The sequence below is a fragment of the Anomaloglossus baeobatrachus genome, chromosome 3 (genome assembly GCF_048569485.1).
Source record: "Anomaloglossus baeobatrachus isolate aAnoBae1 chromosome 3, aAnoBae1.hap1, whole genome shotgun sequence".
Lineage (NCBI taxonomy): Eukaryota > Metazoa > Chordata > Amphibia > Anura > Aromobatidae > Anomaloglossus > Anomaloglossus baeobatrachus.
Genome location: NC_134355.1, coordinates 315726621 through 315968408, shown reverse-complemented (window position 1 = coordinate 315968408; position 241788 = coordinate 315726621). Strand labels below are relative to the sequence as shown.

The following is a 241788-nucleotide window of genomic DNA, read 5'->3' as shown; positions in this document are numbered from 1 at the left end:
GCCCGGGGGTCTGTATATGACGGCCACTTGGAGGTTGGAGGGAGAATAGATGCGGACAGAGTGCACTTCAAAGGAAGGCAGGACAAGGGAGGGTAGAGGTGGCATTGGGGTGAAGCTGCAGTTGTTAGAAAGGAGGAGGCCCACTCCTCCACCCTGTCTATTGCCAGGGCGAGGAGTGTGGGTGAAGTGGAGGCCACCGTAGCACAGCGCAGCAGGGGAGGCAGTGTTGGATGGTGTCAGCCATGTTTCGGTGAGGGCCAGAAAGGATAGACTGCTAGAGGTAAAGAGGTCGTGAATGTACACTTGGATAGGAGTTCTGGAATCTCTGGACTGAGAGCGGCACAGGTTATAGCCCCATTGGTGGGATCCGCATCTACTATACAAATCATGTGGATAGGTCATAAATGTACAGGATGAGACAAGACAATGCATGATGGAGCCGGTGCTGCATGTACTGACGACTAAAAAGGACAAAATACAGATGGTAAAGGGGATTGTAAGAAATTAGAAAAAATATTGTTTTTCTGGATACTAAAGTATCCTGCCGTTATATGTGCCACTGCCTCTCAGCTCCACTGACCTGAACAGATTGAGGTGCAGTACAACATACACAACATGAGGACAGGGGAAGATGAGGGAGTGCTGTGTATGGAAGAACTACGGCGTATAGACCATAATACCTTTATTAACTTTGGGGGTGTGGGCTCACACCAGTTGGCAATGCTGAAAATAATTTTGTTAGGGAATTTGTAAGACAAATCCATGCCGAATCATGTAATATTCTGCAGAACATCATAATACACACTTCAGCTACTACACATCCTCATCATTAGAGTTGAGCGCGGTTCGTGGTTCGAGGTTCTCCAGTTCGCGGCTCGAGTGATTTTGGGGGCTGTTCTAGATCGAACTAGAACTCGAGCTTTTTGCTAAAGCTCGATAGTTCTAGATACGTTCGAGAACGGTTCTAGCAGCAAAAAGACAAGCTAATTACTAGCTGGCTTTCCGCTGTAATAGTGTAAGTCACTCTGTGACTCACACTATTATGAAATTTCAGTGTATAGTGTGTGGGAACAGCGCATTCAGATCACTGCTGTTTGGATAATGGTGATCGCCTTTTTTTTTTTTTCCTTGTCTTCCTTCCCTAAGTGCGCGCGTGTAGTGGGGCGGGCCAGCATGTCAGCCAATCCCAGACACACACACAGCTAAGTGGACTTTTAGCCAGAGAAGCAACGGCATGTGTGATAGGATGTCCATGTCACATGTCCCTGCATTATAAAAACGGACATTTTCCTCCAGCACGCCATTATCTGCCTTCTGCGTCTTGGTGTCAGTCACTGCTGGCGTAGCTCCTGTCTCCGATACTGCTGTGTACGCTCTATACACAGCGCTATACAGAATAGGGATAGAAGTTTCTTTCAGCCCTTGTAAGGGCTAATACCGGCAGGGTCAGAGCCATAGGTGACAGTCAGGTCCGTGAAAACAGATTTTAACAGCTACACAAGATGACAGCGTCTTTGTAGCTAAGGTCAGGGATTTCCTCGCTGCATTTCCCCATTAGGAGGGATAGAAAGGGAGGCTTCCTTTCCTCTACCCAGACCCACAACCCTGCCACTGTACCCTCCTGCCCTTTGCACACTCAAACTCATTGTTACTAAGCCATTATACCAGCAAACATTGAGGAAACTTAGTGGCATCCTAAAAGTGGCTGTTGGACTTCATTATTGTCCCACTAGTGCAAAGATATTTGCAGCACGTCTGGCAGAATTGCACACTCAAACTCATTGTTACTAAGCCATTATACTAGCAAACACTGAGGAAACTTAGTGGCATCCTAAAAGTGGCTGTTGGACTTCATTATTGTCCCACTAGTGCACAGATATTTGCAGCACGTCTGCCTGCATTGCACACTCAAACTCATTATAACTAAGCCATTATACTAGCAAACACTGAGGAAACTTAGTGGCATCCTAAAAGTGCCTGCTGGACTTCATTATTGTCCCACTAGTGCAAAGATATTTGCAGCACGTCTGCCTGCATTGCACACTCAAAATCATTGTTACTAAGCCATTATACTAGCAAACTATGCTGCCAGTTTAAGGGCCGTAGTTGCATTGTCAGGGATAATTATTGTTGTTTATTCTGCTGTTAATAAAGCTAGACCACAGCTGAAATCTACACCACCTCTCAATTTTTACTACCAGATTTTAAGTGCACAATCTTGTTGCAATCAAAATGAGTGGCAAAATGACAGATGCTGGTGGAAAGGGGAAGAGGCGTGTTGGAAAAGGAAAAAAAGGGTTTGTCCGTGGGGAAGGTGGCAAAGCTCCATTAACATCTGCTGAAGATAGACCATCTTCCAGCAAAAGTAAGATGTCTACTACTTACCGTGGACAATCCGATGTGCTCCCTTTTTTACGGACACGAACAACTGGAACAAAGGTAGATGATGGCCAAAAAAGGAAAATGCTTGAATGGATCTCAAGTGGTCCAACAAGTGCCCTCTCCGCCACCTCAACTACCGCATCCAAAAAACACCAGTCCTCTGAGTTGTCAGCCCAATCACACTTGCATTCTCCCAGCTCTGAAGTCTCCATCCGCCCTGCACAGTATGGTAGAACTGAGATGGCTGAGTCTGCAGAGCTGTTCAGTCACACTATAGCCTGGGAATCAGAGGTCTGCTCCCAAGCTACAGTGAGTACAGACCAGGAAATGGTCTGCAGTGATGCCCAGAACCTTTGTGACTCTGATTCAGGCCATGAGGACCAAGTTTCTGAGCATAATGTTGACCCTTTTTCACAAACTGTAACACCTGTTGTTATAGACAATGAGGAACATACTGATTACGATGAGACGCAGATACCCGATTGGGATGACAACTTAAGTATTCGGTCAGGGCAAGAAGAGGCTCGGGCTGAGGGTGAGGGTAGTGCAAACACAACAATTGATGAGGAAGTTCTAGATCCCACCTACTGTCAACCCATAGTCAGGCACTCGAGGAGGTCAACAGAGGCGGTGGAGGAGGATGCAACCGACGACGAAGTTACCTTGCGCCTTCCTGGACAGAGTCAGAGCACTGGTAGCACGTCTACAACTTCATCCTCAGCCACCCCTCTGCCTCTGAGCACTAGTCGGGGGGGCTCAGCAGGTCGCATGCCCTCTAAGACTTGCCTAGCCTGGTCCTTTTTTGACATAGCAAAAGATCGCCCAAATTATGTGATCTGTAAAATTTGTCGTAATTCTGTTAGTAGAGGGCAAAACCTCAGCAGTTTGACAACTTCTTCCATGAATCGTCACATGAATAAATATCATATATCCCAGTGGGAAGCTCACCGTGCTGCAATGCGGCCTAGCGGAGCGAACCATCCACCGCCTGCCCCTTCCAGTGCATTCGCGCGCTCTTCATCTTCTAGGACTGTGGGGACAGCTGTCACACCTGGTTTTCCACGCACAACTTCCACCACTGTAACCGCAACAGGTAGTTTGCTTGGTAGGTCGTCAGTTGGTTTGGAAGGGGAAACGAGTGCGTGTGTACAGCTCTCTCAGACATCGATAGCACCAACGTTGGATGAAGGCAACATCATGTCTATGCCTGCACTTTCCTCACAAACCTGCATTTTTCCAGGGACACCCTACTCAACACCGTCTACACACAGCAGCCAGATCTCTGTCCCTTAGATGTGGACAAATAAAAGGCCATTTCCTGCGACCCATGACAAAGCTAAGAGGTTGACTTTATCCCTCTGTATGCTCTTGGCTACCGAAATGCTGCCTTTCCGCCTGGTGGACAACCTCAGGAGGGGTGGTGCCTCCTCCCCGGACCTATGGAGGCTGTGATTGGCTGACGAACGACGCTCAACCAATCACAGCCACTGTAATGTTCCAGCCATTGAAAGTGGCTGAAACATTGAAATCCAGCCCTGACCAGTGCAGCTGTAGCACTGGCCGTGGCTGGAGCTGGGTGACCTCACTGGATCACCCTCCCCCAGCTCCAGCAGCTCTGATTGGAGAGATCGGCCTTGTGACCGATCTCTCCAATCACAGTGGACCTGTTGCCGGTGACAGCCCCCCTCAGCTTCACTTGTCGGTCCTGCAGCACGCCAGCACAGTGAGTGTATACAGTGCAATGGCAGGGCGACAAGCTCCGGTCCCATGTGGTTATGTGACCGGAGCATGGGACCCGGAAGTTGCCGCGCTGCTATTGCACTGTATCAAACCAGTGAAAAGCCTCCCGATCCGCCGCCGCCCTCCTCCATCTGCCACCGCTCTCCCCGATCTGCTGCCCGGCCCTTCCCCCTCGTGATCAGCTGCCCGACCCCTCCCCTTCCTGATCGGCTGCTCGCCCTCTCACCTCCGTGATGTGCTGCCCGCCCCCTCACCCCCGTGATCTGCGCTCCCTCACCTGTCACCCCCGTGATGTGCGCTCCCTCACCTGCCACCCCCGTGATGTGCGCTCCCTCACCTGTCACCCCCGTGATGTGCGCTCCCTCACCTTTCACCCCCGTGATGTGCGCTCCCTCACCTGTCACCCCCGTGATGTGCGCTCCCTCACCTTTCACCCCCGTGATGTACGCTCCCTCACCTGTCACCCCCGTGATGTGCGCTCCCTCACCCGTCACCCCCGTGAGGTGCGCTCCCTCACCTGTTACCCCCGTGATGTGTGCTCTCTCACCTGTCACCCCCGTGATGTGCGCTCCCTCACCTGTCACCCCCGTGATGTGTGCTCCCTCACCTGTCACCCCCGTGATGTGCGCTCCCTCACCTGTCACCCCCGTGATGTGCGCTCCATCACTTGTCACCCCCGTGATGTACGCTCTCTCACCTGTCACCCCCGTGATGTGCGCTCCTTCACCTGTCACCCCCGTGATGTGCGCTCCCTCACCTGTCACCCCCGTGATGTGCGCTCCCTGACTTGTCACCCCCGTGATGTGCGCTCCCTCACCTGTCACCCCCGTGATGTGCGCTCCCTCACCTGTCACCCCCGTGATGTGTGCTCTCCCACCTGTCACCCCTGTGATGTGCGCTCCCTCACCTGTGACCCCCGTTATGTGCGCTCCCTCACCTGTCACCCCCGTGATCTGTGCTCCCTCACCTGTCACCCCCGTGATCTGCTGCCCGCTCTCCGCTCACCTGACTCCCCCGTGATCTGCGCTACCTCTCCCACCTCTCACCCTCCCCGATCTGCTGCCTCCTTCATCTCCAGTGATCCTGCTGCTTAGATCCATCCTGTAAGGTAACTATCCCCAATCTCACCTCCCACTCCCTTCCCTCCATCTTCCGCCGCTCCTGCATCCACTGCGCCCCCTCCCATCCGCCGCCACCCTATCCCAGCCGCCGCCGTCTCACATTAACAGATGCTCCCTTTATATGCTGCTGCCCCTCATCTGCCGCCCCCCATCTGCCGCCCCCCCATCTGCTCTTGTTCTGATGCATCCTGTAAGTATTGTTCGTGGTTCTTTTCAACTATCCCCAATCACATCTCCCACTCCCTCCCCCCCTCCTCCCCCACCCGCTTGCCGCCAAGTGCTGATCAGCTACGTGATTGGCTGATCAGGTACGTAATTGTTGCTCGAGTTTTGCTTTTTTTTGTGCACCCCAAATAAAAAAAAAAAAGGCAAAACTTGAACAATTAGGTACGTGATCAGCAATCGTCCTGCAGTCGTACTCGACTTTGGACAGGACTTCTTTTTTCCATCCCACCTAGTCCCCCCCCTTTTAGCAGAACATCCGTGCGTGTGTCCTGATTTATTTTTTTTTATGCCATGGGGGTCTAGTTTCCAAAATGGGGTCACATGTGGGGGAGCTCCACTGTTTCGGCACCTCAGGGGGTCTCCAAACACAACATGGAATACGTTAATTATTCCAGACAATTTTGCGTTTGAAAAGTCAAATGACGCTCCTTGCATTCCGAGCCATGCTGTGCGCCCAAACATTTGATTTCCACCACATATGAGGTATTTGTGTACTCAGGAGAAATTGCACCATACATTTTATGGTGCAATTTTTCCTGATACCCTTGTGAAAAAAGCTACCTGGTTGAAGTAACAATTTTGTGGTAAAAAATGTTTTTTTTATTTTCACGGCTCAACTTTATTAACTTTTGTGAAGCCCCCAGAGGTACAAAGTGCTCAATAAACATCTAGATAAATTCCATGAGGGGTCTAGTTTCCAAAATGGGGTCACATGTGGGGGAGCTCTACTGTTTCGTTACCTCAGGGGCTCTCCAAACGCAACATGGTGCGGCTAACGATTCCAGCTAATTTTTTGTTCAAAAAGTCAAATGACGCTCCTTCCTTTCTGAGTCCTGCCGTGCGCCCAAACAGTAGTTTTTCGCCACATATGAGGTATATGCGTGCTCAGAAGACATTGCCCAACAAATTATGGGGGTTCATTTAATCCTGCTACCCTTGTGAATATGCAATATTTGAGGCTAAATTAATATTTTTGTTGCAAAATGTAAAATGTTCATTTTTTCGTTCCTTATTGCTTTAGTTACTGTGAAGCACCTGAAGGGTTAATAACCTTCTTGAATGTGGTTTTGAGTAGCCTGAGGGGTGCCGTTTTTGGAATGGTGTCACTTTTGGGTGTTTTGTATCATGTAGACCTTTCAAAATCGCTTCAAATGTGATGTGGTCCTTAAAAAAAAAGTGGCTTTGTAAATTTTGTTGTAAAAATGAGAAATTGCTCATAAACTTTGAACCCCCATAACTTCCATTTTTTTTTTCCCAAAATTGTTCTGATGTAAAGTAGACATGTGGGAAATGTTATTTATTAATTATTTTGTGTCATATGTCTCGTTGGGTTTAGAGCATAAAAATTAAAAGTTTGAAAATTACAAAATTTTCAAAATTTTCGTGAAATTTCCATTTTTTTCACAAAGAAACGCAAAAAATATCGGCCTAAATTTACCACTAACATGAAGCCCAATATGTCACGAAAAAACAGTCTCAGAATCACCGGGATCCTCTGAAGCGTTCCAGAGTTAATACCTCATAAAGTGACACTGGTCAGAATTGCAAAAAATGGCCTGGTCTTTAGATAGATAGAGAAATAGATAGATAATGGATAGATAGATGGATAATCAATAGATTGATCTGTCCTCTATCAATCAATAGATAGAGTCCCTGTGAGGACACTGCAGTTCTCAAGGTCGGTAGTGTGTGCACATCACCGACCGTGAGAAATGACCTGTAATTACCTCTGCAGGCTCGTTACGAGGCTGCATTCAGTATGTGTCAGTCGTGGCTGGTTGCAAGCGTCGTGGGACCTCGGTGGATTACGCCGGAGCTGTGTGTTTGGGGGGAGTTAATAAAGGGGTGAAAGAGGGGGTTTTATTGTCTTTTATTTAAAATAAAGGATTTTTAGGTGTGTGTGTTTATTCACTTTACTTACGGGTTAATCATGGAAGCTGTCTCCTAGACGCTGCCATGATTAAGCCTGGACTTAAATGGCAGCCCGCGTTTTTTTTTTTATATGTACGTTTGATTTCTATGTGTATTATATGTCTGTGTGTGAGTGCGATATGTATTCTATATGTCTGTGTCTGATATGTGTGTGTTTACTCTCTGCACGGCTTCCTCTTCCTGTCATAATGACATCACTTCCCTGCAAGACGCAGGCAGTGATGAACATTATGTCTCGAAAACGCGAAATATCGCAGGGAATAAACTCAGGAAAACGCAATGAACCGCACAGAATTTGCTACCTGCGTTATTCCCTGCGGGATTTCACAATTACATTACAGTCAATGGAGTGAAATCCCGCAGCCACCTGCGGAAAAGAAGTGACATGCAATTGTTTTTGCTGCGAGAATCCTGCAGCAAAACATGCAGCTGTCAAAATCCGCATAGTGCGCACAGCATTTTTTTTCCCATAGGATTTGCTGGTGAATCACTGCAGAGATGTTATGAACATTTTCTGCAGCAAATCCACAGGAAATCCGCGGCACAAACCGGCAAGTGCGCACAGGGCCTTACTCTGATATTGCCGTGTTTCAGATAAAACATACATTTAGTATCTAGCCAGGAACGTTGTAGCCAGGAGGCCAGTCGCCAGCAGCTTTTCCCTGCTCTGCTGCCATAGACTAACTGGTGTTGCCCCTGTGTGTTTGACATTCTGCACAATGACTAGCCGAATCTCAAAAGTGTGTACTATACGCTGTTAGGATTTCACTTGCTGATACAAGTGATCATGTGATCACTCAGAAGTGATTTACAGATGGGTGGTCATCTGCCGACTGACATGTCCTCCTGCTTCTCTCATTGTTATTTTTTGGTGAGAGAAAAAGGAGCAGACTTCATTCGGCAGATGACCACATGTTGCAAAGTCGTCACATGATCACAGTGATCACATGATGACCGTTCGAATCGGCAAGTGAAATCCTAACAAAGCACATATTACACACGTTTAGGATAGGGCAGGTCAATATTCATAATTACAAACATGTAAATTACACCAATATAATACACACATACACATTAGACACTATACACGGGGTAAAATAAGTATAAATGCAGGTCATACGAGCATCACATCACAGGCTCCCTATGATGTGATTACACCTATCAGGGACCGAAGCTGCAGAGCAAGTGTTGGACAGGGAGCTAGTAGCTATCTGCTCCTCAATAGTGTTCAACCATGCATTCAAGGAAATAGCGAAAGCCTCATCACTCACAGGCCCAGTCGTTGTTCCCTTGCATAAATTACACCATATACATGACACAAATGTGACGCCCTGGCAAAACCAGGTAGTCACACAACTAGGCCCCCACATAACACCATCCCACACAGGGTTACACACAGCCGACCTGAAACCCTAGTCACCCCCCCAGTGTAGGAAAGGCACACCAGTGGGCGGGACCAGGCGGATGGAGAACGTCCACCTAGGGGTCTGGAGAACCCGGGGCGGAAAAAGAGTCAGTGGAGTTGAGGAGCGTTCGAAGTTGCAGTTCAGGAGGAGAGGAGTTGAGTAATGAGGAGGTAAAGCTCAAGTTCAGAAAGGAAAAGCGTCGGGGTTGGAGTCCCGGCGTACTGGCTAGGTGGCAGACGGTGGTCCGTGTGTGACAGGAGACAGGAAGATCCGAGGTGGACTGGGGCAGGGTTAGAGCCCACCGGTACCGACACCGGAGAACTGACCCGGAAACCGTGCACTGAGGGGGTATTTGGACCCTGAAGCCAGGACCGGAACCAACGGCCTAGCTAATTAACCAATTGAGGACAGGATTATAGGTCCTGTCCCAACCAAAGTCCCAAAAGCAGACAACAGCCCACCGCGGGGGATAGGGCATCTGCCAGGGCCTGGTAGATCCCACGGGCCAGCGTCAGCGGGCACAGCTCCCAACAAAAGGACCGGGAGCGGACTCCCGTGTTTCACATCGGGAAGTCCACCACACAAAACACAGAGTGCAGAGGAAAGTGACACAGACCATCAGCCCGGGTGTGGGACCAGATACACCCGACCTCGGTGACCGGCCACCAGCACCTTGGTTTACCATTGTACTTGTGTGATTCATTTAATCATGAGTAAACTAACATCTTCCAGTCTGACCAGGCGCGCCGGCCCCTGCAGTCACCATCCTCAGCATAGAGACACTGGGCCCTGGGGCTTCCATCCCTACCCACGGAGGGGTTAACATCTAGCTGCCATCCCATCGCCCCCGGGTGCCCCACAACAGCAGCGGTGTTGCCACACTTCACCACACACCGTGAGTGGCGTCACAGACAGTTTACAGCAAATCCCGTACAAATACGTCCCCTTTTATTTGAAGTGTCTGCGCGACCCCCAGGTACGGTAGAATCCCTCGAGCCACACTGTGGATCCGGATCAGAGCAGCCCAGCTGCTGGCACGGGGGGCGGCACACCTCAAAACCTGGCGTCACGAACAGAATAGTAACCCATCCACCTACCTGGTAGAAGTGCATCTTGTTCTGGACTGTCAGCGGTGCTCCGCTGCAAAATTTTGAAAAGCCGCCATCTTTGCCGCCACTTTTGGGCGCGAAAAAACAACAACAGTCCAGCGCCTTCTTTCCCAAGAAAGGGAGAAATGTTGAAGCCCCGCGCCCTGGGAACACGGCCGGAAGGAAGTAACACCCGGAGGCCAAAAATGAAACTAGAGAGCTGCGTCTGGGGACTGCTCCCGAAAAACCAAGGCGGAGAAGCGGGAAGATGTCCACGCCCAATGTTAATGGTGGAGCAGTGCCTCTCGTTGGCGCGGCGGCGCTTAGAAGTGGCAGAGGTGGAGTGGTGGTTCCCGCGGAGGAGCAAGAATCGGACCGCTTACCACTGGGGACCGCTGCCTGGCTGGAGCGAGAACTAGCGAGGTTCTGTGTCCGGGTGCAAGCTCAATTGCAGCAACAAGTGCTGGATTGGAAAGCGGAGGTCTGGAGAATGGTGGCAGTGGTATTTGCCCGCGAGAGTCGAACCACCCATACAGCGCCACGTCGGGAGAGAGGAACACAGACTCTCCCGGCCTCGCTGACCTGCCTGGAGCCGGAGCCCGTTCACTGGCCGATCCGGCTCCCAGAAAAGACACTATCACCTGCTATACCACCTCCGTTCCCGATGGAAGCCCGGAGTTCCGGAATGCACTGCGGCTCATACAGGGATGCTGTTCCCAGAGTGCTGAGTGAGCCGTACCCTATGCAGCAGTGGTAGCGGAACCCGTAACTCTACCCTTACAAGTTACAAGTTAAAAGTGTCTGTTACAACCCGCCACCCTTGTTGAACGTCCTCATGTTCCGGAGGAGGCCATCTGCACCGCAGATGGAGGGTGGCAGGGAAGTTGAAAAGGTTAACAGTTGGAGCTCCGTTCTTGTTGAACATCTTTCCCCTGCTTGTTGAAGTGAAGATGCCATCAGAGGTTGGAGCCCCTGGTGGAGGATGGAGCCATGGCCGGAGGAGCAGTTGTACCCGCACCATCGGCAGCAGGAAGGAGGGGGTCTTTGGGCAGTGCAGCACTGTGAGTGAAGGTATCACTGGGGATCCGTGCTGCTAGAGTGGTGGTCTTGTGGGAACGCTGCAGGAGGAGGCTGCCCCAGCAGTGGTATTCAAATGTTTTAAGACTACCCTTCTGTTGCTCGCCGCAGTCTCTGGAGAGGCAGATTGGAGGAAGGGCCTGCAGTAGAGTAGGCCGAGGCCCAGTCACCACTGCAACCGGTGACTAACCTCCAGGCCAGGGGTCCCCAGACTTGGGACCCGTGACAAGGACTGCCGGGTAAGGAACTTTTTACCCGGCCCGTGATGGCATCACCCGGACCCATTCCTGGACTTGGGCAAAGGGGTGTGCACTAGTGTTTAGAAGTGGCACAAGGGAACAGGTTGTTTTGGGTGGGTGCAATGAGAAGGTGGTCCATTCCATCCCGTTCTGTTTGCAACGTTCAAGAATGGTGCCTCCCGTAAAGGGAAGAAATTTTTATAATGTTATTATCCTTGTTACTCTTTTTCTATTTTTTTCAGTTGCAGTTTAATACATACAGTCATATGAAAAAGTTTGGGCACCCCTATTAATGTTAACCTTTTTTTTTTATAAAAATTTGGGTTTTTGCAACAGCTATTTCAGTTTCATATATCTAATAACTGATGGACTGAGTAATATTTCTGCATTGAAATGAGGTTTATTGTACTAACAGAAAATGTGCAATCCGCATTTAAACAAAATTTGACCGGTGCAAAAGTATGGGCACCCTTATCAATTTCTTGATTTGAACAGTCCTAACTACTTTTTACTGACTTACTAAACCACTAAATTGGTTTTGTAACCTCATTGAGCTTTGAACTTCATAGGCAGGTGTATCCAATCATGAGAAAAGGTATTTAAGGTGGCCAATTGCAAGTTGTTCTCCTATTTGAATCTCCTATCAAGAGTGGCATCATGGGCTCCTCAAAACAACTCTCAAATGATCTGAAAACAAAGATTATTCAACATAGTTGTTCAGGGGAAGGATACAAAAAGTTGCCTCAGAGATTTAAACTGTCAGTTTCCACTGTGAGGAACATAGTAAGGAAATGGAAGAACACAGGTACAGTTCTTGTTAAGCCCAGAAGTGGCAGGCCAAGAAAAATATCAGAAAGGCAGAGAAACAGAATGGTGAGAACAATCAAGGACAATCCACAGACGACCTCCAAAGACCTGCAGCATCATCTTGCTGCAGATGGTGTCAATGTGCATCGGTCAACAATACAGCGCACGTTGCACAAGGAGAAGCTGTATGGGAGAGTGATGCGAAAGAAGCCGTTTCTGCAAGCACGCCTCAAACAGAGTCGCCTTAGGTATGCAAAAGCACATTTGGGCAAGCCAGTTACATTTTGGAAGAAGGTCCTGTGGACTGATGAAACAAAGATTGAGTTGTTTGGTCATACAAAAAGGCGTTATGCATGGAGGCAAAAAAACACGGCATTCCAAGAAAAGCACTTGCTACCCACAGTAAAATTTGGTTGAGGTTCCAACATGCTTTAGGGCTGTGTGGCCAATGCCGGCACCGGGAATCTTCTTAAAGTTGAGTGTCGCATGGATTCAACTCAATATCAGCAGATTCTTGACAATAATGTGCAAGAATCAGTGACGAAGTTGAAGTTATGCAGGGGATGGCTATTTCAGCAAGACAATGATCCAAAACACCGCTCCAAATCTACTCAGGAATTCATGCAGAGGAACAATTACAATGTTCTGGAATGGCCATCCCAGTCCCCAGACCTGAATATCATTGAAAATCTGTGGGATGATTTGAAGCATGCTGTCTATGCTCGGCGACCATCAAACTTAACTGAACTGGAATTGTTTTGTAAACAGGAATGGTCAAATATACCTTTATCCAGGATCCAGTAACTCATTAAAAGCTACAGGGAGCGACTAGAGGCTGTTATTTTTGCAAAAGGAGGATCTACAAAATATTAATGTCACTTTTATGTTGAGATGCCCATACTTTTGCACCGCTCAAATTTTGTTTAAATGCGGATTGCACATTTTTTGCTAGTACAATAAACCTCATTTCAATCCAGAAATATTACTCAGTCCATCAGTTATTAGATATATGAAACTGAAATAGCTGTTGCAAAAACCCAAATTGTCATAAAGAAAAAAGGTTAACATTAATAGGGATGCCCAAACTTTTTCATATGACTGTATTGGTGGTCGGACAGCCCACGGATGGTCTGTATTTAACCAAGAGAGAATGTGACGCCCTGGCAAAACCAGGTAGTAACACAAATAGGCCCCCCGCATAACACCATCCCACATAGGGTTACACACAGCCGACCTGAAACCCTAGTCAACCCCCCCAGGGTAGGAAAGGCACACCAGTGGGCGGGACCAGGTGGATGGAGAACGCCCACCTAGGGGTCTGGAGAACCCGAGGCGGAAAAAAAGTCAGTGGAGTTAAGGAGAGTTCGGAGTTGAAGTTCAGGAGGAGAGGAGTGGAGTAGTGAGGAGGTGAATCTCAAGTTCAGAAAGGAAAAGCGTCGGGGTTGGAGCCACAGCGTACTGGCTAGGTGGCAGACGGTGGTCCGTGTCTGACAGGAGACGGGAAGACGGCTGCCGGGGATCCGAGGTGGACCGGGGCAGGGTTGGAGCCCGCCGGTACCGACACCGGCTTAGCTAATTAACCAATTGAGGGCAGGATTATAGGTCTTGTCCCAACCAAAGTCCCAAAAGCAGACAACAGCCCACCGCGGGGGATAGGGCATCCGCCAGGGCCGATAGATCCCACGGGCCAGCGTCAGCGGGCACGGCTTCCAACAAAAGGACCGGGAGCGGACTCCCGTGTTTCACACCGGGAAGTCCACCACACAAAACACAGAGTGCAGAGGAAAGTGACACAGACCATCAGCCCGGGTGTGGGACCAGATACACCCGACCATGGCGACCGGCCACCAGCACCTTGGCTTACCATTGTACTTGTGTGATTAATTTAATCGTGAGTAAACTAACATCCTCCGGTCTGACTGGGCGCGCCGGCCCATGCAGTCACCCTCCTCAGCATAGAGACACTGGGCCCCAGGGCTTCCATCCCTACCCACGGAGGGGTTAACATCCAGCTGCCATCCCATCGCCCCCGGGTGCCCCACAAAAGCAGCGGTGGTGCCACACTTCACCACCACCGTGGGTGACGTCACAGACAGTTTACGGCAACTCCCGTACAAATACGTCCCCCTTAATTTGAAATGTCCGCGCAACCCCCGGGTCCGGTAGAATCCCTCGAGCCACACTGCGGATCCGGATCCGAGCAGCCCGGCTGCTGGCATGGGGGTGGCACACAAACATTATACTAAATAAAAGGGATATATAGAGGATCCCACTGAGGTATCTGGGGTCCACAGGAGGTGTTAACGCTAAGGGCCACACTACAACTATATGCAAAAAAAGCAGGAGTCCCCACACAGCCTCCTATACACAACAGGAGCCCCCACACAGCCTCCTATATACAGCAGAAGCCCCAATAAAGCCTCCTACACACAACAGAAGCCCCACACAGCCTCCTATGCACAGCAGGAACCCCCACACAGCCTACCACGCATGGCAGGAGCCCACACACAGCCTGCCACACATGGCAGCAGCCCCCACACAGCAAGAACCCCCACACAACCTAATACACACAGCAAGAGCCCCCCACACAGCCTCCTACACACAGCAGGAGTCCCCACACAGTCTCCTATACACAGCAGGAGCCCCTTCACAGCCTCTTACGCACAGCAGAAGCCCTTACACAGCCTCCTTCACACAGCAGGAACCCCCATACAGCCTCCCATGCAAGGTAGGAGCCCCCTCACAGCAAGAGCCCCCACACAGCCTCCCACGCATGGCAGCAGCCCCCACACATCAAGAGCCACCACACAACCTCCTACACACAGCAAGAGCCCCCCACACAGCCTCCTACATACAGCAGGAGCCCCCACACAGTCTCCTACACACAGCAGGACTCCCTTCACATCCTCTTATGCACAGCAGAAGCTCTCACACAGCCTCCTTCACAGAGCTGGAACCCCCACACAGCCTGTCATGCAAGGTAGGAGCCCCCACACAGCAAGAGCCTCCCACGCATGGCAGGAGCCCCCACACAGCAAGAGCCCCCACTCAAGCTCCTACACACTGCAAGAACCCCACACACAGCCTCCTACACACAGCAGGAGCCCCTTCACAGCCTCTTATGCACAGCATAAGCCCCCACACAGCCTCCTTCACACAGCAGGAACCCCCACACAGCCTCCCACGCATGGCAGGAGCCCCCACACAGCAAAATCCCCCACACAGCCTCCTACACACAGCAGGAGCCCCTACACAGCCTCCTATGCCCATCAGGAACTACCACACAGCCTCCTACACATAGCAGGAGTCCCCATACAGCCTCCTACACACAGGAGGAGCCCCCACACAATCTCCTACACACAGCAGAAGCCCCCACACAGCCTCCCACACACAAAGCCTCCTACTCACAGCAAGAGCCTACATAGCCTCCTATACACAGCAGGAGCCTCCAACACAGCCTGCTATACACAGCAGGAGCCCCCACTCAGCCTCCCTTGCACAGCAGGAGACCCCACACAGCCTCCCACGTACATCAGGAGCCACCACACAGCCTTCCACGTATAGCAGGAGACCCAACACAGCCTCCCATGTACATCAGGAGCCACCACACAGCCTCCTACACACAGCAGTAGCCCCCATACAGCCCCCTACACACAGCAGAAGCCCCGACACAGCAGAAGCTGCCACACACAGCCTCGTACACACAGCAAGAGCCCCCACACAGTTTCCTATACACAGCAGGGGCCCCAAACAGCCTGGTATACACAGCAGAAGCACCCACACAGCAGAAGCTCCCACACACAGCCTTATACACACAGCAGGAGCCCACACACAGCTTCATACACAAAGAAGGAGCCCCCAAACAGCCAGCTATACACAGCAGGAGCCCCCACACAGCCTTCCATGGACAACAGGTGCATCTGCTGTGCTCTGACCATAGAAACTGCTTATAAAGATCTACTGAACTCCTGTAGGCTAGGAAGGAGAAAGGCTTCTGCTGCTATACACAGCAGGGGCCTCTATATAGCATCCTATATACAGCACTGGTCCCCAAATAGCCTCCTATATACAGCAGGAGGCCCCACAGATCCCATATAGACATTAAAAAAAAGATTATACTCATGGACGAAGACCGGACACAGAGCCCAGAGGAGGTGAGGGAGCCCACTGCTAAAGCCTGTGTAGAGCAGGAGCAGCAATTTACTCCGAATTTTGGTTTCCCTGTGTCACCCCCCCTGCATCCTGCCGGGCGGTGCACTGTGCTACCTCACCAGTCGCACATAGCTAAGGCCGACATTAACAATAACTATGCATTTACTGTGCTTTGTGAAAAATAATGTAATTGTGAGAATAACCCTTTAATAGCCACACATAAAATCAAGGAACAAAATAACATCCAGTATCATTTGAAATGAACTGAGTGGGTGTAGGATTGCTCCATCAGTACCAATATACGCATGTATGTCCACAATGCTGAAGGAGAACACTAGCCACCAAATGACAAATATTTAAAAAAAAAAAAAAAACAATAAACAGTATATGCATCCAACATCTACGTACACATGCAGTCCTCACTACAAGGGACTAAAAGTACCACAGTAACAGACTTGAGGCAATTGAAATACTAATCAGAATAGAGATGGAACCTATCAAACTAATTACCATACCTCTAATAATTTATAAATTTAAAGAATGGCAAATATATATGTTGGATAATGTATACATAAAAGTTGTGGATAGAAAAAAAAACCAAATATAAATAAGCAATATAACACCTAGATATTGAGCAATCAGAAAGCTGTGGAAGTTCTTCAAAAGCGTAATTTATTATAATATATAAAAATAATAATTATACAGGGATAAAGTGCAAAACACACCAAGATACAATTATTTGTAAATCAATATTTATTATATATACTATAATGCCCAAATGTCACTAATATAACAGAATTGACACACAAATTGCTGGTGCAAAAGACATGATTAGTTTGTAATAGTAATGATTGTAGGGCAAACTTTTTCAGTAATTGATGTATATTTATTATATGAGTATGCTTATATACAGTGCCTACAAGTAGTATTCAACCCCCTGCAGATTTAGCAGGTTTCATAAGATGCAAATAAGTTAGAGCCTGCAAACTTCAAACAAGAGCAGGATTTATTAACAGATGCATAAATCTTACACACCAACAAGTTATGTTGCTCAGTTAAATTTTAATACATTTTCAACATAAAAGTGTGGGTCAATTATTATTCAACCCCTAGGTTTAATATTTTGTGGAATAACCTTTGTTTGCAATTACAGCTAATAATCGTCTTTTATAAGACCTGATCAGGCTGGCACAGGTCTCTGGAGTTATCTTGGCCCACTCCTCCATGCAGATCTTCTCCAAGTTATCTAGGTTCTTTGGGTGTCTCATGTGGACTTTAATCTTGAGCTCCTTCCACAAGTTTTCAATTGGGTTAAGGTCAGGAGACTGACTAGGCCACTGCAACACTTTGATTTTTTCCCTCTTGAACCGGGCCTTGGTTTTCTTGGCTGTGTGCTTTGGGTTGTTATCTTGTTGGAAGATGAAATGACGACCCATCTTAAGATCCTTGATGGAGGAGCGCAGGTTCTTGGCCAAAATCTCAAGGTTGCCGTGCTATCCATCTTCCCATGGATGCGGACCAGATGGCCAGGCCCCTTGGCTGAGAAACAGCCCCACAGCATGATGCTGCCACCACCATGCTTGACTGTAGGGATGGTATTCTGTCTCCAAACGTCACGTGTGTGGTTGGCACCAAAGATCTCGATCTTGGTCTCATCAGACTAGAGAACCTTGAACCAGTCTGTCTCAGAGTCCTCCAAGTGATCATGAGCAAACTGTAGACGAGCCTTGACATGACGCTTTGAAAGTAAAGGTACCTTACGGGCTCGTCTGGAACGGAGACCATTGCGGTGGAGTACGTTACTTATGGTATTGACTGAAACCAATGTCCCCACTGCCATGAGATCTTCCCGGAGCTCCTTCCTTGTTGTCCTTGGGTTAGCCTTGACTCTTCGGACAAGCCTGGCCTCAGCACGGGTGGAAACTTTCAAAGGCTGTCCAGGCCGTGGAAGGCTAACAGTAGTTCCATAAGCCTTCCACTTCCGGATGATGCTCCCAACAGTGGAGACAGGTAGGCCCAACTCCTTGGAAAGGGTTTTGTACCCCTTGCCAGCCTTGTGACCCTCCACGATCTTGTCTCTGATGGCCTTGGAATGCTCCTTTGTCTTTCCCATGTTGACCAAGTATGAGTGCTGTTCACAAGTTTGGGGAGGGTCTTAATTAGTCAAAAAAGGCTGGAAAAAGAGATAATTAATCAAAAAATGTGAAGCTCATTGTTCTTTGTGCCTGAAATACTTCTTAATACTTTAGGGGAACCAAACAGAATTCTTGTGGTTTGAGGGGTTGAATAATAAATGACCCTCTGAATAAACTTTTCACAATTTAAAAAAAAAATGAAAAAAGAAATAACATTCTTTTTTGCTGCAGTGCATTTCACACTTCCAGGCTGATCTACAGTCCAAATGTCACAATGCCAAGTTAATTCCGAATGTGTAAACCAGCTAAATCTGCAGGGGGTTGAATACTACTTGTAGGCACTGTATATATGTAGCGGTGATTATATTACATGAATGGATGAGGGGGTCGACAATGACATCATCATCACTGACTTGGTGGATGTCTTATAGGTTAAGTGCTTTAATTATTTGATGACATTAAGGCTATGTGCCCACATTGCTTTTTTATATGCTTCTTTATGGAACATAAAAAACATGTTTTGGCAGGAAAAACATGTATTTTTTATTGCGTTTGTGTGTTTTTCATATGCAGTTTTACCTGCTTTTTATTGTGCTTTTTTTTACTCATGGCAATCGAGGGGTTTCAGGCACTGTACCCCCACGATTGCCGCTGGGTCTCTGGATGATGTTACAGCAAGGACCAGACTGTCACTGCCCGGAGTGATCGCAGTGTTCAGTAGGCAGGGAGAGGAATCACTTACCTCTCACTGGCGATCGGGATCACTGCCATGGCAACCCTGGGTTGTCTCCATGACAACCCCGGGTTACTGAGCTGCGGAGAGCTTCACACACTATACTGTATGCATGGTGTATGAGGCAAAGTGCTGCACTATAATACACTGCAGTGATAAAGAATTGCAGTGGATTATAGAAACACAAAAAAAGGCAGAAACAATTGACATGCTGCCTCTCTTTTCAGCAACAAAATCTGCAAGAATAAAAGAAGCAGTGTCAGGATTCTCAGACTTTGCTGAGATGCTTTTTCCGGTCTTTTAGTGATAAAAAAAAAAGCAAGGAAAAATGCAAAAAAAACCCAAAACGCCACATGGGCATGTCTTTACACTTTTTTTGCCCTAGATAATTGCTTCTTACCTACAGCAAAGTTGGGCAGCAGTTGTACATCACTCGGGCCAAAAAATAATACTCTACCAGGATACAGCTAAACCCCCACTGAGTGGAGGCATCACAGGTGCAGGAGGAGCAAATCACACACAGACACTTCCAATAAATGGAGGGGGCGATTGCTGGATGATAAAATTGCAAACTGATGGCTTGCATAGAGCGCTGTTCACACATGCAGATAACACAGTCACAAGCCCGCAGCCTATTAGGTGACACCCATACTATTAGATCAGGTGGGCTGCCAAGAAGTACTCCATCTTTCCACTTAGTGGGGGTTTAGCTGTATCCTGCTAGAGTATTAGCTTTTGGCCAGGGCGATGTACACACTGCAGCCCATCTTTGCTGTAAGTAATACTTAATTTTTGGAGGATATTTATGCCTGTTTTTGTTCCTATTTTTATATTTAGTGTAGGGATCTGCAAGCATAAGGTTCCTGTGACAAGGGTTGTAGGCTTCCGTTTTATGGCCATAACACCAACTAAAACCTATTATTTTTTGTACAGGATACAGCCAGACCCCTTTCTGTTAGGTCTTGCATATTAGAGTTCCTGTCCCTGTATGGTGCACAGATGGAGTACGGCTTGGGAGCCCACCTGATCTAATAGTATGGGTGTCACCTAATAAGCTGCAGGCTTGTGACTGTGCATGTGTGAACAGCGCTCTATGCAAGCCATCAGTGTGCAGTTTTATCATCCAGCAATCGCCCCCTCCATTTTTTGGAAGTGTGTGTGATTTGTTCCTCCTGCATCTGTGATGCCTCCAATTAGTGGGGGTTTAGCTGTATCCTGCTGGATTAGTAGTTTTTGGCCTGGGAGATGTACAACTGCAGCCCATTTTTGCTGTAAGTAATACTTAATTTTCAGAGGATATTTAGTCGTAGATAATTTCTTCTAAGAGTGCTGAATGACTACAGTCTCCACCAGAGGGAGCATGGAAATTATTATCTTATGACACTGTCCAAACTGAAGGCTGGACATGTACTTTCGGCACTATGAGGATAACAGAATTCTAGGAAGCAGTTTCTTCATTGAGCTCCCACGTAATCTTCATTGGCAGATCTCCAATCTTCTCTTTGTATACTTTATCAAACATCTCATTTTGTGCCACCGTCATTAGATTTTTCCAGTCACCAATAATTCCTGGTAATAAGAAGAGAAAAAGCTGAGCCACTATCTTTATGGACAATGAACTATGTAGATAAGAATATGCAAAAAAAATCAATTGATGGTATGTTTTCGTGCCAAAATCTTTCATATTTTTCTGTTGACAGAGTTGTCAGGCAACTTTGTATACACCTTTCCCCATAAATACGCTGTTCCAGAAGTGATGCCAGTGGTTATCTGATGCAGTCACAAGCCAAAACCATGTCATTGCGTGCAACCTAAAGTACTATTTTTTTTATTTGCGGCTTGTTGTTTTTTTTCTTTTAATTTTTGAACAACCTCTCTTTTACTTTACCTTTTCGTAGAAAAGCGCCTTTATTTTTGTCTAACATGTTGTTTGGAATAAATTCATAATTAGCAAGAGAATCATGCTTCATGTTCTTAAAAGTAGCTTTTTCCACCACGATGTCTATTGCTTTATCATCGAGGCTTATGTCCAGAAATTTGCAGATTTTCAGAACATTAGATCGAAGGTCCTAAAATAAGCACAAAAAATAACCAAGAACAAAACGTCAATATTGAAAACTTGTTCAGAATCAATAATTTGAACATTTCTCTAATTAATATCAGTTCTGCAGGGATAAGGGTAAGCATGATGGCTTTAAAGGAGTTGTCCACTACTTGGATAACCACTTCTCATTTTCCATGTTCGCCCCCATAACATTAACACAGCCTAAACTCACCTCTGGTGCCGCTGCGGTTCCAGGGGTGTTGGAAATCGCCTTTTCGGGGCCCATGTGACATTGTTATGACTTATGAGTGTGACGCCCTGGCCTATCAGGTGGTCGCAGGGTATTGTGCAATCTTCCCTTCAGCACAGTATCCAATCCTTCTTGGTTATGGATCCCTAGCCTATGGTGTTGCCAAGAACAAGCTAATCAAAATCCTAGAAACACTCTGCACCACACCCACCAGACACACCAGTGGACAGTCTGAAGTGAATAGGGCTGGCTACATAGGGGGTTGATGAGGGGAGGTCAGGGGTGTTAGGAGACAGTTGAGAGTTGAAGCGAGTGGTTGAGTTGTGACTCTCGTGAGGAGAGGTCAGGGAGCTCGGCTCCTCAGTTACTAGGTGGCAGACGCTGGTCTGGGCCTGGTAGGAGCTGGAACCCTGGTCGCAGGGGACTGTGTCAAGGGGCACGGAACTGCCGAGCAGAGCAGCTGGCAGCCTTGAGCTTTCTCCGGGCAGGGCCAGGGGACGACGGGGTACATGGACCCTAGGCCGGAAAGTAGCTTCACACGTCATGGTAATTTACCCGACGAGGACGAGGCCTTCAAGCCTCGCACTCCACCTGCTCCAAAATCGGAGTACTAGCGCAAAGAGAGGGTTAGGACCTTCCCACTATTCAGTCCAGAAAATCCCAAGCGTGAACCCTGAGAGCAAGCTCACTCCGTTAGCCATATGGGTGAGCGGGACCCATTCAGTTCCAAGCTGAAAGGAACCAACTGTAGAACAAGGTGCCAAAATCAAGGTCACAGGCTAATCGGCAATATCATGGTCACGGGATCCCGGAGTGCTCCCTCCTGGCTACAGAGGTGCTACGAATTCTGGTTTACAAGTTGTCGGTGTCAGCGTTATTGGATTGAGTGAGTACGCAGTGACCCCTTTCCTCCCCAATGGGACTCCCAGCTCTCCCTCGCCAAGCCCCGGGGCACCATCTCCCTACCCACGGAGGGGTTAAATATCCAGCTGCCATTCCACTGCCACCGGGCGCCTTTCACAGCAGCAGTGGTATCCCACCTTACCACATACCGTGGATGGCGTCACGAACTACAATCACAAACTCCCCTGTAAATACCTACTTTTATTTCGGGTGTCCGTGCGACCCCCTCCTCTCGGGTCCTTGCTGTAAAATCCTCCTCCAGCATCTTCTATAATGTGCGCCCTTTTCTTTACTTTAATTTCGCGCCACACCGCTATTCCTGTTGTCGGCGCATGCAATTGACGCAGTGATTCTGTCTTCATTAAAATGGTGCCGGAGTCCGCGCATGCACAACCGTGATCTCTGGCGCCATTTTATTGAAGACACTGCAGTGACGACTATGAGAGGCATCGACGAGTACGCAGATTTTTTTTTTACCTCTGCGCACACGCCCTTACTACTTATAGTCATTATGGCAGTGTCTTCAATAAAATGGCACTGTAGATCGCGGCTGCGCATGCCTGGACTCTGGCAAAATTTTAATATAGACAGAATCACTGTCAATGCGCATGCGCCGCCAACAACAGCAATGGCGGCGTGAGATTCAAATAAAGAATAGGGGGCACATCATAGGGAAAGCTGGAGGAGGACTTTACAGTAAGTACTCGACTCTGAAAGGCCCGTTCCGTTGCACCTGTGAATTAAAGTGCAGTGCATTTTTGTAACTTTGATTAAAGATATTTCTGCAACCAAGTATCAGATCTCTCTACAACAGGTATGCTTGGATTCAGGTACCTAGTGCTAGTATGGTACTGACTTAAGTTCATATTGCAAAATCCTGGGGGTTGGTCCTCTTAAAATGGAATCTGTCAACAGGTTATTGTTATGTAAGCTCAAGAAAGCATACCGCAAGGGATAAAACATAGAATTCAGGGATGCTTGTTTTGTCAAGGTCCAACCTGTTTCCAAGGAATGTTTGGTTTAAGCAGCATGACTTAGCATTACTCAAACTATATTGCCATGCTCATGGCAGTCCGGCATGCCCCCTCCTCTGACACCTCACTGTGAATGAACAATCTCTACAGAGATCCTGGTGTGGTCAGGAGAAGCTCTTACAGCTCTACTAGATGGCTAAATCTAAATAGTATGATTGTGCCAGAATGGCTGCATTCCGTAATTTAAGTGATACATTGTTGGATTCAGGATCTCTTTGCCTACATCATGCTGCATAACACACTATAAAGAAAAAGACATGGATCGCACATCCCAAAAATACAATGATCTAAAGCCGCTAGGCAAAAAATTAAATAGAACATGAGGTTCTTTTGTTACTATTCTGATCAGATTGTATTAAGCCCACTGCCACGTCACGGCAAACCTCTTGAGTGGGTCCCTAACCTGACCCTTTTTGTGCGGCACTGTGCACTAACCACCGCCGCAGCGACAAAGCGCCAGCAGGGCGAGCGACCCGGTGCCTCACAGCACCCATGCTGCAAGGTGAAGCCCCCAAGGCTCCAGGCCGCGCCGCCCCACTGACACGACACCACCACAACAGCAGCCATTATGTTGCCTACATCATGCTGCTCTTAAGGCCCAGTCACACACAACGACTTACCAGTGATCCCGAAAACGATGCGACCTGATAGAGATTGCTGGTAAGTCGCTGGGAGGTCGCAGGTGAGATGTCACACAGTCAGATCTTACCAGCGATGCAGGAACAATACAGGTCGCAGTAGCGACCTGTATAACGATTTCAGCAGTCACCGTGACCCTGTCACACAGTGTCACACACAGCGATGTGTCCTGCCCAGCAGGACATCACCTTTGAAGAAAATGGCCTGGGCCATTCTGCAACGACTAGAGATCTCACAGCAGGGGCCTGATCGCTTGTAGGTGCAGCACCCTGGGATATGCTACCCCAGTGATCTGCAGGATCCTAAGGCTTTCTGGAACACCCTATGCTGACAACCCACACCTCACACACAGGTAGGGGCACATTCCCTGAGACCTGGGCGCAGCATGTAGAGGGTTAACAGTGGTCATATGTGAGAACCAATCCCTTAGCTGTTAGCCTGGGAAAGGGGTGTGGCTTGTGGGAAGCAACAGGTGTTGCTAGGCAGAGTTGGGAGAGAGGAAAAACGACAGTTGAAGGAGTGACAGTTGAAAGGAGCCAGTGAGTGAGAGGGGTGTGAGGATTGTGAGGAGACCCCCAAAAGGCAACTAGGAGGTAGTAGCCTGAGGGTAGAAAGATCCCAGGCACTACGCACGAGGGGGTACTGGACCCCAGAGTAGACGACAGCTGCAGGCGGTCTGCTGATCCAGCCGTGTGTGGTGACTTCTAGGGTACCACACCACCCATAGGCTCAGGGACACAGCCTCATATATAGGACCCGGGAGAGGGCACAGAGAAGTAGCCTACCCCACAAGGGACCGCGAGGTCTGTCATACTGGGCCCGGAAAACAAAGGAGCGGAGCGCCGCAGGTCACCAACAGCTTCAGGCAAGGGGACCATCAGCTCTGCATGTGCATGGAAGGCTCAACTGGGACTCACGTCAGCAGCGGGACAAAGGAAAGTCGGTTGAGCAGCCGTGCCAAACTGCACTTGCAACATCAAGTGAGTAAATACCAGTTAATCTGCAAGAACTGTGTCGTGTCTATTACTGGCGAACCACAAGGTGCAGCACACCTACATGGGACTTAAGCCCCTACTGGCGGAGGGCGCGAACACACTTGCTGCTATACCATCTGTCCCTAAAACCACAGCAGCGGCGGGAAATCTTACTACCGCAACCCGCCAGTGGCGTCACAAGTGACATACAAAATAACCCTGTTACTGAGCGCCCCCAGGTAACGGAACCGGGCACGGCCACCTGTGACGGCGATCCTCATTATCCACCACCCAGAACCGAGTATCCCAAGGGCCTGGGGTGTGGCAGCGCTCTACATAGGTGTCACACATAACAAGATTGCTAACGGGATCGCTACTGTGTCACGAAAACCAAGACTCAGCTGCGATCTCGCTAGCGATCTCATTATGTGTGACGGTACCTTTAGATGAGGTAGCAAAAACCTGCTGACAGATTCCCTTTAAGGGAAAGGGTCATCTGAATTTGACATTTTGTTCAGGGAATTATATTAAATGTATTTTTTTCTATTTATAGTAGCTAGTGTGATAATTGCAAGATTTATGTATATATAGAAAACAAATCATAAATTTTGCAATTATTAGACATGTATACAGTAGATAAATATATTGTGCAGCAAAAATATGCGGCAGGAAAACAATATAACTCATTGTGGAAACTCAACCTCAATCTCCTTTCCAATTCATTTGGGGCTGCACATTTAGGACATTAGAGTTAGGAACCATCCGTCTGAGGAGCACTTTGTTGTTGTTAGATGGCTTTTATGCTTTGAGAAAAAAAATGTTAACTAGGTACCTTACGTTTTATGCATGTATAGCAACGAGTTCATGTATTCATTAATTGCAGTATGCGGATATACAGTGTATATATACAGAGCCTAGAAAAAGTATTCATACCCCGTGAACTTTTGTACATTTTTTGATGTTACTCCAACAAAACACAAAATATCAAGTATTTATGAAATATAAAGGAAATGATACTTGGTTTTCTAAATATTTTAAAAATCTAATCTAAAAATTGCGACATTTATATTCAGCCCTTCTGAATCAATACTTTGTAGGATCACCTTTTGCTGCAATTATGTCTGCAACTATTTTGGGGTATGTCTATACCACCTTTACACAGGGCTGGATTAAGGTAGGTGGGGGCCCCTGGGCAGAAAATCTGGTGGGGGCCCCATAACATTAACATTTTTAGCCATAACAGTAGAGCACGAACTGTAGCATTTAGACATAAATCCAATGAACATGTATCTTATCCTGTTCTGCCACATTCAGATTTACAGTACTACAATACAGACACAGTCCAGGATCACTCACAGCTGTCCCCTTACACACAGAAAGATCGAGGATCGCGCTGTTCCCCGCCGCCATCGGTAGCCACTTGACACGATCACGGGAAGTCGATGGTTGCTATGGTAGCGGCGGGCAATATAATGACCCCTGTTGCTATCATGACATATTTTCTGTCACAGTCAATAGAGCGCCGACTCACACAGGAATGCTGTATTTCTGCTAATCAGAGCTGTACAGCTCTGATCAACAGGGATGCACAAGTGATCAGACTGCTGATCCTTATAGCTCTCAAGGGGACTAGTAAAATAAATACAAAATGTAAAAAAATAAATAAAAAAAGTTCAAATCACGCCTCACTCGCCCCACTGAAAATAAAACAGTTAAAAAATATACACATATTTGATATCTCCGAGTTCAGAAATGCCCGATCATTAAAAATATAAAATCAATTAATCAGATCGGTAAATGGTGTAGCGAGAAAAAAATCCAAATGTCAAAATTATGTTTTTTGGTCGCCACAAAATTTTTAAAAAGATCCAATAATGGGCGATCAAAAAGTAGCAACTACATAAAAATTGTAAAATTGAAAACACCAGCTCAAGACGCCAAAAAATTAGCAGTCACTGAGCCTCATATCCCAAAAAATTAGAACACTACGGGTTTCAAAAAATGTCACCAAAAGCACAATTCTTTTGTTTAACAAACATCTGAATTTTTTTTAACCCTCTTAGATAAAAGTAAGAGTATACCTGTTTGGTGTCTATGAACTCGGCATCATACTGACATGGTAGTTTTACAATATAGTGAACATGGTGAATAAAATAACCCAAAAACAAAGCAATTTTATCACACTTGGATTTTTTCCCTGTTTCTTAGTACAATATATGGTAAAACTGATGATTTCACTCAAAAGTACAATTTGTCACACAAAAACTAAGCCCTTATATAGCAAGATTGACGGAAAAATAAAAAAGTTACGGCTCTCAGAAGAAGGGGAGAAAAAAAAACAAACAAAAAAAAACGGAAAATCGGGGTGAAGGAGTTAAATTTTGAGTACTATAATACTATGACAAACTTTTATGAAGTCAATATGAATAACAAAACTGATAGCTGTCAGTGAATGGCACTCAGCAATACGTCTGGCACATGTACACGGAAAGAACACGTTAAACTCTGGGGGGGCATCATTTTACTGCATGGGGTGTATGTAATTATACTCCAGGAGGTGGTTATATCACAATAAGGTAGTATATGAATATACTCAAAAAGGGGATAATGATTATAGTCAAAGGGATGGGGGACATTATTCTATGATTATACTCCACTCTAGGGAGGGGGCGTTATTTTATGATTATACTCCATTAGTGAGGTGTTTTACTCTATTATATTCCAGGGGAAGGGGGGGAGCATTATTTTATGATTGATCTACAGGTGAGGGGAGTGTTATCCTATGATTATACTCCAGTGGGGGAGGGGGCATTATTATATGATTATAATCTATGTGGGGGGCATTATTATAGGATTATAATCTCTGTGGGGGCGTTATGCTATGATTATATATTAGTGTGGGGAGGGTGTTATTGTATAATTATACTCCAGTGGGGGAGGGGGCATTATTATGTGATTACAATCTAGTGGGGGAGGGGGCATTATTATATGATTATACTCCAGTGGGGGAGGGGGCATTATTATATGATTATACTCCAGTGGGGGAGGGGGCATTATTATATGATTATAATCTAGGGAAGGGGCTTAAATTCTGATGAAAAGGGAATAGTGTAATTAAGGAGGTGTAGGTAGGTTTAAACATGGGTGTCAGGGACTATACTGCAATGTAGCTCCTATGTAGGTTGTTCATAAACACTTCACCTCTTGCAGTAAAATGACCCCCCCCCCCAAACTCCAGGAACAAAATATACACCACTTGCAATAAAATGACCAGATTCAAGTTAGTCTGCAGTTAGATGTTAGCTATTAGATAGATATTCATTCATCTATGGTGCACCAACTGTTTTAAAACCAACTGATCATACATAAGTTTTATTTTGATCAAGGTGCCTGGACCACAAGTGCTCAAAATGAACATCTCAATGTCCTGAATAATATTTGCTAAAAAAATGATCAAGTCTATGTGTAGTTTAGAAGTTATTCACGTAAATCTGTGTCGCATAACGCTATACACGCGCAGAATCAAACGTACTCAATCGTCCATAAGTTTAATTTTAAAAGAGGTACCCTGGACCACAAGTACTCAAAATGAACATCTTAATGTCCTGAATAATATTTGACCGAAAATTTATCAAGTCTATGTGTAGTTTAGAAGTTATTCACGTAAATCTGTGTTACATAACGCTATACGCGCATAATGAAACGTAAACAATCGTACATAAGTTTAATTTTAAAAGAGGTACCCTGGACCACAAGTACTCAAAATGAACATCTCAATGTCCTGAATAATATTTGACCGAAAATTTATCAAGTCTATGTGTAGTTTAGAAGTTATTCACGTAAATCTGTGTTACATAACACTATACGCGCATAATCAAACGTACTCAATCGTCCATACGATTAATTTGGAAAGAGGTACCCTGGACCACAAGTACTCAAAATGAACATCTTAATGTCCTGAATAATATTTGCTAAAAAAATGATCAAGTCTATGTGTAGTTAAGAAGTTATTCACGTAAATCTCTGTTACATAATTCAATACGCGCATAATCAAACGCACTTAATCGTACATAAGTTTAATTTCAAAAGAGGTACCCTGGACAACAAGTACTCAAAATGAACATCTCAATGTCCTGAATAATATTTCATAGAAAAATTATCAAGTCTATGTGTAGTTCAGAAGTTATTCACGTAAATCTGTGTTACATAACGCTGTACGCGCATAATGAAACGTAAACAATCGTCCATAAGTTTAATTTTAAAAGAGGTACCCTGGACCACAAGTGCTCAAAATGAACATCTCAATGTCCTGAATAATATTTGATAGAAATATTATAAAGTCTATGTGTAGTTTAGAAGTTATTCACGTAAATCTATGTTATATAACGCTATACACGTGTAATCAAACGTACTCAATCGTCCATAAGTTTAATTTGAAAAGAGGTACCCTGGACCACAAGTACTCAAAATGAACATCTTAATGTCCTGAATAATATTTGACCGAAAATTTATCAAGTCTATGTGTAGTTTAGAAGTTATTCACGTAAATCTGTGTTACATAACGCTATACGCGCATAATGAAACGTAAACAATCGTACATAAGTTTAATTTTAAAAGAGGTACCCTGGACAACAAGTACTCAAAATGAACATCTCAATGTCCTGAATAATATTTGATAGAAAAATTATAAAGTCTATGTGTAGTTTAGAAGTTATTCACGCAAATCTATGTTACATAACGCTATACACGCGCAGAATCAAACGTACTCAATCGTCCATACGATTAATTTGGAAAGAGGTACCCTGGACCACAAGTACTCAAATGAACATCTTAATGTCCTGAATAATATTTGCTAAAAAAATGATCAAGTCTATGTGTAGTTAAGAAGTTATTCACGTAAATCTGTGTCACATAATTCAATACGCGCATAATCAAACGCACTTAATCGTACATAAGTTTAATTTGAAAAGAGTTACCCTGGACAACAAGTACTCAAAATGAACATCTCAATGTCCTGAATAAAATTTGCCAAAAATATAATCAAGTCTATGTGTAGTTCAGAAGTTATTCACGTAAATCTGTGTCACATAACTCTATACACGCGTAATCAAACGTACTCAATCGTTCATACGATTAATTTAAAAAGAGGTACCCTGGACCACAAGTACTCAAAATGAACATCTCAATGTCCTGAATAAAATTTGCCAAAAATATAATCAAGTCTATGTGTAGTTTAGAAGTTATTCACGTGAATCTGTGTTATATAATGCTATACGCGCAGAATCAAACGTACTCAATCGTCCATATGTTTAATTTGAAAAGAGGTACCCTGGACCACAAGTGCTCAAAATGAACATCTCAATGTCCTGAATAATATTTGAGCGAAAATTTATCAAGTCTATGTGTAGTTTAGAAGTTATTCACGTAAATCTGTGTTACATAACGCTATACGCGCATAATGAAACGATGCTGAAGTTGGTTTCTTATTCGTCCAGTTTCTTATTCGGGGCTGAAGTTGGTTTCTTATTCGTCAGTTTCTTATTCGGCAATTTAGTTTTTTCAGTTTTTTATGCATTTATCAACAAAAATAACACATCACAATAATAAAATACAATGCACTGATGTGCCCTAATATACATACACTCAAACTCAGCTGTGAAAAATATAAAACTGGCAAAAAAATGGGCATCAAAGTGGGCACCAAAGTATGTTAGTGAAAGGGTTAAATTGCTTTGGGCCACTGATCTAACACCACAAGTGCATATCTAGTGATGCCCCTAATCAAACTCAAGTGACTCCAGCCTGGCCTAAAGGGGTTCTGGGCATCAAAACTGGCATCAAACTGGGCACACAACCAATTTTCACAGATTTGAATAAGTAACTGGTGTTTTTGAGGGGTTAAATGGCTTTGGGCCACTAATCTCACACCACACTTACATACCTAGTGATGCCACACATCAAATTCAGATCACTCCAGCCTGGCCCAAACAGGTTCTGGGCATCAGAACTGGCATCAAAGTGGGCACACCGCCAATTTTCACAGATTTGAATAAGTAACTGGTGTTTTTGAGGGGTTAAATGTCTTTGGGCCACTGATCTCACACCACACTTACATACCTAGTGATACCACACATCAAATTCAGATCACTCCAGCCTGGCCCAAACAGGTTCTGGGCATCAGAACTGGCATCAATGTGGGCAAATGGCCAGTTTTCACAGATTTGAATAAGTAACTGATGTTTTTGAGGGGTTAAATGGCTTTGGGCCACTGACCTCACAACAAGTTTACATACCTAGTGATGCCGCACATCAAATTCAGATCACTCCAGTCTGGCCCAAACAGGTTCTGGGCATCAGAACTGGCATCAAAGTGGGCAAATGGCCAGTTTTCACAGATTTGAATAAGTAACTGGTGTTTTTGAGGGGTTAAATGGCTTTGGGCCACTGATCTCCCAACACATTTACATACCTAGTGATGCCACACATCAAATTCAGATCACTCCAGTCTGTTTGGGCCAGGCTGGAGTGATCTGAATTTGATGTGTGGCATCACTAGGTATGTGAATGTGTTGTGAGATCAGTGGCCCAAAGCCATTTAACCCCTCAAAAACACCAGTTGCTTATTCAAATCTGTGAAAATTGGCTGTGTGCCCAATTTGATGCCAGTTCTGATGCCCAGAACCTGTTTGGGCCAGGCTGGACTGATCTGATATTGATGTGTGGCATCACTAGGTATGTGAATGTGTTGTGAGATCAGTGGCCCAAAGCCATTTAACCCCTCAAAAACATCAGTTACTTATTCAAATCTGTGAAAACTGGCCATTTGCCCACTTTGATGCCAGTTCTGATGCCCAGAACCTGTTTGGGCCAGGCTGGGATGATCTGAATTTGATGTGTGGTACCACTAGGTATGTGAATGTGTTGTGAGATCAGTTGCCCAAAGCCATTTAACCCCTCAAAAACACCAGTTACTTACTCAAATCTTTGAAAAGTGGGTTTTGCCCACTTTGATGCCAGTTCTGATGCCCAGAACCTGTTTGGGCCAGGCTGCAGTGATCTGAATTTGATGTGTGGCATCACTAGGTATGTAAATGTGTTGTGATATCAGTGGCCCAAAGCCATTTAACCCCTCAAAAACACCAGTTACTTATTCAAATCTGTGAAAATTGGCTGTGTGCCCACTTTGATGCCAGTTCTGATGCCCACAACCTGTTTGGGCCAGGCTGGACTGATCTGATATTGATGTGTGGCATCACTAGGTATGTGAATGTGTTGTGAGATCAGTGGCCTAAAGCCATTTAACCCCTCAAAAACATCAGTTACTTATTCAAATCTCTGAAAACTGGCCATTTGCCCACTTTAATGCCAGTTCTGATGTCAGGTGAGGTTGTGACACCACTGCTGCTCTGGACGGGGATCCCGGGAGCGATGACAGGGAGCAGCGCAGTTGTTGTTTTCCCCTCCGTGGGTAGGGGGGTTGGTTGTCCCGGGGCCCGGTGAGGGAGGTGTGTGTGGCAGGTGGGTTACGGGACCTGGTGAGGTGCAGGGTCGCGGGGGCAGCGCGGTGCCGCATGGTACAGTGGTACTCACTCAGCCAATGACAAATGCAAAGTCCTTGGTAAAACACACGGCTGGATGGACGGGTCCCACTGACGGCTGCGGTGTTTTCTGCTCCCGGTAGGTTGATGGTGACTGCCTTTCCCTGCACCTTTTGGTTTGTTTGTGGTACTGATGGCTTCCCACCGGTAACCCGCTCCCCAGCTTGGATGGATGCTGAGGGAGCCACTTTTGCCCGCAGGCTCTGGCCCTGCGAACTGTAGCCTTGGCGGTGACTGTGTTTCCCTTCACGGTGTGAGCTGTTGCCTTCAATCGGGTCTTGACTGCTGAGAAACCCAGGAGGTTCCCTTCGCTAACGGATTTGACCGGTTTTACGGCGACTCCAAGCCTGGTCGGGGTCCGTAAGCCCTGCCGAATGGTGCTGGCTTCTCTTCGCTCCCCGGTTCGGTACCGGTGGACCACCGCCCAACCCCGGTCCTACGGTTCCGCGTCGATAGGCCTCTCCTGCAGACGGTCACCACCGTCTGCCAACCTTGCTGTAAGTGCCCGGGCCACGTACCCGGACACGGTCAGTCAGTTACTCCTTTGCCACTTCACTCCTCTCACTTTCCCTTACTCCACTTAACTCCAAACTACAACTCCAACTGCCTTCCTTTTCCTGCCTCCAGGACTGTGTACTCCTCGGCGGGCAGGGCCAAATGCCTGGCCCACCCCCTGGTGTGGACATCAGCCCCTGGAGGGAGGCAACAAGGATTTTGTCTGACTTCGGTGTGCCTAGCCGGGGTGTGGGGTGTGTTGGTGTAGTCTTTGTGACGACCTGGCTTGTCCAGGGCGCCACATTTCCCCTTAGTAAAATGCAGACCGTCCATCACCGGTTTTATTTTTGTTAACTGAAAAAGAGTAAAATAACATGTAAAAACAAGCATTTTTCAATCTTCCAACAACGGGAGGCACATTCTTAAATGTTACTAAACGGTACATTTTTATTAAAGCGGTTACGGCTTCCGCTCTTCTCCCACCCAAACAACCTGGCCCCGATGCTGCCCCTAAGAAAATGGGCAACACCCCTTGACCCCAGTCCAGAACCAGGCTGCCCGAGCGGTTACGGTCTCTTTCAGGGGACCCGCGTCCATGGGGACCCCTGAACCCCCGGAGGATCGCCACCAGTTACGGTAGTGGCGGACCTGGCCCATCCCTTTCCTCCAGGCCCATCCTCCCAAATCAGCCTCTCCGGAGGCGGTTACAGTATCAAGCCAACAAATATTTACATGCCACAAGTTTGTGGTTGCCCTGCCAGTTCTCGGGCGTGTCCGTAGCAGTTTCTACGCAATGGTTTCAAGAGGTCCCTCCAGGGACCAGTTGCCGGCAACGGCCGGTTTAATCAAGGTTCCAAATTAGATAAACTTCTTCTGTTGATTTATTTATCATTCTTATCATTCAAACTTTCAAACTGGTGGTCCCAACGGACCGCTGCCATCACTGCTCGCTTTCATCATCCTCCGCCGGCCCTGGGTGGAAGAACACGGGCACCAGCCCCTCCAGCGCTTAGCAGGCGCGACGAGGAAGGGCCGCCCGGTATCCGTTATTTCCGCTCCGGGGAATGTAAGTGGCCTCCATGCCATCCAGGGCGATGACTCCTTCGTCCTCCTCTGAAACAGGCTCTGTGTCAGTTCTGGAGTCACTATCATCTGTCCCTGCGCCAGGCGGGTTGCCGCCAGCTGCCGCAGTCTCCGGGCTCGCCACTCTTTCGGCTACCGTTACAAGGGGGTGTACGCCAGACGGACCAGCATCAGCGGGGTGCACGGGCGGGGAAGACGGAGGCGGCATGGGGGCCAGGGGTAGACCGGGTCCCTCAGCCGCAACGGCCGGTCCCTCGGGGACACAGGGGCGTGGGTCACTCACTAGCTCCTCCATCATGGCCTCCATTCCGTACACCCGGGCGACCGCAGCTACCTCTTCCACCTCCGCGGTCCACTGCTCTATCAGCAGACATATCTGACTCCGGTAGCGTCGGCAGATCCCCGCCGTTCGGACCCTGAGCCATGCCGCTGTTCCGGGCACCGGCTCCGTAACCTCTGCGTATTTGGACGGAGCAGACATGTTGGTAGCGGTACTTTCCAGGAACCAGAAGATCGCCGCAGAGTCCTGGTGTCCCTGCTTCCACAGCCGCGGTTCACATGCAGCCAGACGCCATCTGTCCCCCTTAGTCTTTTTCCGGCTCCTGCTCTACAGGGGCGGAGTTTCGGCCTTTGCGCCTCCACTGCTCAAGAAGACGCTCGAGCGGGGACTCCTCGCACCCAAAATGGCGGCTTCTCAAAATTTTCGGCCGGACACCTCCGGCGGTCACAAGGCGCACCTCTACCAAACGGCAGAGCGGTAAGATCCTGTTCGTGATGCCAAGTTGTCGCGGGCGGGGAGGGCGCTGCGCTCACCCACTGCTCGGCTCCGGCACGGCTACTGCTTCGCTTGCTCGCTGCTCGGTGGCTCGAGCAGTGGGCCGGATACGGGGACTCGAGCGGCGCTCCTCGCCTGTGAGAGAAAAGGGGATTGGTTTTGGGGATTTGGTTGTCCGTGACGCCACCCACGGTTGTGGTGAGGTTGTGACACCACCGCTGCTCTGGACGGTTCCGCGTCGATAGGCCTCTCCTGCAGACGGTCACCACCGTCTGCCAACCTTGCGGTAAGTGCCCGGTCCACGTACCTGGACACGGTCAGTCAGTTACTCCTTTGCCACTTCACTCCTCTCACTTTCCCTTACTCCACTTAACTCCAAACTACAACTCCAACTGCCTTCCATTTCCTGCCTCCAGGACTGTGTACTCCTCGGCGGGCGGGGCCAACCGCCTGGCCCACCCCCTGGTGTGGACATCAGCCCCTGGAGGGAGGCAACAAGGATTTTGTCTGACTTTGGTGTGCCTAGCCGGGGTGTGGGGTGTGTTGGTGTAGTTTTTGTGACGACCTGGCTTGTCCAGGGCACCACAAAGTCTTATATAGACAGGTGTGTAGCTTTAGAAATCAAGTCCTATCAGTTTGATTAAAACACAGCTGGGCTTCAACGAAGGGGTAGAACCATCTCAAGGAGGATCACAAGGAAAAGGACAGCATGTGACCTAAATATGAATGTCTGAATACTTATGACTGATATTTCAGTTTTTCTTGTTTAATACATTTGCAAAAATTTGTACATTTCTGTTTTTTTTGACAAGACGGGGTGCAGAGTGTGCATTAATGAGAAAAAAATGAACCTCTTTGAATCTGCGAAATGGCTGCAATGAAACAGAGTGAAAAATAAGGATCTGAATACTTTCCGTACCCAGTGTGTGTGTGTGTATTTATATATATATACACACACTGCACATCTTCTGCATTACCTTTTTTAGTTCCTCGAATGTCACAATAAGGATGTTGAAATCTTCTTTGTGCGTGTACCATCCTCTGACATGATCAAACCATGAGCCACAGAACACTGTAAAATAAGATAACATTTACAAAGACTTGCGGATCACTCTTGCTTTAGATCACTGCATTACTTTTGGTGTTTTTTTTAATACACTGTAATTTGCAGGATAATCTACTGATTACAGACTGACACTTGGTCAGAAAGTGCAATTACTGATGACAAGGACAGCCTAGATCTGTTACCTGAGGAATTCAGAATAATTAATTGTAGGTAAAGAAAAAAGTGAAATCAAAGTGTTTCCCTGTGGAGTATTGTGTGTACTAACATTACAAAAAGGAATATGCAAAGCTGGAATTGTCATGGGACATCATGTGTATTACGTCGGACCTGCAGGGGTGTTTTTCAGTTTAATGAAGTGGTGAAAAAGGGTGCTATTTTGTCTTTTATTTCAAATAAAGGATTTTTTTGTGTTTGTGTTCATTTACTTTCACTTACAGATTAGTAATGAGGAGGCTTAGTGGCAGCTGTTGGCTAATGTCAATTATCCGCTGATTAACCTTGATTGCCACTGCACCAGGGTAATCGGTAAGACCCAGGTAAAGGGCTGGGATTGCCGCATCTAATGGATGCAACAATCTTAGGCGGCTACACGCTGCTATTTTTAGGCTGGGGATGCTCAATAACCATGGGTCTCCCCAGCCTGAGTACGAGAGGCTGCTAATAAGTCTTTGGCTTTGTGATCTTTTTCTGGTTCTATGGCAACGAATGTTACATCACATGAAAGCCTTATGTGTCTAATATACAGTATGTTTTCAAAATTTTGTGTTTGTTGTTTATGGCAACAGTGTTCTACTCATGCGAGAAAACAAAATGGCGGAGTCTAATGCAATATTCACAGCAACTGAGAGCAGAGGAGTGATAAAATTCTTGTTTCTGCAAGGAAAGTCCACAAAGGATTGTTGTGAATGTTAGTTATGCTTTGGCTGCTGGGAGGCTCCCTCTGGTGGCCAGGAAGGGTTTGGACAGAGACCAGGTGGGTTGTGCAGTGGGTGTTTCCTTTCCTAACTCTCTGCTTATTTAAGTCCTGGTCTGATTGCAGGCTGTTGCCGGATGTCAGTTGTTCTTTGTATCTCTAGCCTGCTTGATCCTGCTTTACACCACATCTTCCCCAGATAAGTGCTTGCTCTTTATTTATTGTCTGGTTCTTTGTTTATCTGGGTTTGTCATTTTGGTGTGGTTATTTTCCGTTTATTTGCTTGCAGGGATTTTCCCCCTTAGTGGATTGTTGAGGAACTCCCTGCAGTTCTGTGTGGAGTATAGCTCCTTTGGGTCCATGTGTTTGTGGCTTGTTGACTTTGTTATGATTCTTGTTTTCTGTTTATTGGTATGACAAGGGCACGTGGTATAGGACGGAGTTCAGATCGAGCGATCTAAGGGCCTTTTTGTACTATCAGGAAGTTGGTATTTTGCAGGGTTTTTCTCTGGCAACCATCAGTCCCTTTCCTGTCTTTTCCTATTTTAGTCAGCGGGGGCCTCACCTTTTGCTAATCCTGTCATCTACCTGTGTATTGTGTTTTTCCTATATCACCGCAGTCTTTGAATGTGGGGGGCTTGCTATTCTTGTCTATTTTCTGATGCAGAGAGTTATTCATCTTTCCTACCTTTAGGATAGTTAGTTCTCCGGCTGGGTTCGCGGTGCACAGGATGTTAGTTCACCCCTCGGCTACTTCTAGTTGTGTTGGTTAGTAAGGGGATGGCGGCCAGATTAGTTGCCAATGCTCTTGTCACCTTTTTGCCAATGATTTGTGGTGGTCTTCCATGGTTCCGGATCACAACAAAGGATATTCATGTTGATATGTAGCAGACATTTGGGGATATATACCCTTCATATTCCACAATTAAGAACTGGGTGGCCAAATTTAAAATGGGCCACTTCAGCACCAATGATGAGGAATATCCTGGATGACCAAGAGTGGTTGTTGTTCCGGAGATCGTTGATGCTGTGCACAACCTCATACTGGAGAATCAACAAATTTCAGCTAAAGCAATAGCAGACATCATGGGGATTGCCCGTGAACGTGTTTGTGTCATGAACATTTGGACATGAGGAAGTCATCTGCAAAGTGGGTCCCCAAATGTTTGACAACAGATCAGAGAACCATGCGAAGGAAAACTTCCCGCTCCATTTGTCAGCGTTTCCAGACTGATAATTCCTGGATTAACTGGTCACTATGGATGAGACCTGGATTTATTTCTATGACCCTGAAAACAAGGAGCAGTCAAAAGAATGGAGGCACAGTGCTTCTCCTTGTCCAAATAAGTTAAGAGTCCAAAAATCAACCACTAAGGTGATGCCGTCTGTGTTCTGGGATAAGGACAGCGTGCTGCTAGTGGACTACCTTCAAAAGGGTTCCACCATCAATGTAAGGTATTACATTGAACTTTTGGACCAATTGAAGGCAGCTCTGAAGGCCCAAAGGCGCGGCGAGCTGTCCAAAGGAATCTTGTTCCTGCAAGACAACGCCTCCACTCACACTGCACAAGCGACCACGGCAAAACAGGTAGAGCTGGGCTTCCAGCTGGTTAACCACCCATCTTATTCACCAGATCTAGCTCCCTACTATCATCTGTTTGCAAACCTGATGAAACACCTAAAGGGTAGAAAATTTCACACCATTTCTGATGCCATGGCTGCTATCGATGCCTGGTTTGAGGTACAACCAAAATCCTTCTTTTTGCTAGGCTTACAGAACTTGGAATACCGATATAAGAAGTGTGCTGACATCAGTGGAGTGTATGTGGAATAAATGTAAAGTTTCATCATCCTAACTCGTTTCTGGGTAAAGCAAAAGACTTATCAACAGCCCCTTGTATATCAGCCCCAGCTGTCAGGCTTTATTTTGGCTGGGTATCAAAATTGAGGGGCGACTGCACGCTGTTTTTAAAAATTATTGATTTACATAATTATTTTTAAAAAGCCGCATGCGGTTACTCTTATTTTTATACACAGCCAAGATACGTGCACAGCTGTGGGCTCCAGCCTGTAGCCATATTCTTTATCTGTGCTGGGTATAATAACATGGGGGGACAATACTCCAAATAATTTGTTTATTTTATTTTTATACCATGATAGACGCACATAGCAAGCAGTCAACTGACACATTGTCACTCAGGATGGGAGGCACATCTGATTGGAACTAATCACAGATGCCAGGATGGCTGGTGAGCGGGGAAAGCACTGCATATGCAATGAAGGTAAATGAGCGTCCCCGGAAGTCAATAAGTGGCCTGGAAGCAGTTACAGACATGCCAAAGGTGGCAAACCCACAATGGGACGACAGCACGTAAAAATCCAAACTATTCTCAGAAAATGCAAAGCATACCAAACAGACAGACACAAATAAAGTATTGATACTTAAGTCAAAATAGACTATACGAGACCTATGGTCCTCTATTAACACTCCTAATATATAGATCACATAGACAATTAAGAACCAATGTGATGCAGCTCTGTTGTATAATGTATATATGGAGTAATATACATATATACATTATATATATATATATATATATATATATATATATATATATATATTATAGATTGTAGTACCAACGGTAGGGCCTCTAGAGGACAGACTTTTAGTAATTGCAGAGCGTTAAGGTGCTGAGTACATAATCATTGCCTGGTGCATAAATAAGGTGCTGTACTGCTACTGACCCCAATCCCTTTTTGGCACTACAGCACCTTACGGCTATGTGCCCACGGGGAGAGTGTCCTGCGGTTATATCTGCAGGACATTCCGCAGGAGCTCGCAGAAAACCGCAGCACAACTTTGCCTGTTTACATGCTGCGGTTATGCTGCGGAATGTCCTGCGGATATGCTGCGGGCATTCTGCATTGAGATTACAGTACCATGGCTTGGGCACTGCATGCTCAATGCAGAACAAGTGCAGCAGTGATGGGGGAGTTCATACTTACACCCACCACGCAGCACTTCCCTCTCTGGCTGTGTCTGTCAGTGTCTGCACTGTGCAGGAGAAAGTGGGCGGGCCTGAACTAGCTCCGGCTGTCACATGACCGGAGATCGTGCAGGCCCCGCCCACCTCCTGCTTCCTGCTCCTGGCTCTACCACGCTCCTCTGCACTGGAGGAAGTGACTCCGGTGTCTGCTATCAAGGCAGGTAAGTATAGGACACTGTGGAGAAATCCGCAGGAATAATTCACAAGCTACAGATTTTTCCGCAGGGAAATCCACATTATTTCCGCTGCGGAAAAAAATGCAGCATGGGCACAGCACTCCCCAAATGCCATAGAAATGGCTGGGGACTCGCTGTACTGCGGATTTTTGAAAAATCCGCAGAATTTCCGCGAAAAAATCACGACACGTTCCGCGAATTTTCCGCAGCATGGGTATTTACAGTTGTGCTCAAACGTTTACATACCCGGGCAGATTTTTTTCTTTCTTGGCCTTTATTCAGAGAATATGAATGATAACACAAAATCTTTTTTCCCCACTCATGGTTAGTGGTTGGGTGAAGCCATTTATTGTCAAACTACTGTGCTTTCTCTTTTTAAATCATAATGACAATCAAAAACATCCAAATGACCCTTATCAAAACTTCACATACCCTGGAAATTTTGGCTTTATAACATGCACAAATGGGTTTGAATGGCTAATAAAGGTAACATCCTCACCTGTGACCTGTTTGCTTGTAATCAGTGTGTGTGCATAAAAGCTAAGTGAGTTTCTGAGATCCAGACAGACTCTTGCGTCTTTCATGCAGCCACTGACATTTCTGGATTGTGATTCATGGGGAAAGCAAAAAGAACTGTCAACGGATCTACGGGAAAAGATAGTTGAACTGTATAAAACAGGAAAGGGATACAAAAAGATTTCCAAAGAATTGATAATACCAGTCAGGAGTGTTCAAACTGTGATCAAGAAATGGAAAATCAGGGGCTCTATAAAAACCAAACCACGATCAGGTACACCAACAATAATTTCGACCACAACTGCCAGGAAAATTGTTCAAGATGCAAAGAAAAACCCACAAATAACATCAGCTGAAATACAGGACTCACTGAAAACTAGCAGTGTGGCTGCTTCAAGATGCACAATAAGGAGGCAATTGAAGAATAATGGGCTGTATGGTCGAGTCGCCAGAAGAAAGCCATTACTGTGCAAATGCCACAAAGTATCTCATCTACAATACACCAAACAGAACAGAGACAAGCCTCCAAACTTCTGAGACAAGGTAATTTGGAGTAATGAGACCAAAATCGAACTTTTTGGCTACAACCATAAACGTTATATTTGGAGAGGTGTCAACAAGGCCTATGATGAAAAGAACACCATTCCTACTGTAAAGCACGGAGGTGGATCGCTGATGATGTGGGGATGTGTGAGCTACAAAGGCACAGGAAACTTGGTTAAAGTTGAAGAAAAGCTGAATGCAGCCCATTATCAGCAAATACTGCAGGCAAATTTGCACTCATCAGTATGGAAGCTGCGCATGAACTGTACTTGGATGTTCTAACATGACAACGATCCAAAACACATGGCCAAGTCGACCGTCATTGGCTACAGCAGAACAAAGTGAAGGTTCTGCAATGGCCATTTCAGTGTCCTGACCTCAATATCATTGAGCCACTCAGGGGAGAACTCAAGCAAGCAGTTCATGCAAGAAAGCCCAGGAATTTATAGGAACTAGAGGCTTTTTGCCAAGAAGAATGGGCAGCTTTACCATCTGAGAAAATAAAGAGCCTCATCCATAAGTACTACAAAAGACTTCAAGCTGTCATTGATGTTAGAGGGGGCAATACACAGTTAAAGGGGTTATCCGGCTTATTTGGGCTTTTTTTTGTTATTTCCCTATTTGGCTACATTGGGGCAGGTAAGTAGATAGTGACTCTACTTACCTGCTAGTGATGTGTCGGTCGCGAACGATCCGACTCCCTGCTGTGAACGACAGGAGCCGGATCACTAGTGTGAGCCAATAAAATCTGAAAACGGCTCTTTTCGCAGTCAAAACCCCGCCCACCCGCATCTAAACTCCGCCTACTCAGCAATCTAATTGCTCGCTTGTAAGTGGGCAGGGTTTAGCCGTGGGTGGGCGGGGCTTTGGCGGAGTTACTATAATCTTAAATATGTGTTCACCTGGGGTGAACACATTTAATAAGGAGCTGAGAACGAGCTGAAAGATCCGGCTCTTTTTGGTGAGCGGAGCCATGGGAGCCGGATCACCAAAAAGAGGCGGACTGCCCATCACTATTACCTGCCCTGCTCTCAGCCCCTCTCCCCGACTCAGAGTGGTCATGTGACCGCTCCTGCTGTGATTTTGCTGCTTCTGATGATGTCATGGCGACAGGGGCTGGACATTGTTGACATGCAAAACAGTGAACAGCATGTTGCCTTTCCTGCAGCTTACTTAGTTGGCAGGCACTTCCCCCGCCCTCTCCCACACATTCCGTAGTCTCCCTCCCTCACCTCCTGTGCCCAGCTACATGATAATCCAGCAGATTCACAGTGTCCAGTTCAATAACAGACAAGGAACAAGAAGTTGCCCACTTGCTTTCAGGGACACTGTCAGCACTGTTTGCTCAACGGTGTCCCTAGCTCTTTATCATGTTTAGTGCCTACCGCCCTTGGAACTGTCTCCCCCCTCCCCCGTGGCTCTCCTCTGTGCAGCGTTCTGATACTAAGAAGTCAGGAGCAAAGACCAGCACTGATCTCCTACATCTCAGACCTGCGCTCATATCGGAGGGGGGAAGAGAGCACGGAGTGTGGGAGAAAGCGCACGGGAGGGGGACGACAGAGCACAGGGGGAAGACCGAGCATGGGATTGTGGGAGACAGAGCACCGTGGGGGGGGGAGACAGAGCATGGGATTGTGTGAGACAGAGCACATGGGGGAAGAGAGAGCACGGAAGTGTGGGAGACAGAGCACGGGGGAGAATGCACGGGGGGGGAGAGAGAGCACGGGAGTGGGGGAGAGTGCACAGGGGGAAGAGAGCACGGGAATGTGGAAGAGAGCATGGGGAGAGTGCATAGGGGGGAAGAGAGAGCACAGGAGTGTGGGAGAGAGAGCACTGGGGAGAATGCACAGGGGGAAAGAGAGCACGGAAGTGTATACAGGGGAAAGAGAAAGCATATGGGGAGAGAGCACAGATGTCACTGCTGCCAGCCGGGTCCTTCTGCTCAGTGTTTCCTGGAGCCTAGAGAGATCGGACATGTTTTTGGTCTCTCCAGGCTTGGATGTAGCAGAGCCAGGACTGTCGTGGCATGTTGTGTGAATAACGGTGTAACTTCATTCAAACATATTTTTGGGGTTAAGGGCTCATTCAGACGACTGTTCCGTCTGTCCTGGTCAGTTCCTGTTTTTTTGCGGACCTACTGACAGGACCATCTTTTCAATGTCTTTTGTGTTGGATCGGATAGCACACTGAAGCACTTCCGTTTGCATCCGATCCTACAAAAAAACACATCGGATGACGTATGTCCGTTCTGTTAATATGAAACATGTCTTATTCTGTTCTGTAATAACGGACCGTGACTCAATACAAGTCAATGGGTCCGCAAAATCCCGGAAGCCACACGGAAGCACTTCCATGTGATTTTCGGCAGGTGCTCCTGCAGTATGTGTCCCGCTGCTGTGTCAGCCTCTGCCCGCACAGCAGTCTGTCAGCCTCTGCCCGCAGAGCAGTCTGTCAGCCTCTGCCCGCGCAGAAGTCTGTCAGCCTCTGCCCGCACAGCAGTCTGTCAGCCTCTGCCCGCACAGCAGTCTGTCAGCCTCTGCCCGCACAGCAGTCTGTCAGCCTCTGCCCACACTGCAATGGACATGCAGATTTTGCTGCAGATTTCTGAAAATACTTGTCAATTCTACACAGCATGGGCACTGGGCCTTAAAGGGACCGCTATAGTAAAAGCTGCTTGAGACATCTCTGAATAATGATCTGAGCGCTCAGGGCCGCCATCAGGGCATTACAACCGTGACTTGTATATTTCACCTGGTGAAGAGGGGGCCTTGCCATGCCCAGGGAAATTACTTAGCATTATTAAGCCCTAGCTGGGCCACCGTCTTCACCGAGCCCTAGTCACAGCCGCAGCAGAGGGGCCCGGCAGTGTTGCTTGATGCACTACATATGACTACTGTGCATGCGAAGCCCTTCTGGGGCATTGCATGGCAGAGTGAGACAAACCAATAGACAACCCTGGCACAACAGCCTCACTAAAAAACTGCGGCAAGTGTCTAGGGCTGCAGAGCGGCGCTGGAAGAAAACGCACTCCCAGGAAGACTTCACCACATTCAAAAATGCAATTCACACATTTCGCTTGGCCCTTACCTCGGCTAAACAGGAATACTTCAGAAACCTCATATCCTCCTTAACACACAACCCCAAACAGCTCTTCAATACTTTCAACTCCCTCCTTCGCCCACCACTGCCCCCTCCAACCTCCCTCATTTCCGCAGAAGAATTTGCCACATATTTCAAAGAAAAGATCGACCAAACCAGACAAGTCTTTTCTGCTCAACCACCACAACCCCTTCATATAACAGACCACTGCTCCTCCCCCATAAACTTCCTCTCCACTATCACCGAAGAAGAGCTTGCACATCTTCTCTCAAAAGCGCACCTCACCACCTGCGCACGTGATCCCATCCCAACCCACCTCCTCCCCAACCTCACCACTATCCTAATTCGAGCCTTAACCCATCTCTTCAACCTATCTTTATCAACTGGTACCTTCCCTTCTGCCTTTAAACATGCAACAGTCACACCCATCCTAAAGAAACCTTCCCTCGACCCAACCTCTGCTGCCAGCTATCGCCCCATATCGCTACTCCCATTCGCCTCAAAACTCCTGGAACAGCACGTCCATGCTGAACTTTCCTCCCACCTCTCCTCTAACTCTCACTTTGACAACCTACAGTCCGGCTTCCGTCCACATCATTCCACTGAAACTGCCCTGACAAAAATCACAAATGACTTACTTACTGCCAAAGCTAACAACCACTTCTCTATACGCCTACTTCTAGACCTATCCTCAGCTTTTGACACTGTTGACCACTCCCTCCTACTACAGATCCTCTCTTCCCTTGGTGTCAGAGACCTCGCCCTCTCTTGGATCTCTTCATACCTCTCCAACCGCACTTTTACTGTCTCCCACTCCCACACAACCTCTTCATCCCGTCCTCTCTCTGTTGGTGTCCCTCAAGGCTCTGTCCTGGGACCATTACTTTTTTCTATCTATACATTTGGCCTGGGACAACTCATAAAGTCCCATGGCTTCCAGTACCACCTATATGCCGATGACACTCAGATCTACCTCTCTGGTCCAGATGTCACTTCTCTGCTGTCCAGAATCCCAGAGTGCCTATCTGCTATATCTTCCTTCTTCTCCTCTCGCTTCCTAAAGCTCAATGTGGCCAAAACTGAGCTGATCATCTTTCCTCCATCTCCCCTACACTCTCTACCTGATCTATCTATTACAATAAATAACATCACGCTCTCCCCAGCACCCAAAGTTCGGTGCCTCGGAGTGACCTTTGACTCTGCCTTGTCCTTCATACCACACATTCAATCCCTCACCACCTCCTGTCGTCTTCAACTCAAAAATATTTCCAGAGTCCGTCCCTTCATCAATTCTCAATCTACAAAAATGCTAGTGCATGCTCTCATAATCTCCCGCCTCGACTACTGCAACATCCTCCTATGTGGTCTCCCTGCTAACACGCTCGCCCCTCTCCAGTCCATCCTTAATGCTGCTGCCCGACTGATCCACCTCTCGCCTCACTACCACCCCGCTTCTCCTCTCTGCATGTCCCTTCACTGGCTCCCAATCTTCCATCGTATCCAATTCAAACTACTAATACTGACTTACAAAGCCATCCACAAATTGTCTCCTCCATATATCTCTGAACTAATCTCTCGCTACACTCCAAAACGTAATCTCCGGTCCTCCCAAGATCTCCTTCTATCCTCCTCTCTCATTCGCTCCTCATGCAACCGTCTCCAAGACTTCTCCCGAACATCCCCAGTCTTCTGGAACTCACTGCCTCAACACGTCAGATTATCTACTACACTTGCAAACTTCAAACGGAACCTAAAGACTCATCTGTTCAGAAATGCCTATAACCTTGAATGACCTCACTGCCCCACCACCGTGCGGAGCTGCCGCCCCACCACCGTGCGGAGCTGCCGCCCCACCACCGTGCGGAGCTGCCGCCCCACCACCGTGCGGAGCTGCCGCCCCACCACCGTGCGGAGCTGCCGCCCCACCACCGTGCGGAGCTGCTGCCCCACCTACACCCCACCTACTGTCTCCTCCCCATAATCCTATAGAATGTAAGCCCGCAAGGGCAGGGCCCTCTTCCCTCTGTACTAGTCTGTCTACTGTAACTTGTACATGTATTTTGTATGTAACCCCCTTCTCATGTACAGCACCATGGAATCAATGGTGCTCTATAAATAAATAATAATAATAATAATAATTGCATTCAAATTAGCTGTCTGCCCGGAAGCAAGGGAGTGGAGCAGAGTAGGGAGGCCGCATGTCATCCAGCATGAGGTCATCACTCTGCATCTCATCACAGTGCTGCGGGCAATGCAGAGGTGGCGAGGATGCGGCATCCGGCGGGGATAGGTAGGCACCCAGCTTCTTAGTATTTAGAAGCTAGGAGCTCAGAACGCTGCACTCAGCACATACTGATGAGACAGCGCACGAGAGGAGAGCGCACGGGGGAGGGGGGAGACAGTTACCAGGGCGAAGGGCACCATACATCATAAAGAGCTGGGGACACTGTCAAGCAAACAAGGCTGATAGTGTCCCCAACAGCGAGTTGGCCCTAGTTTGTACAGGACCATGGCACTTGCCCAAGTGCGCCCCCTGGGGTGACGCCAGCCCTGCCCAACACTATGTAAACACACATGTTTCTCCCCAATTATGTATAAAATTTGACAAATATTAATTTACTCACCTTTCCTCATTTCCCTGCTGCTCCATTTTCTGCAGCATGCGTTCTGCAGCTCAGTACAGGGGGTGCGATATAGTGACATCACGCACACAGTGCGGATTCTCAGCACTCACATACACAGGGTGAAAGATGGAACAGGGAGCTTATGGATTTATAATTCCTTCTTGTTTTCAACTATATGTGCATCCAGAATGTAGATGCCATTAAAAAAGGGATGCTGTGAGGGACGGGCGGCTAATACCAGTGCGGAAATGAAAGAGACCTTACGGACCTGCATAATGCTACTAGTGACATAGGCATGCTGCGATGTTTGACAGCATGACCAAAATGTCATGTAGCCCAAGGAAAAAATAGTGGTCAAGGTTTTTCACAAAAATCTGCAGTAACTATATTTTATTGCAGTTTATTATTATTATTTATTATTATTATTATAGCACTATTTATTGCATTGGGCTTCACAGTGTAGATACGTGAATCCTCACATCACATGCAGCAGACACTGAGTTGTCAACAGTCAGAATGAATAATCATGTGACCACTCGTATACACTATGCATATTCCACATTCTGAACCCAATGTGTCTATTCATATAGTGACACAGAGGGATAAGCCTGGACAAGCTTTGTGCAAATATATTATATATACTAGAAGGTGGCCCGATTCTAACGTATCGGGTATTCTAGAATTTACGTATTGTGTAGTTAATGTATGATTTTTGTTATATATATATATAGATGTTGTTGTGTGTAGTTGCCAGTGTTTGTGTAGGGCGCTGTAAATGTTCTGGGTGTTGTCTGAGTGTGGGGGGGTGTGAGAGCGGTGTTGTTTCTGTGTTGCGTTGTGCGTATTGCGTTGTTTGTGGAGCGCTGTGTGTCTGAAGTGTTGTCTGTGTGTGGTGCTGTGTGTGTTGCGTGGTTTGTGTGGGTGTGGCTGTGGGGTGCGTGTGTGTGTTTTGGGGGAGGTATGTTTTGTGCAATGTGTGTGTGTTGCGCGGTATGTGCGTATATTTGTGTATGCCGCGGTGTTTGTGTGTTGGGTGTTGTGTGTGTGCGGCGTTGTCTGTGTGTGTGGGTGTCTGTGTAGGGCGGTGTTTGTGGTTCCCAGTGTGTGTGTCGTGTGTTGTGCGGTGCGCGTGTGGCGGTGTGTGTTTTGGGGGGGGGGTGTGCACCCCCATCTGCTCTATCCCCCATGCTGCGTACCCCCATCGTGCTCCATCCCCCATGCTGCGCACCCCCCATCGTGCTCCATCCCCCATGCTGTGCACCCCCCATCGTGCTCCATCCCCCATGCTGCGCACCCCCCATCGTGCTCCATCCCCAATGCTGCGCACCCCCCCATCGTGCTCCATCCCCCATGCTGCGCACCCCCCATCATGTTCCATCCCCCATGCTGCGCACCCCACATCGTGCTCCATCCCCCATGCTGCGCACCCCCCCATCATGTTCCATCCCCCATGCTGCGCACCCCACATCGTGCTCCATCCCCCATGCTGCGCACCCCCCATCGTGCTCCATCCCCCATGCTGCACAACCTCCATCATGCTCCATCCCCCATGCTGCGCACCCCCCATCGTGCTCCATCCCCCATGCTGCGCACCCCCCATCGTGCTCCATCCTCCATGCTGCGCACCCCCCATCGTGCTCCATCCCCCATGGTATAATAGCCCTCCTATTATACTCAGAGAGGAGTGAAATAGGAGGACTATAATAGGAAGAGTAGTCCTGGGGAAAGAGAAGTATAATGGGAGGAGTGGTCCTGGGGAAAGAGGAGTAAAATGGGAGGAGTGGTCCTGGGGAAAGAGGAGTATAATGGGAGGAGTAGTTCTGAGGGGAGGTGTACAGGTGCTCAACGTGTGCCGGGGGCGGGGCCGAGCGGGCCAACGTGTGCCAGGGGCGGGGCCGAGTGGGCCACCGGGGGCGGTGCCGAGCAGGTTGCCGGGGGCGGGACCGAGCGGGTCAACTTGTGCCGGGGGCGGGGTCGAGCGGGCGAGGCGTCAGGGTATGCCGGCTCCCTGCACATATGTACCGGGAGCCGGTGTACGCTGGTAACCATGATACACATCGGGTAACTAAGGGAAGCGCTTCCTATAGTTACCCGATGTGTATCATGGTTACCAGCGTACACTGGCTCCGTCACAGTCCCAGTATTGCAAGGTTATGTCCGCCGGGGGCGGGCCGAGCGTGCCAACGTGTGCCGGGGGCGGGGACGAGCGGGCGAGGCGTCAGTGTATGCCGGCTCCCTGCACATGTGTACCGGGAGCCGGTGTACGCTGGTAACCATGATACACATCGGGTAACTAAGGGAAGCGCTTCCTATAGTTACCCGATGTGTATCATGGTTACCAGTGTACACCGGCTCCGTCACGATCCCAGCATCACAAGGTTATGTCTGGGCTGGGTTGCCGGTGTGGACTCCTGGGAGTGCACTGCAGCAGTCACTTGGGAGTCAGGGCTTCGTTTGAATTCGGGGGAAGGGGCGTGGCTGAGCGGGCAATGCGTGCGGAGGGCCAGGGCAAGAGGCCAATCCATGCGGGGGCGGGGCCAGGCCGAGGCAAGCGGCCAATCCGTGGGGGGGGCAGGCCGAGCCCAGCGGCCAATCCAACGGTTGTCACTGTAACGACACTGTCACTGTAACGACACAATTTTGGAGCAAGACAGACAGACAGAATAAGGCAATTATATATATATACTAGAAGGTGGCCCGATTCTAACGCATCGGGTATGCTAGAATTTACGTATTGTGTAGTTAATGTATGATTTTTGTTATATATATATATAGATGTTGTGTGTAGTTGCCAAGTGTTTGTGTAGGGCGCTATAAATGTTCTGGGTGTTGTCTGGGTGTGGGGGGGGTGAGAGCGGTGTTGTTTGTGTGTTGCGTTGTGTGTGTTGCGTTGTTTGTGGCGCGCTGTGTGTCTGCAGTGTTGTGTGTGTGTGTTGTGCTGTGTGTGTTGCACAGTTTGTGTGTGCGTGTGTGTGGGGTGCGTATGTGTGTTTTGGGGGGAGGTATGTTTTGTGCAATGTGTGTGTGTTGCGCAGTATGTGCGTACATTTGTGTATGCCGCAGCGTTTGTGTGTTGGGTGTTGTGTGTGTGCGGCGTTCTCTGTGTTAGTGTCTGTGTAGGGCGGTGTTTGTGGTTCCCCGTGTGTGTGGTGTGTTGTGCGGTGCGCGTGTGGCAGTGTGTGTGTTTTTGGGGGGAGGTGTGCACCCCTATCGTGCTCCATCCCCCATGCTGCGCACCCCCCATCGTGCTCTTTCCCCCATGCTGCGCATCCCCATCATGCTCCATCCCCCATGCTGCGCACCCCCATCATGCTCCATCCCCCATGCTGCACACCCCCCATCGTGCTCCATCCTCCATGCTGCACCCCCCCATCGTGCTCCATCCTCCATGCTGCGCACCCCCCATCGTGCTCCATCCCCCATGCTGCGCACCCCCCATTGTGCTCCATCCTCCATGCTGCACACCCCCCATCGTGCTCCATCCCCCATGCTGCGCACCCCCCATCGTGCTCCATCCCCCATGCTGCGCACCCCCCATCGTGCTCCATCCCCCATGCTGCGCAACCCCCATCGTGCTCCATCCCTCATGCTGCGCACCCCCCCATCGTGCTCCATCCTCCATGCTGCACTCCCCCCATCGTGCTCCATCCCTCATGCTGCGCACCCCCCATCCTGCTCCATCGTCCATGCTGCACACCCCCATCGTGCTCCATGCTGCACACTCCCCATCGTGCTCCATCCTCCATGCTGCGCACCCCTCATCGTGCTCCATCCATGATGCTGCACACCCCCCATCGTGCTCTATCCTCCATGCTGCACACCCCCATCATGCTCCACCCTCCATGCTGGGGCCGCCGGGGGCGGGGCCGAGCGTGCCAACGTGTGCCGGGGTCGGGGCCGAGCCGGCGAGGCGTCAGCGTATGCCGGCTCCCTGTGTACCGGGAGCCGGTGTACGCTGGAGCGGGCGATGCGTGAGGAGGGCCGTAGCGAGCGAGCAATTCATGCGGGGGGCGGGGCCAGGCGAGCGGGAGCGGGCGATGCGTGCGGAGGGCCGTGTCGAGCGGCCAATCCATGATCCCAGCATCGCAAAGTTATGTACGGCGGGGGCGGGGCCAAGCCGAGGCGAGCGGGAGCGGGCGATGCGTGCGGAGGGCCGTGGCGAGCAGCAAATCCATGCGGGGGGCGGGGTCGAGGCGAGCGGCCAATCCGTGGGGGGGCGGGGCCAGGCCGAGCCTAGCAGCCAATCCGACAGTTGTCACTGTAACGACACTGTCACTACGACACAATTTTGGAGCAAGACAGACAGACAGACAGACAGAATAAGGCAATTATATTTATAGACTACTCTGTGTTCCAAATTATTATGCAAAAAGAGTTTTGGAATGATAAGGTTAGAAATTTTTTGTTTGTCATGCAAACTCATTGCTGGTGATGTGTGTCAGGGCTCTTTATATCTCTGAAAGCAATTGCAGATACCTGTGCACATTAGTTTGGCAAGTGTGTCCAAATAAAGGCAAGACTACTTAAGAAGGATGTTCCACATTATTAAGCAGCCTTCATTTTTTGCCAAAATGGGAAAGAAAAAGGATGTGTCATCTGCTGAGAAGCAACAAATTGTGGAGTATTTAGGTCAAGGCATGACTACAATCAACATTGCCAAGACACTTCATCGTGATCATCGCACAATCAAGAAGTATGTAGCTGATTCACAGCAGACACGTGTGCGTGCTGATAAGAAAAAATTGAGGACTCTTTCCAACAGGCAATTGCTTCAGGTTAAAAGAGCAGCTACTAAAATGCCTTGTCATAGCAGCAGACAAGTTTTTGAAACTTCTGGTGCCTCCGTCACCCGAACAACAAGATGCAGGGTCCTTCAGAGGTTTGCAGCTGTGCGTAAGCCATCCTGTCGACCACCTCTATTCACGGCACACAAGCAGAAACGGCTCCAGTGGGCCAAACGATACATGAAGACTGATTTCCAAACTGTTTTTTTCACCGATGAGTGCCGTGCAACGCTCGATGGTCCAGATGGATGGAGTGGAGGATGGCTGGTTGATGGACACCCCATGAAAACACGGCTAAGGCGCCAACAAGGAGGAGGTGAAATAATGTTTTGGGCTGGAATCATGGGGAGAGAAATTGTCGGCCCCTTTAGAATCCCTGAAGGGGTAAAGATGAACTCCATAATCTATGTGGAGTTTCTAAAACAGAACTTCCTGCCATGATTCAGGAGGAAGAACCATGCATTCCGCAGCAAGATCATTTTCATGCATGATAATGCACCGTCTCATGCTGCAAATAACACATCTGCATCTCTGGCTGCTATGGGCATAAAAGAGGACAAACTTATGGTGTGGCCACCATCTTCCCCTGACCTCAACCCCATTGAGAACCTCTGGAGCATCATCAAAAGCAGTTCACATCAAAGCAACAGCTCTGGGAGGGTATTCTGTCCACATGCAAATCAATTGAAGCACAAACCATCCAAAAACTGACAAATTCAATGGACGAGAGAGTTCAGAAGCTTCTTTCGAACAAGGGGTCCTATGTGCAAATGTAACAGCACCTAGAATTAAGTTTTAACTTGAAAACTGTTTGATTTCATTTTTTAATAAGCTGATAATGCTTATAATTTCACAAGTGACCATTTTGTTTTTCAAAATAAAAATTAAAAAGGTTGAAAACTCTGCTGTGCATAATAATTTGGAACATGCATTTTGAGTGCATTTTGAGTGTTTCTTATTTTTAAAAATATACTGTTTTCATAGGCAGTTTGATCAAAAACATTTCAATTATACTCGAATAGTAGATGACTGGAAAATAACAATAACTGCAATTCATAAAGTTAATTTAGGAAAATATGAAAAAATATTTTTTGCATAATAATTTGGAACACAGTGTAGAAGGTGGCCCGATTCTAACGCATCGGGTATTCTAGAATTTACGTATTGTGTAGTTAATGTATGATTTTTGTTATATATAGATGTTGTTGTGTGTAGTTACCAGTGTTTGTGTAGGGCGCTGTACATGTTCTGGGTGTTGTCTGAGTGGGGGTGTGTGAGAGAGGTGTTGTTTGTGTGGTGCTGTGTGTTGCGTTGTATGTGGAGCGCTGTGTGTCTGTAGCGTTGTGTGTGTGTGGTGCTGTGTGTGTTGCGCAGTTTGTGTGGGTGTGGCTGTGGGGTGCGTGTGTGTGTTTTGGGGGAGGTATGTTTTGTGCAATGTGTGTGTTGCGCGGTATGTACGTATATTTGTGTGTGCCGCGGTGTTTGTGTGTTGTATGTGTGCAGCGTTGTCTGTGTGTGTGGGTGTCTGTGTAGGGCGGTGTTTGTGGTTCCCAGTGTGTGTGTGGTGTGTTGTGCGGTGTGTGGCGGTGTGTGTGTTTTGGGGGGAGGTGTGCACCCCCCATCGTGGTCTACCCCCCATGCTGCACCCCCCATCGTGCTCCTTCCCCCATGCGGCGCACCCCCAATCGTGTTTCGTCCCCCCATTCTAGGCACCCCCCATCGTGGTCCACCCCACATGCTGCACCCCCCATCGTGCTCCATCCCCCATGCTGCACCCCCATCGTGCTGCATCCCCCATGCTGCACTCCCTATCGTGCTCCATCCCCCATGCTGCGCACCCCCCATCGTGCTCCATCCCCCATGCTGCGCACCCCCCATCGTGCTCCATCCCCCATGCTGCACCCCCCATCGTGCTCCATCTCCCATGCTGCACCCCCCATCGTGCTCCATCCCCCATGCTGCACCCCCCATCATGCTCCATTCCCCATGCTGCATCCCCCATCGTGCTCCATTCCCCATGCTGTGCACCTCCCTATCGTGCTCCATCCCCCATGCTGCACACCCCCCATCGTGCTCCATCCCCCATGCTGCACACCCCCCATCGTGTTTCATCCCCCCATTCTGGGCACCCCCCATCGTGGTCCACCCCCCATGCTGCACCCCCCCATCGTGCTCCATCCCCCATCGTGCTCCATCCCCCATGCTGCACTGCCCATCATGCTCCATCCCCCATGCTGCGCACCTCCATCGTGCTCCATCCCCCATGCTGCACCCCCCCATCGTGCTCCATCCCCCATGCTGCGCACCCCCATCGTGCTCCATCCCCCATGCTGCGCACCCCCCATCGTGTTTCATCCCCCCATTCTGGGCATCCCCCATCGTGGTCCACCCCCCATGCTGCACCCCCCATCGTGCTCCATCCCCCATGCTGCACCCACCATCGTGCTCCATCCCCCATGCTGCACCCCCCATAGTGCTCCATCCCCCATGCTGCGCACCCCCCACCGTGTTTCATCCCCCTATTCTGGGCACCCCCCATCGTGATCCACCCCCCATGCTGCACCCCCTATCGTGCTCCATCCCCCATGCTGCACTCTCCATCGTGCTCCATCCCCCATGCTGCACTCCCCATCATGCTCCATCCCCCATGCTGCGAACCTTTCAGAGAGGAGTATAATAGGAGGAATATAATAGGAGGAGTATAATGGGAGGAGTAGTCCTGGGGAAAGAGGAGTATAATGGGAGGAGTAGTCCTGGGGGGGAGGTGTACAGGTGCCCAACGTGTGCGGGGGGCGTGGCCGAGCGGGCATAGTGTGAGGGGTCGTGGCCTAGTGGGCATAGTGTGAGGGGGCGTGGCCTAGAGGGCATAGTGTGAGGGGGCGTGGCGTAGCGGGCATAGTGTGAGGGGCGTGGCCTAGCGGGCATCGTGTGCGGTGGCGTGGCCTAGTGGGCATCATGTGCGGGGCGTGGCCTAGCGGGCATCACGTGCGGGGGACGTGGCCTAGCGGGCATCGCGTGCGGGGGACGTGGCCTAGCGGGCATCGCGTGCGGGGGACGTGGCCTAGCGGGCATCGCGTGCGGGGCGTGGCCTAGCGGGCATCGCGTGCGGGGGCGTGGCCTAGCGGACATTGCGTGCGGGGGGCGGGCCTGGCCAAATGGTTAATCCATGTGGGGGGCGGGGCCAGGCCGAGCCCAGCGGCCAATCTGACGGTTGTCACTGTAAGGACACAATTTTGGAGCAAGACAGACAGACAGAATAAGGCAATTTATATATATATATATATATATATATATATGTATATATATATATATATATATATATATATATATATATATATATAACACACACACACACACACACACACACACACACACACACACGTGGCATATATATCTACTATAGACTCACATTGGGTGCTATATATAGCCTTCCTTACACAGTATTCATTTATCTATAAGGGGTGAGGAACATGTAACATCTCTGTATGTGTCACCATTGTAGATGTGATGTGAGGTGTAAGGATGTGTCAGTTGCGAAGATCCGACACAAAGATTCTGCTCCCTGCAGTGACTGACAGGAGCTGGATCACCAGTGTGAGCCAATAAATTCTCTAAACGGCTCGTTTCGGTGCTGAAAGCCCGCCCTCATGGCTAAACCCCACTCAACAATTTAATTGGTCCCTTGTAAGTGGGCGGGGTTTAGCCATGGGTGGGCGGGATTTAATCGGCGTTACTTTAATCTTAAATATGTGTTCACCAGATCCCCCGTTATAGATACAATCTTGGGTCTCCACTACATGTTGTTTATTAACGTTTAAAATAAAGGCTACGATGTTTTTACCATAAGGAGTTTTTTTGTGCCGGATCCTTCCTTCAACTTCTTACCTCTGCATTACCGGCTGGGACCTGCCGGTGGATACCGTGCACTTGCTGGATTCCACAGCCCAGGCTACAGGTGAGCTGTAAATTTCTTTTTCTCTATATGAAAAAGATACCCGTTCTTTCTACCTCACACGTAACGAGATTTTTTTCTGTCGTGCCAGTCTTCCGGAAGCAGAAGGCCTACACTGGTTACTGTAGCATGTCTTCATTTTTAAAATTAAAATGTCGGGCCACAGCCTGTGTGTTGCATGGATCGCACATCCCTGATTTTTTAAAGCCCTATGGGGAGGAGGGAAATTGATGCTACTTTACTGCTGTCTGCCTGAAAGGTTTTTAAACATTTCTGTTGAGTTTTAAAATGTAAATGCCAGGCAACATCCTGTGTGGAAGTCATCGCAAATAGGAAGTGCTTCAATTAATACAGTATGTATCAGAGAATGCAGTGACACCGCTGTAGAGATGTGGAACACTATACAGCCAGAGTCTGATAAATGGAGTCAGTGAAGGCCATATGTCATTACGGTACAAACCTAGTGGCGGCACTACGCCTGGACGACATCACATATGCACTGTATAGATCAACCTGGTTGTGCACAAATTTCTAGGGCACGATTATGTCCTGGATGCGCTGATGCAGAAAGCACAGTTGCTGTGTACTCACTTTTTAAAATTGAAATGCCGGGCCACAGCTTGTCTTTTGCATGGACCTTACCACCCTCCTCCTGTTACTGTACTGTTGTCTGCCTGAAAGGATTTTGAATGTTGAGACTACAAGGTGGGTCTCAAAGATGTCTCTTGTCTGTACTGACAAGGGTATGGGAGTACTAGCCCTACATCTGTCTCTTATCCAACTCTATTTCTTATGACAATAGTCTAGGAAGCTAATGGATATGCCAAAACAGTGGTGCTGCACTTTAAAATGTATTTTTGCTGTTTTGGAAGCTTTTCGACCCCCTAAATGGGTTTTCTCTGCCTTATGTTTGCCCCCCCCATTTAATTCAATGGGGTTTGGAAAGATTCGACAAAGGTTCAAAGTTTGGTTCAATAAAGGTTCGATGAATGTACCCATTGTTCGATTGGGCTCGGCGAACCAAACCTTAAGAGGTTTGCTCGTCTCTACTGACAATATGATTCTACTGCCTGGTCAGTAGGATTAAATTCATATTAACCTCTTCACGACACATGACGTACTGGGTATGTTATGGATCGTGTGAGGTTAATCCCCGTGGGCTGCCGCACACATCTCAAATGATATCAACAGCTGACATGTGTGCCTGCCAGGAGCGAGTGGAATCGCGTTCCACCCACGCCTGTTAACCCCTTACATTTCGCTGCCAAAATCTGACAGCGAGATGTATCAGTGCACTGCCATTAGCATAACTTACCCACCCCCATCGGAAGTCACATGACGTAATCATGTGACTTCCGGTGGTTGCCATGGTAGCACAGGGTTATGTAATGACTCCTTTAGCTATCATGAGTCACTTTCTCTCACTGCCGGCAGAGGGCAGTGTGTTAGAGTAAACCCACTTTTCTCCAGATCTCAGCTGTGTAGCTGTGATCTGGAGAAATGGAAGGGTGATCAGACCGCTGATCATTATAGTCCCCTAGGGGACCTAGTAAAATAATAAAAAAATTAAAACGTTTGAAAATTAAAGGGTTAAAAAATATAGACATATTGGTATCGTTGCATTCAGAAACGCCCGCTCTATCAATATATAAAATCAAATAATCTGATCGTTAAATGGTGTAGCGGCAAAAAAAAATCCAAAATTACATGTTTTGATTATTGCAAATTTTGCGCAAAATGCAATAACAGATGATTAAAACATAGCATCTGCGCAAAAATGGTACTATTAAAAATATCAGCTCAAAAAGCAAAAATAAGCTGTCACTGAGCCATAGATCCTGAAAAATGAGAATGCTACGGGTTTCGAAAAATGGCGCTAAAAGTGCACCAGTTTTTTTGGACAAACCCGTAAATTTTTTTACCCCCTTTGATAAAAGTAAACCTACACATGTTTGGTGTCTACAAACTCGTACTAACCTGAGACATCACACCAATAAATCAGTTTCATCATAAAGTGAACATGGTGAATAAAATATCCCAAAAACTAATGTGCGTTCACACTTTTGTTTTGCAGTGTTTCTGCACTTGAAATTTTTAATGCTGTTTTCGAGTATACTATATGGTAAAACTCACAGTTTCATTTAAAAGTACAACTCTTCCTGCAAAAAACAATCCCTTATATGGCAAGATTGACGGAACAATACAAAAGTTATGGCTCTCGGAAGAAGGGGAACAAAAAAAAAAAACAAAACGGAAAATTGCCCGGGGTACTTGATTGAGCAGCTCAGACGCCTGGAAGCGCTCGATTTGAGTAACAGGTATAATAAAAAAATCAATGGGAAACTCAAGCATTTTTCGGGAAGACCATAACAGGAGGACTGGTAGGTGGGGGGAGGGGCAGGAAAATCACTGAAATGGATGAAAACAGCCCTTAAATCAAAAGAAGGTCTCCAGAGAAAGAGTTTGAGGATGCTACACACTAAGATACAAGAGTGGTCCGACACTGAAACACAATTCATTGCTAATTGCCAGAATTATTTAAAATCAATATATACAAATAATATTGTACAAATTTTTGTTGCCAAATATGATTATTATTCCATACCATAAATTAACCGGCAGCAATACTGTAAGTGTAACATAACTATTCTATATATAAACTGCAATCTTCTCCTGGGTACATATATTTACCATGAAATGTACAGGGTTAACCTCTATGTCCAGCAACACAAAATAAGTGCTAAGTGCAGTAATGCAGCAAATAAATATAAATTGTTAACAATATCAACCAAAAGTACTTGGTGCTCCTAGAAACTGATAAATGTATGGCCTAGACAAAATAAACCTAAAACTGTGCTTCGTGAAACCTAGCAGAAGATGGATCTATGGCCTATGTGCTAAAAAGAGTGCTTAGTGAAGCCTAGCAGCAAATGAATAAAGGCTATAAACAATATTAATCAAGGGGGGCTCAATACAGCCTAATAGCAGATAGATTAATTAATAACATGTAGCAGAATCATTTGCAGTAAATAAATGGATGACATAAACAATATCACCCAAAAAGTGCAAAGTGCATCTAGCAGCAGATGAATAGATAGCCTGAACGCTAATAGTATAACGTTTAGCAAAACTTAGCAGCAATTAAGCTCTATAAGCCACAAGGTGCTTAGTGCAACCTGACAGCAGATAAGTTAATACTATGAAAAATCTTAAGAAAAAGTGCTTGGTGCAAACTGGCAGTAAATGAAATATTAGTATGGGCAATATTAATAAAATTGCCTGAGGGCATAATTGACCAGATTAGAGATATTAGATTATGTGCTACACAAAATAGTTGAAAATTACAATGATGTAATGATAAATGCAATTATACAAGGTCTAAATCATATGTGCAAACAAAAACTATGTGCAAAGAGAGAAGGCTGCATTGATGTGCTGATACAAATGTAGATAACAATGTATGTGAAAGACAAATGGAAATGTATATTCCTACAATTAAGAAGCAGAGAGTTGTGAAAGAGTTCATTACATTACCAGTGTCAGTTCAGGCCACCCAGGACAATGCCCCCCTGACGTACGTTTCACAATTCTTTCTTCAGAGAGAGTCATGAATCCTGACACGTATGCCAGGGGACATTGTCCTGGGTAGTCTGAACTGACTCTGGTAATATAATTAACTCTTTCACAACTCTCTGCTTCTCCTTTGTATTAATATGCATTTCCATTTGTCATTCATATGCATTGTTATCTACATATACAGTATGTATCACCATATATAAATGGAAGAAAAAGTAGTGACAACGTCACAAATTAGTAAAACAAAAATTGCTATTAATACATATTAAAATATATAAAATCAGCTTGATGCATAGTATAGAATTAATTTTCATACAGGGACATGGACAGAAAAATTATAGCAATCAAGTACCTCAAATAAATCATATCTGAAAACTGTGTGTGATTTATGTATGGGATAACTTTATATTAGAAGAACATTACACCTGATACACATTAATAGAAACATGCTCCAAAAAATAATGCTTAAAATGTCAGTGGCTACCAGCTTTATAACACAATGATGGATATAAGAACTCAAATAGCTACAGTGGCAGTAACCAGCTATATAACACAATGGTGGATATAAGAAATCACATTGAAATCTACAGTGGCAGTAACAATAGCATAAAGCTACAATCCTAAATGGCAATCCTCAAGCTCCCACCACTGACATAATAATGCACAAATAGACAAAGAGCTTATCAAAAACAGATGACAAGGTGTAATTTCTTCTTTTTTACCTTATAACAGCAGCAGTGTGGTAAATCCACGTCCCCTCAACCTAACACGTTTCGCCCAAGCTTTCTCAAGGGGTGTGTCTAGAGTTGAGGACACCATGGTTTAAATGCAACTAGAGACCAATGACATTGAGGGGAGATGGAGGTGTGGTTGTACTGACCAATGAGCTGAGCTCAGAGGAGACATGGGAGTGGTCGCCACTGTGCGGCGCATGCGGATATGCAACATCCATTCAAGTAAAAGAGACTTACATATTGTGCAGTCTCGCACCATGTGACTCCTCCGCTCACATGATAGGAGTCAGAGGGTCACCTGAGGTTAACAGACACACGACAGAAGGCATAACTGGTGCTTAACATGCACATGTGCGTCGGCTATGCAGGCCCAATGGCAGCCATATTACAAGAGGGAAAGTTTGCCCACATTGCAAAATCAATTTACAATGGCAATAATTATTAGCATCCTTATATAAGTTTATGGAAATATGAAAAAATGAATTTCTAGGTGTATAATATATAGTAAACAAAATAATTCATTAGAACTATTAGTACTCTTATGGTATCAACTTACATTCAGTGTCACTAAACACAATATTAATCATAGGAGCATTGAGGTGACATATGCAAGATCACATACATTAAACCCAATATTAATCAAATAAAGTGACATATGCAAAATACATAAAATACACAGTGTCAGTAAAGTGACATAAGCAATCCATATAAAATATATTATGACTTTGAAATAGTAATACTACATACCTCTAATAGGTCATGGTGATAGATACAAATATTAATTCCAGCCTAAGGACTGAAAAACTGACTTGTGCTTAAACTGCTACTATATAATTAAATAGACATGATATATTAATTAAGTGTTAAATAAATAAAATTAAATAGAAACACTATCAATGGCAATGTGTAACAATATGTGAAAAAAATAAATACTCATTGGTCAGTACAACCATACCTCCATCTCCCTCCGAGTGATGCACTTTTCACTTTATATACATCTTTTTGCACTCACAACATTTGTTTACTTTAGTCACTTTTATTATTTTATTCATTGAATGTTAATTTCAATAACATGCTCTTTAATTTTTTTTTCACATATTTTTACAGATTGTTTACTGTTCAATACTGAGCCCACAAATTTGCTTGGAGAACCTAGGTTGGGACCACTTGGTCACCTAGCTACTTACCTTGGTGTGCTCGGTCAGCTTACTAAGCTTGCCACTATCTATTCTCTGTGGGTGCCCACCAAAGTGACTACTCACTAGTGAATTTGCTTGGAAATCCTCTAGAGGCACTAAGGCTGTGTGCGCACGTGTGCGTATTGCATGCAGAGAGGAACTTCCACTTTCAGCCGCTACTCAAAGGAAGCGCGCTGGCCAATCAGAGGCAAGAACTCCTGCCTTTGACGTCAGCGCTCTGGCAGAGGACGTCCCTCCCTTGTCGCGATGGTTACCCGATACATATCCTGTACCAGCAAACTGCAAGTTCCAGGAGGCCGGCGAGGGAACGGAAGGTAAAGTGAGCATAATATCTGTGTGTGCGTGTTTGTGCATGTTTGTGTGTGTTTCTTTGTTACAGGTTACAATTAGAATGTTACAGGTCTCGGAAAATGGTGACAAAAGCTATTCCTAGGAGATTGTGATTTCTGCTATAATGCAATGCTCTGTAAAGCACAGGCGATCAGACAATCACAGCTACAAGTCCCCTAAGGCTGGAGTCACACTTGCGAGAGACTCGCGCGAGTCTCACATCACATCACCCGGCGTGGCCACACACTCTCCTGACAGGAGTGGGTCAGCTGCATGTATTTCTTTGCAGCTGAGACGCTCCTGTCCGGAGAGCTGCAGGCCATGTCAGGTGATGTGATGCAAGACTTGCACGAGTCTCTCACAAGTGTGACTCTGGCGCCATGTCGGGTGATGTGATTCAAGACTTGCACGAGTCTCTCACAAGTGTGACTCTGGCCTTAGGGAAATAGTAAATGCAAAAAAAAGTGAAATAAAAAATGTATAAAATCCTACAAAAGTTCTAATGACCACCCTATTGCCTCACTGAAATTAAAACTAGAACAAAAAAAACCCTACACATGTGTGATATCGCTGTGTTTCAAAACGTATGATCTATCAAAATATAAAATAAATTAATCCGATCGGTAAACAGCGTAATGAAAAAAATAAATCTAAAGAATAATATCCAATAAGAGACTATCAAAACATTGAATCAACCCCAAAATGGTATGGTGCTGCTGCAGTCATATCTGGCCCGGGGGAAGTGCAGATCACTGGAGTATCCAGGCCAGAGCACGGCATACCATCACAGCACAGCCGCAGTCTCTGTGCTGAGGGCTCAAATTACTTTCACTTTGTTCCTGCCTCTGCTCTAGAAATGAAGTCTCTCGTAACAGCAGGACCTGCAATGATGTAATGAAGAGTGGGTGGGCCAGAGCAGCACAGTGCCCGCCTCTTCATTACATCACTGCAGGTCCTTGAGATATGGGAGACTTTGTTTGTAATGCCAGGACCAAACTGAAGCATGGTGAGCATCACAACAGTAAAAGTAAGGCAATAAATAATCTATAAAGGCATTACTGTACACCTGGATGGGGTTGGATCATACACACACACACACAGTATATAATTATATATACACACACAGTATATAACTCTATATATACACACACACAGTATATAATTATATATATATATATATATATATATATACACACACAAACACGCAGTATATAACTATATATATATATATATACACACACACACACAGTATATAACTATATATACACACACACACAGTATATAACTCTATACACACACACACACACACACACACAGTATATAACTATATATATATATATACACAAACACACAGTATATAACTCTATATCCAGTGCCTACAAGTAGTATTCAACCCCCTGCAGATTTAGCAGGTTTACACATTCGGAATTAACTTGGCATTGTGACATTTGGACTGTAGATCAGCCTGGAAGTGTGAAATGCACTGCAGCAAAAAAGAATGTTATTTCTTTTTTCATTTTTTTTTTAAATTGTGAAAAGTTTATTCAGAGGGTCATTTATTATTCAACCCCTCAATCCACCAGAATTCTGTTTTGTTCCCCTAAAGTATTAGGAAGTATTTCAGGCACAAAGAACAATGAGCTTCACATGTTTGGATTAATTATCTTTTTTTTCAGCCTTTTCTGACTAATTAAGACCCTCCTCAAACTTGTGAACAGCACTCATACTTGGTCAACATGGGAAAGACAAAGGAGCATTCCAAGGCCATCAGAGACAAGATCGTGGAGGGTCACAAGGCTGGCAAGGGGTACAAAACCCTTTCCAAGGAGTTGGGCCTACCTGTCTCCACTGTTGGGAGCATCATCCGGAAGTGGAAGGCTTATGGAACTACTGTTAGCCTTCCACGGCCTGGACAGCCTTTGAAAGTTTCCACCCTAGCCGAGGCCAGGCTTGTCTGAAGAGTCAAGGCTAACCCAAGGACAACAAGGAAGGAGCTCCAGGAAGATCTCATGGCAGTGGGGACATTGGTTTCAGTCAATACCATAAGTAACGTACTCCACCGCAATGGTCTCCGTTCCAGACGAGCCCGTAAGGTACCTTTACTTTCAAAGCGTCATGTCAAGGCTCGTCTACAGTTTGCTCATGATCACTTGGAGGACTCTGAGACAGACTGGTTCAAGGTTCTCTAGTCTGATGAGGCCAAGATCGAGATCTTTGGTGCCAACCACACACGTGACGTTTGGAGACTGGATGGCACTGCATACGACCCCAAGAATACCATCCCTACAGTCAAGCATGTTGGTGGCAGCATCATGCTGTGGGGCTGTTTCTCAGCCAAGGGGCCTGGCCATCTGGTCCGCATCCATGGGAAGATGGATAGCACGGCCTACCTGGAGATTTTGCCCAAGAACCTCTGCTCCTCCATCAAGGATCTTAAGATGGGTCGTCATTTCATCTTCCAACAAGACAACGACCCAAAGCACACAGCCAAGAAAACCAAGGCCTGGTTCAAGAGGGAAAAAATCAAGGTGTTGCAGTGGCCTAGTCAGTCTCCTGACCGTAACCCAATTGAAAACTTGTGGAAGGAGCTCAAGATTAAAGTCCACATGAGACACCCAAAGAACCTAGATAACTTGGAGAAGATCTGCATGGAGGAGTGGGCCAAGATAACTCCAGAGACCTGTGCCGGCCTGATCAGGTCTTATAAAAGACGATTATTAGCTGCAATTGCAAACAAGGGTTATTCCACAAAATATTAATCCTAGGGGTTGAATAATAATTGACCCACACTTTTATGTTGAAAATTTATTAAAATTTAACTGAGCAACATAACTTGTTGGTTTGTAAGATTTATGCATCTGTTATTAAATCCTGCTCTTGTTTGAAGTTTGCAGGCTCTAACTTATTTGCATCTTATCAAACCTGCTAAATCTGCAGGGGGTTGAATACTACTTGTAGGCACTGTACACACACAGTATATAATTCTATACACACATACACACACACACACAGTATATAACTCTATATACACACACACACACACCAGATTGAAAGATCACACATATAATGATGGGGAACATACATATTCCAGGATGGGGGCCATATATACCTGGAAGGTACCCAGAATGGGGGATATGAGGACAGAATTTGGGGATATTATTACCTCAATAACACTGTCAGCAGTAAAATAACAGTCTGTCATTACCACATTCTTTTTACTTTAATCTTATTTTTTTTTTCTATTTTTTCCTCCTCTAAAACAAGGGTGCGTCTTATAGTCCGGTGCGTCTTATAGTCCAAAAAATACGGTATATTGATGGGAAAATGAAAAAGGTATAGCTCTTGGAAGAAGAGGAAGAGAAAATGAAAAGAAAACAAAACGGAAAATGGCCATGGCATGAGGGAGTTAAACTTAAAGGTGCTTTTTACGTTTGCATTCAAATCCTCTATTTCAAATTCTAAAAATTATGACTGGAGGTAAAGTAATCCATGCAATCTTAAGGCTAAGTCCACACATGCATAAAAAAAAACAAAAACAAATCATCTGATTTTCACCCAGATATTATTCAGGCTCTCCATAGAGGCCAGCAGAGGAAACAAATGCAGCAAAAAAACCCCAAAAAAACAAAAAAAAACCGTACAGTTCAAAAGCATCTTTAGACACAAAGTGGTCATGAGTTTTCAAGCAATAAGGGTGTCTAAAGGCTGCGACATCGCTAGCGATCGCACCCACCCCCTATCGTGCGTGCGTCATGGGAAAATCGCTGCCCGTGGCGAACAATATCGCTAGTACGTGTCACACAAACATATCATCCTAACGACGTCGCTGTGGCCGACAACAAACTCTTTTTTAAGGGGAAGGTCCGTACGGCGTCACAGCGACGCCACACAGCGGGCCACCAATAGAAGCGGAGGGGCGGAGAGCAGCCGCATTAATGTCACTCCCACCTCGTTGCCGGAGAACACAGAAACGCTGTTGTTTGCCGTTCCCAGGGTGTCACACGTAGTGATGTGTGCTGCCTCAGGAACGACAAACAACCTACGTCCCAAATGAGCAACGATATTTGGGAAATGAATAACGTGTCAACAATCAACGATTTTTGCTGTTTTTCGGATCGTTAGCGGTCGCTCGTAGGTGTCACACGCAACAACGTCGCTAACGACGCCGGATGTGTGTCACAAATTCTGTGACCCCAGCGATATCTCATTAGCGATGTTGTTGCGTGTAACGGGTCCTTCAGTGGGAAAGATTGTTCTTGCCAAATCAGACATTCCATTTAAAGACGTGTATCATGGTATTTTCCTTTCATCAGTGCAAAGCAGGAGGTCTGGTTTGGTTGGGTGTGATATCTCTGACAGATGATTCAAGGGGGAAAATTTCTTCTTATGAAGATTTTGTCTATTTAATTTCCTAAGGCTATGTGCGCACGTCTCTGCGTTCTATTCCGCAGCGTTTAAGTCACTGCATGTGCGTTTCAAAACGTAGCTGAAAAGCTGCATTTTGAAAGCATTGTGCATGTGGAATTCATGCATCCTGGATGCTTGCTCTGCCATAGACAGAGTGGGAAAAGCATCCGGAACGCACAAACGAAGGGACATGTTGCTTTTTAGAACATAGCGTTTTGGCAAAATATTTCAGCAGCCGAAACGCTGTGTTCTAAAACGCAATGTGCGGATGGAATTTGCACAATCTTCATAGATTGTGCTGGGGACGCAGGACGCATGCTTTTACGCTGCGGTACAGAACGCAGCGTAAAAGCATGAAAAAAGCACACGTGCGCACACAGCCTAAAGGAGAATTGCATGGCCTATAAGTCTCCTTATGCTTTAAAAGGATATTTGCATAGTCATGAAATCACATCCACTTTGTACAGAAAGTTTGCTGCGCTTAACTATCAAAAACAAAAATGTTTTGGAAAAAAATGTATTTTTGCTAAGTGGGAAGATGGCTTAAATGGAAATAGAGCCTAAAGTTTTGTTTTTTTCTAAAGAAAACTTATGTGCTCAGTTTGCATTTATAACTGATTTTAAAACTATTCAGCTGAAAATATATGTTTGTATACTTTTTATTATATTACCTTTCCCTGTCATGAAGAAATCTAGGAATGTTTCCCAGTTTACTGTGCATTTTATGTTTGGATTCATTTTGATAAAGTGGTAATAGGACACTACAGCATCTTTGGGGTTTCGACACACATACACAACCTGAAAAAAAAAAAAGGCAAAATTAGCACTTTTGATTGCATCTGTTTGATTATTGGCTACTAAATATTCAATAACAAATAACAATTTAATCTATAATCTAATCAGCCACTTGGGGGGTATTTTACTGCTATGCCTCATATAAATTAAGAATGGGGTGTTTTTAAGAATAAACAAAAAACATCTGTAAAAGCTTTATTTATGAAACTATAAAATTATTTAACAAATACGGTAAACTTTGTAACAAAAAAAAAAAAATACATGAAGTGCCAAGATTGCAATTTTTGGGTCATTGCTCATCCCACAAAAAAATGCAATAATAAAATCACCAGAAATTAAAAATGTCATTTGTACACCAAACTTGAACGTTTGAAATCTAAGGCATCCTCATGCAATAAAAATGTTATATATCCTAGAAAATGGGGACAAATCAAATTTTACAGCCATGAAAATAGTAAACAAATAAATACTTTTAGTAGCATTGTAATTATACTCAACTGAATAATCATTTTCTCAGATCATTTTTAATGCACAAAGTATGCCTTAAAGGGGTAGTCCGGCTTGGGGTACTCTACACTACTGCAGACTTGTGAATCCTCACAGTGCAGTCAGGATTCTTCAACACTGGCATTGGGAGTGCATGGTCATGTGACCGCAAGTATGTGATTTGCATAAGTCTCCCACATTCTGACTAGACTATCTGCCCTCGCTCAATTCACTTGTAATCAGCGAGGTTGTGCACGTCTAGTCGGAATGTGGTCGGAAGTATGGAAATCACATACTTGCGGTCACATGAACACCAGCTCCCAGGGCCAGAAAATCCTGACCTTGCACAGCACGTTATGAGGACTCACAAGTCTGCAGTCACTAGATTCAATCCCAAGGCTGGATGACCCCTTTAAATACGAAACCCAAAATGCAGTATTGGAATTGCATACTTTCATCCCCATTTCACTATTTTTAATGTTTTTTAGTACATTATTTAGTGAAATGAATGGCGTCATTCAAAACTAAATGTCTTGTCAAATACAACAGCTATGTCTATGTAAATATAGCAAAAGACATGGCTCTTGGAAGAAGAAAAATTGAAAATGCAAAAACACAAATTGGTTGTGTCCTTAAAACAATGTTGTAAAATCATTCATGCATGAATCAATATAAGAAACATTATACAAAAATGTTAATATGATTTACTTTTCCCTTCTTGAACCTCAGATCTTTTGGCATTAGAAAATAAGGCAGATGAGATGTGAAGAGACGTGGAGATGGACGGCTTTTGAAGTCACCATTGTAAAAGTTGGTTTCAATCCATGGCGCTCTTTCCATATTATTAATCTGTTCCGTTCCGTTCCGATGACCTTCATTCACAATTAAGGATAGAATTTGCTGTGTCCAAACAGTGCCTGCATGAATTAATAACATATTATTTATTTTACAGCGTTCTGCTTCTCATTAATAGACAACTCGAATAGTGATGGGCGAACCTATACAATAAAGTTCAGGGTCTGTACCGGAAACTTAGTATTTGGGCATGGACCCCAAACACCGAGTTCTCAGGGAACTCCGTGTAACTGTTCGGACTAGGCCACCCAGATAATTTAAATTAAAAAAAAAAGTAAAAAGAAGTAAAATAAGGAATAAAGCACTATAAAACTGCAAATTGCCAGGAGATGCAGTATTGGTTCAAGAATTTGGTGTAAAAATGTCAGTACCATGCATCTGTTAGCAAACAAATCCGGTTTTCTGCCAGGAAACACAGGTCTCATTGAAACAAATGAATTCACCTGAGGTGAGGTCACTGGGTTCAATAAGGTTACCTGAAGTTAGTTTACCTGCAGTCATAGGTAGGGTAACATGGAAACCTCCATCTGTGACCACAGATAAACTGAATGAAGTCACCGCTCAAAGCTGTGGCTCAATCAGTTTCTGCCTGAAGCCACAGCGGGTGGTCACATTTTCTAATATGTCTGTGCGCTGCGACTTCAGTATGTAGCAGAGGCGGGATCGTCGTGGGACCTTGTGTGAATTACGTCGTAACTGGGTGTTTCGAATAAAAAAATTGAAAAAAGAGGGTGGTATTTTTTTGTGCATTTTATTTCTAATGAGCACCACGTACCCTGTAATATACACTTGAAATGCCATATAACTTAATTCATACTAAACAACTAAACAAAAAAAGTATAAGGCCTAAAATAATTTTATTGACATGGATTAAAAACACAAAAAAAATTACATCCAATGTATGAAATGGTGAAACAGGTACAGGAGTAGATACAAGGACTGCAAAAATAGCGCATATATATATATTATATTGTGAGGCAGTGACAGGGGTAATATTTGAAGACCGCTATGTGTCCCCCAGAATGTGTCTGGAAACCCTCTGAGTTTGCTATAGCTATTACAGGGAGTTTAGCACAAAAGGTAACAGGGAGACAAATCCCTCCTCCCAGTCCAGGTTTTGTAGCAATCCTCATGTCCAGCATTTTCGTTTAAATCTGGCAGAGCACATCAGGGTGTGTCTCAGTTGAGAGCCAGGCTTGGTGAAGCTACCACATGCTGTGTGAGCTGAGCTGGCACTGTGTGGAGTGAACACAGGCCAAGAGTGTGAGCCTAGGAGAACCTTAACAAGACCCCTGCGGTTAACGGGGTCCTAAGGTAACAAGACTTTTTATACCAAGGATTTGTTTATATGCACCGGCTGTGATCCGGAAGAGACTTTGATTGTGGGAAATTGGATCTATTTATGCTGCAACAATAAATAGACTGTTGGTGTGAACACGCTGCTGCCTCACGTTTTTGCCCAAGCAACGCCGCTACCTGCCTCACAATATATATATATATATATATATATATATATATATATATTTACAGTACAGACCAAAAGTTTGGACACACCTTCTCATTCAAAGAGTTTTCTTTATTTTCATGACTCTAAAAATTGTAGATTCACATTGAAAGCATCTAAACTATGGATTAAAACATGTGGAATGAAATACTTAAAAAAAGTGTGAAACAACTGAAAATATGTGTTATATTCTAGGTTCTTCAAAGTAGCCACCTTTTGCTTTCATTACTACTTTGCACACTCTTCGCATTCTCTTGATGAGCTTCAAGAGGTAGTCACCGGAAAGGTCTTCCAACAGTCTTGAAGGAGTTCCCAGAGATGCTTAGCACTTGTTGGCCCTTTTGCCTTCACTCTGTGGTCCAGCTCACCCCAAACCATCTCGATTGGGTTCAGGTCTGGTGACTGTGGAGACCAGGTCATCTGGCATAGCACCCCATCACTCTCCTTCTTAGTCACATAGCCCTTACACAGCCTGGAGGTGTGTTTGGGGTCAATGTCCTGTTGAAAAATAAATTATGGTCTAACTAAACGCAAACCGGATGGAATAGCACGCCGCTGCAAGATGCTGTGGTAGGCATGCTGGTTCTGTATGCCTTCAATTTTGAATAAATCCCCAACAGTGTCAGCAGCAAAGCACCCCACACCATCACACCTCCTCCTCTATGCTTCACGGTGGGAACCAGGCATGTAGAGTCCATCCGTTCACCTTTTCTACAAAGACACGGTGGTTGGATCCAAAGATCTCAAATTTGGACTTAGACCAAAGCACAGATTTCCACTGGTCTAATGTCCATTCCTTGTGTCCTTTAGCCCAAACAAGTCTCTTCTGCTTGTTGCCTGTCCTTAGCAGTGGTTCCCTAGTAGCTATTTTACCATGAAGGCCTGCTGCACAAAGTCTCCTCTTAATAGTTGTTCTAGAGATGAGAAAATGTGTCCAAACTTTTGGTCTGTACTGTAATATATGTATATATATATATATATATATATATATACACACACATATATACACATATATATATATATATATATATATATATATATATATATGTAGTACCTGGGCGTTGCTGTGTCCCAGTCTCCGTCTGTCTGTGTCTGTCTGTCTGTCTGTGTATCTCTGTCTGTGTGTCTCTGTCTCTGTGTCTCTCTTTCTGTCTGTCTGTCTCTGCCCATTTGTCTGTCTCTGTCTCTTTCCCTGTCTGTCTGTGTCTGTCTGGCTCTGTCTGTCTCTCTCTATCCGTCTCCCCACCAACATCTTATTACCTCACACATAAGCTTCTTATACTAACAATTTATTTTGTTCCTATAGCAACCACTCATAGGTGCTATTAATAGCCTGTAGCTCCCACCTCCATTCAGTTTAATGGAGGCAGGTTTTTTGGAGAGTAACTGTAAAGCGTGGGGTTACATTTTCCAAAACATAGTCTATGATGTTCCCTGAGTCAGATGTGTGCTGCCGCAGGAACGACAAGCATCTCCTTAACTGCGTCCACCGGCAATGCGGAAGGAAAGAGGTGGGCAGGATGTTACGTCCGACTCATCTCCGCCCCTCCGCTTCTATTGGATGGCCGCTTAGTGACGTCGCGGTGACGTCACTGTGACGCCGAACGCACCTCCCCCTTGAAGGAGGGATTGTTCGAAGGTCACAGCGACGTCGCTGCACAGGTATGTGCATGTGACGCTGCCGTAGCGATAATGTTCGCTACGGCAGCAATCACCAAATGTCGCACATACAACAGGGGTGGGTGCTATCACGCACGACATCGCTAGCAATCGCAGTTTGTAAAGTACCCTTAGGCGGGCTTTGCACACTACGACATCGCAGGTGCGATGTCGGTGGGGTCAAATTGAAAATGACGTACTTCTGGCATCGCATGCGACATCGTAGTGTGTAAAGGCTTGATGATACGATTAACGAGCACAAAAGCGTCGTAATCGTATCATCGGTGCAGCGTCGCTTTAATCCATGATTATGCTGACACGACGGTCCGATGTTGTTCCTCGTTCCTGCGGCAGCACACATCGCTGTGTGTGAAGCCGCAGGAGCGAGGAACATCTCCTACCGGCGTCACTGCGGCTTCCGTAGGATATGCGGAAGGAAGGAGGTGGGCGGGATGTTTACATCCCGCTTATCTCCGCCCCTCCGCTCCTATTGGCCGCCTGCCGTGTGACGTCGCAGTGACGCCATACGACCCGCCCCCTTAATAAGGAGGCGGGTCGCCGGCCAGAGCGATGGTCGCAGGACAGGTGAGTCCATGTGAAGCTGCCGTAGCGATGATGTTCGCTACGGCAGTTATCACAAGGATATCGCAGCTGCGACGGGGGCGGGGACTATCGCGCTCGGCATCGCAGCATCGGCCTGCGATGTCGTAGTGTGCAAAGTGCCCCTTAGGTCCTGACTGACTGGAAAGACTGTTGAGTCCGCTGTGGATAGTGAAGCTGAAGGGGAGGAAGAGGAGTTTAGGGACTCCAACGGGAGCCCAAGTACCAGAAAAATGGTCAGCTGGCAAAATGTATAAATTATCCATTGCTATTGGTAACCCCTTCAGGGAACAAGATTGTGCCCGCCTCAGGTGAGATAAGAAAATGTATTTGATGTTGACAAGTAAAGAAGTTTGGTTGAAAGAACCTGTGACCATGTCTGTGCTTGTGACGCATGAAGAAAAAGTCTGCTTATTACTGTATTGCACTAATGTGGTGGTTGGGGAGCAGAGGAAGAACACTTGCTGTGCGGCAGACTCTGCCACGACTATAACGGCCCCCGACCACCCCTTTAACATTTGGCGTAGTCAGCAGGATGGACTTCTCTGTCCTGGCCCTGCTTGCAGGGTGAAGATTAAATGGCGTGCCGCAACCAGAGTGCGGCTGAAGAGAACTAAAATGGCTGCTACAGTGTGGGAAAAGATGCAGGCCCATTGTGGCTGTCTCCGCAGCGCTGTGGCGCAAAAATGTGGTCAACCCTTGGCTGGAACAGACAAAGTTGTGCTGTCCCGGAGGGTGTGGCTTAGGAGGCATCCTCACCTGTTGCTGTACAGAGAGGTGCAGCGGGCGGAGGCTGGAAGAAAATGAGTGCAGTGTTCCCACCCTGGAATGCGCGGACCAGAAGAAGATGACTCCCTCAGGAGACTGGGCTGGCGCCTTTATTGGTGTGTCGTCGAGACAGAATGGATCAGCTCCTGGAGAAAACACGGTGGGAAAGATAGGGTAGCGGCTGCCATCCCATCGGTGAGTGTGGTCTGAAAGAAGTGACTGCAGCTGCAAGAAGCAGCACTGCAGCCAGGAGGCCTGATGGAGTTGGAGGTCCCTGTCGAGTTCGGAACCTGGGACCAGAGCTACTGACAGCCAAGATGTATGTGAGAGCGGCTACAGTGTAAAGCACAGTGTAAAACTGGAGTCAGCGACGCTAAGCCCTTGTTGTGACTGTTGCACCTGGAGAAGAAGAATTGTTCTTCGTTCCTGAGGGTTGTAGCAGATGATTGCTGTGAGTATGCCTAACAATGGCTGAAGTCTGAGTTGTTTCCCCTCCCCCACAATTTGAAGTGCTAAGGGACTGTTCCACTTCCCTGAGGGTGAGAGACCAGAAGGCCTTGTGTTCTCTTTAAATTTTCTTTGGGTCAGATAAGCAGCCGAAGATGTTTTATTTTTTTCCCCCTCCCAGTTCTGTTATGCATGTTGTGCCCCCCTTTGCTGGAATATCAGGACTGCCCCTTTTAAGTCTTATGGACTGTCATCTGCAACATATGGACTGTGTGCCTTTATCCTACGCTCTATGGAAGTGTGACTCTGCTCGCCGGGCAATACTGGGCAAGTGAGGGCACTGCTGAGTGTAAAGGAGGGAGGGGGGGAAAAACTGAAGGGCTACTTGGGCCCTGTGTCCAGGGACTGTTGATTCGTGGAACTGCCAGGTCCTGCTGAAGAAGAAGCTCTGAGAACTGTGAAAGCCCGCATACATTACTTTACCCATTTCGGTTTCGGTTGATTTTTCTATTTTTTTTGTGGTCACTGTACCTGTTCGCAACGTTTTAAGGACTGTGCCCGGGAGAAGTGCACTTGAAGGTTCTGTGAATGGTTTTATGTTATTGTTCTAATGCTCAGGTGAATGGATTCCCGGGTGCGAGCCCCTGAGGACTCGGGCTCTTACAGGGCCACAGGCCTGAAGGGTCGACTCTATGGGTCACGGCAGCAGCTGGACTTTTAGGAAAAGAAATGTTTAATGAGAAGTGTGATGTTAGAGAATGTTTTATTCAAGTATTTTGCAGAAAATGTAATTGTATTGCCATGTGGATTGTGGTTTTGCTTTTGGTATTTTGCAAGTCTGAAGCATGATTGTCCAGGAGGCCAACCTTAAAGGAGGGAGGAGTGTAACTGAGTGCAGAGCTCAGCCCACCCCAGACCTGCAAACCGTCAATATACTGTATGTTGTTCTGTGTGTATTATCATAGTGTGTATTATTGGTAAACGGCCACTAGGTGGCCACAGTTTGTAAGCTGCTTCCCTGGTACTTCCGGCTAGAGGGAGTTAGTGAAGGGGAGGGGCTTAGTTTAAAACATAACGGTTAAAAAGTCAGTTGATGAGGAGAGTCTCTGAGGGTGCGGAACAGACTGCCAATGTTAGAGGCGTGGTGGAGGAAAATCCCAATAACTTTAATTTGGTGTGACCTTCTGGGTCAAATCCAGGTGCCGGACAAGCAGTGCGGCCCGAATGGTGGCCATTCCCTGGCGGAGACCTAACAAATTCCCTCAGTCAGCGAAAGGTCAGTGGGCCCTTGAGAGAGGAGTAGGTCCTGACTGACTGGAAAGACGGTTGAGTCTGCTGTGGATAGTGAAGCTGAAGGGGAGGAAGAGGAGCTTAGGGACTCCAACGGAAGCCCAAGTACCAGGGAAGCAGTCAGCCAGAAAAATGTATAAATTATCCGTTGCTATTGGTAGCCCATTCAGGAAACAAGATTGTGCCCGTCTCAGATGAGATGAGATAATGTATTTGATGTTGACAAGTAAAGAAGTTTGGTTGAAAGAACCTGTGACCGTGTCTGTGCTTGTGGCGCATGAAGAAAAAGTAAGAAGGGCAAGTGAGCCCTATAAGGGATAATAAGCCCCATGATAATCTGGAGGGGGCTAGGGTCTGAAGGGGTTAATAATTTTAATGCAGAAGTGCATTCTATGGGGTTATGGGATTGGTGGAAAGGGGGGGCAGTGGTGATTGGGAGGGATAGTGTAGGAGGCTGGCTGATCAGGAGGTATATATATGTGGGTGGGGGAGTGGGTACTTCCTCTTGCTGCAGTGAAGATCAGCATGGCCCACCCACTTGCCCTAGTTAATTGTAATAAAAAAATAAAAAACAAAAATAAAATTAAATAAATAAAAAAAAAAAAGATAAAAAATGATAAGATTTGTTTGTCACAGCGGGGGTCCATTGTCAGAGGCTGGGAGTACCGATATTCGGTTGGTGGTACGAAGTCACTCAGGGGTAGTGGCTTCGTAAGAAATTGGGAACTTGTGGGCGTAGGTCCTGCAGGTTCAGGGGAGGGGTATTTAACGATGGAACGCTAATACCTCACACCTCGGGTCTGTTTTTGGTCACGGCCGAGGTGGTCCCTTGGGCCGGATTTAGGATGCGGCCAGGGGATAGGAAAAATTGGTTGCTTCTGGGACGGACCTATCGGTGTTTGGTTTGTGGTGTTTGGAATGTATATATATATATCAGTTAAGAAAGCCATGGAACCCCCTGGGGTAGAGGGGCGACATGACCAGGGGGGAAGGTGAACGAGTGATGGGGTTAATAGGGACAGTATGTGCAGGGATGCCAAATATGGCATTAGTGGGTGGTTTAGCTGGGGAGGAAGAGGAGGAGTAGGGAAAGGGTTAGTTTGGATGCATTAAAAGGTTACCTCCTCTTGACTTCCGGACGCCAAAGGAACGGGACGTGAACTCCAGATGGCGGACCTCCAGGAGATCGAGCGGCTTATATGGGCAGCGGTAGCAGCACACGGGCCCCTGGCAGTGCAGTCCCACATCAGGGCTGCCGGGGTTAACCCGTCGGCGCTTTCCCCTCGCTCTCCCAGTAGCAGTGGGCGGCAGTCACGGCCCCCCCGCAGGTATTCCCCGGGCACGGGGGGGCGAGGAGGAGATGTCAGAGCCCCTCCAGGGACCCTCCGCGGCAGACGGAGCGGCAGCAGAGTCTGGCAGCTGCTCCGACCGGCGGGAGGAATCTGCGTTCCAGCCGCGGCGGCCGGGAGGTGGGAGTGGCCAGCACGGGGCCTACTTCCGGTTCCGACCCCCGGGCTGGATTTCGAGTGACGGAAGCAACTCCTGGTTGGGAGCGCGTTTGGCAGCAGAGGGAGGCCAGCATATCCCCCGGCGGGGGGACCACGGGGCTGCAGACGGCAGGAGGTCCAGTGCCAGGAGGAGGTCGGGTGTGCCGCACCCTGGTGTGGCAGTGAGTGGGAGTGATGGCGGGAGCCCTACGGCGACCGCCCAGTCACTCAAATCTGTTGTGCAGCCCCCGGTAGCAGTTCCCTTGAGGGAGGGATGACCCGGTGGCAGGAGGCCTGCGGTGGCCCTGGAGGGCCGGAGGCGGCGACGGCTAGGATCCAGAGCCGGGCGTCTGTACAACTGCGTGCGGAGCCCCCTGGCAATCGGCAAGGGGGAGGGCGCAGTCGGAAGAGGTCGAGACCCGGGGTGCTGGCACGTGGGACAGGACGGTCTCCTAGGCTGTCACCGCGGGACAAGCGACGGAGCGGGGACGACTTTGCCCACGCGGTGGCCCGGACGGGTGGCCGTGGTGGGGGAGGTGCTGCGGAGGTGCCTCCCGGGTCTCGGATGGAAGAGGATAGAGGCGGCGAGGAGGAGGAAGAGGACATCGGGTTGTCAGATGATTCAGACGGACAGAGGACAGCGAAGTGGCAATTCCGGGGAACGCCGAGCCGCGGTTGGGTGAGACAGCTGCGGTATCGGCAGGGTTTGCACAGGCGGGGTGTTCTGGGGGAGGGGTGGCTGCGGATACGGCAGTGCCCGGGACATCGGCAGTGTGGAGCCAATTGTTGGGGCTGTTGCCGGCGGCTTCCGGGGCAGCGGGGGGCGCAGGCGCCGGCAACGCCGTGGGTGGGGACTGCGGGTCAGGGTACTGCGACAGCGGGGGGTAGGGGGCGTGCGAGGCGGGGGCCGGGGGCGCGAAGGAGAAGGACGAAGTTGTGCGGCTAGACGATAGGGCAAAAAGCGAGGTATATGTATGTTAAGAGGGCCCGTTGGAAGCACATTTAAAAAAAGGAGGTGAGGGACAAGATTTGGAAAGGGGAATATGTGGAGATATTTTCGCTGCTGCCCCTGGCCCCTTCCCGACCTTTGACGCACCATATGCGTCATGAAACGTTGTGCCTTCCCGACCTTTGACGCACCGTATGCGTCATGGCGGGTTTCCGTTCCTGCAGCGCTGGTGACCGGGTTTACTGAAATGTCACCAGCGCTGCAGGTACATAAGGACTTGTAGTTGAGCCCAGGGGTGTGGCTTTGCCCCCCCGTGGCTACGATCGCGTTGATTGGCTGTTGAAAGTGTCACTTTCACTTTCACATTCAATCAGAACGATTGTATTATTTCACCAATCAAACTTGGTGAAATATTACAATCCAGCCATGGCTGATGATGCAATATCATCAGCCATTGGCTAGAGCAGGGAGAGCTCCGTGTAATGCCCCCCCCCTATTTGATTGGAGGTAGCGTCCATGTGACGCTATCCCTCCAATCAGATGTGGAGGAGCGATATGACCGGTGGGTGCCCTCCCCCTTCAGCTTCATCCTGACCATGGACTGCGACGCTGAAGAAGAGGGTCACCTGCTGCCGCTGCCACCGCGATCTGCCGCCACCGATCACCATCAGGTAAGTTTTTCTCCCCTCTTTGCTGTCTTTCCCTTCGTTTCTGTGCTGTCTTCCCCCTCCCTTCTGTGCTGTTCCACGCTCCCCTCTGCTGTCTTCCGTTCCCCCCGCTGTCTTCCGTTCCCCCCCGCTGTCTTCCATTCCCCCCCCGCTGTCTTCCGTTCCCCCCCCGCTGTCCGATCCCACCCCCCACCCCGACCTCTGCCCCCCCCCCGCCGTCCGATTCTACCTCCCCCCAACCCACACTGACCTCCACTGCCTTCCCTGACCTCCGCTCCTTGTGATCACTCACCGTCGGTGTCCTGCTTCCGACACCCGGCTGGTGTGAGTGACTGCTGCTGCAGTGATCAATCCCCCGCCCTGGTGATCACTGGGCAACAGGGGGCCGATCACTGGGCAGCAGGGGGCCGATCACTGGGCAGCAGGGGGCCGATCACTGGGCAGCAGGGGGCCGATCACTGGGCAGCAGGTGGGTGATCACCTGGACCCCCCTGCACCCCTGCGACCTGCACCCCTGCGATCTGCGCCCCTGCGATCGCTCCACCTGCGCCCCTGCGATCTGCGCCCCTGCGATCGCCCCACCAGCGCCCCTGCGGTCTGCGCCCCTGCGATCGCCCCACCAGCGCCCCTGCGGTCTGCGCCCCTGCGATCGCCCCACCTGCGCCCCTGCAATCTGCGCCCCTGCGATCACCCCACCTGCGCCCCTGCGATCTGCGCCCCTGCGATCGCCCCACCTGCGCCCCCTGCGATCGCCCCACCTGTGCCCCTGCGATCGCCCCACCTGTGCCCCTGCGATCGCCACACCTGCGCCCCTGCGATCGCCCCACCTGCGCCCCTGCGATCGCCTCACCTGCGCCCCTGCAATCTGCACCCCTGCGATCGCCCCACCTGCGGCCCTGCGATCTGCGCCCCTGCGATCGCCCCTCCTGCGCCCCTGCGATTGCGTCCCATCTGCGCCCCTGCAATTGCGTCCCCCTGCGATTGCGTCCTCCTGTGCCCCGGTGATTACGCCCCTGTGATTATGCATCCCTGCGACTGCGCCCCTGTGATTATGCGTCCCCCTGCGCCCCGGTAATTACATCCCCGCGATTGTGTCCCTGTGATTGCATCCCCCTGTAATTGCGTCCCCCTGCACCCCGGTGATTGCGCCCCAGTGATTACGGCTCCTGCATCTCCTCAGCCCTCTCCTGCAGTAGAAAGTTTCACCAAACACTTGCACATACACATGCATACTAAAACAAAGTTTAGGGTTTGGGGTTTTTTTGCACACGCGCACACAAATGTCCTGCTCGTCCCTCCGTAGCTGATAGTGAGGGAGAGGGTCCCACTTTTCTCTATTTCTCCCACTCTTCCTCCTCCAGTGACACAGACTTGACGTTGCAGGACAAGAAATCGTCCGGAGGCCGGGAGGAGAAGAGCCGGAGGCCGGGAGGAGAAGAGGCCGGAAACTATGGAGGAAGACCCACAGTAAAGTGTGAGTAACCCCCAACCTAGCGCTAGTGCACTAAACCACACACACCAAACTGAAGTACATTACACCACACTAACCTGAAATACACTACGTCAGGTTGGTATGCGGTATGGTATAGTGTACGTCAGGTTGGTGTGTGTGTTGTAGTGTACATCAGGTAGAGTGTGTGTGTGTGTGTGTGTGTGTGTGTGGTGTATACTACACCACACATCAACCTGACACACACCAATCTGAGGTACACTACCCTATACCACACTGCACACCAACCTTACTTAGTGTATGTTAGGTTGGTGTGTGGTGCATGTCAGGATGGTGTGTGTGGTGTATGCTATACCACACATACCAACCTGACGTACACTAAACCACGCACACACATCAACCTGACCTACACTACACCACATACCAACTTGATATACACTACGTCAGGTTGGTATGTGGTGTAGTGTAGGTCAGGTTGATGTGTGTGTGTGTGGTGTAGTGTACGTCAGGTTGGTATGTGTGGTGTAGTATACACCACACACACCATCCTGACATACACCACACACCAACCTAACATACACTAAGTCAGGTTGGTGTGTGGTGTGGGGTGTAGTGTATGTTAATTTGGTGTGGGGTGTAGTGTACGTCAGGTTGATGTGTGTGTGTGGTAAACACCACACACACACCAACCTGATGTATACTACACTACACACACACACCAACCTGACGTATGCTACACTACACACACACACACCAACCTGACATACACTACATATTCTCCATACGCCATATGGTGTCCGTAAATAATTGGAGCCAATTTTCCATTCAAATTGTTAGCAGACACCATGTCGCGTATGGAGAGCCCCTGTGTGCCTACACATTGGTGCTCCCCCAAAAGTGACCCCCATTTTGTAAACTAGACCTCCCAAGGAACTTATCTAGATGCATAGTGAGTACTTTGAACCTCCAGGTGCTTCACAAATTGATCCGTAAAAATGAAAAAGTACTTTTTTTTTCACAAATTTTCTTTTAGCCTCAATTTTTTTCATTTTCACATAGGCAACAGGATAAAATGGATCCTAAAATTTGTTGGGCAATTTCTCCTGAGTACATAGATACCTCATATGTGGTCATAAACCACTGTTTGGGTGCCCGGCAGGGCTCGGAAGGGAGGGAGCGCCATTTGACTTTTTGAATGGAAAATTAGCTCCAAAAGTCAAATAGCGCTCCTTGCCTTCCGAGCCCTGCTGTGCGCCCAAACACTTCATTTCCACCACATATGAGGTATCTGTGTACTCAGGAGAAATTGCACAATACATTTTATGGTGTAATTTTTCCTGATACCCTTGTGGAAAAAAAAGCTACCTGGTTGAATTAACAATTTTGTGGTAAAAAAAAATATAAATATTTTCACGGCTCAACGTTATAAACTTCTGTGAAGCCCCCAGGGGTTCAAAGGGCTCACTAAACCTCTAAAAAAAAAATTCCATGATGGGTCTAGTTTCCAAAATGGGGTCACTTGTGCAGGAGTTCCATTGTTTAGGTACCTCAGGGGGTCTCCAAACGCAACAAGGCATCCCCTTACGATTCCAGACAATTTTGCGTTTGAAAAGTTAAATGGCGCTTCCTGCCTTCTGAGCCCTGCCGTGCACCCAAACATTTGATTTCCACCACATATGAGGTATCTGTGTACTCAGGAGAAATTGCACAATAAATTTTATGGTGTAATTTTTCCTGATACCCTTGTGAAATGCTACATTTTATGGCTAAAGTAACATTTTTGTGTAAAAAAAAGTAAATTTTCATTTTTTCATTCCACATTGCTTTGATTCTTGTGAAGCACCTAAAGGGGTAATAAACTTCTTGGATGTGGTTTTGAGTAGCCTAAGCGGTACAGTTTTTAGAATGGGGTCACTTTTGGGTATTTTCTGTCACCTAGGCCTCTCAAAGTCGCTTCAAATGTGATGTGGTCCCTAAAAAAAGTTTTTTGTAAATTTTGTTGGAAAAATGAGAAATTGCAGACTAACTTTGACCCCTTCTAACTTCCTAACAAAAAAAAAAATTTTGTTTTGAAAATTGCGCTGGTGTAAAGTAGACACATGGGAAATTTTATTTAGTAACTATTTTGTGTGACATATTTCTCAGATTTACGGGCATAAAATTTAAAATTTTGAAAATTGCGCAATTTTCAAAAATTTTCGCCAAATTTCCGAAATTTTCAAAAATGAACGCAAAAAATATCGGCCTAAATCTACCACTTTCATGAAGTACAATATGTCACAAAAAAACAATGTCAGAATCGCCAGGATCTGTTGAAGCGTTCCAGAGTTATAACCTCATAAAGGGACACTGGTCAGAATTGCGCAAAATGGCGAGGTCAGTAACGTCAAAATAGGCTGGGGGCTGAAGGGGTTAACAAGTAGATAGATAGGGTCAAGCCGAGCGATTCCAAGAAGGAGAAGGACGAGGAGGAATAACGCCGTTATAGGCTTATTCCTCGGACTTTTGCGAACTGGCTGCCGGTGCAGGCGTTTGCAATCTTAGCAAGTGTTATTGGGGAAAAGGAGCCAGAGCATTTTTCAGCTTTGTTTGGCTATATGGATGCAATAGGAGAGGCCTATCGGGTTTATGGCAGGTTGGCGTGGCTGCGCTATAACGAGCAATTTAGGCAGAGGAAGGTGTTGCGGCTGAGTATACGGTGGGACCATAAGAATATCTCCTTATGGATGCGGCTGATGTTGGCGCCGACTCAGCCCTTTCGGGGGGGTGCCGGGGGACCGGGCGCCGGGTCCCCGGCAAGCCAGAAGAAAGGTTTCTGTTGGCAGTACAATGTGGGGCAATGCAGGTTTGGAGCTGCCTGTCGCTTTAAGCATGAATGCTCGGGATGTGGAGGGGGACAGAGTCTGTCCAAATGCTTTAAGAAAGGAAAAGGAAAGGCTGGAGACGGGGCTGGTAAGAGGGAGGACGCCGGTGAAGGTAGAAGTGATGGCTCCGTTTTTAAATAGGTATCCGGACGGTGAGTCGGCAGCGTTGTTATGGTTTGGTTTTTCTGGCGGTTTTCTTATCCCGTCGGTTGTTAGTTCATCGGTTCCACCATATCGAAATTTGTGTTCTGCTAGGGAACATGCGGAGGTGGTAGTTGAGAAGCTGGAAAAGGAGGTGGAGCTGGGTAGGATGGGCAGCCCTTATGACGCCCTGCCATGTTTAGATTTGGTGGTTTCGCCGCTAGGGGTTGTGCTGAAGAAGGAGCGGAACAAATTTCGGCTCAATCATCATTTATCTTACCCAGAGGGAGTGTCGGTGAATGATAGCATTGCGCCAGAACTGTCGGCAGTGTATTATGTGTCGTTTGGCAAGGCGTTGGACTTGGTCAGGGCAGCGGGTCAGGGAGCATTGATGGTAAAGGCAGATGAGGATGCGGCGTTTCGGTTGTTACCGGTTCATCCGGATAGTCAGCATTTGTTTTGTTGCTGGTGGGATGGCAGTTATTATGTTGATCGCTGTTTGCCAATAGGCTGTTCAATTTCGTGTTCTTATTTTGAAGCGTTTAGTTCGTTTGTAGAGTGGGTGGTGCGGGATGTGTCCGGGCTTACGTCCATTATTCATTATTTGGACGATTTCTTTTGTGTCGGGACGGCGGGTTCGATGGTTTGTGCGGGGTTGCTATTTTCGTTGCAAAAAGTTGCGAGCAGCTTCGGAATTCCTTTGGCACCGGACAAGACGGAAGGCTCGGCGCCGGTAATGCATTTTCTAGGGATTGAGATTGATTCTATTGCTATGGAATGTAGGTTGCCGGAGGAGAGGGTTCGTTATTTGAGGGCTGCGGTGGAAGGGGTGAAAGCGGCAAAGAAGGTGCGGCTTAAAGTGGTGCAGTCCTTGTGGGTAAATTGAATTTCGCTTGCAGGATTATGCCGATGGGGAGAGTATTTGCGAGACGGTTGGCGACGGCTACAGCAGGTGTGAAGTCATCGGCTCATTTTGTGCGCATCACAAGGGCAACCAAGGAAGATCTTCTGGTATTGGATATTTTCTTGCAGTGTTTTAATCGCCGGGCGTTGGTGATGGAGAAGGTGGCGTCTAATGGGGCGTTGCAGCTGTACACGGATGCGGCTGGGTCGGCCGGGTTTGGAGCGGTCTTTCGGGGTCACTGGTGTGCGGGTGAATAGGCCAGAGGTGTGGCGTGAGAACGGGCTGGTTAGGAATTTAGCTCTGCTGGAATTGTTTCCCATCGTAGTGGCGGTTGAGTTATGGGGGTCACAGTTTTCCGGGAGGAAGGTGTGCTTCCATTGTGATAACCAGGCAGTGGTGCATTCCATTAACAATTTGTCTGCAAAATCAGAGCCGGTAGTGGTGTATTTGCGGCATTTGGTGTTGAGATGTCTGCACCAGAATGTACAGGAGGTGGCGATGCATGTTCCAGGAGTTGACAATGGGGTGGCTGACGCTTTGTCTCGTTTTCATTTCAGCAGGTTTCGGGCGCTGTTGCCATGGGTGGATGAGGTCGGAGTGGGGTGTCCAGAGGAATTGTGGGATTTGGTGAGGCTGTGATCTCGGCCTTGATGCGGAATTCAGTGACCAAGGTGACTTGGTGCCGTTATGCCAAGGTGTGGGCTGAATGGGAGGAGTTGTTGGAATCGATGTTTGAGGGGGAGAGGGTGTATCATTTGGTGGCGTTATTGATGCTGGTGAGTAATGATTTCTCGGCTGGACGATCGGCGTCGGCCGTGGCTCATCGGGTGGCGGCGGTTGTGTTTTGGTTAAAGATGAGAGGGGAGCGGGATGTATCACAGGATTTTCGGGTTCGGCAGGCTTTGAAGGGTTTTTGCCGCGGTGTACGGGAAAGGGATGAGAGGCGACCTATATTGTTTGGTTTGTTGAGAAGGTTGGTGGGTGGCCTGAGTGGCATTTGTGCATCGGTTGATGAGACGGTTTTGTTTACGATGGCTTTTGGCCTCTGCGTTTTATGGGGCTTTCCAGATCGGAGAGCTGGTAAGCCCGTCCAGGGTGACGGGTGGTGGTATGATGCTCGTGGAAGTGCGTGCGGGCAGTAGACAGATGGAGTGCCGGATTCGCTGATCGAAAACGGATCAGTTGGCTCGCAGTAGGTTAGTTGTGTTATAGCAGGGGAGGAATTGTGCCTGGTGCATTTAGTGGAGAGATTTTTGACCGTGAGGGAGGGGCCTACCGGGACCGTTTTTGCGACATATGGTTGGGGCTTGGAGATGAGGTGGTGAAGCGCATTGGCAGGTGGGAATCCTCTTGTTTTCGGCGGTATGAGCGACCGCAGTTGTTGTAACAATACAGTAGCTTGGGGTTAGGTGAATGTGGACTGACTGTTTTGAATAAGTATGTGTATATATATATATATATATATATATATATATATATATATATATATATATATATATATATATATATATATATATATATATATATATATATATATGAAGAGGAAAATTATGAGTTTTTGTTTTATTGATGTTATAATCTTGTTTTGTTTCACTTTGTTGTAGGGGTGTGCCTGATATGGATTTTGGGGCATTCCTTCGTCTTTTGGGGTGCCCGTTGGGCTGAGACTCGCCCGAACGGTTGGCAGCTGGGGCATAGAGTGGTGCAGGGTGGTCCCGGAATTTTGGTTTTATTGTAAGATGGAACGGCCTCCGGATGTGCTGGTGTTACATATGGGAGGTAATGATTTGGGTGTTCGGGCATCGCGGGATTTCATACGGGACATCAAAATTAACTTGCTGCGATTGTGGAAGCAGTACCCGGGATTGATTGTTGTGTGGTCCGACATAGTGGCCAGGTTTTCGTGGAGGGGGGCTTGGTCGGTAGACAAGGTTAACAAGGCCAGGGCTCAGGTGAACCGGGTGGTGGCGCAGTTTGTGACCAGGAATGATGGGATTGTGGTGAGGCCCAGGGAGTTAGAGTCGCCAAATTGGCAGTTTTGGAGGGGGGATGGTGTGCATCTCAACGACATCGGTTCAGATTTATGGGCGTTGGGCTTGCAAGATGGTGTGGAGCGACCTTTTGGTGTGTGGTGGGTTCAGGCCACGTAAGGTGTCACGTGGTCTGTCCTGTGGCGGGGGGTAGGTCTGGTCCAGAGGTTTGGAAGTGATTGGTAACTGGACCGGGAGTCATCGTCTTGGTATGGTGGCTCTCGGTTCAGGGATTTTGCAGGCACGGGGTTCTGCTAAAGTGTGGGGTATCAATCCGTGGGTGATTGATACCTCATCCCTGGGTCGGTGTGTTGCGGCCAGGGATAGGGGGAGTAGTAGTTCATGGACTGGGCCTGCCCCAAAGGGTCATGTTGAATTGTATTGTCTATTGTTACCTTTATGTTGTTAGTTGGGGTCGCCCGTTGGACGGCGTCCCCAAGGTTTTAGTATGTAAATAATAGGCAATAAAAAGGCTGCTGTGGCCATTTGAACCAAGTCGCATGCAGTCTGTGTGTTTATTTACATACAGTATGTTAAGGGTTTGGTAACACAGACATCCCACTGGAGAATCCTCCCTCAGCTGGTCATGGTTTTAATTAAAGGGGTGGCATGTTGACGCGCGGAAAGATATATATATATATATATATATATATATATATCTATATAATTGCCTTATTCTGTCTGTCTGTCTGTCTGTCTGTCTGTCATGCTCCAAAATTGTGTCCTTACGGTGACACAAAGCTGATTGGCCGCTGGGCTCGCCATGGCCCCGCCCCCCACATGGATTGGCCTCTCGCCCCGGCTCTCTGCAGGCCCCGCCCCCCCTCACGCAATGCACGCTCGCTCTGGCCCAACTGACACGGAGCTCCGACTCCTAGGTGAGTACACACACCCACATCAGATCACACTCACTCTCACACACACCTCACACATCACATCCACACACTCACAACATCCTGGGATATCGCTTGCTTCTACTCCGGCTCCGTCACGATCCCAGCAGCGCCAGAAATAACCTTGCGATGCTGGGATCTTGACGGAGGCCGTGAACGCTGGTAACCATTATACACATCGGGTAACTAAGGTCCCTTGGTTACCCGATGTGTATCATAGTTACCAGTGTACACCGGCTCACACTCACTCTCACACACACCTCACACACACCTCACACATACATCACATCGCATCCACACACTCACAGCATCCGGCGATATCGCTTGCTTCTCGGCCTCGATACTGTGCTGTTGTGACCTTCCAGGACCTGCCGGAGGATCACATGGCCAGAAGCATGTGGTATCTCCGGATGTTGTGAGTATGAGCGCGTATGTGCAATATCGCCAATGTGTGTGTGCGTGAGTGTATGCGATCGGGTGTGTGTGAGTGTATGCGATCGGGTGTGTGTGGGTGTGTGTGAGTGTATACGATCGGATCTGTGAGTGTCGGCAGAGGAGCATGGCGTGCTGGAGGAGGCTGGGAGGAGAGAGGCTGACCCTGGGGAAGGCTGGGATGGGGAGGCTGATGCTGGGGACAGAGAGGCTGATGCTGGGATGAGAGAGGCTGATGCTGGGATGAGAGAGGCTGATGCTGGGGACAGAGAGGCTGATGCTGGGGACAGAGGGCTGATGCTGGGGACAGAGAGGCTGATGCTGGGGACAGAGAGGCTGATGCTGCGGGGAGAGAGGCTGATGCTGGGAGGAGAGAGGCTGATGCTGGGAGGAGAGAGGCTGATGCTGCGGGCAGAGAGGCTGATGCTGCGGGTAGAGAGGCTGATGCTGGCGCAGCATGGCGGATGGAGCACGTTTGGGAGTGCGCAGCATGGCGGATGGAGCACGTTTGGGAGTGCGCAGCATGGCGGATGGAGCACGTTTGGGAGTGCGCAGCATGGCGGATGGAGCACGTTTGGGAGTGCGCAGCATGGCGGATGGAGCACGTTTGGGAGTGCGCAGCATGGCGGATGGAGCACGTTTGGGAGTGCGCAGCATGGCGGATGGAGCACGTTTGGGAGTGCGCAGCATGGCGGATGGAGCACATTTGGGAGTGCGCAGCATGGGGGATGCAGCACGATGGGGAGTGCGGAGTATGGCGGATGGAGCACGTTTGGGAGTGCGCAGCATGGCGGATGGACCACGTTTGGGAGTGCGCAGCATGGCGGATGGAGCACGTTTGGGAGTGCGCAGCATGGGAGATGGAGCTCGATGGGGGGTGCGCAGCATAGGGGATGGAGCACGATGGGGAGTGCGCTGCATGGGGGATGGAGCACGATGGGGAGTGCGGAGTATGGCGGATGGAGGACATTTGGGAGTGCGCAGCATGGCGGATGGAGCACGTTTGGGAGTGCGCAGCATGGGAGATGGAGCACGATGGGGAGTGCGCAGCATGGCGGATGGAGCACGTTTGGGAGTGCGCAGCATGGGGGATGGAGCACGATGGGGAGTGCGCAGCATGGCAGATGGAGCACGTTTGGGAGTGCGCAGCATGGCGGATGGAGCACGTTTGGGAGTGCGCAGCATGGCGGATGGAGCACGTTTGGGAGTGCGCTGGATGGGAGATGGAGCCCGATGGGGGGGTGCGCAGCATAGGGGATGGAGCACGTTTGGGAGTGCGCAGCATGGCGGATGGAGCACGTTTGGGAGTGCGCAGCATGGGGGATGCAGCACGATGGGGAGTGCGGAGTATGGCGGATGGAGCACGTTTGGGAGTGCGCAGCATGGCGGATGGACCACGTTTGGGAGTGCGCAGCATGGCGGATGGAGCACGTTTGGGAGTGCGCAGCATGGGAGATGGAGCACGATGGGGGGTGCGCAGCATAGGGGATGGAGCACGATGGGGAGTGCGGAGTATGGCGGATGGAGCACGTTTGGGAGTGCGCAGCATGGCGGATGGAGCACGTTTGGAAGTGCGCAGCATGGCGGATGGAGCACGTTTGGGAGTGCGCAGCATGGGAGATGGAGCACGATGGGGAGTGCGCAGCATGGCGGATGGAGCACGTTTGGGAGTGCGCAGCATGGGGGATGGAGCACGATGGGGAGTGCGCAGCATGGCGGATGGAGCACGTTTGGGAGTGCGCAGCATGGCGGATGGAGCACGTTTGGGAGTGCGCAGCATGGCGGATGGAGCACGTTTGGGAGTGCGCAGGATGGGAGATGGAGCACGATGGGGGGTGCGCAGAATAGGGGATGGAGCACGATGGGGAGTGCGCTGCATGGGGGATGGAGCACGATGGGGAGTGCGCTGCATGGGGGATGGAGCACGATGGGAAGTGCACACCTCCCCCCAACACACACACACGCGCGCGCGCACACTGCACAACACACCACACACACACACTGGGAACCACAAACAACTGCCCTACACAGACACCCACACACAGACAACGCTGCACACACAAATATACGCACATACCGCACAACACACACATTGCACAAAACATACCTCCCCCCAAAACACACCACACACACACAAACCACGCAACACACACACAACGCTACAGACACACAGCGCTCCACAAACAACGCAACACACAAACACCGCTTTCACCCCCCATCACAACCAGACAACACCCAGAACATGTACAGCGCCCTACACAAACACTTGGTAACTACACACAACAACATCTATATATATATATATATATATATAACAAAAATCATACATGAACTACACAATACGTAAATTCTAGAATACCCGATGCGTAGAATCGGGCCACCTTCTAGTATATATATATATATATATATATATATATATATATATATATATATATATATATATATATATATATATATATATATATATAAATGAGTGGACATAAGTGACTGCTTCTCTTAATTGTAGCTATGTAATTTACCCCCTGGTGTTTGGGCACACAAAACACTATTGTTTCTGGTCTGGCAGTATAAGGGTAAGTTCACACAGTGCGTTTTTCGCGGCATTTTTGAGCAGTTTTCGGGTGCGTTTTTGCTCAGAAAACTGCATGACTTTGCTTCCCCAGCAAAGTCTATGAGTTTTCATTTTTGCTGTCCGCACACATCTGTTTTTTTTCAGCTGCGTTTTTGTGGTGCCACAAAAACGCAGCATGTCAATTATTCCCGCGTTTTTCACTGCGCTTTTCATCCATTGAGTGCAATGGGATGTTGAAAGATGCAATGAGAAAAGCAAATAGCTGCGTTTTGGTGCGTTTCTAAGACCAAAAACGCAGCTATAAACGCAGGAGGTGGGTAGTAAAGTGACATGTACAGGAAGAAGATTCCTTCTGTCAGTAAACACAGAAGCGTGAATCCTCCCAGTACCGTCACCGCTGCTTCCACCTCCAGTCCTGTGCATGTATGCTGCCGTGCGGCGTCATGTACGGGCAGGAGGTGGAAGCGGCTGCGAAAACAAAAGTTAACAGTAGAAAAAAAAAAAAAAAAGTTATACTCACCTATCTGCAGACTCCCGGTGCCATGCCCGCTCCCAGATCCTCCTACCGGTACCGCCGCTCCGGGTGTGTGCAGTCTCCCCGGGTACGTATGCCTGCAGGATGCAGGACCTGGCGATGGATCACCTGATGCAGTCACCTGACGCATCAGCTGATCGTAAGTCTCGGGCTGACGCCGGCGCCCAGCCGGTTATCAGCGGATGCGTCAGGAGACCTCATCCCTGATTACCGGCAGCTCCTGCAGCGATCGGACGGGATCAGAGTCCGCTGCAGGAGCTGCCGGTAATCAGCACATAAGGGAGTATTTTTTTTTTTTTTTTTTGCACCGATGCATCAGCTGATTGTATAATCGGCTTTTATACAATCAGCTGCTGTGTGATGTGATTCAGGCCTTGAACCTGACACATCATCTGATCGCTTTGCCTTCCAGCAAACTGATCAGATGATATTGGATCCGGATTGGACGGCGCGGGACCCTTGACCCAGGATTACTGCGGAGGGGGGGTTCTTTATTTCAATAAAGATGGAGTCACTAATTGTGTTGTATTTTATTTCTAATAAAAATATTTTTCTGTGTGTTGTGTTTTTTTTTTATCTTTACTAGAAATTCATGGTGGCCATGTCTAATATTTGCGTGATACCATGAATTTCGGGCTTAGTGCCAGCTATACAGCTAGCCCTAACCCCATTATTACCCAGCGAGCCACCCGGCATCAGGGCAGCTGGAAGAGTTGGATACAGCGCCAGAAGATGGCGCTTCTATAAAAGCGCCATTTTCTGGGGTGGCTGTGGGACTGCAATTCACAGCGGGGGTGCCCAGAAAGCATGGGCACCCTGCACTGTGGATTCCAATCCCCAGCTGCCTAGTTGTACCCGGCTGGACTCAAAAATTGGGCGAAGCTCACGTCATTTTTTTTAAAATTATTTCATGAAATTCATGAAATAATTAAAAAAAAAAGGGTTTTTGGTTCCCAGCCGGGTACAAATAGGCAGCTGGGGGTTGGGGGCAGCCCGTACCTGCCTGCTGTACCCGGCTAGCATACAAAAATATGGCGAAGCCCACGTCATTTTTTTTGTTTGGGAGGGCAAAGAAATCCTGCATACAGTCCTGGAAGGAGGATGCTGAGCCTTGTAGTTCGACAGCTGCTGTCTGCTCTCCTGCATACACTATTGGATGGAGGATGCTGAGCCTTGTAGTTCGACAGCTGCTGTCTGCTCTCCTGCATACACTATTGGATGGAGGATGCTGAGCCTTGTAGGTCTGCTCCCCCTGACTCTCCCTCAAGCATACAGTCCTGGATGGAGCATGCTGAGCCTTGTAGTTCTGCAGCTGCTGTCTGCTCTCCTGCATACACTATTGGATGGAGTATGCTGAGCCTTGTAGTTCTGCAGCTGTCTGCTCTTCTGCATACACTAGTGGAGAATGAAGAACACATTGAAGAAGGAAATGACATCAGACCTTTTTTTTTTGTTCACTGATAAAAAACGCATAAAGACGCAGTGAGCAAAAACGCAGCAAAACGCAGCAAAAAACGCACCAAATCACGGCAAAACGCGTGCGGTTTTTGCCACGTTTTTTTGCCACGGGTGCGTTTTTGTGCGGTTTTTGCCGCAAAAAACGCACAAAAACGCAGTGTCAAAAAACGCAGTGTGTGAACCTAGCCTAATGGTGTGCACTGCCTTTCATGCCTGTTTCCAGGATGAACTGTTTATTGTTCACTTAGACATTTGGCTGGAGATGCTGACTAGACATTCTTAAAAGGCCCAGAGTACCTGTGTGTGTGTATGAGCGCATATATATATATGTAATCTGCTGCCCAATACATGCTTCCATTATACTAAAACTAAGGGGCCCTTTGCACACTACGACATCGCAGGTGCGATGTCGGTGGGGTCAAATCGAAAGTGACGCACTTCCGGGGTCGCTCTCGACATTGTAGTGTGTAAATCTTTTAACTACGATTACCAAGCGCAAAAGCGTCGGTATCGTATGATCGGTGTAGTGTCGGTCATTTTCATTATTTTGGCTGCAGCGACGGTATGTTGTTGTTCCTCGTTCCTGCGGCAGCACACTTCGCAGCACACAGCACACTTCGCTGTGTATGAAGTCGCAGGAGCGAGGAACATCTCCTACCTGCGTCCGCCTCCCGTGTGACGTCGCTGTGACGCCACACGACCTGCCCCCTTAGGAAGGAGGCGGGTCGCCAGCCAGAGCGACGTCGCAGGGCAGGTAAGTGCATGTGAAGCTGCCGTAGCGATAATATTTGCTACGGCAGCTATCACAAAATATCGTAGCTGCGACGGGGGCGGGGACTATCGCGCTCGGCATCGCAGCATCGGCTTGCGATGTCGTAGTGTGCAAAGGGTCCCTAAGTTTCCCAGGGGGTTATTACACATTAGACTTTTCGATTTGCACAAACATATGAAGGGATTGATTTTGCACTATGTACTTTGATTTTTGATTATTCCCTACTGCAATAAACAATAATTTTTTTAGCCTTTATAAAAACAATTATATAACAACGTATACAATAGTTTTTTATCCTGTGCACTTTAGCACTTGACACTTTGTTATTGTGATAATATATCTTGTTTCAATCATTTTTCCTTTTATAGGAAATATATTTATGCACTAGCACTTTTGAATTTTTGAGAATTTTAGGCCTTACACTATTTTTGTTTAGTTGTTTATTTTATTTCTAATGAAGGATTTTTTCGGTGCCTTCCATTACTTAACTAGGGCTTAGCGGCAGCTGTGACCTATCATTCACCCCTTATATTACCCCGATTGCCACCACACCAGGGCAATCAGGATGAAGCGGGTAAAGTGCCGGAATTTTCACATCTAATGGGTGTAGCCATTCTGGGCTGCTGCAGGCTGCTATTTTTAGGCATCCACAGCATGAGATACCAGCCCAAAGCTTTCGGTTCTATCATGCCTGGGTATCAAAAATGGGGGGAACCACACACCTTTTTTTTAATTATTTGTTTATTTTTACACTGTAGGGATACAGACAGTGAGTGTGTGTGTGAGCCCAACCAATCACAGACGCTGTCAGTGGGTGGGGTTGTGGTCTGACTGCAACCTATCACAGACACCGGGAGTGACAGTGGGCGGGGAAAGAGTGAATATGTATGAGGGTTAATGAGCGGACTTGGAAATAGTGTTACAGCCATGCAGGAGACTTGGTAAGTATAACACTCCTGCTCTAATCTGCCTAGCCCTTTCTACCATCATTTTACAGCACACTGTTCGGGTCCCCATAGACTTACATGGGGTTTGGTGTCCGGGCAGATGTTTGTGTTATGATCCGGAACCATGGAAGACCACCACAAATCATTGGCAAAAGGTGACAAGAGCATTGGCAATTAATCTGGCCGCCATCCCCTTACTAACCATCACAACTAGAAGTAGCCGAGGGGTGAACTAACATCCTGTGCACCGCGTACCCAGCCGGAGAACTAACTATCCTAAAGGTAGGAAAGATGAATAACTCTCTGCCTCAGAAAATAGACAAGAATAGCAAGCCCCCCACATTCAAAGACTGTGGTGATATAGGAAAAACACAATACACAGGTAGATGATGACAGGATTAGCAAAAGGTGAGGCCCCTGCTGACTAAAATAGGAAAGGACAGTAAAGGGACTGATGGTGGCTAGAGAAAAACCCTGCATAATACCAACTTCCTGATAGTATAAAAAGGCCCTCAGATTGCTCGATCTGAACTCCGTCCTATACCAGGTGCCCTTGTCATACCAATGAACAGAAAACCAGAATTATAACAAATTCAACAAGCCACAAACACATGGACCCAAAGGAGCTATACTCCACACAGAACTGCAGGGAGTTCCTCAACAATCCACTGAGGGGGAAAATCCCTGGAAGGAAATAAACTGAAACCAACCACAACAAATGACAAACCCAGATAAGCAAAAGAACCAGACAATAAATAAAGAGCAAGCACTTATCTGGAGTAGATGTGGTGTAAAGCAGGATTAAGCAGGCTGGAGATACAAAGAACTGACATCCGGCAACAGCCTGCAATCAGACCAGGACTTAAATAAGCAGAGAGTTAGCAAAGGAAACACCCACTGCACAGCACACCTGGTCCAAGTCCAAACCATTCCTGGCCACCAGAGGGAGCCTCCCAGCAGCCAAAACATAACTAACATTCACAACATGTTTGGGTTCAAATTCAGTCTTGAATCAGATCTTTTTTTTAAATCCGGCTGGACCCGCTGAACCCAAACATATGTGAATTTGCCCATCTCTAAACTTAGAAACCCAGCAAAAAAGGAGTCTTTCAATTTTGCCAAGAGTAGACATAGTATCCTAATAAGCAACACCATAATATTATATATAATAATAAAATAATACTTTATTTAATTTTTGCTCCAGGATACAAATAATAAAACAGAATAGGGATGGGGTATAGTGCAAAAGGGGAAAGAACACCACGTGCCCCCAGAGTAAAAGGACCAGTAAATATTATGTAAAAATTCAGTAATGGGATACAGTGGGAACTAGCCATAGATGGTGCCAAACAATTGTGACTAAAAGGATTACATCATAATGAGTGTAGCTCACTACCATCCATGAATAATCACACATAACGGCAACCAACGCCACACAATTTTTTTCTGGTTAAGAGTATCCTGGACAGATCACTATCTCAATTAATTATGAAATTATTAGAGTTTGTGCTGACGTGCAATTTCTTCATCTTCAGAGATAGGTTCTTCCTCCAGCACTACGGCACTGCGATGGGGGCGGCTTGCGCCCCATCTTATGCAAACCTCTTTCTTGGATTTTGGGAGAGGGAGGTTTTCGGGGATGGTGTGCCAGCTAGCTCCCATGCGCAGTGTTGGCTTCACTATATCGACACTTTTGTTGGTCTGGGGGGGAACCATCTCTGAATTGGAGGACTTTGTGCGTTGGCTCAACTCCAATGATCTGAATATTGTACTGACACATCGCTTTAAACCAAAGAAAATTGATTTTCTCGATAGCCAGATTTCCATTGAATTAAATGGAATGGTGTCCACGAATATCTTCCGTAAGTCCACAGCGGTGAATTCTCTCTTGCATGCCACTTCAGGGCATCCTAGGTCAACAATTAATGCCATTCCAACAGGCCAATTCTTGAGATTGCGCAGACTGTGTTCCTTGGAGGACACTTTTGTTGACGATTCAAGGGACATGCGGGAGAGGTTCGCCAGCAAGGGATGTAGTGAGAGAAGTATAAAACGTGAATACCAGCGGGCTAAATGCTCCAAACGGGATCAGCTCCTGACTGGAAGCGTTAAAAGGGAGGAATCATCCTCCGGGTCCATGGTTAGATTCATATCAACATTTAGTCGACAATGGGATCAGATTAGGGGGATTTTGAACAAGCATTGGGGGGTGGGTTCTTAAAACTGAGCCCTCTATGGCAGGGTATCTACCAGAGCGTCCCTTGATGATGGCTTTTTTCCTGGGTTTCTAATGTTTTTAATGTTTTTGGGAGTTATTGCCCATTTGTTTAATATGAGATCCGTGGATGGTCCTTGTCTTTTTCACCATCTCTAAACTTGAATAAAATGAAAAAAAATCTTGCACCATTACTGGGTAAAAATTTGAACCAATATACACACCTGACTTTGGGTAAGTGACAAGAAACACATCATCTTCCCTAATTTCCATATGTTCTACAGCATCTATGAGTTCAGGTGATGTATAATTCTTATCAAAGGATATGCCTTTATGTTTGAAGGATATTGACATCAGGGCTTTAAGTGTATCTTGGTCCATTGTTGCCATCTAAAAATATATAAACAATTCATTGATATTAAAGGTTAAAATAACAAAAATTATAAACTATTTCTTGATTATCTTTCATGTAAACAGTGTTTGGCTTTGTGCGCACTAGAAATGTGAAGTTTCTCAAGAAAATTTCTTGAGAAACTTCTGGGAGTGGAAGATTTCCGGACCTCCGGAAAAAATCTGCACCAAATCAGCGGTAAATCCGCATGCGGATTTGCCGCGGATTAGCCGCGATTTTCCCGCAGGTTGTTCCCTGCGGATTTTGCAGGCTGTACTGCAGAAATCCGCAGGCACCTGCGGAAAAGAATTGACATGCTCATTTTCTCAAGAAATTTTCTCAAGAAAATCTTCAAGGAAATTTCTTGAGAAAAATCCGCAGCGTGCGCACAGCTATTTTTTTTTCTCATAGGATTTGCTGGGAAATGTCTGCACAAAGATTGCAGACATCTCTCAAGAAATTTCTGCAGCAACTCCGCGGGTAAATCCGCGGGTAAAACGGCCTAGTGCGCACATAGCCTTTCTCTGTTTTTCTGCAGAAATGGTAGTTTATTGAGGACAATACAAAAGTTTATGTTCATTTCTAAATCACTGATTTAAACTTTAAACTTGGAACAATTGGGTAGAGTTTTGCACTTTAATATCGTACAATACAAGATAATATTGTGGTATCGTGTTAGCCAGAAAAATCAATTCAAATACTTCTGCCCCAAGAATGAAAAAAGTATTTTAGGAGTGATACCTTTATAGGCTAACCAGAAAAATAATATTAGCAAGTTTTCACAGCACCAAGACTCCTTCTTCAGGTTAAATTACAAATGAATTACTGAGACAAAAAATAAATTTAAGGGGTACTTCTCACATAGCGAGATCGCTAGCGAGATCGCTGCTGAGTCAAGTTTTTTGTGATGTACCAGTGACCTCATCAGCGATCTTGCTGTGTGTGACACTAAGCAGCGACCTGGCCCCTGCTGTGAAATTGCTGATAGTTACACACAGTGCTGGTTCACTTTTTGCTCGTTGTTCTCCCGCTGTGAAGCACACATCGCTGAGTTTGACAGCGAGAGAGCAAAGATCTGAATGTGCAGGAGCAGGGAGCCGGCGTCTGGAAGCTGCGGATGCTGGTAACCAAGGTACACATCGGGTAACCAAGCAAAGCGCTTTGCTTGGTTACCCAATATTTACCTTGGTTAGTAGCGTACGCCGCTCTCAGGCTGCCAGTGCTGGCTCCCTGCACACGTAGCCAGAGTACACATCAGGTAACTAAGCGAAACGCTTTGCTTAGTAACTCGATGTGTACCCTGGCTAAGAGTGCAGGGAGCCAGCGCTAAGCTGTGTGCGCTGATAACCAGGGTAAATATCGGGTAACCAAGCAAAGCATTTTGCTTGGTTACCTGATATTTACCCTGGTTACCAAGCGCAGCATTGTTTCCACGAGTCGCTGCTGGCTGGTCATTGGTCGCTGGTGAGATCTGCCTGATTGACAGCTCACCAGCGACCATTTAGCGACGCACCAGCGATCCTGACCAGGTCATATCGTGGTCGGAATCGCTAGTACGTCGTTTAGTGAGACGGTGCCCTAAATGAATGTTACAACAGGACATGGGAAAAATGATGCCTCCTAAAAATAAGCCAAAGAAATCAGATTAAGGTTTTTGTTAGAAATGCAGATCAGTTGGTAGTGGTCTGTGTATGTGGAGGTGTGAAGTGTGTCCATGTAGTGAGTCATAAAACCAGGTGTTAAATTGAGTCCTTTTGTTAAGGATCCAAACATCCTTATCAGTTTAAATTCCCAAATTTTTCTCTCTGTCATCCTTAAAATGACATTTCAGTATTGATACTTTTAAATCTGTCATACTGTGTCCCAGTCTAGAGACATGTTTTCACACAGGCGGGTCCAGCTCTTTTTTTATTGTGTGCCTGTGTAGATTCATCCTTGTTTGTAGTTTTTGTTTAGTTTCCCCAATATATGTTCCTCCAGGGCATCTTGTGCACTTTATCATGTATACCACATTGGAGGATGTACATGAAAAGAAATCCATGATGTTATAGTCCTGGTTTGTTATAAAATGTTGGTACAGGTCTTGTATTCCTCCCTTTACAGGGGGATATGCATACCTCTGATGGTAATAAAAGGACATGTCTAACAAGGAGATTTCCTAATTTGGGGGGCTGTTTGTAGGAGAGAAGAGGTAGTTCTGGGAATATTGCTTTTTAATCTGTGATCCCTGTGGAATATGGGTTGAAGATCAGCACCAATATTCCTTAGGATGCTCATTTGGGGATTATGTATGACCACAAGCCACACCCTGTTGCTATGCTCCCTCTATTTGTAATCCAGGAGGCTGCTTCTTGGGATCCTTGTAGCTCTGTGGATCTGTTCATCTATCACCTGTGAATGCTATCCTTATTGTAGGAATGTACCGTATATCTCAGGGATACAGATGTAGTTTTCTATCCTCACTGCCTGAGTAGATCTGAATGTACCTAGTGCAACCTGACTGTAGATGATGAATATTTTTTGTCTTGGATGAAAGCTGTTCCATCTCAGATATGCCGGACGTCCTGTGGGTTTATGATAAAGTGACGTTTGTAAGGTATTGTTTTTGATGTATATGGTTGTGTTGTATATGGAAAATGCATTTAGAACTTATAGATGTTGAGGGTGAGTTTCATGGTTCGGTGGAATGTGTTGAAGTTATTGTGGAAAGTGATCAGATCATTCTTTGAGCCTGTCCAGATTATTAGCAGATCATCAATGTAGCAGAAGTATGCTAGAGGTTTAATAGCACAAGATACCAAGAACTCCTCCTCTATATTATCCATAAACAGGTTAGCATATTGTTGTGGCGCCCTGAGCAAGCCAGGACGTCACAAGCACTACACCAACACACCCCACACTCCCGGTCAGGCACACCTCAGTCAAACAAAAACCCTTGTTGCCTCCCTCCAGGGGCTGATGTCCACACCAGGGGGTGGGCCAGGTGGTTGGTCCCGCCCACCGAGGAGTTCACAGTCCTGGAGGCGGGAAAAGCAGAACAGATTGGAGTTGAGTTGGGAAGTGAAAGGAGAGGAAGGAGAGTGGTAAAAGAGCAGACAGAAAGTGGTCCGGGTGTGTGGCCCGGACGGAACAGCAAGGTTGGCAGACGGTGGTGACCGTCTGCAGGAGAGGAATATTGGAGCTAGCCGTAAGGACCGTGGACGGGCAGTGGCCCGGCGGTACCGGACCGGTACGCAAAGAGAAGCCAGCACCATCCGGCAGGGGCTTACGGACCCCGACAAGGCTAGGAGTCGCCGTGCAATTTGTCAAATCCGTTAGCGATGGGAACCTCCTGGGTTTCCCAGCAGCCAAGTCCCGACAGAAGGCAACAGTCCAACCGTTAGAGGGAAACACAGTCACCGCCAAGGCTAAAGTTCCCAGGGCCAGAGCCTGCGGGCAAAAGGGGCTTCTTCAGCAACCTTCAAGCTGGGGAGCAGGTTACCGGTGGGAACCCATTGGAACCGTCTACACTACACAGGTGCAGGGAAAGGCAGTCACCATCAACCTGCCGGGAGGAGAAACACCGCAGCCGTCTGTGGGACCCGTCCATCCAGCCGTTTGTTTTACCGGAGACTTTGTGTACATCATTGGCTGAGTGAGTACCACCGTGCCGTGCGGCACAGCGCTGCCCCCGCGACCCTGCACCTCACCAGGCCCCATAACCCGCCTGCCATCCATCCCTACCCCATCACCGGGACCCGGGACAACCAACCCCCCTACCCACGGAGGGGAGAACTAACATCCAGGCTGCTCCCTGTCATCGCTCCCGGGATCCCCGTCCAGAGCAGTGGTGGTGTCACCAATCTCACCACAACTGTGGGTGGCGTCACGGACAATTTCAAATCCCCACAATCAATTCCCCCTTTTCACTCACGGGAGAGGAACGCCGCTCGAGTCCCCGGGATCCGGCCCACCGCTCGAGCCACCACCGAGCCGCAGCAGCCGGACCCGAGCAGTGGGAGAGCGCAGCGTCCCCTCCTCCGCCCGCGACATTGTCGTGACATTTTGCTTCCCATAGAGCTGCCCGTACACTGTCCGTACACTGTTGGTATACATTTATCCCAAAGGAAAAATAGTGGTGGTGTAGCACAAACCTGATGAATTGCAGAGCTCGGTCCATGATCAGATTGTTTTTTTGAACAAAATATTTGCATGCCGCAATCCCATCTTTGTGAGGCATGTTTGAGTAAAGAGACTCTACATCCATGGTGGCTAATATTGTATCCTCTGAAAGTGGACCCAAAGCTAACAATTTGCAGAGAATATCTGTGGTGTCCTGGATGTAGCTGGGTGTTCCTCACCAGGGGTTTCAGAATGTTCTCCACCCAGCCCGAGGTAATCTCAATTAATGTCCCCATACCAGAGATGATGGGTCTCCCTGGACCCTGGATTACCTTCTTTATGTATTTTAGGTAACACGTAGAAGATATCTGTTTGGGGATTGTCTGGTATTAGGTACAGTAGAGAGGATGACAGAGCCAAACTCATTGATGATATCTGTTAGTTCCTTTGTGTATTTTTTGGTGGGATCTTCCTGAAGCTGAGTGTAGTATTTTTTATCCAAGAGTTGTCTGTGTGCTTCCTGGATGTAATCTGACATATTCATAATTACTATAGCTCCTCCTTTGTCTGCTGGTTTAATGATGATATTAATGATGATATTTTTGTTAGACTTTAACAATTTTATGGCTTTTCTATCCTCTATACCAGAGGTCTGAAACACGCGGCCCTCGGGCCGCATGCGGCCCCTCAGGCTGCTTCGTGCGGAATCCAGGGCCCGTGCCCCTGTTCATTATCGCAGCCGGTGCAGGGGCCGCAGCCACTGTCTGCGCTTTATGTCAGATGAATGTTTTTCCGGCGCTGCGCTCAGAGTCCATAACATAAATCGCTGACAGGGGCTGCGGCCCCTGCACCGGCCGCGATAGTCACCGGGGGCACGTGCCTGCAGACAGCAAGAAGCAGAGATGAGGCAGCCGAGGGAACGCGGGACAGCTGAGAAGAGTGGTGTTTTGTTTTGTTTTTTTTGTGTGTATGTGAAGGACGGCACAATAACCCCTTAGCGACCTATGAAGTACTGGGTACGTTATGGCTCCCTGGTACTTAAGGACCCATGACGTACCCAGTACGTCATGGCAAAATCACAGCCCCGAAGCCCCGATGACTGCGATCGCTGCAAATACCTTAGATTCGGGGAGGAGGGGACCTCTGCCTGACCTCAGGAGGGGTGGTGTCTCCTCCCCGGTCCTACGGAAGCTGTGATTGGCTGACAAATGCCGCTCAGCCAATCACAGACACTGTAATGTTTCAGCCATTGAAAATGACCGAAACATTGAAATCCAGCCATGATCAGTGCAGCTATAGCACTGATCATTGGCTGGAGCTGGGTGATCGCTGTTTCACCCGCGCCCAGCTCTGATTGGAGAGAACGGCCTGGTGACCGATCGCTTCAATCACTGTGGATCTAGGGTCGGAGACCGCTCCCCTCAGCTTCACTCCAGCGTCTGTGGAAGCTGAGGAGAGCGATCGGTAAGTTACAGCCACTGCCCACTTTCAGCCGCCGCCACTGCCCTCCTGATCCATTACTACAGGATGGGCACATTACTATAGAATAGGGACAAGGCTGGGGACATTACTAAAGGATGGGGACATTACAAGGATGGGCACAATACTATTGGATGAGGACATTACTATAGAATGGGGACAAGGCTGGGGAAATTACTATAGGATGGGGACTAGGATGGGCACAGTACTACATATGGACATTACTACAAGGGAACAAGGATGGGAAACATTACTATAGGATAGGGATAAGGCTGGGGACATTACTAAAGGATGGGGACATTACAAGGATGGGCACAATACTATTGGATGGGGACACTACTATAGAATGGGGACGTTACTATAGGATGGGGACAAGGCTGGGGAAATTACTATAGGATGGGGACTAGGATGGGCACAGTACTACAGGATAGGGACATTACTACAAGGGGACAAGGATGGGAAACATTACTATAGAATAGGGATAAGGCTGGTGACATTACTATAGGATGGGGACATTACTATAGGATGGGGACATTACAATAGGTTGGGGACAAGGTTGGCACATTACTATTGGATGGGGACATTACCATAGGATGGGGACAAGGTTGGCACATTACTATAGGATGGGGACATTACTACAGAATGGGACAACTATATAATGGGAACAGTACTACTGGATAGGAAGATTGCTACAAGGGGAAAAAGGATGGGAAAACATTACTATAAGATGGGGACAAGGATGGACACATTACTACAGGATGGGGACATTACTATAGGTTGGGGACATTACTATAGGATGGGTACAAGAATGACACACATTACTACAGGATGGGCACATTACGATAAGATGGGGACAAGGATGAGACACATTACTACAAGATGGGGACAAGGATGGGGAACATTACTATAGGATGGGGACAAGGATGAGCACATTATTGTAGAAGGGGACTAGGATGGGGCACAATACTACAAGGGGACAAGGATGGCCACATTACAACAAGATGGGGGGGAACATTACTAAAAGATGGTGGCCAAAATTTCTATATAGTGCTAATTGTAACACTATTAGTTACAAGAAAGGGATAAAATGTAAAAAAAAAAAACAAAAAAAAACCCCTCAAAATAAGGCATGACATTTTTTTTAGCATCAAAATTATTTTTTTTTATATTTAAACAAAGAAGGTGCACATTTGTTATAATAAACAAGTGAAACATGTTCAAAATCAGTGATCCAAAGGAATGTAAAAAAAAATAATATATATATATATATATATATATATATATATATATATATATATATATTTATTTACAGTGCCTACAAGTAGTATTCAACCCCCTGCAGATTTAGCAGGTTTACACATTCGGAATTAACTTGGCATTGTGACATTTGGACTGTAGATCAGCCTGGAAATGTGAAATGCACTGCAGCAAAAAAGAATGTTATTTCTTTTTTTATTTTTTTTTTAAATTGTGAAAAGTTTATTCAGAGGGTCATTTATTATTCAACCCCTCAAACCACAAGAATTCTGTTTGGTTCCCCTAAAGTATTAAGAAGTATTTCAGGCACAAAGAACAATGAGCTTCACATGTTTGTATTAATTATCTCTTTTTCCAGCCTTTTCTGACTAATTAAGACCCTCCCCAAACTTGTGAACAGCACTCATACTTGGTCAACATGGGAAAGACAAAGGAGCATTCCAAGGCCATCAGAGACAAGATCGTGGAGGGTCACAAGGCTGGCAAGGGGTACAAAATCCTTTCCAAGGAGTTGGGCCTACCTGTCTCCACTGTTGGGAGCATCATCCGGAAGTGGAAGGCTTATGGAACTACTGTTAGCCTTCCACGTCCTGGACAGCCTTTGAAAGTTTCCACCCGTGCCGAGGCCAGGCTTGTCCGAAGAGTCAAGGCTAACCCAAGGACAACAAGGAAGGAGCTCCGGGAAGATCTCATGGCAGTGGGGACATTGGTTTCAGTCAATACCATAAGTAACGTACTCCACCGCAATGGTCTCCGTTCCAGACGAGCCCGTAAGATAACTTTACTTTCAAAGAGTCATGTCAAGGCTCGTCTACAGTTTGCTCATGATCACTTGGAGGACTCTGAGACAGACTGGTTCAAGGTTCTCTGGTCTGATGAGACCAAGATCGAGATCTTTGGTGCCAACCACACACGTGACGTTTGGAGACTGGATGGCACTGCATACGACCCCAAGAATACCATCCCTACAGTCAAGCATGGTGGTGGCAGCATCATGCTGTGGGGCTGTTTCTCAGCCAAGGGGCCTGGCCATCTGGTCCGCATCTATGGGAAGATGGATAGCACGGCCTACCTGGAGATTTTGGCCAAGAACCTCCGCTCCTCCATCAAGGATCTTAAGATGGGTCGTCATTTCATCTTCCACCAAGACAACGACCCAAAGCACACAGCCAAGAAAACCAAGGCCTGGTTCAAGAGGGAAAAAAAATCAAGGTGTTGCAGTGGCCTAGTCAGTCTCCTGACCTTAACCCAATTGAAAACTTGTGGAAGGAGCTCAAGATTAAAGTCCACATGAGACACCCAAAGAACCTAGATAACTTGGAGAAGATCTGCATGGAGGAGTGGGCCAAGATAACTCCAGAGACCTGTGCCGGCCTGATCAGGTCTTATAAAAGACGATTATTAGCTGTAATTGCAAACAAGGGTTATTCCACAAAATATTAAACCTAGGGGTTGAATAATAATTGACCCACACTTTTATGTTGAAAATGTATTAAAATTTAACTGAGCAACATAACTTGTTGGTTTGTAAGATTTATGCATCTGTTAATAAATCCTGCTCCCTTTTGAAGTTTGCAGGCTCTAACTTATTTGCATCTTATCAAACCTCACTATACCTTTTTATATACATAGCGGCCAAAAAACTAGTATAATATAAACAACAAGAAACCATAGTATATGGCCAAAATCAATCATTTTATTAACAGACTATTGTATTTATTAACAAAACATATAACACATAAAATGCCAACAGGTATTGGGAGGACAGAGAGTATAAACCACTATAATTGTAGATCAAAGCAGTATTCAGATGTTAATAAATATAAAGTGAGACAGTGCTTGCAGGCATCCAGGGAAATCATTTGTATATTCAACCCGAATTGCAGCCTATAACAATATAAAGTGCAAAAGTGCACGTTCTAGCATCAAACAGACAGCAGGGGGAGCCCAAACAATTAATCCATATGGAAATCCAAAGTCAATAGATAGTATAGTTAAACAAAGCAATCAAAGGGGATTCAGGCAACTGCAGTATGCAAACTATGCTGAAAAGGCTAATAGCCCGCCGCAAAACAAGTCACAGCAAGAAAAATCTACATATAGCTAAGTGAATAGGCTTATAGGTAGCACATAATACCTCTGTCCACACACCCACGCCTCCAACGCACGTTTCGTGACAACTTCTTCAGGGAGCGTGTGTTGGAGGGGTAGGGGGATGGTATATGAACACATCGGTGGCCAGTGAACAGCTGAGTACAAATCAGCTGACATGCCGGGTGAGTCAACGTATGGCGCATGCGTCCTCCGCACCAGCCGTAACAGGGGAAGACATGCCGGCGGGCAGCGGAGGAAGAGCGTCGGCTGCCGTCATGGAGACGGCGTCCGAGCTCCAACCCCTGTAGCCACCATCATGACAACCCACGACCGTGCTTTGGCGCATGCGCACTGACTCAAAACTGGAACTTAGTTACGGGCATATGATAGCGTATGATATAGCCATCAGATCGGACCAAGAATTTATGCGTATACTATAGAGACCTAATATAATCAGGGTAAGGTAAAAAGAAAAAAGTGTATAGTGAAGTGCGCAAAAAAGTGAATAATAATGAAAGTGGAATTGAAAAAAGAAGAAAGTAGTGGATAGTGTAAAGCTGCATAATGAATACAGTACATAGGTGTATGAAAAATATATAAAGAATGTAAGAAGCCATTCAAAGCCATCACGTACTATACATATAAATAATGTGTAATATAGTGTGAACACATGCACATCCAGATACATGTATATTATCCATTATATAAATTGCAATGCACAGTGTAATATTAATAATAATAAAGTGAATAAAATTATTAGGAAATTATACATAATGTGATAAAAATAATGTGATATATATACGAGGATGTCATCAATTAAAATATGAAAAAATATATGAGAAAAAATTTTTTTAATAAAAAATTCTTTTCAAAAGACTTTTTTGTTGTTGATCGCGTAATCTTGATCCGTCAGAGGTCAGAATGCTCTCATGAATATCCACCCGACATGAAAATATACAAGGGCCGAACTATGAAAAGAATAAAATAAGCGGTTAAAATCAGTAACATACATATTTATATAAAAAACAACCACCCTACCCCCCTAAAAAAGTCCGAAAAAACCGAATCCTAAAAACAGTCTATAAAAATGACGCGAAACCAAAATTCTCATTAAGACCACTCGGTGCAACCGTATTCAACCTATATATCCATCTACTCTCAACCTGTGATAGAGCTTTGAATAGATTGCCACCCCTCTGACCAAGGCATACCTGATCGATGGCAATGATGGAGAGTTTACTAGCATCACAATTGTGCCAGAGTTTAAAATGCCTAGCCAAGGTTTTCAATTGCTCACCAAACTTGGATTTCTTTGCTTTTTCAATGTCGCGCACATGTTCCCTCACGCGAAATTTGAGCTCTCTAGTGGTCATACCAATATAAACCTTTTTACAGGGACAAGTCGCGTGGTAAATGACACCTTTGGATGAGCAAGTTAGCTGATGAAGAATCTTATAGGTCCGAGTTTGGTCACCATTAAGGAATTCCTTACTTTTCTTTAAATTCAGACATGCCCTGCATGTGCCACAGGGAAAAAATCCCTTAATGTCTTCAGACTGACCTATACTTCTAGGCTGGTAATGGCTTCTCACTAGTAGATCTCTAAGATTAGCACTACGACGAGCGGTAATCTTAGGCTCTGATTGTAAAATATTTTTTAAAATCGGATCAGTAAACAACACTCCCCAATGTGTTTTAATGATTTCTTTTAAGTGTGTCCATTGACTGTTGAATTTTGTGATGAGTCTTACCTCACTATTAGAGGACACCAGGTTGGATGAAGGTTTGTAAAGAAGTTCATTGCGGGAAACTTGTGTTGCTCTCTTAAGGCCATTGCGTATATTCCGATGGCTATATCCTCTCTCACGGAAACGGCTGTAAAGATCCCTTGATTGTTTGTGGAAATTGACATCCGTGGAACAAATTCTTCTTGCTCTTAAAAATTGTCCAATAGGAATACCTCTGATGGTGCCTTTAGGATGTGATGATTGTGCATGGAGAAATGCATTCGTAGAGGTAGATTTCCTGAAGATGTCAGTCTCAAGAAATCCATCCGTGGTAGTTTTGATGTCAACGTCCAAAAAGCTCAACCTACGGCCATATTGGAAAGTAAGTTTAATGTTGAGCAAATTATCATTTAATCTCGACATCATATTCTCCAATTGCTTAGGAGACCCCTCCCATATAAACCATATATCATCAATATACCGTATCCAGTGATGGATACGGTCAACCTGGTCAATGGGATTACTTAAGAAGATCTCCCTCTCCCACGCTCCAAGGAACAGATTTGCATATGAGGGCGCACAAGACGCCCCCATTGCAGTTCCCTGGAGCTGGAGGTAGACCTGGTCTTTGAACAAAAAGCAATTGTGCTTCAGAATGAAGTCCAATAGTACTAACAGCAGTTCAATTAACTGTGGTTGAATATTGCTATTTTTCAAAAACCAGGATACTGCTTTTAGCCCGTCCTTATGTTTAATTGAAGTGTAAAGGCTTTCTACATCCGCCGTTACCATCACCATATTTTCTTGCAGTTGCAGATTGTCAAAGTGACTTAATGCCGAGGTAGTGTCCTTCACATAAGATGGTAGGGTTTGAACTAATGGCTTTAAGTAGAAATCAATCACCTGACAAGCCACTTCACAAAGGCCACCATTTCCAGAAACTATCGGTCTTCCAGGTGGGTCTATTTCATTTTTGTGAAGTTTAGGTAGCAAGTAGAGGGTGGGCAATTTGGGTTTTTTGCATATCATGGCTTCATAGAGTTTTTTTGTAATGATATTATCATTATAAGCCTTTTCCAAAATGGCATGCAATTCCAGCTGAAATTTAGAGAGTGGGTTTTGATTAAGTTTTTTATAGCATTTACCATCCAGCAGCTGTTTATATGCCTGCTTCTCATAAAGCTTATTGCTCCAAATCACCAAATTACCCCCCTTGTCCGCGGGTTTGAAGACTACATCGGACCATGATTTCATTTCATTTAACGCCTCCATCTCTAGTTCACTTAAATTAGATATTTTATTCCTCCTGAGTTTCTCAATGTCATGAGACACTAATTTAACAAAAATGTCAACAGCTGGACAGGTATTGAGGTTAGGGAATGTAGAGGATCTACAATAAAGATGTATAGGATACTTACTCACATCCTCATCCTCTTCTTCATTTGCTAAACTCTCAAGAATTTTCAATGCTTCCAACTCCTTTTTGGTCTCAAACGGAGAGTCATCCAGTTCCAAAGTTCCTTTTTCAAAATGCCTTTTGAGTATCAATTTCCGGGCAAACAGATGTACATCTTTTATCGCTGTAAACTTATCTATATCACAAGTAGGAGAGAAAGTTAATCCCTTTTGTAAGATACTCTCCTGTAAAGGTGATAACAAGTGATCAGACAAGTTAATTACCTTAGGATTATCATCTCTCTTTTTCTTGCCAAAGTTGTCCATCTTAGTTTGTATACTCCTTTTCACGCCCTGTCTGGTACGAAAGGAATGTGGGTTTGTAGAATCACTATCCTGGAATGAAGTACTACTACCAGCCTCCGAAGACATGGAAGAAGAGGAATTGGCACGAGACATTCTAGGATTCTGGACAGGTTTTCTATATTGCCAACGAAATATTCTCTTATTCTCATAATCCTTGAGATCTCTTTGATATTTTTTCAATTTCAGGGAACTTACATCCTGCTCCAATTTATTTAAATTTTTCTCCAATTCTTTGTTGAATTCCTCCAATTGTTCGCTGGTTAAATTATTCTCAAGATCTTTATACATAATGGGTAGTTGTAAATCAACCTCCTCAATCAATTTACTTTGCTTTTCATTGATAATCTCAATGAAATTTAATGAACATTGAGTAGCTACCTCCTCCCATCGTTTAATAAGAGCTTCATCATCTAAGTCAAAGGATGGATATATTTGCACCCTCAAACCCCTAGGGATAATCCTCTGTGAGAGGTAATTATCCAGAGAGGTTTTAGTCCACCACAAGCGGGTCTTTTTAAAAACTAATTTAGAGTAAGATTTTTTGGTTTCTAAAACGTCATTACGGACTTCTTTAAAAATACCTGTGGCACCATTATTAAATATAGTACTCGCTTTAGACTGCCAGATTTTTTCCCTGGCTTTCAGATCCATATTTGGTAGAAAAGGATTTTTATATCTGTTGAAAAAACAGAGATAATCAATAACCACACTATACCTTTTTATATACATAGCGGCCAAAAAACTAGTATAATATAAACAACAAGAAACCATAGTATATGGCCAAAATCAATCATTTTATTAACAGACTATTGTATTTATTAACAAAACATATAACACAAAATGCCAACAGGTATGTGTTATATGTTTTGTTAATAAATACAATAGTCTGTTAATAAAATGATTGATTTTGGCCATATACTATGGTTTCTTGTTGTTTATATTATACTAGTTTTTTGGCCGCTATGTATATAAAAAGGTATAGTGTGGTTATTGATTATCTCTGTTTTTTCAACAGATATAAAAATCCTTTTCTACCAAATATGGATCTGAAAGCCAGGGAAAAAATCTGGCAGTCTAAAGCGAGTACTATATTTAATAATGGTGCCACAGGTATTTTTAAAGAAGTCCGTAATGACGTTTTAGAAACCAAAAAATCTTACTCTAAATTAGTTTTTAAAAAGACCCGCTTGTGGTGGACTAAAACCTCTCTGGATAATTACCTCTCACAGAGGATTATCCCTAGGGGTTTGAGGGTGCAAATATATCCATCCTTTGACTTAGATGATGAAGCTCTTATTAAACGATGGGAGGAGGTAGCTACTCAATGTTCATTAAATTTCATTGAGATTATCAATGAAAAGCAAAGTAAATTGATTGAGGAGGTTGATTTACAACTACCCATTATGTATAAAGATCTTGAGAATAATTTAACCAGCGAACAATTGGAGGAATTCAACAAAGAATTGGAGAAAAATTTAAATAAATTGGAGCAGGATGTAAGTTCCCTGAAATTGAAAAAATATCAAAGAGATCTCAAGGATTATGAGAATAAGAGAATATTTCGTTGGCAATATAGAAAACCTGTCCAGAATCCTAGAATGTCTCGTGCCAATTCCTCTTCTTCCATGTCTTCGGAGGCTGGTAGTAGTACTTCATTCCAGGATAGTGATTCTACAAACCCACATTCCTTTCGTACCAGACAGGGCGTGAAAAGGAGTATACAAACTAAGATGGACAACTTTGGCAAGAAAAAGAGAGATGATAATCCTAAGGTAAGTAACTTGTCTGATCACTTGTTATCACCTTTACAGGAGAGTATCTTACAAAAGGGATTAACTTTCTCTCCTACTTGTGATATAGATAAGTTTACAGCGATAAAAGATGTACATCTGTTTGCCCGGAAATTGATACTCAAAAGGCATTTTGAAAAAGGAACTTTGGAACTGGATGACTCTCCGTTTGAGACCAAAAAGGAGTTGGAAGCATTGAAAATTCTTGAGAGTTTAGCAAATGAAGAAGAGGATGAGGATGTGAGTAAGTATCCTATACATCTTTATTGTAGATCCTCTACATTCCCTAACCTCAATACCTGTCCAGCTGTTGACATTTTTGTTAAATTAGTGTCTCATGACATTGAGAAACTCAGGAGGAATAAAATATCTAATTTAAGTGAACTAGAGATGGAGGCGTTAAATGAAATGAAATCATGGTCCGATGTAGTCTTCAAACCCGCGGACAAGGGGGGTAATTTGGTGATTTGGAGCAATAAGCTTTATGAGAAGCAGGCATATAAACAGCTGCTGGATGGTAAATGCTATAAAAAACTTAATCAAAACCCACTCTCTAAATTTCAGCTGGAATTGCATGCCATTTTGGAAAAGGCTTATAATGATAATATCATTACAAAAAAACTCTATGAAGCCATGATATGCAAAAAACCCAAATTGCCCACCCTCTACTTGCTACCTAAACTTCACAAAAATGAAATAGACCCACCTGGAAGACCGATAGTTTCTGGAAATGGTGGCCTTTGTGAAGTGGCTTGTCAGGTGATTGATTTCTACTTAAAGCCATTAGTTCAAACCCTACCATCTTATGTGAAGGACACTACCTCGGCATTAAGTCACTTTGACAATCTGCAACTGCAAGAAAATATGGTGATGGTAACGGCGGATGTAGAAAGCCTTTACACTTCAATTAAACATAAGGACGGGCTAAAAGCAGTATCCTGGTTTTTGAAAAATAGCAATATTCAACCACAGTTAATTGAACTGCTGTTAGTACTATTGGACTTCATTCTGAAGCACAATTGCTTTTTGTTCAAAGACCAGGTCTACCTCCAGCTCCAGGGAACTGCAATGGGGGCGTCTTGTGCGCCCTCATATGCAAATCTGTTCCTTGGAGCGTGGGAGAGGGAGATCTTCTTAAGTAATCCCATTGACCAGGTTGACCGTATCCATCACTGGATACGGTATATTGATGATATATGGTTTATATGGGAGGGGTCTCCTAAGCAATTGGAGAATATGATGTCGAGATTAAATGATAATTTGCTCAACATTAAACTTACTTTCCAATATGGCCGTAGGTTGAGCTTTTTGGACGTTGACATCAAAACTACCACGGATGGATTTCTTGAGACTGACATCTTCAGGAAATCTACCTCTACGAATGCATTTCTCCATGCACAATCATCACATCCTAAAGGCACCATCAGAGGTATTCCTATTGGACAATTTTTAAGAGCAAGAAGAATTTGTTCCACGGATGTCAATTTCCACAAACAATCAAGGGATCTTTACAGCCGTTTCCGTGAGAGAGGATATAGCCATCGGAATATACGCAATGGCCTTAAGAGAGCAACACAAGTTTCCCGCAATGAACTTCTTTACAAACCTTCATCCAACCTGGTGTCCTCTAATAGTGAGGTAAGACTCATCACAAAATTCAACAGTCAATGGACACACTTAAAAGAAATCATTAAAACACATTGGGGAGTGTTGTTTACTGATCCGATTTTAAAAATTTTTTTACAATCAGAGCCTAAGATTACCGCTCGTCGTAGTGCTAATCTTAGAGATCTACTAGTGAGAAGCCATTACCAGCCTAGAAGTATAGGTCAGTCTGAAGACATTAAGGGATTTTTTCCCTGTGGCACATGCAGGGCATGTCTGAATTTAAAGAAAAGTAAGGAATTCCTTAATGGTGACCAAACTCGGACCTATAAGATTCTTCATCAGCTAACTTGCTCATCCAAAGGTGTCATTTACCACGCGACTTGTCCCTGTAAAAAGGTTTATATTGGTATGACCACTAGAGAGCTCAAATTTCGCGTGAGGGAACATGTGCGCGACATTGAAAAAGCAAAGAAATCCAAGTTTGGTGAGCAATTGAAAACCTTGGCTAGGCATTTTAAACTCTGGCACAATTGTGATGCTAGTAAACTCTCCATCATTGCCATCGATCAGGTATGCCTTGGTCAGAGGGGTGGCAATCTATTCAAAGCAATATCACAGGTTGAGAGTAGATGGATATATAGGTTGAATACGGTTGCACCGAGTGGTCTTAATGAGAATTTTGGTTTCGCGTCATTTTTATAGACTGTTTTTAGGATTCGGTTTTTTCGGACTTTTTTAGGGGGGTAGGGTGGTTGTTTTTTATATAAATATGTATGTTACTGATTTTAACCGCTTATTTTATTCTTTTCATAGTTCGGCCCTTGTATATTTTCATGTCGGGTGGATATTCATGAGAGCATTCTGACCTCTGACGGATCAAGATTACGCGATCAACAACAAAAAAGTCTTTTGAAAAGAATTTTTTATTAAAAAAATTTTTTCTCATATATTTTTTCATATTTTAATTGATGACATCCTCGTATATATATCACATTATTTTTATCACATTATGTATAATTTCCTAATAATTTTATTCACTTTATTATTATTAATATTACACTGTGCATTGCAATTTATATAATGGATAATATACATGTATCTGGATGTGCATGTGTTCACACTATATTACACATTATTTATATGTATAGTACGTGATGGCTTTGAATGGCTTCTTACATTCTTTATATATTTTTCATACACCTATGTACTGTATTCATTATGCAGCTTTACACTATCCACTACTTTCTTCTTTTTTCAATTCCACTTTCATTATTATTCACTTTTTTGCGCACTTCACTATACACTTTTTTCTTTTTACCTTACCCTGATTATATTAGGTCTCTATAGTATACGCATAAATTCTTGGTCCGATCTGATGGCTATATCATACGCTATCATATGCCCGTAACTAAGTTCCAGTTTTGAGTCAGTGCGCATGCGCCAAAGCACGGTCGTGGGTTGTCATGATGGTGGCTACAGGGGTTGGAGCTCGGACGCCGTCTCCATGACGGCAGCCGACGCTCTTCCTCCGCTGCCCGCCGGCATGTCTTCCCCTGTTACGGCTGGTGCGGAGGACGCATGCGCCATACGTTGACTCACCCGGCATGTCAGCTGATTTGTACTCAGCTGTTCACTGGCCACCGATGTGTTCATATACCATCCCCCTACCCCTCCAACACACGCTCCCTGAAGAAGTTGTCACGAAACGTGCGTTGGAGGCGTGGGTGTGTGGACAGAGGTATTATGTGCTACCTATAAGCCTATTCACTTAGCTATATGTAGATTTTTCTTGCTGTGACTTGTTTTGCGGCGGGCTATTAGCCTTTTCAGCATAGTTTGCATACTGCAGTTGCCTGAATCCCCTTTGATTGCTTTGTTTAACTATACTATCTATTGACTTTGGATTTCCATATGGATTAATTGTTTGGGCTCCCCCTGCTGTCTGTTTGATGCTAGAACGTGCACTTTTGCACTTTATATTGTTATAGGCTGCAATTCGGGTTGAATATACAAATGATTTCCCTGGATGCCTGCAAGCACTGTCTCACTTTATATTTATTAACATCTGAATACTGCTTTGATCTACAATTATAGTGGTTTATACTCTCTGTCCTCCCAATACCTGTTGGCATTTTATGTGTTATATGTTTTGTTAATAAATACAATAGTCTGTTAATAAAATGATTGATTTTGGCCATATACTATGGTTTCTTGTTGTTTATCTTATCAAACCTGCTAAATCTGCAGGGGGTTGAAGACTACTTGTAGGCACTGTATATACAGTACAGACCAAAAGTTTGGATACACCTTCTCATCTCTAGAACAAATATTAAGAGGAGCGTTTGCGCAGCAGGCCTTCATGGTAAAATAGCTGCTAGGAAACCACTGCTAAGGACAGACAACAAGCAGAAGAGACTTGTTTGGGCAAAAAAACACAAGGAATGGACATTAGACCAGTGGAAATCTGTGCTTTGGTCTGAGGAGTCCAAATTTGAGATCTTTGGATCCAACCACCGTGTCTTTGTAGAAAAGGTGAACGGATGGACTCTACATGGCTGGTTCCCACCGTGAAGCATGGAGGAGGAGGTGTGATGGTGTGGGGGTGCTTTGCTGCTGACACTGTTCGGGATTTATTCAAAATTGAAGGCATACAGAACCAGCATGGCTACCACAGCATCTTGCAGCATCATGCTATTCCAGAGGTCCCCAACCATTTTTGCACCAGGGACCGGCTTTAAGCAAGACCAGTTTTCCATGGCCCGGTGGGACATGGGCGGAGCTTTGGTCATATGGGGGCGGGGTTATGGAGGGGTGGAGCTTAGTGCATACTTATAATATAATTACTACATTATAGCACTGCTATATGCACCAGACAGCGCTGTATGGGGAAGATGCTGGCAAGACCTCGGTGTACAGCGCTGCTAAGTAGCAGCACTGTACATTGAGTGTCAGTGTATACAGCACTGCTGCTTAGTAGCGCTACACACTGAACACCGGTACCGGGAGCCGCGTCAATGAGGCCAGTCTTCTGCCCCGCCCCGGCACGCCCCACATAACATGTTCTGCCGGGGGCGAGTCAGTGAGGAGAGCCTGCCGCCCCACCCCGTCAAGTACATACCATGCTGTGCTGGAGGGCCGCGTCACTAAGACCCGCCCAATGCCCCGCCCCGTCCCGTGCAACAGGTACCATGCTGTGCTGGGGAGGGCTGCGTCCCAAAGACCCGCCCAATGCCCTGCCCCATCCTGCATAATGTTCTCTGCCAGGCGCTGCGAGCTGTCACGGCTACGGCAGAGATCATTATCAATCCACACAGAGCGTGCTCTGACCAGGCACAGGGCCACAGAGCTAGCTGTCAGCGGCGCCGCGGACCGGCTGAAAACCCCCAACGGCCCGGTCCTGGTCCGCGGACTGGCGGTTGGGGACCTCTGTGCTATTCCATCCGGTTTGCGTTTAGTTGGACCATAGTTTATTTTTCAACAGGACATTGACCCCAAACACACCTCCAGGTTGTGTAAGCGCTATTTGACTAAGAAGGAGAGTGATGAGGTGCTATGCCAGATGACCTGGCCTCCACAGTCACCAGACCTGAACCCAATCAAAATGGTTTGGGGTGAGCTGGATCACAGAGTGAAGGCAAAAGAGCCAACAAGTGCTAAGCATCTCTGGGAACTCCTTCAAGACTGTTGGAAAACCATTTCCGGTGACTACCTCTTGAAGCTCATGAAGAGAATGCCAAGAGTGTGCAAAGCAGTAATCAAAGCAAAAGGTGGCTACTTTGAAGAACCTAGAATATAAGACATATTTGCAGTTGTTTCACACTTTTTTAAGTATTTCATTCCACATGTTTTAATTCATAGTTTTGATGCCTTCAATGTGAATCTACAATTTTTAGAGTCATGAAAATAAAGAAAACTCTTTGAATGAGAAGGTGTGTCCAAACTTTTGGTCTGTACTGTATATATATATATATATATATATATATATATATATATATATATATATATATATATATATATATATATATATATATATATTGTGAGGTAGCAGCGTTGTTTGGGCAAAAACGTGAGGCAGTGAGGCAGCAGCGTGTTCACACCAACAGTCTATTTATTGTTGCAGCATAAATAGATCCAATTTCCCACTGTCAAAGTCTCTTCCGGATCACAGCCGGTGCATATAGACAAATTCTTTGCATCAAAAAGTCTTGTTACCTTAGGACCCCGTTAACCGCAGGGATCTGTGTAAGGTTCTCCTAGGCTCACACTCTTGGCCTGTGTTCACTCCACACAGAGCCAGCCTAGCTCACACGGCATGTGTTAGCTTCACCAAGCCTGGCTCTCAACTGAGACACACCCTGCTGTGCTCTGCATGAGTTTAAATGAAAATGCCGGACATGAGGATTGCTACAAAACCTGGACTGGGAGGAGGGATCTGTCTCCCTGTTACCCTTTGTGCTATACTCCCAGTAATAGCTATAGCAAACTCAGAGGGTTTCCAGACACATTCTGGGGGACACATAGCGGTCTTCAAATATTACCCCTGTCACTGCCTCACATATCCCCCCCCTCAGTTCAAACGGGCGGGGTTGAACTTTTGCCAAGATACAGGGACCTCTGGACAGGGCATCCGCATTGCCCTGCAACCTACCAGCCCGGTGTTCCCCAGAAAAGTGAAAGTTCTGCAAGGAGAGAAACCACCTGGTGACTCTAGCATTTCTCTCCTTAGCATTCCTCATCCAGACCAAAGGGGAGTGGTCTGTCACCAGGCGAAAGTGTCGCCCCAGCAGGTAGTAGGGTAGGGATTCCAGAGCCCATTTTATGGCCAGGCACTCCTTCTCCACTATGCTATAGTTCTTCTCTGCCGGGGTGAGTTTTCTACTCAAATAGGTGACCGGATGCTCTTCTCCATCTACCTCCTGGGACCGAACTGCACCCAGACCCACCTCAGAGGCATCTGCCTGTACTATAAACTCCTTTTGAAAGTCAGGGTTGACAAGGACAGGCTGACAACATAGGACTACCTTTAGCGCCTGAAAGGCTTCCTCTGCTTGTGTAGTCCAGTGTACCATGACCGACTTCTTCCCTTTTAAGAGATCGGTCAAAGGCGCCGACCTTCCAGCAAAATTGGGTATGAATCGTCGGTAATACCCCATTATACCCAGAAAGGCTCTTACCTGTTTTGTGGTAAGGGGACGAGGCCAGTTTTGAATGGCTTCGATTTTGTTTACTTGTGGCTTGATAACCCCTTGGCCTATCACATACCCCAAGTAACGGGCTTCTTTGAGACCCATAGCACATTTGCTTGGATTCGCCGTCAGACCAGCCGCTCTGAGCGAATCCACTACCGCTTGTACCTGAGATAAGTGGGTGCTCCAGTCACTGCTATAGATGATGATGTCATCCAAATATGCGGAGGCATATGGTTGATGGGGTTCTAACACTATGTCCATTAATCTCTGAAACGTGGCCGGAGCCCCATGTAAACCAAATGGCAAGATGAAATAGTGATAGAGCCCCCCCTGGCGTGACAAAAGCGGTCTTTTCTTTTGCCGCCTCTGTCAGCGGCACCTGCCAGTAACCTTTAGTGAGATCGAGAGTCGTGAAGTACTGGGCCCGTCCCAGTCTCTCTATCAGCTCGTCGACCCTGGGCATGGGATACATATCAAACTTCGATACCTCATTTAACTTTCGGAAGTCATTACAGAATCTTAAAGAACCGTCTGGTTTCGGGATCAGCACAATGGGACTGGCCCATTCGCTCGTGGATTTTTCAATAACCCCTAGTTGGAGCATCTTTTTTACCTCCTCCGCAATGGCTTGCCTACGAGCCTCTGGTACCCGGTATGGCCTCAGGCGTACCCTTACTTGAGGCTCGGTGACAATATCATGGTGGATTACGGTTGTTCGGCCGGGTAGGCTTGAGAACACATCCGTATTCCGCTGCACTAATCTCCGAGACTCCCGTCTCTGCTGTTTTGAGAGAGAATCCCCTATCCTTACTCCCAATTCATCATCAGGGGACTCCTCCTTTGTTGTTGTCAAGGCACCTGAAAAGGTTAGGTCCAACGTTACGTCAGCCACCATACATTCCCTGTCTTTCCACGCCTTCAGCAGGTTTACATGGTAGATTTGTTCTGGTTTTCTTCTACCTGGCTGATACACCTTATAGTTTACTTCCCCCACTTTCTCCCGGATCTCATAGGGACCTTGCCATTTGGCTAAGAACTTACTTTCTGCAGTAGGTATTAGGACTAAGACACAATCTCCCAGTTTAAAAGACCTGATGGAGGCCTTTCTATTATACTGAGTACTTTGGGCTGCCTGAGCATCCAGCAAATGCTCTTTAACAATGGGCATTATTGCCGTGATACGATCCTGCATACCCATAACGTATTCCCACTGTCAAAGTCTCTTCCGGATCACAGCCGGTGCATATAGACAAATTCTTTGCATCAAAAAGTCTTGTTACCTTAGGACCCCGTTAACCGCAGGGATCTGTGTAAGGTTCTCCTAGGCTCACACTCTTGGCCTGTGTTCACTCCACACAGAGCCAGCCTAGCTCACACGGCATGTGGCTTTCAACTGAGACACACCCTGCTGTGCTCTGCATGAGTTTAAATGAAAATGCCGGACATGAGGATTGCTACAAAACCTGGACTGGGAGGAGGGATCTGTCTCCCTGTTACCCTTTGTGCTATACTCCCAGTAATAGCTATAGCAAACTCAGAGGGTTTCCAGACACATTCTGGGGGACACATAGCGGTCTTCAAATATTACCCCTGTCACTGCCTCACAATATATATATATATATATATATATATATATATATATATATATATTGTGAGGTAGCGACCACCAATGTGGTAAATGGTCGCTATATGTCGCAGTGGAGAAGGTCGCTGCGATATTAAACTGAAGAGGTTGCTATGGGACTTGTAGTTCCACAAAGGCTTGTTTCTGCATTTAAGGGTCAGGTTCCCTTTAATAATGCCTGTGTGCTGTGCAGGTCGGGGAATCACAGACCTCCACCAGTGGGTGTGTCCAGTCTGATTTAGGAGACTTCGTGTGTGTTCTGCAGAGAGTGTGAGAGCAGAGCAGGGAGCTCTGGGTGTATCAGCCTCTGTGGAGGTTGAACACAGGGTTCTGGAATTCAGTCTGGGTTTAGACTGGAAGTAGTGTGCAAGCCAGGCTGGTTAGTGCTGTGGCTACTGGACCAAAGCTCTCCTGGAGTGGAGAGACAGACAGGAGTCTGCAGAGTGTCTCTGGGTTCCTGGAAGGAACCACAGCAAGTGTTGTTCGCTGGCTGGCAGGAGCCAGTGTGTACAGGCACCACACTTCCAATAGAGACTGTATTGGACTGGAAGCCCACGGTATGTGATTGTGCTATGTTTTTGCCTTAAGCCAGGAGAGGCCTGTTATGTTTAATGTTTGCCGTTTATGACAAGTTTTTATTGGCACCACATACATTTTTATATATATATATATATATATATATATATATATATATATATATATATATATATATATATATAAAAATGTATGTGGTGCCAATAAAAATGTCACTTTGTCCTGCACAGAATGTGGCCCCCCAAATGATTTTTTTTCCTCTGTGCGGCCCATACACCCAGCCGAGTTTGAGACCCCCTGCTCTATACTAATATTGTGTGGTACCTTGTGGTGTTTGTTCACTATGTCAGTCTATGTAGTGGCCCAGAGTTTGGTTGTGCCCAGGTTGTGGGGTCCAGTTTGTCCTCTTTATATTTTTAATGTGTCTTTCACATTGACGTGCGTTGTAATACTATATCTGTGTGGTCATCAAAGAATTCATTTAGATGTAATTTGGGGAAGAATTCTTCAACATCACTAGAAAACTGAGCCATGTCAAGTTGTTTAGTGGGACAGAATGTTAGTCCCTTTCATAGAACATTCATTTCTACTATGCTTGGCTCAAACTGTGAGAGGTTCACAACAGAGGATGATGTATTATTAATAATTGTGTATTAATAATTATTGTGAAATTTGGGTTTATCTTCAGTTACACTGAGCTCTGCTTTCCTCCTGAGTCTGTTTAGTTTCGTTTTCTTGATCTAAATCTGTACTACTTAGCTACTATTTGCTTAGCCTCAGACAGAGTGACCAATATAAAATACGTTGTCACACTCGTCTGGCCATATGTAGGCTATGTGTTCGAATTTAGTAGAATGTACACTGGATAAACAGACGGCAAGTAGGAGAGAGAGAAAGAGAGAGAGATGACGACTGATTACAGTGCCCTTAGGCTTCCATTATAACTGACGCCAGATGCCAACGGATCCGTTGCTGTCCGTTTTTTCGACGCACACAAAAAATGTTTCATTGTGCGTTGCTTCCGCCTGACGGTCAGTCATTCCACGACTGATCCTTCGCGGGACGGATGCAACACAAGGCCATCAGTCGCAATCCGTCTTTAATACAAGTCTATGGGAAAAAAACTGAATCCTGAAAAATAATTCAGTTTATTCTCAGAGCGACGGATTGTGAATGATGGAAAAAAACGGAAGTGTGAAAGCAGCCTAATCCAGAAAATGCTAATCACTGAAAGCCCACTTACTAGTGCTCACAGGCGACTGCCTACCCTATTTGGAGCCTGGGGCAAACTATGTGAATGCCCCTCAGGAATTGTTGCAACCCAATGCGCTGACATACTTCTAAAAAAGAGAAAAAAAAATGTGTTTACATAAGGTGGTTATATCCAGTACCATTTATAGTAGGATAGCACATCTATAGGCAGTATGTAATAAGATAGATTTGGCACAGAGCCACTTGCCTTGTGCTGTACCGTATGCGAGAGCCACAATGTGCAGATGGTGTATGTGTGAAGCCCACCTGCAGTAGTCGCCCCAGAGACATCACTCCACCTTCAGGTACGCCACAGGGTCTTCTTTTGGTATTTCTGGCAACAGGTATGTCGGTTCTGTATGAATATGAGTCGTGACGCCACTCACGGTTTCCGGTCAGGGATATGGGTGACCGCCACTGCAGATTTAATGAGCGTCTGGGGCTGATGGAGTCTGCAGTCGGATGGTGTGGCCTCCCGTGAGTGAGGCTGGCCCCAGGGGCTCGGGTGTGCAGAACAACAGGTACCAGAATAGCTCAGTCTCAGTCCAAAATGTCTTGCAACTGATATTTACTCACTTTTAGATGTTTTGTGAGGTACCCGGGCAATGCTGAGATTAAACCAGGTGAAACCAGGTATCCTTTAGGCCGGTCTAAGGGTAACCATTAACTCGCCTTCCTAGCACTTCTTGTTTCGGATAACCCCTGACTTGAAGTACCGTGGGATTCATCCAGGGAAGTCGCTACTGCCTTTTCTCCCCTTTTTGGCCCGTTTGCCGGCAGCGTGAACCAAGTGAGATGGCTCCAGGCTCGATCCCTCTTATGGGCCCCCTCGTTGCTGCTGAGGCTCGGACTCTAGATGGTTGGTGAGGGACTTGTGGTTCCCCTCACCGACAGGTTTAGCAGATAGTTAAACTTGAGCCTGGTCTGGGAACCTGTATCCCGTACGTGCCTAGTCACCAGGAATCCCCGTACTCGACCAACTGACTCCCTCAGCGTCTTTCTGACTGACTGGTAACCGTTCTCCCCTGCTAACGGCTACTTCACGTGCAGGGTCTGACTAGCGTGTGCGCGCGCCTGTGTCTCCTAGCAACCGCTGCACTCCACTAACAGACTGGCTCACTCCCCTTTTTTCCTGACAGCCTCTGCAACTTTATCTCCCAGCCCCTCCACTACACCCCTTGATGAGATGTGGAGGCAAGTCCCCTCTTGGGTCTGCCCAAGGGTCCCCTCTCAAGGTGTGGGAGACCTGGTCGCTATGTGTCTGTGCGTACACACCCTATTCCTGCCTTTAGGATTACCTGTAAGTACTGCTCCAGCATGGGTGCAGTACTCAGTGGTGCCTGACCAGGTTAGGGGCGCCACATATGGTGCTATGTGTGGCAACCTAGACAGCTATAGGTTGCATATCCCCTGGCGTGCTGTAAGCAAAGTTGTCAGTCTGTTAGTAGCGTGGATAAGGATTTTACCTAGTGCAAGTTGCAGTAGGGAACATATAATCAAGAATAAAATTTGGCTCAGAGCCACTTACCTTGTGCTGAATAATAGGCAAAGGTCACAATCTGCAGGTGATGGAGGCTGCAGTTCCACGCTGAAGGCTGAAAGGTTGAAGGCAGGATGCGGCGAGCAGTAAGCTAGGTAGCTGTCCGATGCCTTCTTTCACCGTGCTGGATAAGGAGGTATTGCTCTATTAGTAGCTTAGGGCTGCGGCGGCTGCACCCTGCTAGCTAGAGATTAAGAGCTGTAGGCAGCAAGCGTGATAGCTGGAAGCACTTAGCTGTCAGGGGCCTTAGCCGAAGGCATACCTGGTAACCTGTATAGCAAGGGGAATGAGCAGGTGACGTCACACGGCTCGGGCTATGGAAGCCCTTGCTGGAAAAAAGAGAGGGATAGTCTTTTCCTAGGCTCCAAATAGGATAGGCAGTCACCTGTGAGCACTATCAAGTGAGGCTATCAGGGATTAGAAATTTCTGGATTACTCTGATATTCATTTTAATATTTCATTAATTTATTATTTATTTTGTCACCTAGGAGCCAGCACCCACTTGCCGTCTGTTGATCCACTGTACATTGTACTAAATTCGAACACGTAGCCTACATATGGCCAGGCAAGTGTGACAACATATTTTATATTGGTCACTCTGTCTGAGGCTAATCAAACAGTAACGCGGTAGTACTGATTTAATTTTTATTTCTTTTTCTTTACAGATCTTATCATGGTTTCTGTCCTCTACCAGTGGCTACCCCCCCTCATATGTTTCTGAAATAAATACAAGTAAAATATATCTTTGTACCGTGTTAGCCAGTAGAGATAAAAAAATTGTTTAAAAGAACAGAGAGTCCTCAGTGGTTGATACCTTTTAATGGCTAACTGAAAAGATGGTAATAATTGCAAGCTTTCGAGACTACTCAGGTCTCTTCATCAGGCATGGTATAACACAAAATCTGAAGAGTCACGTATTTATACACAACAGGACTTAGAATAGTGCAGAAAAAAAAAAAAAAAAAAAAAAAAAAAAAAAAAAATGTCACGCAGTGTGTGGTGTCTTATTTATTAGGTTTCCAGGAGCGCAATTCACTAGTCCATCAGTCAAGCAGAGTGAAGGCAGATAGCCGTAACGTACATGACTGAGGCAGTGATAGATCCAGGAAAGGGTTAAGGAGTAAGGGATGGGGGTTTTTACCTAAGGAATGTGGTGGTGGGGGTGAGCGAGCAGGAGGAGAGATGGGGGCAGGGGCCATATAAGAAATAGGTCCCATGTTAAGGTGTCATTCCTTTGTCCTGGACTCAAAGACTGAACAAGCAGTTTTTTTTTCTTTTTTTTACTGCACTATTCTAAGTCCTGTTGTGTATAAATACGTGACTCTTCAGATTTTGTGTTATACCATGCCTGATGAAGAGACCTGAGTAGTCTCGAAAGCTTGCAATTATTACCATCTTTTCAGTTAGCCATTAAAAGGTATCAACCACTGAGGACTCTCTGTTCTCTGAAATAAATAGAATTTTGTTATATCAGAGCACTAGTACTTTTTATTTAATTATCTGTATTGTAATTGCGACGCCCCGACTCGGAAACCGGAGCACAAAGGGGGCTACTCAGACCCTGAAACGAGGTCCAGAAGCCACTGGACCGAGTTAATTAACTGATTGCGGTCTGGACTATAGCTCCTTTCCCACCCAAAATCCCGACTGAAGACAACAGCCCAACGAGGGGGATAGAAAGCCACCGCACAGGCAGAGAGATCCCACGGGCCAGCGTCTGCGAGCAAAAGGGCTCTTCCGACATCCACAAAGCCGGGGAGCGGACTCCCATTGCTGAAGCGCAGGCAGTCCACAGATACACAACACGGTGCAGGAAAAAGGTAGAGACCACCAACCGGGTGGGGGACCCGACTCAGCCGGCTGAGGGCACCGACCACCATCAACTTGGTTTACCAGTGACTTGAGTGTGTCAATAACAGTGAGTACAACAGTGCCCTCCGGCCGCGCACATTGCCCTGCACCGCCCAGCTATCCCCCCAACAGGTCCCGGGGCCATCATCCCTGCCCATGGAGGGGTTAACATCTGGCTGCACTACCATCTGCCCCAGGTTCCCCCGAAACTGCAGCGGTGGTGTCTACCTTTTACCACATCCCATGGGTGGCGTCATGAACTCAAGCGTGGCTCCGGCCGTGCACCTACCACACCCCCACCAAAAGCGCCAGCATCCCCTTTCAGAGCGACGTGACCCCGGGTCCGGAGACGGTCGAGCCACCCACCAACGAGCCCGGATCGACTCTTCTGGCGTCACAAACAGGATACTTACCTATTCACTCACCTAGTGAAGTGTGCCTTGAAGTTGAAGTCAGCGGTGATCCGTTGCAAAGTTTTCAGAATCCGCCATCTTGCCGCCATCTTTTGGCATGAAGATTCCCGCTGGAGTCTTCTTCCCCACAGAAAGGGTGCGAAAGCCGAAGCCCCGCTCCCTGGGAACACGGTCGTGCAGCAAAGCGCGCGGTCGGAAAGCAAAACTAGAGAGAAGAAGAAGCGAGTGCCGCGAAAAGACCAAGGGGGGGGTGGGTGAAGATTCAGCGACATGTGACCGAGCTGATAAAGGGCAGGGACTCCAGGACCCTGCCACACTTCTAGTTCCTGGACCCTGTGAAGGCGCCATGGCTGACCCGTCCCGCAAGCCCGCAGCACCGGAGCCCGCGCCTGGAACAGCAGCGTGGGTGGAAGCCCGGACGACACTGATGTGCCACCGTCTGCAGGCCCAGGTGCGCTTCTTTTTTTTTTTTTTAAATCGGATAAATTTTTATTGCATTTTAAAACTTTCATAAACATAACAACAAATTGTGAGGGTAGTCCTCAGGCCTAAAACACACTTCCGCATAAAAAACGTCCGTGTGACACGGTCCGTTTTTCGGGTCCGTGTTCCGTTTTTTTGGGGCGTTTCTCCGGTACGTATGGCATCCGTGTGATGGCGTATGAGAGCCGTGTGTACGTGTAAAATGTCCGTGTTTGTGTGTAAAATGCCCGTGTATGTGTACGTGGAATGTCCGTGTGGAATGTCCGTTTGTGTGTTGCACAATGTCGTTGATACATGTCGGCTGACGCGATGAGAATGAACTCAGGTGAACTTCACCCGACTTCATTGTCATGCCGCGGCTCTGTCTGTGTGCCGCATACTGATTAGCGGTCACCTGTGAAGGATTCACCAGTGACCGCTAATCCCCCGAGTGACTGAAGTGAGCAGCCCTCTCTCATACTTACCGCTCCCCGATCACCAGCGCGGCGAGGAACAGCTGTGCAAGGAATACACGGCAACAATTACTTTGAATATGCCGGCCGGTCATTAATCAATCTCTTATTCCCTGCTTTCCCCACCCACAGACGACTGTGATTGGTTGCAGTCAGACACGCCCCCCACGCTGAGTGACAGGTGTCTCACTGCACCCAATCACAGCAGCCGGTGGGCGTGTCTATACTGTGCAGTGAAATAAATAATTAAAAAAAACGGCGTGCGGTCCCCCCCAATTTTCAAACCAGCCAGATAAAGCCATACGGCTGAAGGCTGGTATTCTCAGGATGGGGAGCTCCACGTTATGGGGAGCCCCCCAGCCTAACAATATCAGCCAGCAGCCGCCCAGAATTGCCGCATACATTAGATGCGACAGTTCTGGGACTTTACCCGGCTCTTCCCGATTTGCCCTGGTGCTTTGGCAAATCGGGGTAATAATGAGTTATTGGCAGCCCATAGCTGCCACTAAATCCTAGATTAATCATGTCAGGCGTCTCCTCGAGATACCTTCCATGATTAATCTGGAAGTGACAGTAAATAAACACACACACACCCGAAAAAATCCTTTATTAGAAATAAAAGACACAAACATATACCCCGGTTCACCACTTTAATAAGCCCAAAAAAGCCCTCCATGTCCGGCGTAATCCAGGATGGTCCAGCATCGCTTCCAGCTCTGCTGCATGGAGGTGACCGGAGCTGCAGAATACACAGCCGCTCCTGTCAGCTCCACGCAGCTAATGAAGGGAATAGCGCGATCAGCTGTATTCAGCGTTGGCCGCGAGTAACCTCAGTGACAGCTCAGCTGATCGCGCTATTCCCTTCATTAGCTGCGTGGAGCTGACAGGAGCGGCGATGTCTTCTGCAGCTCCGGTCACCTTCATGCAGCAGAGCTGGAAGCGACGCTGGACCATCCTGGAGTACGCCGGACATGGAGGGCTTTTTCAGGCTTATAAAATTGGTGAACAAGGCAATTTGTTAGTGTTTTTTTTTTCTAATAAAGGATTGTTCGGGTGTGTGTGTTTATTTACTGTAATTTACAGATTAATTATGGAAGATATCTCGGGGAGACGCCTGACATGATTAATCCAGGACTTATTGGCAGCTATTGGCTGCAAAAAACTCCTTATTATTCAGGGCGGCTGCTGACTGATATTGTTAGGTTGGGGGGCTCCCCATAACTTGGGGCTCCCCATCCTGAGAATACCAGCCTTCAGCCGTATGGCTTTATCTGGCCGGTATTAAAATTGGGGGGGACTGCACGCCGTTTTTTTAAATTTATTTATTTTACTGCACAGTATAGACACGCCCACCGGCTGCTGTGATTGGGTGCAGTGAGACACCTGTCACTCAGCGTGGGGGGCGTGTCTGACTGCAACCAATCACAGGCGTCTGTGGGTGGGGAAAGCAGGGAATACGAGATTGATTAAAGAGCTGCCGGCATATTCAAAGTAATTGTTGCCGCGTATTCTCTGCACAGCTGTTCCTCGCCGCGCTGGTGATCGGGGAGCGGTATGAGCCGGGGGAAGAAAAAAAACAAGAGCCAATGTAAGTATGACTGAGAACAGCAGAAAAAAAGGTAAGTATACTGAATTTAATTTAAAAAAAAATAAAAATAAGATCGCTAGTGTAAAAACGCACACGCACGAAACGTGCTGAACACGGACATACTCCATGTGCGGTCCGTGCAGGCACGGACCCATAGACTTTAGCGGGTCCGTGCCTGCGTGCTGCCGGCCAAAAACGGACATGTCGTCCGTGCAGAAAAGCGCACACACGTACTTATCACACGGACACACGTTCCGTGTGATTTTACTTGTGTGTGCCATCTACCATTGAATAACATGGGTCTCCGTGTGTACGTGTCTCCGGTACGTGCAAATACGTACCGCACACGTACAAAAAAAACGGATGTGTGTTGCGGGTCTCACACATACCCCCACCCACCCTCTTCCGGTCGACAGTCTCACCCCTCCACTCTCTACATCCCTCTTTATTCACATAATGACCTGCCCTCCTTATTTCTCAGCCACTGCGATCTTTCCTTTCCTACCTATAGTCTAAATATCCTATCTTTCAGTAGATCAAATGACGCTAATCCTGGAAAGTCCAGCCACTTGCTCCAGATCTTCTCATATTGAGTTCTCCTTCCCCTTTTAATATAAACATTTTTCTCCATATAAATAATATAATTCACTTTTTCAACAAATTCCTTACGTGTCGGTGCTTTTTCAGATAGCCAATACAAGGCAATTAGTTTCCTTGCTGCATACAACAATCGTGCCACTGCCAGCTTCTCATGTTCTTCCACCCCCACTTCATCCACATAGCCCAGCACACACACCAGCGGGTTTCTGGGTAGGTCCACTTGCATCACTGATTGAATTAAATTTAATCCAGAACCCTTGTAAACACGGGCATTCCCACAACATGTGCATGATCCCTGCTTCCTCCACAGTACATTTTGGACACTTGGAATCTGTTCTCACTCCCACTTTCTTCATCCACACGGGGGTTCTATATACTCTGTATATAACATATAATTGCGATAGCCATTTCGCCTCGCTCAGAGAGATTTTGATGACATATTGCAAAATAGACTCCCATTTCTCCTCTCCAATTTCTCCCAAATCTTCCACCCACCTTGCATATGCCCCAATTTGTTGCCTCCCAACCGACATGGACAGAAGTCCCCCGTAGACCATCGATATACATCCTGCCGTCCCTCTCTGCGTCCCTAATATATTAATTACACTATCTGATTGTATAACAATTGGTGTTATTCTGTTCTGCGATTCAAATGCGTGACGTAGCTGCAGGTATTTATAAAACATACTATGTCCAAGTGGGAAGTCTTTTAGCAGTACTTCAAAAGTCTTAAATATGTTTCCATCCATCACTTGGGAGAGGTACCAGATACCAATTCTCCTCCATTGCCCAAATTCTTTAAGGGATAAAAATTCCGGAATGTTGGGGTTGTCCCACATGGGGGTATATCTAGTGAACCCGGTTACCTGTCTCATCTGTTTGATCTTACCCCATACTTTATCTATCAACTGTATAGTAGGATATAATGCAGAGTGTGGACGAAACTTTCCCGCCTCCAGACTTGCCAGCAGAGGACCTTTTCCGATCACATACTGTAATATTTTCCCCGCCGAGATCTCCAAACCTGTCACACCCCACCCCATTATGTGTTGGCTCTGAGCAGATAAGTAATAGCACCAAGGATTAGGTAGAGCCAGTCCCCCTTCGTCTTTTGGTCTCTGTAAATATTCTAACCTCATCCGTGGGCGCTTCCTTCCCCAGATTAAGCCTCGGAAAATAGAATTTATTTTTATAAAACCTATTTTGTGGTAGCCATACCGGGGCATTATGGAGCACATAGAGCAGTTGGGACATTAGTATCATTTTAGCTAAGTTGACTCTCCCCACCACCGAAAGGTACAGTTTGGACCAGGCCAGAATCTTTTGTTTGAACTTAAGTAAAAGGGGGGTGAGATTAAGACGTTCATAGTCAGTCAGTTTATTGGATATCATAATTCTCAGATATTTAAACTCTGACACCACCTGAACCGGAGCACAAGTCACCACTACATTGGAAGGCGTTTCATCTAGTGGCATCAAAACCGATTTGTCCCAATTTATCGTGAGCCCTGATATCCTTTCAAAGTTAGATATGACCCTCATTACCGCCTCCAAGGAACTCCCTGCATCTGCCAGTAACAATAATAAATCGTCTGCATATAAGGCCACTTTCTCCTCCACACTCCCATATCGGTAACCCACTACACCAGGATTCCGCCGCATCACTGCCGCCAGTGGTTCGATAGCGATGGCAAACAACAGGGGGGACAGTGGGCACCCCTGCCTTGTGCCCCTACAGAGAGAAAATCTATCTGACATGCTGCCATTTGCCCTAATTCTTGCTGTAGGAGCAGAGTACAACAGCTGCACCCACCTAATATACACTTCCCCAAACCCCATTGATCGCATCGTAGCCCATCCAGGTGCGCTTCATAATGGAGCGGTGGGTGGCCGAGATGGAGGTGATAGCTGCGGCTGTGCGGGTGCGTGAATTGGAAGCAATTTTGGAGGAGCGGGTAAGCGACCCACGCCCCTGTGTCCCCGAGGGACCGGCCGATGCGGCTGAGGGACCCGGTCTGCCCCTGCCCTCTATGTTGCCTCCCTCACCGCCCGTACCGGCTGCCACTGCTCCGCCGCTCAGTCCGCTGCCCCGACACCGGCAGCGGAGCCCGTTCAATTCACCCGTGAGGACCCGCTGGTGGAAGCAGCCCGAGGACGGCCAGTCATCCGACCGGCGCCAATACCACTTCCCTGGAAGACCCATCTCCAGAGGATGCCCGCTCCCGGAATGGACCCGCCAGTCCCGGAAGTAGCCGCGCCCCAAGCGACCAAGGCCCCGGCAGTCCGCCCGGCCAAGATGGAGGTGGCCGTTGTCTGGAAGCCGGCCCAGTGGGTAAAGCTGGCCGCTCCCACAAACCAGGCCTCGGCTGAGGCGTCGCAGGGTTGCCGCTGCAAGGCAGCACAGCAGGCCATGTCACAGTGGAGTTCCCCAATCCAGAAGGTGTCGGTCAGACAGCATGGGGGAGCTCCGGCTGGGCCCGACCCCCGCGCAAAGGGAGCAGGCAGATGCTGCGTACTGGGAGCGGCAGCAGCACCAGCTGGGCCGGGAGATCACGGCACGTGAGAGGCAGAAGACAGAGGTGCTGGCCTGGACCATCAGGGAGAAGGAGAACCTCCGTAGCGCCACCTATCAGGTACGGGGCCCGACCTATGAAGGCCAAGTCTGGCAATTTGACACCAACTGTGGATGGGGGTTTATTTATGAGCCCGGCCTGGAGGCGGAAGTGTTTGTATCCTGCAGGGATGTGTACCCGCACCTGCCTGTAGGTCACTCGGACCGTGACCTGGAGCCTGAAGAGCAGGTGAGCTACACCCGGCATTGCGGGGAGAGGGGCTGGTTCGCCCTTGATGTGAAGAGGAGGGTGAGCCGCAGTACCCAGTCCCCTCCCCCTCCATACAGTGCCGATGAAGAAGCCTGTTAAAAGGTTGCGGTTCCCGGCTACCATACTGCCCGTCCCCATTGGGACTTTGTTGATTCCCGTTGTTTTACCCAGTTTTAAAACGAACATGGCCGAGAACTTGCAGGCCACCCAATAACTTTTGGGTTTGTAAATAGGGACTATTTACAAACCCAAAAGTTATTGGGTGGCCTGCAAGTTCTCGGCCATGTTCGAGAACTTACAGACGAGAACTTACTTCGAGAACTTACCGTCCTACAGTCTCCGGAGAGGCTGGTTGGAGGAAGGGCCTGCGGCAGAGGAGGCCGAGGTCCCGTCACCATGCAGACCGGTGACAACCCTCCGGGCCAGGGGTCCCCTGGACGTGGGGCCTCTGAGAGACTGCCGGGTAAGGAACTTATTACCCGGCCCGTATGGGCAACACCCGGACTTGACCCGATTCCTGGACTGGGGAAAAGGGGTGCTGCCCTAGTTTTAGAGGCAGCATCAAGGTTTAGGTTTGCTTGGGTGGGTAAATGGAAGGACCCGGTCCTGTCCCATTCCCGGTTTAATAAAATGTTGGTAATGTTTAAGCAAAATGCCTCCCGTAAGGGATGAATACAAAGCCTTCTTGATTGTAAATACTGTTATAACTGTACAGATGTTCTCTTTTATCTTTTTCAGTTACAAAATAAACGGTGGTGGTCGGACAGCCCGCGGACGGTCTGTGGTTAACCAAGGGGGAGTGTGACGCCCTGGACTAGCCAGGTAGTCACAGGTAGACCCCCGCACTACACCTGTCCTCTAACAAGGAGTCATCACCCAACCACAAAAACCCTAGTCACCTCCCTCAGTGCTTGATGGACACACCAGGGGGGCAGAGGTAGGTGGTAGGCAAGCCCACCGAGGAGTTCTGAGGGCCTGAGGCAGGAAACACAGTTCAGATCAGTTTGAGTTGAGTGAGATTAGTTTAGGTGTTGAGGAGTGAGCAGGTGAGGCCTGTGAGATAGGCCGGTAGCAGTCTGACAGGTGTGAGGTTCGTAGCCAGAACACCTTGGCTAGGAGGCAAGTGGAGGACTCTGCCTGCAGGAGCTGGGAAGACGGCTCGGTGGAACCGTGGTGGAGCGGGACAGGGTAGTGGCTCGCCGGTACCGACCCGGGGAACCTACTCGGAAACCGAAGCACACAGGGGGGTACTCAGACCCTGAAACGAGCTTCAGAATCCACTGGACTGAGTTAATTAACTGATTGCGGTCTGGACTATAGGTACTTTCCCACCCAAGTCCCGACTGAAGACAACAGCCCACCGAGGGGGATAGAAAGCCACCGCACAGGCAGAGAGATCCCAGGGGCCAGTGTCTGCGGGCAAACGGGCTTTCCCGACACACAGCCGGGGAGCGAACGTCCGTCGCTGAAGCGCAGGCAGTCTACATTTACACAACACGGTGCAGGAAAAAGGCATAGACCACCATCCGGGTGGGAGACCCAACCGCAGCCGGCTGTGGGCACCAACCACCATCAACTTGGTTTACCAGTAACTTGTGTGTGTCAATAACAGTGAGTACAACAGTGCCCTCCGGCCACGCACATTGCCCTGCACCGCCCAGCTATCCCCCCAACGGGTGGGCGTGCCAACCGCCTGGCTCCGCCCCCCTGGTGTGTCCATCAAGCACTGACGGAGGTGACTAGGGTTTTTGTGGTTGGCTGATGACTCCATGTTAGGGGACAGGTGTAGTACGGGGGTCTACCTGTGACTACCTGGCTAGTCCAGGGCATCACACAATCTCAGTCCATCTGTCTAATTTGGAGTCCCAGAAGTTAAATGCCTTAGACCTATAAATCACTCAGGACATGGAGAATTGTAGACACAGCGCTTCAACAACATGGTGTCACGGGTGACAGACAGTCCTGTGGTTTCTGGTTATAGAAGGTAACAGTGTTTGGCTGCGCATAATGCTCCCTAAGTTTCCATTGTTCCTGCTGACAATATTCTTTGGTATAGGTAGCTTTCCTGCTGGATTCATCTCTTCCCCCTTCTGGACCCAGCAGAAGCTCACCTTTTGTCCTATTGCTGATCATCAGTATTCTATTGGTGCTTAAATACGCATTCCTTCCTTGGACAGGTGCTGGTGATATTTTTCAGTTTATGTAAGCCTTGGTTGCAAGTAGGTGGCTTGTACTCCTCTGTGGTATCATTGCTGAAAACTCTTTGCTGAACTTCTACCTGTGTCATCTATGGATAAGTAGCTCATGCATTTTCCCCCTGGGTGTCCTCCTTGTGTCTTCAATAGTGTTTAGTGGGGTTGACAAAGAGCTCATTCCATCTGTTCCCTATTTAGAGCCCAGCACTAGGGATACTAAGGTCAGGTATCTCGCTCGGCACATATGTGGTGAGAGACCAAAGGAACCAGCAGTAAGTTTGGTCAGGGGTCAACATCTTCCCCATCCCTAGACACAGAGTTTCCCTTCCCTTTCTCTGTTTGCTTGGTGCTTCTCCGAACCTAGCGTGACACATGATAGAAGAGTATAGGGGTGCTGGATATTGTGGCGTGCTAAGATGGGCAGTGAGCTCCATAGGGGTGAATAGGCCCCATGACGATCGGGAGGGTTAGGGTAGGAAAGAGTTAAGTTTTAGGTTAGAGGTGTACATGGGGGCTGCCTGATTGGTGGGAGAGTCGGCAAAAGGGAATTGGTGAGGGACAACATATGGGAGGGGTGTTGTGCTGGGTATAAAGGGGGCTGCGTAGAGGTCACTGCCCCTTTTGACCCACAGACCTTGTCCCCCCTGTGCTGCTGCATCTTTGCTGAACAATGGCGGACCTCGCGGCGCTGCTGGAGCTTGTGCGGGGGGCCTCTGAGGCCATCGGTGTGGATGCGCTGCGGGAGCAGCTGGAGGCGGTCTGCGGGGCTGGAGCGGCTATCTCTGCTCCTGTGCCCGGACCTGCGCTGCGCGCTCGGCGGGCGTAACCGCCGGAGCGCTACTCCCCCGGTAGGGGGGGGAGAAAATAGAGCTAGGAGCCTCCTCGGGGACCCTCCGGGGCAGCGGAGCCATCCTCACCTTTCAGGAGCGTCACCGGCCGCCGGGAGGAATCCTTGCCGGAGATCCCACTGGCCGGAGGGGGGGGAGCTTCGGCGAGGCATACTTCTGGTCCGCGGCCTGCAAGGCCACGGACCAGAGCAGCGGCAGCCCCCAGTAAAGTGCTGGCTGGGGGTGGTGCCCGGTGCCACGGAGCGGAGGTGGAGACTCCCTGCAGTCAGCAGGGGAGAGATCATGGACGGAGGGGCGGTGCAGACCGGAGCGGTAGTCGGAGAGGGCTGGTGGCAGGGTCCTGCAGTCCGCAGGGCCCCTTGCTGCGGTCCGTTGTCACGGTACCTCCCAGCGGGGATCAGGCTGGGGGGTGTTCCCGGCATCTGGAGGGAGAGGCACGGTTTTCCTGCAGTCGGCAGGGAGGGGGACCACCGGGAGCTACAGAAGTTACAGCGGTGCAGCAGGCGGGGGCAGCAAAGAAGGACGGCGGCAGGACGCCGTGTCGCGGCAAGAGAAAGAGGCCAAGCAGGAGGCGCACGGAGGAGCAGGGTGCGGTGACCGTGGGGGTTGACGGCCGCCAGGTGCGGGCTGTCCCCTTGCTGGTCCCCCAACGGACTCCAGCAGCTCTTCTTATTCGGGCGAGGAAGAAGGACCGGAGGAGGCGGCAGGACGGATGGAGCGGCAGCAGGATGTTCGCGTTACGGCTGCTCCGGATTCGGTTCAGAGGCAGCCTGGTGAGAGGACGACCAATATGTTTAATGTTGTGGGTAGTGTTAGCGGTGGCGGGGGTTTCACCGCGGGGAGTAGTTTGCCGGGGGTTAGTGAGGTTGGTCAGTCGGGGTTACCCGGGGCGGAGTTTTGGGGGCAGCTGTTGGGGGTGTTGCAGGGGTTGTCGGCTGAGCGGTCAGGTCGAAGCGGGCATGGATCCCCGGCTGGGGTGTGGGTGGGTCCCACGGTCGGGGTGCTACCGTTGGTACCGGTGCGCGAGGCAGAGGCTCAGGAGGTTGTACCGGCGGTTGTTGTGGGTCAGGCGGACGGCGCGGCGGCCGTGGCGTTGGTTAGTAAGGACGGGGAAAAAGAAAAGGAGGATGAGGTTGTGCGTCTGGATGATAGGGCATGGAGCGAAGTTTACGTGTGCTTTGAGAGTCCGTTGGGGGTGCATTTAAAAAAGGAGGTGAGGGAGAAGATACAGTTAGGTCCAGAAATATTTGGACAGTGACACAAGTTTTGTTATTTTAGTTGTTTACAAAAACATGTTCAGAAATACAATTATATATATAATATGGGCTGAAAGTGCACACTCCCAGCTGCAATATGAGAGTTTTCACATCCAAATCGGAGAAAGGGTTTAGGAATCATAGCTCTGTAATGCATAGCCTCCTCTTTTTCAAGGGACCAAAAGTAATTGGACAAGGGACTCTAAGGGCTGCAATTAACTCTGAAGGAGTCTCCCTCGTTAACCTGTAATCAATGAAGTAGTTAAAAGGTCTGGGGTTGATTACAGGTGTGTGGTTTTGCATTTGGAAGCTGTTGCTGTGACCAGACAACATGCGGTCTAAGGAACTCTCAATTGAGGTGAAGCAGAACATCCTGAGGCTGAAAAAAAAAGAAAAAATCCATCATAGAGATAGCAGACATGCTTGGAGTAGCAAAATCAACAGTCGGGTACATTCTGAGAAAAAAGGAATTGACTGGTGAGCTTGGGAACTCAAAAAGGCCTGGGCGTCCACGGATGACAACAGTGGTGGATGATCGCCGCATACTTTCTTTGGTGAAGAAGAACCCGTTCACAACATCAACTGAAGTCCAGAACACTCTCAGTGAAGTAGGTGTATCTGTCTCTAAGTCAACAGTAAAGAGAAGACTCCATGAAAGTAAATACAAAGGGTTCACATCTAGATGCAAACCATTCATCAATTCCAAAAATAGACAGGCCAGAGTTAAATTTGCTGAAAAACACCTCCTCATGAAGCCAGCTCAGTTCTGGAAAAGTATTCTATGGACAGATGAGACAAAGATCAACCTGTACCAGAATGATGGGAAGAAAAAAGTTTGGAGAAGAAAGGGAACGGCACATGATCCAAGGCACACCACATCCTCTGTAAAACATGGTGGAGGCAACGTGATGGCATGGGCATGCATGGCTTTCAATGGCACTGGGTCACTTGTGTTTATTGATGACATAACAGCAGACAAGAGTAGCCGGATGAATTCTGAAGTGTACCGGGATATACTCTCAGCCCAGATTCAGCCAAATGCCGCAAAGTTGATCGGACGGCGCTTCATAGTACAGATGGACAATGACCCCAAGCATACAGCCAAAGCTACCCAGGAGTTCATGAGTGCAAAAAAGTGGAACATTCTGCAATGGCCAAGTCAATCACCAGATCTTAACCCAATTGAGCATGCATTTCACTTGCTCAAATCCAGACTTAAGACGGAAAGACCCACAAACAAGCAAGACCTGAAGGCTGCGGCTGTAAAGGCCTGGCAAAGCATTAACAAGGAGGAAACCCAGCGTTTGGTGATGTCCATGGGTTCCAGACTTAAGGCAGTGATTGCCTCCAAAGGATTCGCAACAAAATATTGAAAATAAAAATATTTTGTTTGGGTTTGGATTATTTGTCCAATTACTTTTGACCTCCTAAAATGTGGAGTGTTTGTAAAGAAATGTGTACAGTTCCTACAATTTCTATCAGATATTTTTGTTCAAACCTTCAAATTAAACGTTACAATCTGCACTTGAATTCTGTTGCAGAGGTTTCATTTCAAATCCAATGTGGTGGCATGCAGAGCCCAACTCGCGAAACTTGTGTCACTGTCCAAATATTTCTGGACCTAACTGTATGGAAAGGGGAGTATGTGGAAATTTTTTCCCTGCTTCCCTTGGAAAAGTTTAACTTGGATAAAGTGAAGTCAAGTGGCTTTACCCTGGCTAGTATCCAAATTGGGGGGACGGCACGTTTTTTTTTCAATTATTTATTTTTTTTAACTGTTCGATATAGACACGCCCACCGGCAGCTGTGATTGGTTGCAGTGACTGTTACTCAGCGTGGAGCATGTCTGACTGCAACCAATCATAGACGCCGGAGGGCGGGGGAAGCAGGGAGGGAATACGTGATGTATTAATGAGCGGCCGGCATTTTCAAAAGAGGAGAAGCCACCACAGTATGAACGCCATGCAGCGCCGCGTCGGTGATCATGGATCGGTGAGTATGAGAGAGGGGGTAGGAGGGAGAGACCGACATTGACAGAGCGAGAGATTAGGACAGAGAGAGAGCGACTGACAGACCGACCGACAGAGAGAGAAAGACGTAAGACCTGCCTTTGTTATGTTAAAAAAAACATGCGGATCGTAACAATAATGCAATGCAAGCGCACTGCTTCACATTTTGGCAGCGATTTTCTACAACTCATTGATTTCAATCGGTGTAAAACGCAGCCAAAATGGCAAAAACAATTGACATGTTGCTTCTTCAAGCGCATGGGTTTTTGACAAATTTTTGTCAATCAAAACGCTGCGTTTCAAAAATCGTGCGCATAGATTTTGCATGATTCTCATAGACTTTGCTGGGAAATCAGAACGCATGCATTTTGTCAATGACACAGTGCAGTTGTAAACGCAGCCAAAACGCAGGAAAAAACGCAAAGTGCGCACATAGCCTTAATGTTCTCATTTTTTAGATCTGAGGCTGTGTGAGGGCTTACTTTTTGCATCATCATCTGACATTTTTAATTATACAATTTTTTGGGTAGATGCAAGGTTTTGATCACCTCTAATTGTAATGTTGTGGCATCCAAAAAAAAAATGTAATTCTGATGTTTTTTTTTATTTTTCTGGTCAATGACGCACTCCCCGCCAGTGTGCATTAAATCCCACTGTCAGAGATTGACAGGGGAATTTAACTGGTTAACAGGCAATCCCCAATCAACCCGCACCTGTTAGCTACATATATCGGCTCATCAGATCAGCCAACGTGCTAGAAAACATTTGGTCTTGCCACTCAAATCTGCATTAAAGGAACAGACATGAACTTGGATGTACCAATACATCGAAGGTCATGGAGGATTTAATAATGGGTTTGTGTGGGTCCTGTTTAGAAAGGCTCTGTGTGTCCGGTCCACTCTGCACCAGGCTCTGTGGGGTTATTCTAAAAAAAAAAGGGTCTGTGGTGGTCCTCTTAAAAATGAGTCTGTGGGGGAATTTTAAAAAGGCTCTGCGGGGGAAGGAGGGGTACTCTTAAAATTCTCCGCACATATCCTTTTTTTTTTTTTTTTTAAAGTACCCCCACAGAACCTGGTGCAGTGGTCATACAGACCTTATTTAAAAAAAAAAATTCTCCCCACATACCCCTTTTTTAAAAAGAGTCTGTGTGGCCAGTCTACATCAAGCTTTGTGGGGAATCTCTTAAAAAGGAGTCTGTATGTCCACTCCGCCTACAGGCAGTGTAATAATTTGCTGGGCACTCTCTCTCTGTATGCAGGCCATGTAATACTCTGCACTTTTTTGGGGTGCAAAGAAAAAGAAGAGCATCAAATAGGGAACGTGGCCGTGGTGATGGTAGTTACAGGAAAGGGCGTGATTTATCTGTGCCTACTGCAAACCCAAATGAAACACATTCCTCTGGTGCACGCACGCAACAGGACATTTTGCGCAACTTACTGTGACACCCTGGACTAGCCAGGTAGTCACAGGTAGGCCCTTGCACAAACACCCGTCCCCTAACAAGGTAACAGCAGCCAACCTAAAAACCCTGAGTCACCCCTCTCAGGTCTTGACGTTCCCACCAAGGGGCGGAGCCAGGTGGTTGGCCACGCCCACCGAGGAGTTCGGATAGCCTGAGGCGGGAAAAACACAAACAGATCAGTTTTGGAGGTGAAAGATAGTAGTAGTAAAGAGTAAACGGCTGTCAGGGGTCTGGGTCGTAGCCCAGATAACCTGTGGCCAGGAGGCAGACGGTGGTTGTCACCTGCAGGAGTCGGGAAGATGGCTGGTGGAACCGTAAGGGACCGAGACAGGGTAGTGGCCCACCGGTACCGAACCGGGGAACCAACTGGAAACCGGAGCACCAGGAGGGGTACTCAGACCCAAAACGAGGTCCAGAAGCCACTGGACCACGTCGAATTTACTGATTGAGGTCTGGACCTTAGGTCCTTTCCCATCCCAAGACCCGAAAGACGGCAACAGCCCACCGAGGGAGATAGAAAGCTACCGCACAGGCAGAGAGATCCCACGGGCCAGCGCCTGCGGGCAAACGGGTTCCCCAACACACAAAGCCGGGGAGCGGACTACCATCACTGAAGCGTAAGCAGTCAAATTCTACAAAACGAGATGCAGGAGAAAGGTGGGAACCACCGAACCGGGTGGGGGACCAAGCGCAGCCGGCTGCGGGCACTGACCACCATCCTTTTGGTTTACCAGAGACTCCGGTGTATCTGTCATAATGAGTACAACAGTGCCCTCGAGCCGCGCACCGCACCAACACGCCCGCACCTCGCGACCACCGGGCCCCGGGACCATTACCCCCTGCCCATGGAGGGGTCAACACCAGGCTGCACAACACCGTCCCCGGGAGCCTAGTTAACGGCAGCGGTCGTGTCCACATTCACCACAACCCGTGGGTGGCGTCACGAACTTACATCCCTAAACACCATGGCCCCGGACGTGAACATCCCCACCGAAGATCACCCTCCTTCATGTAGCGCCAGCTTCCCTTCAGAGAGATCCAACAGCAGGGAGACGAAAAATCGACCGCAAACAGCTGCTATGCCAGACAAATTCTTTTATTTAGACGATTTTCTCCATAGGTGCAGGTAAAAATGCGGGAGGTGGCTTGGATGCGAGTCCCTCCACAGGACGACGGCCGTTTCGTCTGTAAGTCAGACTTCTACGGGTCCACGTCAGGGAGTGGCCGCACGCACCTTATAAAGGGGAGTGCATCCAGGGCACCGCCCCGCACGTTAAAAACAGAGGAATTAACCCATAACAGTGATTTACATGAATGAATACAAAACATCCCATTTAAAACATAATTATACAAACAATGTTGCATGCATTACTATACATATACAAAAAAGGAAAAATACCACTGACAAGGTACAAGGGCATTTTGTATCGTCAGATCCACACATAACACATTATATTCATGTTATTCTTTATTACTGACCTATCAATTCGTTTTTCAAATGGTATAAAATGTATCAAACACTCGCAGATCATTTACAAAAAACTGTTTTTTAAAAAAAAAACAAAAAAAAAACAAAACGTTTTTTTATAAGAAGACCACTAAGTCGTTGCGGTCATTTAACCCCAGGCTTCCCTGAGCTCCAAATTTTATTATCATCTTCGCTTCTTTTCGTAGCAATAATTTGTGGAGATCGCCCCCTTGTGGGGGTAGGGAAACCTGGACTAGTCCTGCAAACCGCAAGGTGTTAGGATTGCCTTCATGTGCTGTACGAATGTGTTCTATTAACCTAGGAGAACCTTTTCCTGTCGATATTGATTTGTAATGCTCTCTAAAGCGTACGTACATACACCTGATTGTCTTCCCTATATAGAATCTCCCACAGGGACATACAATCACGTAAACCACATATTTCGTTTTGCAGGAGATGAACTGCCTTACTTGGTGAGAAAAAGAACCAATTTGAACAGATGTACCGGTGAGATGCAAGGCACAATACCTGCAGTGGCCACAGCGAAAGTTCCCTACAGGGGAACATTTTTCCAGCCATGTGGATGGACAAGTCACTCTGTTTTTCACCAGTAGATCTTTCAAATTGTTACACCGTCTGTAAGAGACTAAGGGTCCTGCGTCTATCCTATCCTTCAAATCTGGATCGTTGGCAAGGATATGCCAATTCTTCTTTATGGCTTTTTTGATTACTCCATCTAAGGGGCCAAATCTGAAACTAAACATAAACCTATTAGCGGCATTGTTCGTTTTTCTTATCCTTTTTGCCTTCACTTGACTACAAGACGATTCACCGACACTAGGGGATTGACTAAAGCCTAAAACGTCCGAACTCTCAGAACACACCTTGTCATAGGCGGAATCGATCAATGTACTCGGGTACCCCCGTGCCAATAGCCTTAATTTTAAATCTCCAGCCTGTTCTTCAAAAATTTCTTTTACATTATTGATCCTCCTTAACCTCAAAAACTGAGAGTAAGGTAAAGCTGCTTTAGTATGATTGGGGTGAGCACTATTAAAGTGCAGCAACGAATTAGAGGCGGTTGGTTTTCTATACATCTTTGTCAATATTGAACCGTCCTTCACTTCCACCTCTATATCCAAAAAAGTTATAGTGTTGCCCCCAAAACATGATGTGAAAGACATATTCATGGTGTTGGTATCATTCAGGTAGGTGACAAAGCCTGTGAACTCCTCCTCCGTGCCATCCCACACCATGAATATGTCATCCACATACCTGAGGAACAACTTTACGTGCTTGAGAAATGGGTTTGTGCTAACAAAAACGTATGTGCTCTCAAAAAAACCCAAAAAAAATGTTCGCCATGGCGCACGATACGGGGGTACCCATCGCAGTACCCCCGCACTGAACGTACCACTTATCCAGGAACATAAATGCATTTCTAGAAAGCACAAAATCCAAAGCCTCTCCAACAAAATCGCAGTACAACTGCGTTTTTCGACTGCGCGCTACCGTATCCCTTACTGCCTGTACGCCCAGGTTCTGAGGTATCCGTGTATACAGGCTTTCCACGTCAATGGATACCAGCCTGAAGCCCTCCTGCCAGACGAAGCCTCTCAACAATGACACAAAATCATTGCTATCCTTCACATAAGAAGGAATTCTTTTCATAAGAGGCCTCAATAACCAATCAAGATAGTGGGACAACGGCTCAGTTAATGAGCCGATGCCAGCCACTATTGGGCGGCCAGGGGGGTTGACACTATCTTTATGTATCTTGGGTATAGCGTACCAGTGGGGTTTTGTGGGGAACTCAGGGATTAATTTTTCCACCTGAGTATTAGTAAGAAAACCGAGTGTTACATATCTCCCTAGAAATCGTATCAGCTGCTTCTTGTACTCATTAATGGGGTTAGATTGGAGAGGAGTATATGTGTCACGGTCTTGCAAGTGTCTTAGGCATTCTTTTATATATGCAGCACGCGTCAACAACACGATATTACCGCCCTTGTCAGCTTGGCGGAATACCGTGTCGTCCCACGTGCGCATTGTTTTCACCGCTAACGCTTCCCCCTCATTAAGATTGTTATCCATTTTGGGGTACAGTAATGCCTCCACATCCTTGACAACTGCTTCCTGAAACACATCGATTAAATTACCGTGGACTACTGGGGGGAAAAAATTGGATTTCACCCCCTTGGTAAATTTTCCACATTCAACTGTGTCACCACCTGGGTCAAAGGGATTGTCACCCTCAGGGTCACTTAGACTCAAAAGCAAACCAGCCGCCTGGGTTACCGTAGAGTCGAATGCCCCCGTGATGTCCCAATCAGACCCCCCAGTTGTACAAGGTTGGTGACCCTCAGGGACCACAGTTGAAGTGGTTGATGTCTGGTGAAAAAACTTGTGCAAATGCATTTTTCTTGTAGCTTTATATAAGTCAATCCTGAACTCGGCAAAATCAAACTCTTCTGGCACGCAAAAATTTAAACCTCTAGACAAAACAGTTACCATATCGTCAGTTAGCTCATGTTCAGACAAGTTAACAATGCCGCTAGTGGGGAGAGAGAGAGAAGATGGAAAACATTCTAATTCTTCCATGAGACAAATTTTCTTTTGTGTCCTCTTCCCCTTGTGCCTCTTACTGCCCCCCCTACGGGTGCGTTTCCTAAAGGGGCAGGATTTGGCCCAACATGGGGGGTCACCATTCTAGAGGGGCCTGGAACCACGTCCTCCGAGCCACTAGACTCCGACTCCGTGGTCCAGTACCCTTTTTCCTGGTTGCCCAGTTTTTTATTTTTTATATACGGTTTTCTTTTGTAATTTTTAGAACGATCTTTCGTCCAACAGAAAATTTGTCCCATTTCGTAATCTTTTTTATCCCTCATAAATTTCTCTCTTTTTTATTTTTAATATCTGTCTGAGTTTCAATCAATTTTTTATCCAAATTCTGTACAAATGTTGTCCAAATACCCTCAGTAACCCGTGAACGAGTGTCTTTTTTCAAATCATCCAGCTGTATGTTCAGAGCTGAATACTCCTCCTCATTTTTCTTTAACACCAGCTGGAGCAGTCTCATGGAACAATCATGTTGAATGCTCTCCCATTCTTTAGTAAAACTTGTGTCATCTTGAAAATGGGACAATGTCTTTATCACACGAAGGCCCCTAGGGACCCTGCCGCAATCAACATAAGACTGCAACGACTTAATAGTCCAAAATAAACGCACCTCTCTATCAGAGAGGGAATATATCTTATTTTCGAGTGTCTTAATGCCCAGTACCTCAGTGTCCTTTTTTAAGTTGCATTCCTCGAAAAAGGAAGCCGCATCCATCCTCCCCGCCTGTACACCTGGAACGTCAACAGAACTTGCGCTTTCATTGTCCATCAGTTCCATCGTGGCTACCGCACATGTGATAATATACACAGTCTTTTGTGAACCTTGGTAATGAGCCTGGCAACAGCGTGCAATAGAGACTCCAGGAAAAGATCCAAGTATAATGCAGCCAAACGAGAACAAGTCCTGCACTGCCTGCCCTCAATTTACCTTTTGGTTCAGTGGCTCACGTGCTGATGGTTATCATGTGGCGCTGGTTTCAGGCGCAGCGTGCTGGTCGGTAGCAGACAGCTAGGGGATCCAACAGCAGGGAGACGAAAAATCGACCGCAAACAGCTGCTATGCCAGACAAATTCTTTTATTTAGACGATTTTCTCCATAGGTGCAGGTAAAAATGCGGGAGGTGGCTTGGATGCGAGTCCCTCCACAGGACGACGGCCGTTTCGTCTGTAAGTCAGACTTCTACGGGTCCACGTCAGGGAGTGGCCGCACGCACCTTATAAAGGGGAGTGCATCCAGGCCACCGCCCCGCACGTTAAAAACAGAGGAATTAACCCATAACAGTGATTTACATGACCGGGACATATTCCCTTAAATAGTCTAAGCTGCCTGCGGCAGGACCCAGACACCAGAAGGACCTCCAAGTGCTCCACGCCAAGGAGGACCCACATACACAGGAGTGCACAGGTGGAGAGTGGCACCAGTTTGGCAGGCACAGCTATCAGGACATGGGCGCACCTGGAATCCAGTACGTCTCAGGGCTTCAAACCAGTGAGTAAACACCATCAAACTGCTCTCCTTGCCTGGACTGCTTCATTGCCGCGCGCCTCCATGTTAACCCTTCACCTACCCCTGAGGAAAAGCCCTGCTCGCGGAGAGCTCCACCATCCATGTTTCCCCCATCCATCATCCCTAGTGGGAACCTGCAGCGGCGGCTCTATCATCCCTGGCCGCAAACCGTGAGTGGCGTAGTCGGACTTTTATTTTTAATTTAAAACTGTTCGACGGTGCCCCGGGGCCGGGACACCTCGAGCCACAGACCACCCGGATCCGAGCAGCTCGGCTGCCCCAGGGCGCGACACTAACCTGTGTCTGCTCCTTAAGTTGTCTAACATGCCTAAGTGGGTCCTCCCCCCCCCCACCACACTTCCCTTGCCACCACCGTATTGTATCTAGTCCCTAGCTGTCTCTACACTCACTCTGGCTAGTGCAAAGGCTGGTAAGTGCACTGGATTTTACCACTATGGTTAAAGGACACAGGGAAAGAAAGACAGACAGGGGAACATAGCCAAAAAAGGAATATACTCCAACTCCAAAGCTGCACCAGAGCTGCAAGCGGCACATCTTCAGCCACCTCCAGAGTCTTCCTTTCTCCAATGTGGTCAGTTCAAAATGATATCTATAACCAGGATCACGTGAGGGAACATGGGACTGTTTAAAGAGGAAGGGAGTGATCACAAACTGGCTGCACCTGAGATAATTATAATCAGAAACTACCAGCAAGGAAAAGGTCATAAACCTTTGCTGCATGAAAAGAAAGCAACTACGTTTAAAACCTAGAGTCTAAAGGCCCCGTCACACACAACGAGATCTCTAACGAGATCGTTGCGTCACCATTTTCGTGACGCAGCAGCGATCTCATTATGTGTGACACCTACCAGCGATCAGGCCCCTGCTGTGAGATCGCTAGTTGTTGCTGAATGGCTGGGACCATTTTCTTCAAAGGCGATGTCCTGCTGAGCAGGACGCATCACAGTTTTTGACGCCTACCAACGACCTCCTAACACAGTCCCAACGCTCGCCGAGATCGTTATACAGGTCGCTGATCGTTACTGCGTCGTTGGTAAGATCTGACTGTGTGACATCTCACCAGCGACCTCCCAGCGACTTACCAGTGATCCTTATCAGGTCACATCGTTTTCGGGATTGCTGGTAAGTCGTTAAATGTGATGGGGGCTTTACAATGCAATATGAGACTCAGATCCCAAACCTGTCACAAGTTTCCCAAGGACAGAAAGGGCAGAGATTGAGTGTATTGATGCCCAACCACTTGAGGATGAGGACATGGGAGGGCTAGTGCACATGGTCAGTGAATCACCACATTCCATCTCTCATGATGATGACGAAATGCAGGTACCAACTGCTGCAACTTTCTGAAGTGTGCAGACCAAAAAGTAGAGCAAGGGTGAGGAGTGGGTGGAAGATGATTTGAGGGATGATAAGGTACTAGACCCCACATAGAGAAAGGCCATCCCAGTGACATGCCCAGTTCGGAGTAAGAGATGGTGGACACGATGCCCCAGCTGCACAGCAAAAGAGGGAGCAAGGCGCAAAAGTACAACAGCCAGCCCCTATCTAGTCTGTATACTGCAACTTCACAACCATCGTGTGGGTCTCCATATGTGAAGGGTGTGCCGTGTTGCGCTGCTTCAAGCACTCCACAAACATGGCCAGTGCATTTCTATGTTTCCTTGAAAGAATGCTTCAGGCGATGATGGATGAGGAGGTAGCACAGGAGGAATAGGAGGAGGAACAGGGTCCATTCACATAATTATCAGGCCAGTCATCTACACATGGCAAAAAGTGTGGGTTCCTGTACCAGTAGCGTCCAGGTACATAACTTTCCAACCAAGGGACAGTTTTGGAGTAGGAGGAACCGTATCCACACCAGGGTGGTGGTCAAAGCAGCTCATGGGCATCCCGGGAGCGTGGCTGGGGGGGATATAGAGGACATAGTCGATATATCTTCCACTAAGGACAAGCCTCCAGCAATCTCTTATACATGAGTAAATACATGCTGCACTGCCTGCACAATGACCGCTGAGTTGACTGGATTATTATCAGTGCTGATTATTGGCTTGTCCCCCTGCTGGGTCCCACAGACAACATGCCATCCTTACATCCATCACTAGAGAGAGTTCGGAAAATGCATGAATACAAGTTCACGTTGGTAGATGCACTATTGATGAAGTTCCCACCTGACACCCGGGGCGTATTGGAAGCACAAGGCAGAGAGGAGAAGGAGGAAGTCAGCAATGTAGTTGGAGCACCACCTCGGAATAGAGCGTTCATTTGGCCAAAATGTGGGAAAATTTCCATGATGTATCTATAGAGATAAGCGGGTCTCCAATGACAAACTTCCCCTTGCCACTATACTTAAAATAACGACACAGACTACGACTTTATTGCCGAATGGCCACAGCTTTATTAAACAGTATATATGTACCAAACTCGTGGCTCAACATGCCACCCCATTAACACCTGAACCTGTACATATATACATATTCTCCACAAAATGACACCTGATAGGTCCATCCGAGAGGGTAACCATCCTTCCTATCCCCTGGCCGTAACCTCCAACCAGCCCAGGGGACCACCTCGGCTGTGACCAACCGACCCGAGGTGTGGGGTCATTAACGTTCCATTGTTAATTACCCCTCCCCAGAACCTGCAGGAGCTCCGCCCACAAGTTCCCATCCAAATCGAAGCCACTCCCCCTGAGTGGCTTCATACCAACAAACCTACTGTCGGTACACCAAACCTCTCTGAACGGACCTATCACCCCGCCACAGACCGGCCAAGTGACACCTTACTTGGCCCGGGCCCTCCACACCCCCAATGCTTGTTCCAATCCATCCCTCAAACCCAACATCCACAAATCCAAACCTACATCCGTGAGATGGACCCCATCATGCCTCAAATACTGCTTGGTGGACTCCTCCAACTCCCTATGTCGAACCACCAAATCTCCGTTCCGCGCTACGAACCCGCCAATCGCCCGATTCAATTTCACCCGGGCCCTGTTAATCCGATCCACCGACCTCGCGAAACGCCACTGCGTCCGGGCTATGATATCGGACCACACAATCACGATGCCAGGGAACGCCCTCCACAAATGAATTAAGTCCAACTTGATATCCCTTTTTAACTCTCTCGCCGCTCTCACTCCAAGGTCATTCCCCCCCACATGTAGAATTAGAACATCAGGTTCCCGGTCAATCCGGCTATAATACGCCACTTCAGGGCGAACTCTACCCCAAGTCATGCCCCGAATTCCGAGCCATTTTACACGGGCTTCCGACATCGCCGCTCCGAGCTGCCGACCGTCCCGACGAACATCCGCCCGCAAAGCTCCGCAAAACACAAAAGAGTGCCCGAGAATCCACACGAGGCATGGACCTACAAAATATAAAGACCATGAATACAACAACAATTGCACAAGAAAAACTGCCCAGCAAAACCATAACGCAAATCAAGTAACCCATGTCACCAACCATCACCTAATCAGATGTGGTCTAATATACAAACGAAACCTGGAGGATTCCCATCTCCCAATCCGCCGGATCCAATCCTCACTCAGCCCCCACCTAGCCGCTTCGGTCGCTGCCCCAATCCGAAAGCAGTGGGACCCGTAATCCCTTGGCTCCTCCCCTGCCCGTACTAAAGCAGTCTTCAGCACTGCAATAAACTGGAATCGCGATAAAGCGGATCCATCCACATGCCTAAGGAAAACACCGGGGTAGCCACCCCGCACCTTCAAAAACTCCGTCACCTGAACCACTGGGCATAGGTGGTGCCCTGGCAATTCAAACAATACCACCAGACTTCCCCGACCTATTTGATCAGTCTTTGAAAACCATAGCCGGCACTCGACTCTATCCCTTCCAAGCGTAACATCCTCCAACAACAGCCCGCCTACTGCATGCCTGGCAGGGCTAACCAATTCTCTGATGCGGAAAGCCCCAAAGAATGCCAATACGAAGGCAACCATAAACAAGGCTCGTCCATAAGCGGACGAGCATATATCCCCCAAACACCCCACCAAACGAACCAACAAAGGAAACGCTGTTGGCCGTCTCCTGTCTCGCGACCGCGCGCCCTTTTGAAAACCCTTCATCGCCTGCTGCACCAGAAAATCCTTTGTCGCGTCCCGAACCCCTTGCATTTTAAACAAGAAGGCCAACGCCGCCAACTTGTAACCTATCACCGAAACAGACCGACCTGCTGAAAAATCCCCGCTAATCAACGACAAAACCCCCAGCACTCGGCCTGTATAACCAGGCTCCATAAAATCCGCCTTCTCCAATTCCTCCCATTCCTTCCACACAGACTGGTATCGGCACCAAGTAGCCTCAGCCACCGATCTCCTGATTCCCTCAAATGCTACACAGACAACAGGTCCCACAGCCATGACGGGCATAGTTCTCCATCCTCGTCCGCTCCTGGCACCAGTCTCCTGAACCTGTGGAACTGAAACCGAGATAGCGCATCAGCCACTTCATTTTGCACTCCGGGCACATGCCGCGCCACCACGCAAATGTTTACTTTTAAGCAACGCAACACCAGATGTCTCAAGTGCCCCTACTACCAAGCAAAGCTTCTTGCCCGCAAATTCTGGGCCCCACAACTCCACCGCCACTATGATGGGGAACAGTTCCAGCAGCGCCAAATTCTTCACCCATGTAAAAACATTGAAATTAATACATCAAGTTATCAAATATTTCATAGTAAGACATATACGTTCATAGTTCTGTTTATGTTGGAGGGCATAGGTTATTAATAAAGTTTATAAGGGATAAATATGCCCATATTGAATATACTTGAGTGCTGAGCATGGAGGGATATATTTGAATCCTTCCCGAAGCTTCCCGAAGTTTCCAGAAGGTTACGTAATATGGAACTATATTCAACTGTGTTACACTAGAATGCCCTATATGGTCTGAACAGCTGGTATATAATGCACGATGGAGGGGGCTACTGGTCGCTCTCCACATTGCCTGCTGTGAGAAGACTCGAGGCTGCAAAGATGAAGACACGCTAAGAGAAGACACCCCCTGCCTTGCCATTCAGGACCCAAAGAAAGATGGGTAAAGACTTCCCATTGATCAGTATGGACTAAATGAACTCTTATTTTTGCGTAAGCTATCAAAGTATATTATTTTTCCTTTCTGTAACTGAACCCTGGCAACCATTTTTAAATAGATAAAATACATTTATTTTTTACATTTTTGAGGTCTTTTCATTCATGCGCCTTTACGTATTTGAAGAAAAATATATTTAAGAGTATATTTTTTTAACATTTTGGCGAGTCAGCTATTCGTGATTTTTTTACATTTTTTTGTTGTTCCTTCACTTTGCATAAGGGGGGTCGAAGTTATCAAAGTCATAAGTATTTTAAGTATCTCCTGCAAAGGATCAGGAATCGACAATTTATAAAAATCACGCAGAACCTAGGAAATACGTATAAGTCAAGTAGCATGAATGTTTTTTTTTTTTGTTTAATTGAACTTTAAAGACTTTGTAAAGCCACAGAAGTTAACTTTTGACGTATTTTTGAGTAAGAAAGATAAAGTCAGTCCATAAGAAGTATTGGACGTGTTGAATAAGGTGAATCAAGTCTTAGAGGACCATCCATCAGATCATCTGATCATTTCAGGTAAGAAAATGGATTTTATCTCTTCATATGTTAAGCAAAGTAAACTTCAGTTCACTTATTCAGATATTTCTAATGTAGAGGAGCTTTGGTTACGCTTTTATGGGGAGTGTGAACTTGAGAATTCACGTATAGAATGTGCAAGGTCTTTTAATAGAGAGAAACAGAAAATCAGAAATGTCTGTCATTTAGTCTATGATTTTCACAAGTTAATCGTAGGAAAGTGTAAAAATGGTGGAAATAGACAACCTGAATTGTCAGGAGAGTCAGTGACAGAGAAATCCAAAGACTGCTTAGAACCTGGCATGTCAGTCAGTGATATGGTGAATTCTGACTGTAATGTTGGCTGTAATTTTGCAAATCAGAATCTTGATAATGGCGGCAGACATGTGCTACGAAATCAAGGTCATTTTCAGGACACTGGGAAAGAAGCAGGAAATGACGTAGAGAAGCCAGAAGGGGGAGGAGCCAGAGTGATACACGTGCAGAAAAGACACGTGGAGAGAGAAAATGGCGACGATCAGTTTCTAAAAATGGAACAGGCTAAGTTAGGGATTAAACTTAGAAAAAATTTAATGGACATATGCAAATTAGTTCCCGCATATAATCCTAAAATACATGTTTGCAGAAATTCAGAGATATTTGAAAGTTCCATTGAGAAGTTAAATTTAACCAATAGTGAGACGAATCAGTTATTCCGTATGTGGTTACCTCAGCATTTCTTTAGACAATTGGCTTTAAAAAAGTCTTCTGACAATGAGACATTTGATTGTTCAAATGATAACGATATCATAAGGCTGAAAAATCTCATCTTCTGTGCAAGGAATGAATCTGATCCAAACTATGAGATGTTGAAAGAATTACAAATTGAACAGAATGAGAGTACGTTCTCATTTATGTCCGTTTTTGAACGTTTGTATAGGGCGGTCATTCCAAATGTCAGATTGGATGGAATGATACGTTTATTCATCAAGAAATTTAATTTCCTTGATAATGCAGCCTGTGCGGTGGCATTAAAGAAAAAGTCCCTATTCGAATGTACGACATTTATCGATTTTGTTAGAAGTCGCCAAAGTCAATCAAAACAGAAATTAATTAATTCTGAAAAACCAACAGTGTCTCCCAGATCCAGATATTTCTGTGATAGGGTGTATGAGATTCGTAGGAGGTTGCATACGTGTTACAAACCATACAATCCATCCCAATTTCTATCGTCTAAAAATCTTTTTTCACAGGAAAAACCCTTGTCTCCAGTGGAGGGATTGGTCACTGGGATTGATAATCCCAGACAAATGATGCGTAATAGCTTTGAAAGACAGAAACAGGTGTCTTGTGGAGATCCTCTCCTTGGGTTAGGATTTGATAGACTGCGGCAGCTGGGTGGTCTTTCAGAGAGTGACATTCTCTCTCATATAAGAGAAAGCCTTGAATTACATAAGTTCCGAGATTCCTATAAGTTCAAAGGGAATCTAATAAATCGAATCTTTGAAGAAAAAATTAGGTATGGTCTTCAGTTAAATAAAGTGGATTTCTGGGTAAATTAATTATTGTTTGATAAGTATGTTTATTCATATACAGTGAATCAATACATATACATACATATATATATATATATATATATATATATATATATTAAAGGTAGTGATAGTAAATCAAGGTCATATTGTCATTTAGTAAAATGATAGTTTAACGTTATAAATTAATAATTTGATCTCTGTATATGAATAATAATATTTAAAATAAAATAATAAGAGAAAGTAACGGATTTTAAGTGTTTCATTTTTATCATAAATATGATAATAATTTTATTCTTTTATTTCCCTCAGAATTTATCAGTAAAACAGATTGATGAAGTATTAACTTTTTATTTTTACATATGTTCTTGTCCTCAATCAGGTAACATATATTTTCTTGTGTAAGGTTAATTCGCGAAAGCATGATTGATAATAATTATTATTTTCTCAGGTACCAATGGTCAGAGAAGTATACTTGAACGTTTTTTTTATGAATATATATATATCTCCTTTAGAGTTATTAGAAATGTAATCTGAGCTTTGGAAGTGTAGTAAAACTGCTTGCTGTCTTGGAATGATGTTCTTTGCACGTAACCAGAGCATGACTTGGTACTACAGCTAAAAATAAATGTTTGTTCCATGGTCATATGTACAGTGTGTAATACATTGGAATTTGTTTTTTTCGAGAAGTACTTCAAATTAGTAACATAATTTTTGAAATGCGCATAGAATATTGAAAAAAAAAAGGGATATGTGTTTGTCAGTTTCTATGTATAAGTGTATGTTGGAAAAAACATGACAGTCTTGTGTGCATAGATGTGTCTTTGAATGATTGATTGTTTGAGCAGCTGCTAAAGTCAGAGTACTTGGATCCAGAGAGAGAGAAAAAAAAAAAAAGGGGAATTTTTGTTTTAACTTCGAGGTTATTAGATATGTATGTATACTATCTAGAATAAATAAGTTATAGTACATGAGTATAAATAATTAAGGAATTTATACCGGGTATATATATATTATTCTTAGACATATTTCTTTAGTATAGAGATATTAGGATTTTTTATTAAGGGTTTATTCTGAAGAGTTACATTCTAGAATAAGGCTATAACGTTTTGATTTTCTTATATCTTTTGTGTTAGTCACTTCTTTTACTGATACACAGATTGGTAATCATTTTTCTTTTCAAATATGGAAGTGATATTTATAATATGGTTCTGAAGATATACAACACAAATTTTAATTTAATTTAATCTAAACATATTAATTTTTATAATATCATATTTCATGATATTGAAAGGGGGAGGTTTGGTCTCAATCACACACATTTATATTTGATACATATATGTGTTTACAGGATACTTTAATAATTAATATTTCAAGTACAAAGGAAGAATTGGGAATAAAAAAATATATTTGAAGTATATCATAATGCATTTATATACTAAGAGAAGTGTATTATTTGCAAGGTTACATGACTTAATTATTTTTTTATAGGATACTGATAGGCATGGTAATCCTATAAGATACTGGTAACATTAAGGTTATGTATTATTTTTATTTCAATGTATTATTTTTTATTTCAATTTTTTATTTTTATTCCAATTTTCATTTTTTCTTTTATTCCTATTTTTTATATTAATTATTATTTAATATTCACATTTTTAATCAAAATCTCAAATTATACAATTTTTATTTTTTCTTCAGATTTTAAATATCTCAATTGAGAAGACACTTCAATATTTAGTTCAGTAATATCTAATATAAGAATATTACTTTATTAAATATGAATCATATTAAAAGGGAAAAGTTCCATTTTTTGGAAGAAAAGATATTTCCTTCATCAATAGATATACAATTGTTTATTTCCTAGTAACACATTATTTTTATATTAGTATGTTAACACAATAAGGATGAAATATTACTTATAGTTACACATTTCCTTATAGTAGGTTATTTAATAAATAATAGACAAATCAAATAAATTAAATTAGAGTAATAAAGATGGAAGATCAAGGTACATCTAGGTTTACCTTCCTATATTTACAAATAATATATATTATATTTTTAATCAATAATAATTTATAATGGGTATTATTGTGTTTTGATGGTATCATCCAGTCTTTTCTAAAAGGTTATTTGCTTTGATTTATAATTTACAAATGATCTAACTAAAAGCCACATTGTTGCCTTTCATATTTATAATATGATACATGTTATAGGTACACATTATATTATTTCATACTTTATATTATATTTTGGTTACATTCAACACATTGCCACCTATGGGTTTGGAAGGGTAATGCACCAACGACAAAAAAGTCATTACAAGAAAATACTATTGTCTATACCATTATGCAGTATTTTATCATTCTGAGTATCAATTATATTAATACTTTTACGATAATAATAATGACATGGTATTATAGTATTAGAGTTATGATACGCTGTGACATTTATTAGTGATAGTTATTGCCATATTTGGTATTTAGATTAGGGAGTGAAATCTTCAATCAAGATTACAAAAGATAAAACGACTTTATATTTTTCCTAAAGTTAAAAGGGATTCTGCAAAAAGGTCCAAAAGGTAACGTCTCAAATAAGACTGTGTAACATACAAAATACACTTACCGTGCTTGCATCTCAGAAACATAGTGCTCTTTTGGTTCAAGGATGGACAATGACACATGGTCTGTGCATTAAGACCTCCCTAAAGTTACTAAGAAGAGCAATGACGTGTTAAAGTTAACCCCTGTCGTGCTGACCAAGAACGTCTTAACATCTGTTATTCGACAACAGGCAGCATGGAGGATAAAAGGTGACTAATGTAAATTGCACTGCACAGACATCAAAGACTTCTGCTATTCTTCTACAAGTCACGAACTGTGGTTTATCAACATTGGCTATGGACTTTGTAATAAAGAATAAAGTTTATGGACTTTGATCTAACGATGATAAATGCAATACGGGACTGTATTAAATTGGTAACCATTCATTTTTATCAAAGGATTTATTTCTAAGAGACTGTGTATATGCCGGATTACATCGGAGATAAGAAGACATCAACTCAGAGGACATCATTTGGTGACCGGATTTGGTTTTTTGCATTTCTTTTTAGGTCTAGCGAAGTATAGTTTTATACATTTTTATATGATTGATCAGTCACAGCCTGTCATAACATGAATCCACATTATTATATTATTGAACTTACATGAATAATGCAAATTAATTATTCTTCATCATTATTATTGATATTAATCCGTTATTGCCAAATAAGGAAAGAAGATTTGTTATTTTAATGATGTATTAATTAATTTCGGGGTTACTCCACCCGCTTCAAGGGGGGTTTGTAAAAACATTGAAATTAATACATCAAGTTATCAAATATTTCATAGTAAGACATATACGTTCATAGTTCTGTTTATGTTGGAGGGCATAGGTTATTAATAAAGTTTATAAGGGATAAATATGCCCATATTGAATATACTTGAGTGCTGAGCATGGAGGGATATATTTGAATCCTTCCCGAAGCTTCCCGAAGTTTCCAGAAGGTTACGTAATATGGAACTATATTCAACTGTGTTACACTAGAATGCCCTATATGGTCTGAACAGCTGGTATATAATGCACGATGGAGGGGGCTACTGGTCGCTCTCCACATTGCCTGCTGTGAGAAGACTCGAGGCTGCAAAGATGAAGACACGCTAAGAGAAGACACCCCCTGCCTTGCCATTCAGGACCCAAAGAAAGATGGGTAAAGACTTCCCATTGATCAGTATGGACTAAATGAACTCTTATTTTTGCGTAAGCTATCAAAGTATATTATTTTTCCTTTCTGTAACTGAACCCTGGCAACCATTTTTAAATAGATAAAATACATTTATTTTTTACATTTTTGAGGTCTTTTCATTCATGCGCCTTTACGTATTTGAAGAAAAATATATTTAAGAGTATATTTTTTTAACAACCCACCCCTTATCCACCCAAAGCCGTGGCCATTTGCTAACACACCAATGTGTCCGAAAAATTGCCCCAAAACCCGATGCCCCCGCCGCAACCGTAAACAGTTCCAGCTGGCTATTTGACAATGCCTTGCTCATCCATAACGTCCGTCCGTTGTATCGTTCGAGGAATGCATCCCACACCAGCAAATCTCCTTTCATCACCTTTGTCAGTCTGACAAAATTATTCGGCGCAATCACCCCTGCCGTCGCGCTCGCCAGTCGCCTATTAAATATTTGCCCCATCGGCATAATGCGACAGGCAAAATTCAACTTCCCAAGCACTGGCTGCAAATCCCGCAACCGCACCTTCTTAGCCCGGTACAACAACTGCACCGACGCCTTCAAATCACGCAGCTTGCCCTCCGGCAATCGGCATTCCATAGCCACCGTGTCAATTTCAATGCCCAGGAAACACAGGGACGTCACTGGCCCTTCCATTTTCTCCTGTGCCAGCGGAATGCCCAGGCTTCCTGCAATGCGTTCTAACGTAAATAACAACAAGGAACAAACCGAAGAGCCTGCTGGGCCCACGCAAAAGAAATCATCCAAATAATGTATTACTGAGTGGACACCCGCCACATCCCTGACTACCCATTCCACAAACGAACTAAACGCTTCAAAATAAGTGCACGAAATAGAACAACCCATGGGCAGGCACCGGTCCACATAGTATTCGCCATCCCACATGCACCCCAAAAGGTGAAAAACTCCGGGTGCACCGGAAGTAACCGAAAAGCTGCTTCCACGTCTGCCTTAGCCATCAGGGCCCCTTGCCCGGCTACCCGCACTAACTCCAACGCCTTGTCAAACGATACATAACTGACCGCCGACAACTCAGGTGAAATCCCGTCGTTCACCGACAACCCAGCCAGGTAAGAGAGATGATGAATGAGCCGAAACTTGTTCGGCTCCTTCTTGGGTACCACTCCAAGCGACGAAATCCTCAAGTTGGGGAGTGGCGGGTCCTTGAACGGACCCGCCATCCTCCCCAACTCCACCTCTTTCTGCAGCTTTTCCATCACCACCTCCAGATGTTCTTTTGCGGACCTCAAATTACCCGGGCGAAACACCGGCGCCCCAGATTCAAACGGAATCCGGAAACATTCCTCAAAACCCGTCGCCAACAGCTCCACCGCCCGACCATCCGGATATCTATTTAAATAGGGAAGCATCGCCTCGACCTTCACTGGCGTCCTCCCTTTTTCCAGAACCTTCCCCCAACTTTCCTTTCCCCTTTTTGAAACACCTGGCGAAAGAGTGGGAACCTCCACAACCGGAACACTCATGTTTGAACCGACACGCTGCCCCAAACTTACATTGCCCCTCATTAAATTGCCAACATGCCCCTTTCTTTTGTCCAGCCGAGGACCCGCCACTCGCACCCGGGCTCCCGGCACCCCCTCGAAAGGGCTGCGCCGGAGCCATCATTAAACGCATCCACAGAGAAATATCTTTGTGGTCCCACCGGATGCCAGGCCGCAGAGCCTTCCTTGCCGGAACTGCTTGTCATATCGCAGCCAGCCTAAACCACCATACACCCTGTATGCCTCGCCGATCGAGTCCATATAACCGAAAAGGGCAGAACAATGCTCCGGCTACTTTTCCCCAACCACGCTGGCTAATATCGCAAAGGCCTGTAGCCAGTTAGTAAAAGTTCTCGGGATCAACATATACCTCCTTTTTTCCTCATCCTCCTTTTCTTTTTTAGAGTCACACGGCTGAAGGCTGGTATTCTCAGGATGGGGAGCTCCACGTTATGGGGAGCCCCCCAGCCTAACAATATCAGCCAGCAGTCGCCCGGAATTGCCGCATCCATTAGATGCGACAGTCCTGGGACTCTACCCGGCTCATCCCGAATTCCCCTGGTACAGTGGTAAACGGGGTAATAAGGAGTTAATGGCAGCAGCCCATAGCTGCTACTAAGTCCAAGGTTAATCATGGCAGGCGTCTCCCTGAGATACCTTCCATGATTAACCTGTAAGTTAAAAAAAATAAACACACACATCCAAGAAATCCTTTATTTGGAATGAAAGACAAAAAAGCACCCTCTTTCACCACTTTAATAACCCCTCAAAAACACCTCCAGGTCCGACGTAATCCACGCAAGGTCCCACAATACTTTAAGCTCTGCTACATCGGAAGCTGACAGGAGTGGCAGTAGAACACCGCCTCTCCTGTCAGCTCCATGTAGCAAGTGAAGTGAGTAGCGCGATCAGCTGGGCTGTCACTGAGGTAACTCGCGGCCACCGCTCTCAGGTGGAGGACTGCAGCTGTGACCGCGAGCAACCTGAGGGAAAGCACAGCTGATCGCCCGGCTCACTACACTCACTCAGGGGATTTGCGATCACAGGTGAGTCCTTCATGTGTGACCCCAAATCGCTTTTTCGGCTGCGTTCTGAGACGCACAGGCAGTGACTTACACGAGGCGGAATTGAACGCAAAGTGCGCACATGGCCTATAGGTCTTGGAAAATGGCAAAAAAAAGCGCAATTCATTTTTTCGACAAATTTCAGGATTTTTTTTCACCACTTAAATAAAAAAAAAACAAAAAAACAACTATACATATTTGGTGTACTCAATGACCTGGGGAAACATACTGCCAGGTTTGTTTTACTATATAGTGAACATGGTAAATAAAATACCCCTAAAACAATTGTGGAATTGCACATTTTTTTGCAATTTCACCGCACTTGGATTTTTTTCCATGTTTTCCAGTACAATATGTGGCAGAATGAATGGTGTCATTCAAAAGTACAACTCGTCTTGTAAAAAACAAGCCCATATATGGCTATAGTCCTCTATAAAGTATAAAGCACCCCAATAATCCTTCATATAGTATAATGTACGGCCTATGGATCTCCATATAGTACAATATACCCCCCATATTCCTCCATCAAGAAAAGAGGAAAACGATCAAGAGCCCAATCATACAAGGATAGTAGTTGTATCAAATATTAATTTTATTATCACATATATTTATTTATTTTAATTTATACAAGTACTTTTTTCGGACAACTAGTGTGCACCATAAATATATACATATAAAACGGAACTATAGATATTAGTCTCTAACATATATACCCAAGAATAATATCTGGATAAGGATAAATCTATATAATACTAATCAATTATATATCTACAGGGCTGAAAAGAACCATGTGCAGACTGCACAGACAAAAACAAAGAACCATTGCATCCAAATAAAGGCCCGTCCTAATGAAATAAAGACAGACACCATTTTGTTGGCAGATATCGGTCACAGCTTTACTGATATATTATTATTTTACAAACTTTTCCAAACTCATTAAAACTTGTAAAACATATTTTATAAACTTTTTCCAAACTCTTTAGAACTTGTAAAACATAACTTGACTCCAGGTGAGAAGGGACACTCTACCACAGGACCAAGGACTTCCGCTCTCTCACCAGAATGCTGTTGACACATGCCAAGGAGGAGACCAGTCTCAAACTGAACTCCGACCCCCACCATTTGGAAAAAAGGCTTGCTCCAGGCCGCCCTGGATCATAGATAAAATTGTATCCAGACCGATATCTGCCAAGAGTACACCATCTTGAAGCATTAACCTTCGGTTGTCACCTTCCAACTAAAATCATCGGAGCAGACAACTGCCTGCTGATGGCAACCACCTCCAACAAGACCTGAGCCATCTCAGGCCTCGAACCCAACCACTAAGCAGTTCGACAGAGTAGAATCCAAGATTGCGACTGTTACCAGCTCTCTGAACAGCCCAAAACACGTAGAAATTGCCAACAATCCAAAAACCTTTTTTTTTTTTATAGCAATGCCGAACCTTTAAAGAAATTAAAGTAAATGTGCTATGAAATTGGTTACTTCCTGCAATAAATCGTGCGATGCATATCTGACAAAAAAAGCAGAGCGCAATTTACCAATATGCACTGTATATCAGAGTCTGATAAAGCCCGCCCTGGCAGCCTTAGTGGCTGCCACAATGAAAAGGAATGAGTCCCAAAGTGATCAGGGGGTGAAAAAACCGCAAGCGGTGAGGCAGCACCGAAAAAAGGAGCGGTAAACTGGTACCTAGTAAGGGGGGAACCATCCTAATAAACTAACAGTGAGGTACCAGTAGACCGACAAACGAAAATTCCATCAAACGCAAAGGGCAGGTAGAGCCAGGGGAAGGAACAGTCTAATCCCAGAATCTCTGGCCACTTGGTCAGTTTGGGCTCCTGAATGCGGATACGCATGAAGGGTCAATAAGTAGTATGGCACACAATTGAAGGCAACAAAACTATTCTTGGACGGTGTGGCGAGTTCGCTGACTCTGAGGGCCCAGAAAAGGCCAAGTTAAAGGTTGTGGACAACAGGGATATCTCCCGTGGGATTGAACAAACAGCCTGCATAGTCGATTAACTGAAGAAGCATCAGGTAAAAAAATTGGGATGCCTCTTATCTATGGATTGGTGGGACTTAAACCAGCCATTAAAGGGATTTGCAAACAACAAGATTTAGTAACATAGAACATCCCATCAAAAAATGAAACAAAATACAAATAAATGCTTCTGGGCTACAGAGGCGGAAGAACCAAAGTTATAAAGGTGCATCAAATATTAGAGGGTAACCTCCGAACAGGTAAAGTTATCAGAACCGAGGGACCAGCTACCAGCATACCTATACCTAACCACTGTTTCACGCCTATCCATAAAGTTGCCACTTTGAAGGGGGATCTGAAGTCCTAATCTCTGTCAGGAGTTGGTCCCGACAAGATCTCGCAGCGGTGTGGCAATGGCAACCAACCGGGCTGGCATTGGGTACCAGCTGAAAAATCCTGCAAACAGAAATGAGACAATCAATATGGAGCATTACTCTGAGAACCCGTAGCCCATGCTCGGATCCAAATGTGTATTGTATGCAGAGTAACATCAAACAAAATATTCCAGTTGGCTAGTGACTTGTGGCAAAACTCCACAGCAATGACAATAGGGAACGATTCTGAAAGGGAAAAATTAGCAGTAAAACAAAAAGTTAACAAGGTGAGGGCCAGGGTCAGGGCACCACTGATTGCCAAAAACAGCGCTAAAACCATCAGAAAAAAGACGCATTGGTGAGCAAAAATAAAACCTGGTTAGACACCACAGAACACATGTTGAACATGCACTCATTAAGGTGAAAAGGAATTGAGACCAAATCAGTAAGTCAGAAGTAATACGTAATCCTGTGGTCAGGGTGAAGCGCCCCTAGTGGACAATGAGAGGCGGTGAACTGCATTTGGCGCAATGTAACTTTCCTTTAAAGACACAATAACTTATAACTATACTATGCCTGTAATTCTAATTAGCTCGGGCTGTAATTCTGACCTCTCTAATGCTGCGGTTCAGTAATATAACATCACATAAGCAACAAAATTGTCCAACAGAATTACCAATTAAACAAAGTGAATGTATTTTCATGGTATGTAGAAAATCCCTTTAAGCTGCACCGTACAAAAACAAAACCCACACTCAATTGAAACAGGGTCTGAATCTTTCGTGCCCTACGTTTGTTTGGGGGCAAAGGGACAACAAACTCAATATCAACTGAAAAAATGTCAAAAATTGTTTGCATTCATCGAAGTCACTAGAGCAATTAAAGAAAATCATCAAGTAGTGAGTGACAAATTTTGAGACCGTCTCACACCACCGCACCCATTGAAGAAATGAACTGAAGAGTTCAAAATAATGGAATGACATAAAGCATCCCATGGGAAGTCAAGAATCGCAACAAAAATTGCCCTACATGCAACAACCCAAACTATGGAACAGTACGGATGAACAGGTAACGGACAAAACACAGATTCGATATCAGATTAAGCAAAAGTGCACTGCGTCCGAACTCCCGTATAAGAGAAATTACACTGTAAAAAGACACAGAAATCAAAGCTTACTCAGGAGGGATACCATGATTAACAGACCCACCGTGTGGGTGAAATACAGTAGGTGGTGTATCAATTGAAATCTACCCGGTTCTGTTCCTTTTAGCGACAATAAGGGAGCAATTAGGAAAATTAAATGGAATAAATAAAGTGAAAGAAAAATACAAAACTGATATGACCAGCCACATCCTTATTGGGATATTTGTCAAGCCACAAGGGGCATCTCTGATACCTTTACCGGGGTCGTCTGAGACATTTGTACCATTTTACCGAGGACCTTGGAAGGAGAGTGAGTGCATCTAACAGCCAAATGGCTCCGCAGCAAGCAGAACACTCGTGCTAGTATTGCATAACCCAAAGAACCGGAAGTGTCAATCATTAAACAACCAACACGCTCCTGGGCGGCGCACGGCTACCATGGCTGGACCTTGTGAAGCTCCCGGCACAGTGGCCGTGGATTGAAAAAAGTGGTATACTGGCTTCTGTACGGTCATTAACCTAAGCCAGAAATCCATGGCTTGGACACCCAAACCAATGCCAGGGTGTAGGAGCAAGCCGACGCTGAAAATCCTCATAATACGAACTACACCCATAACCACCGTGAGTTTATAGGAACTATAAATTAGGTATTGATAAATGAACATTTCAGGACCACGGTCGGGATGTTTCTGACCCAGGACTGAAAAACCTGTAGCCAATTACTAATCGTTCTCGTGACCCTGGGTTTCTTATCATAAGTACTGGGACAAATATAAACGTGACTTAGTCGACATGATGCTATCACAGGGGGAGTATCCATCAAAACACCACCGCTGACGTGACAGCACAAGACCGCCAGGCATCCTCGAAGCGCCCGATCTCTCAAACAATGAAGATGGAGAATGCCACCTTAAGGAGCTGTAATGCCTTAATCCCCCAAGCCTCCGTGAACACACCGGATGTTGATGTGGATGCCATCTCTGTGGAATTCACCGTAGATACACCACCGCTGACGTGGGAAGGGGCATACCTCACATCCCCGGGCTGTTCAGTAGCAGACCAATTCCTCTGTGTCCTTGTAGGCTGCACCATAGATGTTCGTGCACACTCAGTCACCCTCGAGACGCTTGAGCCCTCAAAAGGAATTCAAAAGGCGACTTCTACCAGATGAGTGTGAACGCCGGCTTCTGTGTGTACGGGAGAAGTTCCGTGAAGAATGCCTCAAGCGCCTCCTGCACCAATCCGGCGAGCGACGCTGATCGTGCAGATCCGACCGATGCAAGGCTATGTGCCCACGCTGCGTTCTATCCCTACAGAAATTTCCGCAGTGATCTGAACAGCACACGTGCGCCCCAAACCGCCGCAGAAAGTCCGTACTGAAAAGCCGATTTCATGCGCTCCGCACGCAGCCCCCCCATAGACAGAGCAGGGGCTGCATGCAGAGCGCACCAAAGAAGCGACATATCACTTCTTAGAACGCAGCGCCCCGGCAGTAGCCGAAGCGCTGCGCTCCAATACGCCATGTGGGCATGAATTATGCACAATCTTCATAGCTTGTGCTGGGGACGCAGGACGCATGCAGCCACGCTGCGGTGCAGAACGCAGCGTAACTGCATGAAAACACGCCACGTGGGCACATAGCCCAACGCAGAGGGGAAGCGGGACCGATAACTGGTAGGACATAAGCAGGACCCCTGTGGTCTGCAAGGATTTAGACATTGTGAAAGTAGCTGTGGATGTGAAGAAGGGGGCAGCTTGGGCATCAACGGTTAATTGAGAACGTGGCAGACCATCACAGGTATGCAGCACAGGAGGGGATTTAGGGGTGGGGGGGTGTTCACTATTTGGAGGCTCTGAGCCAGGGATACAGGCTGGTGAGCAGACACACTGCCCAAAACCTGCAGAAGAGGAAGTGGTGTCATTGTCCATGGCAGTATATGAGGGGTTAAAGTAATACTGCTGTGATGCTAATGCACTAGACGTGCTGGGAGCTGCAGGGGAGATGAAGGGGGCGTGGAGCAAACTGTGCTGTGTGAAAACAACAGGGAGGGAGGCTGAGGGAGCAACAGTTGTGAGGTGTTTATTAAAGCCTGCCTGCCGTGCTAAAGGCAGGGGCAGGAAAAAACAGGGATGCACGTGGGGCAGGGGGCCCGAGGGAAGCACCTAGGAGAAGAAACACTTCCCCGGCAGGTGCTGCAGCTGTCTGCAACATAGCCCCTAGCTGTAACTGAGGAGAGCTGAGCTCTGCAAATAAATGAGCCAGTCATTCCTAACCTTCATGCCACGCATGGGCCTGCAGCGTCTCAAGGATGTGAAGGTCCATCGGGTTTCTCCTGCTTCCACCAGGCAGAGCTGCTCCGGATCCTGGGATACCAGGGCAAGAGGCCGGACACCGGCCCAGACCCCAATATATAGGTAGAAATTACACCCTATAGGTGGGATTGGGAATTCGGGAGGGGCCAGGACGGAGTCCCCTCCCAAACACAGGAAGAGCAGGGCCTGGACGGGAGAGGGGGCTGGACAAAAACAGCATTGGGGTTAACCCCTTGCTGCACAGTCTGGGGCAGTTTCATTATGCACTACACTGCCCACCAGACATTCAATATCAGAGCATACTGTGTCAAATATCAATCATTGCTAGATATCACAATATATCATGATTGATGCATGACAAACACAAAATAAATAATTGTGTCCATACCACAATGAATCGCTGAGGCTCTACTGAACAACCAATTAATCCTGCCTGTCACATGGATCTAAATAGCGCTGCTGCATAGTAAACTCAGAATAAATAGTTGTGTCCGGACCACAAAGGGTCACTGTTGCTACACGGAACAGCCAGATATCCTGTGGTATCATGTGGATCTAAGCGGCATTCCCTGCACCAAGGCAGTTACGCCCGCCCAGGTTCACATAAGGTACCAAGGCAGTTACGCCCGCCCAGGTTCACATAAGGTACTAAGGCAGTTACGCCCGCTCAGGTTCACATAAGGCACCAAGGCAGTTACGCTCAGGTTCACATAAGGTTTTCATCAAGATAAACACAGCATTACAGAAAGGTTACATATATACACATGGATTGAAAAAATTACCATTAAACAGAGAATATCACCGCACTTGGATTTTTTTCCATGTTTTCCAGTACAATATGTGGCAGAATGAATGGTGTCATTCAAAAGTACAACTCGTCTTGTAAAAAACAAGCCCATATATGGCTATAGTCCTCTATAAAGTATAAAGCACCCCAATAATCCTTCATATAGTATAATGTACGGCCTATGGATCTCCATATAGTACAATATACCCCCCATATTCCTCCATCAAGAAAAGAGGAAAACGATCAAGAGCCCAATCATACAAGGATAGTAGTTGTATCAAATATTAATTTTATTATCACATATATTTATTTATTTTAATTTATACAAGTACTTTTTTCGGACAACTAGTGTGCACCATAAATATATACATATAAAACGGAACTATAGATATTAGTCTCTAACATATATACCCAAGAATAATATCTGGATAAGGATAAATCTATATAATACTAATCAATTATATATCTACAGGGCTGAAAAGAACCATGTGCAGACTGCACAGACAAAAACAAAGAACCATTGCATCCAAATAAAGGCCCGTCCTAATGAAATAAAGACAGACACCATTTTGTTGGCAGATATCGGTCACAGCTTTACTGATATATTATTATTTTACAAACTTTTCCAAACTCATTAAAACTTGTAAAACATATTTTATAAACTTTTTCCAAACTCTTTAGAACTTGTAAAACATAACTTGACTCCAGGTGAGAAGGGACACTCTACCACAGGACCAAGGACTTCCGCTCTCTCACCAGAATGCTGTTGACACATGCCAAGGAGGAGACCAGTCTCAAACTGAACTCCGACCCCCACCATTTGGAAAAAAGGCTTGCTCCAGGCCGCCCTGGATCATAGATAAAATTGTATCCAGACCGATATCTGCCAAGAGTACACCATCTTGAAGCATTAACCTTCGGTTGTCACCTTCCAACTAAAATCATCGGAGCAGACAACTGCCTGCTGATGGCAACCACCTCCAACAAGACCTGAGCCATCTCAGGCCTCGAACCCAACCACTAAGCAGTTCGACAGAGTAGAATCCAAGATTGCGACTGTTACCAGCTCTCTGAACAGCCCAAAACACGTAGAAATTGCCAACAATCCAAAAACCTTTTTTTTTTTTTATAGCAATGCCGAACCTTTAAAGAAATTAAAGTAAATGTGCTATGAAATTGGTTACTTCCTGCAATAAATCGTGCGATGCATATCTGACAAAAAAAGCAGAGCGCAATTTACCAATATGCACTGTATATCAGAGTCTGATAAAGCCCGCCCTGGCAGCCTTAGTGGCTGCCACAATGAAAAGGAATGAGTCCCAAAGTGATCAGGGGGTGAAAAAACCGCAAGCGGTGAGGCAGCACCGAAAAAAGGAGCGGTAAACTGGTACCTAGTAAGGGGGGAACCATCCTAATAAACTAACAGTGAGGTACCAGTAGACCGACAAACGAAAATTCCATCAAACGCAAAGGGCAGGTAGAGCCAGGGGAAGGAACAGTCTAATCCCAGAATCTCTGGCCACTTGGTCAGTTTGGGCTCCTGAATGCGGATACGCATGAAGGGTCAATAAGTAGTATGGCACACAATTGAAGGCAACAAAACTATTCTTGGACGGTGTGGCGAGTTCGCTGACTCTGAGGGCCCAGAAAAGGCCAAGTTAAAGGTTGTGGACAACAGGGATATCTCCCGTGGGATTGAACAAACAGCCTGCATAGTCGATTAACTGAAGAAGCATCAGGTAAAAAAATTGGGATGCCTCTTATCTATGGATTGGTGGGACTTAAACCAGCCATTAAAGGGATTTGCAAACAACAAGATTTAGTAACATAGAACATCCCATCAAAAAATGAAACAAAATACAAATAAATGCTTCTGGGCTACAGAGGCGGAAGAACCAAAGTTATAAAGGTGCATCAAATATTAGAGGGTAACCTCCGAACAGGTAAAGTTATCAGAACCGAGGGACCAGCTACCAGCATACCTATACCTAACCACTGTTTCACGCCTATCCATAAAGTTGCCACTTTGAAGGGGGATCTGAAGTCCTAATCTCTGTCAGGAGTTGGTCCCGACAAGATCTCGCAGCGGTGTGGCAATGGCAACCAACCGGGCTGGCATTGGGTACCAGCTGAAAAATCCTGCAAACAGAAATGAGACAATCAATATGGAGCATTACTCTGAGAACCCGTAGCCCATGCTCGGATCCAAATGTGTATTGTATGCAGAGTAACATCAAACAAAATATTCCAGTTGGCTAGTGACTTGTGGCAAAACTCCACAGCAATGACAATAGGGAACGATTCTGAAAGGGAAAAATTAGCAGTAAAACAAAAAGTTAACAAGGTGAGGGCCAGGGTCAGGGCACCACTGATTGCCAAAAACAGCGCTAAAACCATCAGAAAAAAGACGCATTGGTGAGCAAAAATAAAACCTGGTTAGACACCACAGAACACATGTTGAACATGCACTCATTAAGGTGAAAAGGAATTGAGACCAAATCAGTAAGTCAGAAGTAATACGTAATCCTGTGGTCAGGGTGAAGCGCCCCTAGTGGACAATGAGAGGCGGTGAACTGCATTTGGCGCAATGTAACTTTCCTTTAAAGACACAATAACTTATAACTATACTATGCCTGTAATTCTAATTAGCTCGGGCTGTAATTCTGACCTCTCTAATGCTGCGGTTCAGTAATATAACATCACATAAGCAACAAAATTGTCCAACAGAATTACCAATTAAACAAAGTGAATGTATTTTCATGGTATGTAGAAAATCCCTTTAAGCTGCACCGTACAAAAACAAAACCCACACTCAATTGAAACAGGGTCTGAATCTTTCGTGCCCTACGTTTGTTTGGGGGCAAAGGGACAACAAACTCAATATCAACTGAAAAAATGTCAAAAATTGTTTGCATTCATCGAAGTCACTAGAGCAATTAAAGAAAATCATCAAGTAGTGAGTGACAAATTTTGAGACCGTCTCACACCACCGCACCCATTGAAGAAATGAACTGAAGAGTTCAAAATAATGGAATGACATAAAGCATCCCATGGGAAGTCAAGAATCGCAACAAAAATTGCCCTACATGCAACAACCCAAACTATGGAACAGTACGGATGAACAGGTAACGGACAAAACACAGATTCGATATCAGATTAAGCAAAAGTGCACTGCGTCCGAACTCCCGTATAAGAGAAATTACACTGTAAAAAGACACAGAAATCAAAGCTTACTCAGGAGGGATACCATGATTAACAGACCCACCGTGTGGGTGAAATACAGTAGGTGGTGTATCAATTGAAATCTACCCGGTTCTGTTCCTTTTAGCGACAATAAGGGAGCAATTAGGAAAATTAAATGGAATAAATAAAGTGAAAGAAAAATACAAAACTGATATGACCAGCCACATCCTTATTGGGATATTTGTCAAGCCACAAGGGGCATCTCTGATACCTTTACCGGGGTCGTCTGAGACATTTGTACCATTTTACCGAGGACCTTGGAAGGAGAGTGAGTGCATCTAACAGCCAAATGGCTCCGCAGCAAGCAGAACACTCGTGCTAGTATTGCATAACCCAAAGAACCGGAAGTGTCAATCATTAAACAACCAACACGCTCCTGGGCGGCGCACGGCTACCATGGCTGGACCTTGTGAAGCTCCCGGCACAGTGGCCGTGGATTGAAAAAAGTGGTATACTGGCTTCTGTACGGTCATTAACCTAAGCCAGAAATCCATGGCTTGGACACCCAAACCAATGCCAGGGTGTAGGAGCAAGCCGACGCTGAAAATCCTCATAATACGAACTACACCCATAACCACCGTGAGTTTATAGGAACTATAAATTAGGTATTGATAAATGAACATTTCAGGACCACGGTCGGGATGTTTCTGACCCAGGACTGAAAAACCTGTAGCCAATTACTAATCGTTCTCGTGACCCTGGGTTTCTTATCATAAGTACTGGGACAAATATAAACGTGACTTAGTCGACATGATGCTATCACAGGGGGAGTATCCATCAAAACACCACCGCTGACGTGACAGCACAAGACCGCCAGGCATCCTCGAAGCGCCCGATCTCTCAAACAATGAAGATGGAGAATGCCACCTTAAGGAGCTGTAATGCCTTAATCCCCCAAGCCTCCGTGAACACACCGGATGTTGATGTGGATGCCATCTCTGTGGAATTCACCGTAGATACACCACCGCTGACGTGGGAAGGGGCATACCTCACATCCCCGGGCTGTTCAGTAGCAGACCAATTCCTCTGTGTCCTTGTAGGCTGCACCATAGATGTTCGTGCACACTCAGTCACCCTCGAGACGCTTGAGCCCTCAAAAGGAATTCAAAAGGCGACTTCTACCAGATGAGTGTGAACGCCGGCTTCTGTGTGTACGGGAGAAGTTCCGTGAAGAATGCCTCAAGCGCCTCCTGCACCAATCCGGCGAGCGACGCTGATCGTGCAGATCCGACCGATGCAAGGCTATGTGCCCACGCTGCGTTCTATCCCTACAGAAATTTCCGCAGTGATCTGAACAGCACACGTGCGCCCCAAACCGCCGCAGAAAGTCCGTACTGAAAAGCCGATTTCATGCGCTCCGCACGCAGCCCCCCCATAGACAGAGCAGGGGCTGCATGCAGAGCGCACCAAAGAAGCGACATATCACTTCTTAGAACGCAGCGCCCCGGCAGTAGCCGAAGCGCTGCGCTCCAATACGCCATGTGGGCATGAATTATGCACAATCTTCATAGCTTGTGCTGGGGACGCAGGACGCATGCAGCCACGCTGCGGTGCAGAACGCAGCGTAACTGCATGAAAACACGCCACGTGGGCACATAGCCCAACGCAGAGGGGAAGCGGGACCGATAACTGGTAGGACATAAGCAGGACCCCTGTGGTCTGCAAGGATTTAGACATTGTGAAAGTAGCTGTGGATGTGAAGAAGGGGGCAGCTTGGGCATCAACGGTTAATTGAGAACGTGGCAGACCATCACAGGTATGCAGCACAGGAGGGGATTTAGGGGTGGGGGGGTGTTCACTATTTGGAGGCTCTGAGCCAGGGATACAGGCTGGTGAGCAGACACACTGCCCAAAACCTGCAGAAGAGGAAGTGGTGTCATTGTCCATGGCAGTATATGAGGGGTTAAAGTAATACTGCTGTGATGCTAATGCACTAGACGTGCTGGGAGCTGCAGGGGAGATGAAGGGGGCGTGGAGCAAACTGTGCTGTGTGAAAACAACAGGGAGGGAGGCTGAGGGAGCAACAGTTGTGAGGTGTTTATTAAAGCCTGCCTGCCGTGCTAAAGGCAGGGGCAGGAAAAAACAGGGATGCACGTGGGGCAGGGGGCCCGAGGGAAGCACCTAGGAGAAGAAACACTTCCCCGGCAGGTGCTGCAGCTGTCTGCAACATAGCCCCTAGCTGTAACTGAGGAGAGCTGAGCTCTGCAAATAAATGAGCCAGTCATTCCTAACCTTCATGCCACGCATGGGCCTGCAGCGTCTCAAGGATGTGAAGGTCCATCGGGTTTCTCCTGCTTCCACCAGGCAGAGCTGCTCCGGATCCTGGGATACCAGGGCAAGAGGCCGGACACCGGCCCAGACCCCAATATATAGGTAGAAATTACACCCTATAGGTGGGATTGGGAATTCGGGAGGGGCCAGGACGGAGTCCCCTCCCAAACACAGGAAGAGCAGGGCCTGGACGGGAGAGGGGGCTGGACAAAAACAGCATTGGGGTTAACCCCTTGCTGCACAGTCTGGGGCAGTTTCATTATGCACTACACTGCCCACCAGACATTCAATATCAGAGCATACTGTGTCAAATATCAATCATTGCTAGATATCACAATATATCATGATTGATGCATGACAAACACAAAATAAATAATTGTGTCCATACCACAATGAATCGCTGAGGCTCTACTGAACAACCAATTAATCCTGCCTGTCACATGGATCTAAATAGCGCTGCTGCATAGTAAACTCAGAATAAATAGTTGTGTCCGGACCACAAAGGGTCACTGTTGCTACACGGAACAGCCAAATATCCTGTGGTATCATGTGGATCTAAGCGGCATTCCCTGCACCAAGGCAGTTACGCCCGCCCAGGTTCACATAAGGTACCAAGGCAGTTACGCCCGCCCAGGTTCACATAAGGTACTAAGGCAGTTACGCCCGCTCAGGTTCACATAAGGCACCAAGGCAGTTACGCTCAGGTTCACATAAGGTTTTCATCAAGATAAACACAGCATTACAGAATGGTTACATATATACACATGGATTGAAAAAATTACCATTAAACAGAGAATACCACCCAGGAAAAATACATATAGTACTGCGTATTAATTATATATCTACAGGGCTGAAAAGAACGATGTGCAGACATTCAATATCAGAGCATACTGTGTCAAATATCAATCACCAGATATCACAATACAGTTAGGTCCAGAAATATTTGGACAGTGACACAATTTTCGCGAGTTGGGCTCTGCATGCCACCACATTGGATTTGAAATGAAATCTCTACAACAGAATTCAAGTGCAGATTGTAACGTTTAATTTGAAGGTTTGAACAAAAATATCTGATAGAAATTGTAGGAATTGTACACATTTCTTTTCAAACACTCCACATTTTAGGAGGTCAAAAGTAATTGGACAAATAAACCAAACCCAAACAAAATATTTTTATTTTCAATATTTTGTTGCGAATCCTTTGGAGGCAATCACTGCCTTAAGTCTGGAACCCATGGACATCACCAAACGCTGGGTTTCCTCCTTCTTAATGCTTTGCTAGGCCTTTACAGCCGCAGCCTTCAGGTCTTGCTTGTTTGTGGGTCTTTCCGTCTTAAGTCTGGATTTGAGCAAGTGAAATGCATGCTCAATTGGGTTAAGATCTGGTGATTGACTTGGCCATTGCAGAATGTTCCACTTTTTTGCACTCATGAATTCCTGGGTAGCTTTGGCTGTATGCTTGGGGTCATTGTCCATCTGTACTGTGAAGCGCCGTCTGATCAACTTTGCGGCATTTGGCTGAATCTGGGCTGAAAGTATATCCCGGTACACTTCAGAATTCATCCGGCTACTCTTGTCTGCTGTTATGTCATCAATAAACACAAGTGACCCAGTGCCATTGAAAGCCATGCATGCCCATGCCATCACGTTGCCTCCACCATGTTTTACAGAGGATGTGGTGTGCCTTGGATCATGTGCCGTTCCCTTTCTTCTCCAAACTTTTTTCTTCCCATCATTCTGGTACAGGTTGATCTTTGTCTCATCTGTCCATAGAATACTTTTCCAGAACTGAGCTGGCTTCATGAGGAGGTGTTTTTCAGCAAATTTAACTCTGGCCTGTCTATTTTTGGAATTGATGAATGGTTTGCATCTAGATATGAACCCTTTGTATTTACTTTCATGGAGTCTTCTCTTTACTGTTGACTTAGAGACAGATACACCTACTTCACTGAGAGTGTTCTGGACTTCAGTTGATGTTGTGAACGGGTTCTTCTTCACCAAAGAAAGTATGCGGCGATCATCCACCACTGTTGTCATCCGTGGACGCCCAGGCCTTTTTGAGTTCCCAAGCTCACCAGTCAATTCCTTTTTTCTCAGAATGTACCCGACTGTTGATTTTGCTACTCCAAGCATGTCTGCTATCTCTCTGATGGATTTTTTCTTTTTTTTCCGCCTCAGGATGTTCTGCTTCACCTCAATTGAGAGTTCCGTAGACCGCATGTTGTCTGGTCACAGCAACAGCTTCCAAATGCAAAACCACACACCTGTAATCAACCCCAGACCTTTTAACTACTTCATTGATTACAGGTTAACGAGGGAGACGCCTTCAGAGTTAATTGCAGCCCTTAGAGTCCCTTGTCCAATTACTTTTGGTCCCTTGAAAAAGAGGAGGCTATGCATTACAGAGCTATGATTCCTAAACCCTTTCTCCGATTTGGATGTGAAAACTCTCATATTGCAGCTGGGAGTGTGCACTTTCAGCCCATATTATATATAATTGTATTTCTGAACATGTTTTTGTAAACAGTTAAAATAACAAAACTTGTGTCACTGTCCAAATATTTCTGGACCTAACTGTATATCATAAATCCTGTGTTTGATTGATGCATGACAAAACACAAAATAAATAATTGTGTCCATGCCATAATGGATCACTTAGGCTATGTGCCCACGCTGCGGAAAATGCGCGGATTTTGCCGCGGATTTCTCGCGGAAAAGCCGCGGATTTCCCGAAAATCTGCAGCAGCGGCACTTCCCAGCCATTTCTATGGCTTTTTGGAAATGCTGTGCCCATGCTGCGGATTTTTACGCGGTGGATTTGGTGCGGATTTTGATCCGGAAAAATCTGCAACATGTCAATTATTGTTGCGGATTTTGGCTTCAGAATTGAGAAAAAAAAAAAAAAATCCGCACCAAAATCCGCGGCAATTCCGCGGTAAATCCGCACCTTTGAAAAGGTGCGGATTTTGCGGGAAAGCCGCGGATTTTCATGCGAAAAAATCCGCAGAAACATTCTACCGTGGACACATAGCCTAAGGCTCTACTGAACAACCAATTAGTCCTGCCTGTCACATGGATCTAAACAGCGCTGCTGCATAGTAAACTCAGAATAAATAGTTGCATCCGGACCACAAAGGGTCACTGTTGCTACACGGAACAGCCAAATATCCTGTGGTATCATGTGGATCTAAGCGGCATTCACTGCACTAAGGCAGTTACGCCCGCCCAGGTTCACATAAGGTTCACATCAAGATAAACACAGCATTACAACATTGTTATATATGTACACATGGGTTAAAATAGTTACCGTTATAGAGAGAAAACCACCCATATTTATTTATTTAAATTAAAATAAATAAATATATGTGACTTGTATAAATTAAAATAAATATATGTGATAATAAAATTAATATTTGATACAACTACTATCCTTGTATGATTGGGCTCTTGATCGCTTTTTCCTCTTTTCTTGCTGCTTAGTTTACGCGATTTTTGCCCTTATATAGTCCTTATCAATATCTAGTAATATAATGTACACTATTTAGTACAATATTATGTATTTGAAATCACTGTACAGTATATAAACGTTCTCGGTCCTCTTTATAGTATAATGAACCTCCATATATAATCCAATTTGTATGAATCAGCTCACCGTATAAGGCTCAATCCCGATTCCGTCCTGGAGCACGGACAGGCTCTGCCACACCCCAATGAAATGCAGAAAAAAGAGGATGTCCAGCTCTTCAGGCAAAGAATCACGTCTTTATTTCATCATGCAGACACAGAGAATGACATGACCAGCACTACGCGTTTCAGGTGAAAACACTCACCCTTAATTATGATGCTGGAGAGACGGCGCTACAGAGTTTATATGCAAATGCTGATTAGCAGAACAGATGTTTAAATCACTTAAGCACTTTACATATTCGAAAATAAAGCTACCATGAAAGTTATATAAAGTTATATAAAATATATGCAAATGCATGACTATATACATGAATGAATCTGCACATATATGAGGATGCACACAGGAATTTTTTATGTGCATAGCTACAATATATTTTTTTTAAAAATGTATTTATCTCCCCCTCATGTGCTATTGAAAAATCATGCTACCTTTAATTACAATTTTGGGTGCAAAATGACTAGAGTTGCCTAAAATGACCCTTTTTGCGCAAGCGCTGTACTCCAATGAATTTTTAATAAATTTTTTTTAGGCAACTCTGGTCATTTTGCACCCAAAATTGTAATTAAAGGTAGCATGATTTTTCAATAGCACATGAGGGGGAGATAAATACATTTTTTAAAAAAATATTGTAGCTATGCACATAAAAAATTCCTGTGTGCATCCTCATATATGTGCAGATTCATTCATGTATATAGTCATGCATTTGCATATATTTTATGTGCACTTACTTGTAGATGTCATATCTGCATATGTATATTTGTGCACCACAATTAATATGTCAGAATTTATATACATTCCTAACTTAGTCCAGAAAACTATTGATACCTATATTGTATTTTATTTTACATGTAATAACTTTCATGGTAACTTTATTTTTGAATATGTAAAGTGCTTAAGTGATTTAAACATCTGTTCTGCTAATTAGCATTTGCATATAAACTCTGTAGCGCCGTCTCTCCAGCATCATAATTAAGGGTGACTGTTTTCACCTGAAACGCGTAGTGCTGGTCATGTCATTCTCTGTGTCTCCATATATAATGCACCGACCACAGTCCTCCATATAGAATATGCACCTCCATATATAATGCACAGTTCATAGTTATCCATATAGTACAATACACCACATAGTCCTCTATATAGCATAATGCACACCTCATAGTCCTCCATATCGTATAATACACCCCCATAGTTCTCCATATAGTATAATGCACAGCTCATAGACCTCCATATAGTATAATGCATCCCATAATTGTTTATATAGTATAATGCACCCTCCATAGTCCTTCATATAGTATATTGTACCTCCATATATAATGCACAGCTCATAGTCCTCCATATAGTATAATGCACAGCTCATAGTCCTTCATATAGTATAATGCAGTCCGTAGTCCTCGATGTAGTTTAATGTACCCTAATAGTCATCCATATAGTATAATGCACCCCATAGTCCTCCATGTGGTATAATGCAAACCTCATAGTCCGCCATATAGTATAATGCACCCCCATAGTCTTCCACATAGTATATTGCACAGACCATAGACCTACATTTAGTATAATGCACCCCATAGTGCTCCATATAATAAACTGCACTCTCCATAGGTCCTCTATATACAATGCACCTCCCATAGTTCTTCATATAGTATAATGCACCTCCATATACTGTATAATGCACAGCTCATAGTCCTCCATATAGTAGAATACACTGCCAATAGTCCTCCACATAGTAAAATGCACTTCGATATATAATGCACCCCCCATATGTAGTGCACTGCCTTTAGTCCTCCATATAGTATAATTTACAGCCCATAATCCTCCTTATAGTATAATGCACAGCCCATAGTCCTCCATATAGTATAATGCACAGCCCATAGTCTTCCATAAAGTATAATGCACCCCCAATAGTCATCCATATAGTATAATGCACTTCCATATATAATGCACAGCTCATAGTCCTCCATATAGTACAATGCACAGCCCATAGTCCTCCATATAGTATAATGCACAGCCCATAGTCTTCCATAAAGTATAATGCACCCCCAATAGTCATCCATATAGTATAATGCACCTAAATATATAATGCACCTCCATATATAATGCACAGCTCATAGTCCTCCATATAGTACAATGCACAGCCCATAGTCCTCCATATAGTATAATGCACAGCCCATAGTCCTCCATATAGTATAATGCACAGCCCATAGTCCTCCATATAGTATAATGCACAGCCCATAGTCCGATATGTACTATTATGGCCACTGTGTACTCACTGATTTAAAAAATGAATACTCACTTTTCCTATGGTACTCCGCTGCTCTGGTCTTGGCAGCCAGCATTCTAAAGTTGTGTTTTCGCTGCTTTGCACAGTGGCAATGATGAAGTAATGTCATCGTCCCCACTGCGCTGAGCTTTCAGATCTCAGATGCAGATGGAGAATGATGAAAGAGGGAGCTCCACTATCCACTTCTTTCTTCATAATTTCTTTCAACTATATTGGCAGCAGTGATGACTATACAGTTTAAGGTGTGATGCCATGCACCGCTAACTCATGGGCCCCATAAAACCCAGGTGATGCCGCCACTGGAAATACACCACTGGCTAGAGCAGCACATGAAAATTGTGAGCAGTCATGACATTTCCAGGAGCGATTTCCGGTCGTTGATTCTTATATTATTCCAAATTACCATTACCCGTTATCAATAATTGCATCATTTGTCCTTATATCTACGCCTGAATTGCGTAGGAACCACACCTGATACGTATATATACCACTGAATATGACTTGGGATGGTGCATTTCCTCAATATCAATACTTTATTAATTACAGAATTTAAAATTATTTTCCATTGACATACATATGTGTAAACAAGGTCACAAAAATTTCACACTGGACTTGCTCCAATACCACTGTTTTAGGTTCTATTGCTGCACTGACCTGTTATTGGCATATATCATAACCATTCTGCATTAATTGATAAAATTTCTCCTCCATGAGGATACATTAGTGTACTATTTACTGCTCTCTGTTCCTCCCATGTGCTATTAATTTGCACTGAATACTAGTGATTCGTGGGGAGTTTAGTAAGCCTGGGCGATAATGCAGTCAAGCACAGCTTTTACTGACCTGTTAAGTTCTTGATGTGGTTGTGCTGTCTTTTGTCCCAAAAATGGAAAATAATTTTAAATTCTGTAATTAATAAAGTATTGATATTGAGGAAATGCACCATCCCAAGTCATTTTCAGTGGTATATAACCGTTATCAATAATACACGGACACTACTTGCGACTTGGTAGAAATGGCCACAGCAGCCCTTTATTGCCTATTGTTTACACACTAATACAAGGGGGGCGCCGTCCAACGGGCGTCCCCAATATTTAACAATAGGTAATACCATACTAATAATGCAGTACGTAATACAATACGTAACCCTGGGTAGGCCCGGTCCAGAGACCACCATCCACTACCTGTCACCTGAGCCACTGTACCCACCTGTGACTCCCCGGCAACCATCAACTCTGTAATGTAAAAACCCTTGGCAACAACTCTGACCCATATATGAGGCATTGATCACCAACGGAGCAATACCTCCACCCTGCAGACAACCTTGTACCTGCAAGTAACCAGTAACCGGGGCCACCGTACCTTCCCCAGTGGCTCTCCATCCAAACACCAGTAACCAGTAGAGCTCCTCTGGACCAGACCTACCCCGCCGCTGTGACAAAAGACATAATCCCATTATTTATGTTGACCATCACATATAAATCATAGAAATACACATATACTCCCACATTGCCCCCAACTTATTCACCCCACTTACAAGAATCCCCAAATAACAGTATACATCACAATCCCCAAAGAAATACTCTCTCTTGTCTTTTCTCCTGGTTTGTTGTTTTTTTTTGTATACAGCACACTTCCTCCACTCCTTTCTTTTCTCGCTCTTTTTTTTTTTTTTATACAAGACACTTTCTCCACTCCTTTCTTTTTTTTCTCTCTTTTTTTTTTTAACATAATGCCTCATTGAAAATTGAATAATTATACATGCATACAAACACAACAATAATACCAATACACAAGAGCAGGGAGGGTGGGTGGAAAGCTGTCGTCCAGGAAGTGCAAGAGGAGGTAAATGACCCCCACCTCCTCATATATACCCCATGAAGCTCCCCCATTTCCTACCACAGCACTTCACCTCCTAACCTGCGGATCAATACCCCCCCACCTTGCAGGACCCATGCCTGCAAGATCCCTGTAACCGGAGCCACTATATCCTACAAGTGACTCTCCAATCAAATAACGTTATCCGTTAAACCGCCTGTGGACCAAACCTACCCCCGCCACAGGACAGGCCACGTGACACCTTGCGTGGCCTGGATCCCCCCACGCCCCAAACGCTTGCTCCTCCAACCTAAAACAACTGTCAGTCCATCATCCATCGATTACACACTGAGCATCCCATACATGCCCTAGCCATCATTACCAGTTCATCGTACCGCACCGCACTGACTTCACTCTTGGTAGCAGCACACTCTACCTCAAAGTCCTTAGGAACCTATTTGTACCACTAAATTATTTATTTATATTTGTTGTTTGTTTGTTTTTTTTTAAAAAAAAACCCCAAAACATACAAACCACCCGTCACTACGGGCCACACCAAATGACACCATGACCACCCCCATAGCATGGCCACCACAACGTACCAAATCATCTTTAACAGCACGATTCAGCTCCCAAAACAAAACTACGCTCCAGAAACCACCTCATTGTGTTCCACACCATCACACTTAGAGGCCGGTACCACCCCATAATAATAAACCACTTCTAAATAATCCCACCTCCTGTTTCACAGGAGCCCAGCCACGTTACGATAACCCATGTCCTCACCGGCTACAACTAACAACTAACGGCTACATCAGGCACCCTCAGCACTCCATGCCACAAGCTCCCAAATAGATTCTGAGCCCACATCATGCCCCACTTGCAGCAGTTAAACCCATTAACTTCAATGCTGACTGTACCATCGGCTTCCCCCTTAGGAAACCAATAACTGCCGTTTCTTCACCATGATCCCCCTCCTATCCCCAGCAGGATTTAACCATGACAGGAGTTGAAATAACACAAACAAAAATTACACTCGCATCGCCCACTCAACTGGACCACCTCGTACCTTGAATCAAGTTCCACCTGGGACACGGCTAAAATGACCCCCCCACACTTGGAAAGAACTGCGATCCATAGCTTCCCAATCACACCAAAATTATCCTTGCCACATAAACAAGAGAAGAGCATGAAAGGGGGGGTACCATCCTCACACTTCTGTCAGACTCCCTAACCCATGCGTTAAACATACTGCTCCCCCAGAGCAATAAATCACTACCGGTCTCCCCCAACCGATGTATTCCGTCGTAAAACCCTCTAAAGCAGCATAGGCTCAACAATGTCAAATACCACCACCAAACTTCCAACTTACACAATCACCACACTTTCACCCTTTGCTGAAGCAAATATGCCTACCACAGCATTGCTTACGAGTCCAAGGTTCACAAGAACACCTCACCAAGAACAACAAGTTCCCAGCCCAATACTGCCCCCTGGAAACTTGCCTGTACACCACCAGCCTGATAGAGTCCATATGCAACTATGGGCATCAGGATACACAAACGTCACCAAACACCCCGTCCGGGCAATATGAAAATAATAAAGGGGAAAAAACCCGTAACACACAATCCCCTTTTGAGCACTCAGAGTACCCCCTAACAGACATAACAAAACTGGCCACACCAGAGTACCCACTCAAATCCGAACCACCGTAAGGTGCACCATTTTTTCCTGTAGAAAACCTTGCATCCATGAAACCAAATACCCTTGCACTTGTAGAGAAAAACCAGAGCAACACAACTCCCTAGGAGAACCCATCCCAAACACCACACCTACCTTCGGGCCACTCATTCACCCCATTCCTTTTTTTTTTTCTCTTTTATTATACTATATATGTCCATATACCATACATACTATATATGTCCATATACGTATATATATATATATATATATATATATATATATAATCAATACGCCTACACACAACAAAAACTCCGCCAGCCCAAATATACCGCAAGCCCACACACGATAATACAGGATGGCCTTAAGCCACATGACTTACCCTCCAAGCACCATAAGGACCCAATCCTGAAGTCTAACCCATACACTAAATAACCCCCCATAAGCATGGATGACCGAAATACTCCGCCGATCCACAGCCCCAACCTGGCTGATTAACAGATTCCCCCAGCAGCAACCCAAAGCTGGCCCTCCCACAGTAACACCAAATCAGGCCCGCCAAGCCGTCATTCCACCCAGCACCAAACTGCATAGTGGAATAACATGATACTACCCACGTATGGGCCACCGTGATACCATCCACTATCAATCAAACTATCAAAGACCTGTTCAGCACCAGGCTGCCCTTGTACCAACAATACCCCAAACTGTACCAAACAAACCGTGCCTGAGATGCAATTTCAAACCATAAACCCATTACAGCAACCAACACCTCACCTTCCCCAACCTGTGCAATCTCCTCACTTCCATTACTCACAGCAACCCTTACACTATACCTTATATCGCCAAAAACACCACCATGAACAAATCTGCCCCCTGGCCTCCACCGCGTGACCCATAAACCCTTGGAGACCAAGTCTCCAGCAGCCCTAAGAACTAGCTGCGCACTCCAGCCCCCACTACTACACTGATCACTAGGCCCTTCTACCCTATAGCGACCCTCCCTGCTACTAAAAGAAAACAGGATAAATCCTCAGATTGGTCATCTCACACGGCTGCCTCCAGAGGACGCCTTCTGATCAGCCGCCGCCATCCAGTCTTTGCCAGGTCGTTTCCAGGACCCTGACCGTTCAGCTGCCGCCATCGATGCCCGCCGGGTTCGCATACTGAAACCAGGAGCACCGCATCCATCGCCCCGTTCTGGGCCAATCATCGCCTCCACCATGCGGGGTTCTCCCCCTCCTGGGGGAAACTGCTGCCTATGGGAGCTGCCCTGCCGACCCAGAGCCTGCTCCAGGAGAAAACAGCAACTCGCCGGTCGTCCATGTCCATTGTCGGTCCCGGGACAGTCCCTCAAGCTGCAGCCACCGAATGCCCGCTGGGTTTGCCCCCTGAGCCAGGAGCACCGTTGGGCTGATAGTCGCCTCCGCAATGCTGGGCTCTCCCTCCTCCTGGGGGAAGCCGCTACTGATGGGAGCTGCACCGCTGACCCAATGCCTGCTCCAGGAGAGACAGCAGGCCCTGTCTCTCCTCCTCACCGCTGCCTGCAGCGTCCAGTCCTCCGGACCCGCCGATCCAGCCACACAGGAATCTCTGCAGGCTGCCACCCTCCGGCCCCCCCGCGGGGGGTGTAGTGCATCCATCGCCGCCTCGCTCCTAAATCCAGCCCGAGGCCTCGCACCGGAAGTAGGCCCCCGGGATGGACACGCCCCCTTTTTGCCCACTGCGGCCCTGCAGGAGATTCCTCCCGGCAGCCAGAGAAGGCACAGCAAGCTGCTGCCGTCCACTCTGCCGCGGAGGGTCCCCACGGGGGTGGAGGCTCTCAGTTTTCCACCTCTCCCCCACCTACCCCAAAAGACCCCCGGCGAGGTCTGAAAAATAAAACCGCCGCCGGCACTGCAGCACAGAAGGGGGGGGGGGAGAGGGGATGGTGCCGAGGAGAGACCCAGGCAGCCTGGATGTGGGGCTGCGCTGCCTGGGCCCCCTGCACCGCTATGCTGACCAGATCCAAGGATTCATAAGGACGTCATGATGGAGGTTCCCCAGGCTGTCGTCCAGGAAGTGCAAGAGGAGGTAACTGGTCCCCACCTCCTCATATATGCCCCATGAAGCTCCCCCCTTTCCTACCACAGCACCCCATCCCCTAACCAATCACCTTATTCTTCCTCATTCCTATAATAACTATCACCATTTAACCCCATCAAACTCCCTTCCCTCCAGTCTGTCATGTCGCCCCTACACCCTATGGGTTCCATGGCTTTCTCATCTGCCACATACTACTCTGTGACTAGAAATACTGTACTCCTCAAAAATACTAAGAGAAGTATTTTTCCCCTGCTGGAAAATATGCAGTGCGACCTCTGCTACCATGTAATGCTGTAGAGAAATGTGTGGCTGCTATATGCAACATTGAAGGATGCAGAAAAGCCCTAATAATAGATGGTGGTCAGTGGAGGCAGCACATGTGCAAAATACTGAACAGCCAGTCACACACCTGTCATGCGTGAGGCAGCCAATCATATAAATGTACAAAGATAAGGCTTGTGCGAGGTACGTATAGTGCACCATGCTGGCTAACAGCCTATTGGTCACGCCCACACTATTGTATTAGGTGGGCTGCGATGCCCTATGTAAGTGCACCCCATAATGACAAACATCTAAAGGGTTAGGCCAGAACCCAGACATTTTTTAAATGCATCCAACATACATGCAATCTGGCTATGAATTCTCCCATACGTTCTGTAGCCTCCTGTTTACCTACCTTTCCCTGCTCTTCTGTGCTCAGCTGCTGTCTGTATGTCTGTAACTTTCTTTAGACAACTCACTTATCGTGAAAACTACAGTTCCCATCTACAATGTCCACCTCCCTCCTGCTGTTCCAGCTCCTCCTCCTTCACACTTGCATCACAGCTTAAATAATCCTCGGAAGCATTTGTGAAGTTCTACAGCTGCTACACTAGGAACTAGTTACTGTCACAGTTCCCAGTATATACCCTGTGTATCCATATACAGCGACGTGGAAAAGTTTGGGCACCCCTGGTTAAAATTACTGTTTTTGTGAACAGTTAAGCAAGTTGAAGATGACTAGTGATGTGAGAGCACGAAAATGTTCGGGTGTTTGCTAGATGAGCCGAGTAATTGCTAATGCTCGGGTGCTCATCTTGAGTAACGAGCATAATGAAAGTCAATGGGAAACTCGAGCATTTTTCCAGCAGACCCTCCAGGAGGTCTGAGGGGTCCGGTAAATCACTGAAATGAAGGAAACACTTCTGAAATGGAATGGGAACAGCTTGGGGAGATGCCTGGACACGTCTCTGACTCCCAAGATGCTGCTCAAAACAATGTTGTCAGAGTATTCTGCGAATACTGAGAATAAAACGTACAAAATTGACGATAACATTTCAATGGTCAAAATCTTAGGAAACATTCTTTCCTGTTTAATGTTTCTGAGACAAATTTAACTACAGAGAAAAACTGCCTGCTCCATCCCTTTGGCTATACTCACATTAAGGTTATGTCCGCACTTTGAGTATTGAAGTATCACAGCGATTGGTGAGTAGAGACATAAATACCCCAGGTACAATCCACCAATGCACCCCCAGATAGAAGCAGCAATCGAAATGCGCGTTGGGGACCCTCTGACGCCAGGTTGCCTCTTGCTAACCATCCAATTCTAGGCTTACTCTGCCATGTTTTGATTTATAGTTTCCTTTTTTGTGCCGTCCTGATGTTCCTTTTTATTCTGCACCTATCTCCCTGCATATATATTATATTGACATTTTATATGACTCCTTGTCAAAGACCATATTTATCTCTTATCATTACCAAATTCATGCTTTGTAAAGTTGTGCTCTTTCAACATTTGGTATACAGACATTTAGCAACCTTTTTTTCACCCTCTCTGGCTTTATGGTCTTTTCTTTGAGACATATCGCCATCTTGTGGACATTAAAAGGACACCAATGGGCTTTTATTTTTGACACAGGAGATTGTTTTTTCATACCATTTCGTTAGAGAAACATTTTTCCACGGTTTTCTAGTAATCTCTTCTTGTGTCACATTCTATGTTTTGCAGCTATTTGTTTATATCTTATTTATCTACTTTTTCTAGCATGTTTTCATGAAAATATAATGTGTCTATTCTTTTCTTGAACAAATAGGCCATATTGTCATCTTGTGGACACTGCCTTTTGCCAATGAAATGGCCCCACCTTTAGATCGTTTAGTGTGGGGGGACTCATGGTTTCGCACTGCCTGACACACTATGTCTTGCTTTTAATGGTTTTGTATTTCTTTAAATTTGTACATTATTTGTTGTTGGTTCAGTTTGTTCTCCTCCCCCTTTGTTATGATTTATGATACTCACCTTCTAGGTTCTTCTTTAGCTAGTCAGCTGACTGGGTAGATTTTTGCAACAGATCCAGGATTGGCTGTTAGCTTTTGGCGGGAAGAGTAAGGGTATGTGCGCACTAGGCGTTTTTTTTCACGCTGCGTTTTTATGTGCGTTTTTGTCTAAAAAACGCACCCGCGGCTAAAAAAACGCGATTTGGTGCGTTTTTTGCTGCGTTTTTGCTCACTACGTTTTTAATCAGTGCACAATGCCATTAAAGATTGTTGATGAAAAAAAAAAAAAAAAAGGTCTGATGTCATTTCCTTCTTCAAAATGTTCATTGTATGCAGGAGAGCAGACAGCTGCAGAACTAGTGTATGCAGGAGAGCAGACAGCAGCTGCAGAACTACAAGTCTCAGCATCCTCAATTCACTAGTGTATGGAGGAGAGCAGACAGCAGCTGCAGAACTACAAGTCTCAGCATCCTCCATTCACTAGTGTATGCAGGAGAGCAGACAGCAGCTGCAGAACTACAAGTCTCAGCATCCTCCATTCACTAGTGTATGCAGGAGAGCAGACAGCAGCTGCAGAACTACAAGTCTCAGCATCCTCCATTCACTAGTGTATGCAGGAGAGCAGACAGCAGCTGCAGAACTACAAGTCTCAGCATCCTCCATCCAGGACTGTATGCAGTTTTTTGCCCAAAAAGAAAAAAAAAATGACGTGGGCTTCGCCATATTTTTGTATGCTAGCCGGGTACAGCAGGCAGGTACGGGCTGCCCCCAACCCCCAGCTGCCTATTTGTACCCGGCTGGGAACCAAAAATATAGAGAAGCCCTTTTTTTTTAATTATTTCATGAAATAATTAAAAAAAAAATGACGTAGGCTTCGCCTAATTTTTGAGTCCAGCCGGGTACAACTAGGCAGCTGGGGATTGGAATCCACAGTGCAGGGTGCCCATGCTTTCTGGGCACCCCCACTGCGAATTGCAGTCCGCAGCCACCCCAGAAAATGGCGCTTTCATAGAAGCGCCATCTTCTGGCGCTGTATCCAACTCTTCCAGCTGCCCTGAAGCCGGGTGGCTAGCTAGGTAATAATGGAGTTAGGGCTAGCTGTATATTATCAGCTAGCCCTAAGCCCGAAATTCATGGTGTCATGCCAATATTAGACATGGCCACCATGAATTTCTAGTAATGATAAAAAAAAAACACAACACAGAGAAAAATATATTTATTAGAAATAAAACACAACACAATTAGTGACTCCATCTTTATTGAAATAAACCCCCCTCCGCAGTATTCCTGGGTCAGGGTCCCGCGCCGTCCAATCCGGATCCAATATCATCTGATCGGTTTGCTGGAAGGCAAAGCGATCAGATGATGTGTCAGGATCAAGTGCCTGAATCACCTGACACATCAGCTGATTGTATAAAGGCCGGTTATACAATCAGCTGATGCATCAGTGCCAAAAAAAAAAAAAAAAAATAATACTTATGTGCTGTGGTGATTACCGGCAGCTCCTGGAGCGATCGATTGGACAGGAGTCTGATCCTATACGATCGCTGCCGGAGCTGCCGGTAATCAGCTGATGAAGTCCCCTGACGGCAGGATCAGCTGATAGCCGGCCGGGCGCGAAAAAGCCGGCGACACCGCGATCAGCTGATGCGTCAGGTGACTGCATCAGGTGATCCACCGCCAGGTCCTGTAAGCAAGGTCCTGCCCCGGGGAGACTGCACACACCCGGAGCGGCGGTACCGAGACAGGGGCTGGGAGCGGGCATGGCATCGGGACCCTGCAGACAGGTGAGTATATGACATTTTTTTTTTTCTACTGTTCACTTTGTTTTTCGCCGCTGCCTCCACCTCCTGCCTGTACATGGCGCCGCACGGAGCTGACATGCACAGGACGGGAGGTGGAAGCAGCGGTGACGGTACCGGGAGGATTCATGCTTCTGTGTTTACCAACAGAAGGAATCCTCTTCCTGTACACCTCACTGTAGTGCCCACCCCTTGCGTTTATAGCTGCGTTTTTAGTCATAGAAACGCGGCTATATGCGTTTTTCATTGCGTTTTTAACATCTCATTGAATTCAATGAGTGAAAAACGCAGTGAAAAACGCAGAAATAATTGACATGCTGCGTTTTTGTGGTCACCACAAAAACGCAGCTAAAAAAAAACGCTGTGTGAGGACAGCACTTCTGAAAACCCATTGACATTGCTGGGGAAGCAATGTCACTGCGTTTTCAGCACAAAAACGCGGTAAAAAACGCCGCTAAAAACGCGGCAAAAACGCCTAGTGCGCACAAGGCCTTAGGGGTACTTCTTACATAGCGAGATCGCTAGCGAGATCGCTGCTGAGTCACAGGTTTTGTGACGTACCAGTGACCTCATTAGCAATCTCGCTGTGTGTGACACTAAGCAGCGACCTGGCCCCTGCTGTGAAATCGCTGATCGTTACACACTGGTTCAATATTTGCTCGTTCGTCTCCCGCTTTGCAGCACACATCGGCATGTTTGATGGCGGGAGACCAACGAGCACCGAATCTGTATAAGCAGCATATGCTGCTAACCTGGCTAAATATCGGGTAACTAAGCAAAGCACTTTGCTTGGTTATCCGATATTTACCCTGGTTACCAGCGTACACCGCTTACAGGCTCCAGCGCTGGCTCCCTGCACACGTAGCCAGGGTAAATGTTGGGTAACTAAGCAAAGCGCCCTGCTTAGTAACCCGATATGTACCCTAGCTACGTATACAGGGAGCTAACGCTGGCAGCCTGTAAGCAGTGTATGCTGGTAACCAGGGTAAATATCGGGTAACCAAGCAAAGCGCTTTGCTTAGTTACCCGATATTTACCCAAGCGCAGCATCATGATACTAGTCGCTGATGGCTGGTTGCTGGTCGCTGGTGAGATCTGCCTGATTGACAGCTCACTAGCAACCTTGTAGTGACGTACCAGCGATCCTGACCAGGTGATATCGTGGTCGGAATCGTTGGTGCGTCGTTTAGTGAGACGGTACCCTTAGTTATACATAGACTGTCATCTGGTTGTCAGGTCTTCATTTCTGACAGGAAGCAGATTCAAGCAGCTCCTCGCAGGAGCTGAGGAAGATTTTGTAAACCGGAACAGAAGAAGAGTTCGGCGTTGAGAAGGAGGTCGGCGACATGTCAGCACTGATCACAGAGCAGGAAGAAGCGGGCACACCACATGATGATGGCTTGACAAGCTGGAGGGAGCTGCGCAAGACCTGGAAACAGAAGAGGCCCTTCCCGCCACAGAGAACTCAAGCAAAAAAGAAGATAGCACATGGAAGGTCAGCTTCACCTGCGGGACCCTCAGGGCACACCTGCCATGCAGAGGCCCGGAGTTCTGTCATGAGAAGCCAGGAGACGAGCCATGCCAGAGGCTACAGTGGATAAATAGAAAAGCTGTGGAAAATAAAGCGCAATAGGGTCTTACCCTAATATGTACAGGGCAGGTGAGGGGGGAGCAATATTACTCACCAAATGTAGTTGTGACAGTCACAACCACTATAATCGCATGTAGAAATGGATCAAGGCAGCAGCAACCCAAAACGGCAGATAACAGAGAGCGGTAGAAGACGGGTTTTTCATGCCGCGCCAATGATCACCAGTCAGAGGATCAGATTCATGTAGCTTTATTATTGCATAGGTCTACGCGTTTCAGGAGCTCTGCTCCCTTCCTCGGGACCGTCAGAAATAAGACAACATCAAATCTACCATGGTAGATACACGTATACACTAAATAGACAAGGTGACGTCAAAGTACCGCCCCTTCTTGAAAAAAACGGGCGGGAAAGGGTGCATGGTGATTCATACATGACGCAATACAAGTCAATACATAATAAAAAGGCAAAACATAAAAACCTTGTCTCATTGTTTACATTGGGGTTTTTATGATGTTTTTATGATTGTTATCTTATTACTAGGTCTTATTATTCATCATTTATATGAGTTTATAGGATTTATTGCCGTCAGTAGTTCTTTTATCTTTCCGTTGATACTATGATTTTTTAACGGGGTTAAACTGTTTTGATTACTGTGTTACCTATTGTTATTTGTTGGGGTCGCCCGTTGGACGGCGCCCCCTGTGTGTTAGAATGTAAATAATAATAGGTAATAAAGGCTGTTGTGGCCAATTTGAACCAAGTCGCATGCAGTCTGTGTATTATTTACAGGTGGTTAATGGTGGGGTAACACAGACCTCAGAACTGGAGAATCATTCCCAATGGTCAAGAAAGCCATGGATCCCATGAGGTGGAGGGGCGACATGACCAGAGGGAAGGGAAGGAGTGATGGGGTTAATAGGGACAGCAGTTGTTATTTTGAAGGATGCAGGAAAGATGGGATTAATGGGAAGGAGACATTTTAGGAGGAAGAGGGGGAGCAGATGAGGGTAGTTAAGAGAAGGGATTTGTCTTACCTCCCTCTTGTGACTTCCGGACGAGGATCGATCCCCACCTACCCTCCCTTGTGCTTGAGTACAGAGTGGGATTATCAAGTTGGGTTGTTTTATTTGTCACAGCCGCGGGGGGTAGGTCTGGTTAAGAGGCAGTGTGAAGGGAATGGTAACTGGACCGAGAGACACTGTCTTTGCATAGTGGTTCCGGGTTCCGCGATGTTGCAGGCACGGGGTTCTGCAAAGTTTGGGGGTATTAATCCGTGGGTGACTAATACCTCATCTCTGGGTTAGTGTGTTGCGGCCAGGAATATTGGGGTGAGAAGTAGTTCCTGGACTGGGCCTACCCATCATTATTACTGTATTGATTACTGTGTTACCTATTGTTATTTGTTGGGGTCGCCCATTGGATGGCGCCCCTTGTGTGTTAGAATGTAAATAATAGGTAATAAAGGCTGCTGTGGCCAATTTGAACCAAGTCGCATGCAATCTGTGTTTTATTTTCAGGTTGTTAATGGTGGGGAAACAGACATCAGGACTGGAGAATCCTTCCTCAATGGTCATGTCATGGTTACCAATAATGCAGTATCTCAATGTAGTGATGCTGGCATACCCGGGATTTGTTATAGGAATCCTTAACTTGTGATGTGTAACCTCAGGCTTTCCTTTGCCGTTGGTGGTTAAAGAGAAAATTTGGTGAGGTGATTATGTCGATTTGTTTTCATTGTTACCCTAAGTTAAGGAAGTTAAGTCTGAAAAAAAACATGAAAGAGATGATGATAAAAACGTAATACCTTTAAGTCATTTCATAACTGGATACAGGCTTTCTGTATATTTGCAGCATTCTTGGGTGAAAGGTCACCGGATAAATGTTCTGGGCTTTTTCAACACCTGGATATTGTTCTTGAAGCATACAGATATTTTGGTGGTTCAGCTTGGAGGGTTTAGGATGAGATGTTCTGTCACAAAATCGCAGTGCACCCAGGAATGAAGTGGGGACAGAAAGACATGGGTTTATGGATCAGTTTGATGGTTCCTCAGTGTTCTGTTGCCTCTAGACAAGCTGTTGGTACTAGCTCATTTCGCAAGGAAGTCTGTTTTGCCTTCAACGAAGGACAATGTAAGTGGCTTAATAACTGTCGCTACAGACACGAGTGCTCATTTTGTGGATTCCCCCATCCAATGGCTAAGTGTTTTAAAAAAAGCAAACCAATCCTTGCAGCAGCTCTCTAGTGGCAAAGACATGCTTTCTAAAAGCGTGGACACCAGTGAAGCTGGGAAACATACTACACTGGTTAGAAATGTATCCCGACCGACTGAAGGCGGAACTCATAATTGAGGGTTTTGTTAATGGATTTTTTGTGCCTCAATTTTAGGTCCAGGATGTGTTTGGGTTGATAATATAAAGTCCGTTAATTTAAATAAAGTTATTGTATGTAGAAAAATTGTACAGGAGGTTTCTGAGGGTAGGGTGGAAGGTCCATTTGATTTTCCCGTTTCCCGCTTTCAGATTATCCCCACTTGGATTAGTTCCAAAAAAAGAGGTGAACAGTTTTCGTTTGATCCATCATCTCTCCTACCCTGCTGGTTCATCTTTGAATGATGCAGTAAATAAATCTGCTGCATCAGTATTTTATGCGTCGTTTGACCAAGCTGTTGATTTACTGCAGGTGTGGTCAAGGTGCATTGATGGCTAAAGCAGATATTAAATCAGCATTTCGGCTGTAACCTGTTACGCTTTCAGATTTTAATTCTCTTGGTTTTCAATTTGATGGTAAGTTTTATTTTGACAAATAGTTGCCAATGAGATTTACATTGCTTTGTTTTTACTTTGCATCATTTTCTTCTTTTCTTGATTGGGCTATTCAGCATGAGTGTCATAAGGGCAGGGTTTTGCATTACCTCAGCGACTTTTTATTTGTTGGCAACCCTGGCTCGACCGAATGCTTAGATTTGTTAAATACTTTCATTTCACTTATGCAACATTTTGGCATTCCTTTAGCTTCAGAAAAAAATGTCACCCCTTGTATTTCTCTTGAATTTTAGGTATTGTAGTTAATTCGGTTAATATGGAATTTAGACTACCTGAAGATAAGTTAAGGAAAATTGTGTTGAGCATTGAGGTTTTATTGCAGTTAAGATAAACTTGCTTGAGAGACTTTCAGTCTATTTTGGGATTGCTAGTTTTTGCATCCAGAGTTATGCCTATAGGTATAATTTTTTCAAGGAGACTTTATATGGCGACTAGAGGATTGAAACCCCTTGGACTCATATCCGTTTAACACGTTCGCTGAAGGAGGATTTAGGGATTTGGTTAGACTTTCTGTCACACTTTAACAGTCGTTCCGTTTTTCAGGACGATTTTGTGGAATCAGATACACTTGGTCTTTGTTCTGATGCATTGGGTGCAACAGGCTTTGACGTTTTCTGGAATTTACAATGGTGTGTAGGGCAGTGGAATGATACTTGAATTGCTAATGGTATGACTAAAAATATTAGTTTACTGGAGCTATTTCCGGTGGTTGTGGCTTTAGTGTTACGGTGCCGGTTTTTTAAGAACAAACGCATAATTATCAATTCAGGTAATATGGGTGTTGTATTCGCAATCAATTGTCTATCTTCAAAATCTGAGATGGTTGTTAAGCGTCTACGTCACCTGGTATTCTTATCTTTGCATTTTAACGTATGGATTAAGGGGTACTTCACACACAGCGAGATCGCTACTGAGATCGCTGCTGAGTCACGGTTTTTGTGACGCAGCAGTGACCTCATTAGCGATCTCGCTGTGTGTGACAATGAGCAGCGATCTGGCCCCTGCTGTGAGATCGCTGCTCGTTACACACAGCCCTGGTTCGTTTTTTTATTGTTGCTCTCCCGCTGATAAGCACACATCGCTGTGTGTGACAGCGAGAGAGCAACATTCTGAATGTGCAGGGAGCAGGAGCCGGTGTCTGACAGCCTGCGGTAAGCTGTAACCAAGGTAAACCTTTGTTACCTTTGTTACCAGCCTCTGCAGCTCTCACGCTGCCAGTGCCAGCTCCTGCTCCCTGCTCACGCTAAGCTACGCGGTGTGCGCTGGTAACTAAGGTAAACATCGGGTAACCATACCCGATGTTTACCTTAGTTACCAGTGTCCGCAGCTTCCAGACGCCGGCTCCGTGCAAGCGCAGCGTCGCTTGCACGTCGCTGCTGACTGGGGGCTGGTCACTGGTCGCTGGTGAGATCTGCCTGTTTGACAGCTCACCAGCGACCATGTAGCGACGCAGCAGCGATCCTGACTGGGTCAGATCGCTGGTGGGATCGCTGCTGCATTGCTAAAGTGTGACGGTACCCTAAGGCTAGGCATGTAAAAGGGATCCATAATGATATCGCTGATTCTCTCTCACGTTACCAGATTGAGAGATTTCGATCTTTGGTTCCGATGGCCAACAAGGAAGGCTTGGAATGGCTGGGGCATCTACGGAACCTGGTATGGGATTAGCTTTGGTATTTTGAAGAAGTCACTTGCCAAGAAGACATGGAGGAGCTATTCACCGACATGGCGGAGTTGGTGCAGTTTTTGTGACAGTAAAGATATCAAGCTGGTTGAATAAGATAGTAATTTTGCTTTAGAGTTTGTGATTAGTTTATGTCAGCAAAGGCTTTCCTTTAGTCATGTACGGGGGTTGTTAGCTGGAACTTCCTTTTTTCAGAAATGGTTCAACATAAAGCCAGTGAACTCCTTTTTTCAGGTAAAGCAAGTATTAAAAGGTTACTGTAAGTGTACCGCCCCCGTGCCAGCGGCCAAGCCACTCAGATCCGGAGCCGCGGTGGCTCGTGGGGGTCTCTGGATCCGGGGGGGTCGGCGCGGACACTCAAATTAAAAGAAGGGGGAGAGTATGTACAAGGGGATTAGGGAGTTTGTGACGCCACCCACGGTGCGTGGTAATGTGAGGGACCACCGCTGCTGTTGGGGAGTCTGGTGACGATTGTGTACCAGCAGGATGTCTAACCCCTCCATGGGTAGGGGGTTTGTGTCCCGGGGCCCGTTGAATTGTTGGTGCTTGGGATGCCGTTAGGGATAGGAAAAGGGTTTTTCTGTGTACTCACTCACTCCAGGAATAACAACACCGACAGCTTGTAAACCAGAGTTCTGAGCATCACTGCAGCTTGTAGGGAGCATGCTTGGGTCTGAGCCCTTGGTGTTGCTGTTATCCTGTGGCCCTTTCCTTGGCACCTTTGTCTCTATTTGGACCCTAAAGTGCAAAACTCTTTGTGTCCCGCTCACCCGTATGGCTAACTGAGTGAGCTTGCTCTCAGGGTTCACGCGTAGGATTTCTTTGGACTGTATTGGGAAAGTCCTATCCCATCGGTGCGCTAGTACCCTGATTTTGGAGCGGGTTGGGGATGAATCTTGAAGTCTTCACCCCCGTCGGGTAAATTACCGGAACGCGTGAAGCTATTTTCCGGCCTAGGGTCCACGTAACCCGTGATAGCGCAAGGCCGCCGGCTGCCCTCCTCGGCAGTACGTGCCCCTTGACATAATCCCCTGCACCCGTGGTTCCAGCTCCTTCCAGGCCCAGACCAACGTCTGCAACCTAGTAACTACAGGAGCCCTGCTCCAGGCCGGTGACCTCTCCCTCTCAGAGAGTCACCTCTGCCTCCTTCTCCTTCCTCTGCTCCACTTCAACTACTTTTCTTCACTGTAACTTTCTCACTTTCCCCTACCCACCCCCCAAGTGGGCGGCCCTATTCCCTTCAGGCCCCCCAATGGTGTGTCTGGTGGGTACAGTGTAAAGTGTTCCTAGGATTTTGATTGGCTAAGTTGTTAGCAACACCAAAGGACCAGAACCCGTAACCAAGGAGGGTGGATACTGTGCAGAAGGGCAGATTGCACAATACCCTGTGACGACCTGATAGGCCAGGGCATTACATTCCTATCTGCAGCCTTTAAGAATTACGGTAACCGTTGCAGGAAACCGTTTTATTCCTCGTAGACTTCTATTAGCTACGGATAGCAACGGATGGTCTTGCGTTGCATCTGCTGCACGACGCAGCGTCGTTATTTTGACGCTGCATCGGGTGGAAGCTGGTGGCGGATTCCACCGCGATGCGCTAAGCGGCGGAATCCGCTGATGGATTTCGTCACGTTCTACTGCGCATGCTCAGCATGTCCAGCAGAATGATCAAAATCGTTTAAAATCACTCCTGGTCTCTCTCCCCCTCTCCCACCCTCTCTCATACTCACCGATCACGGGCGCGATGCTGCACGGCTGTCACAAAGCTCCAGCGGTTTTACCTCTTTGAAAAAGCCGACCGCTCATTATTCCTTCTAGTATTCACTGCTTCCCCTGCCCACCGGCGCCTATGATTGGTTGCAGTGAGACAGCTGTCACTCAGCATGGGGGCGGGTCTGACTGCAACCAATCACAGCCGCTGGTGGGCGGGCCTATATCATGCAGTAAAATAAATAATTAAAAAAAAACGGCGTGCGGTCCCCCCCAATTTTGATACCAGCCAAGGTAAAGCCACACGGCTGAAGGCTGGTATTCTCAGGATGGGGAGCCCCACGTTATGGGGAGCCCCCCAGCCTAAAAGTACATAAGCCAGCAGCCGCCCGGAATTGCCGCATCCATTAGATGCGACAGTCCCGGTACTCTACCCGGCTCATCCCGAATTGCCCTGGTGCAGTGGCAATCGAGGTAATAAGGAGTTAATGGCAGCAGCCCATAGCTGCCACTAAGTCCTAGGTTAATCATGGCAGGCGTCTATGAGACAGATTCCATGATTAACCTGTAAGTAAAAGTAAATAAACACATACACCCGAAAAAATCCTTTATTTGGAATAAAAGACAAAAAAACACCCTCTTTTACCACTTTATTAAAATCCCCAAATACCCCTCCAGGTCCAGCGTAATCCACACGAGGTCCCGCAATGCATCTAGCTCTGCTTCATGAAGCTGACAGGAGCGGCCGTAAAACACCGCCGCTCACTGTGAGCTTCACGCAGCAACTGAAGGGAGTCGTGCTGTCAGCGGGGATGTCACTGAGGTAATGCCTGTGTGTGTGCAGTGATGATGAGTGTGGTAGTGCCTGCGTATGCGGTGATGATGGGTGAGGTAGTTTCGGTGTGTGTGCAGTGATGATGATGAGTGCGATAGTGTCGGGGTGTGAGCGGTGATGATGAGTGCGGTAGTGCGTGCATGTGTGGTGATGTAGGCGGTAGTGCCGGGGTGTGTGCAGAGATGATGTGTGCGGTAGTGTCGGGGTGTGTGCGGTGAAGATGAGGGCTGTAGTGTAAGGGTGTGTGCGGTGATGATGAGGGCTGTAGTGTCGGGGTGTGTGCGGTGATGATGAGGGCTGTAGTGTCGGGGTATGTGCGGTGATGATGAGGGCTGTAGTGCCGGGGTGTGTAAGGTTATGATGGGGCGGTATTGGCGGGATGTGTGTGGTGAAAATGTGGGCGGTAGTGCCGGAATGTGTGCGGTGAAGATGTGGGCGGTAGTGTCGGGATGTGTGCGGTGAAGATGAGGGCTGTAGTGTCGGGGTGTGTGCGGTGAAGATGAGGGCTGTAGTGTCGGGGTGTGTGCGGTGAAGATGAGGGCTGTAGTGTCGGGGTGTGTGCGATGAAGATGAGGGCTGTAGTGCCGGGGTGTGTGCGGTGAAGATGAGGGCTGTAGTGTCGGGGTGTGTGCGGTGAAGATGAGGGCTGTAGTGTCGGGGTGTGTGTGGTGAAGATGAGGGCTGTAGTGCCGGGGTGTGTGCAGTGAAGATGAGGACTGCAGTGTCGGGGTGTGTGCGGTGAAGATGAGGACTGTAGTGTCGGAATGTGTGCGGTGAAGATGAGGGCTGTAGTGTCGGGCTGTGTGCGATGAAGATGAGGGCTGGAAGTGTCGGGATGTGTGCGGTGAAGATGAGGGCTGTAGTGCCGGGATGTATGCGGTGAAGATGAGGGCTGTAGTGCCGGGGTGTGTGCAGTGAAGATGAGGGCTGTAGTGTCCTGATGTGTGCAGTGAAGATGAGGGCTGTAGTGCCGGGGTGTGTGCGGTGAAGATGAGGGCTGTAGTGTCGGGATGTGTGCGGTGAAGATGAGGGCTGTAGTGTCGGGATGTGTGCGGTGAAGATGAGGGCTGTAGTGCCGGGGTGTGTGCGGTGAAGATGAGGGTTGTAGTTCCGGGGTGTGTGCGGTGAAGATGAGGGCTGTAGTGCCGGGATGTGTGCGGGGAAGATGAGGGCTGTAGTGTGGGGATGTGTGCGGTGAAGATGAGGGCTGTAGTGTCGGGATGTGTGCGGTGAAGGGGAGGGCTGTAGTGTAGAGATGTGTGCGGTGAAGATGAGGGCTGTAGTGTCGGGGTGTGTGCGGTGAAGATGAGGGTTGTAGTTCCGGTGTGTATGGGGTGAAGATGAGGGCTGTAGTGTTGGGATGTGTGCGGGGAAGATGAGGGCTGTAGTGTTGGGATGTGTGCGGTGAAGATGAGGGCTGTAGTGTCGGGATGTGTGCGGTGAAGGTGAGGGCTGTAGTGTCGGGATGTGTGTGGGGAAGATGAGGGCTGTAGTGTCGGGATGTGTGCGGTGAAGATGAGGGCTGTAGTATCGGGATGTGTGCGGTGAAGATGATGGCTGCAGTGTCGGGGTGTGTACGGTGAAGATGAGGACTGTAGTGCCGGGGTGTGTGCGGTGAACATGAGGGCTGTACTGCCGGGGTATGTTCGATGAAGATGAGGGCTGCAGTGTCGGAATGTGTGCGGTGAAGATGAGGGCTGTAGTGTCGGGATGTGTGCGATGAAGATGAGGGCTGTAGTGTCGGGATGTGTGCGGTGAAGATGAGGGCTGTAGTGCCGGGATGTATGCGGTGAAGATGAGGGCTGTAGTGCCGGGGTGTGTGCGGTGAAGATGAGGGTTGTAGTGTTGGGATGTGTGCGGTGAAGATTGAGGGCTGTAGTGTCGGGATGTGTGCGGTGAAGATGAGGGCTGTAGTGCCGGGGTGTGTGCGGTGAAGATGAGGGTTGTAGTTCCGGGGTGTGTGCGGTGAAGATGAAGGCTATAGTGTCGGGATGTGTGCGGGGAAGATGAGGGCTGTAGTGTGGGGATGTGTGCGGTGAAGATGAGGGCTGTAGTGTCGAGATGTGTGCGGTGAAGGTGAGGGCTGTAGTGTAGGGATGTGTGCGGTGAAGATGAGGGCTGTAGTGCCGGGGTGTGTGCGGTGAAGATGAGGGTTGTAGTTCCGGGGTGTGTGCGGTGAAGATGAGAGCTGTAGTGTTGGAATGTGTGCGGTGAAGATATAGGCAGTAGTGCCAGGGTGTGTGCGGTGAAGATGTGGGCGGTAGTGTCGGGCTGTGTGCGGTGAAGATGAGGGCTGTAGTGTCGGGGTGTGTGCGGTGAAGATGAGGGCTGTAGTGTCGGGGTGTGTGCGATGAAGATGAGGGCTGTAGTGTCGGGATGTGTGCGGTGAAGATGAGGGCTGTAGTGCCGGGATGTATGCGGTGAAGATTGAGGGCTGTAGTGCCGGGGTGTGTGCGGTGAAGATGAGGGCTGTAGTGCAGGGGTGTGTGCGGTGAAGATGAGGGCTGTAGTGCCGGGGTGTGTGCTGTGAAGATGAGGGTTGTAGTTCCGGGGTGTGTGCGGTGAAGATGAGGGCTGTAGTGTCGGGATGTGTGCGGGGAAGATGAGGGTTGTAGTGTTGGGATGTGTGCGGTGAAGATGAGGGCTGTAGTGTCGGGATGTGTGCGGTGAAGATGAGGGCTGTAGTGTCCGGATGTGTGCAGTGAAGATGAGGGCTGTAGTGTCGGGGTGTGTGCGGTGAAGATGAGGGCTGTAGGCCGGGGTGTGTGCGGTGAAGATGAGGGCTGTAGTGTCGGGATGTGTGCGGTGAAGATGAGGGCTGTAGTGCCGGGGTGTGTGCGGTGAAGATGAGGGCTGTAGGCCGGGGTGTGTGCGGTGAAGATGAGGGCTGTAGTGTCGGGATGTATGCGGTGAAGATTGAGGGCTGTAGTGCCGGGGTGTGTGCGGTGAAGATGAGGGCTGTAGTGCCGGGGTGTGTGCGGTGAAGATGAGGGCTGTAGTGCCGGGGTGTGTGCTGTGAAGATGAGGGTTGTAGTTCCGGGGTGTGTGCGGTGAAGATGAGGGCTGTAGTGTCGGGATGTGTGCGGGGAAGATGAGGGTTGTAGTGCCGGGATGTATGCGGTGAAGATGAGGGCTGTAGTGCCGGGGTGTGTGCGGTGAAGATGAGGTCTGTAGTGTCCGGATGTGTGCAGTGAAGATGAGGGCTGTAGTGCCGGGGTGTGTGCGGTGAAGATGAGGGCTGTAGGCCGGGGTGTGTGCGTTGAAGATGAGGGCTGTAGTGTCGGGATGTGTGCGGTGAAAATGAGGGCTGTAGTGCCGGGGTGTGTGCGGTGAAGATGACGGCTGTAGGCCGGGGTGTGTGCGGTGAAGATGAGGGCTGTAGTGTCGGGATGTGTGCGGTGAAGATGAGGGCTGTAGTGTCGGGGTGTGTGCGGTGAAGATGAGGGCTGTAGTTTCGGGGTGTGTGCGGTGAAGATGAGGGCTGTAGTGTCGGGATGTGTGCGGGGAAGATGAGGGCTGTAGTGTCGGGATGTGTGCGGTGAAGGTGAGGGCTGTAGTGTGGGGATGTGTGTGGTGAAGATGAGGGCTGTAGTGCCGGGGTTTGTGCGGTGAGGATGAGGGCTGTAGTGCCAGGGTGTGTGCGGTGAAGATTAGAGCTGTAGTGTCGGGATGTGTGCGGGGAAGATGAGGGCTGTAGTGTCGGGATGTGTGCGGTGAAGATGAGGGCTGTAGTATCGGGATGCGTGCGGTGAAGATGAGGGCTGTAGTGTCGGGATGTGTGCGGTGAAGATGAGGGCTGTAGTGCCGGGGTGTGTGCGGTGAAGATGAGGGCTGTAGTGTCCGGATGTGTGCAGTGAAGATGAGGGCTGTAGTGTCGGGGTGTGTGCGGTGAAGATGAGGGCTGTAGGCCGGGGTGTGTGCGGTGAAGATGAGGGCTGTAGTGTCGGAATGTGTGCGGTGAAGATGAGGGCTGTAGTGCCGGGGTGTGTGCGGTGAAGATGAGGGCTGTAGGCCGGGGTGTGTGCGGTGAAGATGAGGGCTGTAGTGTCGGGATGTGTGCGGTGAAGATGAGGGCTGTAGTGTCGGGGTGTGTGCGGTGAAGATGAGGGCTGTAGTTTCGGGGTGTGTGCGGTGAAGATGAGGGCTGTAGTGTCGGGATGTGTGCGGTGAAGATGAGGGCTGTAGTGTCGGGATGTGTGCGGTGAAGGTGAGGGCTGTAGTGTGGGGATGTGTGTGGTGAAGATGAGGGCTGTAGTGCCGGGGTGTGTGCGGTGAGGATGAGGGCTGTAGTGCCAGGGTGTGTGCGGTGAAGATGAGAGCTGTAGTGTCGGGATGTGTGCGGGGAAGATGAGGGCTGTAGTGTCGGGATGTGTGCGGTGAAGATGAGGGCTGTAGTATCGGGATGTGTGTGGTGAAGATGAAGGCTGTAGTGTCGGGATGTGTGCGGTGAAGATGAGGGCTCTCTCTCAGCTAAAGAAAACTTAACGCAACGCGTTATTTCACTTGAATACATTGCCTTTATTATCACACTTTTTGCAATGCATCCGTCACATGCGTTACACAACGCATTGTGACGGATGCCGTTCAACGCAAGTGTGAAAGTAGCCTAACACTTTTTAACACTCTTCTCTGTACCTCTGTGGAGGTCGACCAAAGTTTCCACAGGTTTACCTCCTCAGTTCTGGACTCTCACTTCTCTCCAGGGAAGCATCTACCCTCTCTACGGGTCCTTCGCCCCCAGGGGTTTCTTGGATCCTCATTCCACGACTCAGGTATACGTTATAACCTCACTGTATTGAAGATTATTCTTGCTGTTTCAATTGCACCTGCTGTTGTCCTCTGGGTACCACAATATTTTAACCCCTGGACTTTGTGTCCTTGTGGTGTATGGCACTGTTTGCTTTTCACACTTAATTCTCTAAGTGGTAGCCGGTGGACACTTCTATGTGGTGCTTTTGCTCAACTGATTTTACCTCTTTTTCTCGATACAATTTTTCTTTCTAATACTTACTGAGTTGTGGAGTGAGTACGCCACCTGCTGGTCCTGTCACCAAAGTTCTTTCCTTTTTTTAATCTTAGTATGTATGTCTTTTTTGGATTAACAATTTAAATAAACTCATTTTTCTACTTTCATAATTTGCCGTTGTACAGTTTTTTTCTTTTCTTCTACATTAATGTTCTGTATATGGCTTCATCCATGTACACATTATGGCACGGCTTAATAAACCGTGTATGTTGGTTGTTCCAACCCCCCCATTTTATGTGTAACTGGTAGAACCCTACGTGTATGTGGCAAGGTGACTGGCGGTACTCTAGGTGCTGGTGTGGGTGCAGTGTCAGTAAGCCTTTCCTGCTCTGGTTCTTCCACGGGTTGTGGTAATGTTAACACAGGGACTATTACTGCTCCATTCTGCATCGGACAATTTTCTGGAAAGTCAGAATAGAATAGGGTGGATCACCTTCTTCCTTTCTTCCACCTTGGGAGGCTGGGACTGAGGTTCTTCTGCTCTTTTCAAAGGTTCTGGGCACTTTTTCAGGTGATCTCTGGACACCGTAGCTATAGTTTGCCCATCATCTTTGCTAATCAAACAAGTCTTCTGATTATCGAAATTGTATGGCTGCATCACATATGGTTCTTTCTCCCACTGGTCGTCCAGCTTGTGTTGCTTCATTTTCTCTTTAATACAATTTCACCAGGGGTGAAAGGGGTTGCTTTAGCCTGCTTATTAAAATTTCTCTCCTGCCGCTCCCGGGTCTGATCCAAACTTTCTTCAACGTACTTTTGGATCTGTTTGTACTGGGCTTGGCGACATGAGTCCCAATCTTCTCCGGATGTGTAAATTTCAGGCAATTCCACCTCCATCTCTAGATCCACCGGGAGTCTCCCCAGATGAGCCCTCATCAGGTAGGCTGGGGTGCACTTGGTTGACCCTACGGGAATGTTATTGTAAATGTCGACCAAATCTGGCAGCTTTTTGGGCCATCGATTCCATTCTTCAAGAGAGAGGGTTTTCAGCAAATTAATCACCAGATGCTTCATCTTTTCGCACATCCCATTTGTCTGCGCATGATAAGGGGTGGTGCAGATCTTCTTGCTCCCATATAGGCTGCGAACTCTTGAAAAATCTCAGCTTCAAACGCAGGACCCTGATCTGTCAAAACTCGGTCGGAATACCCATGCGGCCTACAGAAATGGGTCTGGAATGCCCTGGTTGAAGTACTGGCAGTCAAATCCTTCACGGGTACCACCACCAGAAAGCGGGAGTAGTGATCAACCATCGTGAGTGCATACGTGTACCCACTTCTGCTGGGGATCAATTTAACATGGTTCAGCGTCACAATCTCTAGAGGTTGTTTGGTGACAATTGGTTGAAGGGGTGCATGCTGACTGGTGCCATCTTGTCTTCTCAAGGCACAGGGGCCAGAATTTCTACACCAGGCCTCTATTGAGTCTCTCATCCCTATCCAGTAGAAGCGGCTTCTCAACAGCATCTCCAGCTTCTTCCACCCAAAGTGTCCAGCTCCGTCATGGTATGCCTCCAGCACCACCGGGACATAAGACTTAAGGCACGCTACAACATATCTAACGATGTGTCGGTGGGGTCACGTCGTAAGTGACGTACATCTGGCATCGTTAGTGGTGTTGTAGCATGTGACAGCTACGTGCGACTGCGATTGAAAGTAAAACCATTCATCGCATACACGTCGTTCATTTCCTAAAAATTGCACGTCGGGTTGTTCAATGTTCTCGAGGCAGCACACATCGTAGTGTGTGACACCCCAGGAATGATGAACAGATCTTACCTGCATCCCGCGGCTCCCGCCGCCAATGCGGAAGGAAGGAGGTGGGCGGGATGTTTACGTCCCACTCATCTCCGCCCCTCCGCTTCCATTGGCCGGCTGCCGCGTGACATCGCTGTGACGCCGAACGTCCCTCCCACTCCAGGAAGTGGATGTTTGCCGCCCACAGCGAGGTCGTATGGAAGGGTAAGTACGTGTGACAGCTTTTAATCGTTTGTGCGACACGGTCAACAAATTGAACGTGTCGCACATATGATGGGGGTGTGTCACATCGTATATGATATCGTATGCAGAATTGAAAGGTGTAAAGCAGGCTTTAAGCAGGCTTTACACGCTACAACAAATCTAACGATGTGTCGGCGGGGTCACGTCGTAAGTGACGCACATCCGGCATTGTTAGTGTTGTTGTAACGTGTGACAGCTACGTGCGATTGCGATTGAATGTAAAACCGTTCATCGCATACACGTCGTTCATTTCCTTAAAATTGCACGTCGGGTTGTTCAATGTTCCCGAGGTACCACACATCACAGTGTGTGACACCCTGGGAACGATGAACAGATCTTACCTGCGTCCCGCGGCTCCCGCCGGCAATGCGGAAGGGAGGAGGTGGGCGGGATGTTGACGTCCTGCTTATCTCCGCCCCTCCGCTTCTATTGGCCGGCTGCCACATGACGTCGCTGTGACACCAAACGTCCCTTCCACTCCAGTAAGTGGATGTTCGCCGCCCACACCGAGGTCGTATGGAAGGGTAAGTACGTGTGAAGGGAAATAATCGTTTGTGCGACACGGTCAACAAATTGAACGTGCTGCACATACGATGGGGGGCGGGTACGATCGCATACGATATCGTATGCGATATCGTAAGGTGTAAAGCAGCCTTTAGGGACCACGATCTGGCAGATTGTCTCGTGGGTCTTGGGGTTGGTCAAGCTCCTGCACAGTTTGCCTTGGTGCAGATAGAGTCGACTCCGATCTTGCCACAATTTCTTGGCTTCTTCCGGAGCATCTTCTTAAAGACGGGCATCAGGTCTAGCCAGCAATACCTTGACTAACTTGACTGCTGGATCTCGATCTTGGTCCTCCTGCCAGCCATGGTGCGGCAACGGGTTACAGGTCATCTCCTGTTGTCGGGCGCTGGATCTGAATTGTTCCTCCATTGGAGGCTGGTGGAATGCAGGTAGCTCAACTTCTTCTGGGTCCTCTTCATTTCCGCCATCGTCAGAAAATGCTTCTTCCGGAGCACCTTCTCCAAGACGGGCATCTGGTCTAGCCAGCAATACCTTGACTAACTTGATTGCTGAAAAATGGCAGGATTGGAGGGAAACCGAATCTTGACTTGCGGTTTTCGGCTTTCAAGGTGCACATTACCCAGGTAAATGGGTCTTGCTCATATCCTGTTCGTGACGCCAGGTTTTTCGAGGTGTATCGCCCCCGTGCAAGCGGCCGAGCTGCTCGGATCCGGAGCCGCGGTGGCTCGAGGGGGTCTCCGGATCCAGGGGGTCCACGCGGACACTCGAATTAAAAGAAGGGGGAGAGTATGTACAAGGGGATTAGGAAGTTTGTGACGCCACCCACGGTGCGTGGTAATGTGAGGGACCACCACTGCTGTTGGGGAGCCCGGTGACGATGGTGTAGCAGCAGGATGTTTAACTCCTCTGTGGGTAGGAGTTTGTGTCCCGGGGCCCGTTGGATTGTTGGTGCTTGGGGTGCCGTTGGGGATAAGAAAAAGGTTTTTCAGTGTACTCACTCAGTCCAGGAATAACAACACCGACAGCTTGTAAACCAGAGTTCTGAACACCACTGCAGCTTGTAGGGAGCACGCTTGGGTCTGTGCCCTTGGTGTTTCTGTTATCCAGTGGCCCTTTCCTTGGCACCTTTGTCTCTATTTGGACCCTAAAGTGTGAACTCTTCGGGTCCCGCTCACCCGTATGGCAAACGGAGTGAGCTTGCTTTCATTGTTCACGCCTAGGATTTCTTTGGACTGTATTGGGAAAGTCCTATCCCATCGGTTCGCTAGTACCCCGATTTTGGAGCGGAGTGGGGAGGAATCTTGAAGTCTTAATCCCCGTCGTGTAAATTACCGGAACGCATGAAGCTACTTTCCGGCCTAGGGTCCACGTAACCCGTCGTGCCCTGTCCCATGCCCGGTGATAGCTCAAGGCCGCCGGCTGCCCTCCTCGGCAGTCCGTGCCCCTTGACACAATCCCCTGCGATTGGGGTTCCAGCCCCTACCAGGCCCAGACTAACGTCTGCCACCTACCGTGTTTTTCCAAAAATAAGACCTCCCCCAAAAATAAGTCCTAGCAGGGATTTTCAGCATTTTCGGAGAAAGGCTTAAATATAAGCCCTCCCCCAAAAACAAGCCCTCGTCGCGGATCAATAATGAAGTGTCCGTGCAGCTAAAAAAGTTACAGATACTACAGGACACTTCATTATAGACAGCGGCACCCGGCAATTACACTCACCTGACACTGAGCAGCAGGAACTGCAGTGATCACACACCCGCACACATCAGCTCTCTCACACACACACACACACACACAATCAGATCTCACACACACACCAGATCTCACACACAAACATCGGATCGCACACACAGTCAGATCGCGCACATATACAGATTGCACACACAAACATCGGATCACACGCAAACATCAAATCACACACATACAAGCATCGGATCGCACACACATTGGATCACATACACACTCACCTCATCCAGCGACACCGATCTCTTCTCGCCGGGAGAATCCTGAGAAGCAGAGCAGTGGAGCGCAACGAACAGGACCTGCGGCCGGACACGTGACTTGCTCTCATTCCCTGCTGCCGTAAGTGCTGGATGTGATGTGATGTGTGTGTGTGATCTGCTGTGTGTGTTTGCAATCGGCTGTGTGTGTGTCTGCGATCGGCTGTGTTTTTCTGCGATCGGCTGTGTGTGTCTGCGTTCGGCTGTGTGTATCTGTGATCGGCTGTGTGTGCCTGTGATCGGATGTGTGTATCTGTGATCGGCTGTGTGTGCCTGCAATCGGCTGTGTGTATCTGTGATCGGCTGTGTGTGCCTGCGATCGGATGTGTGTATCTGTGATGGCTGTGTGTGCCTGCGATCGGATGTGTGTGATCTGCTGTGTGTGTGACTGCGATCGGATGTGTGTATCTGTGATCGGCTGTGTGTATCTGTGATCTGCTGTTTGTGCCTGCGATCTGCTGTGTGTGCCTGCGATCTGCTGTGTGTGATCTGCTGTGTATATCTGCGATCTGCTGAGTGTGTGTGATCTGCTGTGTGTGTGTGTGTGTGTGAGATCTGCTGTGTGTGTGATCTGCTGTGTGTGCCTGCAATCTGCTGTGTGTGTCAGCTAGCAGCAGGGTAGGACGGTGTGCAGCACTGACCGGAGATCACAGGAGGACCTTGGAACCACGCAGACGTCCTGGTCTGGTGAGTATGAGTCTCCTGGGAAGTGGGGGGGGGGGGGTCTGCTTTTTTGGGGGGTAAACTTACCTCCAAACGTGTTTCTCCAAGAATAAGACCTCCTCCAAAAATAAGCCCTAGTGCTTTTTTGGGGGGCAAAAAAAATATAAGACAGTGTCTTATTTTTGGAAAAACACGGTAGTATCTACAGGAACCCTGCTCCAGGCTGGTGACCTCTCCCTCTCAGAGAGTCACCTCTGCCTCCTTCTCCTTCCTCTGCTCCACTTCAACTCCTTTTCTCTACTGTCACTTTCTCACTTTCCCCTACCAACCCCCAAGTGGGCGGCCCTATTCCCTTCAGGCCCCCCAATGGTGTCTGGTGGGTACAGTGCAAAGTGTTCCTAGGATTTTGATTGGTTAAGCTGTTAGCAACACCAAAAGACCAGGACCCGTAACCAAGGTGGGTGGATACTGTGTAGAAGGGCAGATTGCACAATACCCTGTGACGACCTGATATGCCAGGGCGTCACATAAGGATAGCAGTGTACCTGGTTTGCGTCGTCCTATTTCCTTTTCTGCTTTGAAAAATCTGGTTGATTCCTGCCTAGATACATGTTTCTCTTCTTATGAATGTCAGTTATTCCAGGTGGCTTCTATTAATCATTTTATTCTGTTCATTTAGGATTGGTGAGTTAGTTTCAGCAAGTAGAAGCAAGCTTTCAAAACTGGGTGTTAAAGATGTTAAGTTTGATGATGCTTGTGTTGTCTTTCCTGTGAAACAGTCAAAATCTGATCATTTGGGTAGGGGTTGTTCTGTATGTTTGAATGCTTTCAAGGATGAGAGCTAATGTCCTGTGATTCAAACTAGGTTGTTCATGCGTGTTAGGCTTAGGCGGGCTTTGCACACTACGACATCGCAGGTGCGATATCGGTGGGGTCAAATCAAAAAAGACTCACATCTGGCGTCGCAGTCGATATTTTAGTGTGTAAATCCTTTGTGATACGATTAACGAGCGCAAAAGCGTCGTTATTGTATCATCGGTGTAGGGTCCGACATTTCCATAATTTGGCAGCAGTTACAGGTACGATGTTGTTCCTCATTCCTGCGGCAGCATACATCACTGTGTGTGAAGCCGCAGGAGCGAGGAACGTCTCCTACCTGCGTCACCGCGTCTAACGCCGCCTGTGCGGAAGGAGGGGGGCAGGATGTTTATAATGTTGGATTAATCAATGTAATTGAAAAGGCTGCGGTGGTTTGGGAGGCCATGTATGCCTGACGCATCCATGGCTTGTGGGTAGTTGCCCTGCTAAGCCTGGGTGGACAGTGTTTTTTTTGAGATATTGTAATATTAAAGGGAACCTGTCACCAGAATTTTTGCAATTAAACTAAAAGAATCCCCTTCTGCAGCTCCTGGGCTGTATTCTAGAAAGGTTCATCTTGCTACTGGCCCCCCTTTCAGACCTAAATAAATACTTTAAAAAATCTTTCCTTTTGGTATGCTAATGATGTTTTCTGGCCACGGGGGTGGGCTGTTTTTCATCCGTTATTCCCCCTCCTGACGCTGTTCGCCGTGCCCTAGTGTTTATTTACATACATGAGGCCATCGCCCTCATGTAACGCAGTGCACCTGAGTTCTCGCGCATGCACAGTGGCACTATCGCGGGACTGAGCATTGTGCAAATTGCAAGCGCTGGTGAGATTATTGTGCAGGCGTGAGATTATGGGCGGCGCTGTGAATGTCATCACCAGCGTCATCCAAGTACCCGCCCATAATCTCGTGCCCGCACTTTTCCCTCTGCCTCCACCGTTATGCGCTAGCGCTGGCCATATCATCCACGTTACCTATTACTGCGGGCACGAGATTATGGGAAGGGGAAGATAAGACTGAGAAGGGGATAATAAGGAGGGGAGGATTGAGATTGGTAGAGGGGATTCAGGGACTTATGGTGATCGCGGGAAGGGGAACATCATTGATAAGATGCAAATAAGTTAGAGCCTGCAAACTTCAAACAAGAGCAGGATTTATTAACAGATGCATAAATCTTACAAACCAACAAGTTATGTTGCTCAGTTAAATTTTAATACATTTTCAACATAAAAGTGTGGGTCAATTATTATTCAACCCCTAGATTTAATATTTTGTGGAATAACCCTTGTTCGCAATTACAGCTAATAATTGTCTTTTATAAGACCTGATCAGGCCGGCACAGGTCTCTGGAGTTATCTTGGCCCACTCCTCCATGCAGATCTTCTCCAAGTTATCTAGGTTCTTTGGGTGTCTCATGTGGACTTTAATCTTGAGCTCCTTCCACAAGTTTTCAATTGGGTTAAGGTCAGGAGACTGACTAGGCCACTGCAACACCTTGAGTTTTTCCCTCTTGAACCAGGCCTTGGTTTTCTTGGCTGTGTGCTTTGGGTCGTTGTCTTGTTGGAAGATGAAATGACGACCCATCTTAAGATCCTTGATGGAGGAGCCGGAGGTTCTTGGCCAAAATCTCCAGGTAGGCCATGCTATCCATCTTCCCATTGATGCGGACCAGATGGCCAGGCCCCTTGGCTGAGAAACAGCCCCACAGCATGATGCTGCCACCACCATGCTTGACTGTAGGGATGGTATTCTTGGGGTCGTATGCAGTGCCATCCAGTCTCCAAACGTCACAAGTGTGGTTGGCACCAAAGATCTCGATCTTGGTCTCATCAGACCAGAGAACCTTGAACCAGTCTGTCTCGGAGTCCTCCAAGTGATCATGAGCAAACTGTAGACGAGCCTTGACATGACGCTTTGAAAGTAAAAGGTACCTTACGGGCTCGTCTGGAACAGAGACCATTGCGGTGGAGTACGTTACTTATGGTATTGACTGAAACCAATGTCCCCACTGCCATGAGATCTTCCCGGAGCAACTTCCTTGTTGTCCTTGGGTTAGCCTTGACTCTTCAGACAAGCCTGGCCTCGGCACGGGTGGAAACTTTCAAAGGCTGTCCAGGCCGTGGAAGGCTAACAGTAGTTCCATAAGCCTTCCACTTCCGGATGATGCTCCCAACAGTGGAGACAGGTAGACCCAACTCCTTGGAAAGGGTTTTGTACCCCTTGCCAGCCTTGTGACCCTCCACGATCTTGTCTCTGATGGCCTTGGAATGCTCCTTTGTCTTTCCCATGTTGACCAAGTATGAGTACTGTTCACAAGTTTGGGGAGGGTCTTAATTAGTCAGAAAAGGCTGGAAAAATAGATAATTAATCCAAACATGTGAAGCTCATTGTTCTTTGTGCCTGAAATACTTCTTAATACTTTAGGGGAACCAAACAGAATTCTGGTGGTTTGAGGGGTTGAATAATAAATGACCCTCTGAATAAACTTTTCACAATTTAAAAAAAAAAATGAAAAAAGAAATAACATTCTTTTTTGCTGCAGTGCATTTCACACTTCCAGGCTGATCTACAGTCCAAATGTCACAATGCCAAGTTAATTCCGAATGTGTAAACCTGCTAAATCTGCAGGGGGTTGAATACTACTTGTAGGCACTGTGTATATATGTATATATATATATATATATATATATATATATATATATATATATATATATATATATATATATATATATTATATGATTAATCAAAATTCCGTACAAATCCACCTTGAATTATAATGTTAATCAAAAAATACCTTATAAAGGAATAGGTGTCTTTTTATCTTTAAAAATAATTTTTATTCAGAAATTTTAGTTAAAATTACATCAAATACTTATTCATGAACAATAATATAAAGGACAGGATCAAATACCCATAATGGAGCAGCAGCGGTTACACCAAAAGTTGCAACCCCTTAATTTTTAGACCAAATCATGTATAATACCATAAATTTGTGGCTTACAAAAAAAAAATAGAGCATAAAGTGCAAAGTGCTTTTTCATTATGTATACCGCTAAATAATTATGGTAAAAAAGGCATTGAATGAGATTGGCTATTATAATGAAAGTGCCGGTAAATTACAATATGTATTGCTAAATTCAATATACCTTAGAGATGGTCAGGGTTGTTCAGTGTGCCGCATATATCCCGACGCGCGTTTCAGTGTACTTTCTTCAGGGGATGCTGAGAGGGAATGAGACTAGGGTTCTTAAATACCCTGTTTGATTCACTAGTGACCGCCCGTGATAGAGAACAGCTGCTAGTTCCGACTGCGGGGTTTTAACGGTGCATATACAACATGATATCCATCACTAAAAGTGATCACTGCCCGCCGGACATGAAGCACGTGGCAAGCCGGTCGTCAAGGTAACAGACGACTCGAGATGTCGGCGCTCCCACTCGCCGGCGGAAAGCAGAGATCAGTGAGTGGAGCATGTATATAATGCACACTCTCCCGTGATCCAGAAGTTCGTGCTACAAAGTAGGACATATACGAGTTGCTAAGAACAATATATAAAATTTATAATATGTGAGAGATATTAACTAGATATTAATTGTGAAATGTGAGAAGTATGTAATATAGTGAGGGAAAGACATATTTTATAAAGTGTGGAATAACTTTGATCTTGGTGATAATTATTTAAATATTTCCTAATGTAAAAAAATGGTGGTAACGATAATATGCATGTCAAAGCATGAAAGTGCCAATGTATCGCCTTTGCGATACATTCTGATCTTTAACAAATGATTAAATATTTCCTGAAAGAAAAATTAGTGATGACAATAATGTACATGTTAGTGCATAAAAGTGCCAATATATCCATTTTGTGATGCTTTGCAAAAAATGATAAAAATAAAAATAAAAATAATAATAAAAATAAGTAAAATGTCCATATTTGCTTAAGGTGCCAGAAAACTAATAAGAAGCTCCCTGCTGTCCTCAGATTATTATTAATGTCTTCTTTTTTGTTCTTTTCTTTCTTTTTCATTATCAGTTGCCAATTTTCTTGACACATGAACAGCCGGAAATTCTATTCAATGGCGAGTCACCCAAAGGAAAAGGGCAGTAAGTGAATTCTACAAATAAATAAATAAAATCAATTAATTTTTATTCATTAAAAATTGCATGATAACACTAAAACCCTATAAAGAATATAAATAACCCCCCCTAAAAGAATGTCTTAGGCTAAGTTCACATTTCCGTTGATTTGTATCAGTCACATGCGTCGCTTGACGCATGTGACTGATGCGCTGTTCAACGCTGTACAACGGATGACAAAGAACAGAATTCTTTGTCGGATTCCGTTGTGTGCGGGGGGCGGAGTTCGGGGGCAGAGCAGAGCGGGGGGCGGGGCCAGGCGCTGAGGATGTCAGTGGAAGTGCTGTGGTCTGCATGGCTGGGGACAGGTGAGTGTATCTGTGAGTGAGTGAGTGTGTGTATGTGCATGTATGTATGTATGTATGTGTGTGCACATGCAAAGTGCGGGAGGGGGCGGAGCCGAGCGGGGGGCGGGGCCAGGCGCTGAGGATGTCAGTAGAAGTGCTGCGGTCTGCATGGCTGGGGACAGGTGAGTGTATCTGTGAGTGAGTGAGTGAGTGTGTGTATGTGCATGTATGTATGTATGTGTGTGCACATGCAAAGTGCGGGAGGGGGCGGAGCCGAGCGGGGGGCGGGGCCAGGCGCTGAGGATGTCAGTAGAAGTGCTGCGGTCTGCATGGCTGGGGACAGGTGAGTGTATCTGTGAGTGAGTGAGTGAGTGTGTGTATGTGCATGTATGTATGTATGTATGTGTGTGCACATGCAAAGTGCGGGAGGGGGCGGAGCCGAGCGGGGGGCGGGGCCAGGCGCTGAGGATGTCAGTAGAAGTGCTGCGGTCTGCATGGCTGGGGACAGGTGAGTGTATCTGTGAGTGAGTGAGTGAGTGTGTGTATGTGCATGTATGTATGTATGTATGTGTGTGCACATGCAAAGTGCGGGAGGGGGCGGAGCCGAGCGGGGGGTGGGGCCAGGCGCTGAGGATGTCAGTGGCAGTGCTTGTCTGCATGGCTGGGGACAGGTGTGTGTGTGTGTGTGTGTGTACATACATGTGCGGAGTGCGGGAGGGGGCGGGGCCGAACGGGGAAGTGTCGGCCTCCCTGCACACGTAACCAGCCTAAATATCGGGTAACAGCAAAGCACCCGATGTTTACCTTGGTTACCCGATATTTACCTTGGTTACGGGCCTACACCGCTTAGCGCTGGCTCCTTGCACCGTAACCAGGGTAAATATCGGGTAACCAACCAAAGCTGGTGACGTGTGCAGGGAGCCAGAGAGCATGCGCAGCGAAATCCGACGGATCTCGCTGCTCAAAAAACGTTACATGCTGCGTTCCCCCCGCCCGGCGGTCAGTCGTTCCACGACTGATCAGTCGGGCGGAGGGTGCAACGCAGCATCATCAGTCACAATCCGCTGCTCATACAAGTCTATGGGAGCAGCGGAATCCGCTAAACGGATTCCGCTGTTTACAAGAGCAGCGGATTGTGACTGATAGATTTTAGCGGAAATGTGAACTTAGCCTTATCCAAAACGATTTAGTTATGTTATATGGTTGTGTGAATCGTTCTGTATTTCCACACATGAATGTATATGTGCATGTGCAGAATTGCGCCTCCAATTGAAGGCGCTCACGCAAATGCACATATACAAAAGCACACATATGGAGCCTATACCAACTATAAACATATATTTGGTTCCTACAAAAATGCCCCGAAACCAAAATTCTCATTTAAGCCCCGCGGAGCAACACTATTTAGTCTGTAAATCCATTTACTCTCTGTACGGGCTAATGTTTTTTTCATACAGCCCCCTCTAACTCCCATACTGACCTGATCAATTGCCTTTGCCTTAAGAAGACTCGAATCTGAATTGTGATGGTAAAAAAAGTGCTTAGCAATGGTTTTGAGCTGTGAGGGGTCCTCTATTTCTTTCCCTTTTTCGATGTCCCTTATGTGTTCACGTATGCGAATGCGTAGCTCTCTGGATGTGAGGCCGACATAAATCTTTTTACAAGGGCACTCTGCTACGTACACAACTCCTTTTGAGGCACAATTCAAAAATTGTCTGATTTGAAAAGTTTGGGAAAAATCCGTATTATGAAAATCTTTGCTTTTCATCATATTGGGACAAGCTTTGCAATGTCCGCAAGAAAAAACCCTGTGGTCGTCAGCCAATTGCTCTGTTTTTTGTTCTTATTGGGATCAAAGTGGCTGTGCACCAAAATGTCACGTAAATTCTTTGATCTACGAGCCGTGATTTGTGGATGAGGGGGAAGACACTTATTTAAAATGGGATCACTAAGTAGAATGGGCCAATGTTTTTTGATTATGTAGCTGAAATCCCTCCATTGTTTATTATAATCAGCTATTAATCTGACTCCATTCTCAGGGGTTCTAGTTTTAAGAGGTGGTTTATAAAGAAGATTATTCCTGTCCATTCTTTTTGCTTTATTATATGCTTCCCTAATCCTCTTCCTACTATATCCTCTTTCTTCAAATCTTTGCTGTAAACTTTCGGAATGCTTTTCAAAAAATTGGTTAGTGGAGCAAATTCTTCTGGCACGTATAAACTGCCCAGTGGGGATTCCTTTTATGGTAGCCGGAGGATGGGAGGAATTAAAATCATTAAAAATTGCATGATAACACTAAAACCCTATAAAGAATATAAATAACCCCCCCTAAAAGAACGTCTTATCCAAAACGATTTAGTTATGTTATATGGTTGTGTGAATCGTTCTGTATTTCCACACATGAATGTATATGTGCATGTGCAGAATTGCGCCTCCAATTGAAGGCGCTCACGCAAATGCACATATACAAAAGCGCACATATGGAGCCTATACCAACTATAAACATATATATATATATATATATATATATATATATATATATAAAAAAGATATATTTATAATAGATATATTTATACTAGTAAAATATATATATTAGTATAAATATATTTATGCTATAGATACACACACATAATATATATATATATATATACACAGTTAGGTCCAGAAATATTTGGACAGTGACACAATTTTCGCGAGTTGGGCTCTGCATGCCACCACATTGGATTTGAAATGAAACCTCCACAACAGAATTCAAGTGCAGATTGTGACGTTTAATTTGAAGGTTTGAACAAAAATATCTGATAGAAATTGTAGGAATTGTACACATTTCTTTACAAACACTCCACATTTTAGGAGGTCAAAAGTAATTGGACAAATAAACCAAACCCAAACAAAATATTTTTATTTTCAATATTTTGTTGCGAATCCTTTGGAGGCAATCACTGCCTTAAGTCTGGAACCCATGGACATCACCAAACGCTGGGTTTCCTCCTTCTTAATGCTTTGCCAGGCCTTTACAGCCGCAGCCTTCAGGTCTTGCTTGTTTGTGGGTCTTTCCGTCTTAAGTCTGGATTTGAGCAAGTGAAATGCATGCTCAATTGGGTTAAGATCTGGTGATTGACTTGGCCATTGCAGAATGTTCCACTTTTTTGCACTCATGAACTCCTGGGTAGCTTTGACTGTATGCTTGGGGTCATTGTCCATCTGTACTATGAAGCGCCGTCCGATCAACTTTGCGGCATTTGGCTGAATCTGGGCTGAAAGTATATCTCGGTACACTTCAGAATTAATCCGGCTACTCTTGTCTGCTGTTATGTCATCAATAAACACAAGTGACCCAGTGCCATTGAAAGCCATGCATGCCCATGCCATCACGTTGCCTCCACCATGTTTTACAGAGGATGTGGTGTGCCTTGGATCATGTGCCATTCCCTTTCTTCTCCAAACTTTTTTCTTCCCATCATTCTGGTACAGGTTGATCTTTGTCTCATCTGTCCATAGAATACTTTTCCAGAACTGAGCTGGCTTCATCAGGTGTTTTTCAGCAAATTTAACTCTGGCCTGTCTATTTTTGGAATTGATGAATGGTTTGCATCTAGATGTGAACCCTTTGTATTTACTTTCATGGAGTCTTCTCTTTACTGTTGACTTAGAGACAGATACACCTACTTCACTGAGAGTGTTCTGGACTTCAGTTGATGTTGTGAACGGGTTCTTCTTCACCAAAGAAAGTATGCGGCGATCATCCACCACTGTTGTCATCCGTGGATGCCCAGGTCTTTTTGAGTTCCCAAGCTCACCAGTCAATTCCTTTTTTCTCAGAATGTACCCGACTGTTGATTTTGCTACTCCAAGCATGTCTGCTATCTCTCTGATGGATTGTTTCTTTTTTTTCAGCCACAGGATGTTCTGCTTCACCTCAATTGAGAGTTCCTTAGACCGCATGTTGTCTGGTCACAGCAACAGCTTCCAAATGCAAAACCACACACCTGTAATCAACCCCAGACCTTTTAACTACTTCATTGATTACAGGTTAACGAGGGAGACGCCTTCAGAGTTAATTGCAGCCCTTAGAGTCCCTTGTCCAATTACTTTTGGTCCCTTGAAAAAGAGGAGGCTATGCATTACAGAGCTATGATTCCTAAACCCTTTCTCCGATTTGGATGTGAAAACTCTCATATTGCAGCTGGGAGTGTGCACTTTTAGCCCATATTATATATATAATTTTTATTTCTGAACATGTTTTTGTAAACAGCTAAAATAACAAAACTTGTGTCACTGTCCAAATATTTCTGGACCTAACTGTATATAATAACTCTTTGAATGAGAAGGTGTGTCCAAACTTTTGCCTGTACGACCTCTCTTTTGCGATCATTTAAGGTCGCTCATAAGTGTCACACACTGCGATCTCATTAATGAAGCCGGATGTGCGTCACAAACACCGTGACTCCGACGATAATTCATTAACGATATCGTAGCGTGTAAAGTCCGCTTGAGATATATATCTATCTATATATATATATATATATATATATATATATATATATATATATATATAGATATAGATATATAGATAATATATATCTCAAGCGGACTTTACACGCTACGATATCGTTAATGAATTATCGTCGGAGTCACGGTGTTTGTGACGCACATCCGGCTTCATTAATGAGATCGCAGTGTGTGACACTTATGAGCGACCTTAAACGATCGCAAAAGAGAGGTCGTCCTGAAACAAAAAGTTGTTTTCGGCTTATTAGCAATGTTGTTCGTCGTTCCTGCGGCACCACTCATCGCTATGTGTAACACCGCAGGAGCGACAAGCGTCCACCGGCAATGCGGAAGGAAGGTAGTGGGCGGGATGTTACGTCCCGCTCATCTCCGCCCCTCCGCTTCTATTGGACGCCTGCCGTGTGACGTCGCTGTGACGCCGAACAAACTACCCCCTTAGAAAGGAGGCGATGCGCCGTCAAGAGCGACATCGCAGAGCAGGTATGTGCGTGTGACGCTGCCGTAGCGATAATGTTCGCTACGGCAGTGATCACCACATATCGGCCGTACGATGGGGGCGGGTGCTATCGCGCTTGACATCGCCAGCAAATGCTATCGATGTCGCAGCGTGTAAAGCCCGCTTCAGAATTCCCTGCCCCACAAGCTTTGATAGCAGCTGTTTCTGCGCTAATTAGGCCTGTGACTAGTTGAAGGGGCCGTTGTTTCCCCAGACTAGTCGGCCATCTTTCTATGCTATCCCACCCCTGTGGGCATAATAACATGATTTCCACAAGTCGGAGTCACCGCTAGCTCCTGGAAATGTTGCGTATGCGTGCCGCTGTGCTCACTCACCCACACGTCCCGGCTACAGAGAGACGCACTGAGCATGGTGAGAGGTGCAGAAGCTGTTCCTCCGATCATCTACAGTGCGCCTCTCTGAAGCCGGGACGTGTACACCCAACTTCAGATGAGGCTTAATGTGAGAGAACACAGCGGTGCGCATGCGCAAAATTTCCAGGGGCTGACGATGACACTGGCTTGTGGAAATCATGTTATTATATCCACAGGGGTGTGATAGCATGGAAAGAGGGCTTACTAGTCTAAGGAAACAATGCCCCTGCGACTAGTCATAAACCTAATTAGCATAGAAACAGCTCAGTTTATAAATCTTTTTTTTAAACATTCATTTAGTGAATAACATTACACAGGCCTGTTGAGACAGGGAATCTTAACATACAGACGTGAATGCTGCTGGAGGATATAGAGGACCTGACAGCAGGTTTCCTTTAAAATGAGTTGGATGGTGGGTGAGGATGCTACGTTCTTCATAGCTTCCACTCCAAAATTTATTATATGGCCCTGAAAACCTCCTACTCAAACTAAAATTCATTATATAGCCCTGGTGGTGTCTTGTCCCCCCTCCACAATTTATTGTGAAGCTATTATGGATGTATGATAAATTGTGGGGGGAGGACACATGACAAGGACTAAAGGGGGCTTTACACGCAGTGACATCACTAGCAATGTGGCTGGTGAAAGCACCCGCCTCCGTCGGTTGTGCGTCACGGGTAAATTGCTGCCTGTGGCGCACAACATCGTTAGGAGACGTCACACGGACATACCTGCCTAGCGACGTCGCTGTTGCCGGCGAACCGCGTCCTTTCTAAGGGGGCACTGTGCAAACTGCACAGCAGTAGTGAAAATATATTATAGTCTGAGCACATAAATAGCAGGTGTGCAGGATTGAGACTGCTTTACTTACAAAAGGAGTACTTCCACCACGTCTGGTCACCTCAACATAGGTTTCAAAAATAGTATCTTTGTCACCTCCAGACGTTACCGATGTCGCAGCATGTAAAGCACCCTATGAAATGACCGCTGATGGAGCAGCATCTGACCAGAAGACCAGTCCATCAGAAAAGAAGCCTTACCATGTTCCATCAGCAGTCATGTCATTTCATATCTAACAAGAGAGGACTCTATGAAATAAAGACAGAGCTCTATAAATAACAAAAATGACAAGACAATCCAATATGTAAGGAATGGTGCTGTACATAACAAAAGAGGGCACTATGTAATATACAGTCAGGGCCAGAAATATTTGGACAGTGACACAAGTTTTGTTATTTTAGCTGTTTACAAAAACATGTTCAGAAATACAATTATATATATAATATGGGCTGAAAGTGCACACTCCCAGCTGCAATATGAGAGTTTTCACATCCAAATCGGAGAAAGGGTTTAGGAATCATAGCTCTGTAATGCATAGCCTCCTCTTTTTCAAGGGACCAAAAGTAATTGGACAAGGGACTCTAAGGACTGCAATTAACTCTGAAGGCATCTCCCTCGTTAACCTGTAATCAATGAAGTAGTTAAAAGGTCTGGGGTTGATTACAGGTGTGTGGTTTTGCATTTGGAAGCTGTTGCTGTGACCAGACAACATGCGGTCTAAGGAACTCTCAATTGAGGTGAAGCAGAACATCCTGAGGCTGAAAAAAAAGAAAATATCCATCAGAGAGATCGCATACATGCTTGGAGTAGCAAAATCAACAGTCGGGTACATTCTGAGAAAAAAGGAATTGACTGGTGAGCTTGGGAACTCAAAAAGGCCTGGGCGTCCACGGATGACAACAGTGGTGGATGATTGCCGCATACTTTCTTTGGTGAAGAAGAACCCGTTCACAACATCAACTGAAGTCCAGAACACTCTCAGTGAAGTAGGTGTATCTGTCTCTAAGTCAACAGTAAAGAGAAGACTCCATGAAAGTAAATACAAAGGGTTCACATCTAGATGCAAACCATTCATCAATTCCAAAAATAGACAGGCCAGAGTTAAATTTGCTGAAAAACACCTGATGAAGCCAGCTCAGTTCTGGAAAAGTATTCTATGGACAGATGAGACAAAGATCAACCTGTACCAGAATGATGGGAGGAAAAAAGTTTGGAGAAGAAAGGGAGCGGCACATGATCCAAGGCACACCACATCCTCTGTAAAACATGGTGGAGGCAACGTGATGGCATGGGCATGCATGGCTTACAATGGCACTGGGTCACTTGTGTTTATTGATGACATAACAGCAGACAAGAGTAGCCGGATGAATTCTGAAGTGTACCGGGATATACTTTCAGCCCAGATTCAGCCAAATGCCGCAAAGTTGATCGGACGGCGCTTCATAGTACAGATGGACAATGACCCCAAGCATACAGCCAAAGCTACCCAGGAGTTCATGAGTGCAAAAAAGTGGAACATTCTGCAATGGCCAAGTCAATCACCAGATCTTAACCCAATTGAGCATGCATTTCACTTGCTCAAATCCAGACTTAAGACGGAAAGACCCACAAACAAGCAAGACCTGAAGGCTGCGGCTGTAAAGGCCTGGCAAAGCATTAAGAAGGAGGAAACCCAGCGTTTGGTGATGTCCATGGGTTCCAGACTTAAGGCAGTGATTGCCTCCAAAGGATTCACAACAAAATATTGAAAATAAAAATATTTTGTTTGGGTTTGGTTTATTTGTCCAATTACTTTTGACCTCCTAAAATGTGGAGTGTTTGTAAAGAAACGTGTACAATTCCTACAATTTCTATCAGATATTTTTGTTCAAACCTTCAAATTAAACGTTACAATCTGCACTTGAATTCTGTTGTGTATATATATATATATATATATATATATACACACAGTTAGGTCCAGAAATATTTGGACAGTGACACAATTTCCGCGAGTTGGGCTCTGCATGCCACCACATTGGATTTGAAATGAAACCTCTACAATAGAATTCAAGTGCAGATTGTAACGTTTAATTTGAAGGTTTGAACAAAAATATCTGATAGAAATTGTAGGAATTGTACACGTTTCTTTACAAACACTCCACATTTTAGGAGGTCAAAAGTAATTGGACAAATAAACCAAACCCAAACAAAGTATTTTTATTTTCATTATTTTGTTGCGAATCCTTTGGAGGCAATCACTGCCTTAAGTCTGGAACCCATGGACATCACCAAACGCTGGGTTTCCTCCTTCTTAATGCTTTGCCAGGCCTTTACAGCCGCAGCCTTCAGGTCTTGCTTGTTTGTGGGTCTTTCAAGTGAAATGCATGCTCAATTGGGTTAAGATCTGGTGATTGACTTGGCCATTGCAGAATGTTCCACTTTTTTGCACTCATGAACTCCTGGGTAGCTTTGGCTGTATGCTTGGGGTCATTGTCCATCTGTACTATGAAGCGCCGTCCGATCAACTTTGCGGCATTTGGCTGAATCTGGGCTGAAAGTATATCCCGGTACACTTCAGAATTCATCCGGCTACTCTTGTCTGCTGTTATGTCATCAATAAACACAAGTGACCCAGTGCCATTGTAAGCCATGCATGCCCATGCCATCACGTTGCCTCCACCATGTTTTACAGAGGATGTGGTGTGCCTTGGATCATGTGCCGTTCCCTTTCTTCTCCAAACTTTTTTCTTCCCATCATTCTGGTACAGGTTGATCTTTGTCTCATCTGTCCATAGAATACTTTTCCAGAACTGAGCTGGCTTCATCAGGTGTTTTTCAGCAAATTTAACTCTGGCCTGTCTATTTTTGGAATTGATGAATGGTTTGCATCTAGATGTGAACCCTTTGTATTTACTTTCATGGAGTCTTCTCTTTACTGTTGACTTAGAGACAGATACACCTACTTCACTGAGAGTGTTCTGGACTTCAGTTGATGTTGTGAATGGGTTCTTCTTCACCAAAGAAAGTATGCGGCGATCATCCACCACTGTTGTCATCCGTGGACGCCCAGGCCTTTTTGAGTTCCCAAGCTCACCAGTCAATTCCTTTTTTCTCAGAATGTACCCGACTGTTGATTTTGCTACTCCAAGCATGTATGTGATCTCTCTGATGGATATTTTCTTTTTTTTCAGCCTCAGGATGTTCTGCTTCACCTCAATTGAGAGTTCCTTAGACCGCATGTTGTCTGGTCACAGCAACAGCTTCCAAATGCAAAACCACACACCTGTAATCAACCCCAGACCTTTTAACTACTTCATTGATTACAGGTTAACGAGGGAGATGCCTTCAGAGTTAATTGCAGCCCTTAGAGTCCCTTGTCCAATTACTTTTGGTCCCTTGAAAAAGAGGAAGCTATGCATTACAGAGCTATGATTCCTAAACCCTTTCTCCGATTTGGATGTGAAAACTCTCATATTGCAGCTGGGAGTGTGCACTTTAAGCCCATATTATATATATAATTGTATTTCTGAACATGTTTTTGTAAACAGCTAAAATAACAAAACTTGTGTCACTGTCCAAATATTTCTGGACCTAACTGTATGATGGGCTCCCATTGCAAGCATTATGAGTGTGCATGTCTTATGCTAAGCTGCTGCCCCTCCCCTCTAGTGTGGAGGTTTGAGTGGCTGTATCATCAGCATCTTGCACCTGGGTTGCAGCCATCTTTATGAGGAAGGCTCATTACATTCTGTGTGTGCATACATCATCTATCTTGGCTCCTATTAGCAATATGCATCCAGAACAGCTCGTGGTTCTAGGTGCATATTGCACCTGACAGGTTCCCTTTAAAATATTTAAATAAAGAATATTATTTTACATTAAATTGCTTGTTTTTGGCTCTAAGGCTGGGGCCACATGGGCATCTACTGCGATCCTCGCATGACACTTGGCTCAAGCTGGCAGCACAGCAGGAGCCAAGTGTCATGCGAGTGTCACTGAGACTGAGGTCCGATCATGCGATCGGACCTCAGCTGCGGGGGCCGAGCCGGCTCTGAACAGGGGCAGGCCTGCTCTGAGGAGGACAATCAAAAAGACTGCTGGAACACCATTGTAAATGTGAACAGGGTGCTATCCAAAAAATACATAATCTATTTGAAGTGAAAGCTGCACACCAAATTCAGAGAAATATGAACAACCATAACTGCTTTATGATACATAAGGAATGAGAAATACAACTAGCCATATGAAAAATTGATTTTTTTTTTAAATGTGACATTGCATAACTGCTGAGGATTATATGAAAAAAAAAAAGAGATATTTAGCTAATGTATTGATCAATTCATTACTGCCCCATTAGCAACTTCACGGTAATCTCTTATGTATGGGGTTCCTAGCCAAATGTTACCTCTATGTGCGGTTGAAACCTGCTGTGTATGGGAAGCAAGGGACCTGGCTATATAGGAAGTTGAATAATCATGGCTAAAAGGGCGGGACTGGGTTCTCAGACAGAAAAAACTGCATAACAATACAAAAAAGACTGCTGGAACACCATTGTAAATGTGAACATGGTGCTAGCTAAAAAATACATAATCTATATGAAGTGAAAGCTGCACACCAAATTCAGAGAAATATGAACAAGCATAACTGCTTTATGATACATAAGGAATGAAAATAACCACTAGCCATATGAAAAATTGAAAAAAAATTTAAATGTGACATTGCATAACTGCTGAGGATTATTTGGAAAAAAAAAGATATTTAGCTAATGTATTGATCAATTCATTCCTCTGAGGAGGGGCGGGCTGGCTTTGTGGGGGGCGGGCAGGTGCTGCGGAGGGGAGGGAGGGATTTATCTCCCTCTCTCCTTCGTTGCCGGCTATTGCCATTCTCGCCCTGCACTCACGGAACACCGGTGTACCGCGAGTGCAGTGCGATTTTTCTCTCTCCTCATAGACTTGAATGGGTGCGAGAGAAACAAGACTCGCATTACAATCGCAGCATGCTGCGATTGTTTTCTCGGTCCAATTAGGGCTGAGAAAATAATCGCTCATGGGTGCTGGGACATAGGCTAATATTGGTCTGGGTGGAATGCAATAAAACATTGGTGCTTTTTTTTAATGCGTTTTTTGCATTTTTTTTATTGCTTTCAATGATGAAAACCGCCTGCACAAAATTCTGAAAGAATTGTCATGATGTAGATTGTCTGCACGAAAAAAAAAAAAAAAATCAACATGTGCACAACACTTCAGATTTCTCACTGACTTTTCTTGCATAGGGATTTGCTTGCAGTTTTGTGACAAAACTGCAATAAAAAAATTGCATCTAAAAACACATTGTTGCAAAAATGTAAACAATCAGTAGCTTCATGAAATCTCATTGCTCTTGATGTGAGCGTAAAATCAGCTTTTAATTTGCATCACACTTATTAAAAACATTGCCAAAAAAAGCTGCAAAAATGCAATGTCTGAACATCGCCTTATCAGCTGGCCCACCGCTCTCCATAATTCTCCATTGCCTATAACTACAGTAGATGACATAGTATCGAGCATCAATGTCAAACTCAAATACAGAAACTAACAAAAAAAAGACTGTACTCTAAAATGCTAAAGCATGCAAACCATGAATGTAAGAATTTAGACATGCATTACTGCTAAAGGAAATCTAAGAAAAAATGGAGATATTTAGCATGCAAAAATGGTCATTTCTATATCTGCCCAGCAGCCACGACAAGGCATATCTCATATACAGGATACTCACTGTGAACTGAAGCCTCTGTCTGGGTTTAAAAATCTCCATGTGTATGTGCTAGTATGAACTTGCTACTAGAGAATATAATCACTTGTGACTAATAGGGGAGGGGTGCACAGTCAGAGGGTATGACTCCATAATATAGACAAAAAAACTGATGGCACTTCCAACGTGCAGCGTGAACAGATGCCTAACTGAACATGACACATAATAACAAAAAATACAGTGGCACTCTGGAATGCTACAGTATGCAAACCATGAATGTAAGAATATAGACATGCATTATTGCTAAAGAAATCTAGTACGTTATACAGAATAACGGGCCCCACATGGCACTCCATACAGAATAATGGGTCCCACATGGAAATCCATACAGAATAATGGGTCCCACATAGTCATCCATACAGATTAATGGGCCCCACATAGTCCTCCATACAAAATAATGAGCCTCAGCACTATTTAAACAGAATAATGGGCCCCATATAATATAGTCTTCCATACAGAATAGCCTCACAGGCCAAATAAAATTGGCTTGCGGGCCAGATTTGACCAATGGGCCAGAGTGACTTATGTGGTCTGAATTTTTGTTGTGTTCATGCAGCAAGCACAGCTCTACCTGCCTGACTATCTTAATCTGTGCTTGCGTTATCAGCAGCACATCAACTTCCCTTATCACACGGTTGGCGCATATTTAATTACAGAGGCAGCTAACAGTGGTATTAATAGGTAAACTGGTAAGGATCTGTAGTCAGTATGAGGCCTAGCCAAAATGACTATGTGGTACATGTGGTACATGTGATGTTATGGGACATGAGGTTGTGTAAGGCAGGGACACCCTACCTGGAGAAATAGTTAGGGCTGGAGATCAAGTAATGAGGAATGGACGTCACCATCAGATTGTGGAAATCATTAGTGTCTAGAAACCTAAACACCAACATTTGCAGGGAATGCAGTCTGGAAATGTGGCCATATATTGTTTAGGCCTGTGGGTGGTTGGCTGCATATCAATGATTGCGCTCCAAGTCCTGGAGTAGAGACAGCTGGACGCTGCCCTCGGACAAGGAAGTGGTCAAGGTTCCTGAAGATGTTTGCGAATGTGTAAAGACAATATAAGGGTGGGAGGCATGCACACCTATATCTTGAACAGGGGATTGACCAGCACATAGCATATTAGAGGGAACAGTGGGGTCCCAAAAGATAATGACTATGGACCCAGGTGTTCGGCCCACTTAGGTTACCAGGAGGAATGACAATACAGCCAGCACTAGATTTACAAAACACACTCTGATCCTAGTTTTGGATCAATTTTGAGAATACTCTTAATTCTTGACTCTCAAACAGGCAAAGGAGATTCAGACAGGGACAGGCATAACCAAAATTGGCAGGAGGAATTGCATTACAGCCGGCAAGAGAAGTACAGAACACAATCTGATCCCGGTTTGAGATCAATTTTCAGAACATTTTTAATAATTCTTGACTCAATGTCATACTAGGTACAGGGAAGTACCCAGCATATGATGAAAGGCAAAGTAAACCCTATGTCTAGGGAAGGGGGAGATGGTGACCCCTGACCAAACTTACTGCTGGCCCTTTGGTTCCCTCACTGCCCTAGATAGGTTCTGCACCTACGTACCGAGCAGGATACCTGACCCTAGACTGAATCTGTATCTGGTCCCTGGATAGGGAGTGGATGGGATGAGCTCTTTGTCAACCCCACTGAATGCTAAAGGAAACACAGGGATAACAAACAAGGGAAGGAAATGGCAACCTAGCTCCAGATGCCTCAGCAAAAAACAACCAGGTTACACTAGAAGAATGTGAGCCCACTGCTTGCACTGAAGACTTGTTAAGGGTAGACACCAAGGTCTGCTGCTGCTGAATAGAAGCTGAAAGAGTGAGGAACTCCTCATGGTCCTAAGGGAAAGGGATGAAAACAAAGCAGAGGAGATACATAGGATACCAAATACATCAAGCAGAAACTATAGAATGTCAGGGAGCAGTTTGCGCACCCAAACTCTGTGACCTTCTATTGCTGGACAACACATGACTGTCTGTCACCCATGACACACCAGTGACAGAACCCCCCTTCTTTGAGTGGTCTCCGTACACTCAAGACCATTCTTATCCAGATGGCCAACATGAATTGAATGAAACAATCTTGTAGAATTCACATCCAATTCTGGGACCCACATCCTCTCCTCCTACTCCTGATGCCCATCTACCACTAAAAATACCAAATTGTGGATGAAAACCATATTCATCAAAGAAAGGTCAGTTGCCAGTAGACTCCTGGTGACGATTGTATAACGCAAATTCGGCCAGTGGTAAGTAAGATGCCCAATCCTGCTCTCTCGGAGACAAAGCACCTGATGTAAGTTTCCAAATCTTCAGTTGTGAGCTCAGTCTGACCATTTGACCTAGGGTGGAAGGCAGAAGAGAAAGACAACTGCAGCCCCAGTCAAGTACAAAATGCTTTGAAAAATTTGGAAACAAACTGGGTTTCCTGATCTGAGACCACATATGAAGGAACCCTGTGAAGCTTCACAATCTCGTTGATGAACACCTGAGCTAGAGTTTTGGCATTCGGAAGTGCCGGTAATGCAATGAAATGTACCATCTTACTGAACCTATCCACAACCACTAAGACCACGGTTTTACCTGCAGACAAAGGTAGGTCAGTATTGAAATCCATGAATAAATGAATCCAAGGTCTACTAAGGAATGCTAAGGGCAAGAGAGAAACAGACAGCTGAGTAAGTGTAACCTTGGAACATGCGCAAATACTGCAAGCAGACACAAAGTCAACCACATCCTGATTCAACCCTGGCCACCAAATGTAACGGGAAAGGAGATCCAAGGTTGCTTTACTACCCAGATGACAAGTACAGTATTGTGATGTTCTCCAATTATTTTATGGCACAAATTAGGTGGTACAAAAATCTCCCTGGAGGGCAAGAGGCCAGGGTGTCCCCCTGAGCCTCCAACAACTCCCCCTCTAGGTTTTGGAACAAGGCCGAGATGATCACCCACTCTTGCAAAATGGGGACAGGGTTCACATGATCATTACCACCTGGGAAGCTCCTGGATAAAGCATCTGCCTTGATGTTTTTAACCCCTCAATGGTGACAGTAAAATTGAACATAGTAAAAAACAAAAACCATGTAGCCTGCCTAGGATTTGGCAGACTCACGGTATAACATGTTTTTATAGTCTCTGATTACAGTAATGGGATAGGCTGCCCCCTCCAATCAATGACACCATTCCTAGAAAGTCAATTTTATCACTGAAAGTTCTCTATTGCCAATATCATACTTTCTTTTGGCCGAAGACACTTTCTTAGAAAAAAACCATACAGACACCATTTACCAGGAGACGGGCCTTGTGACAACACAGCCGCAGCCCCCACCTTTGATGCATCCACCTCTATGATAAAAGGCTTTGACACATTAGGCTGAATGAGTATAGGTGCTGTGGAAAAACTTTTCTTCAAAGAGAAAAAAGCCTGTTGGGCAGAGTCTGACCATTTAGAGAAATCCGACCCCTTTTTAATCATGTCAGCGAGAGGTTTCACAATTACCGAATCATTCTGAATAACTCTCTGGTACAAGTTAGTAAACTCTAGAAAGCGCTGCAATGCTTTCCAGTTTTCTGGACAGTCCTAGTCAAGTACAGCACAGACCTTCTCAGGATCTATTAGAAAACCTGAAAATGACAAGAGCTACTCCCAAAATTACAACTCTGAACCTTTATCGAACCTTTCCGAACCCCATTGAATTCAATTGCAGGCCAAATGTAAGGCAGGGAAAACACCTTTAGGTGGTTGAAATCCTTACAATACAGCAGAAATACGTTTTACAGTACAGTCTACTGTTTTTGGCATAGCAATTAGCTTCTTAGACTATTGACATAACAAATATAGGGGTAGATGAGAGACCCCCTGTCAGTACAGGCAAGATACAACTTTGAGACCTATCTTGGAGTCTTGACATTTCAAAACCTTTCAGGCAGACAGCAGTACAGTAGCATTGATTTCCCCCATCCCCATAGGGCCTTAAAAGAGCTGAGAGATTCGGTCCATTCAACACACTGGCTGTGGCCCGGCATTTCAATTTTAAAAAATGAGCACACAGTGACCATGCCTTCTGCAGCAGCATACCCATGACATAATAGTGGCCCAGAAATTTCTGTACAACCAAATTGATCCATGCAGTGCATATGTGATGTCGCCAGGCATAGTGCCACCACTAAGTTTTTCACTGTAATCGCACATGGCCTTCCCTGGTTCCAGGTTTAGTGGATACAGACATTCATCAAACTCGGCCTATATAGTGTTCCAAAACTCTTAAATTAATATGCATCAGAGAACGCAGTGACACCATTCTCTGATGCAAATTAATTTAAACACTGCCTAATTGCGTTGACTTATGCACAGGATGTTGCCTGGCATTTAAATTTTATAACTCAACAGAAATGTTTAAAAACATTTCAGGCAGACAGCAGGACAGTGATATCAATTGCCCACCCTCCATTTCATCATTGTGTATTTGCACAGCAGGGAGGTATGGTCCATGCAACACACAGGATGTGGCTTGGCATTTAGATGATAAAAACCAAGAGATGCATGACAGACAGGCATATGCCTCTTGCTCTCAGAAGACTGGCACTACAGACAAAAATCTCTTTGCGTGTGAGGTGGAAACAAAGGGTATTTTTTTCATGTACACTGTAACGACATCATCAGACTTGGAGTGACTAATTTTCCCCCTAGTTTGGCAGCATTGCTGCTCTTGTACACACATATAAATGAAGACTCCATTTGGGAATTGCCAACGTAACCTTTTCAGCTTCCCCCTCCTCCTTATCTGCTGAGCTACACAGCTGAGTGCCTCCAAAGATTGCTGACCACCCATTGATACATCAATTTATCACGGCTTCTTTCCATCTAGGCCTTTAAGCTCTCCAAGGTTAACCCCTTGGGATCTATATGTAGTCTTAATAGACCTTACTAAGGCCCCTTTAGAGCATATTTTGTTAGTTTAAGGCTCTTAGAGGTACTTTACATGCTGCAATATCAGCACCAATATCGCTAGTGAATGTACCCGCCCCCGTCGGTTGAGCGTCACGGGCAAATCGCTGCCTGTGTCGCACAACCTCGCTTACACCCATCACACGCACTTACCTGCCTAGTGACGTCACTGTGACCGGCGAACCGCTTCCTTTCTAAGGGGGGGGCGGTTCGTGTGGCGTCACATCGACGTCACACAGCAGCCGTCCAATAGCAGAGGAGGGGCGGAGATGAGCGGCTGGAACATGCCGCCCACCTCCTTCCTTCCTCATCGCCGGTGGACGGCAGGTAAGGAGATGTTCATCGCTCCTGCGGTGTCACACATAGCGATGTGTGATGCTGCAGGAATGAGGAACAACATCGCTACTCACCAGACAATGATATTTGGTGTTTGGACGACCTCTCAAACACCAACGATTTTTAACACTTTTGCGATTGTTGTAGGTCGCTCCTTGGTGTAACACGCTGCGATGTCAAAAAACGACGCCGGATGTGCGTCACAAACACCATGACCCCAATGATGTCGCAGCGTGTAAAATACCCCTTACTCTCAAAATGATTCTCCTGGTGGCTTTGACGTTGGCTAGTCATGTAAGTAAATTGCAGGCTATCTTAGTTAACCTCCATTTACTACAATCTTACAGGATAGAGTAATCCTAAAGCCTTACCTGGGTTTACCTGCCAAAAGTGAACTCTAAATTTCATAGGGACCAGGAGATAATTTCACCTACCTTTTGTGAAAATCCAAAATCTCAGGGTGAGATAACCTTTCACTCCCTCAATGTTAGGAGGTACTTACTGTAATATTTGAGGGTAACAAAATCATGGCAGAAGTCTTCAGCTTTGTTCATTTCATTCCAGGAGGCAAATAAAGGTAAAGGTGCTACTAAATCTACTATTGGTAGGTGGGTAAGGATTGCCATCACTCTAGCTGACTCTGCGTGGGTCAGGACAAACCTCAGGTTATCAGGGCTCACTCCACTATAGCTATATCTACCTCTGTGGCAGAAAGGCCTAATGCTTCTGTGGAGCAGATCTGTAGGGCAGCAGTCTCATGTTCCCCTTATATACCATCTTTAAACACTATAGATTGGATTTGGGACTTTCTTTTGGCAGGAAAGTGCTGTCGGCTGTGGTCCCACCCTAAAGATTTATTGTATTTTATTTTCTCATATACGGTGTTGACATGGTGAAGGGAAAGATGATAATTACTTAATGGTAATTGGATCTTCCAGCACTTTAACAGCATCGTGCCAATTTCCTCCCTTGATTTTTGATGAACCTGTAAGTTAAAGAAAATAAACACATACATCCAAAAAATCCTTTATTTGGAATGAAAGACAAAAAAACACCCTCTTTCACCACTTTATTAACTCCTCAAAAACAACTCCAGGTCCGACGTAATCCACACAAGGACCCACAACGCTTTCAGCTCTGCTACATTGGAAGCTGACAGGAGCGGCAGTAGAACACTGCCGCACCTGTTAGCTCCACGCAGCAACGGAAGTGAGTCATGCGATCAGCTGTGCTGTCACTGAGGTTACCCACGGCCACTGCTCTCAGGTGGAGGACTGCAGCTGTGGCCGCGAGTAACCTGAGTGAAAGCACAGCTGATCGCCTGGCTTACAGCAGTCACTCAGGGGATTTGCGATCACAGGTGAGTCCTTCACGTGTGACCGCAAACCAAGCCGTGGCACACGAACAGAGCCACGCAATCACAATGAAGTCGGGTGAAGTTCTTCCGAGTTCATTCTGATCGCGCAGCACTGTCTCGCAGTCAGCCATGCTCTTTTTGAGAGTGCGGTCCCACTCGGCTCTGCTGCAAGTCTATGGGGATGCTGCAGACCCGAGTGGGACCACACTATGAAAAATGTGCGCTCTGGATGCTTTTCCCACTCTGTCTATGGCAGAGAAAGCATCCAGAATGCATGAATTCTCCAGGACTGTGCACACGTTGCATTCTGCCGAATGCTTCTCAGAACGCAGCTTTTTCGGCTGCGTTCTGAGACGCACAGGCAGTGACTTACACGCTGCGGAATTGAACGCAAAGTGCGCACACGGCCTAAAATTCAAATGGTGCTGCTTCCCTTCCAAGCCCTGTCATGTGTCCAACCAGTAGAATTCCACCACATGTGAGGTATCAGCGTACTCAGGAGAAATTGAACAAAAAATTTTATGGTGTATATTTTCCTCATACCCTTATGAAAAAAGCTATCTGGTTGAAGTAACAATTTTGTGGTTAAAATGCATTCTTTTATTTTCATGGCTCAATGTTATAAACTTCTGTAAAGCCGCCAGGGGGTTCAAGGGGCTAACAAGTCATTTAGATATATTCCTTGTGGGGTCTAGTTTCCAAAATTGATCACTTGTGGCCAACTCCACTGTTTAAGCACTTCAGGGGGTCTCAAAATGCGACATGGTGTCCGCTATAATTCCAGACAACTTTGCAGTCAAATGGCGCTTCTTCCCTTCTGAGCCCTGCTGTGCGCCCAAACAGTAGAATTCTACCACATATGAGATATTGGCATCTTCAGGAAGAAATTGCATTTTTTCTGATATCCTTGTGAAAAAAAGCTATCTGGTTGAAGTAACAATTTTGTGGTAAAAATGTATTTTTTACTTTCATGGCTCAACATTATAAACTTCTGTGAAGTCCCCAGGGCTTCAAGGTGGTCACCAAACAACTAGTTATGTTCCTTGAGGGGGTCTAGTTTCCAAAATGGGGTCAATGTGGGGGAGCTCCACTGTTTAGGCACATCAGGGGCTCTCCAAATGTGACATGGCGTCTGCTAACAATTCCAACTAATTTTTGTCATGATTGACTCCTGGCTCAGCTGGAGCTGAGCCTTTTTTTTTAGTTTCACTTCTGATGCAAGTCACGTTAGGGGTTAATCCTTTCTGCCTCGTTCTGGAGGTCAGGCTGCTTTATTAGGGCACTGTTTCTCTTGGACTTCGCCAGTGATACTTCTGGCTCTGCTGTGTTCTGCTCTTGAGTGACCTGTTGTCTGCCCTGCCCCCTCCTAACCTCCTCTGTTGTCTGTTTCCTTCAGTGTCTCTCTCGCTGTCTCCCTGTTCGTTCCATATCTGTTCACCTTAATTCTGTCTTGTCTTCCCACTCCCCCTTGCTTCTAGGCTCTGATTTCCCGGCTACTGACTATTTGCTTCCCTCTGACTACGTTTAGACTTTTCCCTTGTGTACTTACAAGACCTCATGTTGTGAAACGGCTTTCTGACGATTCTACTGCCATCTGGTGGGCTTGACTAGTATTACCTCTGCTAGGGAATTCCCTGCTCATACGTTTCCTCCACTTTTACGCCCCCTAGTGGTTTACCAGCTAACTACCTTCTCAGATAGTTTCAGGAATCCTCTCAGTCCCACATTACTGCGCTGTACTGCTATTGTACATCTTAGAGTACAGCGTGACACTTTGCTTTGAAAAATTCAAATGGCGCTCCTTTCCTTCCGAGCCCTGCCGTGTGCCCAAACAATAGATTTACCACATGATTTACCACATATGTGGTATCGTCGTACTGAGGAGAAATTGCACAACAAAATATATGGTGCATTTTCTCCTGTTACTCTTGTGAAAATGCAAAATTTGAGGCTAAAATAACTTTGTTGGAAACAATACAATTTTCAGTTTTTCCTTCCACATTATTTTAGTTTGTGTGAATGACATGAAGGGTTAATAAACTTTTTGGATGTAGTTTTGAGCAGTTGGAGGGGTGCAGTTTTTACAATGATGTCACTTTTGGGTATTTTCTGTCACCTAGGCCTCTTAAAGTCACTTCAAATGTGATGTGTTCTCTAAAAAAATGGCTTTGTAAATTTTGTTGGAAAAATGAGAAATTGCTGATGAACTTTGAACCCTTTTAACTTCCTAACAAAAAAAAAGTTGTTTCAAAATTTATGCTGATGTAAAGTAGACAAGTGGGAATGTTATTTAGTAACTCTCTTGTTTAAGGTTCTAAAAATTAAAAGTTTGAAAATTGTGTCATTTTCAAAATTTTCCCCAAATTTCCAATATTTTCACAAATAAAAACAAAATATATTATCTAATTTTACCACTATTCTGAAGTACAATATGTCATGAAAAATCAAGACTAACCGGCATCCATTGAAGCATTCCAGAGTAGTAATGTGTGGACTTGCACATAACCAGAACCAGCGGGTCCCTGTTATCTGGTTTTTAAAATTTGGTTCCAGTCCAGATTCTGGCCCCTATATAATTCTATGGTGACCAGAATCCAGCGATTAAAAATATTGGTAGAAGGGATAGGGGAATATGAATGCGCGCTGTACTTATCAGCATCCATCATGGCGGTACACTGCTTCCAGGCCGTCCATTCACTTCTGGGGCCGAACATTAACCCTCATTGAATATTCACTGCTTTCTCTGCACACCATTGCCTGTGATTGGTTGCAGTCAGACGCTCCCCCACCCTGAGTGTCAGCATGTCAGCAGACTGCTTCCAATCACATTCGCTGTCTGCGTCTATATCGTACAGCAAAAATAAATAAATAAATGGAAAAATTGGTGTAGGATCCCCCCATATTATGATATCCAGCACAGATAAAGACCACTGCTGCAGCCTCCAGCCGTGCGCTCATCTTGGCTGTGTATCAAAATAAAAAAAAAACGCATGCAGTTTCTCTTATTATTTAAAAAATCCATAGAAAACCTGACATGCGCTCCCCGCAATTTTGATGCCCAGCCAAAATAAAGCCCAACAGCCGGGGGTCTGGTATTCTGAGACTAAGGAGGCCTATGATTATTAGGTCACCTCCCAGCCTAAAAATAGCAACCTGCAGCTGCATGGGACTGTCACATCCATTAGATGCTACAAACCCGACTCGTTATCCAGCTCTTCTCAATTGTCCTGGTGCGGTGGCATTCGGGGTAATAGCAGGGGTTAATACCAGCCACCAGCTGCCACTAAGCCCTAGATTAGTAATGACAGGTGTTTATGAGATCCCCCTCATGACTAATCTGTAAGTGAAAGTAAATAAACACAAATGCTGAAAAATCCTTTACTTGGAATAAAATACAGAAAAAACCATCTTTCACCACTTTATTAACACCCAAAACACCCCTGCTGATCCGACGTAATTCACATGACGTCCCACAATGTTTCAGCTTTACTATATCTGAGTCACAGCACGCTATCAGGAAACATGACTGCCCGCTGTGAGCTCCCGGCAGAGAATGAGCCACAATCAGCGGTGATGTTACTCAGGTTAGCCGTGATCACAGCAGAAAGGTTCCCACGGTCCTCCTTCTATTATGACTGCAACTAACCTGAGTGATGTCACCGCTGATCGCGACTTATTCTCTGCCTGCTGTTACAGCATTTGGACAGGTTCCATGATGTGACTCAGATGTAGCAGAGCTGAATCATCATGGGACCTCATGTGGATTACATCAGACCTGAAGGGGTGTTTTGGGGGTTAAGAAAGTGGTGAAAGAGGGTTTTATTTGTATTTTATTTCCAATAAAGGATTGTTTTGATGTTTGTGTTTATTTACTTTCATTTACAAATTAGTAATGGGGTGTCTCATAGACGCCTGTCATTATTAATCTAGGGCTTAGTGGCAGCTGTGGGATATTATTAACCCCTGCTATTACCCTGATTACCACCACACCAGGGCAATTGGGAAGAGCTGGGTAAAGCATCAGGCTTGTCGAATCTAATGGATGTGACAATCCAGAGTGGTTGCAGGCTGCTATTTTTATGCTGGAGGAGGCGGTTCAATAAGCATGGAGCGCTCCAATCTGAGAATGCCAGCCCCCAGCTGCCGGGCTTTATCTTGGCTGGCTATCAAAATTGGGGGGACCGCACGTTTTTTTTTAAATGATTTATTTAAATAATTAAAAAAAAGCCAAGATAAGCGCACGGCTGGGGGCTGCAGCCTGTAAGAGTGGTCTTTATCTGTGCTGGATATCATAATGCGGGGGGACTCAGCCAAATATTTTATTTATATATTTTTATACCACAATACCGACCTGCAGACAGCGCCTGTGATTGGAAGCAGTGACACACTGTCACACAGGCTGGGGGCGCTTTTGACTGCAACCAATCACAGATGCCAGGCCGGCCGGTTGGCAAGGAATGCAGTGCATATGGATGAGTAATGATGAACGGTGAAGGAGAGGTTGCGGGTGCAGTGTACAGCGCTCGCTTTATTCTTATTTTCTTTATTTTTTTCTTTATTTTTTTAATTTCTTGAGTGCCGGATCTGGATCAAACACCTGGAATCCCGGGCTCGGACCACAGTTACGTTTGAAATTGAGCGGATCCAGACTTTTACTGTCCGGATCTGCCCATCTCTATTTCAGAGTTATAACCTGCCTAAGTGACTCTGGTCAGAAATGAAAAAATTGGCCTGGTCACGACGGCAAAAACAGGCTCTGGTGCAAAAGGATAATATATTTATAACTCAGGGTTGCACTTTACAACTTGCACCTTATTTATTACTATTTATGCAACAAACCTGAAACATGATGAGTTTGTGCAGTTCTGCTGCCACCTTGTGGCTTTATTTTTTTTCATTGGAAACAGTGCTCTATTGGAATAGCAACATACTATTGTAATTGACGTTTTTGCACAGAGTATTTACATTGATGCATATTGTATACAAGCACTTTAATTTCTGGTATTATTTAATCAATATATACTATTGCCTAGACAAGTCATAATAAAAAAAAGCCCTCTATTAAAAAAGTAGATTGGGAGTGAAACGTTTCCTCTCCTGGTGCCCTTTATTTTTTGCCATGTGTCCATAGTATCCATGGTATACTATAATACTCTAAAAAAAAGTAAAAAAAAAAAAGTTTTTTATATTTTTCTATTATGTATTTGTGTATTATTTCATTTTGAAGCAAGATTGTAAGTGTTACATTTTTCATTCGAAAAACGTATTTGTAAAAATTGCATATAAGAAAAATTAATCTGATCAGTAAACAGAGTAACGAGAAAAAAAATGCAAGCGCCAGAATTATTTTTTTTTGGTTGCTGCAACATTGCAATGAGAGGCGATTAAGAAAATCACATCTCATCTACACCAAAATGGTATAATTAAAAACGTCAGCTCAGGACGCCAAAAATAACCCATCGCTGATCTCCAGATGCCGAAAAATGAGAATGTTACAAGTCTAAGCAAATGGCGCCAAAAGTGCAATTCTTTTATTAACAAATTCCCCCCCCCCAAAATTTTTCCCACTATAATACAAACTATACATATTTGGTATCCACAAACTCATACTGACCTGGGAATCATATTGCCTGGTCAGTTTTGTCATATGGTGAACAGAATAACTGAAATAAATAAATAAATAAATAAAACATTTTGCATTTGCACTTTTTTTTTTATTGCAATATCACAGACTTGTTTTTCCTATTTTCCAGTACAATATTTGCCAGAATGAATGGTGTCATTCAAGAGTACAACTTGTCCTGCAAAAGACAACCTGTCATATGACTATTTTCATGCAAAAATAAAAAAGTTATGTCTCTTGGAAGAAAGGGAACCCCGCCCCCCGGAAAATCACCTGATGGTGAAAGGGTTAAAGGGGGTTTCTCAAGTTTAGGCCTCTTTCACACGTCCGTGTCTCCGGTACATGTTTGGTCCTTTTCCTCACGTACCGGAGACACGGCCACACGTAGACCCATTAAAATCAATGGGTCTGCGCTCACATGTGTGTTCTGCCATGAACCGTGTGTACATGTGGAGCATACGTGTGTCCGTGTGCTCCACACGTAGACATGTTCGTTTTTCATCGGCATCACGGGTGTCACACGGAACACAAATGGACCACACGGATGTGTTCCGTGTGACACCCGCCGAGAAAACACACGTGTCTGAGAAAATAATAAAAAAAACTTTACTCACCTTCTCCAGCACTGCTGTCTCTGCCACTGCTGTCACTTGCTTCTGTAATGCCCTGGACTAGCCAGGTTGTCACAGGTAGGCCCTTACACAAACACCTCCCCCCCTTAATAAGGTGACAGCAGCCAAACTACAAAACCCTTGTCACCTCCCTTCGGGTTTGATGTTCACACCAGGGAGCGGAGCCAGGTGGTTGGCTCCGCCCACCGAGGAGTACACAGGCCCGGAGGCAGGAAAAACAGTGGAGTTCCCCGTGGGGAGCAGAGAGGAGTAGTCTAGTCTTGACTGTGAAGTGGAGTGGAGTGTTGTTCAAGGGCAGACCTGCGTCCAGGTCTGCCATAGTCTACAACAGGTGTCTGGGTTGGAGCCCAGTCACCTCTGGCAAGGAAGCAGACGGTGGTAACCGCCTGCAGGAGCTGGGATTACAGCCGGTGGAGGGGTACTCAGACCCAGTACGAGGCCCAGAAACAACTGGGCTGAGTCAAATCAACTGATTGAGGACTGGACTTTAGGCCCTTTCCCACTTAAAGAGGGCTTTACACATTGCGACATCGGCAACGAGATATCGTCGGGGTCACGTCGTTAGTGACGCACATCCGGCGCCGTTACCGACATTGCAGCATGTAACGCAAATGAGCGACGATCAACGAGAACAAAAACGTCAAAAATCGTTGCTCGTTGTCACGTCGCTCATTTCCTTAATATCGCTGCAGCGACAGGAACGATGTTGTTTGTCGTTCCTGCAGCAGCACACATCGCTGTGTGTTACACCACAGGAGCGACAAACATCTCCTTACCTGCCTCCACCGGAAAAGGAGGAAGGAAGGAGGTGGGCGGCATGTTCCGGTCGTTCATCTCAGCCCCTCCTTTTCTATTGGGTGGCGGTTCAGTGACGCTGCTGTGACGTCGCTGTGTCGCTGAACGAACGCAGAAAGGAGGCGTATCGCCGGTCACAGCGACGTCGCAGGGCAGGTAGGTGCGTGTGACGCTGCCGTAGCAATAATGTTCGCTACGGCAGCGATCACCGCATATCGGCCGTACGACGGGGGCGGGTGCTATCGCGCTCGGCATCGCTAGTATCGGCTAGCGATGTCGCAGCGTGTAAAGCCCGCTTAAGATCCGACTGAAGACAACAGCCCAACCATTAGGGTAAAGCCACCGCCCAGGCATAGAGACCCGACGGGCCAGCGTCTGCGGGCAAAAAGGGCTCTTCCGGCACACACCAGCCTGGGTAGCGGACTACCGTTGCTCAGGCATAGGAGTCATAATTTCTACACAAATTAGGTGCAGGAGAAAGGCGGAAACCACCAACCTAATAAGGGGAAAAGCGCAGCCTGCTGCGGGCACTGTTCACCATCTTGTTTGGTTTACTAGAGACTCCAGCGTGTTTGTAATAGTGAGTACAACAGTGCCCTCGGCCCGCGCACCTCGCCGCACCGCTCCGACATGCCAGTACCATCCATTCCCCCGCCTCAGCTCCTCCCTCGGGCCCCCGGGACGATCATCCTCCCTACCCACGGAGGGGTCAACACCAAGCTGTGCAACACCGTCCCCGGGAGCCTAGTCAACGGCAGCGGTGGTGTCCATCCATTCACCACAACCCGTGGGTGGTGTCACGAACTCAAATCCCCTACAAACAACCACGGCTCCGGCCGTGGACCTCCCCACTGAAGTCCCTACGTGTAGCGCCAACCCCCTTTGAGAGCGACGTGAACCCCAGGTTCGTGAGGAGCTGGAGCCACCCACCGACGAGCACGGATCCGAGCGACTCGGCAGTACCGGGGTGGTACACTTCCGACCGCCGCTCATTATGCTCATTGCATATTCACTTCACTGCGGCCGGAAGCAGCAGCAGCGGGGAGTCGGCAAGAGCGGAGACTGAAGATCAGCACCACGGACAGCGAAGCCAGGGACAGGTGAGCAGAAAGTTCCCGTTCTCCGTGTGTTATCCGTGCCATAAACACAGCTCACGGAGGCCATTACGCACCTTTGACACGTCCGTGAAAAACGTGCGTGGTTTTTTTTACAGACGTGTGAAAGAGGCCTTAGACGGTATTACCTACTTATAGCATAGAACTTACCAAATGCTGGGAGTTCAATCCTTAGAACTGCAACTCTAAAGAGCCTGTATGACTGAAGAGGTGGCCCATTTATCGCACTGCTCCTCCATTTATTTTTATGGGAGCAGTGGAGGCGCTCCCATTATAATGTCTCATTATTACATAATGTCTTAGGACTGGCAGAGAACATAGGGCTCTGAGTGGCTGAACAGCCCGGGTGCAGGAGGTTAGTATCATTTTTTAAAATATATATATTCCAGTTCTATGTTTCTCCCTTTTCCAGGTCCATAGCTGCCTCTCCACTGCTGCTCCAGTAACACATACAACATCTATAACAGCAGTGTCACCAGCACAAACAGTACAGCACCAAGAACTGGACATATAACCACGGCAATATAAAAATATCGTAAATCTAGTACAGTAGTATACTTGTGTTTCTATTAACCTATTGTGTTGAAAATTGTATCTGATCTGCAGGCACTATGTTATAGATCAGGAGTTGATCAGATTGATATGACAATTTTTCCAACATCCCACATTTTCTATTCCTTGAAATCCCTGGTGTTTGCATGTGAGTTCAGTGGGTGATACTATTCAGTGATTGAAAGTCTTCCCTGTATGACTGTATATGCATAGATAGCTGTCAATCACTGAGTAGGACCGCCCACTGGACTCCTCTGCAGGCAAACCCCAGGAATTTCAGTATGTAAAGTATACACATTATAGTAAATGTTTTCCAACAAACCATTATATCATTCTTCTCAGCTTCTCCTTCTCCTGCTCACAGTGCACAATGTGACAGGTGTCCTTTAAAGGGAATCTGTCAGCAGGGTCAAGAAATGGTTGGTGATATCTGCCTAAGGCCCCCTTCACACGTCCGTGAAACACGTGCATGTTTGTTCCGTTTCCGTATATACCGGAGACACAGACAAACATGCACCAATGTTAATCTAATCACTGGATCCAGTGACAACGGGTAACCTCAGTGACAGCTCAGCTGATCGCGCGGCACTCTTCATTTGCCGCGTGGAGCTGACAGGAGCGGCTGTGTGTGCTGCAGCTCCTGTCACCTCCATGCAGCACAGCTGGATGCGACGCTGGACCATCCTGGATTCCGCCGGACATGGAGGGCTTTTTCGGGCTGATTAAATTGGTGATGAGGGAATGTGTTTGTGTTTTTTATTTCTAATAAAGGATTTTTTCGTGTGTGTGTGTTTATTAACTGTAATTTACAGATTAATCATGAAAGGAATCTCGGGGAGACGCCTGACATGATTAATCTAGGATTTAGTGGCAGATAGGGGCTGCCATTAACTCCTTATTACCCCGATTTGCCAAAGCACCAGGGCAAATCGGGAAGAGCCGGGTACAGTCCCAGAACTGTCGCATCTAATGTTTGCGGCAATTCTGGGCAGCTGCTGACTGATATTGTTAGGGTGGCGGGCTCCCCATAACGTGGGGCTCCCCATCCTGAGAATACCAGCCTTCAGCCATATGGCTTTATTTGGCTGGTATTGAAATTGGGGGGGGACCGCATGCCGTTTTTTTTTTTAATTATTTATTTATTTATTTTACTGCACTGTATAGACACGCCCACTGGCTGCTGTGATTGGGTGCAGTGAGACAGCTGTCACTCAGCGTGGGGGCGTGTCTCACTGCAACCAATCATAGGCGCCGGTGGGCGGGGAAAGCAGGGAATACGAGATTGTTTAATGAGCGGCCGGCTTTTTCAAAATAGTAAAAGCCGCCGCAGCAGTGTGAATGCCGTGCAGCGCCGCGCCGGTGATCGGGGATCGGTGAGTATGAGAGAGGGTTGGAAACTTCAGTCACTCGGGGGATTAGCAGTCACCGGTGAATCCTTCACAGGTGACCGCTAATCAGTACACGACACAGACAGAGCCGTGGTATGAGGATGAAGTCGGGTGAAATTCACCCGAGTTCATTCTCATCGCGCAACTCTGTCGGCTGTCAGCCGACATTTATAAACGACATTGTGCATCACACACACGGACATTCCACGTACACATACACGTTAATTCCACACGCACACACGGACGTTCTACTCACAAACAAGACTAGCATACGCAATTCACACAGATGCCACACGGACTATAAAAACGGACACAAAAACGGGATACGGACCCGAAAAACGGTCCGTAACACACGTGCGTGTTTTTCACGGACGTGTGAAGGGGGCCTTAGGATGTATTGTATATGAGGGGAGATATAAAAAGTAGAAGATTTATGATTATATAAAAAGCTTGAGGTGAGGATCTTTGATTCTTCTGATTTCTGAAGGCAAAACTGCTCCAGCTCTTTCAAGTTAGATGGTTTCCTCTGTTGAACAGCAATCTTCAAGTTTGAGCACAGATTCTCAATTGGATTAAGGTCTAGCCTTTGACTAAGGCGGGCTTTGCACACTACGACATCGCAGGTGCGATGTCGGTGGGGTCATGTCGAAAGTGACGCACTTCCTGCGTCGCTCTCGACATCGTAGTGTGTAAATCCTAGTTGATATGATTAACGAGCGCAAGAGCATCGTAATCGTATCATCGGTGTAGTGTCGGCGAATTCCATAATTACACTGACACGACTGTCCGATGTTGTTCCTCGCTCCTGCGGCAGCACACATCGCTGTGTGTGAAGTCGCAGGAGCGAGGAACATCTCCTACCTGCGTCACCACGGCTCCCGTCGGCTATGCGGAAGGAAGGAGGTGGGCAGGATGTTTACATCCCGCTCTTCTCCGCCCCTCTGCTCCTATTAGCCGCCTGCCGTGTGACGTCGCAGTGACGCCGCACGACCCACCCCCTTAATAAGGAGGCGGGTCGCCGGCCAGAGCGACGTCGCAGGTCAGGTGAGTGCATGTGAAGCTGCCGTAGCGATTATGTTCGCTACGGCAGCTATCACAATGATATCGCAGCTGCGACGGGGGCGGGGACTATCGCGCTAGGCATCGCAGCATCGGCTTTCGATGTCGCATCGTGCAAAGTACCCCTAAGCCTCTCTAATACATTTACACATATCCTCTTAAACAACTCGACTGTTGTTTTTGCAGTATGCTTTGTGTCATTGTCTTATTGGAAGGTAAACTTCCATCCCAGTCTCCAATCACTGGCAGACTGAAAAAGTTTTGCTCAAGAATATCCCTGTATTTTCCACTATCCATCTTCCCCTCAACTCAGACCATTTTCCCTCTTCCTGCTGTCGAAAAACATCCCCACAGAATGATGCTGCCACCCTCATGTTTAATAGTAGAGATGGTATTCTTAAGTTAATGAACTGTGTTGCTTTGGCATCAAACATAGTGTTTACCTTCTTGGCCAAAAATGCAATTTCTGTCTCATCTGACTACAGCCCCTTCTGCCTGTTGCACAGCTTCTAGTTTCCCAGTTCCAGAAGAAAGTTCAAAGAGCAGATTACATGGGATAACAACTCTTTATTCCTGGAACATGAGGTAAAAATATATAGTCATACAGCATTGTATCAGGAAGAGAAAGCGAAACCAGAAAGAACAAGAGACTTTTTACAATAAAGTAAGTAAGGAAACTACGCAACGCCATCTACTGTTAGATCAGCATAAAGTCCTCCTTCACACAAATAAAGAAGTCCTCTTTTGTTGCATATACCAACACCCTTTCTCAACAGTAAGGACATAATCAGTTAAGCCTAATTGCTTCATTATTCTCTGATGTCTTTCAGCATTCAATGCCTTTGTGAAAACATCTGCTGTCATATCATCAGTTGGACAATATTCTAATTTCAGCATTCCTTGTTCCTGGTGATCCTTCAAGAAATGATACTTAACATCAATGTGCTTGATTCTTGGGTTAGCTCTTTCCATCTGAGCAAGAACAAGACATCCTTGATTGTCCTCATTTATTTTTGTTGGTTCCAACTGTGGTTGTCCTAGGTCTATTAGCAATTGTCTTAACCATAGAACGTCTTGACTCGCATGTGCTCCTGCAATATATTCTGCTTCTGTTGATGACAGCATTACTATAGATTGCTTTTTTCTAGTCCAACTAATTGGTCCATCTGAGAGAAAGAAAAGATAGCCACTGGTAGATTTCCTGTCAGTTGGATCTCCAGCCCAATCTGCATCAAGATTTCCGGTTAAAGTGCATTTATCACTTGTAGGTAGTTTCAGTTTAACGTTGCTAGTTCCTTTCAAAAAACGTATTACTATCTTCACGGCATTCCAATCCTTTTTATTTGGCTTCGACACTTTGTATTCAGAATTCCTACTGCTGCGATGTCTGGCCTTGTAACAGTTGCTAGATACACTAATTTTCCCATTGCCGTTCTGTACTCTTCACTATTTGGTAACACATTTTGCCCACTTTTCATCTCTTTAAGATAATTGGTTTCCATTGGAGACTTTACTGTTTTTGCATCCTTCAATCCAAATGTTTCAATTATGTCTTGAATCATGTGATTTTGATTAAGTAGGAAACTTCCACCTTCTTCTCTTTCTATCTGTATTCATAGGTACTGTTTCACATTTCCCTAGTCTTTGATCTTGAAATTTTAATCCAGAATTCTAAATATGTCCTTTTTATCCCTTTCTTTTTCAAAACAAACTAAAATATCAACCTAAATGAGTATAAAGATCCATCTGTCCATCAGTCTTTTTGTGTATAGGCAAGGATCAGCCCCGCTTCCTTGAAACTTTTCACTTGTGAGCACTTCTGAGATTTTATCATTCCACGCTTTAGCATCTTGTTTAAAACCGTATATACTTTTCTGTAGTTTACAAACCATGTTCGGTTATTTTAATCTTTGAATCCTGGAGGTTGTTCCATATAAATATCTTCTGTTAAATCTCCATTCAAAAATGCAGTCTTTACATCCAGATGCTTCAGCTCCATTTGTTTTATTTCTGCAACTGCAAACAAAGTTCTTATTGTAGTATGTTTGACAATTGGAGCAAATGTTTCATACTCTTCTCGATATTTTTGAGAATAACATTTAGCTACGAGTCCGAGTCTTGCTCGGTATCGTTTAGCTGTGCCATCTGTTTGGTATTTTACATTAAAAACCCATTTACATCCAATAGCTTTTCTTCCTTCTGGTAATTCTGTCAGTGTCCATGTCTTTGAGTCATGCATGGATTTTATTTCTGTTTCTGTTGCCGTTATCCATTTATTAGCTTCTTCTTCAGGAAGTCGAGATATTTCTTAACAAAAGGTAGGCTCATAAATTTGGCTTGTACTTGCCTTGTATGAAAGACGCATTGGTGGTTTTCCTTTGTTTTCTCTTATTGAAAGTCTTGGTTCTGTGTCTGTTTGTAGTTGCATCTCTTCACTTTCAGTATTCTGTTTTTTATCAATTTCAACTTCTTTTTCATCAGATGTTCTTTCAGCTATATCACTGCTGTTTTTCTCATTTTTTGTTTCCAGTGAAATCATAGTGTCTTCATTTAGTCAATGAATGTCACACTGTTACTCACCGTAACTCTCTCTGTTTTGGGATCTAGGATTCTATATCCTTTGCAATTTTCACTATATCCAACAAATATTCCTTCTATGGATCTGTTTTGAAGTTTGGAACGTTTTTCTGTTGCAATAAATACAAAAACTTTACATCCAAAAACTCTTAAATGATTCACACTTGCTTTCTTACCCTGCCACAGTTCATATGGGTTTTTTTCAGTTTTCTAGAAAAAAAATTGGTTTTGTAGGTAAGTGGCTGTCATTGCTGCTTCACCCCAATATTTCTCTGGTAGTTTGGAATCTGTTACCATACATCTTATCATTTCAGTCAGAGTTCTGTTTTTCCATCCTGCTACCACATATTGTTCAGGTGTGGATGGAACAGTCTTTTGATGCTCTATACCATTTTGTCTTAAGTAGTTTTCTATTTCATGTCCTGTGAATTCACCTCCATTATCACTTCTAGTGACAATTGGCTTCCTCTGAAACTTTTTATTTAACTTTGTCACGTAGTCTAATTGTCTCTCCAGTAAAGGAGACAAACTCTAGCACAGCGCCACCTATTTGAAGTAGCGATCCTAAAAGTCACAAGTGGATTTTCAACAATCCTTTGCAATATGACTCAGGATATATAAGCCAGATCAGAATCCCAATTTGCAGACACGGTGTTTCGGGGTGCTTGCCCCTCGTCAGTGCGTCTACTAATTTATTGAAAACTTCACTTTTGTTCTTGATCAACTATGTGACTGTGAATCTTGAGTAGTCATCTATAAAAGTCACTATATATCTATTGCCTCCTGATGTAGTCACTTTCATGGGTCCACATACAGTACAGACCAAAAGTTTGGACACACCTTCTCATCTCTAGAACAACTGTTAAGAGGAGACTTTGTGCAGCAGGCCTTCATGATAAAATTGCCGCTAGGAAACCACTGCTAAGGACAAGCAACAAGCAGAAGAGACTTGTTTGGCCTAAAGAAAACAAGGAATGGACATTAGACCAGTGGAAATCTGTGCTTTGATCTGATGAGTCCAAATTTGAGATCTTTGGATCCATCCACCGTGTCTTTGGAGAAAAGGTGAATGGATGGATTCTACATGGCTGGTTCCCACCGTGAAGCATGGAGGAGGTGTGATGGTGTGGGGGTGCTTTGCTGGTGACACTGTTGGGGATTTATTCAACATTGAAGGCATACTGAACCAGCATGCTGTCACGCTCCCCAGCTCCCCTGCCATGCTCCCCGGCTCTCCTGCCTCGCTTCCCGGATCCTCTGCCAGGCATCCCCCGCTCCACAGCCTCCATGCCCCATCACCTGCGGTCCCCAGGCAGCCTGGTCCCCGCTCCCGGCGCCTGTCGGCAACCCTGCTCCAGCCCGGCTCTCCTGCCTCCTGTTCACCGCTCCCTGCTCTGGCTTCTGGCACCCGGGCCTCGCGCATGCGCATTAGGGCGCGCGCGCGGTCATTGACCCTCTCTTAAAGGGCCAGTGTCCTCCAACAGGATATTGAAGAATCAGGTACAGGGTATATAGGGAGATCCTTTCCAAGTGGGCGGGGCCTGCT

General features: G+C 46.2%; 1 protein-coding gene across 2 annotated transcripts; it reads right to left on the bottom strand.

Annotated features, from left to right (window-relative positions):
* Window positions 1-20181: 20181 nt before the first annotated feature.
* On the bottom strand, window positions 20182-180413 carry LOC142295233 (amine sulfotransferase-like). 2 transcript variants are annotated; one of them, XM_075338327.1, is made up of 7 exons: window positions 180304-180413; window positions 94744-94909; window positions 67788-67996; window positions 66470-66596; window positions 35810-35904; window positions 20926-21106; window positions 20182-20606 (listed from the first exon to the last, which is right to left on the bottom strand). In XM_075338327.1, exons 2-7 carry the CDS (start codon window positions 94907-94909, stop codon window positions 20476-20478), a joined length of 909 nt encoding a protein of 302 aa, XP_075194442.1. In that variant the 5' UTR covers window positions 180304-180413; the 3' UTR covers window positions 20182-20475. The 2 variants fall into 2 exon arrangements, with proteins under 2 accessions (XP_075194442.1, XP_075194441.1); XM_075338326.1 differs by lacking the exon at window positions 180304-180413 and adding an exon at window positions 161739-161826.
* Between the last annotated feature and the right edge of the window lie 61375 nt (window positions 180414-241788).

Bases quoted from the DNA above. Each gene is read 5' to 3' on its own strand.
- LOC142295233 (XM_075338326.1), bottom strand. The intron at 35,905-66,469 runs GTAATATAATAA...CTTATTTTACAG, and splicing joins TTTCTTCATGACAGGGAAAG to TGTTCTGTGGCTCATGGTTT. The intron at 21,107-35,809 runs GTAATGCAGAAG...TGCTTATTTTAG, and splicing joins CATTCGAGGAACTAAAAAAG to GACCTTCGATCTAATGTTCT.